Genomic DNA, 238,801 nt, shown 5'->3' on the forward strand with positions numbered 1-238,801 from the left:
TCCAAACACAACTTGCTTTCTGTGCTTCTGTACCCACAGTAAGAACACAACCAAACGAAGTAAAAACTGCAACAGCAAGCTGGAATAAACATGGGCCATGGACACCACACTGGAAAGTATCTGTCTGAGTAACAGAGTGGAGAGGTACAATCGGAAAGATGTATTTTGCTGCAGGTCTTGTGCTTGCATGCTTCCACAGACAGGTACAACTTCAAATGTGGGATTGCAGGAGTAAGTCCATCTAGCAGGAAGAAATTCAAAATCCCTCCAGCTTCTGAAAAAATGTGTGCCAATTAATTCTGAACTGGGATTTTTCTTTACATTTGATCTACTTAAGAATGCACCACAAGGAAAGCTTCCTATGAGGAAAGCTTAGAATTGCTCTCGGTGGGAAAAGGCACCATCGTAACTCTCCCACTTCCTTAAAGGGATCAGGGTAGAACTCTGCTTAATGCACATCCTCTAATGGAAATATAAGGCCCTACCTAATACAGCCTCCAGAGGTTCTGCTGCAAAAAAATAATCAGATGATCACTCTCCATCTCTGCTCTTGTTTTTTGCTTCCCTACCGCACTTCCCGAATAACCTGCACCTACAAGAAGAGTTCCTTCCCTCTTGTTACGCACAGGCTCTGGCATTAAAACTGCTTATATGGAATGAAATGGGTGAGATTAGATGAGACCTGTGAAAAGAACACCACAAAATCGACCTAAGATGAGTTGTGTGGTATAAACTGGATAGATTTTAGGCAGCGAACAGTGCTACTTGGAAGTCTTTGTGAAACCTGATTATGTTGTAGGAATATTTAAAGTTCACAGAAGAATAACTCTTTCCTTGGGAAAGGGAAGCAGAGGGCAGAGTATCCCAGGGGTAGAGCTCTTGAGCAGCATCCTTGCAAAGGCATGGAGCAGATGCTGAGCATGAGGGAAGGGAGGAGTCGGAGGGTTTAGCAACTTGGGTGGCTGTGCCAAAGACACAAGTGATGGGTGTTCGAGCACTGGATTTGCCAGACATGCAAAAGTCTTGCCTTCATGTATTTGCTTCCCTGTTTTTGTTCTTCATTTATGTCATTATTTGCCAGCAATACTGAGTCATGTCCTTTGTTTTAGTTCAGCTTTATTCCCTTGTCCTTATATGATATAGTTTTAGGTACAAAGTGTCCCAGTTTTCTTAATACTTCGTCATTTATTAATGCCACAGATTGCAGGATGAAGAGTTCTCAGCATCCTCATTTTTTTTTTCCTGTATTGACAGATATAATAGCTGATTTGTTATTAAATAGCTTTTAAAGAATCTCTTCCTCTCTGGTTATATTTTTTCCCTATTTCGGGTATTTCCCAATAGCTTATCTCCCTACCTTACTCCTCATTTTTGGGGGGGCATCTGCTTTCACATTTGAGATAATTTTTCTGATTAACTCTGAAACTTTGAGAGGGGGAGGCAGAAGTGAATCTGATCAATGTCAGGCATATTAGATCCATTTATTAATGTGCCCTCATGCCTCTCTAGAAGACTTGTGAGGGTGCCTGCAGGAGGTGGAGAAGGAGTTTGAGTTTTAACTCAGTTCAGAGTACTGCTAGTGGGGATTTCCTGGCAGCTTTGGCTTGGTGGTCCCCATTTGTATTGAATTACCAATGGTATTAATCACTGCAGCTGGTACTAATGAGGGCTACAGTAAAGTGAGGTCTGTTAAGCACGTATGCACTACAGTTACTTGATTGCAAATATGATTGTAAGCTCCCCTATTAGCATTTTTGGAAAGGTCTCAAGGGCAGACAAAACCTTCCTTTGTTAAATCTGTACCCTAGTATGTATAACAATCTGCTTGGTTTCCATTCTGCAGGGGGAAATCATGGTGGCTGGTGAGGACTAAATAATCAGGCTCTAAGTTATGAACATAGTTTGACATTCAAAATAGTCAAAGGAAATCAATGTGCCAAGCTAAGCTTGGATCATGTGTCCATGCTTGTGTCTTTCCATTGCACATCACATTAATCCTGAGACTGTAGTCTCCTAAATGACCAAACTGGCCACGGTCAGAGTTTCACCGTAGCTCTGTCTAGGTAATGCACTTGGCTTTTCTCCAGAATGATGGAGAGCTGGGTCCTGGCCTGTGGTGAAGACAGGGCATGGCAATGATATGCAAACATCCAGGAGGCATGAAGGAACAGGTGCTGTAGCATGATGAAGTCAAACCGGCAAATCTGAGAAAGTCTAAGGACAACTTCTCTGGCATTCTCCCTTGCAGAAGCTAGTGAATTTGGCCCGTTTCTCTGAACCTTAAACTCTTTGGTAATGTTAAACTCGAAAGGGACAGATGCAAGAGAAATCAAGCCCCACCTTCCATTCAGCTAAGTGAATACAAAATTTGGAGCATGGGCTGTCCTCCCTCTTGGAAGGCTTTTATACTGAAAAATACAGCACAGGTTTTTATATTGAGACTGCTCATTTTTTATTTTTTTTCTTTTTAGGTGTTTTGGAATGATTATTGTAATACTAGAAGGTTGTTTTTGTAAGTGTAAGGAGAAAAAAACATGTTATCTCTGAAGTGTTTGAGATGTCTTACAGGTTAATTCAGTCAATTCCAGTTTTTCATTGTGAAATCATCTTGAGAAGCTATTTCATGTTCTCAGCCTTATTTTTCAGGTTTAAATATGTACAGCTTTTCATGGTTAAAAGAAAAATATATGTTTTTTCTTATGTTTTTAAATTGCAGCTAAAGGAGCCCATAACTCGATTTGAGAACAGCTTTATTAAGCCAATTGCTTTTTGATTTTTTTTTGGTTTTTTTTTGTTTTGCTTTTTTTTTTAATACAACCTTCTGAACCCATTATAGCCCTGCTGTTTACTGGGAAACCATATTTCAAGTGCAAACATGAAAATTTCTCCAATCTGTATGGTCTCCTAGAGGTCTAGGAGGAGAGGGCAAGAGAATACCATGAGTGGAGCAGCAGTAAGCTGGGTTCTGTTTCTGTGAAAGAACAAGCAGGTTCTAGGAAAGGGATCAGCAAAGTCCTGTTTGTTGCCTTTTAAATTTTCTTCTTAATGCCTAAGATCAGTGCATGAAAAATTCACAATAGGCTCTTAAGTAAAAGAGAAAACGCTTATTCTTAGATAACTAAATATGAGGACCCTTTATTACAAGTTAAAACCCCCTCAGCATTATGCATTTAAAGTCTTGGGGGCAGTGTGGGGGGAAATCATACTATTACAGAAATAAACCCAAATAATCACAAAACCTTTTACCATCTTTAAGCTTCTATTTAGAAAAGCATACCTATATGTGTGTTTAAGTCCCATTAAGCACTGCTCTAAATTGAACTTGTACATAATTCCTATTATTTTATTGTGCTAATGTTAGTAAATCCCACAGCTGGCAATACTGAAGTGCTCACAGGTATTTAATAACATCCAGCAGCAACAATTGAAAGATCCCTTGCGTATGCCTGAAACAGTATAAGGACCTAGGCCAGGATGGAATAAGAGTTGTGAATTCCATATCTATAAGGAAAAACACCTAATGGGATCAGTGTAGCAATCTCTTCAAGCGCCTGAAAAAATCTGAGGTCATGCCACTAAGTGCTTGGGAGAAATATAAATGTGTTGTAAACCGTCTCCCATATATTTCCACTTTTTCTCCTCAACTTTCCTATTTATAATTAACACCTCTCTTTATCTTGTTCATTCTGAACATCTTTGTTCTTTTCAAGTTAAATTATTTAATACTATCTCTTCCTCTCATTTAAGCTCCCTTTATCTCGTGATCTCCTCTCCTTTATATTGAAATCTCTCCTGTCTAAATGCATAATCAGATGACATCTGCTACTATGGAATTTAAAAATCCCAGCACATTTCCTAAAATAATTTAACTGTGTAGTTATTAGGCAGCAAGGTATGTTGTGCAGATAAGAGGCTAGGTACACATAAGAAATAGGCTCGATATGGCACAAAGGGGAGCCAATATCTTGGCATCAGTTACAAACCACATAAGACTGATTGCTCATTACATGAAGCCCAGAAACACCTAGTCCACTTCTGCATCTTTGCAAACATGAAAACCAGTCATCGCTTGCATGAACAGTCATGTTGATATCAACAGATAACCTGTGAGCAATGAAGATTTGGTGTCATGTAGCTACACATGCCATAAAGCTTTTGTATTACGCAGACGGAAGCACAAAGGCCTTCAGAGGCAGGAAAGCACCTGGAAGCCCCGAAGTTTGTTTGCAGTTGAACAAAAATGAAAATCTGGTCATGTGAAATCAGAAGTTAAATTCTTGTTCCTTTACTGGCTAAGCCACAGCTAAATATATCCCAAAATGGTTCTGTAATGGATGTAATGGAGATATACGTACGCATGCACGAGACCATTCTGGGATGTGGTTGAGTCTCAGTGGTTAATTAGGATATGTATATTATCTGTGATGAGGAAGGTGAAATGTTGCAGGATATACTTTTGGATGACAGACACTGAATTGCCTCTCTCTAATACTGACCAAATGCCTCAATGTGGATGACAAGTTGCCTTATAGCAAGAGAGATGTAGTCTTGCAAACAGATTTGGGACATGTGAGAGTCCTGCCAATACACAATACACTTGCAGTGTTTTCTTCCTTCCTGCTCTGTGCAAAGTGATCTCTTATTTAAAAGCAGGAACAATTTCATTTATTTCACTTGAGACTTACATGTTTATCATAATAATTGAAGAACAGCTTTTAAACAAAATCAGCTAAAACATCTGGTGGTTCAAGTCTTTTGATGCACATCTTGGAATACCTGTGTGTGATCTGAAAGATTACAGAAGACGAGAGCTATATGAACCCATGTCTTTCATAACCCAGTTGGCAAAAGACACTTATTACAAACTTCAGATCTCTTGGAAACAAATTTGCAGGCAAAGCATCCACTCAAAGCAACAGAGCTTTATTAAAGCTTCTTTTTCTTTAGTGAGTATAAAGAAAACTTACTTCTGTCATTATCTGATGACCATTGGCAAACCACTAGGGGTTTTCTTATATTTCTTATACTTTTTTTCTTAAACTGTTCTAAATCTAATACATGGTGAGATTGTCTCTAGAGAAGGAGAGACAGGCTTGGGACAGCACACAAGGGATGACCCTTTAGAGAGGAAAATTAAAAGAGTCTTCCAGAGTCTCAGACTGGACCTGAGGCTTCCAACTTCAGCCAATTAGACCTGCTGTGAGCAAACATCTGACACTTGTTGGCAAAATGAACCTAGAATTAACCTGGGTGGTAGGCAAGTTCATAATCAGTAGCGACCTGCAAAAAGTGAGGGGCAGGATTAGCACCATGTAAAAACTATGATACAAAACCAGGGAGAGGCTGCTGTCTTTACTGCAGGATTGAATTTTATTGCCAGATCGAGCATCTTCTGTACCCCCCCTTTCTCTGCATCCATCTACAGCTTCTGCAGCAATTTACACTGTAGCAACTTCATTCACTATGAAATTTGGCTGCTTCTAACTTCTGACTGCTTAACTTTTGTCCTCAATAGATTATTCGCTATTTTACTTTTTGTTAGTAACAATACTTTCCTGAATTGTGCTGATGCTGTTTGTGCCTTTCAGACCTGCATCATGTAATGAATCAGCCGGGCTGGAACTCTGTTAGGAGCTCCAGGGCTGCATACACATCCATGGCAAAATGACCTGGGAAACACTGGACATCTGCCTGGTCTCCTGCTGTATTCAGCTCAGAGGGCCTATGCTCTTGTTAGTGTGCTTTCAGGGCCATGTAGGAAAAGATGTAAGCACTCTGATGTAATGAACTGTGCCATGTCCTAGAACTAAGGCCACTTCACCTGTGAATGAGTATCCACACAAAGGTTTAATATAGTTTAGATGATAAACATTAACTTTATGTCTTTAGCTGAATCACCCTGTCCTTCCTGTGCAGTAATTAAATCCTTCTATGCACTTTATAATCACAGCTTGCTTTATTACAGTCGTTATGCATTTATTTTCTCCCAAAACAGTCCACCTGTAGCAGCTGCGCAGGTAAACACAGTGAAGTTTTGCAAGCTGGCACTCGTGTCTGAGAAGCGACCAAGGACCAACATGCACTCTGATAAACTTTAGTGAAACAGTGAAATCCCTAATTTTGAATTGCATTTGTTGGATTCCCTTGTGGGTGGGGGAAGGCACATTCCCTCCTTATTAAAAAAAACTCAGCTGCGATGTACACAAACGAACCTCACAGGATGCACAACAGCATATGCCTCCTGCAGTAGCCGAGCTCACAGCTGAGCTTTGAGCTATAAACATTTATTTACTGGGTAGCAAAGAACAGAAAGCGTGTGGCAGGGCTGTTCTTGGAAGCCTGAATCTATCTATCAACAGAGGCTGCTAAGTATAAACTTCCCTACGTGTCTGGAAATCACACAGCAGATCTGCTGGGTGTTTGAAGCCTGCCGGCCCAAGGCGCAGCTGCGGCAGTGCTGCGTTTCATGTGTTTCAAGTGTTTTAAGCGTCTCATGCTTTATCATTTCCTTGTTAATGTGATTTAGAGCGAGGGGGTCGCGATCGGGCAGGGGCTGGGCTAATAAATCCAGCGGGGAAGCGGCGACAAACCGGGAATAAGAAAAGGAACGCGCGGTCGAGCACCACCAGAGCGAGGGTTTACGATACTTTGTTTTAATGGAAATGTATTTAACACTGAAACAAGCACAGGGCATCGTCTCCCGTATGGAAGCCGACTCGCTCAGCAGGCACTCGCGTACGGCGGCACGGGGCACACCGCACTAGCCGACCGATGTCGGCAAGTCGCGATAGGTGCTTTTCCTCCGGGCAAGGCAGATGTCTTCGGGTCTGCTCAGCCCGGCCGGGCAGGCGCCTTCCCACGGCAACACCGGGGTGAGCAGCGAGGCGATGAGGGAACAACCCGTGCGCGGTAACGGGACAAGAGGGTGCGCGCACCGGTGACACGTCTGTGATGGAGCGGCCGCCGCCCGTCCGGAGCAAACCGGTTCGCGGTACGTAACCGACAGCATTTCCACTGCCGGCAGCCCCGGCCTGCGGCCGCCCTCACAGCGACCCGCGGCCCCTGCACCAGGGCAGGGGGTGCCCGTACCCCCGGGAGCGTTGCCGTTCCCTCCGGACGGGCCACGCGCGCCCAACGGCCGCAAACGCCAGCTCGCGCCCCGCCCTCCAGCGCGTCAAACGCTGGGGCGTCACGCAGGCGTTGTAATGTACCAAAACAGCGCGCACCAATCCGCCCGCCCGCTGCCCCACCGCGCCCGCCGAGCACCCGAGCCCGCAGGGGCTGCGCTCCCCGCCGGGACCGGCTCTCAGTGCCGCGCTCTCGGCCCGCCCGGCAACGGCAGGAAGGGAGGCGGGCGGCGGCGTCGCCATCTCGTCACACGACCCCGCACCGCCTAGACCCGCGGTGGCCGCCGGCGCCCCCGGCTCGGTGCGGGGAGGCAGCGCGGGGCGAGGGCAGCCGAATCCGGCGGGCGAAGAGGGGGAGATGTCGGCGCTGCGGGCAGGCGGGCTGGCGGCAGCTGCGTGTTTATTAGGAGATGCGTGGTAGTGATGGCGGCGGTGGGTGAGACTTTTCCTGTCAGCGGATCCGGCTGGCCCTGCCGGCGGGCGGAGGGGCTGCACCCCGCCCCGGCGCTGCGCCGTGGTGCGCCGGGCCGTGCCTTGCCGGGCGGCGGGGTGCGGCGGGTCGCGCCATGGGGCTGCTGGAGCGCCTGCGGAAGGAGTGGTTCATCCTTGGGATTGTGCTGGTCATCGCGGTGGCGCGGCTGGAGCCCGCCGTCGGCGTCAAAGGGGGTGAGTCCGGCCGCTGCCCCGCTGGGGACGGTTTGTCCCGGCAGCTCGGCTTGGCGGGCGGTGCGGGGCGCGCCGGCGGGGCCACCGGAGCCGTCGCCCGAGAGCCCAGGCGCAGTCGGGGGCCCGGCGGTACTTTGTCAACTCTCGGCGGCCGGCGCTGCCCCCCCCCGGCGCGTTTCGGTCGTGCGGGCCGGGCCCGGCGCTGCCCGGCGCGGGCTCCGGTGGGGGAGGCAGGGCGCGGGGTGGGCCGCCCCGCTGCCGGGGGGGCAGGCAGGGGAGCGGTCCGCGGGCCTTTCTTGGGGTCCCTGGGCGGGGGTGCCGGCCGCTTTGCTACTGGGGACGCTGAGACTTGCTCGGGTGCCCCTTTGGCATCGGGGCATCCGCGCAGAAAGTTTGGAGCTCGGGTTGCGAGGGATGCGGGAGGGAGAGCTGCTGGGAGCGGGCCGGGACACAGCCAGGCCCTCCGGTGGTCCCCGCACCAGCAGCAGCTCGCCTCTCGGCCGGTCAGTCAGTCAGCGTTTCTCAGGTACCCAAGAAACAATCCCGAGTGTATTCCTGTATCTTTGCTAGGCACTGCACCAGTTGCTGGAATAATAAGGTGCTCTCTTTGGATTAGTAGTAATGAAAGCTGGGTAGCAACTTCCTTTGCATGTACTCCTGTTAAACTAAGTAATAACTTCAAGAACTCTGAGATGGGCTTGAAGTCGTTGCAGTTCACTGTATGAATGTCTGCTATCTGTGAGCTTCTCGAGAGGCATAGCTTATGGTATACTGCATTAAAATCTCAGGTGCTGTATTTCAGCCAGGTGATTTTTTTATTTTATAATAACACTCATGTATTTTAAAGATTTGTTGTTGTTGTTGGCGCCTCTTACTTCATCATGAAAGATGAGTGAAAACAATGAAAATGATTCAGTGCAAAATGGTGCCAAATGCTCACAGCAAACAAATGAGAAGTAAGATCTGCCCTTTCCTGAGCAGTGAAGACTTGTATGTGTCTTGGAACAAGAGCTGATGGAACATCCAGTGTTATTTAAAATTAAGGAGTGTATCTAAGCATAAATGCTGGCAGCATCTTCTGGTTAGTTTCTGTTGTAACTTCAGTTCCAGATGTTTACAATTTTCAAGAACTAATTGAATTTTGTACGTTGTTTTTTTTATTTCTAACTGATCTCTGAAGATTTAAGACAACGGATGTAGAACATTTGAACAGAATTCCTTTAGCAATTTCATATTATGGGAGGGGAGTAAGAATCTATTTGTGCTTTTATACACATAGGGTTTTTTTTTTTTTTTTTAATTATATTTTTTTCTTAACAGAGCTGAAGTTTGGGGATAGACGGTTTCTCACTGAGGAGCCAGCCTTTTCCCCCTTTTCCCCTTTAGGTTCTGGGAAAAAAGGAAAATGATTAAAAAATATATGGCTCTGAACATTTGCTGTGGCAACTAAGGCTCCGGTACTTCATGGAGTTCAGGGTAGGCAAATTTCTGCTGTGCAAGGATCCCTTCTAACATCTGTGTGCTGTATTGTATAGTTGAATAGGACCCACATGGAGCTTCTTGCAGGATCCATGCTGTGTCTTCAGCAGACCTTAAAGACAACTTTAAATTGATAGTATCAGGTGGTTTGTCTGTTTCTGTTTGATTGTCATGCTAGTTGTTTGCAGCAATGTGGGAGATCCTTTTAACTAGGATATGAGATAATTTTCCCTCAACTTCCTGCATGGAAGCGCTATGATAGAGCACTTCATTTAATTACCCTGCTGCAAAGAGATGTCAAGCTTTGACATGGTATTGTTCCTGGGACAACTTGTTTGAAAAATCTTGTCAGCATTGATTGAAACTCATGAGCACATGTTCCACAAAGTGGTATCTATCCCTCTTCTGAAGCAGTGTGATCTCAGTGCTCTGAGGAAAAAACAATAATATTTTTCTCTTTTTAAAGCCAGAAAAAAGAAGAGGTGGGGGGTGGGAAATATCAACATATGAAAAAACCTTAGTTTGTCATCTTCCAGCTGACAAAACCATGCACTGTAATTTGCAGGGCCTTTCTGAACGGTACGGGTGGTCTAGCATCCTTACCAGTGGAACACACATAGCAAAGATTTGTGCTGTTGCCACCTTCAGGGCATAAGCCAAGCCCTTTTTGTGTGTTTTCCTATTTGATGAATGAGCCTATTTAGTTCCTTTTTGAACAGAGCTTTCCTGACCAGTCTTTTGCACAAGAGGTGAAGGGAGATCTGTTCTGACCAGAGTTCCGTATGCTCCATGAACGTGTGTTTGCTCTAGTCTTAGAGGTTTCTCCTGCGTAAAGGAGCTCAGGCAGCCCAGCAAAAAACCCTAAAATAGAAAAACTGAGTCCTGGAAGAACCACTGTTTTAGCCAGACTAACTGACCCACTGCCTTTCTGCCCAGTGTGTGTATGCATGTGCATATATGCTCTAATCTTCTAAAAGATTAGAAAAAGTATATCATTCTATGTATTACATAGTTTTCTGTATAATTTTACATATATTTATGTCATTTTTCTGTTTAGCTTTGTCCCATCCCCCCTGGCTATTCAGTTAACATGCCATAATTTTGCAAGTAGCCATGTGCTTTGTTGCAACTTTAACTGTTGCATTTCTTGGCTTATTTTTACCTTATGCTTTGTATAGGTTGTTTGGTTTGTTGGGTTGGTTGGTTTTTTTCATATTTAACACACACCATTTTAGTGTCTCACCAACAGAGTCCCCTCTGAGGGTAGGATTTGGGTTTAAATGACTTCAGATGCAAATTTGATTAGACTCAGTGTCCGATCAAATCTCTCTGCGGATCATTTACCTTACTCCAGTGTGACCATCAATGTATCATTCATCCGAAAGAGCAGAAAGGGTCTCTTCTGGAGTGTTGAGTAAAGGCTTGTTTGTCTGCTGCTGCAGTTTTGCTCATGACAAGTTACTGTCACTTGCAGACTTAGGATATTACTTTAGTCCTAAGTAGACTGCTAACAATTTCTTTCTAATGACTGGTTGAATGCTTGTGAAAAAATGAGTTTATACAGTTTGTGCTGGATGGCCTCCGAAGGCAAAGTGTATTAGGAGAATTCATCATTTTTATAGGAGTGTAAAAAGGATTTTATTTTAATATCCCTGAAAAAAGTATATAAATATATACAAATGTAAACCTTTAATATAGTGGAACCCTTGGAGGTGCAGGCATCTGCCCTTGCTGATCTCACTGCAGCAGTGTGTCTGAAATGTGTTATTGTAGGAACAAACCATTTTGCCACAGCCCTGTTGTAGGGGAATAATGCAGAATTGTATTGCCCCAAGGAAATCATTGCAAGGTATGATTTGGTTTCCTCTGTTCAGGCAGCCAGACAGGTGTGTGTGTTGTGGGGAAGGATTGAGAGATAGATGTGTGAATGATATCAATGGTCCTGTGGAGGAAGCAGCTAATATTTTTGAGTGTATGGTTTGAGCTTGCTGATGCTATAGGGATACTCTGATGCCAGAATTGTGAAAAAGTCCCTATTTTCACATTTCCACAATTTGCTCATTAATTCCCAGTAGCCTGTAATCACAGAAGCCAAGTTTGTATGACATCATACCTCACTCTCCACTCACTGGCTTGCTTTTATTAAAAACTAGATAGCATGCTTTCTGTAACCTAATAGAAACCCCATTCTTTTTATTAGAGACTTTAATGATTAGATTTTCTCCAGGTATTTTTCTAAGTATTCTCATTTACTTTAATGTAATATATGTGTATCATTATCTCTTTGATGGTAGTTCACTTTGTTCTCTATGTCTGTATTTTTTAGGACCCTTGAAACCAGAAATTACCATAACTTACATTGCTGTTTCAGCTATATTCTTTAACAGCGGACTCTCCTTAAAAACTGAGGTACTGTAATTTCTCATTGCTTCATTCTTGTTTTGCTCTAAAAAGATTCGTGTTGCTTTTGATCAGGTTTGAATGTAATTGGAATATTTAATTACTGTGCTGTTGTTGATGATGCTGGGAAAATGTCTAACAAGAGAAGATAAATACTAGACATTTATGGACCCCTCTTTGATTTCAGAAAATTCTTCACAAAGCAATGAACGTGATGAGAAGGAAAGTGTGAATAAATTTCACCCATCCATAGAGAGGGAGGGTTGATTGACTTTGCAGAGCTTTGACTAAATGAAAGTGTTGAGCACAATTCTGAGACTGGGTCTACACCCTGGATGTGTCCCAAACCCAAATCATGGTGAGACCCAGGAGAACACCAGCACCTGCCTTCTGCCACTCCTTCTGCTCTTTGGCTTCCCACTGCCCAGGTGAGATACAGGCCAGAAAACTGGGGTAGAAACCAGGGTAGGGTAGAACTAGGTTAGAACTTTGTAGTGAACTAGGTAGAGAGGGGCTATGTGGAGTCTCCATGCCTCTGTAGGACACAAACAGAAGGTGTGAGCTCTTTGTGCCTCTCTCCTTCATCTCACCTGCTGGTGTGTTCTCTAAATAACACTGTTTAGGCTAGTCAATACAGGTTTGATAACAAGCAAAGATCTGGTGTCTTTAAGTTACCACATTGGGTAGGCACAAAACAGCAGCTAGTATCAACACAAAAGAGTTCCTCTGCAGATGCAAGGCCAACGCAGATACAAGGTCTTGGCAATCTTTCCCGATAGGACTTCGTTGTAGACAAGTGGACTTGAAGTGCCTGTGCTCAGCTGCATATTGCAAACCGTGAGACTTGTTTCAAATTTATCACACGTTTTTTAAAAGAGGAACAATTAGGGAGTAGGAAGAGATGAAAGAGAGAACTTCTTAGTGATGTGTAAATGAGGCATGGAGGAAAGAAATTATGGCTACATGCCAAGAAGAGATGGAGCAGTCAGAGTTCAAGTGAAACACTGCATGTCCCTGCTAGTCTAGTTTCTTCCTTCTTTTTATGCTGTTGGCTGTCCTAACGGGTGGTGTCATTCATATGTTGCATGATACTGATGCCTAAAGGAATCAGCATGATATTGTCCAGTTATCTTCTGGGCAAACTGGGAACAGCGGGAACTGTATGCACAGTATGCATTCAACAACAACAAAAAGTTTCTATACCTGTACCATAGTTATAGTGCTAAAGTTTCAAAAGGAGATGGTGGTTGAATTCACAGCAGCCCTTTCCTTCTGTGTGTGCTGGCAGTTTCGGCTTCTAGTTCTGCTGGGACACAGTGTAAGTGAAGTGAGTAACTTTAGTCAATTCTCTGGCAGCTATTTAGAGCCTTGTGGCCCTATGGGGAAGCAGGAAGAGCCATGTTATCTATTTGTCTGGGACAGTAATTAATCCTAATGGAAATAGGTTGCAGAGAGGCACTTTCTTCTGCAGAGAAGAGGACCTGAAGTAGTACTAATGGAGTGGGGTTTTCTGCTTTCGGCATTAGGAATCTTTGCATGCAGAATAAAAATGTCAAACTTCTTTCCCTTTCACTTATTTGTATCCTTGAAGCTTTATATTTGTAAAGAGTGAGAGTGAAATCTGTAGCATTATCAATGCTAGTGTCCATCTGACCTTTTCCAGTTAAGGTGATATGACTTATAAGTTCTTCGGCAATGTGTCATGTCTTATTTTGAATTTTCGTAACTTTTTTTCACCTGTGGTTCTAAAAGCAATATATTGGTGTAAATGAAGCTTTTACAGGAGCTGATATTTATTTCCAAGTAGCTGACCTCAGATTGTTTTGGAAGCATTAGTTAGGACTGATGCTGTACATCCAGCTTTATGTTCCATCAAGAAATTTAGCCTTTTCTGAATTTTTGCCATGGAGGAAGAAGATAAAGAGGAAGAAAAACATTTCAGTCATTGTACCTTGTGCTATTGCTTTCTAAAATGTCTGTCAAAAACTATGCTTAAATGTGCTAGGAGGCCAGGCCATGATTTTATTAATGTATTTTGAGGCATGTTTTAATTGTTTAAGGCACAACCTGAAGTTGGTATTATGTATAATTTTAATACATCTTTTTATTGGATTGCAAAGTAAATAGCTTCTGCTTTTGTCTTTGTTAGTTCTTGACCTGTGTGCTGGCTGTTTACCTTGGATAATATGTTAGATTGAAACTAGTGTTTGGTATGCTTTATGAAATTATAAAAAATTGTGTGTTAACAGAGGCCTTCTGATAAATACGACAAAACTAGAAATAGCTGATGCTCTTTTAAGGTTGCACTTGAGCTATGGCAGGAGGTAAAATCTAACGTTCAAAAAATTTGCTAACATGCATTCAGAAAGCATTTTACAAAATAATTGGCAGTGTTCGGGGAGAGCCTGTCCATGCATGGGCTTGTTAAATTTTCAAATCTAGAGGTGACTGAGATCCTCTTATACTTGTAGAAGGAGTCTGAGTCCAGAAATGACAAGAACATTTGATTTCACTTTAATATAATGCTCTTTTAGTTTTCAGTGACTGGATAGCTTGTTTTTTTAGAGCAAATAGCTCCTGTGGGGCCCCAGAAATTAAATCACATGCTAGAGTTATCCATTTCCATGAGGAATTTGGCAAGCCACTGGAAACACTGTTTGCTCTGTGTGGGTATTTTCCCAGAGGAGTCCAGCTATGACCGTCTAAGCATGGCTGGATGGCAGTGGGACTCATGCTGACCAGCAAGAAGCTAGGATAAGTTCTCTAAAGGGTTTGAAATACTGGAAAAGACAAGGTAACCTGTCCTACCTGGCATGCAGAAGCAGAGTCATAGCTTCCAGTAACTTTCCTGAGACTTCTGCTTTTTTGAGGTCTCCAGTGACAAGAATATTTTGGGACAAGCCCTTGTAGATAAGAGGGTGAAGGCTGTTTGCCTTGGTGTTTGTTTAATGATGATATTGTCTAAGGAATAACTATTCTAACAGGCAATCACTAGAGACATTCTAAAGACTGGTAATTTATATCTGCAAAGACCTGTTCCACTAATACAGCATTCCTTCTTGTAGTAGGTTGGCTGTGTTGTAATTGCCTTCCTTGCTCCCTGGAAGCTCTAACCAGTCTTTTCCGAGTTTTTGTCTTGGATTTTGCTTTTGAAAGTATCACAGAGTTTTCTTCATCTATTTTTAAGGCATTTTCCAATTGTAAAAAATATTAAATTAAAAGGGCACTTCTGTATGTGTGATGGTGCTTAGATTGGGGGCAACTTCATAGATTGGGCCACTAAGACATCTGGGGCTGGAAATGACTTGTCAGGGAAGAAGGAAGAATTAGCAGCATTGCTGAAAGAAGTCACTTGCTTTGTTTTTTCTCAATTCCATTATTTACTTTTAAAACATACACTTTTATGTATAGGTATTTCCAGGTGTCTTTTCTTCCCACACAGGATGTGTTTCTACTACTAGATGTTTAATTTTTGCTTTCTTTTTGAGACAAGATGAAATAGTACTACAGTGAAGCTATTCATAATGCCATAGGTATTGTGACAGGTTATGTGTGAAGAAGGCCTATTTTCTTCATGTAGAGTGATACTAGCCTGCTCAAGAACTTTCTTTCCTTAAAAAAATTGTTGCTTCATTCAGTTAACCAAGCACTGAATGTAATGATACTTTCTTGGTAAAACCTGATCAAGGTATAAGTTTCAAGTCTGTGTTTTGTGTAACTTGAAGAACAGGAATGAAAGAATGTATAATTTTTTTTTGTGAAAGGTTTTTTCCCCTAACCCAAATTTAGCAGATAGTTTTATGAAGAGTGATAAAGTAACAAGGACACGGTGCTGAATTGCTAGTACTTCCAGATGTATAATTACATCAGTGTGCATTTGCATGGTTGAAAATGCAGTATTTGATTGTGTTTCATTAAAGTTCTTCTCTCTTGAAGCTGAAAGAGGGTGGCACTTGAAGATTGGCTGCTGCATTACTATACATGGAAATACAGTTTTTTATAGTCCTTTTTTTTTACATGCCTTTGGGGTATCAGCTGGAGGATCCTAGCAAATTAGGTTTTGAATAAAAGTGCCATCAGTTCTTTTCCTATTGCATTGTTTACTTGCAAAGAGTGCAAGTTATTTTGAGAGAGAGGAAAAGGACTTTTTCTTCTCTTAGGAGCATTGAAATGAGCTAAATGTACAAAGCTTTTTCCCTTGTACTCAAAACTGTGTAGAAGATCCTTGGAGTGCCCAAAAAGACAAAAACAGAGACACAGAGATAACTGAACACTTTATTGCTAAGGATACTTGATCACCACACTGGAGGGTACTTACACTATTTAAAATTCAAATTTTCCTTGTTTTCTCAGTCTCCAGCAGTGTTTTGCATTTTATTTCTGTGAATTTTATGGCTTAGATGTTGTTAGCTTGTTACGCTCTTGTTATTCTTTCTTTGCTATTCATCATTCGCCTGTTTTTTTTCTATATATTTCCTATTTGTTGGTACAATAAATAATTAGAATCTGCTACAGATTCCTTTGCTTTTTATATTTGTTAGTCTTCCCTTAAAAGAAAACCCGCCACAAATGATGACTGTAATGTATAAATGAGAATCACAGTTTGTTGCTTTCTTTAGACTAGACAGGATTTTGAAATCATGTGGACACTACAAATTTCCCTTCCTCTTGATATCAGCAGTCAATAAAGTAAAGAGGCCGTCAGCATAGTTAACACAGGTTTTGAAGCAGTGGCGAAGTACTAAGGCTGCCTGCTGGAAAGCTACTATTATGAGAGCTACACTGTTGTTGAAGTGGTGGACAATTCTTTTAGAAAAATGCCCAGGAGCAGCCAGAGCTTTTATGTTGTCTGGATGTACTTCATTATTAAAGAAGGGATCAGATGATCCCTAAAGGTGCCTTTTTGACATGCGCTCTCTTTGTATTATAAAGATGATCCTAGTTTTAAAAGCACAAACATGATCCTACTTCAGCTGTTATGACTGCAACTTCCTCTCTTCTTTTTCTCTTGCAGGAGCTGACAAGTGCTTTGATGCATGTGAAACTACACCTTTTTGTCCAGATTTTTACACTTGTGTTCTTCCCAACAGCAATATGGCTCTTTCTTCAGCTATTATCAATCACACCTATAAATGAATGGCTTTTAAAAGGGTATGTTTAAGCATAATGGAGTGAAATATATTTGTATCTGTCTTCTTATAGGGCTGCTTATCCTGCAGTGGGTCCTTTAAGACTTGTATTGTGAACAGATTTTACTGGTTGATTTTGTGCTTCAGCACTTTGCTGTTGAAAACACGGTACATGCACAAAATTATCCTTTCAGGAACCTGGTCTCATTTTCAGAAAGTCTGGTCAGTTAGTTTCATCTGTGGGGAGCTTTCAAGAGATTAGCTTTCTCTTTCATGAAACACAGTTGAAGTGCTGTGCTGGGTCACATTTCCTCTATGGAGGAAGGAAAAGGAATGCTGAAGGAAAAAAAAGTAAGTTGATGAATAAATACTGTGTATGCCACATACTGGTGTTCCATTCTTAGTCTTTATTGAGCATCTCTTGCATGTGTCCAGATTGGGATTCAGTATCTGTGCCTAGCTACATTGGGGGGGGGGGGGGAGAAAGAGCGAGTGAAGTTTCTGTAGGAGGAGAACTTTGATGGGAGCAGAAGCTGTTACCGTGAAAATAATGTGGTTTTAATCTTTGGTGTACTCTGCCAATGCATGCTTCCAAAGCTGCTTTGGCGGTGCAGTAGTGATAGATGCTATGAAAAATAGCACCATGCAGTTATACTAGAATGTTTGAATGCAAAAATCAGTTATTTTAGAAAACTTCTTAAAGATTCTCCATTGTTTGTTACTGCTTGGTGAAACATTGCTTGGGGAGACTTCCCTGTCTTAAAAGTTCAGTGATAAAGCTGCTTATGTTTTACAAGGCCTAAACCTAAAAGAACATTTTGTTTTGCTTTCAAGAAGCTTCTCCAGGTGTTCCACCAAGTGTGAAGTGATCCAAATAACACTGGGAAGGTGAAATTGAGATCATAGAATCATTGAAAAGTGATCACTGTTTTGTAACAGTATTAGTATGTCAAGGAGGTAACAAGGTGGCTACACAATGTCCATTTGCATTTGGCTATATGTAGTAAAGGTTGTTCATTAAAGTAAAATTGTTGCGAAGTTTTTCCTGAGCTAGAACAAAGACATGATTTTCCACAGTGAGCCAAAATTCCCTCCTAATCTGTGAGATCTCAGTTTCTGAAGAGCAAAATGTAAGGTTTTGTTTGTTTTTCCTTGCAGTACTTCTCATCCCTTCTTTACTATGACTCTGACACCACTTTGGTTCTTACTATTTAAGGGATAATCTGTGACATGGATGAGTATATGTGAATGTGTATACATGCACACCTGTGAAACCGCATGTAAAACTACATGTGTATATATCTTTTTAAAAAAGAGACACTTGTATGTGTATCTTCTGAAATATGGAGCCTAAAACCAGCCTCGTTTTTCATGAAGGTGTGTCTGTATTTTACCAGTGAGCTAGTATACTTCTAAATGTTTCAATTTTGCAGGTGCTTGTTCCTTGAGTACTGTTTCTGTTTTGGCTGTGTTTTATCTTTCAGTGCAGTAACTCTGTTGTATTGAGATCTCATTTAAAGAATGGTCAGATTGAGGAGTTTAATAAAGGTGGGGCTTTTCTGTTGTGTGTGGGGGTTTTTGTTTTGGTTTTTTTTTCTGTTTTGTGGGGGGTTTTTAAGTACTTTTTTGATAAATACTGCTGTTCAGGACATGCCCAGGGCATTTTGTGGCTCTGAAGACATCCACTGCAAAGAGAGCCTGGTGGGAGCTGTACCTTCAGTGCTCTGCAGGTGCAGAAGATACTAAACTCTGTCCTCATTCTAGGATAACACATTTTAAAGCAGGACTCATATGTCTCTATATGGGTGTGTGAAAGGAGAGTGAAGAGCAGGTGCAAGGAACTGCAACTGTGCCTTGGCCACTCTAGAAGTTCATCCTAATGCCCCACAGCTGTAGCTCTTATTCCCTAGAAACACTGAAGTACCTTAATGAAAAACAGGGGAACAAGACCCGCTTTGGCAAAGTCACTTTCTCTGCACACATGTTTAGCACAGATTGCAGTGGGAGCTAGTTAATAGTCCTCAGGCCCGGAAAAAAAGGCATATGCTCACAAGGGCGTGCAGCCTAAGCATCTTCTAAGTTAATTTTTTGTTAGCTAACTAGGTTTTGCATTGACAAAAGGTGCATGAAGCAGGTTATTAATGTTTGCGCAGAGTCCTCTCTTCTGCCATTCTTAGCATGTGGCATTTACAGCACAGGTGGTAAGGCACAAGATGCAAAGATCTGGTACAAGATATGGGTTTGGTAGTTCCATATTTAAAATATGGGACTATGGACCCTACTACTCAGTTGTCTGTAATGTTTCAGCAGAACAGGTATTATTTATTGCTCTTCAGCAAGTGTTTGAACTCCTGATGTTAATGCTTATACCGTGCCTGAACCAGTGAAACGTTTCAGTTTGGTTATCTGTAGTAATCTGTTGGCCATTAGGGGAATTTGTTTCTATATTGGTAGAATTGTGTGTAGTTGACACAACGCAAGAAAAAAGTTCACAGGTGCATGTTTTGATACACCTGATTAAAAGTATTTCCATTTAGTACCAGGTTTTTTGTAGATTAATATTTTCATATGAAGAATACTAAAAACTGTAGTTTGATAGTGATTTTAATTTTTTTTTTATTCCAAATGTATTCTTTTAAAGTTGTGAGGGTTCAGAGATTGTACTACTAAATCTTTCCCTTATAGTGTGGAAAATCCCTGTCAGCTGAGATGAATGCCCTTGCACACATTTCATACCTCTCTGGATAACTTTGAACTTAATCTACCCCTTATCAGTTCAGGTGAGAAGTTCTAGGAGCTGCCTGCCAAGAGACCACATAGAATCACAGCCGATGTAGGTGATGGACATCAGACTCACCATGCATTTGTCTACTGTATATTTTCATATATGTTTGTAAACTTTTTCATACCGTTTCTTTTTCCTGTGTTTCTTTTCAACATAAACTTATCCTGCTCAGTGCTGACAACTCTCTGCTTCCATAGCTTATTCACTGTAAGCTAAAGGTACTATGTACTTCCAAGGTGGTGCTTGGCATGTTGTGATTGGATTTATATAATGCTTACATCAGTTGCCTCTTTCCTTTCCCACAGTGTCTGTAGCTGACAAACTGAATACCGTCATTGTCATTTACCTGTTTCTTCTGTTCAAGCTTTTTGTATATTTGCAGCCTATCAATTGCACTATAATATGCTCCCCATTGTTTGGATTTAATACTTCTGTTTGCTACAGCTTTTTGACACTGCGTTTCTTGGGGATGGACTAACACAGTTACAAGTGCAAATTAGTTCACCACTAGTAACTGATTTTTCTGAACTAGAATACTGTCTTAAACTCCAATACTTGAAAACATAGATTCCATGCGTTTGGGGGTTTTGTAGACTGTTTTATTCCATGCCTTACTGTTCCTTCTAAGTCAAAACACTTTTTCTTCACAAACCCTATATTACTCAGCCCTAAATTTAATTGTAATCTATTGTGGTATGTTCTTGTTTCTAAGTACACATTCGATACATCTAATTGTTGTAATAGCCAGTTTTTGCAGACTGTCTTTGAAAACAAAGGAAAGCTCACCGCTTTTTTTTTTCTTATTTTGCAACAGCATTTACTATATATATCGATAATTTTGCTGCATAAACAATGGGAAAAATTATAATGGTGTATAATAATAATATAATAATATAATAATAGTGTATTTTAGACTTCTAAAATGAAGGAGAAAGTTTTGATGTTTTGATTAGTCAAAGTCAGGTGATTTTACTAGGAAATGAAAACATGCATAGAAATTAAACATTTAAAGGTCTTTTAATGTTCAGGAAATTAAAAGCTTAATTGCAAATTATTTTTTTTTTGCCTTTTCAAGAAAATAGGAACCTACATCCTTACTTTTTTTTCCAAATAGTTGCAGGTATCTCAAAACACACTGAAAAGTTTACTACATCAGGACATGTGGTGCAGTTATCTTTGTGACAGATGTGTAGATATCTTTGGGAGTGGTAGATACAGTACTACAGATGGGGAAATGGAGTCACAGAGAAGTTAAGTGTGTTTTTAAATGGTGACATGACTCTTCACTGTGATGTTTGGTAAGAGGTGGCATAGAAATCCTGCCAGCTGGTGCAGAGCTGTAACTGTAACACAAACTGATTGGGTTGCACAGGTGATAAAATTATTTTTTTTCTACTGGGCTACTTCATATTTTAAGGTTTGAGGTTGCATAGTGTTTGCATTGTGTGAGGAATGTAACATTTGTTTTTGTTGTTTTCAGCTTGCAGACAGTAGGCTGCATGCCTCCTCCTGTGTCTTCTGCAGTAATTTTAACCAAAGCTGTTGGTGGAAATGAGGTGAGTTTTCATTTTGCTTTTGAATGTGTTGGTTTTTTTTTTTTTTTAACAAGTTCAAACAAGTATTTGCTTATGATGAGCTCGTGGCAAAACACTAACTGCAATGCGATATGATGCTATTGTGCTTTGTAAAAATTCTATAATTAAGGCTTGGGTATTGTGCTGGTGTCAAAAAAGGGAAATAGTGATATGCTGTCTGCTGGCATTGGTCAAACTGAAAGAAACTCAGTTTCCTGAGGTGATAAAAAGCACTCTGATAGAAATTGGTATTAGGAGTTTTCTGTTTATTGCTGCACTGTAATTCCTAATCCTGTAATGTTTGTATGCTGCGTACTGGTTACCTCATAAACCAACAGCTTTTTGGTGAAGATCTGCCTTTGCAGTGATTGTTTGGAAGGTGTTTAGTATTAAGAGGTCCTATAGTAGGAGTTCCTCAAGTTTGAAAATGGAGCAAGTGAGATAATGGAGACAAAAACATTTAATTTAAATATTTTATTGTTATTTGAGACCGCATGAAACAAAAATTCTGGGAATGTGGAGTTCTCTGACAGTGATGCAATGCAAAGTTCTCAACAGATAGGAAATGCCAGAACTGAAGTTGTTTGTGCAAACTCAGTTTGGTCATGCCATATTTCTGCTGTAAAATGGCATATGCTGATGTCACTTCAGATTCTTTATCCACAAAACACTTGCTAATTTCAGGAAGAGCAGGTAGATGGCATTTAGGAAATTAATCCAGGTGTGCTAATTAATGAGGCTGTTTCCTTTAAATCTGTTTTCTCAGAACTGATGAAGGTGGATGAAACCTGGTAGGTGAGGAAGGGAGAGAATAACACTAAAAGAGATTGGGTTTAAAGCTAGTTTGGATGCTGTTCTGGAGGGCTAGAGCCAAATCTGAATTCAGCCATAGAGCTCCTGTGTGAGGTTGGGTGAGACACTTCAACTACATTTTTTAAATATGGCCATTAGTTGTATACTTCTCATTTTATGAGTTCAGACTCTTGGGACCGATTAATGTCAGCTTTGAAAACACATGATAGCAGTGAAATAGATTGAAGTTGTACTTTGTACTGACAAAGTGCTGTTTAATTGCTCTATCCTCTGAAGAGAAACCCAAAGCATCTCAAGTCAAGCATCTCTAATTACGGGCAATCCTGATGCACATTGCTGTCTCCTGGTTTGCTACCTGAAAACAAGAGTCATAAAATTGTCTGATGGAGGTGCTGTGGAGTATTTAGTATAAGGAAATAATTCAGGTACATAATAGTGATCAACAGAAAAATGAGAAGTTTTCTAGTTACGATTCTAAATGTAGGTGCTGTATATTATGCAGAGATGTCACACAGTGAACAGTGAGGATAAAATGGAGTATTGAATGAGTGCGCATTCAGTGTTAGCATTGTCTGTCCTATCCTTAGAACAAGGAAAAGATCCTCTGGAAAAAATAAGGTGTGATTGGTTAGTTGAAGGCAATATCATACAGCATTTGTGTGCAGGAGAGAGAGAGATACTTCATTTTCTTGACCATTAGAGTTCACTTTTTTTTAATGGTAGTATTCTTCTGGGGTGGTGAGGGTGTGTATATGTTATATCAGCTGAAAAACAGAAACTTTCTACCAAGTGAGGCTTGTGTAAGTAATTGGATAAAACACTGACAAAGTAAGCTTGAACCTCTGATTCTTCTGTACCAAACTGATGTTGGACGAATGTAAAAATGCATATCTTGTTAGCGATTTTTAAAGATAGCTGCTGACAGTAGAGACAGAGCGAATCAAGAATTGAGAGTCTTCAGTCAGGCTCTAGGAAGATATGCAAGAGAAACACCCTTTAAACACGCTCAGTGTAGGCAAAGTGTGTGGCAAATTTATTGCCAAACTTGAGCAAGTTTCCAAAGTAAACATATTTTTGGAATTCAATGCTTCTCTGTCATTCAGACTATTGTTTATTTTTCTTCTGAAGTATAGCAAATCACATCCCTCATGCTAGGCAAGAAGACCCTCTCACATCTGTCCTTGCCCAATTTCACCTAAGCTGTTATTGATATATTTTTCTTACTGACATGAGCAGAACAATGCATTTTTCCCATTTTAATTTAAATCCATTCTGATCTCTGAAGAATTTAAACCTGGGAGTCAATTGGAAATACAAGTGATTGTACTGTGAGAGCATTTGTTTATAATAATGTCTCTTAAACTGCGTTTGCCTTGTCAAGCATATATTCCTTACCTGGAGAAATTGATTTGTCTGAGGGTGTATCTATGCTGCATAATGTACTATGAAGATAAATGAGCTTGCTCAGGAGCAATATAGTGAGGAAGCTCCACATGAACTAATTAGTCTGAGAAGTGTCCTGCTGCTCTAGAGTACAGGCATACCCTCCGTAAGTGCTCTGAAGACCTCTTTGGATTTCTTGAAGCACAGCACATGAGAGTTGTGGTAGTTGGCTGTGTTCTGACAGTATAGAGGGTTTTAGGTTTTCTTTATCTAAGCAGAAGTGACTGTTGAATGTCAGTTTGGACCTGGGTTATTCTCAAAGAAGTCTCAGGCACTATGGCATGGTAGAAGTAGTATTCACCTGAGCTGAGGAAACAAGGATTCTATTTTTAGCTCTGTCATTAACCTGTTGGGTAAAACAGTGGGATATTTTGTCTCTGGGGTTAGCAGTAACGGATCATGGCAACTTTGTGAAGTGTTTGAAGATTAGTGCTGAAAAACTTTATGTAAGAGCTATATTTTATTGTTCTGGGACAGGGTGATTAAGTATTTGGTCAAATACTTAGAGAGTCTACATTATTAGAAGCTGTTTGGATGGGAGATTTTGCTTCATATAAATTGGAAAATTTGTTTGTGAGGTAGCAAAAGGAAGACATCTTCGTTAATCTTACAAGGATCTGTATATGTTCACTGATACATGCCTGAAGCACAAAATAAAATGCTCTGCTTTTGTTGGCTAAGAAGGTGTGGTCATCAAAGATGATACAAAGAATTCTGATTAAACTGTGTTAGTCATTTTAAAGGTTAATGTTCTGGAGTTGTAAGCGTAAACCCAGGTGAGATAATCTTTATTATTTAACTGTCAGTGTTTCATAGCAACTATACAATCTACCAATGTTTGTTTTTCTGGTGGTTCAAATGTGTGGTATATCAAAAAAGTGTATCTAAGCTTTAAAGTCCTCTTGATTTGTGTGTAAGAGTACAGCAGCTGAACAGTTACTCAAAAGTCCAAATGTAAAATTGTCCAAAGCAAAAATCTGTCTTCCTTCTTCCTATAGATTGTTTGATCACCAACCCTGTGATCTGTATTGCTTTCAAATTTCTAGTCTTAGCATCTGTTAGGTGCACCTTCCAAATGCTACCACGTTAGCCATTGGTACTACTTTGCAGTATGCCTGGTAGATGAGCAGGTAGGGGCTGGTTTTGATGCTTGGGACATTCCAGAGGAAATAAATCTTTATCAAAATCCCTTCAGCAACAGCCTTCCATTAGAAGACAGTCGAGCCAAATAGCACCTTTGCTTGCTGTATCCGCGGCATTATGTTGGGGAGAAACATTATACTTGGAAGCTGTTCATGACAGCATTTCTGTACTGTCTCAGAATAACTTGTGTACCAGTAGTGATATAGGTACCATGTTTCAAAAATGTCTCATAAGCAGCACTGTAAAATATTTACTTGTGGTTTTTGGAAGAAGGTACAGTGAAGATTAAGATTTCTTTCCAAAGATTCAGACAAGCTAGGAGCTAGTGTCATTCTGCCCAGAGGGGTTTTGTCAAATGAGAGATATAAGCAGTGGGGAGAAAATCTCTCTGTGCTTTCTGAAAATCTTGGACAGGAAGATGATTTATGGATATTCTATCTTTTGGTGGAAGTAGCTGTTCTTGGTGAGATGAACAGAAATACAACTTGTTTAGTAGGGCTGCAAATTCACACCTATTGACTCTGTGGCCCATTAGGTTTCTTCAACTCCTCTCCCTGGTCTGTGTATGATGTGTGCTTTGTTTTCTCACCTTTCTTTCAACTCTTGCTTCTTCTCTCTGTTTCTCCCTCTTCATCCCAGTTTTCCATCATTGTTCTTGTGATCTCTTCCTATATGGTGTTACTTTCATTAACCCTGCAAACAACTTTCTAAAGTAGCCTATCCCTAGCTTTTGTCACAAATACATTTAGTTCATTAGCAAAGCCAGTTTCAAGCACTGAATGTAATTAGAAGCATGTGAGGCCCTATGTGAACAAAAAAAGATGTTCATATGTACACTGGCAAAAAATAAGGAGGAATCGCCATGAGAAATCAAAATCTAATTTGGCGATACTTTCTTGATTAATTAGTTGTTTCTGTCATCAGTAGCATTTACAAAATCTCTTCATTCGTGAAGATGACGGTCCACGTAGTTAAAAAACACTTGGAATGAAAACCAGGAGGCCTCACTTCTGTTCTTTGCTCTTGTTGAGCGTGAATGGTCAGGATTTTAATGACATCGCAGCATCTGACAGCACGGAAGGTTTTTGTGTCATTTTTTTTTCCTCAAAAAGTCTCATAGTTTTTGATTGAAATTATAAAACAAATTTCTTTAAAAGTCTGCTTCTAGCTATGCATTTCTGCAAGAGACAGACAAATAAATATGTCAGCATTTCAAGGTGTTCTAAAGACAAACCGATTAAAAGCTCAGAGATCTCAGACAGAAATGCTGTAGAGATGCCAGAGATTACTACAAAGTATTCAGACAGCAAATGTCATACTCTCCTTAAGAATCAAAGTAATGAAGAAGAGAGGTTGAAAATTAGATCTATAAGTCTATTATCAGTTTGGGAGCAAAAACAATTTGTGATGACTTTTATGGCAGCTTAATGACATATTTTTGAAAAGTGTAACATAACAGGCAAGAGCTGTGATGGAATTGTACAGATAAATCGTGGCAGACAGTTCATTTTATTGAAGAATACTTTGGCTATTTTGCTATCATGCACGACAAAACCATTGAGGGTGTTTTTTTGTTCAGTTAAGCTGTAGCTTAATCAATGTGCTGTTTTATTTTTTGCAACTTTCATGTGGATCTGCTATGCCTTTTGTATAACAAGGTGTTGCTTATGCAAGAAAAAATAATAGAAAATGGACTATAATGAAGAAAGCTATAGAAGAGTATTTACAAAATAAGATAGAAAGAGTTCTAGTATTGATTTTTAGATTTGCTTTCTGAAGCAGACGTAGAACATAAAACTGAATTTTTAAGGTCCACAGCTAACCTTTCTGGAAAAGAATCAAGGGAGATTAGTAACATTTTGCCAACAAATTATATGCAGTAGTTTTAACTAATATTTTAAAATAAAGAGCATATGAGTACTTACTGAGAAATGAACACTGGAAAATTCCTCTGTGAGCAATGGGGTTTTTTTAAGTAAAAACAAAAAAGTGAACCCTAACAGTACTGTAAAGTAACAGGAAAGATATTGATTTTTCTAAAAATATCTGAAGTTCTTTGAACTGTGTATACATGTACATTAACCTTTTTAAAAAAAAACAAAATAAAAGGAATAAAAAGAAGTACAAGCTCTAATGGTTTGTGATTCATACACTGATGCACCAGTTTACCAAGAGTGTTTACCTTTGGAAAGTAACACATGAACATTATGAAACAAAATCATTTAAGATCTTCAAGAAATCTATGTGTCATGATGTTTAGTTATCTTCTATAATATTATTCTTCTCTAAATATAAGTCAGAATTTACAGTAGTGTTGTCTAAAATGTGATTTCCAAATTGCACTCAAAATATTCATATTTCTAGGTTTTGTTTATGAAAGGATGGTTTCATTCTGCTGTTTTTTAAATTTGGTACTGTGAAAGGAAAATGCCTATAATGAAAATGTGGTGGGTTTTCTTCTTTTATTTTCTTTTTTTGTTTTGTTTTGTTTTGTTTCCCAAGTAATAGATTTCATCTGCCCACACAGATCAAATAGTTCTAAATGAAAATGTAACTAATTCTACCATTAGATATACACTGAAGTCTCTAGGAAATGTATGTGGGTGTCAGAGGACAAATTCAGGGAAGATATCCGTAGTTCACATGTACAAATATAAAGAATTAACTGTGTAAGTGCAAGCCTTGTATGGTCATAGGAGCTGTTGTGCTATTAAATTCACCCACTCTACTCTAGTATTACAGTCTAATTTTTTATGTATCCTAAGAGTTTACTTTTCTTTTATCATTACTGTGCTTTTGAGCAGATGGTTTTTATTGAACTATTTATTGACACTTAGGGTTTTTTCCTTCCCTGAGTGGTGAGTGCATTTTATGTCCATCAATGCATAGGAGTAGCCCAAATTATTACTTACAATATGAATTTCATAACTATAATGTGTCCCAGTCATCCAGCTCCATTAGATATCTCTAGAGTTCCTCATCATCTTCTCAAGTCTTCTATAACCCTTTTTTTCCCCCCCTCTATCACTCGTCTTTCATTTATCACTAGTAGTTCTAACACAGATCCACTACCAAAACAGTTCAGAATGCAAGGGATTTTCAAAGGCATTCAGCTCCGCTTTTCATTCAGCGGAAGCAAGTTCAGGCTGACAGTGAGGCTTCCAAAATCTCCATTTTCGAGCACTTTACCTCCAAACTCCTTACTCAGTTTGTACGATGTTTCAAATTCTCCCATCACCTTTGAAAAGCAACTGATTTACTAACCTAGGACATCAGTGATTGGGTTAGACTTGTGATTAAAGATTTGATTTTGTCCCTTGTTGCCAGTGCCTCTAACTTGGGGTCTTTTACATGGCTTATAAGGTGTCCAGTGGACAAAGACCCTCTTACATTCTTGGGAGTGTAAGACATTAGGGAAATGCAAAAGAATATGTTAAGTCTCTTTACTGCACAACTTTATGTACTCTAAGATGTATGAGACAGAATTTTCAGCCTTGTGCATATTCAGCCTTCCTAAATCTGGGATTCTTGTAGCAGATCTGCCATAATCTAGAAAGTTATAAAATTGCCTGTTTAAATTATGCTAAACTGCTTGGGCTGTGGCCAGAAACTACCTGGAATCATCATAGCCTTATGTTTTTACAGTTGTGTTTGCGCAACTGTCCTAGATCCGACTTTGTAACCAGAGTGTTTTCAGAGGCTTTACTGTTGCTGTTCTACAGTGCTTGGCTGGGGAGATCAGTTTTTTGTCTGCTATGGGACATTCAGTGACCCTGAAAGCTGTTTGTGGCATGAAGAAGGCAGGGCAGAAGAAGTCTTACTCTCACGCTTGAAATAAATGGCCTTTTAAAGCAAGGTGGTTTTGTATTTTTGTTGGTCTGCAGGTTTATTCAGTGTAAAGTTAGAGTGTGCAAGAGCAGGAAGTGCCGTTTGAAATGCATCGCCTATGCAAAGCAAGCATTTTTAACTGTTTGAACAATTCAGTAATACTTCTGTTAAAATATTGGCAGAGTTAGGGGGTCTACTGCCCCTCTAAAATTCAGCTTCTGTACTCTCTGCTGTTTGATCTTTATGGCTTTTTGAAAGAAAGATTGCAGCTATTTTACTAGTGAAGGAAGTGTTACCCACTCTCCCTACCTCAGTCTTTTCTTGGAGAGCAGTGAAGACTCAAAATACTATTTTGAAGGTAACAGCTTCAAAAAGCTACAAGCAGTTTGTTTGCAGTGGAGTGTTTTATGCAATCTTAGTTCCACCGAATGCCTGCGCAATGCCAGCATTCACTGTGTAAGGGTCATTTTCTAATGGCTTTCTTTTAGTAGAGCAGAGCAGTTTGCTGGCACTGAAACCTAGCGACATGCAGTGTTCTGGTTCTACTGTCCCTCACCTGGCTTCCAAAGCAAATGCTAATTTAGTATTAATTTTAATAGTAAGTGAAGTGTTTAATCATTGCATGTTAGGATTCGTGTTAAGTGACTGATACAGCAGAACAGAAACTATTCAGCTTTGTCTGTTGCTTGTAGGTGGTTTATTTTTTTTACCATGAACAATAAAGATGGTTCCGTCTGTTCATGTGTTCACCTGTTTCTGTGGACCTGGACCTTCTTGCACAAAGGGATACTACTGCAGATGGTTTAGCATGGCCGTTGGTGGCCCCAGAATTGTGACTGGGCATGAAAATGTATATTTATAAAACTAACAAAAGCTAATATGCAACAGTATTGATTGTAAAAAAACCCAAAACAAACCACCTCAAAAAACCCTGTATTCGGTATTTTTTTGCTATAAAGAACATTTGTAATGGTAATGTGCAAAGCATTCCTAAGATTTTGAACCCTGAAAAAATACGTTTTACATATGACTGCAGATAAATCAAAATTAAACGTGTCTATTGAGAAGACGTGTCTATTGAGAATGCCCTTTAGGAATATCTTTAGTGGATTTAGCCAAGGAATAGCATTACTGTTCTTGAAGTGCTCAAGTTCTAAACACTGACTTGTAAAGAGATCATGCTACATTGTTTCTCCTTTCTTAAATTTGCCTTTTGTGTGTTAAAGCTTCAGAGAATTTACATTTTGTTTCTATCCAAGCACATTTTTATCTGGCGTGAATATATTTGCTTAGTGGCTAATATTAATATACAGGAAAGAAAGCAATAAGGCTTGCAAGTTCAATATTTCTATAATATATTTTCTTTAGATCTCTTTTTGGGTGTGCAGTGTTAAGTCCTGATTTGTGGAAATCATAGCTGTAAAACATGAAGCAGGATTTTCTGTTAGAATAATGATTATCTTTAAATTTCATTCTTTTTCAAGGAAATTAAATTGATTTTATTATCCTTTTTTCATCATTATGATTATGAAAGAAGATTGTGAAGGCTTTGTCTGTGAAATTGTTTGTCAAATGATTATATTCAGTACATGCTAAGAAAAAGTGTCTTGCATTCAATGAGGAAAGCCTCATCTGAGTGAAGAGACAGAAGAAATTTCTAAATTCCTTTATTTATATAAAAATAAACAACCCCAAATTTATTTAAAATGTTTTTGTAGAACTCTTATAGGAAGATGGGGTATTTCAGAAGTGTTTCCAGTTTATGTTTTCCTGTTAAACTTTTTGTTCATTTGTTAGAGCATTTGGCAAAAAATGTGGGGAGCAGTAGAGCAGCAAATTTTCTCTGATTTCAAAGCATTATTTAGGCTTCAGTTTCTGGAAAATATTGGCCCTATCACAGAGTCTGAGAACAGCAAGCTGCTGGTAAACCGTTTCTGGATGTGTTGAAGAAAAGCCACATGCCTCCTGGGAACCCTTTTTCAGACATGCAGGCCCCACAGCAGGGTGCTTTCCTGCTCAGTGAGGATTTTTGCAGCTGTTCCCTTGTGCATATGGCTTTTTCTGTCTGCAGTCCACTACTACTGCTGCCACTTCTAAATTAACAAGGATAGAGGGGAAACAGTAGTACTCAGCTGTAGCAGAGGCTTAAACTCTTGTACTCACATGGGAAGTCTCTGTGAGAAGATGGTAGCGTTTAGGAAATTTTGAGGGCAAGAGACTGGCAAAGTAGCATTACTATGTTCACTCTACTATGGGTGCCCTGAAAGCACAACAGCCCCTGATTATTCATCTGTGGGATAGGGCCGAAGTTTTACCGTTAAATACAGTCTTTGCCAATCCATTCAGTACCTCATCACATACATCCTCACCGCAAATTGCGTTTCCAGACCGTTTGCTTCTGTGGCATTTTGGGTCCCCTTGCCACCCTCAGCCTGACCTCTCAAGGTCCGTGCTGCCTGCCTCTGAATCCTGCCCTGCCCCAGGCTGTCATACACATCCCCAGGGAGTTAGCACCAACAGCCTCGCCACTAAGTGAGACAGTGTGAAGCAGTGACAAAGTAGGGGACTGGTAGGAGCCACAGTTGTGCTTAGTGGTATGTTATCTTTCATTGATGTGCACTTAACATTGTGAGGCAGTAGCTATGTGCTTTTTGACTAGGGCTGCAAGCCAGTGCTTGAATTTAAGGCAAATGTTTCCGAAGCAGTTTTCCCCAAGATTCAGGGGAACAAAAAACTTCCCTTATATTGATGTGGATACAGTAGTTCAGACTTCATCTATTTATTTTTAATGATAAAGGTATGTTTAGTAAGAAATACATGAGCAAACAAAGAAGCTAGTGCACTGCTGATCAACAAAGAAGTCAGCAGCCATAGACTAGCAGGTAGTCTAATGCAGTAATTCTGGTAATGATGTGGCACACAAACTAAAGAGAATATTACTGTGTTTGAACTGGATTATGTTTGAGCTGGTAAGTCCAGAGCAACAGTGTATTTCCCCAAATTAGTTTGCCAATTTACATATATGTACTAGTTCCATGAAATCTTGAACCTCCCTGTTCTAGCAGTTATTGTGGATTATTGCAGCAAGATTCCCAAAATGCTGAATTTCTAGTGTGTGGATGACTTTGCTTAGCTAGACCTTTTTTGTTGTTATATTTTGTAATGATCTGTATTAATTTTGTTTGTTGATATTATTGCAAAATGTCTGCAATGTATATGGGGATGTATACTTTGATGCATACTGTGTGAGTGCTTCAGCTCCGACTGCATATCCAAAACCTTTTAAAAGGAAATCTCAATGAGCCCCATGGGGCAAAGTAAATTATTACATGTGGTGAACTCTTAAGTCATAGACCAAGGTCATGGCAGTGAGAGTGTATTTCAAAAAGGTTTTATCTGTGCTTGGAAAGCAAATGAAATCTCTCATCATTAACTTTAGAATTATAGTTATAAGAGGATTTTCACTAGAGGTGAAAGATCAAGTTCATGGCGGACATAATGGAGTCTGAAAAGTTATTTTTCAGACATAATAGTAGGGCATGAAACATTCACTGAGGTTTTCACATTATCGATGGGGAGTTTACAGCCTCTCATCTGGATACTGAAGTTCAGAATCATTGTAATTACTGCTATCTATTGTGGCTTTATTTCCACTTTTTTTTAGATTAAAATAAACTCTTTTTTTGGAAATACTGTGAAAACTTTTAGAAAAATTCCTAGCTTTTCAGCTGTGTCAGTCTCTGTCATAGCATACAGGCAATACCTTCCTTAGTTAATAACAATACTTCTATAGAAGTGTAACTTAGTAAACCTGAATGAGCTTCAGCGCCTAATGAACTAACCAAAGCACATCTTCATGCAGTGGTATGGTGTCTCTGTCCTTATTTGTTGGTATATGTAAACCAGAAAGAACAGATGTTGAAGGGAAACAGAGTGGAAAAGCAGAAGTAAAACTAAGGTTTTTAGTGACCCAGACTATGACCCTGTCAGTGGAAATGGATATTCATGTGTCTGTTTATTCAACAGACTTTTATATTTTTCTTAATCTTGCGTGTGTGCATGTATGCATTTCAGGGGTACCAATGAGCAATACAAATCTGCTTGATAGTGGAGTCTGAACTCTGTGCCTGCATCTTGGGAATGGTTTTGCTAATATCCTTGCCAATAACAGCACTTGCTTGTTCACAGAGTGAACAGTGCTCAATCTGTTTGCTTGTAGAAGTGTTGAAATTTGCTGGTGATATGCTGCATTTAAAAGTAGAGTATTAAACAACCATTGGCAAAAATGAATCTCTTCATATTTGTGCTTTCACTGTCATGAAGGTTATTACATTTATGGGAAAGTTTCAGCTGTTGTGGTTTTATTTGGAAGAGTCTGTTTAGTCCTGTTTTCATGCCATAGCACTTCTAGGTAAGATTTAAGGTTTTGGTGTTTTGTTTTCTTAAATGCTTCCATCTACTTTAAGAAGAGGTATTTGTAAAAAGGTGCATTTGTTGTCTGAGTTACAACTAACAAGTACAGACATATTTTTGGCAAGTGATATTTTAATTTCTTTGAAAATACAAGAAGTGAAAACTAATTCTACAGTAAGAAGATTTTATAACTGGAACTAGAGAAAGTCAGCTCTAATAGTGGCTATCAGGTTTTATTCTACTTAAAGTACTTTGTTGCAAAATGAATGTGTTTTTAGGGAAACTTTTCATGTATTCAATATATGTGATTTCTTAAAAGTCATATGATTTTTAACCTATTATAGGTTGCCTGTAATTCAATAAACGACAACATTAAAGTTGGACATAGAATTTCAGTTCTGAACTATGGGTGTATTTTATGCTTCTGTTTTAAAATGACATGTGATCATGCAATTTAGAAAATACATCCTGCAACATTTTTTTCTGTAATGTTAATGTCATGTGTGTTACCTCAAAAATACTTCCTGTACTTTCATTATCCAAATGGTCTAGAATATTCGTATTGAGACTTTCTATATAGCTTATGTTCTCTAAGGTGTATATTTTAATAATTTAGTCAATGGCCTTTGTGATAAGCAACCAGCAGTGCAACTTCTATTGTACAGTTGTGAGGGATTTCTATTTCTAAGCATAGTCACAAAGGTCTATGACCTATTGATACTAAGATGTTTTTGCTATTCATACCTTCCATGCTGATGACTTCTGCATGGCTTGATTTTCTGCTATATATGATCTGAGAAACTGAGAACAATAGAGATGTTATTTATAAGTATGGAATACCCAGAAAAATATGCAGTATTGTAAAGTGCTGTCCTCAAATCCCTTCTGAAAATGAGTCATTCTGCGGCATCTGCTTCATAACGGGTCTGCTGTCATGACCCCTTGAGTAACAAATGCCTATATTGCTACATTTGGTTTTTTGAACCTTCCTGATACACCCAGCAGATAAAACTCAAGAGTAGTCATCTTCTGCAAATAACAACAAAATACCTACCTTGTAACCTTCATTTCTTTGTTTTAGTTGATTCCTTTGTGTTTTCTTTTTTTTTTTTTTTTTTTAATTTGGAGTATTACATTGAAATGAGTTTGGTTTTATAGGTAACAGTTTTGTCTCTTTTTAGATGTACCTAAATTTAGAACAGTAGCCTCTACACTACTGATTTACTTTGGTTTATGTAAATATGAAATTCTAGAACATAATGATGCTTTATGTACCCACGTACTTTGTGAGTCTGACAGCTGAGCTCTTTAAGTTGTGAACAGGATCGAGACATGCATTTTTGTCTTTAGAATGTGTATAATGTCTTTCTTATTTTCTTAGCGGTGTAGTTATGCTAACCATCCTCCCAGTTCTTCCCCTTTGTGATATTTGTGCATAATTTAAGTCACTGTGCCCATTGTGTAAGCATCCTGTCATGTCTGTAAGTGATCACACTGATTTTAATTTCCCTCCTCTTTCAAATCATCAGCCAGTTCCAGCATGTTGTCATCTTCCTTACTAATACAAAACCATGTTGAAATCTGCAGTAGTGTTCTGCTTCCCAGGCTGCCTGGTCTTAGTAGCAATCAGTGCTTCTAAATGGCAAGACATTATTTTAGTCAGGTGAATCACTTGTTATACTAACTTATCATACAGTATCTTGTGAGGTAGATGGCTCATTTAGCAATACTTCCAGCAGGCTGTGTTCATGGTTTCTGTATCAGCAGTTGTGGGTTTTTTTGTTTATTTTGTGAGTTGTGAGAGGCAAGAGTGTCTTTTCTTGCTCTATAGTAATTTTTTGCAACCTAATGCAGATATGCCATACAACAGATTTTAAGGAGATTTCCTGTCTTTCAGGCTTCACCTTCCTTCTAGATTGTGTGATGCCAGGCAATGGAAAATTTCATTTTGTCAGGTTATTTCATTCTGTAGAGCATGTTGTAATAGGCTGAGACTATTCTGAGCTCTCTCTCTTCTTGGGTGTTTTTACAAAACTAGAAATAGTTGATTTTTGTTTTCCTGCTAATTAGCACATGCCAGCTGCTACCAGCAAAAGAACACCTGTGCTGCTAGTGAGGGTACCTGGGAACTTGGGCACGATTCTTCTTCTTTATCCTAGTATAAATCAGACATTTTTCTGTTGAAATCAGAGCAATGGACTGGGTAAGTGTAGGTAAGAGTCACAAATGAAAATTTGGTCTATACAATTTGTCGTAGATGGATTTCAGAAGCAGTAATTGGTCCTAGCTGGTATCCTTATGCAAAAGTGTGTAGTTGATATAAAACGCTAAGTAGATACATAAAATAGTACAGTGCTGCATTTTTGTCCACTGTATTCTCGTTTTAATTACTGTATTTTGAAAATACAGTCTTTGTTTCAAATAAATGAAACTGTGCCTGTAAACTTAAAATAGAAGAGTGAAGACAAGGATCAGTGTTGTTTGTGCCGTAAATTATTCTAAACATGGAGCATTATATGTGAATTAAGTCTATGTCATTATCTTGACGTTAGAGTAATCATACATATCTTTCTTTAGGAAGTGTGTTCATTGAGAAACATCACTAAGCTTTCCCTCTGCTATCTTCTTATGCAGCTATTAGAGGAGTATAAAGTAATTTTATCAGCCGATGAGCTATTTAATTACAAGATAAGAAACAGAGCTTTACTCCATGGAGGAAATGTGGTGTTTTTCCATGTGCATTCAGAAGTCTATTTCCTCCAGCCTTCCTTGGAGGTAAAGGCAGCTTCCAAACCTGGGAGAATTTAATCAAAGTAGCTTTTAGATGTTTTCTCCTAGGTTTGTTTATACATAAAGAAATAAAATATCTAAATCATGAAGAACTGCTTATTATATACATAGTCAGCAGTGAACTAGAGAGCTATACTGTTAAATGCCCTAGATTAGGAAAGAAGAAAGATGTAATAGTTGTATATACAGCCTTTCCATATATATGTTGAAATTGAGAGTCCTAGTTAGAGTTGAGTACTTGGGCAGGATTAATGGTTCTGCAGTGAGATCAAAGCTTGAACTGTATGTCATTTAAAGTATTGTTCATTAACTCTTTTGGGTATAGACTAGGTTCTTGGACGAGTTCCAGATATTGTTCAAGGTGGTGTTATTAATGTCTGAAATGGCTTTTCCTCTCCCTTCCAATGTAAAGACAGATAAATGGGAGCTACTCCATTCCATTTCCAAATTATGAGAAGGGTTAACATGGATTTTATTTGAAGACCTTTTTTCTCTGGAGTTTGTTTTCGTGTTTGATTTGCCTTTGTGTGGATATGTTGGCATTCCTGTCATGCTACAGTGCTTGCTTCTTCCAGCTGTTAAAGTTTTGGAGAATGGCTGTGGGGAGTTTTGTTTGCTATTAGAAAACCTCACTGAATAGCTGTAATTTCATAATAGATAGTGCAAGGCAGTGTTAGCCACCAGTGTTTGGATACCCATAGAAAATAAATCAATACTTAGAGTAAACAGAGGAGTATTTATGTTCTGATGCATTTGCTTATTTGCTGTTGGAGTCCTGTTGATGGCATATGGCTTTGAAAATAAGCCTGTAATATGTATGTCTAAGCTGTAACTGTCATATTTAAGAGAATCATACAAAAATGTGCTTTTAGACAAGGTGAGAAATGCTTGTTAGAACCTATATCTATATCTTGTGTATATTTCTATCTTTAGTATGTAGAATTAGTGTGGGGTTTGTTTGCTTTATTGACTAACTGCTGATTTCCTGTGTATTTTGTAAAGTACATCTTACATGTTCATATGTGGAGTATTTTTTTGTTGTTGGTTTAAAAGGAGTAGGGGGAAAGTTAAGTGTGTGGGATGCACCATTCAAATTCTATAGCAGGTGACAACAGAGAGTGTATAATTAAGCATGTATAGTGCATAAAATACCAAACTTAAAATTCTGCCTACTCTTTGCTTCATTTTCTGGTGTTACTTGTATTAATGCCATCTCCACTGAAACAATCAGATGCTATTTTTTAAACTCAGTTTGACCTGTTCTTCCTTTCAATGCTTTTCTTGTTACGCTGCGCTCTGTATTGTTCTGCAGTAGATGATGTATTAATAAATAAATGTGAGAGTGTGGAATGTTTTATGACTTTTTTGATTCTCTTGTGTGAAGCTGCATAGCTGCTTATGAGTGCAGTAGTCACAGAAGTCATTAATTAAACTGTAACAAGCTGTTATGATAGCAAAGCTTTTAAGAGAAATATTTGTTGAGCATGTGTTATATACAAAGAGCATACAAAACAGTTTGTGTTGTCCTGGTGCTGCTGGTATTTAAAAATTTAATTATTTGGACTAACCCACATTCATTCTAACAACATACCTGCTTGGTGAGAAAGCAAAGGAGAATTTGCTTGATTCATATTCAGGAAAAAATTGCATAGCATCTTTCTGAATCTCAGAAGTATGCTGAATTGTTCAAGAGGGTCTGTTTACTGTTGATATGATGTAACTAAAGCTAGTGAAGCACAGGTTCTTTTTGTCTTGATCCAGCTGTTACAGTGCATTAGGAAACTGCTAAAATACATTGGGGTAACTTTTTAGTATTGTTTCTCCTACCGAGAGGGGAATGTTGTGGCTGGAACAAAGCAGGATAGCTGTGGTGTGAGAAATAGGAAGAAAAAGAAAGTAGGATGATCTGTAACAGCATGATCCCTAGTAAAGTTTAGCACATGATTTTCAAACTGCTTCTGTCTGTAGTACTTCTTAACGGTTTTGGCAGGGATTTGTTTTCTTTTGGAGCTGGTGTGATATGGCAGCTTACTCAGAGGTTTCTCCAAAGCTCTGTTCTGAATACTTTGAAAATATCCTGAAAAGAGGCAAAGTTAAATCATACAGGTCTGCCCTTAGAAAAGGATTAGAATCTGAATGTATTTAGCATCCATTCTTTTTAAGTTGCTCTTGCCAATGGAAGGGAAGAAAAGGTGTGGTGGTTGATTTGAAACAAAAAAGACAACCACACAGAACTGATCTCTTCCTTACTGCTATTGTTATGTGCCACCCCTGGTTTTAAAAACAATGCTGCTTGGAAGTACATGGCTGGGAAAATACTCATAGTATGGGTGTGCTTACTGCCCTCAGAAAAATACGTGTGATTTTCATTTCTTCCAGGTCTAAGTGTCATGGTTCTTTCTGTTGCCCATTGCAGGCAGCAAGCATGCATTGGGAACACCTAGGATATAGGAGCACTGCTGCAGGAAGGATGCAGGAGCGTCCATATAGGAAAAGGGCCTTCTGCAACAGTTCTTGTCCAGCTGCCAGTGTCACATCTGATGTAATCTGTAGTGGTTTGGGGAGGATGGGAATCTGATGGACTGGAATTTGTGGCAAACCCCAGATAGCCTGTGATGATAGGAGAGTCTGGCCTTAGAATTAAACCCTCCTTTCTCTGTGTTCACAGCCCATCTTAGCCCTGTGGGCTCCATGCGTTGTGAATTGCCCTGTTTCTAAGCCCGGAGCACTTGGCTGAATCTGTTGCAGTCGTCAGAGGGTCATACTTCAGGGATAACACTGCTGGCAGCTAAACCCCATGAGTTAGTCAAAAATAGAGTGTTTGGATGTTGGAGTCGGGTTTTTTTTGTAGGCTTTTAAAAACATTGTTTGATCATGCAGTGTGTTGACCTTTCAATAAAATCTTCATTAAATCCACCCATTCCTTGCAGTTTTCTTAGTTCTGTTTGCCTTTGTCACACGCGCTTTCCTGGATTATCATTCATTAGCTTCTCCAAAGAGATTAACAGTTCCTTAAAACAGGATCATGTGCATTCAGAAGGCAGAGCTGGAGAGCAGAGAAGCCACAGGATCCCTATAGAAATTTGAAGACAATTTTGATGCTGTAGTCCACTCAAAAATCTGCTGATACTGTAATGTTTTTTCCCTTGCCAGGACCCTCCTTGCCTGGTGTCATTTCTTGATCTCTCCTGGGATGAGATTAGTCTAAAACAACAAAGTAGCCAGATGTCTGGTTCTGAGAGAGTCCCAGAGGCCCGGGTATGGTAGGCAACAGTAACCGCTTGGGGCAGAAGATCAAAGATACCTGAGAATTACTTATGGGCACATACTATGTGTCATTCCCATTATTAACAGTCTGAGAAAATTTGTATCCCTAATTAACCCTTTTGTTGGTTACATTTTCTTTCCAGTACAGTCCTGTCTGTAATAACTATTTGTTCTTTTTGGTACTGTTACATAAGTACATGTTAGTTAGAAAAAGGCAATACTCTCATAGTAGCAAATTTATGTAACCCATCCAGATCCTTTTTATCATGGTCATTTGTAAGTGTCAGAAGTTGGCACCATTTCTTTCTGTTTACTCTGCCATCCTTAGGGCTGGTGTTATTGCTACCCAGAGCTGTGTCAATAAGAATAGTTAACTTGTCAGGGCAGTGGTTTTTGTTCATTGCTTCCTAATCTAAAATGAATTAGAATCTAATCCCAGAGGCAGGATGTCTGCATATCACTGCTTTTCCCCATATTGATATTTCTAATGAAGTGCTAATTAATATTTTTTATTGATCAACACTTGTTTGTATTATACTCTGAAATAACAAACTAAGATTTTAACTGCTGTCTCTGAATTTTTGTAGTGCTTTTGGAATGAGTGGCTCCTGGAGAGAGAGAAAGGCCATCCTTCCTCTTTTTATCCTCCAGATGAAAGTACTAATGTTGTGAATGGAATGCCTATTTTACTAAATGATGCCATTATCTGCTGTTGTAGAACTGAAGACTCAGAACAATTTTTCCTAGCTTTTGAATGATAAAACTCTAGTTATCAGAGATTTCTGTTGTTTTTTATGACTGCTAAAATTTCACTTTCTTTAACGTGGTGTAACATTAATGTGTAGTAAATACTGCATGTGTATGTTTGAATGGGAGGGTGCAAGTTTCTGGTCACACTGAATGTGTCTGCAGTTTATTGCCTGTATTACGTGTGTTCAGCAGTTCTAAGAGACATTTTTGAGTGAGTACTGAGTGAAGAAAAGATCCCTGGAGTGATTTAACGGACTGAATTGATTTATCTGTTTCACTCTTGACAGTCTCTCTTAAAAACATTTTACTTTAGCAAGAAGCCCCCAAAACTGACCTGCCTGAAAGTGTACAGTGTTCTTACATTTTTACTTTTGACATAGGTGTGCCTGCTGCCTGCATCTTCTAAACACGGCCATGACTGCTGCTCTGTTGTCCCCATTCCTATTCAGTTGCATACCTCATCAGTCTACATCAGTCTATTTTGTTCTACACCCAAAACAGTGTTTAAAAAAAACAGGATCTAAACAAATGTGTGGGCAAATTTTTTGGTGATGCACGGTTATTTAGCCTTTCAAACCCTATGGCTGTCAGCAGGTATAGCTGATAATCTTATTAAGAACCACATTAAAATTTTCATACGATGGAGACAGGTATTGTGCTTCTTGGAAATGCAAGGGAAGGGGGAGCCGTGTAGGAATGGTTCACAGGCAGAGGAAGTAGCTGTCTCCATATGGATGGTGGCACTCTGGAGTTTGGATCATTTGATGTCATTCATGTGCCAGGCATAGGGGCCTTACTGTGACTGGTTGGAAGCCACATGCTCTGCAAAAGATTCTGGCTGGCTATCCTGACATAAAAGAAATCACCTCTTCGTAATGTTTGGATGCTGTTTTGCTCAGCCCTTGTGAGTTGTTTGGTTTTGGTTTGTTGGGGTTTTTTTTGCCATACTTTTCCTTCTCAGTTGTTCCCTTGGGAAGTGTTGCAGCAGTTTTGATTTTCTCTGCTGCTCTGTTGAAGGTCACAGTCAGAATTGGAATAGGTAAAATCCAAGTGTCCATGAAGTCATGTCTGCAGAGGCCCATATGACCTTCTTTTGAGCTAAATGATGCAGGCAGCAAGGTGCTTCCTGTGAAAGTGTTGAATCTGTAGCTGAGGTTTTGGGAGAGTGCTACTAGATGAATTTGCAACATACCTGAGACAGAAATGCCTTTCACTTCATTCTCTTCTGTTGTCTAGCTAGAGCTCTTGGAAACCACACCACAGCTACTGACCACAGGCGAGAACATGGCATAGTCAGCAAATACTAGATTAGTGTATAGAAGTACTACCATCTCCCTCTTTGTTTTCAGGCTGGTAAAACTCTTGCATAAATTTTGATCGCTAGTACCACCTCTCCAGTTTAAGTAAAGAAAGTGACTGCAGCTGAAGTGTTGCAGGAGATTGAAATGCAGTGCAAGACCAGAGAAAAGCACTGCAGAACTACTTGTCCCTGACAGACGACAGCTACTTTTTGTGTTGAGGGGTGAAGTTATGAGACACTAATGGTTTTTAAACCAGGAATTTGAATTTGGAAATGGTGAAATTATTGATATCTTCTGCAATTAGATTGTTCCTGAATTTCTTGTTCATCTAACATGTTTCATTTCTGTATCACAAAATGTTTTAGGGATCTATAAAACAATTCTTTATTTGGACTTATGGAAGAACAGGCTTTAGAGCAATTTAGGTGCTAAAGTAGACTCAGAAATAAGTGTAAATACCATATGCAAGTGTATTTGGTTTGCATAGCAAGATTTTGGTAAAGGGTATAGAGCTCCAGGGGTGGCTTCTGTGAGTAGCAGCTAGAAATTTTCACTATGTCAGATAGAGCCAGTGCCAGCTGGCTCCAAGATGGACCTGCTGCTGACCAAGTCCAAGCCCATTAGTGACAGTGGTAGCACCTCTGAGATAACATATTTAAGAAGGGAAAAAAGTTACTGTGCAGGAGCAATTGCAGCTGTAGAGAGGAGTGAGAATATGTGAGAGAAACAGCTCTGCAGACACCAAGGTCAGTGAAGAAGGGGAAGAAGGTGCTCCAGGCACCTGAGCAGAGATTCCCCTGCAGCCCATGGTGAAGATCTTGGTGAGGCAGGACACCCTCCTGTAGCCCATGAAAGGTCCATGGTGGAGCAGATATGCTCCTGGCAGGACCTGTGGCCTCATGGAGAGAGGAGCCCATGCTGGAGCAGTCTGTTCCTGAAGGACTGCAGCCCATGGAAGGGACCCACATTGGAGCAGTTAGTGAATAACCCACGTGAAGAAGGACCAGCGCTGGAGAAGTTCATGGAGGACTGCCTCCCATGGGAAGGGCCCCATGCTGAAGCAGGGGAAGAGTGTGAGGAGTCCTCCCCTGAGGAGGAAGGAGTGGCAGAGACAACGTGTGATGAACTGACCACAACCCCTATTCCCCATCCCCCTGTGCTGCTGGAAGGGAGGAGGTAGAGAATACGGGTCTGAAGTTAAGCTGAGGAAGAAGGAAGTGGTGAGGGGAAGGTGTTTTTATGGTTTTATTTCTCATTATCCTACCCTGATTTGATTGGTAATAAATTTTTTTTTTCTTCAAGTTGAGTCTTTGCCTGAGATCACTCAGCAGATGGTAACTGCTGAGTGATCTCTCCCTGTCCTTATCTTGACCCATGAGCTTTTAATTATATTTTGATCTCTCCTGTCCAGCTGAGGAGGGGGAATGATACAGTGGCTTTGGTGGGATCCTGGCATCCAGCTGAGGTAAATCCACCACAGCAAGCTGAATAAGTTTGAGTGCATTAAGATCTTATATTGCATATTAATGAATACTGCTTCATTCTGGGTACTTCCATTATAAAAGGCTTTGTGAATTTGAAATAGCTCTTGTAAGGAAAAAAACCACATAGGAACTAGAGAGACTGCCCCTTACAAATCTGTGGGAGGAGTGTTCTCTGGTTGGGGTTGGTGGGCATCTAGGGGTTACAGGGTCTTATTTGTTCTGCTGGCGCAGCTATGTATGGAAGAAAACAATTGTTTATTGCACTAATGTACTTCTCTCTGGTATTTAAGAATGAAACCACAGGAACTGTGCTAGCTATCAAAGAGCAAGGGTTGTAGTCAGTGCAAAAGAAAAAAAAATGGTGGTTGAATTGAAGGATAAATTATGAAGGAAATTAAAATACATTTTCAGCATAGAGCTAATAGTTTGTTACTTCAAGGCAATATGGGTTTTTTCTATAGTCATGTCATATGAAAAATATTTGAAACGATAAGTATATATTTTCCTCCATACTGCAACTTTTATGTTTAGTAATTTCAGGATCGTTCACTGTTTTAAACAGCTGATCACAATCCAAACACATTCCATATCATAGAATCATAGAATAGTTAGGGTTGGAAAGGATCTTAAGATCATGTAGTTCCAACCCCCCTGCCATGGACAGGGGCACCTCACCTTAGACCATGTCGTCCAAGGCTCTGTCCAACCAAGAAGCTAAAGCCACAGCTTCGCTTTTACTTATCTGAGCCATTGCAATGTTCTGACCTTGGGCTGTGTAAAATCAAATTTAAAAATCTCCTATTGACTTAATTGAGGCATGGATCTGATCTAAAGATGATGCCATGAAATAATTAGAAAAATCTGTGTTTCCATTCACAAGTTTATTTCTGTTCACGTGTTCCATTCACAACATTTGGATTCATAAGAAAAATGATGAATGTAAAATTGCAGTTTTCTATTGTCATCCTCTGGCAGCATATTTGTAAGCACAAAGCATTCACCACCAACAGCCAAAGCTACTTGATGACTTAATTATACTCAAATTCTTGGTTGAGAATTCTTGCTGTTGAATTTCTTGTTTTTCAGCATGTCTGGTACAACTTCTCCTTACTTCAATTTGTGGAGTTTTTGACCTGTAATTTGGAGAAGGAAGGAAATGAATTAGAACAAAACTTCTAGAAAACTACAAGTGTTCAAGGGATTTTTATTCTAATCTCTTGTAATAAAGTGTCAGCTCCTTTTCCAGGATTATGGATAAACAAATCATTTATATATTTAGAGGTGCTGAAGGAGAAAAGATGTAGTTAATGTTCCAAGTGCTATTCAGTTTTATGTCACCAATGTGATTGTAATTGGTTTGTGAGGCAAAGGAGGTGGTTGGAAGGATCACGAGATAGTTGTCAATGCTCTTCCTCTCTAAATTGCAGGTCCTGAAACTCTAAATCAAGTCATAGTAGATATATGAGCGTGTGGCGAAGACTCTTGACTATATTAAAATATTTTGCAAACCCCTAGGTTATTCTAATGTCTTATTGGTGACCCTGTGACCTAGAATAAATTCCATGCAAAGGGCTATTTTAACTGCGGCCCCCCTTCACAGTTCAGAGGGCCATGCTGCTAACAAGTTCTCATGACACTAGTGGCAAGAGAGAATGTCTATGCTGTGAAAATTAATTGCTTGTAAGCAAATTTGGTTTAAATGTGTCATGATTTTCATAATGTATAGTTTTTTTTACCACTGTGTAGTCAAGGAATCGTAATAGGCAGAACTTGCATAATGGTTGCTTCCTAAAATATTTAAATTGTATAGGTAGCATTATTTTACCTGGTCTTTCTCTGGCAAACTGTTGTGACATGGATTACTACGCATTACTCTTCTTTGTACTGATAATGTAACAACCAAGCATTTAAAATAAAATATGAAATTGCTTTTTAACATTTCCCTCTTTGAGAGGGCTAGATAAATGAAAATTAATGAGGTTAGGGAAATTTTGCTTCACAAGTGGTCAAGTAAATCTGGCTTTGCATAGTCTGCAAAACGTTGTTTTAATAAGACAGTATTGCATTTCTGTTGTGCCTTCCATTGTTAAGGGGAATTGGAGAATATGTATTTTTAAATGAAATTAAAAGCTGTATCAGAACCAAAGGCTTTTTTTCTTAGTAGCCTTTGAGGTTGTCTTGTATAATATGAAGAAAATAGTATCTTTTACTGGCAAGTGTGTTTATTGTTCTTCTCTCTTGTTTAGTACCTGAGCTTGTACTCTGTACGAGCAGCATATTTACTGTAAAGAAAAGAGTCTGTAAGAGAACTGCATTGAAATATGCTGCATAATAAATGTGAACTTTTTTTTAAAGGGCTCAGTATAGGGGACATGCAAATTAGTATTCCGAATTGTAATTTGCTACCCAAAGCATTTGAAATGCGGGAAAAATTCTTAGGTATTAAGGAACGTTAGTTGGGAAGAGTAGTAAAATTATAAGCCTTCTTTAAATCGGCTGGTTTCATGGGACCTTCATCTGAAATCAGCATTATATATGGCGATTCGTGGAAGTTTCTCATGTGTGTGTTTGTACAGCTGAAGCCTTGTCACCGGCACTACTCCTTAATCAGTTGCCATGTCCTGCTTGCTGGCAGGCCTTGTCCCAGAGCTTGCGAAACAGCTTTGCTGCTGAAAATCCTCTAGTGCTGTAAACTGCAGAAAGAATAGGCAAGCCAATGCTGAACTGGTTTCCTTGGATGGCACAGCACAGAAATAACGAAGGCACGTGTCTGCCTTTTTGGTTTTTCCTCCTCTTTCTTTGAGGGATAGGTAGGGCTGAAAATTGCATCTGGAGAGCAGCGCTTTGTATGTGGAATTTTGTTTCAAGGGCTGGTTCCTGCTGGCAGCAGCAGTAGGCCTTGTTAAAAATCCCGTTCTTCCCAGAAGTTAAAAGGCAAGGCGTGAGTCCGCTGGAAACGACGTGGCACGGTACATCCAAATCGTAAATAAGGACGTGCAGCAGGTGCGTTAAGCAGACATGGAAAAATGGATGCGTGCCTTTTGTGGGAAGGTAATTGGGCACCGGGGCTTGGCGGGAGCTGGCGCGGCGAGGCAGGGGCGACTGCCACAGGTTGATGGGCAGGTGATCTGGCGGCTTCCACCCGGGCGGCGCAGGAGGCCTACCTAATATGCTGTCTGCCCTAAGGGCCTGGGGGAACGCAGTTGGATTATTATGTTAATGCCTGAGCCTGCTGCCCTCTTCCTATCCCAGCTGGGCTCCCTGTTGTTAGGAACTGCTTTGCTCTGACAGTGGAGTAATATACTTCATGATTGAAAGGGCAAAGGGGCTCGCAAGAAAAAAGAGCAGGCCTGCACAGATATGTAAATGAAGGGGGGAAGGCTGTAGGAGGGTTTGCACGTAGGTGTGGGTAGAAAGTTTATTAGGAAATGAGTAATATAAATCTGCTAATTGAATTGTTATTTACAAGTCCCATTTCCTGATTTGTTTCTTTGTGCATTACCTCCCTAATGCTGATGTACAGTGAATTCGAAGTGCTTACCAAAGCAGGCACTTAGGTTGATTTATTTTAAACCAAGGTGCTATAATACACTGGTACCAGTGTACAGTGCTGACAATGGTGTATTTTTCAGGACTTTGATTACTGTTTCATGCTCTGCTACTAGATTGCTATGCTACAGCTTATAGTGGTGATGTGATTCTTATATATATTGTAGATAAGTGTATCACTCTGAATTTTGTTGATACTTCCACAAGAGTAGGCGATAGATACAGATTACAGAAATATATTTGTTATGGTGTTAGAGCAAATTGAACTTTGATTCAAAGAGATGGTGACGACCTTGTGATATTTTTCTGAGGTATTTCTTGCAATAGGATTGACTAAACAGTGACTTGGTATTAGAATGAATGTGTGTGAGAGATGAAAATCTGTTTCATAAACAGATTCCCTTCCCCCCCCCCCCCGAGGATGATGGTATGACCTGGAATACGGAGTCTTTCTCTACCTTTTATCAAGCTTCTGTCAGTGGCAAAACTTGAAATACCAGCTAGATGTGATTTCTAAGATCCTTGTTTGTCTATTTTTAACCCCAAAGTGCTGATCGCAGATAAAGAAAAGCTGTTAACCTAAATTAAAAGAAATAGCTGTTAACCTAAATTAAAGTGTTTAAAGTGAGAGCTGTTTTTATGAAGTGCAGCTATGCATTTAGTGTATCAAGTATAAAGTTGTTTGGTAAGTGAAGTGCTTTTCTTGTAAATATAGGTGGTACTTGGTGCTTGTGTAAGATGGGATTTCTGATTGCTTCTAGTGTATAAGGTGACTTTTTCTACTCTTCACATGTTTGCATATCCCAATCCTGTTCCCTAGTTTGTGCCTGTCTTGGCATGGGGACCTCCTACTTTCACCATTTTTGACCAGGCAGTTGTGAACATACTTCGTGAACAATCTTGTCCACTTATGTATCATAGGGCACCTTATGTTATCAAAGTAGTTTGAGGTGGAAAGGAATTCTGGATCTAGATTGCTTCTGCAGCTTTAGTTTGGTCTGTGTAGATACAGATGTTCTGGGCTTAAATGGCATGACAGAGTACAATTTTGCATCCATGTCCCTTGCCTCACTGGGTGCTCATGATGAACAACCACCATGGAATAGGTCGTAGAAGTATCTGTGTTCTGCTGGAGCCTTTGTGCTTAACCCAAAATTACCAATTTCTTTATGGAATTCTCTTTGGAGTTCTTTGTGGGCAAATCAGAACATATTGACCTTGTCTCTACAGCTTATTAGTGAGAAGATAGTTTTAACCACAAAATGCTGGAAAATAGGCACATTGTTATAAAAGAAGTGTTTTCCAGTTGAAGGAGTATTTTTCCAATAATTGCATTTTTATTTTTCTTTCATACTGTATGTGCCCCTAGTTCTTTAGTAACTGCTTTAGAAATATGCTTCTTGGGCTAAAAATTGTATTGAGTTGGGAACTTTTCCATTCTTTTTTTTCTTTCCCCTGTGTATGCAATTTAGGCTTTGTAGAAATGTTTCAATTTCAGGAAGATCGATGTGTAAATGTTTTGTTTCAGGTCAGGTTAATTTTGCATACAAATCACTTTGATGTCCTCCACATTTTTCAGTTTAATTTAGGTGCTCTGTGCTTTCATTTCTCTTGATAAACTGATCTCCCTGGCTGAATCTTCTCAGTGCATCATAAGAATTTAATAACAGTGCTGCATTGTGGACCAGCTGAAAAGCTTTGTGCAGTTACAAACACAGGCAGAGGCCATCTTCTATTAGGCACGAGAGCAACTCAGCTGAAAGCAGCAAAATACCAAAATGAAATGGTTAAAAAAGAAAATTTCAATCATTGTATGAGAAGTGAGGATTCTAGAGGTGGAGGGATCTTGGGTTTAAAGCAAATATTTGAGTATGGGAAGATCCCTTATGCTGTATTTTCCAGTTTTTCAGCCAACTCTGGATGTAAATGGAAACTGTAGAAGCTCAGTAAATGCTGCCACAAAGAGCATGTTTAACGCAGACAGCAAGTTTGTGACCTTTTGCGGTAAAACAGCTTGTGCATTTCTTAGACTTGCACCCAGCACAGTTCTTCGTGAGCCTCTGCTATCTGCAGAACATGAGTAGAATTCTGTATGTGAAAGCCATAGGTTTTAATGTTTTCTCTCTACCTTTTCTTCAGAGAAGTAGTGGTTATATAGTATTCTATCCTATTAGAGAATAAAGTAAATTACTTCAAGGAAGTAATAAAAATATGTTTAATGTAGTTGGGTCTCTATGTTTTATATATGTATTTATGTAATAAATATGTATATGCAAATGAAAATTCTGAAGTTTCAGAAATTTTGTAGTTTATGATGTACTCCTGCTGGTAGCCAAGTAGTTGAAAAATCATGTCCCTGACCTAGACTTGATTGGCATTTAAGTATTAATCCTTGCGCTTTAATGAAGACTACCACCCCCATCCACTTCCTCTTTGGATTAGGGTGTATAGCAGTCCTCTTGGAAGAAAATGGGGGCAACTAACTGATTAGAATTTAAAGATGTTTGGGGCATGCTTCAGAAGAAGGGTGGTGGTAAATAGCAATGTTGTAGTTAATTTGCTTTCAGATAAAAAAAGCTTGGATCTTAAGTTGTTGAACTCCTTGGGTAAATTTTGGGATACATAATATGTAAAGATGCACATTTATGCACTTTCTCACTTTGTGCATGTGTAACTTTTAGTTATATGAATTGTTAACTTAGGTGACAGAAGTATCTGAGCAGCCTTTAAAAGAATGCAGTTGCATGCATTAAGATTGTTCCTTTTCTTCTTCACTTCCTTCAGGCAGTGAAGGAAGTGAAGCACTATGGTGCTAGTCTCTTCCTTATAGCATGCTACTTTTCTTTCCCCTCTCTTTCTACCTCTGCCACAATATTGCAGCATGCAAAGCTTTGGCTGGTCTCATAAAAAGGGAATTTCCAGCACCATGCAATGCTGGCTTACAGTAAAGCCTAACCTTTGGGCTAGGTTTAAAAACAAAAAAATAGTAACTGTACTTTGAGATACGGACAGACATTTGTTGACGAGATTAAAATCTCCTTCTTTTTTACCTATGGCACATTCTGACATGAGCTCCAGAGGTTCATGGATCTCTGCAGTGGGCCACGCTACTTTTTATTTTACAAAGCTAGTACTTCAGCCAGCTTCCTCATGATGTGGCCTTCCTTGCAGTAGTGTTTTGTTTCCCATCTGGCATTGTACAACTAATAGTGAGGCTCTTCCCAGTGGTAGTAGTGACAGGGACTTTAATAACAATGTCATTATGAGCCGGTTTTGATGGCATAGCAGTTAAAGTGTTTGGTTCTGCTACTAACTGGTCAGAAAGCAATATGACAGTGGGATATTTATAGAAAAATACTGGTGCAGGCATTGCCTTACAGTTAATGCAAAGGGCACCTTTTAAAAAGTGGCCTTGTGCTTTCATTTCACTTCAGCAGGGAAGTAATACTCTTTGGAGTTGAGGGATGCATTGTTTAACTAGACCTCTAATCATGTTATGGATGATGTGTCTCCAGGAGAATCAGGGGACAAGACCTCTAAGTGTTTTTATCACAGCTTAAGATCTCAGAAAATGTGAACTTAAATAAAAGTATGTTTGGGAGGTTGTTATTGCTCTGTATCCTTTTGAGGATACCTTCTACAGTAATTTTTTTTTTAGAGAGAAACTCACTTAAGGTTATGAAGTGTTTGGGCATGAGAGAGGATCAAGTTGGCAGAGTTACTTGTATACTGCTGCTCAGCTGAGCCTCCTTTATTAAATCATTCTTCAGCAGTCCATTTGTTTTGGTGCGAGAGCTAGTGTCTTCACTGCTAAGGTAATAAGCCTCGTGTCACTACCAAATGCATGATGTAAGGTTTGTGGATAGTTTTCATACCAAAGTGTCAGTGTCTGGTTAGGTTTTTTCCTTTTTGCCCTCTAATTGTTTAGCGTGGTCTGTTTCATAGGTCAAATCTATGGCTGCTAAAGCTTATACTGTACAGTGTGTAGGTAGCAGGGAGAAGTTGCCTTGTTTACCTGTGTCTAGGAAATTAGGGAAATGGGCTTTACATCTGGGGAAAAATACATACAAAAAGTTTGGCTATATGCCTTCCCAGGAACCCAGAGCTTCCTGACATGGCAGAGCCTTATGAAGTTTGTGGAGGAAGAGGTCAGATGCTAGAGCATGGAGTTTGCAGATAGTTTTGACATTATGTACTCAGTATGAGAAAGTGTGTGTTGCTATGAGCCTGTCAGCTTTAGATCAATGCTTGCTTGAATGTTTACACTGGCACTGGGCAGTAATCTTAATGTTTGTGTTTATAATTTTTAAGTAGAGGAGAGAAAAAGAGAAACTGCCTGTGTTTGCTCATGTTGGTATTCAAAAGTCCACTGTTCAGGTTATCACTCCATTGGGATGTGTGACATAGGAACCAGCACTGGAAGGCACAGTGTCTTATGAGTGTGATTTTGTGTTTTGTACTGCAGCTCATGGGAGGACAGGAAGGTTGAGCTACAGCTTCAGGGTACCACTGGGCTTGGGGTATGGCTGGTCGATCACTGTCACACAAGGATGAAGTCAGAGTACGTGTGGCTGTATTTGCTGGCAGCCCTCATCATTGTTGAAAGGAAACAGACCATGGTTATTAGAAGGAGGAAATCTCTCTTGACCTTGGCATCCTGAAGGGATAGATGTGAGGTTGCAAAAGGTGTATGTTGCCTACATTTGTATTTCTGGATAGGGCCTAGATAGGCCTTTTCCCCTGTTACTGGCCTTATGAGCATTGCACCGGCTTTGCGTGCTACACAGGCACAAAAGCATCTGGTGTGGGTGGATCTGGGGCATTTTGGATAAAGCAAAGTAAGTATGAATGAAGCAACAGTGTTGTACAGCTGATTGTCTGGGCTAGTTGGGCACTGTACGCTGTTCTTAAGAACTATCTTATCTTTTCTATACCTGAGGAGACCAAGTCTTGGTTCTTTCAATGTGGACATGGACATTCCAAATCCTCAAAGAGATTAAGAAAAAAAGCCTCCTGGCTTCCTTCATGTGATCATTCTGGCACTGATGACGAAGGCTTTTGTTTTCATTCTGCTTTATTATACAAGTAATCTCAAGTAAAATGATCCTGTCACACAGGACAGTGTTGCTTTCCAACCTTTGCTCAAAATGGATTTCCTGTTACTAATCTATGTATTAGTATTGGTGGAAATTTGCAGACTGACACATAAATGTACCTGAGATCTGAATGCTTAATGTTTGCCATTTTTAAATTGTTAACAAATATTTACATTCTGGTTTTACTCTCTGGAAAAAAACCTTTAATATATATAGTCTCCTGGCTTCCAGTTGTCATCTCCCACTGCCTCTCAATGAGAAATGCCATGCTGACCCTCCAGAGCTCCCTTGAGTCATGCTGGTTGCTCGTGCTAGAGAGAAATTACCATTTCTGATGAAAGGAAAGAAAGGAGGATAGTTTTCTTTCGCTGTCTCAGTATTGCTGAAACTCTTGGTGAAACAGAGAAATCCTTCAACAGAGAGCACCACGTACACTAAATAAGTGTGTCTAAAAAGCCTGCTTTTTGATATCCTTTTGATGGATGATTTTGTGTTTGTAAATATTATTACCAACAGGCGGTGGTGGTTATGAGGAACTACAAAAAATGGGGGAGTGAAAGACTGATTTTTAACAGAAAGAACTTGGCTAGTAAGAGGTAGGAGGCAATAACTCTCTGCCAGCAGAGCCCCTAGCTTGTTTCCATGCACTGCTTTGTGGCCAAATGCTGAGCCTGGCTGAAGCAGCACAAACTTGTACTTGGGCTATGGCAACCTCTGCCAGCCTGGAACAAATCTGTAGTGTGCACAGCTTTGGATCCACGGTGCAGCGAGAGGTGTTCTCTGGATGACATTCCCCCCGCTGAAATGCAAACAAATAGCGTATTAGTTACTCTGTTTTCATTTTCTGGTGCCTTTTCAGCATCATTTTCATAAAACTGATGGTTATTGAACACAGTGAAAATAAAGAAATGTTTTCATACTATCAGCACAGCTCTAGAGGCAGGTTGGGGATTAGGTGATATCTATTTCACGGTCAACGAATTGTGTTGAACCACAGGGAACATAGGGAATAAAAACATAATCTCCCCTATATCTTGGAGTTTTATGTTGGTATTCTGGGGTTTCCTTGGTTGGTGGGTGTAGGGGTTTTTTTGTGTGGTATGGATTTTTTTGTGCTTTTGTTTTTTAAGAGTATAAGGTTATGTGTATATTCTACTCCATTAAGAAAATTAGAGTAATTCAGTATTTGTCTTTGAAGAGAGTTTTTGAACATCAGTTCATATTTTATAAGATTTCTTTGGATTGAAAATTTGGTTGTTATTAAAGTCTGCATTTGGTTTGTTTATTTTTTTAATTTGGGGTTTTTGTTTTGGGTTTTTTTTTTTTGGAGGGGATGGTTTTAGTTTGGTGTGGGTTGGTGTGTAAAGTTTTTTGTTTTAACGGAATACCACTGTTGAGGTGCCCTATCGCGTATACAACACATGGGGCCAAATTCCTGTGTAAGATGCATACTACAGCTTCTGTTGAATTCAATGTGGAGTGTGTATACATCTCCAAGAGCCAAACCTAGGCCCAATTTATTCCTCAGAGATGATGCTGGAGTGTTAAAAAGGCATGTGATTTGCCTCTGAGGGGGCAACTGTGCAGCTAGAGATTTTGTGGAGCAGTTAACACTACCTCTTTTATTTTTGCCACGCTGTAGCAGGATTTTATATGCATTTTAACAGTTATTTAAGAGTCCCTATATGCTTAGAAAAGAATCTGAATATATGTGCCTTTTTTAAAGCTGCATCATAACTAGGTTATTCCATCAATACAGTAGAATGACTAGGAGCTCCAGTTCGAACAATATGTAAAAATACAGCTTGTAAAAGATTTCCTTTATTAACTGTCATCATCTACAGAATATATGTTCAAATAAACGTTGTGTAATAACTAAATTTGAGATTAATAGGCCCCTTAAGAAACAGCGAAGTCATTCAGGATAGTCAGTGAAAAATAGCCTGTAAGACTGTAACATGCACATATTGTCCTGCTTACATGCTCTCTCTGGTGTCATTCCCATTTATCAATGTCGGCAGGCTCTGTTCTCATTAAAACACTCTTGCACAAAAGCAACTTAATTTTCTTAAGAGAAGAGGACACCTGATTCAATTTAGTGCTCAAAACCAGGAACTTGAATATATATATATATTTTTCCTGTCTGAACTCAGATGAATAGTTATGAACAGCAACACAGATTAAACCTTATTAGGTATATTTATATTCTGTTTGCAGTAACAGTGCTGTGGCAAATAGCTTTCTACAGAGCTGTAACATCTTATTAATGGAAACAGCAGTTAAGACATGAGCTGCAGTAACACTCACATGAGATTTTATTTTTAAATAGGAGATTGAAGGAGTTGTTTAAAGGGACTCTGCCAACTCATTCAAGCTACTTCTGACGTCCTGCCTTCTTCCTCCACCTTCTCGATCTACACTGATCTCTTTGGGTAGATAATTTTTTCTTTTCTGTGCTGTTTGGTCAAACCATTTCCATCACTTCAATATTTATTTTTTTTTTTACTATTTTTTATCCTTCTCCCTGTTAAATAGGAGATGTATCTATTACATTTTGCATTACTTACATGGACGCTATGACATGTTCTACTAGCACTTTGTGTTCTATACCCTCTACTGCATAATCCTGCAGTAGTACTGCTAGACTCCTTGTCTTTCTCCAGTTCTTTTCTACTCTTCCTCATTGTGTTATGTGTGTTAAATGGGATATTTAATCTTGTGCCTGGTACTTGAGCTGTATATCCTACTAGTGCATGTCTGAAAATGATAAGGTTTTAACCTGAGGTAATTATGGGTACACACAGAGCAGCTTTGTATGATGCTTAGGTTGCTTCCTTCTGAGATGTTTTCGAGACTGTTTAGTTTCATTACTCTGCATCTGTGGCCTTGGCCCTGCAACGTCCTTTCCATAGATTGGTGACGACTTGGGGCCAGACAGGTCCTAATGTACATAGCATGTGCTTTCTCGGCTATGGGGTGCCTGGGGGTAAGCATAGGGTTAAGTACATTTAGGAAGGTTACCTCCCTAATGGCTGCCAAATGACACTCAAGAATCAAACATTTTAGAGTTAAAAATATATATATAGGTGAAAAAGCCTTTTACTGTTTTATATAGTCCACATATAAAGCCATGAGGCCCTGTTGTTTTCCTGTGGCTCTGCAGTAAAGGAAACTGCAGCTCCAGTTGAGCTGTGCATAACAATTCCATAAAAATCCTGTCAATAATGATAAAATGTTGGGGTTTGACCCAGATGTTTCAAATATTGCCAGTGTATCTTTTTCTCTTCTTTAATGTAGTCCTGCTATGTTATCGTCAAAAGATATGTAGTCTAATAAATTCCAAGATAGGTTAGTTCAATACCAAAAAGCTTCCTGTTAGGTTCAGGTATGAGAAAAGGAAGGTTTCCGACAGATAGGTTTCCTTCAGAGGTGGGCTGCTTACTCATAACTTGAAAGTGCTCCAGGCTAGATGATAATTCCTGGAATTACAGATCAGCACGAGAGTTCCCTCAAGCCCAGTGCCATACGGAGTTGACTGAAATTGTACCTCCTGAATATTAAGTAAATTTGTTGTTTAGTGGAGCTAGTGTGTACTATTTTAAACTCAAGTGTACACATACAATGCTCATCTGTATTAGTCCTGTTAAGAGTACTGGCAGTGACTTTCAGTCTTGCCTCTGAGTTGATGTAAACTTGAGTAATTGGCCTGGTTGTTACTACTGCTGCTTTTGAATGCAGTCTGACCTCTCAATACATGGCTATGCATTGACCTTTTGAAAGGATCTTCTATTGATGTTATAGAGACCACTCCCCTCATATTAATGATAAGTGCAATGAACAGTTCGCAAACACATGCAAATCTGAACTTAGAGTATTATAAGGACATGTAAACGTTTTCATGTTTTATTGTTTCATTTAAGCTGACTGCAAACATTCTGATATCTGTTGAAGCACAAAAGGAGCAAACACTAAAAAAGTTATACACTAGTAGTGACTAATAAATGTTTCAAATAGAAAATGAAGAGCCTAGCTGTATCATGTGTCAGCACTAATGTTGGTTTGTATCATCCCTCTAAGGATGTCAGAGTGCTTTTTAAAGAATGAATTAATATTGACAATACCCTGTGAGGTATGTAGGCAATATTATCCCTCTTGATAGAAGGGAGTTGGAAGCACAAAGTGTTTAAATTCTACAGGGTCATGTACTAGGGTATGTTTAATTACAAATTAAAGCAGTTGATTCAGTTTACTACAGGTTTCTTTAAGCTGAACCAGAATCACATATAGAATCGACAGGTTTGTGGGTATCAGAAAAATTTACTTCTAGGTTTATTTTGCAGGAGAAATGTTTATAAAGAAAACTGCAAATAGAGTAATTGACATGTGTAAGTTCTTCCTCATTGAGGCAAATCATCTGAATGATTATAGCTTAATTTGCAGTCTTCCTGCTTTATTTGTTTTTATTTTTCTTGCCTCTAATGAGTGTTTAATCATCTGCCATGGAAGATTTCTGACACATTGGAGAAAGAGAATTAAAAATTGCAAACTAGTGTACTCCTGGACCATTGTGAATTATGACTTTTGCACATGACTAGCTGAATACCTGAAGCATAAAATTTGTCTGAGATTGTTGTCTTAGTACCTGTTAGATTCTTGAGAATAATAAAAACCCCATAGAAATCTTCTGAGTGGATCAGGAAGGAAAAAAGAAGTTTGTTGATGGCCAAAATATCACCATCTAGTATCACCACCACAGAATCATCTAGTATCTCTTCCTACCACCTTTCCAGGTGCATTCCTGGAAGCGAAATTGCAGTGTATTTTAGGTAAAGGTTTCATGTCTATAAATGATCCTCAAATCAGAATTGGTAGCCACTGATGTGGCTAGAACTAGATGCACAGTGTCCTTTTAAGGGTATCGGTTCTTGCCAGCTACTGCTTTCTTCTTTGTGCATTGTGGAAATGACCAGGAAAACAATTGAGGACTGTCTAGCACTGAAGTTATGTCTCTAGCATTGGTAGACATGGTCTGGCAGGCTCACCTGTGCTGCAAGCAAAGCCTGGCCTGAACCCAACTTTTGGTAAAGCCAGATATTTTTGAGACAGGGAGGTAAGTTTGGCATGTTAGGGAGGGAAGAGCTACATTTTATGCTCTCTATTCATTTTATGTGGGCTTCACCAGCTTTCCTGAAAAGGGTGAGTGGTAAGGTTCTTGGTAGCAGACAGAAATGTAACTGTCACTCTGCACACAAAATCTGCATGGGGTGGAGGAGACCATTAAGTTTCCTCCCAGCCTTCTGTTGCAGAAGTGGAGCCCAGATGCTTCTGTCTTTCAGATCTTCACAGTTGATTTACACTGTTTTATATAGCAAAGATTGTTTTGCAAGGAAGGCATCTTTAAGTATGCTTAAAAATGGAAGTCTACATCCTCCTTCATAGATTCAGAGACAGGGTATAACAAAAGGGATCAGATAGAAGTGGTGAAATACAATCTGTGTAAGAATGGCATGTGCCCAACAAATACCAAAGAGACTTGGTAAACCTGATGGGTTTTTTTAACATAATAATAACAGCAGCTTTAAGAGGGATTCATTAACAAAAGATACCTGCAAGGACATGTCCTGTGTTGAAACTGATCCCTTGCAGTAGGTTTGTGTGCATGGGTGTAATGTGTCTCTCTTTTGCCACCTGACAGTGTCAGCTGCACAGCTTCAAATACAAGTAGAAAATCCTGATTTCATTCACACTTGTTGAAGAATTGTTTTAAGTAGTACTCACTCTGGCTCTCAGCCGTGGTCTCTGGCAAGAGGAGCTGTTTGGACTTGTGCCTTTTTTTTTTAATGTTCAAAAAAGGAATACTGATGAGGAAGAGGTGTTAAAATATGTTATTGTACTTTACAACTGTCAACTATAATGTTTTATTTAGCTATATCTATTCAGATGCTCCCTCCGCAACATGGAGTGCCATATGCCATTGTCCCTGTTAGTAAGCAAGTCAGCAAAGGTTTCCCAGTCTGCATTTGTTTTTGTATTTGGGCCACTGAGGAGCTGCGGTCCAGTGCCATCTTTTATTGATAGGGCCAGCAGAGGAGGAATCTAATGAAATTATCAAAGCTTTGAATTAATTATGAACTTGAATAAGAAAGCTAAGCTCTCTAGAGCCAAGGATCTCATTACCCATTCATTTTCATTGCATCTTCCTATGGAGCAGAAGGCAGGTTCAGCTACAGCTCCTACCCTGATTTTGGACTTTATTCAAACTTGCTGAACTTGCTAACATCCCCTTGTTATTAATATGTGGCTGGAAGTGTCCAGGGTGATTAATTTGACGCTGCTCTAAATCTTCATGTAGATGGTAGATTTCCCTCCTCCCTTTCCTCTTACCTTTGCTGTGTGGCTTTTCATCATCAGACTGGCTGCCATACAAGAATTTCTGTTCTTTCTTGGTAAATGGGGAAAACTATTAGTCAAGACTCAGGTTTTAACTTCCTGGAATTTAAAGAGTTAATCTTAAGAAATAACACTGCTACTTTGTATTTCCTGGATATTTAGGTAAGCGCAAACACTTCTAAAGTAATTATCAAAATTGTTTATTTCCTTATTTTAAAAGATTTTATGGAGTAAACGTTTTGGCCTCAGAAGTGCGGGGTCATTGTGGGTGGGTTTCTTGTTTGTTTGGGAATTTTTTATTGTTGTTGTTGTTCCTATTTTAAATTTGTTGGTCAATCTACAGAAATGTCTGACTTTGTCAGTACTTTATTATGATGAACAATTAGATTGGCTTGCTTCCCTGATGATTATTCCATTAAAATAGTTGAAAGTCTGTGAAAATGCAGTGGTTTAGTTAAATCTGATTATATTTATTTTGATTAATAGGTAAATATGTAAAAACGTTCATACCAAATTAGAGCAAAAGCAGTGAGCCCAAGCTGCTGTGTAATATTCTTAGTTCTTCTGGATATTTCCTCTTAAGTCTACCTGCAAGGGTTTTCTTCTCCTCTTGCTTTTTGTCCATTTCAGCACATTATTTATGAACGCATAAACTAGAATCTATCAGTTTTCATAAGTTACAGGCCACCGGCAGTTTTTTAAGCAGTGGCTAACTGCCTAATGGTCTCTGTGTATGTGTGTATTTGGAAAATCTAATAGCTTATTGGGCAGAGGAGTAACATTTTGTTCTTGTACTATAGCTATTTTACCATTGTTGATATTTATCTTTTTCTCTCTTCAGGCAGCTGCTATATTTAATTCCGCTTTTGGAAGTTTTTTGGTAAGTAATGCAGTATTTATAGCAAGTGCTTTAATAGTCTTATATTTAACAATATCACTTGTGTTTGTATTCTTCACGTTAGTGTTGGTGGGATTGTGCCATTTAGCTGGCAAAAATTTGAATAATCTTTAAATTTATGTCACCATGCCATTGATACAGATACTACAATTTCTTTTCTTTTTGTTAAACTCTTGAGAAAAGTAGTGAATAAATTGTCTCTGCTCATGGTAAATTAATAATGTGTAAACACATCTTTATTTTCTCCTTAATGGGTTAACAGAATCTATTATTATGCAGATGTTTCAGACATGGGCATCAATATATTGATTTTTCTAATAAGGCCCATCAAATACTCATTATTTTCTATCAAGAGGCCATGGATTTTGAAAAGAAAACATGACCCAGCTGATCAGAGAGTAGATGCTAATTTACTCAGTGACTTGTCATTTGTTTAGCATATTTCACTGTCAGTGAAGCCACTCAATGTCTCTGAGGAACACACTAAAATAGCTAGATATGGGAAAGCAATCAATCCAGATGGAAATATAACCATTTCTGTAAAAAGCAAAACCAGTATTTGTGGGCCTAATGGTCTACAAAGATTCAGAAAGAACACTAAATAAATATATGTATGAAGAAAGAAAGAATAGATTTCTTTTATTGATACATTTAGAGAGACATTAATGCATATTAAATACAAATTATTTTATATGTAGGCAAGCTACTGTGACTGATTGTTTTGTTTATGCAGCTAATAATTGAATTTGTTTTTCTTTATTAAAATTTGTGCATGTTTAGAAGTGTGCATGTTTAGATGTGTGTGTTTGTGATTCCGATCTTGTGTCCCCAAGAGGAAGATTATTATGTATAAAATGAATGAATGACAAAAGAATTCAAATTATGAAATTAAAATTAAAACTGCAGGTACAAAATAACTCAGTTTAGGCATATTCATTTTATGAAAAGCTGGCATTTGGAGTTTAAGTATGTAAAACTGTACTGCCAAGAGAGAAACTTGCATGGCATTTTGAAGGTATTCATTGTGCTGCTGCTTTTTTGGGGGACTAGGTTAAGGTCAGGAGGATGGATGTGAGTTTTGTGGGTATAGATGTCCATTCACATTTTTAAAATATCAATTCCCAAATACTTGTTCCTTTTTGTCACCTATTGTGTCCTCTTCCAATAGGAAGAAGGTAGTTTCAGCCTCAAACCATGGAATCCCAGTGTTAGAGCAACTCTTAAGTCTGCGTACGTGCATGGTATTTTCTCTCGTTTCTTGGCACAAGCTCCTGTTTCTCTGCTGTCCCTAGCTTTCGGTTCAGGAGGTTTCCTTGAATACCCAAAGGCCTCAGTTCAGCTGTCATTAGGAGAATGTCTTTTGACTTCAAATAAGAATTTAGGCCCCAGAGCATCTGACCACAATGCCGGCTCCTGGTAAAGCAACATGAACATATTTTTAATCTCTAGAACCTGTTTCTTCTTTCTTCGAAGAAATCTCACTTCAAGAAGCTGAGCTAGTTTGTATGTTCATGAAATACTCCTGATTTTGGCTTTATCTTAGTTCCATTAACTGATCATTGGAAAGTTCTATTCACATGTAATTACCTCATTTTGGTTTTTATTCACTTCAGAATTTTTTTGAAATCTTGGAGTAGCATTGCAGTAAACATTCTTGTTAAAAAAAGATTCCAGGAAGGACGTTTCAAAAATATTAAAGGTTAGTTAGATTCAGACTACAGTACTAGCTGGGTTTTTTTCTAATTACTGATTGTTTAACAAAATAAAATTATGAAGAAAGCGGCTACTATTAAGTCACAAATATATTCACACACTTAGATGCTTATTGTGGTATCGTAGTTTGAAATCATTATTATGTAGGGAAAATGTGTGTAGGACAGAAAAAAAATCACAAATATGTTTACTGAAAGCTTTGCTCTTGCAAACTTTTCTAGTTATGAAGTTGATGACTGAAAATACAATGGGATGATGGTAGGCCAGGGACTGTAATAAGTAGCCAGAGTTGTTTACCAGTTTTCCAGTGCTGTAGGTCTACATGGTCTTTAATTGAATGGCTTCTGAATGTCACTAGCATGTGGTCACTTACATTGTAAGTTTTCTGTGGACAACTGGTGAAGCCTAAAAAAAAAATTAAATATATATATACTAATTTGAAGGCAAAACTGTTCTATAAAATATAAGAATAATTGGCCCTATTCTGAGAAAATAATGGAAGCTTGTGATGAAGTTTTTGGAAGTCCATCTGTTTATATTGGTGCTTAACTTACAGGCTTGGCTATGGGTAGAGACCCTATTTCTTGTATCTTTAATTTATGATGAATGTAAATCACATTTGCATTTTTCTTATTGGTGTCTGATGGTGTGCTGTCTGTGGATAGGCTTAGATGTAGTTATATACTTTTGTGACCATAACCATATACATGTCCTAGAGATAATTTGGAAGTATCTGACCATTGGCAAGGCTGCAATTTTTCTCATGTTCCTTGTCTTGCGATGTGTAGCACATGGGCAGGTTGCTGCACTTGTGTGTAGCCCTGACAAAGCCAGGAGGGCAGTATGTTGTTGTCTGTCTCAGAGTATGCCTGTGGGCCAGTACCTGTGTATGACAGTGTGAAGCAAGCTGATTTAAAAGGGCCGAAAGATGTGCTAGGCTTTTAACTCCTTTTTTTTCTTTTTCTTTTTTTTTTTAGGGGGTGTCCTCTTTATTTATTTTTTAGATTAGAAAATGGGCCTTGAGAAAAATTAAAATAAGCTGTGGAACAAAATGTCTGAAGGAAAAGAGCCTAATTTTAGTATGGTACTGAGATGAGCTTACTTAGATGAAACGAAACACATAGTGATAGGCAAAATGTAGAAATGCCAAATATGTCTCGATAAACAGAAACACACTTATATTAAGCATCTGGAGGTGTTTTCACTGGTAAGGATATTTTAAAAAAATACCAACTCAGCCACAAAGTAATTCCTTTTAAAGTCCACCAACGCCTATTTTCCTATAAATATGCAGGCAAAACAATGCACGGAATTATATCTACATATTTACACTTAGTTTAATAATGTCCTGGGTCTAATTAAAACACAGTGTTTTAAAGAACTAATTGTTACAGAAAAGTGTTTATATGTAGCTAGATTAGTAATAACTAACGATAGATGAATTCAATTTACATAAATTTCAGCCGAGAGAATATTTAGAATCATACCACTGAGGATTGCTTTGAGTTGGGTAGTTAATATCATTATCTCCTCCCCTCGTTTAAACAGTTTGGTTTACAATAATTGTGGAACATAAGAAGTGATTTCAGTTTTTCCTCTTAATGGGGCTTTAATAAAATCTGATAGCGTTTTACTAATACTGGCTGGTTGGTTATCAGCAAAGTTGCTACTGTAAAGCATGCAAATGCATACTAAGATCTGCTGAGAGATAGAAAGCACTGAGGTAGCTGCTTCCACTTGTGTGGGAGAGGGTAATTTTGCACCTCGAGGCTAAAGAAATTGTTTGGGATTTAAGTATAGGTCTGCTGAGATTCTTAACACTGTACGCATTACTGTGCTTCCTAAGTCTTTCTAGTCTGCTTCTAAAAGTTGTGCTGCCACAGAAAAACAATGCTTGTTAATGTCTAAAGTGCAGAGCAATAGGCAGGATACTGCAGAACATGTTTTGCTGATGATCATTTCATGGTGTTTGCCTGAGTGGCTCAGTTCCTTTGGCTTGAAGTTCACCAAGGTATAGCCCATCTTGAGGTGTTCTTGCACTGAAGTGGAGACACGTGCTCGATTGAGAGCTAAACTCAGTTTACAGTGACAATATAGTGCCATGTGCATGGAAGAAGGAGAGGGCCTAAAGTCTAGAAGAGGATGTCCTCACAAAATGCTCTGCACTGCTAGACTGGAAACAGTCTTGTCTAATCTTTTTCTTCCACGCATTAATCTCCTTTCTGCTCCAGAGAATGGGCTTGGAAACATAAGAGTATCCAGCTTGTGATGTGAGCCAGTTGTCTTATTCTTTGGTGCCTTGGGGTTATGAACAGTAAGTGGGAAAGGAACAGCCATTACGTTCACCTTAAGCAAAGAACTGTAACCAAGATGCGAAGGTCTGTGGTGCCATGAAATCAACAGGAGAAGAGAGAACTCAGAGGACTCTGCTCTGGTGACCATTATGCTCCTGAGAAAACAGAGCAAAGGGTGGCCAAAAAATGGAAGTGTTGGTTGAGACTTCTTCCCATGCTGTCTAGGAATAGGTTAGCTTTCTCTGTTGAAACCTATGGGATGAAATAAGTCATGTGTCCAGGCTACATAAGTCACTTGGAAGGAAGGAACCTATTCCAAGTGCATATTATTTCACTAATCTCCTTTGTCCAAATTAAGTATGTATGGTTTGTTGGTTTATCTGACCATGTTTCAAAGGCAATAGAGATGGTTCGTATTGTCCAAAACTCAAATAATTTTTGGAAGCGGCCACTTGGCTAATCAAATCCAGGGTAGTGTTTTTAATTACATTGTTTTCCAAATGAAAGTTAAAGCTAGCAGGGAATATAAAAGTTAGCTTCTCACATACACACAAAGCCTAGTTGGCTAATGAAAATGTATGGAATTCTTACCTACTCTGCTTTAGCAGCCATAATGATTTACACAGCCTGACAGCACTAGTGCAGCAAGTAAATGCATTAGTCATAGTGTCCATTTTTCTTGCAAATTTGTGACACAGATTTAATTATGGGAATGACCAGCAACTTACAAATCTAATTTTGGTAGGCTGAGCCAACTTTTTTATTTTAATAACAATGGATTTTTTAGCAATGATTTCATTACTATTTAAAGAAATCCACACATATGGAAATAACCAATTGGCTGAATTTATTTACTTTATTTTACCTTAATGGATGTTGAGTGGTTTAGGGGTTTTTTTCTTATTTATATTTTTTATTATTATCACTTTTTAGTATTAGTCATTTCTAGGGTAAATATTCTTATCTGGCTTAACTATTTCTAGCACAAACATTGTAAATATTTTTCTAAACCCAGGCAAATGTTTGTATACCCCTTTGTTCCCTCTTAATTGTGTCTTTGCAGTATGAAAAGAGGCAGAATAGTCATCTGGGATTCCCTTTTTACTGTGCTAGCTGTTTACAAGGAGGTCTTGCCAGGAAGTCTGTTCATAACAGGTGCTGAATTCCAGATTCAGTCTTGTTTAATTTCAGAGCAGAGCTGCTTTATGGTGTGCCACCTCACTCTTAGAAGAGGTCTCCTCTTCGTGTTTGAAGCAGTACAGTGCTGATGCTGGCCCGTGCTCCAAATTTGATTCAGGTAGTTGTCAAAGTCCTGAGCAAGTTCTGCCTGTTAATCAGCCACTTGGGAAGCCACCTCAGCCTTGAAGGATGGGTTTTTGCATGAGTGGAAGGGGATGGCAGGTCTCAGCAGCAGTGAGTCTTTAGACCAGATACTATGTACCTGGCAGGAAGAGTTTGGATTCTGTGGAATTTAAATAATCTTGGTGAACCACTTATGATGCTTTACTGTAACTTTCTTATATTTTGTGCCTGGTGCTTGGCTTTCTCGATGTTATTTAACATCCTCATTTCGATCTCTGCTAGCTTTATATAAAATCTCAATGTAAGTTTGGGCATCATCATCAGTTTCCAGATCTGTCAGCATTTGAAAATGTGTAGGCCTTCACTGTTATTGTGTATTCGTTCTTCCAGTGTACAGCATGCTCAGTTTAATACCTAAGTTTGAGTAAGCTTGTTCTATTTTGGTACAAGCAAGGCAGAGTAACAAAGCTCACTGTGGTGAAGACCCGTTACTGTGGGCTTAAGAAAAGAGCCCTTGATAACACGATTGTTTTGAGGGATGGCTAGGCATGTGCACCCATCCCAGTAACCATTCATTCATTCTGTCTTTGTGCCCCCCTGCCTCAGTCCCTCCAGCCATTTTTAACATAGAAGTGTAAAGGTGCAATAGTCAGAAAGTTAAAAAGAAGTGAATGAAATCTTGCTCCAAAGGGACTGAGAGAAATCAGGTGGGGGATAACTGAAAATCTGTGTGGTCTGTCTGATTTGAAAAGACCAATGAAGTCAGTAGCGATTGACACAGCCAGCCAGTGCAGGCTGTCTGAGAACCAGTTAACAAATAACAGCCTTGCTGTTGGTTATCTTTGAAATGTTAGGGAAAAGGAAGATAGGTAACAGTAACCAAGATGAAAGAAAATATGCTGTGAAGTTCTCAGAAAAGTGGGTCCTCTAGAAGGCCAATGATCAGTCCCCGTTTGGTTTTTTTTTTCAATGTCTAAGAGGGAAATGCCTTGAAATCTACATAAAAACAAAAAATGAAACTACTAGCTGTCAAATGTTTATAAATTATGTGGGCTGTAGCTAGCCTCAGTGCTTTCTTAGTTTTCCCCATAGCTTTTGTTACTGGCCATTTAATTCATCTCCATCAGACTTTCAGGACTCAAGCAGCCAGTTCTTCAAAAACAAAAAGTTTATTTAAAGGTACCAATGAGTAAGCCATTAAAGATATTACCTTGTGTTCTCTCTGCAGCCCCCAAATAATTAAATACTATATTTTAAAAGATAAATATAGTTGTATTCTTTCTTTCCACTTCTTTATACAACAGCTAACAGTAGGTTACACCTACTTTTTTGTCAGCAACCCTATCTAGTGCTCTTGCTTGGTGTGGTACTTGATGACTGCTTCCAAGACAGTACATTGAATCCCCTCCCCTTTACTTTTTTCATAATTTGTAAAATTCATCATTGCCCTCTTTACTGTGAAAATGTATAATTTTTGTCGAAAGAATATGCTTGTTTTGGGCTATTTTTTCTGGTTCTGCTTACTTTTTGTTAATGGTCAGGACTTGCAGAAAAAACCCAATTACATTAGGGCAGAACTTGTGTGTGAATCATAATGTTGAAAAAGGTCGGGTACTGGTTTGTTTTTTGGTTTTGTTTTCTGGTCTGCTGTGGTGCAACAGTTTCCTGTCCTTTTACTCCAATACAAAGAAAACAAAATGAACAGGAGGAGTTCTCACTAGTTCTGTTAGAAAGTAAGATCAAGATGTCCTATTTCTGGTTAAGTCACTGGCGCTTGTGTCATGGAATGATGTCATATCACTTGCTTGAAATTAGTTTTTAAAATGGTTGCATTGAAAAGCTGCTCTACTGATTTATGACAAATGCTTGGAGAAATATTTGCATGCTTTGTTTAAAAAGGTGAAAACTTACGCTACAAAACTTGGAACAATTTATTTGTAAAATGAGATTTAAAATTCTTGCAAAGAGTTACTTGTGTCTGCGCTTTCGTTTCTTGGTTCTTTACATTGGGTAGGTTGGAGGAGAAATTGAGAAGGGAGGCAGTATGAAAGACAATTTGTTTTTTATTTTGCTCTCTCTGTAGTATCTTTTAACACCAGAAGAAACAAAACTGCATTCCTCTAGGGCAGTGGTTGTACACAAACTTGTAGTAATTTGGCCTGATTTAAGGGTAAATGTTCCCTGCAGAAAGATTTGGAAATGCACAAAATATGTAATTTTCTCCCTCCCTTTTAAAAAATTCATCAAAAGGAAATGAAAATATTTTTAGAATCGACTGTTAATGTTCTCCCCCAAAGTTTTAGCTTCTGGTGGAAATGGTCCAATGATCTTTCCTCTGTGCTGCAGCTTTTAGTCACCTGCGTGAGAAGAGTGTGTGTTGAGCCAGGGGGAGTGGAGAGAAATCATCCCTTCGTTTGGAACAGAGGTGTTTAAACCCCTGTCTTCTGCTTCATTGGCGCTTTGAACTAGGGCTGCTGCAAGGAGGAGTTGGTTTCACCTGGCATCTGTATATGTTATAAAATACAATCTGGTATACTGAGGAGTCACCTACATGCCTGCACTAATCCAGAATGGAGCATGGAGCTCTTCCTCCTTTTGTCTGCCAAATGTGGATTCAGCAGCTAGCAAGAGTTGAATTCTAGAAAGCAGAATGCATGTTTCATGACATCCCTTTACAAACAGCAGTACCAGTGCTGTATTGTTCTATGCAAGCCTTCTAATTCAAAACACATTGATTTATTAAGCTTCTTGATTTTTGGCCCAGAACAGGTTAAAGCTCTGCCTGGATTTGGATGGGTTTTTTCTGTGGTTCTTCTCTATCAGACCTGGCAATGCCTGTTCAAAACTCAGCAGTCCGCGAATCGGCAGCCCTCAGTCTCTTGGGATAAAAACAAGAGGGACATCATTATTACTGTAAGTTGAGTGGCTGGAAACCATTCCTCTTGCTGTCAGGGTGACAAATACTGTCTTAATGGAAGTGCCAGAGGTTAGGTCAAAAGCTTTCGCAAAGTCTGTAACTCAGCTAGAAGGCATGGTTATCGTAAAACTGGAGCTTCCTTGAGAAATTCATGTTATTATTTGCTATTGGCCTTTTAAAATGCACTTTTGGGAGAACATCATGACCCTTCAGTATGGGACAGTAGCAGTTCATTGTTTTGTTTTTTGAATGGCTGTACTTGTGTTGTTGCCGAGAGGTTCCTTCATTATTATTTTGCCTTAGCTTCTTTGAAAGTATCAAAGCAACCCTCGTCTTTCATCCTTAGTTCACACATTTGGAAATACCAGTTATTGTGAAGGAAGGGAGGGAAATACTTTAATTGATGGTCTGTTATTATCTGGCTTCTTTTAACACTGTTCTGTCAGTTGAATAGATTTTTCATTTTGCTTTATGTAAAAACAAAAACAACAAAAAATCACCCCAAAACCCTAACCCAGCAAAATCTAAACCATCTTTGAGTTAATTCCTTTATCTTCCTTGAGGCTTACTCAGACAATTTATCATCTTTCTGGCATGACGCGTGTGCACTTCCCAGGATCTTCTTTCCTCCTCCTTCATTCCCATTCTTCACCCACTTATTGCTGGTTACTTTCCTGTACCAATAAGTTGTTTATTTGTTGCTTCTATTTTTAAAAAAGGTTGTATCACAAAATCCCTTTTCTAAAATATTTTCTGAAGGTACCTTGTTCAACTCCAGTGTAAGGGCTTGTTGCAAGAATGGTTAATGCTGCCTCTTCCCTGTTAGCTGGTAGAAGATCAGACTAGATGATCATCTGACTTTATCTATGAAAAACTTGGTATGTTTTACAGAGGGGGGTCACACCCTGGGAAGACTGTATGTGAGCTCCAACAGGGTGAAAAATTTGAAAATTTGCTAGTTTTTCTTCCCAGTAAAAAGAATTGTTTGTACTTGTATCTAAATGTGGTGACCACTCCATGTCAATTAGAGAATTTTGTATGTTAATATATGAAGATGGGATGTCACTTTGTAGTGTGGTGTGATACAGGTGCTAGTGTTGATACCCACCTGAGTAGAAAAGTCATTCTAAATTCTTCCTCCAGGTGCATTTGAGGCACGTGCCTCAAAGTAGCCTGAAACTGGCCAGGTGCTGTTAGCCTGAAAACGCGCACCTCTTTGTGCCTCGCTGCTTAATTGTGGTCTAGTTTCTTTCCCACATTTTTTGCTACTGTATGGAAAGTGACTGTTAACTATTTGAAGAAGAACTATATTACATAGGTTTAGATAACATGAATAATGTGAAAGCCAGGGTTTTTAAAAAAACTCAAACCTTTTAATAAAATGGAATGTCAAATATATGAGCATGTCTTTCAAGAAATGATCAAAAAACATGTGAAAAGTTCCATATCCTTTTTAAAGTCAAATAATTATCCACAATCATAATTTTTTGTTAGATGGACAGTACAAAGATGAAAGAAAATTTTATAGATAACATTCCACTTCACAGCCGACTGAAGCAGGTGTTAGAAATGCAGATTAAGTATACTGACTAAAGACTCTATAAATTTGAAGTGAAAATGCCACTGGTCTACTTGCAGTGCCCTGCACATGTGAAGTTTCAGATAGTTAAATTATTAATTGTATTGTGTGAGACAGTGCAGCAGTTAGGGAGAAGGTCCTTGTGCATTTATGATGGTTTTTTTTCCTGTAATCTTTTTAATGGTACATGATGAGCTGCTGACAGAATTTGCTTCATTGTGGAAGTTTTGCTGTGGAAAGCGAGTACATAATGCAGCTAGATAAATCCGCAGTGTAAGCTTATATGCCAATTATAGATGTTTTACAGGAACATGCCGTGCAAACACACCATTGTGGGTAAATATAGTTTCTATAAATGAAGGAGGCTGAATGTTAGTGTTGCTGTACAAATCTTCAGACAGTGCAAAATTTGTGCTTGGTCTTTCAGCACACTCCTGTCATAGTGGTATAAGGTGTTAATTTACAGGTTGGTCTTTCCTGGACTTCATAGGCTTTGCGTGGACATTATGCTTCATGATGTCCTGGTTTCAGCTGGGATAGAGTTAATTTTCTTCCTAGTAGCTGGTACACTGCTGTGTTTTGACTTTAGTGTGAGATTAATGTTGATAACGCTTCAATGTTTCTGTTGTTGCTGAACAGTGCTTACCCTAATTTGGGAGTTCTCAGTTTCCCATGCTCTGCCAGTGAGGAGGGGCACAACAAGCCGAGAGGGAGCAGAGACAGGACATCTGGCCCAAACTAGCCAAAGGAGCATTCCATACCACAGCACATCATGCTCAGTGTATAAACTTAAGGGAGTTGGCCAGGAGGTGCTGATCACTGCTCCGGGACAGGCTGAGCATCGGTCAGTGGGTGGTGAGCAACTGTGTTGTGCATCACTGCGTTTCTTGGGTTTTATTCCTCTCTCCCCCATTATTTGGTGGTGGTGCTTGTTGTTTTTGTTATTTTACTTTATTTCAATTATTAAACTGGTCTTATCTCAACCCAGGGTTTTACCTTTTTTCCTGATTCTCCTCCCCATCCTACTGGGGAGGGAGGGGGTGAGTGGCTTAGTTGTTGGCTGGGGTTAAACCATGACAGATATACAGGTGCCTTACTCATGTGGCTGATGTGAAGTATGTTAGGGTTTTGGTAGGAGGGCACTGGGAGATGAGTAAGGGTATTTTCTTTTCTTCCAGCAACTCAGTAACCTGCTAATAAACTGTACTAGCCCATGAATTTAATTTTGTCATGACTTATCAGGTGCCTGGAGCTAGTAATCAATCTGTAGGAGCTCTAATTCTCAGATGAATTAGAATTGGAAGTGGATTGGGAGATACAATCTCTTTAAAGAAAGTGAGGAGCAGTACTGAGGCCCTTGCTCAGCATGAGGGACAGTCAATTTTCTTCTTAGTCCCGACTGTTTTGAGAAGAAGGTGGCAGGATCTCTGCCTAACATCTGGCTAGCAGGGAAGACAAAAACCAGGATGTAGCGCTGTCCTCTATAACCTAGAATGACTGCAAGGGAAGTACAGCTTTTGCTGTGGATTTTTTTATTTCATGTTTCCCAGATCTGCTAGTTCTAGAAGTATCTTGTCATAAAAGAAATGGGTTTTTTTTAAATAGACAGTATTGTTTTATCCCTCAGCTTATGGGGCGTGGTATTTGCATTGGCAGCAGTTGTGCTCTGACTAGAGGAGCCAGTCCATAGTCTGTAAATATCCTGTATATGGTTGTGAAAGCTTGGTTGTTATGAGTGGAACAGGTATTCAAGTGGTTCTGCAATGCTTCCTAGGATATAGACAGCATGCAGCTGGCAAGTCAGTAATTTGAAATTTGAAAAGGCTATAAATGGTTGTGTTTTGTATGTATCTACTTTATTATAAGAACAACAAATAAACCCCAGATGTTTCTCTGTTTTCCGTGCACCTCTACCCATAGGCATCTAGACTTAACTCTATTTCTCTCTTATTTCTGATAACTGGTGCTTCGAGATACGCATTTTTGTTCCTTCAGTGACGGTTCTGGCATCTTTCCCTGTGCTACAGAATTGAGTTCCCTACAATGGGTGTAAAATCATATGAAATTGTATAAAGTCCCCAGAAAGACCACTTGGTGCATTTGTAATACAGATGATGCACTATAATGAAGTAGTGAATTGTGAATTTTACTCTAACCTTAACTCATGTATAGCATTTCAGTAAGATTTTTCTGGTCATTGTCTTTGAGAAACAGCTTCTATCCATCTTGCTTATTTTGCAGGGAAATTAAACCAGAGAAAAAGACTACATAGTTCATTTTACATAGATACTTCATTTTACAGACTGTGTTGTGTCCCCAAGAAAGAACTGTTACATGAATTTATGTGTAAAATGTGTTTATTACTTTCCATATTTTTAGCAGGGAGTTAAAACACAAGAGCATCACCATAACACAAACAGCTTGTAAAATAATAAAATCTAGATGAAGCCTAATATTTATGGAATGCTTCATTATTGCTTAGTTTAGCCACTCAGTTAATACAAGTAGAAATATGGCTTTTACGGCCCTTTTTTTCTGCTGTCCCTTCCTAATTACAGTGTGGGCTTCCCAGCACAGCTGTCCTGTCTGCCATTTTGTCTTCCAGTTCCCAAATCCGATCAATGTGTATACATATTCAAGTCAGAGAACTAAACCAGAATTTCATCATTACTATCTCAGTTTGCTTACCCTGAAGCAGAGTTAGCAGAGGGCTGATCCTCCCCCCATTCATAAAGGCCTGTCAAAATGGGATACTTCAAAGACATTTGGAAAAATATATTATCAGAGTCCTGCGACATCAAGCTGTGGCATAATTATTGCACCATAAACGCTTGCAAAGCATTATGCTGGCTTGTTTTTTATTTTTCAATTTGATTTAACTCTTGGAGTTAAAATTGTTATGCTAATTCAGAAACAGCATAGTCCAGTGGCAGCTGAACTTGTGTTGAGAACATCTCGATCCAGTGTTATCAAATAATACACAGAAAATTGTATGATCTGTAGTATATGGGAGGAGGTATATTTTGGTTTATTTGCTGTTGGTTTTATTTTAAAAGCTATTAAAAACCTTCTGCAGCCTCTTTCAGGTAATTATTGTGCTTTCTTTTTGGGGCAGAAAAGGCCCTAAAAGATAGAAAAAACACTGCAATCTTATCAATCTGTTTCATAAAGCTGTTCAAGCACCCTAGATTAGTGTGATATAGATGAAGACTTCTAGGCATTTGTTTTGCCACAGTGGTAGTCACTGTCTCTGGGCTGTCCAGATAAATTTTTGTTTATATACCTGGTGTATGGATTTCTTAAAGCCCGTCAAGGTAAGGAGTAGTTTCTTCCTCTTTGGAGAACTAGCAAGAGAGAGATCCAGCAGTCATCGGAGTTCAGTCAAACACTGACATGTCCAAGCAGATTAAAAAGAGGTTCATGATAGAGAAGGGTTTTGGGACGGGAGAGCCCTGGGGAGTGCGAGGTCTAAATTAAGATGATATATTGGAGAAGCATAATCGAGAGAGGATCAGCAGATCTCTGGGGAGTGCTTGGATTGTGCTGGCTTTGGTGCATACAAAACGACTGTGCAGAAGGAAGAACAGCAAGTTCTGGGTTAGGCTGGACTGGGGTTACCCTGAGGTATCCCCTGTTGGGAGTTCCTTTTCAGGTGGAGGGTGCACACACCACAACTGTCCTGCACATACTCCCTCTGCACGATCGCCACATCCTCTGCCTATCTGTTGTTCTCGCTCCGTGGTTTCTAATTGTCATCAGATATATAGGAGGCCTCATCCAAGTAATCGTTTGAGAGCCAACACTAACGTAACATGTTTAAGCTGAGATGGGAACATAGCTCTTCAGGGTGTTAACATCAAGTGAAAGCTGCTATAGCGATAAACTTCTGAATTAATTTTACAGACTGATTCTGTTACAAATACCTCAATAGAAAAAAATTGTTTTATGACGCTATATAATAAAGTTCTTGAACTGAACTCATAGGGAGTTCAGTTTTCATGGATAATCAGACAATAATCTTGTAGGGCCTTTGGACTCTATCCTGCGGGTTTTACAGGATATATCTTAAATCATGGTGAAAAGCTCATCAGCAGGACAAAGATGCTGAGGCATGCCTTGTGCCATTAAGATTCTTTCTGATCACCTGTACGATCATTGACTGAAATGTCGTTTCAATGGAGATTTAGCAAATTCAAGAATTTTTTGAGCCTCTTTCCTGGGTTTATGAGTACTGTGTTAGCTGCTCTAGTGCTTGAGCTTTGTAGTGGAACATCGGTCCTTCTGCCACTCACGAACTGTGATGCACATTGAGTTGTGCATGCCTGGCATAGTGAAGGTGCAATGTGGGTGTATTGATAGTATGCAGACAGAAATGGTTTTCAAAGTTTTTTCTGAAAATTATATTGTAAGAATTAGGACTTGGTTACGAAAGAAGTTTTTTCTTGCCTGATTTTTTTTTAACTCCATTTGAGCTTACTTCAGTTCTAGAGCAAAAGTGTGGCAAATCGTTATTTTAAATTAGAACACAAATACAGTTGTTACAGCGTAAATGTGTCTGTACCTGGAGTTACCTTAGATTAGCTGTTGCACAAATGTTTGAATTCAGTCTGTATTAAATACTGCAAGCATCTCAAAAGGGTGTGTTCTTTCTGTGCTTATCATTGGCATGTGCAAAAGGTATTTTTGCACTGTGATCTAGTAGTCATAAACAGAACTGACTGGTTTACATACAGAACTATGAGATTTGCACTTGAGTCAAGCATACAGCTTTATCTGCTTAGGCCATAATCTCATACAGTATCCATGCTTACAGTAGCACCTTGCATAGACAATACTACTATCAGGAGCTGGATTGCTGACTTCCCGTTTGATTTTATAATGTGCTGAACACTACTGTACATGCACGAGTAATAGAAATGGGAAAAGAAGGAACCTTTTCAGTATAATTCTTATGACAGTATCTTTTTAGAACCTGGGATTTTTTATTAGAAATACTCAGAGGTTTTATTGTGTAAATTACAGAAGAAACATTCCTGAAGTCCTTACGAAAGAGCCATTCTTTTCCGCTGCATCATGATAAATGTAGCAATTGTGTGTGTATACTAGAATAGATCATATTGAACATCCCCTGAGCTCCGTTTGCAGACAAGTCCTATCTCCACCATGACAAAATTCCCATAAGAGTTTAAATTATTAATGTCCTGGAATCTGCGGGGTTCAGCAGATATGCTCAGCATTATTGATGGCAAACTTCATCCCTTTATTCCTAAGACACATAATGAAATAGGGAGTCCCTCAAATAACTACATTTCGTGTTTAGGCTAATTTTGTAGAGGCCAGTGGGCTTTGCCTTAATGTGTGTAAATACAATTTTTCTCTTTTACAGCAGATTGTGTGGTAGATGGGAATGAGACTGATTTGGCATTAATTTATGAATCCTTCTAGCATTCTCTGTGTGCTGCACCCTGTGCGGGCAAGATGCTCTAATTACACATACTCTATATAATGAGAGCTTTTAATGACAATTACTGATAGTAGTTGCGGATGTTTAGGGACCATTTTTTCTAGCTTAAGATGATGTATTGGCTTTCACAAGAGAAGACTTTTATTTTCACTTTATGCAATATCTCTCCTTCCTCCCCCAGCCTTCACAACTGAAAGGCTGACTGGTGAAGCTGCTGACATGTAGCCACAGAGAATTTTTGTTCAGTTAATTTAAGTTCAGGAGATATCATTTGTCACTATTTTTTTATTTCTGAATTGAAATCTTCCCACTCACATGTTCTTTTTCATAGTAATTTAGTATTTGGAGTGATGTTATACAAGTTACGTTTGTTTTATACAACAAGATAAAACTCTACTTCACACTGAGTATGTCACTGCCATGTTAAGCAAAGACATTTACGAAAGCTTCATTTTCCCTTAGTGCACTGGTATAAATGATATTTTAATACGAGGCTGTCGATTTTAAGTAGGAGTAGGTTTAATCTTAGTTCCAGTTTTCAGTTAGATTAATTATAGTGGAAAACAGCAAGTCCCCTCACAGTCCCAGATTGCAGAGTTGCTTTGCATAGGGCCTGCTTTTTTTTTTCCTAAGTAAGGCTGTGAGCATACTTCTCATTGACTGTTGTCTTTAAATATAAATACAGATTTGGGCAGCTTCCAGTTTAGCGGTCACTTGAGAAAGTGAGCTATCAATAATTGAAAGATCAGTTTAACGCTTGTGAGGAAGAGACAGTTTAAAGATTATATCTTGCCCACCCCCATTCACTTTCATATACTAGTTTTTGTTTAGAGGTATCTTTCTCTGATTTGGTTCCTCCTGCTGGCAGTCTTGGTGTGGGAAGTAAAGCCTTCTTGTAATTCCAGAGAAGCAAAAGGTAACATAAGAACTGCCTGTTGTCCAGCACTTAGGGCTGTTCATTCCCACACATCCCTGCAGCTTTCCATGCTTTCTGTTGTCCTAGTGCAGCTAGGAGTGAGAGTGGGCTGGAAGACAGACCTGGTCTGAGCATTAAAATAATCCTTCTTTGTTGTGGCTTTCTTGTGCTTTGTTCTGTTTTAAATCCTGACCATGACAGTAGACTGGTTTGTCATACAGCTGTCTTAAGTGAGAAGATGCTGTTCCAGCATGTGGGAACAGAAGTAAAAGGTTGGATGAAAGAGGAAAGAGAGTGGCAGCTTCTGGAACTCATTTATAGCTGAAGACAACGCTTAGGTAATCAGACCATAAGAAATATTGTATACTACTTTATCTCTGTGGTCTACAAACTCTGGACCTTAAGACTGAGCTCAGTGTTTTACTAATAATATTTATATGTACTTCACATTTATTTTCTAATTCTGCTAATGCGGTAATGAAAGGCTTTCAAGAAGTCATTTCAGGTCTTTAGCAGAAGGAGCCAACTCTTCTACTGTGTGGCACAGTTTCCAGAAGGAGTTTGTGATATTAGAGGCTTAATTTGTCGCTCTGTTAGCGTGACGTATCATTGCCTTCTCAAAGTATTGAGTGTATGCAGATCCTTTAGACTAAAACATTGCAGAGTCTGATGTCTGTTATTTGAATTCATAACTTTGGACTAGCTTGAACAACCAAAATTGCACAGGTAGCTGATACAAACAGCCTGGTTAAACTTTAAAATAACAATCGTCTCCTAGGACCAGTAATAGAAAGCAAGAATCCTACTTCCCTGTTCTGGCATTGGTTACTGGCATATAACATGCACTATGTTTTGCTGTACAGGGTGCTTGATCTATGCCTATGACTAAAATGGAATAGGTCTGGGTTGCAGTCACCATGGGTAGATGTGCTGTGATTGGATCCAGTCTCTGAATCCCACAGGCTTAGGTACCCCTGGGTGTAGACTGTGGTTAGTTTTGCTTCCTAGCAGAGGACCCCTCCATTACATGTTAGGTTATGCTTATCTTGAATAGAAAAAACCTGGCCCCTGAGCCATGGAACCAGGATCTTAGTCCAGAGATCAATATGGGTGCTGAAGAAGATGCTAAAGAAGAATTTGAGTGGCACAGACAAGGTCAAGTGCTGGGAGACACAGCATCTTAAGAGTCGTCTGTGAAAAGTGAGAGCTCCCAGTTTCTGTTTCCCAGTAAAACTTGCAATTAGTAGAAATTGCAAGAACCTCACACAAAAATAGGGTTATTAGCATCTTGCTCTTGCTAAGCAGATCTGGGCTGCTGAGTTTCTGAACAGACTTGCATCTCTGCGAGAAGGCTTAGCCTTTGATTTCAAAAGTGGAAGTGCAGCCTGAGAGAACAACCTTACAAGGATTTTGGCCTAGGCTTAGCGAACCTGTTCTTTATGCTGGTTATTTTTAGTCTGTCTCACACATACCCTGCCCTTATCTAGTAATGAGTTGAGCCTTTAATTTTCTAATTACCCTTAGCAGGAACCACTTGTCAGGAAAACAAAGAATCATGGACTTCAGAAAATGAGTTTCTTATTCACAAGTCTTATGCAACAAGAGAGTTCCCCCTGGAAAATATTGTTGAACATTGCCTTTCCTTTGCTCTTCTGTCACTGCTTCTGGGAGTCTTGCATTTGTGCCAAGCAGTTTTTCCTGCCTTCTTGGCTCAGTGGGCATATTTTTTTGTCATTGTTCAACTTCTCTAGCTTACAAAATAACCAGACCTTTCAAAACTGGCTGGTTCCCAAGTCTCTCTCTTTGCTGCAAACTGGGTGGTAATTTCAGCTCCCAGCCCATGTCTTCATTTCTAGTATTCTCTTCCTAGGCCTTCCACCTCTATGTAATTCAAAGTCCACACCACAATTAGTGGAAAATACACTGTTGTATTGGAGAAGAGTCCTTCTGCACTGGTGTGTTTTGTTTGCTCTGTGGTCACACCATCCACTTAGTGTCAGGCATCTGTAGAGGTTTCTAGTGGTGCTGGCAGAAGGCACTGGTGGTCAGCATAATGGTGGTAGCACTGTGGATCATGAACTGAAGCTCTCCTCACAATCATCCCTAATGCACAGACAAAAAAGTGTATCACGAAGACTACAGAACCACTGTGAGAGTTATTGGGTATGACAGCAGAAAATTTGGAAGAAAATTTATTTTTGAAACTTACACACTTGATTTTTTATTTTTCTTTTTCCCCATGTTTAGTGGAAGTTATTCCTCTTAAGGAGGACTGAAAGGGTAAAACTGAGTGTGAAAAGCATGAAGGGGTTTAGTATGTGACCAGAGAGAAGCACTTCCAAATAAGTCAGAAGTAGAGTTAGTAGACTTACCTGCTGGAAAGGACATCTTGGATGTCTTATGTCTTTTCTAGGTAACTGTTAATCTTTTCACTGTAACTGTGATTAAAAGTTGTTTCTGTCTAGCAAAGATACAGTAGCCTTTTCAGGATGATGAGCAGGTTTGAGGTTATATCTTTTGCTTGTCAGTATAACTATAGGCTGTTAGGTCAGAGGCTGTTGGTTTTTATGATACCTGCTACAGTAAGATCTTTATGTGGGATCCTGCAGGAGACTTGAGTGGTGCAAGTTTCATTCCATACAGCCCTGAACAATGATGAAATGGCTGGGAGAGGGGTATTTTGTGGGATGCTTTGGATAGGTTTTCTGTAGTAAGTCAAACCAGAGTCACTTTACCATGGATTTGTGATCATTACAAATGCGTTGATTTTGGTAGGTCGTTTAGATGGGTGGAACTTAAAAAGTGAAAAATACATCAAATAGGTTAAAAAAATTAACTTGACCATTTAAAAGAAATTTTATCATATGGGAGCTAATCTCATTTGAAAAGAAAAAAAGGGGGGACAGGAAAGTGCGCTCAAAAGTGACTCAAAGTGCGCATGAGGCAGTTTGATGTGTTTCAGCGATGACATCCCAGCTGTTCACAGTTGATTGCTCATGCCTTGGCAGCATTGAAGAACACTAAGCTTCTTGCTTTGCTTGCTCTGCTGCTTTGATAAAGCAAGCAGTGTGCCTCAAACGCTGCAGTTGTGTGGGTTTATAGTACATTCCAAATAGGGGATATCTTTTCCTAAATGTGTTTACTGGTTCACTTCAATTTATCCTGGTTTTGAGAGTTCTTTTGGTAGATAGAGGCAGGGAGCTCAGAATGACGAATGTTCCTGTCCAGCAACTGTCAGGGGTTTTTTACAGCAACTTTTTTTTTCTTTTTTGCAGCACTCTCAAAAGGGAAGTGTGATCCAGTAAAATGGGATTTTCTTTTTCTTTTTTTTTTCTTAATCTGAGGTGCAATTCCTCACTGACTTCTCTGGTGAGAAAGACAGTTTAAGAGGTGACAACCCTACTTTCTGCTCCTCTCATGCTGCAAAAGAAAAGGTGCTAACATGTTGGTTTCTTGGGCCATGTTTTAGAGTAGTGCAGAGACATGAGCTGAGTTTAAAAACAAAATCCTAGGTTTTATTTTCCCCACTTTGTGTCTGTGATCCATTTTAGAAATGGTCTCATGTGTATTCCCGAAGAAGAGGATATGGTTAACTCTGGCCAAAGAAGAGAAGGCTAAGGCTAATGATTTATTAGTCTGTTTTGCTAGAGAAGACTGAAGTGAAGCTGTGCCTTGTGTAAACTTAAAAGGTAGAATTCTGCCCTCATGAAAATCAATGGAAAAAGCTCTTCTGCTGCCAAAGTGCAAGGTTTCTTCAGTAAATGTTTTGCTACAAAATGGAAGGATTAGAAAGAGAAGTTGCTTTTTAGGTGGCGGGGTTTTTTGTTTGTTTGTATGTTTTTCTGGGTAGTGTATTTTGAAGTTTATCTTGTCAAGTATTGAAGTGCTGCAAGCTATAGCCAGGAAAAAACCAACTAAACGTGCTTCATATTGCTCTCTTATCACTCCTAATGACCTTATATCAACCGTATCCCTCTCTACAGCTACCTGAAAGGAGGTTGTGGCAATGTGGATGTTGGTCTCTTCTCCCAAGTGACAGGCAGTAGGGCAAGAGGAAATGGCCTCAAGTTGTGCCAGGGGAGGTTTAGCGTTTCTTAATTAGGAAAAATTGGGAAGAAATTTTTCCTAATCAGGAAGGGTTGTCAAGCATTGGAACAAGCTGTCCAGGAAAGTGGTGGAATCACCATCCCTGGAGGTATTTGAAAGATGTGTAGATGTGGCACTTCAGAAAGTGGTTTAGTGGTGGACTTGGCAGTGCTAGGTGAATGGTTGGATTTGATGATCTTAAAGGTCTTTTCCAGCCTAAACAATTCTATGGTTCTGTGTGATATTTCATTCCAGTCTTGAAATCTGAGTATGGTTAGAAAAATGGAAATGCTATAAACTCATACGCTAATTCTGTTAATATATTGTGAACACTGTGGTTTTGGGGGCTTTTTAGTTGTTTAAGATCTTCCAGTTGCCATTTTTAATACCTGTGAGGTATGTCACACAGTTTGATAGTGAAGTTAAGACTTGATAATGCTTCTGAGGGGCATGAATATTACGGGAAAGAGTCTGGAAAAAGCCTGCTAGAGTATTCTAATCAGATGGAGCCTGAACTCTTCTGGCTTTTGTGCAAGAAATCAGAGGAGAAATGCCCTGTGTGAGTACCGGTGTTGTATCAGTGGAGTGTGGGCTACTCTGCTCCAGAGGGGACCTCTTACCTATCTTATCTGCTGCTTGATGAAGCTAAGTTGGGGGAATCTTCAGTCCTCATTTATTTATGGACACGTCATCTTATCCCCCAAAAGACGAATAAAGAAACAGTCTTTTCTATATAATTCATTGTTAATATGAACTGTGAAATGCATGTGTCACAGACGGAGTGTTCTTTGTTTCTCCTTCTAGTAAGCAGCCCTTTACCTTCCTAGTGTTCAAGCAATGACAGTCAGCACAAATATAGCACATATTTAACACGTCTTCTTAATCCATCAGTTTTTTGCCAGTCTGTTACATTTTATGTTAAATGCTTTGGGTGTGCACTTTGCAAAGTCTCATCTTGTGCTAGATCTCAATACCTTGAACTCACTGTATAAATATCTACTCAATCCATTCTGTTCTGAGGCACATGAACAGATGGGTGCACTTGTTCACTTCATGCCATTACTGTTAACTTCTGTGACTCTTTGGGGATTTCTGTTAAAAATCAAGGTAAAAAAAAAAGGAAAAAAAAAAAAAAAGGGCAACCAAACCAGACAACACCCCTCATATATCTATCTGTCTCTTGGCTTTCTTTGCTGTCCTCTGGCATTTTTTAATGTATGTCTCATAAGCCAGGTTATAGACTTTTGGAGGAAGAGACTGCCTGATAAATACAGTTTGCTGCACATTGCGTTGTCTAACCATTTAGCACTACTGTAAAACAAATAATGCAAATAACTGTTCTAGTGCTGAGAGTCCCCTGTTAATTTGTAGATAAGCACTTCTATCTTCCTTTTTATGCTTTTATTTCTCCTGTATGTGTGTATGAAGGCTGCATACAGATGAAATAAGAGACTGATTAGCTGGCAGTGTAGAGAAAAATCAGTGAAACCAGCTACTCTGGCTGGTTGACAACCATTTGCATACTAAACTGAACAAAAAGGAGAGGTGCTCTTTAATCTGTTTCAGACACAGCAGCCTAATGAATTGTCCATAGCTATGCAAGTTATTAAGCATAATTTGTGCTTGAGGTTTTTTTTAAAGAGTTTATTGTATTCCTTTTAAAGATAATCTGTTGGTGCTTTGGTACAAAAAGAAAGATTTATGTTTTTTCACCGTACCATTAAATTATCTGAGGTTGTGCCATATATATTTTTTTTTTTTAAACTTACTTGAATAATATTCCTTTCTGGCATTTCATTATATAGAAAATATTTGAGATGAGAGTGTGCGTGTCAAAATTGTGTACAAGTAAAGTATATAAGAAACCCCATTCATTCGTTTAATTAACATTCAGCTGCCTGTGTCCTCTCCATGTGAAATCAAGGCAACATTTAAGAAAATACTGTGCTTAAATATGCCATTTCAGAGGAAAGACAAAGAGAGTTTGCTAGGGCAAAGGGCAAGGTCATCAATTTGTATTCACTGAATGTGACATATATTGCATAAAGAGGATTTGATCAAACCTTTTTAATGTACTTTGTCGAAAAGGTTGAAAGGAATATTGCCATAATTGTCTACACTGTATTGGCATAAGAAGGACAGATGGCTACTAGAGAAGTCTTCATAGGTTTTCCCTTCAAATGATTGCAAGTATATGATAAGTGAAATCCTGGTTTTTGGATGGGATTGCATTGATGTTGGTATGACAAACACACGTGGATCCATCTGCAGAATTTCCCCCAATCCAGATGCACTAACATAGAACTAGTTGATACTTTAACTAATGTACTGGGGTTTTTTGTTGTTTGGGCATTTGTTGTTTGTTGGGTTTTGTTTTGGGTTTTTTTTTTGTGTATGTGTGTGTATGTCTGTGGTCTTTTTATTTGTTTGTTTTAAACAAGTTACTAGTGTCCTTAATATTGAGACAGCATGTCTGAGGATGGGGATAAACAAATAAAACATACAGGTGGCTGTGTTCTGTGTTGACCAGGGATGGCCATACAGTTTCAGCAAAGTAATGCATTTTTCATCGTGTGCAATTCAGAATACGATTTTTTGAAAATTAGGGCAGTTTGTGTTTTTGGCCTTGTATATACCCAGTAACGGGATAGTTAACTTTTCAGGTAGATTCAGCAATGGAACAAGATTTTATGTTTGTATTAATGGATTTTATTTTTCTAAGTTTTCCATCCTTCTTTATGTCAGTGAATACATTTGCATTTACTGTGTGTGTGTCCTGGTCATCTGAGACTCTGTAGTATTTTGTTCTGCCTGAAAACCTTTCCCCTTGAACACATTATTCCATTGGGTATCAGATTTTGTTCAACAATTTATTTTTATCTGTCCTCTTTGTCCAAAAGAATAAATATCATGTTGGAGGAAAATCTGATACATTTTGCTAGCAGGTCTGTAATACTGAAGTGCATAATTTGGCAAGAGCTTGGGGCTTTTCTCCTAGCTGTTGGACATTTTACATCACTCAGCCACCAGCAGTACATCTTGATTCATTAGAAAACAGTGAATAGGTAGGCTTTGTTTTCTCTGTAGCCTGGACAAGTTCACTCAGAAAGAGAGCAGTGTCCATTATGGTGTCTTAGCTGTCTGTGTAAGAAGCTGTTCTAAGGCAGCGGGTTGGCAGAAAGCAGAATTGCTAACAGAGATGACATATCTCAAATAATATTCAGACTGACCAAGCAGTCTTGGAGGTTATAGCTGCAGATATGTTCACCCAGGCTTGTACTGTGGAGTTATTTATTTCTAGATTCTGTGCCTGAGTTACTCAGAAGACAACTTCAATGGAAAGGGAGTTTTCATGCCACTTTGGCCTTTTAGCCTATATTGTGAACTCACTGTTCTTTCATAGCTCTATCTGCAGTTTATTAGGGAGCTTTTTCTTGGACCCATTATTCTTCAAAGACTTAATTAAATTGAACAGTGTAATTAATCTGTCGTCTTAATTTCTAAAATTGTCCTACTGTGTAAGTAATAAACCAACAGAGAGATGCTGTGGCTGCTCGGTTGTCCTGTGAGTCTGGGTAGAAACAAAGAATATACTCTTTTGATGAAAATAAGTTTATACATGGATGGCTGAGACTGTATTGCAGCAAATAAAATCTACTATACTGGGACTGACTGGCTCTTCTTTCTCTATCAGTGGCCAAGAGCAATGATTTAAGTAATACTGTATTTAAAGTTCAGGGAATTTGTATATGACACCGCCTCTAAAGTTCTCACACTCTCCATCTTCGTATTTCCTGAGCTAGTTATAAGTTCTGTGTATGTAGCAAGTTTCAGCAGGTTTATCTTCTGTGAGCTTCTCCCATTTTCTCTTCAACCCACCTACATGCATCTGGTTGTAAATATAAATGGTTTTAAGGAATGTCTGGATGAGTATTCTTCTATTAGGTTTAATGGCAGAAGGTTCTGCCATTTCTCCATATTTTGACTATTTGTATTAGCTACTACTTTGGGTATTTTGTTATAATAGTAGGGCATTGGTATATCAGAGGCTCACACAACAAATGGAAAACAGATAGCTCTTTGAATACAAATCTTCAAAAATAAAAAATACTACCTGCAGGAGCAAGGCACAGCTTTAATTCCTGGTTTGAGATGGACATCAGAAAAACTTGCATTTGTTTGCTGTCTGGTTAGGACTCATTTACCAAGGAGATCATTCTCTTCAGGACACTGTCCAAAGTTCTGCTTTTAGGATGAGGAACAGACTGGAACTGTTTGGGCAAAGGCTTATATAGGTAACTTGTCTTTCCTCTGCTTTTTCCCTTTGTTGCTTTGAATATATCCCTTCTGATAGTTTCAGCTGTATATCTTAATTTTTCAAACTGAACTTCTGTGCAAAACATCTTTCAGTGGTCAAAAGCATGTAATTTCAGTTATACCTCAAAAAAAAAAGAAAGGTCACAAGATGCCTGTGTGCATCTGCCTATTTGATAGGTTTATCTCGTGATGTTAAAAATATGTGGGGAGTTTCTGTTGTTTCCTAATGTAGCTATTGATAGAAGAGGGGAATACAAATGTAACAAAGAATAACTAAACAGGCTCTTTGAATCCGACTTCACAACAAACATCAAAGAAAAAAGCACTGCCACCTGTTAACGTGAAAGGTTAGCAAGAGTGCATCATTCTCTACTAAATTATTTTGCTCTTTTAACTCAAAGTTAACTAGTTCAGAAATTGTTTTAATAGGTGGATCCTCTTTTAATTGCATTACTTGTGGCATTCTTACTGTTGTTTGGCTGGGAAATGCCTCTCAGATACATACATGTTTAGTCTTTCTGGGGCACTATAAGCTAGTTGAGGTAATAGGTTTGGGGTTTTTTTTTTTTCATCTTTCAGTCACTAAATTAAAAAAAATTAAGCACAGTGCTTATTAAAAATCATTGTTGATCCTTTAAGTGTATGTTTACTGTTTTGAGCATGAGTGTGCTAACAGGACTCATAACTTGTGTGATCTGTAGATGGGACAAAGAGGATGAGTTCTATGAAATAACTCATGCCAATGTAAACTTTCTGCACATTCTTTAGTTCAAATACAACTGGTTTTATTGATGTATTTTCCTTGTTGTATCATTGGGTTGTCAGCTCAATTTTCATAATGTTATGTGTTACGTTACAGCTTGAAAGCCTGAAGGTGCGTAAGCAAACATGATACAGTACGACACTGAGGAAGGAAGGCTTTTCAGTTGTTTGCAGTGTTGGTTGGCTCTGAGTTATGTGTTATTAACTTGTATGCAATTCTGAGATATTTGCTGATAAGCAGTGCTATGCTTAGGAAATGTGTGCAGACCCCATTAGCACAGCATTTTGATCTAGAAGAATAGGTAACTAGCATGTGTGCAGTCTGGTTAAGAACTGGGATGAAGGGATGCCCAATCATCGCAATAGAGATGTGGCTACAAGGGCCTAAGGTTCAGCATAGAGGGAGTCTTAGTTTCTGAAGACTAGGCAGGACTAAAACTCCCACTTACTGCTGACTCACTCGGGTGCCTGAACACATAGGCTAGAGCTATTTCTGTATTCCATTTTCTGGTACCTGCAGCCAGGGGTCAGTGACAGCCAAGAATAAGTTTTTCAGCTTGTACAGATCAAACATAAACAAAAGTGAACTCTGCATATGGAACACTTGCATCTCTTCCCCTTTCATTCCTCTGAACAAGGCAAGGTTGTATCAGCTTGCCTATCCATACTTTAACCATCCGGGTGAACCAGAATGTGTTTGCAAAGGGCACTGGGATAAAGAGATGCTGCTTTCTCTCTTACTTCCTGCACTAATGTCCAGGTGGGTAAATCTCTAATGCAAACATGAGCTGCAGAAGTTGAGATAAGCTGGTAAATGAAATAAACTTGAACTTCCTTCTATGGCCGTGGTTGACAGCACAGAAGAGAAAGCAAAGTTTGGTTTGAAGCATACAAGAAAATACTGCTTGCAAATTTGAATGACTTAATACATGAAAGGGTATGGAAAGTAAGAACCTGAATTTATATTGTTATTCAAGATACATTAGTAGGATAATGAAAAGAAAAAGTTTAATTAGTGGTATTTTTACTGTGTCTGCAAAACCTACCATTGTTTTCTTCCTTAGCCCTGTACGATTTTAAGGCAGCAACACAGCAAGTTGAATCCTGATTTGACCTTACGTGCCTCACTGTTCAGCTCAGTGGTTTCCCTGTAGAAACAGAAACTGACACTGCCTCACTTGAATTTTCTTCAATCAATATGAGTGTGGCACAATACAAATTATACAGTAGAATAGTGTTAAAGAGAAGCTTATCTATTGATACAGATGGCTAGAGAAACAGGTTTTTATCTAAGAGCTTTCAAAGTATTCTTTACAAGTAAAATGGGTCAACAAGGAATGAATTGTGTGTTTTGTTACTTTTTTAGATGCAGATATTCTTTTCAGCTGGTTTTAGCAGTGTAGAATTCCTCTGTATAAAAGTTTTTACAGTAAATGACTGTTACTGTAAATCTAACATGTAGCTATATAAAAATATTTATGCATATATTTCTGTAACTTTTAGAACAAACCCTCAGAGGTTATGTATTGTGCAAGTGCAAGTCTACAGCAGCAAAACTGTTAATTTGCCTGACTAGAAATATTAACCATACTATATCAAATAACTGCCAGGAACAATTCCCCACCATTCCCTGTGACTTCATTTTAATTGATTTTTTTTAAACTTCCAGCTTCTGAGATTTCGTTTACTCTGACAGAATGTTTATTAAATGTGTAAAAAGAAAATTGTTTTGTAAATTGTTTCTGAGGGTGTTTTTATCTTCCATAAATTGGTGGCTCATTTAACATTTTCCATCTACCTTTGTTTTCTACCCCTGTGCTCTGCCTCATTTGTTTCCTTATTGGATTTGGTGATTAGATACTGATCAGCTGCTGGTCTGATCAGCTGTGCATATTGCTTTCTTTTAAACATTGTTCATATACACCCTGAGGACAGTTATGAACAGTGTGGGGGGGTGTTTAATGGTACCATTTGATCTGTTTTACAGATGATGGTGAGCTTGACAATGAACATTTGTAAAACGAATCATTGAAATAGACCTCTGTGGTAACAGCAGAAATAAATGACACACAATTGTCCAAAAGGGCTGTCGATTGGTTGCTTTACATTACAGAGCTGTATTTTGTGTTCGGGCCTCTGATGCTGAACTGAATATTGATAATGTGGATTTGTTAATGAGGATTTTTTTCTGTCTTTTTCTCTTTTTTTTTCCTCTAAGATACTATATATTTGATCATAGTTCTGTACAGTCTGTCATGTATTGCTGTGAAGATTCATGAAGGAACATGGAATTTACCTATAAATCTAAATCATTATTTTCTCTTTGGAAAGCAGAGATAACTTGTGCAAGTGCAATGTTAAGTGCTATCTCTGAGTTATTTGAACAAATCAGGATACTAAAGGAAATCCTCTCAGGATTTAGACTGTACTTCAATTGGAATTCTAGTCTGTTTGCTGGGATATAGCATAATATTTTATTTCTGCTTGAAACAATTATTTCTTGGTAGCCAAATCCTATGAAATGACTGGAAGTCTAACAGAACAAGAGACATCTGAAAAACTGGTATTGTGTACAGTCCCAATCATGGGACCCATGGTAAATTCATAACTTTTGGTAGACTTGTACAGTTAGTGACAGGGCTAACTTCAGCACTTCGCGATTCAAATTCAATCCTATTCTAAATCCATTGGAATAAGTGTATTTGCAGTGGTGTAAAGCAGGAACATCACAAAAGTGGAATAACAATTTTCATTTTTTTGCCCATAGCTGTATATGAGTGGTGCCTACTGACTCCAGTGAGAGCCCTGAACAGTAATTCCAGAGTTGGATTTGTCTTTTAGTCTTTTACTTCTGTTTCTGAATTACATTCAGAATGAGCAGAACAACTAAATAATTCTGTAAAGTGTTGGTTCTTCCAAGGACAATTTAAATCTCTTTGCTGGCTTATGGACAGTACTGCTGGTCTGATAACAGTAAGTTCTTTTGCTGTCAAGATTTCAAGCATACTTCTTGATACACGGACTTTTTGCAGATACTTCCAGCGCGTGAGATGATGAGTATTAGTTCAGTAATACAGTTGTCCTTTTAAGTATGCATTACTAACTTTCTGCATGCTCTGCAAAGTCACAGTAGGTAAAACTTTTCAAAGTACCTAACCTGATTTCAATGGGATTTTCACTCCTAAACACATTATTCTCTTATTTATTTATTTAAAATGATTCTAGACACTTCTGCCTGTCCTTAGTGAACTAAGTAGCTTCAAAAAATCCAGTCAGTGGGAGTTATGCATCCAAGCCACTTGATCCTTGATAATCTAAGGAGCTAGGTGTGGTCATGAGGTGTATCATTTCACTTCATTTTGAAGTGCTTGGATATGTGGTAGGTGTTCAGAGGTATTCATTCCCTGGCTCTTGCTTCTAACTGCTGATGAATATTTTTTTAATTGGTTCTGTAATGTAAAAACAGGTTCCAGAACATGATATCCATCCTTTGGTAAATGACCTGATGAGGCAAGTGCTCATCACTATGTGTAGAAAGTAAATGCAGAGGTGCTTTTCTCAGTCAAGATGGCAGCAGCTCTGGGCATTCAGAGTCGAGGAATATTGGGCACCTCTGTCATTTTACTAAAATGTTATTTGGTAGCTACAGACTTCATCACTCTTAGATTGTGAGATGTTATCAAATACATCTTCAGAAACTCAGTTCTACTCTGGTAGCACTGTAGGCACTTGAACAGTTATGGCTGTACCCTTTGTCTTTGCTAATTTTATTCTTTCTCGTTTTTTCTTTAGACTTTGTTCATGCTGTGATGCTTAGAAAATGCACAAGTGTTAGGCAATTAGGCCATATTTGCCTGAAGATCTGTGCATGCATCTACATTGTATAATGCTACCCAGGTCACAGCCAAACACAAAACCCTGTAGCCAACTCTGTACCTAGGTCTTGCAGAGTCAGTGCTTCTGCATGCCCTGAGTGTGTTACACTAACTAGGCTCACCTTGCCCCTTGTCTTCGCTGGCTGTTCCTTCTGACCCAGGTAAAACACAAACTAGGACTGAATCTTCATAACTTCAGCTTGATGATCTTAAAGGTCTTTTCCACTTAAATGCTTCTGTGATAATAGGAGTCTTCTGTATAGTGTGTGGAGAAACATCTAACTTCAGCACCCTGGTTAGATTTCTGATGGAGTTTAAAACAAAGCCCTCCTAACCATATGTCGAAGTTATGTCTTAATGTTAAAGGGTCAAATATCCTTCCCTGCTAACACTGTGTTTAACAGAGTAGGTTCTACCATAATATGAATTGTTAATAATTTATCTTGCACATCTATTATTAGATTTGTAGAAATAGGCTCAAATTAATTTGTATTTTTTCCATAGTTTGAGCAGCTTTTCAGATTTTTCTGCATTCTTAATTTCTCAGCACAGTTGTGTTTCATAGTTATTTCCTGAAAATTTTTTCCCTTGTTTTGTTTGACAGGAAAAAACATTAGCCATGGTAACTGCAATAAATATGTTTGTACAGGGGATGGTAAAACTTCTGTTGATTGGGGTTTACGTCATTAGCTGTCAGGCCTGCAGAAGATGAGTAGTTAACTGAGTAAGTAATGTGTAACATTATCATTGATGGAATATTTCTTACCATTAAGCCTTCAAACTCTTATTCAGCTGTCAACACATGGGCACTTTCTAGAGCCAAATTCTCTCATGCTGTGCACTGCCTGCAGCTCGCCTGAAGCTCAACTTTGACTAAAAGTGTTGATTTCGCTTCTTTTAGCCTTGTTCTCATTTAGCGTTAAAACCTGCTTAGAGTCTGCCTTTTATTCTGTAAAGTACACATGCATGTATCATTCCTCGCACACTTCTGGTGTGAAGTTAAGGGGCTCAAAAGATATGCTAGTAATCTTAATGAATAATTGATTAGAAAGGAGTCTGGCGGTGTTAATTGTGAGGTGCAGCTGAGTGAATGACAAAACAAAAGCTCTTCTAAATGTTTCCGAAAACCTTGTAAAGTCTTTAGCATTGAGCAACAGGGTCAGTGCACTGAAGTGGAATTTAAAGGAGATTCTTGAATGTAATGGATTTTGACTTCCCTTTGTCATGTGCCTCAGTGCATCATTGATTGAGCACTCATTTGTTAAATCAGCTGTATTTTTTGCCATTTGTCAGAGCATAGACACTTAACTGCAGCCTTTTTCCCTTTAAACATGGGTTTCTTGTCTTAATAAATCACAAGCGTAAATTAGTTTTTATCTGAGGTGATCAATTTTTCAAGCAGAAAGGTGTGTGAGGATGGTCACAAGGAAACATTGTGAGCTTTTATTTTCTTAACTATTAGAAGAAAAGGGAAAGATCAGGGATACATTTTAGCTGAAACATCGATAAGTCATGTCTTTAAATTCAGCTCCAAGCAAAATGCTCAGAAATGATTTTATTTGGGAAGCTCTAAATGGTTTGTGCATTGAAAGAGTAGTTCGAGGTAAGCAGTGTTCAGTCATTTCTTTAAGAAATGAGCAAAGGAAACCTGAGGGTTAAGGAACAAGCAGCTTACTGTACGTTTGCAGCGATGAGAGATGCTCTGTGATTAGTGGAAAGGCTAATTACCTGGAGTATGCAGGAGCACTGTAGGTGCCATGCATACCTGATTAGAGTTCTGACAGCAGGGCAGAAGAAAGAAGACCTTGAGAATGTGCCAAAAATATCCCTTTATGTAAGCAGATGCTATTACCCTTGGAAGAGAATATATTGTCACCCAGGATTGTTATTGCTGCTAGTAGTAAGTGTTCTACGAATGGCCCATCAACTTCTGAGAAATGTACATGTATGGTATTTAATATAGCAATTACTTGTCAAATCTGGAAATGTTCATCTTGATGCTCTGTGCTGGGCTGGATAAATGACCAAATCGGATTTATTTGCCAACTGCCATTGCAGCTCAGGGTCTGAGCAAGTAGGCAGTACTTGTGAGGGGCTGGACAGGCAAATGTTTGGAGTTGTTTTAGCATTGAAGTTAGAAGGTGGTTTTTGGTCTCATCAAGTAAGAGTTCTTCAAAAAACATATCTCTGACAAAAAAACGCAGAGAGCCTCAGTGTCCTGCTGGGTATAGGCTTAAATGTTAGGTACACTTGGAAGTCAGCTCTTTGGAGGATTATACTTTTAATCTTTTTGCAGAAGATTTTGAAGGAGGGAAAAAAAGAAAAAAAAGAGATGAACAGAAGAGAAAGAGTCTTGAAAAGACTGGGGAAGAGAAAAGCCAACCATGTTGAAAGAAGAATGTAAAGCTTTTCAATAGCGTAGAGTTTAGTTCTGTAACTGCCTAGATATCATTAGAGAGAAGAAGGACAGAGAAACAATCTTCAGCTCTGACACCACCTCTCTTTAGAAATAAACCTTCCTGCAAGGTGCAGAATACCTCTGTTTCTGGGAGGAGCTGTCAGTGCTCAGCACCTTCAGGCTTGGGTCCATAATGAACAGCAATGTAAATTTACCACAAAGTTTCTGGCAAGTATAATGACAGTGCATTTTCTTGTACTGAGGCGAATCATGATAATTGTGAGCGTGACTTGATAAATATGGGTTTTTTTGCTGGCAAGTAACTGCAGTGACGCCTGCTAACGTTGCAAAGGCTGTTCTTCCTCCCCCTCCCAGCACAGCCCCCTGCTCCTAGACCCACTCTACAGGTAGCTTGCAACTTAAGCAGCTGTGTTCACTTTTGATACTGTCAGGCGCTTGGGGACAGTTTCCTTTCTTCTCTCTCTGGCTCCCTAGGCTCTATCAAAAGTGTGAATCTGAAACCAAACAACATAAAGCTTCAGTCCACATCTTTGCTCAGCCTTTACATGTACATTTTCCTGTTTTGAGTTCTTTTAAACTGCAGCTATCAGAAAGAATAAAATAGTGCATCACCTAGTAGAGTACTGAAGTGATCATCCAAGCAATTTTCTTCTCCCTGAAGCCAGACAGCCAAAGCTTTTTATTACTGACTGACTGAACTTCCTGTGTCTGTCTGTCTAGGTTGCTAGGCCACCTTGTTGTCATGATTTGTGATGTTAGAGGCTTTTGATTATAGCCAAACCAGAAATGCTAATTTAAAGACAATATTTACATTAACAGCCTGTTTTACCTAAGGTATATAAAAAATAACCCACCAGTTTTATCCTTTTTTTTTTCCTTTTTTTCCCCTCTTTTTTTTCCTTTTTTTTTCACCTTCTTTTATTTTTTATTTTTTTGTGTGTGTTTCTGTGTGTAAAGCTGTAGTAAGCATCTGGCAAACTGATCCTGGAAGTTCCTGTATCTTTTCAGTGAAACAGTGGTTAAAAAAAGCTTTTAAAGTCTTTAGATGGCTTGCAGTACCAATATTGGGAACGACCATCCCAAGTTATTGTTACTTCTAGCCTACAGGATGGTATTTCTGCTCTGTGTATGAGCTAGGCTGATGTCCTTTGTGTCTGATCCAGAAATAAGAGGGGTGATGGCATTGTTGCCTGTAATAATAGGGCCTTGATTTGCCCACTGCAGTGTTATGCAAACCTGCATTATGTGCATTTGCATTGCTTGTAATTGCTTTTTAAGTAAGAGTTATGTGTAATTGTAAATAATCAAAGCAGTTATTTTTTTACTCTATCACCTGTGTGAGAGCATGCAGCAAAACTTCAGAGAAAAAATAAAAAAGGAACTTGAGTCTTTTTCACTTGGAAATCACACTTAGAATAAAAAAAGGCTGATAGTAAACTGATGGGTAAGGATCCTTTCTCTGATAAAACATAGTTTTCATAGCTAGGCAGCCAGGAGCTGTTGTATTTCTCATTTGTAAGGTATCATCTGCAGAATACAAGCAGAATCTGTATTTGTCACCAAGATGAGTCTATTTAACCCTTCCATACTATGTGTATTAAAAGTGGCCTATGATGGGTAACAACTATTACTTATTAACAGCTAACACTGAGATGGATGGTGGGTTCGGTTTTGTAATTTTCAAAATGGTTACAGCTGGTAGATTGCAATGATGTGTAATGCTAATTGTTATGTTATGTATCATTGATTTCTGTTAGATCAATCAGGCAAACAACACATCTGAGAACTACTTTGAAAATCAGGTCAGTTGTTAATCTCAGGATGGGTTAAATCTTGCTGCTCTCTCTGCAGTTCCCATGTTCAGAGTGGAGATAGCAGGTGACTTATTCTACAGCTTCTGTGGAGAAGTCCTGTCTGCCACCCGCCATGTGAAACAGTGCATGAAAAGTGTTAGACACACAAAATAGACACAAGCAAATCTCTTGTTGGTTAGAAAATCCGAGAAATTCTCAGTAAAAACTAAGGGCCTTAGGGGATATGTTTTGTCCCTTCAGCTAACAAGGTTCTGTGAATGTGTGTGGTGTCATTTAACTGAATAATTACCAGGGTTTTCACTTTTAAAAAGAATGTATTCTACCTGTAGAATGAGATTTATTCTGGACACAGAGGACTGGGGCCTTTGGAAATTTAAGTACACAATGGTCTAGTCCCATATTGTGAACTTCCAGCCTTGCAGTGGTTCTTTGGGAAGATCTGGGGCAAAGCCTTAGGAGGAGTCAGAAAGGAGGTACCTAGGGAGCTGGGATTCCCTGAGGACAGAGTAGACTGAAGGCTCTTGCCCTGAAAAGGGGAGGGTAGAAATCTTAGGTAACATCTTTTAGTTGTTCCCTTGTTTTACCTCCTGTAAAGTAGGAAACACCTTCCAAGTTAATACTATCTTGCCATTTGAGCTCATGGGAGCTCAAATAAAAAAAAGCCTTTCTTATAGGAGCTGTGAGGGAAATGCTTTCTCTTCATTTGGTTCCAGTCTCCCACGCCAGCTCCCTTCCCTGCCTAGGCAGCCTCTGCTAGACTAGGACTGTTTTGTTTTCAGAAACAATTTTCCCCCTCTGGAAATATTCTGTTATGTTACTGAATCAAAGATCCACATTTCAGGGCAGATGATTTAAATGCAAAACTAGTATTCATACCAGACAGGGGAAAAGCAGGCTCCTTCTGACAGCGAGCTGAAGCAGCATAACCCATACAGGAAATTGAAGTACAAAGCCAAGTTTTGTTTGCTGCCCCTCCTTATCTTTCTTTTCCCATTTATTTATTTATTTGTTTGTATTAAAGTAGTTAGTTCCTTAGGTTGTCTCTGCATGAGTTTCTACCTTTCTACAACTTAATCTGCTCTGGTACGCCCAGAGAGTGCCAACATTACCAGTCCTAGGTAAACTGTGACATGCCGTCTTTGTCAGAGGACACTCCTCAAAAAGCTTACTGCAACAGACATGGCTTCGGTTCTTGTTGCCATGCTCAACCTCATGGCAATACCCTGCCTCTCGTTGTGTTTGGGTGATGTGGGCAACGCTGGGCAGCCTGAGAACCTTCCTAGGTGGCACTTCTGTCTCCTTGCGAGAATATATGGTAGATGTGAGCCAGGCAATATGGACTTGTGGAGGTGAGTTTCAGGGAGGTGAATTTTCCTCGGACCTGCCAGCTCAAAATCAGTGCAGACAGAGTGCTTTTGATGTGACAGCACTGTAGATTCAGCCAGTTTCCTGCATGCTTCAAAGCGGATGTCAGCTGCTTCAGCAGGTGGAATGAGCGATTTAGGATGCTGTGCTGAGGGATAGGCTGCTATAAGCAATACCTTGGCCCAGTAGGTCATCTGTGACTTGAGCGATAGCATGCAATTGAACAAATGCACCGTTCTTTTGTCTTGAATATGAGATCTGCATCTGTATCTAGTGAATAACACATAAAAAATGAATATCTTTGAAGCAGATGATTTTAAAAAAAACCAAACAAAAAACCAACAAAACCCAAAATATTTCATGACTCATATGGCATTGATAACAAGGGCAGGGGGGTTGGCCCATTCTACTACATATGAACAAACCCCTGCATTTTCTTGTTGCAGGTGTGCATATTGAGCACATAAAAATGTGCTGTCTACTCAGTGGGGAATATCCCAAACAAAACAGAAGTTTCATGCTGTCAACCCTGTGTTTAGACAGTTAGGCTGGAAGAGGGGTGGCTGAGCACTTGCAAAACCACAAGAGCATGTCAGTAGGAGAAAAGAAGCAGTTTTTACTGATTGTATAGAATGAATAATAATCAGTGTAGTCATGCGGAAGTACATTTGGGGTTAGGATTGAGAAACAACTTTTCTGCTATAAAATAATTTGTTAACTCTTTAAACAGAATAAAGTTTATTTTGTAAGTAAATTATCTTAGTTTAATCAGTTAACTTAAATCACATTTCTGTGGGTTTTGGGGTTTTTTAACCTTAGCGTGCTATAGTGTGTACTTGTAATTTTTGAGGCAGTTATTATCTGCCACAGAAAGGTGGTTTATGGTCCTTTTTCCTTATTGACAGTCATTAATAACATATTCAAGCCATGAACGATCAGCGATTTATGCGCAGTTCAGTTCAGCTGAATACTATAATATCCCATTCTAATCATTAAAAACAGTTATCACAAGATAACATTAGGGTCAGAGCACAAAGTAGGCTGTTTAAATCGTATTATTGATTGCTGCTTTGTGAAGATTTTCCTCAGTTATGTTTAAACCATGCGCTTTTATTTGCTACTGACTTCTAGAAAAGATGGCCTGGCAACATAATTTCGATCGAGATGTCTTGGTTTTGATGCCCAGTTCAAAGTAGGTGCTTACAGGGTTTCATTTCACTTACAAATTGTCTAGTCCCAGGCTTTTTGAAGGCAAGGCTGCCTCTTCAGCATCTTCCGAAGTGGAGAATATTTGCTTATCTACTACACAAGTTACTATGGAAGTTAATGTTTTCATTAATGAATTTTACAACTGTAGGACTTATTCTGGAATTTATGCAGGTGTAGGAAGCAAGGAAGATGCGGGTTTACAACTGGCTTTTCAATCAGTTTAGTTTGTGTGTGTCCTGTAGACATTTTGTAGTCTGCCACCCACCCTCCCTGGGGGGTGGATTGGTGGTATACCAGCTGGTGTGTTCTGTTTGTAAAATGTGTGATAATCACTCCTGTAAGACTACCATCCTAATGTCTGTAGAAATGTATTCAGGAACACTGAGAAGACAGAATAGATACAAGAACCATCTATTTTTATTAAACATTGTCTAGCTCATTCATTAGGATCTACATATTTTTTAATAATGCCATTGCATTCATTGACTATGGGTATATGTATTTGGAAGCATTAAGTTTCTTCTTCAAGAACAATTTTGAGACTGAACTTACTGGATTCCTAGGGAAAAAAAACACCACAACAAAACAAAACCATTTTTTTCTTCCCTCTGTTTAAATCATGGCATTTGACTCCTCTTGAGTATGTATTCATTATCTTAAAATAGAAACAACCTCCCCTCCCTGTACTCGGAATCAACATTATTGTTGAATTCCCAGGCCTAGGAAAATACTGGTTGCATTACAAGCAAATAATTTTCCAGTCTATATGGTGGAAGAAGCTGTCAATTAGTATGAAAAGGGTTAATCGTATTACCCCTTTTTAAATACCCCTTTGTTTTGTCTGTCCTGTGTTTGCAAAAGAAGACACAATCAAATGGCAAACCTGCGTTTTTGTTCCTTTTCAAAAATCCCTGACAAGCCCATGACACAGGCTACTGCTGTAGCTGTACATTTCTATTCATTATTGATGACTTGGGGCCAGGCAGGCAGCACAGAACACAGGCAATATAGATTACCATATTGGGGGCTGGGTTTTGGGGGGTTTGTGTATCCACATGCGCACACACACGTGTATGTGCATTTTGGCAGGGTTTGGCCTTTGAAATCCTCACTTCTGAGAGGAAATCATATCTGGGAATAACAGTGGAAACAGATTGAATGAGGTTTGTGATATGTTTTAGTAAAACAATTCAGGGCACTTAGACTAAAGGTAAAAATGAACGTATGAGTAGCTCGCTCTCAAACTAATTATTGATAGCTTAACTTCCCAGCAGACTTGGAAATGATCCTGAAGGGTCCTGAGCATCTTTTACCCTGGGGGATTTGGAGGGCATTTCTCACCATACAGAGTGTAGTCAGCACCTTGGCTGATGAGACATTTGCCTGACACCACCAATGTAAGCTGTCTAATTTATCTATAACAATAGTTATAGAATAAGCATGTGGTTGATTTGATTGGGGGGAGAGGAGGGGAGGAGAAACGTGAGGTGGTATCTCATTTCATGGACACCACAGACCAAACCAACAGTTTGGGTAAGTGTGAGAATGATGCCAGCACTTTAGTGATACATTTTAAGTGGTATTTCTGAATAGTAGGTCACCAAGAGACCCTTACAATGCTAAGGAAGTGTTTTACTACTACTGATTCATAATTAATCCTTATGGGTTTTTATTGGCACAGCATTACTGCCCATTATGTAAAGTTTTTATTTTCTTCCATATGTCAAAGAGGAGTTGTACAGTGTTTCATAATTGCACTGTTTAAGGTTCTTGGCTTGAAGAAAAAGGAGGAAGATAGTAGTTTATTCAAACATAGTGTTGATGTTGAAAAAATGAAATGTGCTGTGGTTCATGTATTGATGGTGTTTTTATACAGAAACTGTTCCATTTAAATAGTTTTAAGTTACAAGGAATGCTATAGAAAGATATGTAGAATCAATTTTGATAACTGCAATATTTTTCTGTAGTATTTGCCCTAGCTTTGATATCAGATTTCTGTAATTTTTCCCACATGCTTCTGTTTTCTTCTACGCAACTGATTATCATGGCAGGAAAGTTAATTCACAGTTTAGTTAATTCAAAGCTTATTGTGTTAAAATATTTTTTTAAACCTTCAATGGAATAAAATACTGAGTGCTAGAGGGTGATTGGGTCCAGCTTACAAGGAAGGACAGAGGAGGCTTGTAGGGACGTTGTTCTGTCTTCAGACATCACTGTTTTAATTCTGTTTTACATGTAGAACCCTTTAAAGTAAGACTGATGTAGAGCATACGAACTGTTTTCTCTTGTTTTGGGAAGGAGAGGTGAGAAGCTATTCCACTGGAAGAGGGACACTTAGGTATTCCAAAAAGCAGTGTCATTTAAAGCTGAATGTTTGCTTAATGTATTCTTTCCATGCCTGCGGTTCTGGTTTCTCTTGTTGTGACTCAGTACTCTTAAATGTGTTTCAAAATACGGAGTCAACTATGTGGCTAATTTAACAGTACAACTTCTTACATTTTAGAAGGAGGTTCTTTCCCCTGGAAGGTCCCACAGCACCATCTAGTGTGCCATCCTTTCGTACTGCCAGATGGTTTTGTGATCGCAGAGGTGCTGAGGCCGGCACGATTTGCTTGTAAAGTCTTCTTAGTAATTAAAATTAGGATTTTCTGGTTGCTCGGCATAGATCCAAATACAGGAGAAATTTAGATCCTTTATAACTTTCTTCTGCAAGAAAACAGACTTAAAAATTGGGTTGAAAAATAACTTCAAAAATGTGTGTGTTACTGTGTTTCTGGTTTTTACATACAAAACAAAGGAGGAATTGTGGTGCATCCTTTACACTGCACTAACATACCTTGAACTAAACATATACCCCAAAGCTGTAAGTTTATTATATCCTTATTATACATTAAATGCTTTATTGGGAAAAGGCCATCCTTACACCTACAGACACCCTAATCCTACAAGTTGTGTGTCTTTCCTCCTCAGTCCCACTGAGGTCATGGTATATGGTGTGAGAACCTGCCTGCATCATAGAAATGACAGGATTGCGACAAAGTGATTTTTGCAAAGACAAGGAGATTGCTCTGAAAAGCACAAGGGTGCGAATGATTGAGAAGTTCCTTTCTCCCTTTTATGTTTCCTTTAGGGAGGGCCCACCTAATAGCTGTTTATAAATTCAGTTCTTATGCTGACATACAGAGTTATGGAGGTCTTGTTCTGTGCTGACACTGCATGAGAAATAAATTTAAATAGGAACAGACAATGGTTTAATGAGCTGGAATTAGGAAAAGTATTGTGCGCATGAGGAAGTTTTAAAAGATTCTCATTGAGGTGGGAGGTAAGGGAGAGGAAGAATGTTTTGAAGCAGGAATGATGGTCAGCAAAAGCAACTGAAGAGGAAATGGGAAACGGAGCTACAGGCGCAGCAGTGTCATTGAATGCACTGAGGACTTTAACAAGACAGCTGATTCGAATGTGTTGCACAAGAGAGACAACAAAAAGTTGCAGGAAGGTGTTACAAGTTTGCATGAGGAATACAGCTTGATCCCATTCCAGATACATGAGCAAGGGCCCATCAAAATTTCCCCCCCGTCCTGCACAGTGCTGTGGAGCTGCTGCAGTAGCAGGCGCTTGCAGTACTTGGGAAGTACAGCCGGAAGCAGTTTCCCCAGCAGCAGCCCCCCACCTATTGTAGGAGCTATCTCACACTGCCAGACAGCTCCCATGCTCCCATCTAACTGAATTTCATTTAGTTGTTCTTAAAATGTTGCTAATATAGGTTATAAAGTTTCAAGATGTTTAATGGAAGCCCTTATTTCCAACTCTGATTCAGACTTTTGCTGTATTTTGTGCATCATTCCAGATAGTATTCCAGTATCACTTGCAAGGCCCCAAGAAGTTTTTATAGTTCCTTTAAAACTTAAGGTGCTTTACTGCTGTGTTCCAAAATATGCTGTTGCTGTACAAGAACATTTCTAATGTGTTGAAGATGCCCTCTGCTGGGAAGCCAGGCAAACTAGGCTTATATAGAGAGAATACTGAAATACTTTTTTTGTACTTTTGGCTTAACTCTCAATCTGATACTGGAACCAGCCTGTGACAGGTTATCCAGGTATGTGAAAGCCATGTTTCAGCAGTAGGAGTCGTTCTTTATATGATGTCTAAAATTAAGGTTACTGCAAAGCAGTTTGGCATGGGATTGTGCTTTAAATCAAGAGGACATATAATATAATATCAGAGCTAATAATCGACATTTTACACAGGTGTTGTGATGTGGCATTGTGGAGCTGTGACCAGTCTGAGGCACGAGGGTAGGGGGAAGTCTTGTACTCCTTCATTTGAACAGACTTGAGAGTTGGTTTTGAGTGCTGTTATGGTCTTTACAAGCTCAATCATGTTCTTGAAAGCACTGAACAATAAGCTTTTTGACCTTTAGAAGAGCCCACTGTTTTTGTCTTATAATGGTACCAGATTTTTTGAGAACATGCATTTATCTGTATTTCTAGCAAAACTTCAGTACTAGCTCTCTCTTGCTCACAAACATATTGAATTCAGACCTAGAAGTACTTTTCTAGAGACAGGGTTCTCTTTTTTAAATGTAAAACATTATAAAGTTGTCTGCAAATTTGTCAAAAACAAAATAAAGAAAAATATTTTTTTAAAAAGAAACCCCACCATTCCGAGCACAAAAGCAAGGAAACAAAAGATAAGAAGAAATAGAAATAATAAATGCTTCAAGATAAAGTCTCACTCTCTCATGTTGCAATCAGAAAAACTGATTTGCAGAAAAAGGATTTGTTTGGTTGTTTAGGGGGTGGGGACAGGCGGGTTTTTTTTGATGCTCTTTCTTTACTATATCAGTAGTAGTGAAAATGTTGCCCAGTTAACTTTTCACTATTCAGTTTATAACACAAAAATGTTTACACTTGTGCTCCTTTTCTGTCGTGCTCTGCAGGAGCATTCAAGAACATCTGTAGCTTTAAGCACAAGTAGATAATTGATTTCAGAAAATACATGTTTGTTCAGAACCTTGATTACAAACCCCTTATTTTTCCTTTCTAGCCTTACTTCTCAAGATAAATCGGATGTGACTTTGGTTAAGGTTTTATTTTTCACTAGTAATTGCTGCAAGCGTGTCATACTGATGACCTGTAAGAATGAAGAAAAATTGCATGGGAAATTTGTGGGTAAAGGAAACGAAGGAAAGTTCACATGTATTTCATGCCTCATTACAATAATCCTTACTCATCTTCTACCATGTGTCCCTCTGGATCTGTGCCCACCTTCCTCTTACTATTTGCATAATTTCTTTCTTAATGATTTGCCATCATAGTTTCACATCCATTATGTTACTTCCTTTTGCTGTCTGATTTGGCAGCCAATTACGTGTATTGATTCTACATAGTCTTTTGGAGACTAGACACCTTTTAATATCTGCTGTGCAGCAATGCTGTACTGGGTGAAACCTATAGAAGGTCTCTTAACATCTTTATCTATACAAAACAAATAACAATTAAATGGATTTCCCAGTGCATTCTTGCTGTTAAAGTATATGTTTATGCACATGCTCACACTCACAAACCTGTATTTAAGCTTTCTTAATTAAGACATGTTTCATGATCTTTACTGTAAAAAGATATGTGTTTACAAATATCTGACTATTCAGATTCCTATGTTGTATCAGTGTCTCAGGTCAGGCTGAGATTTTTTTTCTTCCCCTTCCACTAAAATCATTGAAATATATTCAGTCAGTCTTTCACATCAGAGGTGTAAATGGATTTCTTGAAAGTTTTTCTGCTGCTAGCAAACGGCAGTCACTTTACAACTCTGCCTCCATTGTGGGCAGCAGTCGGAAAGGTTAACACTCCACCCGAACTTTGAAGATGCTAAAACTGTATAATGACCTTGCATTCTCAAGGGCAGATGCTCAGCTTCTGCTGGAAGTGCTAATATACAATCTGTTTATCTCCATACACTATGTATTTGACAGTACTTGCCTGGAAAGCAAGGCAGGGAAAAGTGTAGTCAAATTTAGTTACTCTTTCTTCTCTGACAGTGTTAGTGTCCAGTGGACTTAAAAATGATAGTCTTTATTTTAATTTTTAGCTTCCTTTGCGTTTTTCAACTTGTCAGTCTTAGAAAGCAATCACACTGCCAGTGTCAGAATATCCTCGCCTTTGTGGAGCCTCTGTGTGAAGCTCTAGTGAAGCTTTGCAAAGCCCTAGTGCCTGAGCTGGACCATGCAGACTAACTTTTCTTCCATCTTTTCGTTATTCTGAGTGAATCAGACTGTGGTTTTACCTTCAAAACCTAAAGAGTTGTCAGTATTTTCTATCAGTAGGCTTTGGACTCGATGTGCTCTCTGTATTATTCTTTAGTGGGTATGAACTGAGATGCATCACATAATGCTTATGAGCATATTGAGGAGCATGTTTCTAATGAAGAGGCAATGTCTTGAAGCCAGGTGGTGTGTGCAAGGAAAGGCAATACATTTTGTTAGACAGGTACACTATAGTCATGTAAACCCTTCTTCAGATCTGCAACAGAAACCTGAAGAGAAGGGGTTTACACATAAAAGCATGTCAGTGTTTTCGGGTAACATAAAAATGAGCTTTACATGCCCAAAGTTTGTTCTTTACTAACTCCATTAGTCAGTCTGATAAGGGATGTTCCCTCCCCTAACAAATCTTGCCTTGCTTGCACCTGTAAACCATCACAGTCACCACTGCACTACTGACTGAAAAAAACCCTTTGGTTTTAATGTAATCCCTGTGGTTTTTCAAACTGGTGCTCCTTATCAAAATAAAACATTAACATCAAATTACTCTGATTTGGCAACAGCATCTATTTTTTAATATGAACTTGTCTGTTCCGTCAGGTATTTGTTTAGCTTCCCAGGGAATTGTGTATGTGTTGCAAATGGAAGAATTCAACCTTGTAAATCCTTTCTGTGGTGAAACAACAGGAAATTTGCTTCTGATTATTAAGATCACTCAGTTTAACAGTAAAATTTTGTACAGAATTGCTAGAATTGACCTTTTGAATGCTAGGTTTTCAACAAGCTTAGCCAGGAATGTATTTAGGATGTATACCACGATTCTCTTCCTCTCTGCTTACAGAATTAGGAAGAAGTGTTACTGTCAGAGTGGTAATGTTTCCTTTTGTGATGTATGCTTTGATTTAGCAGTGGCTGTTGCCCATTGCATTAATATCACCAAGCTTCTAAAGCAAATTTACACCAAGTCACAGGCCCCATGCCAAAGAGGAAGAGCACCATCTTTGTTTATCAACAAGATAAAGGGGAAGGTTGCTTTGTTTTGGTTTTATCTTAGCATTTTTTTTATAATGTATAAAAGTGCTGTGAAATGTACTGAGGCATGAAGCGCGTAAGAAATGACTAACCGTGCTGAATCAGTGAGTTCCTTCAGATTTAGAGAAGAGCTCTCTAAACTCACCAGCTGTCAGTGTGCTCTCTTCTCTGTACACTCAACGTTCATTTGGAGCACAGGGTGTTTTGGCATATCACCTTCCTCTCCATCCATGCTCCTCTTTGCTTATTGCGAAGGTCTAAAGGTGGAACCCTGCTGCAGTGGTGTTCTGCCACCCCAAAATTACAAGGTGCTTGGAATACTCAGGCACTTGTGAAGTGTAGTTGCCAATGGGGAAAGGGGGAGAAGGGGAAAGTCTGGCTCACGTATTCTTAGTAGCAGTTCATAAAGGTTGGAGTTTGGTCATTCTGGTGAAGTGGCTGGGTTGCATCTACATGATACAGATCTTACTGTCAGTTCTTCCTCCTAAGCATCATAGATGCTACTGTACGCAAATATCAGTTCAGCTCTCGGTGCCTCCTCCCTTCCTCAACTTCTGTTTCTTCCTCTACAGCTGGTATACTTGAACACTTATATTTCTTCATAACTGTTATCTGCATTTTGGTCTAGGCCTCCCTGTAAACAGTGAGTGACTCCCTGAAGCAATTCTTACTGCTTCTACTTCTTGTCTTTCTAGTCTTTTATGATCTGTCTCAGCTGTGACATTTGCAAAAAGATAAATGATTATGGATAGCTAGGCTGTGGGGCAGTCAGATATGGCATATATTATTTATTTCAAAATATGTTTTTAAATCCTGCAGAGCCTTCAAGTTGCACAGCTTAACTGTTTCCTCCTCAGTTCCTCCTATCTGCTATCATTTTTGGCATTTACTTGTTGCATTTTGTTTTAAGAACACAATAGGAACTCTGTGCCTAGTGGACTGTCTGGATCTATGACTTTTTATGGACCCAGAAAGCAAATACAAAACTAGTCATATAAGGTTTTTCTGTATATGATCTTCCAAAAAATTGAAGTTGTGTTACTCAAAGTTAAATGAAAAGCAGAGACAACTGCTTTTTTGTTTGGGTTTTTTTTTTCGCTTGGAGCAAAAAACCAAACAGAAAATAAACATCCTTATAGATGAATGTGAGCAAGTTTTGGACTTTTGTCCTTTAAACAATAAAGTTTGTGAGCAGCTGAAAGACTGGTTTTTCTTGAGACGTATCTGGATGAAGAATAGTCTTGGGTTAGAGAAGTTCCGAGCAAGCTTTGCAAACTAGCGTGCATTAAATGATAGAATCATTTTATTGAGCAATAATAAAATATTGAAGTCAGATGGAAGGATGGTGGGGAATTGCTATTTGCAGCTCTGAAACTGATGCGTGTCATGTTAACTCCCAACCCAAACAACTCATTTTAAGATTTGCTCTCATGAAAGTTAAAATCCTCTCTTTTGTCCAATCATCAGCTTGAAACCTGTTCCTTGTCAGTAAAGACAACAAATCTTTTTGCTTGCGTCTGCCTGGGGGATGTGAAAAGCTGAGGTGGTCCTGTGTGATTAAATTAGATGAAAGACTTGCCTTCTACCAGTGAGATGCAAAGTCTAATCAAGTGAAATGAGTTTTGAGATCTCAGCTCATTTCCTTGGGGAATATCAGTTTACATTACGCAGTCATGACACCTAATTCATCACGGTTGATGCGGCTTTTGCTCAGAAGAGGACCTGGGACTGGTTAGCATGGGACTTGATCACAAGTACCCCTCTAAGGAGGAGCAGCTTAGTCAAGTTAAGATACAGCACAGTGAGGGGAGAGCCCTAATATGTTTTTTAAAATAAATGATCTATATTTCTGTGTATTGGATCTTTTAGAATAGAGGGACTTAGGTGCAAAATGGAGAAAGCTAGAGGTAAAAAAGGGTATCATTTATAAAATGATTGGCATACAGATGTTAAAGAGCATACACCATGAAGAGCAAAGCTGAACTTATTGTTACTTAATTTCTGTGATGTTGAATGATGTTTGTATATTTCCAGGCACTAAGGTACAAGGAAATAAAGACTATTCTGCTTCCCTGACTAACAGACTCTTTTTTTGTTTGTTTCTTCCAGGGCATTGTTATAACTCCACTTCTGCTTTTGCTTTTTGTAAGTATCTTGATCTTAAGATGTCTTTTTACTGGCTAATCTTGTACCTCTTAGAGAGTATTTTTAAGATACAAATTTGGGTGATTTAACAATGCTTAAATAACAAGGAAAACTTTTCTGGTCAGTATTTGCAATATGCTGTCTCCCAGAAAGGCCATCAAAGTGTGTTGCAATGAATGCAAACACTACCTGCACCTCATTCTAAGAGGACCAAACTCCATTGTTCTGGTAGAATTATAAAACCATGTGCTGTTAGGATGGGTGCAATACAGACACTTGCCAAGTAAGCTGATTACTCAGGAGATCTTTGGAAAGCTTTCACATGCACGAGCTGAATAAGATCATGCTGATCCAAAATGGCTGACAGGTCAATTGGGAAAGCGTTGTTCAGATAAACAGAGCCGTGCTTTTGGGCAACTAAGCCCATGGGTATTTTTGTGGTGAGGTTAGTGAGATAGCAGCAGCAGCAAGACACATTACTGAAGCCCTTTTGTACCACTAAATGTGGTGCTGCTTCATTCCTGTTAGCTCAAGATTTCTTTTTCAATCATTAGTGTTTAGTCAGGGCCTTGTTCCTTACAGTTCACGGTAGAAGAAAAGGGAGAAGACCAAGTTTTATCTTCATACTTTATAAAGGTATGGGTATTCGTCAGCGTACAACAAAGAGGCTTTAACAGATGGGTAGTGGTACTTTAAGTCCCCTGTCTGGAAGTCTTGGTGCTTGAGGATTTGTTGGCATAAATGGTAGGGAATAGTGCAGGTTACTGAGTGAGGAATGTGGCTTTGTGAAGAGCAGGGGAATAGGCTGAAGCTCTTCAAGGATTTCAGCAGACGTATACATTGTCTTTCATGTTTATCTTACTAATTGCGTCGTATGTAAGGCAGCACCCTGGAAAGGAGGGAATGCAAGAAGTTAGTCTGAAACAATTTGTAAGTGGCATGCAAGTGGCACGCTGTTTGTGGTAGGGATGCTTAAGCAGCATATGTACTGTATACAAATATAGCAGTGTATACTAAACTGGGATAAATAGTACTGTGAGAGTGGCTGTAACATTATCAACTACTGCTTCAGTAAAGCTGTGTGGGAAGATTCTTATTTTACTATAACAAATTGTTAATTCATCTGATGTAGCTGTGTTTACACAAGAACTGCTTTGACCATATTGTAAATATCAGTACACACTAGCAAAGCTTTCTTAATATACCTGGGATAATATACTTACTGAGGTTGAAAAAGATAACTACCCTAAGAAAAATGTGGGGTTTATTATTCTTGCACTGAATTTGTTGCTGTCCTCTTCCCTCCCTGTATGAAACCTGTTTTTTCCATAGGCATTCATCCAGAGACTTGTGCCTTTGTTTCTAAGTGGCTGAAACTTCAGCTTTTTAAACTTTTGCTCACTGACGACTTTCACCCTGCTGTACCTCACTTGAGTTTTGGTGCTTTACATAGCCCAAAGGGATATTTTCTGTAGAAATTGAAATGTTAAGGAATGATCTGTATACCTTTTTAAGCAAGGTAAACATATTTCCTTTGGTGACTTTATGGGCAGGTAACAAGATATTCTGTCCCCTGACTTGCAGTTTCACTGTTACTTCTCAAAAGGGATGGTAAAATTTTGTGTGCAAGAACAGAAAGGCAAAGTTGGTGCCTCTGTTCTTCCTAGCAGCCCTGGAGACACTTGTATGAGAAGTGTGTAAAATGCACATTGGTTGTTGTTCAGTTAGTAATTTAGTCATGCAACTTAGCCTTAATGCTTAGTTAATAAAGATTTGAAATTTTCAGGTTTCAAGATAAAAGTCTCATTTACCTCAACACTAGCCGAGCTGGACTTCTGAACACCATTCAGGGACCTTTGAAGCCAATGCCTTCAATGAATTTTAATTTCCAAGTTTGGTACTTACAAGCACTAGCACTTCCAGAGTCATACTACAGTAGTCTGAATGCTGTATTGTATTAGTGATCCTATTTGTTATCTCCCGGTACACAGAGCATGTAATACCCGTAGTGCTGCCAGAAATAAAATACGTTCCTGTCCATTAGCTTGTTTTTGTTATATAGCTTAACTTGCAGTAGCAGCTATGGTTTAAATTTTGCCCTATGTGCACCGGAGAATATAATGTTCTGAACTGTCTGTTCTGTTCATAATTGCCTAGTAATGTAAATATAAATTGTTTAAACAATATTGATAAAGGCATGTTGAAGCTTATTATAAATCATGCATTTAATGCAAATAATTTATCATCTTAAATGAATGGTGTTGAACATAAGATTGTCAGTTACATTTCTGAAAAGTGTTTTTCTACTATGAAACTCCAGGTGTAAAGCTTACTCAAAAGAAGCATTCTAAGAGGTTCTGATGGATGTAACGGAACCTTAAATACTGTGCACATAATTACTAGGCTCTGTCCTTGTGAGGATTCTCATTTAGACTTTAAAGAATAGCTGCCTTCACCACAGATTCCTCTGGTTAACATTTTACTTAATAAGAAGCTATTGAATCTGGCTTCCAAATGCATTAATCGGCAATATCATCCTCATGTTAACCCTTATTATTAACAGTTAATATGTTATATTCTCAGCAAAGATGTTATAAATGGGCAATGTCCCATGAACTATATGTAATTGATTAGAGTTCATATACGTGGTGAGCAGGAGTGTTGAAACAAAGTGCTGTAAGATACATCAGTTTCAAGTTAACTCGAGGTTATGCTGTTCACATTTTTGCACTGTTCTGCAGTGTTTCATTAGTGATGATTAGGAGGCTGTGTATCAAAGCATTTAGAGGAGGATGCTGTCCATCTTCCTCTTGTCAGTTCACGTACTTAGCTGAAGCCAGAGGTAACTGATCATGAATTTTTTTTAGAGCAGAGAAATAAGTTTTATTTTCTCAAAGGCATTTTGGGGAGGGGGACGGGGACAGGACCCCCCATCAACAAGAAATTGAAGTGTAGACTAAATTTTGCTTTTGGAAATAACTATCTTATTATCAATAAATGATAATTACAAATAGGTTAAGTAATGCCTGATGAAGTTAGTCACTTGGGTGTGACTGTCCATCTTTGCTTATATGACTTGTTCTCTATGTTCAGTTTAGTTATTTCTTTTAGTAATTGTATTAACATTTTATGATTTGTAGTAACAGTTTATGATTTGAATTCTTAAGCATGGTGCATTTGGGCACATTTGCATTACTAAAAGACAGTTAAACAAAAGGTGTCATCATACTGTGAAGATAATAGTTCTGTGATCTCTTTAATAACCTCGAGATGTCAGCACCTTTTTATGATGTCTCATTTGAAATACACAACTTCAGGAGCACTGCACTGTGAAACACTTGGAGCTGTATCATCTCACTTATATGTCCTTAGATTGTTATGAAAAATGGGAATATATATGAATGCAGGTTTATTTTCATTGATGCCTCAGCAAGGTCATGTCTCTTGGATTTGCCCTGAAAGCAGAATGAGCATAGATATGGTACTACCATGTAAGAGGATAACGCAGAGCGACCTTTCTTGTGTGAACAAGCCACACAATCTTATGATTTTGCTGATTGTGTTTAGTATCAAAAGACAAGAAGTCAGTCATCTGCACACCCTTTGGAACCAATTGTGATGCTGTGGTTTTTATGGCACAGTATCCCAGCCTTGCCACCTTCTTGGTATTACCCTTGCTGCTGAGGCTCAGTGCCTGACAGATGTGGTCTTTGCATCAGGAAGCATAGCTGGTTTGCTATCAAAGTAATGTAAGTCAAGTTCTCTGAATCCATGTAACTTTATTGAAAGCCATCAATGTTACAGATAAGTATTTTACATTTTTATGTACTTTACATCCTTCAGAAGCATGTCTGCAAAAGAGTTAACGTGGAATGTTAAAAACCCAATGCAAAATTCATGTGTATTTTTGAAAATACACTTGGCAAAATCCTTCATGGAACCATCAGGCATTGCTCCCATGTTTGCTGTGTTACCAAGGACGACTACCATGATGTTTGTGTCAAAATGGAATCTTCCCATGGCTTTATCAGTTTGCTTCTTTTCTTGATTTATTCAGTCATGTTTTGTTTTCTGGTACCCTGGTACCCTCTCAAATGTCTTAATTTTATAGTAAGTATTTTTATGGTGGCATTGTAGTGATGCCGTAAGTACTGGAAAGTAGCACTGCTGAAAGATCTCAGGAGTAGACAACTGAAGGAAATTCTGTGCAAGTATCACAGAGAAAAATGAAATAAAATTACTTGTGACTAAAGACATGAATGAAACTAGAAGCTGATTGAAATACTGCAGTTAAAAGCTTTCCCATATATTCACAATCATTACATTAAAACATCGTTTAAAAAGTTATTTCTCAAATTTTTGCTAGGTCTTCTCCAATTCCATGTATTTCATATAAATCCTGTTATTAAAAGGAGCTGTAATACTTTTTTATTTTTTTTTTCTTTTAAACAGGATTTCTACACACTATGCCTTGTTCTTCCTCACTAGCACTTGGTAAATGAGAGTTGATACCAGTCAAATGAATTGTTAAATATGCAAATATTTTAGTAGCTGGAAAGCCATGGAAGTTGATAAGGCAGTTGCAGCTAATGGATTTCACTAGTATGTGCCAAAAGGCTGATTACCGTGAGGGGAGGAAGCAGCATAGCACATTAGCTGTTAACAGATCAACTCATTCATGTGGAAGATTTGAAGTGCATCATTATTCCTACCTGGTTATTTACCTCACCATTTCTGTTTTCTTTAATCATTGGGAAGACAAAATTCTCTGATCTGATCCAAACCCTTTACAGTTGACTAGAACTTTTTAATGACTGCTATGAAATTTTTACTTAATCATTTTATTCCTTTTCGAATTCATCTTTTATTGTATCCAATACAATTGGGTACAAATTGTATTGGATGCAAATTGGATACAAATAGCAGTCAGAGAATAACAGGGGGTCTCCCTCTTCCTGGCTCAAACCACTAAATTTGTCTAGGTATAAGACTCTAAAATATTTAATGTTTCTGTGGAGGACTTTCTTTTCTACTTGGTTATGCTCCTGAAATTCTCATCGATGCAATGCTATAGGAGTCTTTTAAGTACACATTCCACTTCTACATGGCAGAAGCTAACCACGTGTCTTTATAGGATCATAGAACCAGATACTAGCAGGGTCCCATCCCAACTCACCCAGTCCTCCTCTTCTCCATGCTGTGCAATTCATCTCAAAACTGAACATGATCCAGATTATTTTTACAGCTAAAATACAGCTGCTATAAATCAACAGTTTGATTCTATGATGTCTTTACACCATTTCTTACAGTAATTCTGTTTGTTTGCCTGTGAAGAAAGGTTCATTTTTAGGCATGGAAATTATTATAGCAAGGAGGGGAGCCAAATATAATCAGGCATTTTAGCATAATGCTAATTTTGGTGCAATGCAGATCATCTAGGTGGTTTAAAAAAAAATAAATTGTTTCATTACAGCAAATGGAGCACAGAACTTAGCTTGATCCAACTAAAACCTTAGTAAAATCATGTTTATTCATTCAGACAGAATAGTTTCATTTATAAATGTGTAGGAAAGTTTGAGTAACATTTATATCAAGCTATTTGTTTCCTCTGTTCCTCAGTTCTCATTTCTCTGTCTCAAAGTGGATGTGACAAACATAGCCAAAGGAAGTCTGGAACCCAGGCAATGTCTGAGAGTCCATGGGACATTAAGTTTGTGATCCTGATGTGTTTGTATACTACGTATGTTGAGGCAGTCCTGGTCAAATTAGCATTCATTAGCTTTAGCCTTTGTGATTCCTCATGGTTAGCCACTGTATTTCCAGAGTTAAAGTCTTTTTATTCTGTATGATTGAGAAGTTCCTGCCTTCTTTTTTCTTCAGCGGTTATCTTATCTTCTGTGTCTTTCTCTGGGAATAGATTTAAAATAAGGCCATGCAAGAGTTTATACACGTTCTCTAACATACAGATTCTGATAAAAACCATTTCACTGAAGTTATTGTCATAATATACAGCAGGGAAACAATGTTCAGAAGTCTGTTTGAAGAAGTGATGCCAGTACCATAGGTGGGACAGGCAAGTCTAATGCCATAGTAGTGTACGAAGGGCAGGCAGAATCTAGCAAACACACTGCTCCAAACTTCTATGCCCAGGTGTGGTATAGCAGTGTTAGAACCATTTAAAGACTCAAGGGAAAAAAGCTAGCTCCGTATTAATGAATCATTTATTTATTTATTCATTTTGGACTGATATGTTGTTTTCTCTTTTGTTTAAAATGTAGTCAGGGTGAGGTAGTTACCTGAAATGTCTGCCTTTGGTGGTCCAGGTAATAGTGAGATGAGCCTGAACGAGTGGGGTGAAGTTGACAAGGTGAAGAACCATATGCTGATATCCTGGTAGAGAAGATTGTCTCTTTGAATAAAATAATTTTACTTTTCCTTAGTAAATTGGTTTAGCATCCCAGCACAGTAGCTGTAATTCAGTTTCTGATTACGTAAAACTAAATAAATACAAAGAAAAAACCCACCCCAAAACCCCCACACCCAAACCAAAACATATCCTCATATATACCAAATGCTTGAAGACTGTATTTAAGTAATATTTAAAAAAGCTGGCAAGACTATTGCTGTTTGAATGACTGCCTTTTTCAGCAGTGTACAATATTGCTGAACAGTTTTTCATTCCTGACTTAGAAACTGATTATGCATCCACTGAGTATAAAACTTTTAAGCAGTGAGAGAAGTCCAATCAAGGTTTTTATAAAAATGCACAAGAGCCACTGCCAAAGTGTCACAGTTTTGTGAAGCTATGCAGAGGGTCCTGACATGTGGACTGCTTGGTTAGATTCACTCCTCTGTGACCCAGACAGATTTTAAAGTTTAAAAATCTTCACTTTCATTTGAAAAAGCTTCATTGAATACACAGTAAGTAATGCTTTTAGCTCCTCAGCACATAGCAAAAAATAAGTCCAAATAGAGTTTGAAAAACTATGAACCTTTTAAAATTTCAGAAGCTCCTTACGAGAATTAAAACAACAAGGAGATCATGAGTGGTTTGATGGAGTTTTCTGCTCCACTTTCTGCAAGGAATCATGCAGAGAGCCCTGTGTCCCTTGGGAATAGAGTAGCTGCACTGCCTGACTTCAAGTACTCATGTGGGTGATCTGAGTCTTCTGCAAGCCATTACTTCTCCCTCTTGACTCCATGAGGAATTTAGGCTCCTTAATCTCAGTGCTCTCACTTGCACCCTTCTTGCAGACCAAAAGTTTCAGTGATGACATCATCTTCAGGTCCCCTCCAACTGTCTTCTGTGCCCACATTGTTAAAATTGGAGGTGATGGAGATGAGATGCTGTAATTTATTAAGTGTTTTTACCTTAATTGAAGTAAAACACGTGAATGTCTTCACTATTTTATTATTTTTTTATTATTTATTAAAATAACTACACCAATTTTTGTTGCTTGATATTTGTATAAGTGGTAAGGTTAGTTGAGCTAGCTGTTAAGTTAGGAAGATTCACTCCCTGTCTTTTTAGACTATCAGCATACAAATGCTTTACTTGGCGTATATGTATAGCAAGGTTTCAATCAAATGATTATTGATGGAACTGTCACCTTAGGTTATAAAATAATCAACCAGAGATTGTTTTAGTGTTGTTACTAATGGAATACCAAATGCTTTATTGGGACTTCACAATTAAAGATGCGTGCACCTACTTCCAACTTTGTGCACATACTTCCATGTTTGTATGTGTAAAATAAAATGTATACTAATGTGTGATATCGTCGTGAAATTCACAGATACTAAGAAAAAGTGCAATATTAATGGTATATTTTTTATTTTGTAGCTTGGATCATCCTCCTCTGTGCCTTTTACATCTATATTCTCGCAGCTGTTTATGACCGTTGTAGTCCCACTTATTATTGGACAGGTATGTCTTTTAAATATACTTTCTTATTTAAAAAAATAAGATAAAGAGAGCTATCTTAAAAACAGACTGGCAACCTGATAAGCTGCCACATAGGAACAGCCTCAGGATAGTGAAGTCTAATATCAGAGAAAAGATGCTGCAGTGCTCCCTGGAGCCACATTGATCTTTGTTGAGATTGAGCATCTGTCCCTCACTACTACAAACATACGCTACTGCATATCGAGAAGGGAGTTTGTGAACATAAAGTGGGAAAAATGGCAGCCCAGACTGTGAGAAATTCCAGCCCCATACAAATGAGCTTTGAGAATACTATGTAGTCCTTTTGTCACATGCCCTTTGCCTGGATGATGAAGGAAGTTCTCCCTGTATAGTATCTCCTACTGATTATAGGAATAAAATTTCTCAACATTAAAAAATATACAAGGGCTAAAGAGTCAGAAGTCAAGAAACCATAAAACTAAGGCTGCTTGTGACATTTTGCATATGCTTTACAATAAGGGTTTAATTGCACAATTGCAAACTATCCTTTCTGCATGACTCCTCTATCATTTGTTACATTGGATGGAGGGTATTCATGGAATGAGCAGCTGTTCAACATTTCATTTTCTACTCATTGTTCATATTGTAACACAAGACCTTGTTTTTCTTGGAATTGGAGAGAAATCTTTCACTGAATTTAAAGACACTAATTGCAATATAAGATTTTCTGTGACACTTTTCTCTGTAGTATCCTTCTGGGGTTTTCTTTTTTTTACAAATGCAAATTTTTTTTTCCTCCCACATCACAGTGGGACATTTCTATATTAAGACCAAAAATTTTCAGAAATGTCCACTATTCTTGGACACCAAAACACCAAAAGCGTAATTCTTACATACTTGTAAGTATTCGTTGTGCTCAGGCATTCAGAATGCACAAAGGGAGTATCAGTAGGATTTGCATTTCTTTCCCAAGGGGTACCATTGCTGATTCTAGCATGCAGTTTAAATCTAGGTTCAGCTGGAACTTTCTGATTTTTGTCAGCCTTAAGCAAACTTTGAAATGGAAAGTGTGGTTAAAATGTGGGCAAATGAGAGCAGAGTCTGTAAAGGAGCACCCTGGACAAGGTTAAGAATATCTGTCATTGCCTGTGCTATGTAGAAGAGTCGATCAGTCTTGTATCAAACTGTAATTGCACATTTCAAAGTCAACATGTACTGTAATTTACCAAAGTCCTGGTAAAGTTTGTTTCTTATATGCTCAAAAAACCCCATTAAAGTCTAATAACTAAAGTCTAAGATGGCCATGATAAGCATGACAATAGACACCAGCATCAGTACCTGCATAAGCTGGCTATAACCATACCATGTGGAAAATGGACATAATCCCTGTGTCTCTAAAGGCTGCTAAATTACTCACATGCTTAAATGCCTAAGAATGTCCTTATTAATTAAGGCCACAAAGGGTTGCTAATGAAACTACCTGTGTACCACCTTCTTATCTTGTCAAAATTAAATTAAATCTCCATCAAAAGTAGACAAGCAAAAGTACTTGAATCTTCTCATCCTGAAAGGTTCAAAAACTGGAAGTTATTAATTGGAAGCTTTAGTTGGGAATTTCTAGGAAACAAATAGCATAGCAGCAGATCTAGTAATAAAGTAACCTATAGTGATGGAGTACCAGCAATCCGTACTGCAGTGTACCCAGTCTGGAGATGATGGTAGGTTGCTAGACAAAATGATTGCAAAATTTGAAGAGAGTTTTCGTCTCTCTCTATATAGTGGCATGTTACTTTGGAAAGATGTTCCAAGAAATTGCTATGTGAGCTAACTGGTGGAGTTGGGGTTTTTTTTGGCTGCACCAAATGAGAAGGCTAAGTAACATGAATTGAGCAGTAAGCGTATGAAATAAGTGTTCTGAATGATTGTAAGTTCAAAATTAGAACTGCGATGAGACCTAACTGAGAACAGATGTGATAAAGACTGAAAGAAGAAAAATAATGATTCTTAAAGCTTGTATAACTTGATCACAAATTTATTGAAGAGTTTGTTTTTTATAAGAGTTTGGTTTTTATTTCAACAAGAAATGGAATTATTCTCCTTTAAAAGTATTTGAAGCACTTTCTGGAAATGAACAGTCAACAGAAATAGCTCACATTCCTCTAAGCATAAAGATTTTCTTTCTAAAATTATTGCACATGATTATATCTGTTCAGAGGATATGGAAGAGAGGAAATGTTAAGGATAGCTACAGATCAAAAATGCCAAGGGTAGTTTGCATTGATTGTCTTGATAAGGTAGAACTGTACAAAGGTAACAGTTCTGCCAGATAGGAATAGAAGCCTTTTTTGAAGGTGGATATCCAAAAATAATGTGCAGTAATCATGGAAAAGCAATAAGCGAGAAAAGGACTGACATCAAGAGATGCAGAGATAGGTCTGCTTGCCCTTTATCTGGAGGTGGCATGGATCTGTTCTGATTAGATGGGAAGTTTTGCATTTAGTTTGTAGACCACCGCTGACTCATTAGTGAACTGTTGCACACGCAGCACAGCAGTGTTATACTGCTTCGTGAATCGCAAGTTGCTCACTTTGGGATTCCAGATGCATTAAGAGTTAATGGCCCACAATTCATGAATAACAGTTCCAGCAATTACATCTAATTTATCTTTTCATGCCCACAAAGTTGATTCCTTACCATGCAGTCATACTGTTCAGCAGAAAAGTCAGTGGAGGAATGCCTGGGAAGGTTACCTGGTGGCAAAGAGCTTGACTGGGAAAAATACCTTTTTGATTGGAACCTGCCTGCTTGGAGGATTGCTTCTCTTCAGCCTTCCTAGCTCAGCTGTGATCAACAGAGGCTTTACACTCGATCCACATCAGTGCTAAACAGAGAAGGCTGCTTAAAGGAAGCATTCTCCAAGGGCTTTATTTTCCTTTAAAAAAATCTCGCCTCTGGGAAAACCTGTGTTGCCTAAATGCTCATTTCCTGAGCAGGCTGCAGAGCTAGCTGTTTGAGCAGCCCCTGGGATATAAGCAAAGCAGACGAGAAGGTGCTTTTAGATTTGTTTTGTTTGAGGTTTTTTTGTTTGCTTTATGGCAAAATGTATTGAGAGTTTTGGTTGCTTGGCTGACTTGTCAGAATTTTTAATGATGGCTGGGAGAAAGAAGTCACAATAGTGTAATTGATGCTTATTTTCTACTGTTTCCTGAACATTTTTTTCAGTGTGGCAAGAGTGTCGTTGACAGGAGTCAAAGATGCTTTTCTAGCTGCTGACAGTGAAATGTGTAAGGGGCTGCAGGTAGCAGGGTCTGCTCAGGTGGTGGCTGCCATTTGTTAGGTAAAGAAAGGACTGTTAGAGGAGGGTGAAGATATTATGTTATCAGAAAGGCACTGAATCTAACAGATAGTTACTGATAGGTGGCCTTCAATAAGGAGAATTTCTCTGTTCTTCAGAGATGTGCAAGTTGCCTAAAGCTAAAAACCAGTGTGACCTGCATCCTCTCTGTCTACAGATGTGTTTTGCTAATCGACAGTATGATGTTACTCAAATCAGTATTGCTAGTATAATATTGTATTTGTATTTATAGAGTAACAAGACCTCTCTGACAAGAGCTCTTGAAAAGAGACATAATCTATAGTATTTTGTAAAGATCTAATGTTGTATAAGCCTTGAAGATCTGTAGTGTGTAAGAGCTTGTTATTTGTGCACCACTCTTGTATACCTCTAAGGGGAATTTGAGAATAGTTGATATCTGATAAACATGGTGGCAGATGTTTCATACAAAAGGTTTTTGTATTTGCTCTGGCAGCTTGAAAGTCTGATTATTTTTTTCTTAGGTAACAAAGTTCTGATGAAGATTGCTGCTCCCAAGCTGTCGTGGCTTTGATAATTGTTTCCTTGTCTATAGATATTTGGAATATTTTTAGCCAGCAAAATGTAAGGTTTCAAGTAATGTCTAAGTAGTTTCTTCATGACCAGTTGTAAGATTTGGGTGAAGACTGTTGTTCCTTTGCTTATTTTTTTCTTTTTAAGTGACAGTGAAAACCACTGCAATATTTCTTTTCCCCTTTTTGCAGACTTGCTCCATTCCCTACACCTAAGTGCTTATGACAGACTTTTATTTTATGTTTTATATTAAAGAGCGATTTATGATTAAATGTTAATGAAATAGAATTTTCACTGTGCTTTCATTATATTCTACTAGTTTGAACATTTTTCAAAGCAACACACCAAAACCCACTGTTTTCTATGAATAAATAATAAAAAGCTTGTCTGTACATTATCATTCATGCATTCTCTAGTTGCCCCATTGGTAATTTGTCTGCCAGCATAAAGTGGGCACTTCACATTAAACAGACCTTAACTAAAGGTAAAATTAATGTTATGATTCTAAGTAGTTCTTCTTCTCAAATCTATAAAATGAAGCCAGTTGTACAGAAATCCTTGCTGAATCTAGTCACACAAAAAAAATCTCGATGTCCTACAAGTAAAGGATTTTAAGTGCCTTCTGCATCATTGACCAAAATGGTCCAGAGGAACCCTATCAGCATCTGGGAGGTGTGCTTATAAACACAACTCTAAAAGGGTGCTACATTGCAATACAAGTTGTCAGTGAAATTGAAACTAAAAAGCTTAGCAACGTATTTATTTTTAAAAAATACAAATTGAAAGGAAAAGGTAGGTGGCAGTTACCAGGGAGTAGAAGGTACTATTCCTCTAAGCCTAATGTTTGTTTGTAGTGGGTGGGGGAAACAATAGCTAAAGAATCTGATATAAAAAGGGAACAGTGTCAGATCCTTTTGTTCTTGTAACTTAAATCCACAGGGAAGTAGCCCTACTTTCTCTTCAAAGTCCAGGGAAGCTGCAGAGAGGAGGAGTGGTACCCTGGGAGATGAGCACTTCTAGAAGCTTGTTGCAAAAAACAGAGATGGCAGATAAACAGCCTTCAGACCAGTTTGTTCCCTTCTGATGCCTGCCAACTCAAACAGGGAACAGAACCTAGTCTCCACAGAAACACAAAACATGAAGAAAACATGTACCGCTGCTTAAGACTCCCTTCACATTTTTGCCATGTTGCACCTGTTTGTAAGTTTTAAAGCAACAGTTGTAAATTACCCCACAATATAAAAGTTAATTTTGAAAATGGCCTTGTGTGGGTTTTGTAAAGCTTGCTTTGAGGGCTTGTATGTGTCAGAAGCTACCTCTTGGGAGTAAACTGACTGGCATAATGGAGTAAGATAGCTTTTAGGGGAGTTTGGTAAGCTGAGGAAAAAAACCAAGATGCTTGTAAAGAAAGATATTCCACCCTCCCCCCCGATTGCAAAAATGGCTTTTTTTCCATCCTGTCTTCAGAAAAGAAATACTAGATTGCACACACCAACATTTGTTGATGTCCTAGAAGTTCTAGTGAGGTGAGTGAACTAGGACAGTTTGGGACTTTGTAACAGTATACAGGAACAAGTGAGAATGCGTGCCTCCACACAGGTAGGGTCCCTAAGAAAATATCAGGATGGGGTCTGGCTGAAGTGATATGAGCTCTGCTTTGGAAAAGGGTCTTGTGCATTTGAACTGTGATGCAGACCTTGGGTATACAGAGAGAGGCTATGCTGTAGAAATCCATGAAGGATGTTCTATCTTACTTATGTCATTTCTACAACCCACATAATCTCCCTTCCATTCCAGTATCTGATTCTTTCTACTGGTTTTCGCAGTTGCTGTCGTCTTAGTTTACTTTTTTTTCTATTTCCCCCCCCCTTTCATGTCTTCCAAGCGTCACCAAAATAGTTGCCAATATTCCATGCGGTTCTCTGTCTTGGTTTGCCATCACTGTATAATAAGAGATATTGAGAAGTTCTTGAACTGTTGCAAGTATCTAGCCTGACTCAAAGCTTTTCAAGAGAAAATTTTGCATTGCAGAGTTCATTGCAAAGGTCTCTTAGTTAAGAATGAATTAGGAATCTTACCTTAAAAGACAAATTAAATAAGGTAACTGTTGAATTTAGGTATAGTGATTATTCAGCCTAGTTTTAGCTTGTTTCCCTGTGTGTTTCAACATTCGTTTTTTCATTGAAATGGTAAAGCCCCAGGTGTTTTTCCCAGGTATTTAGAAGTACATACCAATACATGTTAAACAAGAGGAGCAGAAATGAAGTAAAAACATTGTAAATTCTGTTAAAAATCAAATCAGTCCAAAAAGGTTTATAGAATAAGGAAAAATTGACTTTGTGTAATGATGTAAATACCAAGAGATACTCTCGTGTGTATAATGGAAATGGAAAAAGTGATTTCATAACCATTCCCCTTCTCCCTCCTTTTTTTTTTTTTTTTAAATTTTATTTCATGGGGTTTAAAACAAAAACCACCAAAACCCACAAGTTGAGGATCTAGATAGTTTTTAAAAGATGTACTGTGTTACAGAAATTACTCCATTCCATATAAATGGGGGTGGAGGAGCTCCTTGTCTTATTTAGTTCAATTAATAATGAACATTAATGAATGACAATTGTTTATTGCATTTTTTATCTCGCATGTCCAGCACTTGAGCAGGCAGGTGGAAAGAGTCTGGTTGTATTTTACTGACAAATTTCTCTGGGTATGTAGTGTGACTGTTATGAAGGTACAATTAGATAAGTGAATTGTTTTTCTATAATATATCTTCTGCTATTTTCCTGTATGATTTTATAACAGATGAGCATTATTTACCTGCTTTCCCAGAATAGCAGATTATGTTTCTTTGTGCAGGGGATGTTAAGTGAATTAAGCGTATGAGCAGTAAGCCCATTTGTTTAGGGAGGCTGGTGTTTAGACAAGGAGGTTAGGGCAGGATACGGAGCAATCTGGATGAGAAATGCTGTGGATGTAACCATTCTGGTAGAAGAACTAAACTGAAATGGGGACACTACTGTTAATTCATGTGTAATTACATTCCTCTGTAGTTAAAAATTAAATCCTGGACAAGAGGAAAGTTTGAGCCTGGCACTGTGTTTTGAAGCAAATTTGAGCTGATGCCTTTCCAAAAAACTTTGGAGATTGCCAGGACATAGTCACCAGGATGTAGTTGCCTGATGGACACATTTATATCCTTTTGTCATCTAATTTTTCTGTGAGGTTATCACCATCTTTCATAGAATCATAGAAGGGTTAGGGTTGGAAAGGACCTTAAAAACATCTAGTTTCAACAAGTTGTTTATGAAATATCACCTACTACAAGGTCTTGCTTCTCTTCTTATCTTCTCTCCACTAAATTACAGTTTGGAGAAAGAATTCACCATGCACTGTTCTTTCATGTGCAACCTCTGGGTCTGCTGTCAGGAATTTCCTGCTCTTTGGGGCTATTTGAATCTGCATCAAAATCTCGATCTTCTCTCTAGCTGCAATTGCTGCTGCACAGTAATTTTTTTCCGTTCTCAACACTGTTATCCCAGAGGCGCTACCACCGTTGCTGACAGGCTTGGCCTTGGTCAGCTGCGGGCCCATCCTGCAGATGGCATTGGCTCTGTCAAAGAAGGGGGAAGTTTCTGGTATCTTCTCACAGAAGACACCCTCCAAAACCTTGCCATGCAAACCCAATACGTCCCCTTTTTGCTCTTTTCCATCAGTGTGCCATTCTGATGCATCTATTTTGGATGTCAGTCATTCTTATTTCTTCCCTAGGCTGTAAGTTCACTTTTCACAGAAGTATCAGTTCAGACATTTTCTCAACCACTTGTTTATCTGGTGCTTGTCCCTCCTTTGTCCCCCGTTATATTGATATGTACTTAAAAACACTGGACTTTGTTATTTTAACTGAGAGGTGGCACATCAGCATGGAGCTCGAGTCTGGCATCCTTCGGACAGGCCATAACATGCAGAAATGATTGTATTAGCTTTGGCTGTGTTTGCAGACAAATGAAGCTTAATATGTCTGCCCAGGCTGCATATTATCTATGAGATTCTTTATTTAATCATTTCACTCTGCATTGCTCATCGCTTTTCAACCTCTATTAGACTTCCTGTCAGAGAGTGCCAGCACCACGGAACAACAAGGTTTGCTGTCTGGCTGGCTACGTACTTCATTGTGTGTTGTCTTTATTATATTTGTGTGATTTATTGTTATTTCACTACAAATCTTTGCAATTTTTTTATTTTTTTTTTTAGTTCAGTGTTAACCCTGAGAAGTTATAGAGTTGGGATAAGAATTAAAAGGCTTTCAAAGCATCCTTGTCCTGAAAGAACTCTGCAGGGCATGAACAAGTAACAAATGGATTGTTTTTCAGTCAAAGTGAATCAGCCGACATGAGCTTTCCCGTGAAAAATCTTTTTGAGTTTTTACGGATACCTGTAGGGTATTTCTCGCTTCTCAAGTTATACAAGAATTTAGATTACCTTGAATCAGTGACCACAGGCTGACTCAACCTCTGAATTATAGATCTTCTTGAACCTTGTGAGAAGATCAAAATGTATTGGATTCTTTGTTAGAGAGGATGTATTTTGTCTGTGTCTTTACAATATACATTTAGCATGACACTGGGTTGATTAGATGATTTCCTGAAGCCAGAATTTAGTTCTCCAAGGCCTGTCTATGTAATTTTTATTTTTTTCTCAGTACAGTGTGCAGTAAGAAGCTGTGCTGGTATTTAGGGTTGTTGATTCACCATAATTCCAGACTAGAGGTGAATATTTAAGGAGGATATCAGCCGATAGAAGATTTTGAGGAAATACTGCTTTGCAGTTTCATTTGTAAATCTTTTTTTTTTTTCTCTTGTATGTCATAATAAATATATGTATAAAGTATTAATGTCGTGTATGTTATACCTTGTACAGACACAAGGTTATAGTTTTTGAAATAAATACCTCCACTACAAGTTGTACTGTGGTATAATTAACCACTGCTTTTCTTTTTCAACATCTTGTTACTTTCAGGATAAATCTTGTGGAAGGACCATAAATAAATAGGTGGTCTCAAGTAGCTTTTCTTTTTCCCAATGTGACCTTAATTTAGGGCATAATAGGGCTCGTTTTAAACTTCCTTAGAAAATACTCACTTTAGAGGTGAAAGACTTTGCTTTTTGCTTCTGATAATATCAGAGCCTCAAATCTGCTCAGATTAGACTAATCTGGCTTCCCATTTGATGTCTTTCACACTGCGTGCTACATGTCCTCACTCAGCTTCCTTGCCTCTCTTTCATCAGTGCAGTCTCTTATTCCTACCTGATGACTTATGCAGAGGTGGCTGAAGGAGCTCCACTGAATGCTCTTTCAAAAGTTTGGCCATATATTCTGAGTTGTGTTCTCTCTTTAACATCTGGCAAGTGTGAAATTTTGGAGTTGAGTGTTTTCACTGGGGTGTTGAGCATTCCCTTACATGGTTTCTAGTAAATCTATTCTTTTTCATCAGCGGGAAGCTTAGCAGTGCTGGGAGGTAAGTGCTGGTCTTCAGCCTGCTTAGCTTTGTATGAACCCCATGTGCCAGATTTTTGGTATGTGCCCTGCCATGTGGTTGAAGAAGTCTGTTTGCCGTGGTGACTGGGATAGCTGCTTCCAGGACTTTCCTATCGAGAGACTTGCAAACAAGCTGGGAAGGCAGAGAGGAAAACTTGACAGCTGTGAGGTTGATCCCACAGCTTTGGCAGTTAGTGTGTGAAAAGGTCCTGTGGTAGCACTAGTGATGATGCTTTAACATTAATCTTGAATACGTCTAAAATGTTCTGTATTATTAAACCAATAGTGGTGATGTTTATTAATGGTACCGCTATGGGAAGGTAACGAGACACCTTTAGAGCCCTCTGGTAGAGGTGTTTCAGGATCTTGTACTATTATTTCTGAAAGAGCATGGTAACAGAGAACATCAAGAGGTCTCAAGAGAAATTAGGCAAGATAATGTGATTGCTGAAAAATTAACACAAGTCGCAGCTGTATGATAAAAGCTTTAAAAAGTTTTTTCAAGCCATATAAAGTAAAGAGAAAAGCTAAAAGCAACTCCCCAGGCAGGACTGAAATAGATGCATTGTATCTACTGAGGCTTAGTCCTGTAGTATTTGGCATAATTTGAAAGTAGTGGTTACTTTAAAATTTATAGTTGTTTCTAAAAAATTCTTGAAAAACAACTTCAGGTCCTGTTTCCTGAAAGTGCAAAAGTTCCACTAAGTACAGTAAGTTTCCTTGTTTTCATGTGTTAATTCTGGTATTCTAAAAGCGTGCAAGTGGCATTTGTCTTTGGATTTACAAAAACTCTAGATATTCAGAGTCTGAATTATTTAAACTCCCACAACACATGCACTTTTGCTTTTCAAGCTTGAGTTATAATTTAATTAAAAACTTCTGGTGCATCGCTAGCTATTTAAATATTAAAATGTTCCATGGATCACTTTCGATTATCTACCGTCATGAAATTCCTGAAGATGTCAGATTTTTAAGATTCCCAAAGTTGCACTTGGAATTGTCTGTTGATGCAAAGGGGACTGTGATAATTACATACATCCATTAGTATCAGCAGAGGAGATAAACTTTGGGGAGGCTTAATGGGCATGTCTCAGTGACAGTTAGCAAAGAACATTTGGCATGATTAAGGATGGATTTGAATGTACTTGAAAATATACTCTCATTATGGACGCCCAGTGGAAGTTGCACTACAAATGTTAAATTCCCCAGAAGAAGAGTTGTGTGGCAGGGAAGCTTTGAAATCCACTGTGGCCGTCATCCAAATTACTCTCTTCTCTTTGTGTCTTTCCGCTGTCAGATTCACTTTGTGATGCCCAACTTGGCTCCCTGCATCTTTGAAAAGAGGCAACCTGTTGGTTTCTGTGTTTCAGATTGTCCGAAGATACATCAAGGACTGGCTTGAAAGGAAGAAGCCTCCATTTGGTGCTATCAGCAGCTGCGTGCTCCTGATGATCATCTACACAACATTCTGTGATACTTTCGCCAATCCAAATATTGACCTTGATAAATTTAGCTTGATTATAATAGTGTTCATAAGTAAGTTCAGCCTTAAAGCATATCTTTTATCTGTGTTTCAGGTGTATAATGAGCTATATATACTAGAAAGGGTGGCACTGCGGGGATGCTGGCATGCGGCTAGAGCTTGTACTTTTAATACCTCTAGTAAATCAGATCAACAGCCTTCTTAGGGGCTGGATACTTTTAGGGGATTGAGTAAGCATTTAGAGAGGGATAAACCCTGCTATTTATGTGTGCTTGGGATTGTTAAGTGGTACTTCCTTTCTCAAGGGTTATGGTACTACTTTCCAAGTGTTTACACCCGTTCTGTTTTGGCTTCTTTGTTATTAAACAGCCATAAATGCACAGATGTTGCATTCCAATCAGAAAGGAAATATTTGGGTTTGAGCTGTTGCTCAAAAGCACTGTTACAACTTTGAAATCATTCTTCCTTACCATATTATGGTTGGACCAGATGATCCTTGAGGTCCTTTCCAACCTAGTATTTTATATACATATATATATATATATATGATTATAAATGTAGAAATTAGCTGGGAGTTTGCATGTGTTGATATATTTCTGTGAACAAACACATTTCTTGCAGAGTTTGTTTTAGAAGCACTCTAGTCATCCAGCCTTAAATAACATGCACATGAGAATAGACTGCTGGTATCCTTGCCATCAGTTAAAAACACACTTGCAGATCACTACCTCCCAGAGAAAGGCAGGGGTATACAGGCACTGCCTCCTCTCACAGTAAGTAATTCCCATCTTGCTTCAGACTGTCCAGAGACAAGAGTTTCAATTTCCTTGGGGGAGAGGTAACTACAGTATACTACAGCATAAATCACATCTCATACACTCCAAAGCTGTCAGATTTCACAAAATCAATGTATCACCTACCTTGAAGTGTGTGTATGTGCGTGTTTATGTCTAATAAAAATAATGTACCTTCTATAACTCTGACCTCTGCTCAAGCAGGAAATTTGCCCCTGCCCTTTGTGGATCACTTCTTATTCTATCCTAATCGTGGCAGTGTTTTGGATTATGAAACACTATATGTGTTTAAAATACTACATGGAATTGTAAATGGTACTGTATAAATATTCTGAAAGCAAAGCAAAAGGAAGCCATGCTAAGGAGGTTTTTTCAAAATGAAGAAAATACTTGTTTGCGTAGGCCTCAGGGAGAAGGGCCACATCCTGAGTGCACTTAAATCAGTGCAGAGTTGTCAGCAAAAAAAGAGGGATATGGAAATTTTCAACTCTGACTTAACATGCAGAAGAACTCGGAATGAAATAATTTTATGTTACTGTACTGACTGCTACTTTGGAAAAAAATATTCTTTTTTAGTTAAAAAGGCATGTTCTGCCTTGAACAGTTGGTGTAGAGTGGTTGCTTCCATCGCCTTTCTAGTCTGTCCTTTTGTTTCTCTGCAAGACAACTCTGCACTTGTGTCATGAGTAATTATATGTACCACTTGCAGTGCAATACACTGAAAATCATTCTGTATATGTTTTCATTGCTAGTGTGCATAACTGGAGTTTCTTAGTAAGAATATTAACATAGGCATTGAAACTGCTTGGAACATATTAGACATTTAGTTTTTTTTCTCAAATGTTTGGAAAACAGAGAAAACAAGGAAGGTTGTGGACATGGATTTGCACATTTATTCTAGAAAAAGTTCTGTATCACCATTGAATGTGTGTTATACCAGGATGTGAAATTAGCACAAGGAGTTTGAGATGAAACTGCATTTATGATTCTGCTGATTAATGTTTTTATGTAATTTTTATGTTAATATTCTAGCCACGGCAAAATATGCACAAGGGATAATTGGTAGCAACACATGCTTATTGCTTTACAGAATTATACATATTAAGGGATTTTTTTTTCCTGTGCATATTAAATTAATGTACTTAGTTGCAGAAAAATTGTAATTCATGAACAATGGATTGATTCATGGAGGAAGAATTAAGTGCATGCTGAGGTGACATTTATACATCCTGGGAAATGTATCTAAAAGAACGGAAAATGTCACTGGTAATAGCTAATATCTCTGCCATGTTTCCCAGTTGTAAACTGGGGTCAAAATCAAATGTATTGTCTTAGCTTGCACTACCCTGTGGGACACATTAGCCTTATTGCATTCACAAGTTTTGCAAGGAAGAGGGAGAGGAAGCACCCCAGATGGGCTGTAAGCAAAAGCTCTTCTCCCATAACCCGCAAACACCCTGGAAAGGTCTGTGCAGGTCACAGGGTTTCTCCTCCAGCTCTGTGGGGAGTTCCTGTGCTCTAGCATGATGCTCTGTGTCTGCAGTCCCAGCAGCTACCCACAGCACAGTGGGGAAGCCACCAGCTTCTCTCCACATCTCTGCAGACCAGGCATGGGCTCTGTGCATCCTACAATGCCTGCGGGTCTCAGGAGAGCTGGCAGAAAGGAGAGCTCCTCTCAGGATGCTCAAAACCCATCCACTCTTAAAGCTGACTGAGCTTGAATGAAAGCTGCTTTGTCTGATGCACACTGGCCAGTTCAGGAATTAGCCTTTGTCTCAGAATGAAAATATCTATGATGATCTTCTCTTCATTGTGATCATTCATTGGGAGAGTAATATACCCATACCCAGTGTATGAGGATAGTTATTGTGGTCAGATCATGCTTACACACTGTACTTTCTCCTGTTAAATGGAAAGGGGCTAAATTTAAATACTTGGCCACCAGAGCATGTCTGAGAGATTTTATTGTGTCAACTCAATAAGCAAAACTAGTGCAAACAGATGTGCAGCATGCAGTAGCAAACTTTGCTGCTATTCATCGTGTCAAGAAGTATTTGAATCAGAAGAGTTACCTCAGGAAGAACTTTTGTAGCCCCGATATTAGCTAGCTTCCTTAGATGTAATGATATGTATTGTTCTTCCAGACAGTATTTAAAGGTTGTCTGTTATTGAATTTCTTTGGCCTTGGTTCAGTCTAGCTTATGACCTGTTGTATGGGGGCAAAAAGCATGTTTGCAGCAATTGCAGAGATTTAAGTGATCTTTACTTCTGCAATCTAAGTCTAATTTTAATGTGTTTCTCTTTCAGTATTTTCCATTCAGATGAGCTTCATGTTTTTGACTTTCATCTTCTCTACAAGGTAATTGAATGTGCTGAATTAGAACCTTTTGAGTATTTGTTTTGTGTGATATCTTTGGTTTGGGTGATACAGTTTATGCAAATGTGTAAGGGTAGGTTTCTGAATAGGGGTGACCTCATTTTGGTATTTCATATTGTCCTTACTGCATTTTCTCTGTTAGAGTTTCATAGGCTAAGAGAGCAGGACCTGAATTCTGTCCTTTCTTGTGTGTTAATTACAGAGTTGTTAAATCTCAATCAATCACTGCTATACCTCATCCACTGAAAAAAATGGATTTGCACAGATGTCACTGAAGGTATAATTTGCCCTGCAGACATGCTGATGACATATGAGAGAGAGAACTCAGTTTGACTTTATACATCTCAAGATACATTTGCTGGGCTGGCAATTCACTCTTCTCTGTATATGTCAAATTTGTTATGTTTATATGGTGATTCTTAAAAGACAGTTGTCCTGAACTAATGTTTGGTAGAGCTATTTTTATTTTTTTCATTTTAAATAGCAACCAGGAAGAACAGTTGTACATTCACTTCTCAAAAAATAGTACCAAGAGAATGGTGTTAGTCAGTGGCTAATAAATAGATCACTTGAGCTGGTCAGCTCATCCACCATTGTCCTCTCACTTAGGCTTACTGGAGTATTTTTGTTAGCAGCACTCTGCTGAATGGGAAGTGCTGCAATACAGCAGACTCCAGAGATATGCTTTATATAAATTATACAATATCCATAATGGAGAATCACAAAGAAGGGTGCTGTGTCTTAAAGCTACTTGTGCTTTTTTAGTGCCACAAGAAAATTTCTCTGTGACAAGATCATACTCTGACCTTAGAAGGCATTTTTAAATAACTTTTGAACTGCTAGACCTAACCTGGGGGGAAGATGACATGTCCTAACTGTGAAATCTAAAATGCCAGAAGTAGTAACCCAACTCAGTATGGCAAATATTTAGAATCTCATAAAATGGTCCCTAATTCGGACCAAAGGGTGAGCTATTGGCCTGTCACATATGTCTCTCTCTGTGTAATTTTTACACCCTTCCTGGCCTTACTCCCAGTGTGTAAACCCTTAGATGCAGTTTTTCTCTGAAGTAGAAGATAACTACTAGGAGTGCTCATAGTGTACGCTCGATATACAATGTCAATTAAGCATTTTGTTAACATTACATACTAGGTAAAGAAATTGTAGGTCATTCTCTTTTTTTATAGAGTCAAGCTGGCCACTACTCTGATACAGCACATTTAAGAAATAACCTTGGCTGCAATAAAGTTGTGTCCTACATACCATGTGTTCAGAATTCCTCTCCTTCACATGGCATATTCATTAGAGAGTTTGCCACAACTGAGAAACAATTCTGCTTAAAAAAAAAAACCAATCAAACACTACTGTTCATTTGTGTGTAGAATTATTTCTGTCACTAGGCCTGATCAAAGTGATGTGAACGTGCATATGGATCCTCAAAGTAATATATTTGATCGATGATGTTTTAAGAAGGTTTTTGCTATCAGAGGTTATTAAAACTCTTTCTTTTCTAGGAATAACTCTAGTTTCACACCAGCAGACACAGTGGCTATCATTTTCTGTTCCACACACAAATCCCTCACCTTGGGTAAGTCAGGAGATAAGCTTTTGAGCAAAACAACAGTAACATTCATACCTTGCTGTGTTGAAAAATAATGTTGTTGGTTGCTGGCTTTTCTGCTTAAATGAGTTTGGTTTTAGTGTGACAAGTAATGCTACCAGTATGATACTAAACATAAGATAATATTCTTGCACAGATAAAATAAATGCTTATTACAGGGCAGACAACATGGTCTTCTCAGCTGAGATTTTAGTGGTTATACAGTAAGACCACCTTGTTTATGGAAAGCTGGACTTTTCTTTCTGTTTGCTGTTTTGGGGTTTGGGTTTTTTTTTGGAGGGGGGGAGGGGTTGGGTTTTTTGGTTTTGTTTTTTTGTTTTTTCCCCTATTCTGTTGCCTAATCCAATATTGATAGGATTTCAGGTTTGTTACTGGAAAAATTTGAAGGTCTTACAGTAAAATCTTACATCTAAAGGCTGGGATGTACAAGTGAAAATGAAAACATGTAGTGTATTCAGAAACCACAACTAGACAATACTGTCTTTTGCTTAACATGAGCAAAATGTATGTATGTAAGTCTGCAGATATTCTGGATAGTTTTATTTATTAGAATTCATTTATCAAAACATTGAGGTACTTGTCACTTATGACTTCTTGGTGATAATAAGATGTTCTGATGGAAATTCACAAAATACTGCTAAATCAGTTATGCTTACAGGGACTTGCTACTGCCTTATCCATTATGTTCACTCAGTGAAATGACAAGAAAATTTTCTTATTGGTTTTCAAAATATGAAAACGTGTTTGATAAAGCGTATGTGACTGATACATGCCTTTTCAAGACTGTATCCATCAAAGAGAGTTATTTGTTAGTGTCAATAACAAAGGTAAGAACTCAGCCTGAAACAGAGGAAGAACAAGTCGGGACTTAGGTGAAGTGTTTTCCAAGTCAGTTTGATATAGCAAAACTCACCTCAGAGTTCTTTGCTTCAGCCAGGCCTGTACTACAGAACTGTTAGCAAGTGGCCTTGAAAGTCTGTGGGAAGTGAAAGGAGTTCCAGGAAGACAAGAAAAAGACAAACATAATGCCTATTTTTCACAATGGAGGCAAGGAGGGGACGAGGAATTATATCTTGTAGAAAACTACTGAAACAAATAATTAAATTGTTTTAACAGTGTAGGAAGAAACGAGGAAATAAATAACAGCCCCATACATTTGTCAAATGCGTATCATACCAAACTAACCTGATTTCCTTTCACACAAGGTCCTGTGGGTTGCAGAGAAGTAGCAAAAGTCGTATTGCTTGAAAGCATTGTGGCTTTTGACATTTGCATGATGTTTTGTGCTCCACAATTCAAAAACCATGTGGACCAACTGGAAAGAGATCAGAGGAGAGTGCCATGAATGACTGTAGATCTCAAAAATGTGACCCCAGAGAAAGGTTGAAACAGTGGTGATTGTCAAGAGAAGATAGCTGAAATACAGTAGTGATTTTCAAATGCATGAAGGGTTGATGCAAAGAAGGCAAAAAGTAACTCTTTCACAGTGGACTTTGAAAAGGGAAGGACCTAGTTACAATGATGATGATTTAAACTAATAATCAGGGAAACCCATCTAATGTAAAACAGTTTAGCTTTGGAATATGTGGCCTGTTGATGACTTGAATCTTCTGCCATTGTAGTTAAGCCTCAGACAGGAATTAGCTAGTTGATCCTGCCTTGGAGCAGAACATAGATAGAATGACATTAGGTCTTTTTCAGCCAGATGTTCTATGAAGCTGAAGCTTCAACTAATAAATGAGCCTGTATTTAGGAGGACAGTTACACTTGTCTTTATAGACAGAAACATTACACATAACTCATAACAAACTACTGTACATGCTATTTGTAGCTGTGTGTAAACTTAGCACACAACTGTGATACTACAGAAAAGAAGCTGGTTGTACTTGACAGCACAAATGTGTAAGTCTTCCCTGCCCAGTGAAAAACAGGTTTATATACACTCTGTTGAATACTTCTGCAGCTTGCTGTGACACTAAGATAAGCACAAAGCCTTTTTTTAATATTTAAGTCCTAGAGGGGCTTGCCATCACCCAGAAGAAAATGAGGACTTTTTGTTTCTTTTACTCACTCTACCAAACATTGTCATGCAGCCTTTCTTGACCTGCACCCTATACACACAGCTGAATTGGTTCACCCTTCTTCTGCCAGTATACTCTCTTTTAATATTTTATTTTCTCCTTTAGAAGAACCTAGTTTGAGGTCCTAGCTTGCCTGACTTTCTGGCTCACATTTTCCCAATTCCAAGTTACTGCTTTCATTAGCACAGCCCAGTGAGTCATGCTTTCTATTTTGCATATTTCTTTGCCCAAGCACACCAACAAAAACAGTTTGGCCACCTTGACTTCAAGGACTCCTACAGCTTCTGCCCAACCATACATACTTTTACCCTCATAATACAGATGTCTCATGGATAAGGGAATAAGCTGAAATGAAATGGGTATGGAATGATGGTGGAATGCAGTATTATGTGACTGTTTCTCAGCTACAGATTGTTCTGTTTGTCAGCTTCAGGACAGACTGCTTTACTTTATCCTTGAAGAGTTGGTGTCTCATAGAAAGCAAGTTTACCTCCTAGGAAGCTAGGCACAAGATGTAATTTGTACTTAGGCTTTGCACTTTTGCACTACTTTTCCTTACTTCTCAGGACCTGTGTTGCGATCACTGGGTTGCTGGGACCTGTGCTCCCCTTGCTGTATTCCATCTCTGGGGCTAAGCTTTGTCAAGGTTTCTTTGAGGCACCCAGGCTTGTCTTGCATGGGGCCAGCAGCAGCTTGTCCTGAATTGAGCACCATCCCTGATGGGCAAATGCTCTTTTTGGCAGTGCCTGGGAGCCCATCTTTGGTAAGCCTTAGGGCCCTGCTGCTCTTGTGTGCACCCCCTACAGTGTGTGCACTATATAGGTGTGCCTGCTGTGTATCAGTTCCAAGCTGGCTGCTTTGAACCTGCTGGTATTTTATTCTCTTCGGTATTAGTACCAGGTCCAGATAAAATAGAGCTGATAAACACACATTTCTATGGAAATAGGGAGCTGTAGTGCAGTGAGGCATGCCCCTGAGCTGATGATATAAACAGGAATGTTAATCAGAGCAGCTAGCACTTATTCCTTCACTGAAGGTGGAAGCAGAGTAGGTCTAATTTGTTTTTAAGGATCAGCCATTTCTGAATGACAGCTAAATCTATCCACACCACAGTCTTGTCCACTCTGATCTTAGAAGAAACAAGAATAGACATAGGCATTTTGGCCGTTACTCTTTTGTTGTTCTGTCATGTTTCTATTCATCCATATAAACATATATCCGTATTTGTCTACTATATAAACCATGCAATGAGAAATCTTGCATTCGCTTGTGGCAGAGAGAGCTTTTCCCTCTCCCTCTGTCATTACAATGCCTGAAAGCAAGGGTCTGGTTTCACATCTGTTGTGGAGCTCTGCTTTGTTTGTCTTCAAGATTCCAGTGGTAGTGTATAAATGACCCCCCAACACTTGTTCTTTCACTTTGAAACTGATTTCTCTCAGCTTGGCAGGTGAAACTCCAAATAGGTATGTCTGGCCCATTCCCTGGGGAGCTTAGAATGGCACCGACTAAAGTGGGAGAAGAGCTGACAGCTTTAAAGCTTCAGAAGTGGTAATAGGAGAGGCATGAGAAGACTTTTGTAAGTCACTTTCTCCCACACCATATTATGAAACCAACTAATTCCCATGCAGTGCATGCTCATGAGGCCAACTGCCACTTCCACTGTTGAATCCATGAATAAGTGCTTGCTCTGCACGGAGATGAGTGCTGTTCCCATATGCTGGGTTTTATTTTGTAGACAGAACAGTTGACGCACTTTTTGTCTCAAAGATCAGAGTGCAGGGTTTGTTTGTGTAAGAACAAATTACACAGGGTAGGTGCCTTTATGTTTCTTAGTTAGGAACACAAGCTGATATTTCTGCATAGAAGTGGGTGCTTTGGCAGGTTTTTTTAACACAATACATCACATATGCAGAAAAACTAATGTTTATTTGTATTTCACTCAATGAGTAAAACAGGATATAAACTTACAAGGAGTGAAGATAAATATAGTATTCACAATGCCCTCTGGCATATTCACCTACACTTTGTTCTCTTTCTCTCCTTCTCCCTACTCACATATATGCACAGTACATGTGAGCACACACATATGCAGACATTTGATGCATGGCTTTTATTAGTGCATTTGCCATTGATTGATTAGTACTTAGTATTAGTACTTCTTCTATTGATTGATTGCAGATGAAGTGACTATTTGACCTTTAATTATGAGCCTTGCTATTGAAAATGACATTGAGCTATGGCTTCACATAATCCATCTGGAAAGCCCGACATGATGCCATTCCCTGGAGTTCATTCAGTGAGAAGAGAAGAGGCCTCAAGGAAGTGCAAAGCTATCAGTGTGGCTCATCTAAAAAAATACTGCAGTTGTTGCTTGCAGTTACACAAAAGTTGCAGCCAAGTACAGAACATTATTTTGTTTTTTGTAGAGAGAATTGCTAGCTGGAAGTTACAACTCCAGAAGTAAAATGCAGGATTGTAAAAAAAATATTTCCACTTTAATTCTTTGTGTCTACTATGTAAAATTATTTTATCAGTTGAAAATGGAGTACTGCTGCCTAGTTTGGCTACCACAAGTGCAAATGTTAGTACTGTAGTATGATGAAAGATTGGTAAAAAAAAAAAAAAAAGGAAACAAAAATAACAGCATCTTATAATAAAACCAGGGTATTGTTTATGATGCAGAGTGCACTCTTCCTCATTTGGATTTATCAATGTAGCAGTTCTTTCACCATGGAATTCTTAAAGTAACGCAATCGAAGTTTCTAGGCTAAAAAAATACTTTCAGGAAAGAATAGAATTAATTTTGCAAATAAAAGGCAAAGTGCTAATTTTATTTTGCAATGTTTTAATTTAATTCAGATTTATTTTTTAAATACTCAGCTTCTTACTGCACAAGTCGGGAACTGGTAGTCTGTACTTGAACAATTCTTAAAAGCCTGCTGAAATGCACAAGCGCATTCACAGGCAGCTCAATTGTCTGTGAGCAGATCATCTAGGCTATGGATTAATCAGCCCATGCCTTCCCCCGAGTTCCCCAGCTGCACAATGTGACAGAGTGCTCACATATAGCTCCAATCTGCTCACAGCTATCTATAGTTTACTCATGTTCTCTACAGATATCCCCTTACAAGATTTTTCAGAGATAAATAATATATTTGCACAGCCTAAACCACTGCTGTTTAATATTAGCTGGGGTTTTGCTACATCTGTTTTTTCCTACACCGAAACGAAATGCTTTACTAATCCAGCGCAGGCTCTTCTTATTGTGAGGTGATAATCACCTTTCTCCTTTAGTCAGAAAAATGCCAAAATTTTCTAACTTATATTAAGATAAGGTAGATATTTTAATTTTTAAAAAGGAAGCATCTCTTAATAATTCTCTGTTATAGAAAGTAAGATGGTAAAATGAGGTGCATTGCCCTAGGTGAGTGTTCAGATGTATCTGGCTCATTGCTCTCTCTCAGTTTTTAATAGCAAGACTTTTGATACTGTCTCTTTCACTTTTGAAATTTTCCTATGAGTGTTGAATAGGAGACATTACACCTGGCATCATGTCATACTTCTTGGTGTTATTAGTCCTTGAATTTGCGTGTTTTCTTACCCGTTACAGACTTTTAACTCTCATTTCTTCCCTGTGTGTCTGATAGTGCAATGTGAAAATGATCTGGTTACTCCTCTGACTAGAATTGGTAGGGCAGAAGGGAAGCTGATGGGAGGAATATGCTTGAAAGTGCAAGTGTCTTGTGGAGGCTGTGTCTGGGTCAGTATGTACCCCTTGCTACTGTCAAAGAGTTAGAAACTGTCTCCCATTCCTGCTTCTGAAATCCATGGGGGCTTAGTGGCTGCTAGAACCTTCAGTGAGTTTTGATGCGGTATTTCTTTGGGCCAAAATGAAAAGTTTTTCTCATATTTTCAGTCTTTGCCCAGCATTTGCTTGGAAGGAGCAAATGGGCTTTTTCCTCAGCTCTGTGATTCCCCTTCTCTTAGTCCTCTCCCTGTCTCTGGAAGACAAGAACAGAGGGATTCGTGTTACATGAGACGATAGCAGGGAGAGCAGAATCACCTGAATCTACTGCACTTCTTTCACGTTAACATCTTTTTTTGTAGCCCAACTTGAGGACAGATGGATTGCCTTTTCTAGCTCAGCAGTCCTCTAGAAACAATGTTTGGTTCCTACTGAACAATATTATCAGTCAGGTTATTACCGTGTAAGTGGTATGTCTTCTTTCTCAGTAGACCCCAAAGACTGTGTGGGAAGTGCTGCTATTTCCAGCACAGCTGACATATCAGAATATTAGCAAAATGAAATATAGACTGAAGATTTCTGTCATTAGGAATAATATGAATGTTTGCACAGACATTTCTCTAATACTAAGGCCACCACTCACTTGAAGGGCCTGTCTCTGCAAGAAGTCAAACTGACAGTTTTGAATAGGCTATGGTTGCTGGGATGTATCTGCCAGAGCATCTCTCTTATTTTCCCTTGCTACTCACATACGTGGCTGGGCTGCGTGTTTATCTCTTTCAGACCAGAGCATCCCTACGGGATATACTTTCAGGAAGGAAATATGCTGCAGACCAATCTGAAAGTAGGAAATGGCATAGTCCAGTGAGTTATAGTGGCTTTCGGACACGGAGTTTTTATAACCACAAGATTCGCCATATAGCATGTCTAATCTACTGCAGTTTACTCAATTTTGACCTCTCTGTGATTCCAGAAGGGGAAATACTAGCGTAAATTAGGGAATCTCCTTTCCTTTCTGATCTGAAACATATGTTTCTTTCATTAGACTTAGAATGTGGCAAGAAATTCTGTACCAGCTCCCAGGACTTCCTTTTCATCTGTATAGGTTTTTTATTAATATTTAGAAAGTTTGCCTCCAGCACTACTAAAATGTGCATCAGAGGACAACAGTTGTTTACTGTGTTTGAACTGAAGAATCTCACCCAGGAGATCTCATTCACTTGAAGTTTACATCTCTCAATCTCAACTTGCAGAAAGAGATCGATGAATAACAATTGTCATTTCAGAGTTGCACCTCTCCAATTATTTATTTGGTTGTGTGTCTTCCCAGATGTACATGTAATTGGATCAGACACTAAAAACCAGATTGCAGGTTTTTAATGACAGCAAGCTCATACTTCTTTATAATAAAGAAAAACATAAACAAACACACATATCCATCTGTAAAATGATAATGACACAAGAGCTCTCCCTCCCTGCTGAAAACAGTTAAGGCTAATTTATCTACTTTAAGAAACTACATTATATCCAGCAGACAGCTGACAGGTTACCCTTGAGAAGATTCACGTTTGGACATAACTCAAGATTTATTTTTTTTTACCTCAAGCTGGCAGAGGCTACAAGTGTCACCCATACTAAAGCTGGCGAGTATTGAAGATGATGTTGAGTCTCTGTGAGAGAGTTGCATCTACATTTGCTGCTCTCAGTGCGCCTTCTGGCAGGCAGTCTGAGCTGCTGACTCCAAACACTTCTAAAACAGCGGGTGCAAAGATGTGAAAAATCAACAGCTGCAGCAAAAGTTAGAAATCCCCTACTGCAGGATAGCCTTAGGAATCTGGAAGAGAGATCCTCCTCTAAAAGCTGCCATGACCATTGGCAAACACGTAACCCTCATCCATAGAGTTCTAGAGTAGGAAATAGTATCCCTCAGGATTTCTAGGTAGCGAGCTGTTTTCTCAAAATGCCTTCCCAAATGACCGAAGCACTAAAGTCTGGCTTCATATATTCTCTCGGCCACTGAAATCAGATGAAGACAGTTAAAAGAAAAATTATGCTAGTGTTCCTAACATATTTTTTTTCTTCATTAAAATAAGTGTTTTCTTCTTTCACCATTTATAATGAATTTGTGTATCGTATTTTCCTTTGAAACAAGATTTCAGGAGGAAAAAAGGTTTACAAAAATCTATTAAAAGGTAGTATGAAAGAGTTTGGAGCATAATCCTTCCCTGCTTGTGTTTACAAATATAATAAGAATAACTATAAAACATGTTTATAATGACTTTTTATTAATACATGTAAATAAAATCCACATATAATGCAGAGAAATCTTAGCCTCAGCTACGTGTGGAAAGGGCAGTAATGTTCAAAGAAATAATCACATTAATCGAATCTCAGCTTTGTGGTTTTAGGACATTGGTCAATCTCTTTGTCCAGAATTCCTTTCATTAGTAGGTCTAACCTGTTAAGCCTTCAAAAAGTGTTGGCTACAAGACACAGAGAAGAGAATGAGTGTTTAAATTCTGTTCATTTAAACTTCATAGCTTAGATATTGCTAGTGAATTACAGGGAAGAATTTACCCTGTCCCTTGAGTATGTTACGTGTATGAAGAGTGAACTGACATCTGAGCAATAAAAAACATTGAAGTGCGAGGATCACCTTACAACTTTGCTATGCCCACGTCGTGGTGCCAAATTAAAGATAAGTTACACATAAAATATACTACTTATGGTGGTTCAATTAGTTCTTGAATTCCCTGTTACCTAATTGCTACTACCAGATTGTCAGACAGGTGGAGGTGTTTTGGAGTCTAAGGCACTAGTCTTCAGTTGTTGGTGTTAAATGTTTCATCGTTAGCAGCTGGTAAGATTGCCTATGTTGTTCATTAAACATCACTTCCAATCTAAATGCACTCGCTGAAAACTCAGAAATAGACAAACTGTACTTTTTACTTAAAACTTTGATAGTATCAAGATGTGCTGTGTCCTACTAACTGCACTTAAATTACTGATTTCTGTGATGAGTATAGTGAGCCAGTTACCCAAAGAATGAGTAAAAACATTCAGATCATATTAGGTTTTCCTCTTTTTTGTTTCCCCTTTTTTTTATTCTTGTTAGAGTTATGGCAAAAGAAATATCTTATTTCTCATTCATGTCTCTTCTTTCTTCTTTACTTAAATATTAGACCAGTCCAGTCCCTTACAACATAGTGTGGGGCTCAGCAAAATTCTTGCATCCTAGCATAATTATATAGCCAATATGTGACTATATGACTCTGATTAGGTACAAAGCCGCCCCAGTAATTCTAGTCCTCCAGAAGAGGACTAGACATTATGTAGGACTAGATATTAATGTAACGCAAGGGCTTGTTGAATATTTTGATAAATCGTTGTTCTTTCCCAAGGAGAGAGGTGAAGGTGAGAATTACTTTGAAGATTAGGATCCATGCAGAGCTCCAAACTGAACTAGGATAGTGCTCCATTTTGCAGTTTTCTCCTGCAGCTCTTCCAGACTCCCTTAATGTGTCACCAGTCCCTTGTAAAGCCTTCCTCTCAGATACTTGGTTTTTACCAGTTTGTGAGCCTGTTTGTTGCTTTCCATTACACTTATCACTGACCTGACATATGAAAACATAGTGAAAAAAATTGTCTTTTTTTCCTTGAAAATATTTTAAGCATAAGTCTTCATACAGCATGTATGTGGGCAAAAAGGCAAGGGGAATGTGGTCTCAACTGCTACAAACATTGCAGATCCTTCCCAACCAGAAACCAAGCATCATATCACCTGGAGACAGTTGTGGTTGTGCTGATGGATGGTCTCTTTATACCTACTGGCAAAAGTTAGATTTCCATGGTAACACTAGGCTTTGTCACCAAGGTGTGATGAACCAAAAATGCCACAGACCATTGTACTTTTGTAAACCATTGTCTAGCCACTGAAGGTGGAATCTTACCATGACACTGTTCCTTCTGGACAAGAGAGTAGAAAAGGTTGTCTATTACTTCTCTCAGCCTTCATTCCTTAGCAGAGTACAAAATGACTACAAGGTCAAGGTTATTTTGGCTAGGACTAAGGGCAAAAGAAATCTGAGTTACAGCTGGAGTGGGGCTGGAAAAGAACTACCAAATCTTTCTCTAAGGAATTTTCTGCCTGAGGAGGAGCTTGGCTCTTGTTTTAGTAGCTCAGCTTCAAGTATTCTGTTGTCCCCCCAACGAAAGGTGATTTCATATTACATCAGAAGGTGCTTTCTTCAGCTGAAATGGAAATACTCAGTAGCAAGCAAATATTTGTGTTGTAAGATATCATTCGGCTATTCTTATTCCTGAAAAAAATTGGTCCTGAAGGAAAAGCATTTAACTTGAGTTCAGTACATGCTTTGGAGAGGGCGTGGATACAGGAAAAAGAATCCTTAACCAGTTAATTTGTCAAAAGCATCTTCTCCTATTGTGATCTCAGTATCTCATAACAGTCTGAACAAGGGCAAGAAACATCTATCCCTGGCTAGTCTTCACTGAGGATAGGCATAGTATATATACTTTTATCTCCTCAAAACTAACCACAGCAATGTGATTTGCCTCGGAAGAAACAGGGAAACCCTTAAGAAAGTTTTCAAACAAGAGATTAGCAGCATCTTGTCATTCTGGTAGCTACCTGTATGAACAACCTTTTTCTAATCCTCTAAACTGGATTTTGCTCAGATCTTGCACCCTTTCCCACCATGCACTCACTCAGCTGCATGCAATACTGTTCTGAAACTTGGTGGTAAAATTTCAGGTGCTCATTTGGCACTGCCTTTGCAGGGATAAGCGCAGAAAAAAACCCGCTCTGGCAGCTTAGGAGCAGTTTAATGCAATATATGCTCCTCTTTACAGGTCTTCTTTCAACTGCAAAAAATAGAAATAGCTATTTGACCTACTAATGTTCCCCTCACATCAGCCCCTGAGAGGATCCTTCAGAAAGAGAGTAGTGCAGAGAGTGTCAGAGAAGCTACCATCATACACTTGATTCAACTTTGTATATTGCACTTGAAAATGATGGCAACTGAGAGTTCTGAAATGTATAGACAAGTAGAAGGGAGAACTGAAAATCCAGAGGCTAAGGCTTTTCACTGCTTCTTTGTGAGGGTGGTTTGGCATTCTGAATCCTTGGTGCCTGGTTGTTCCATAGCCCTAGTGATGACCTCTTTGTTTTGCCGCAAACCTCTTTTCCTGAGAAGAAATAAATGCTGCAGCATTTTGTGATTTGGAATGTGTTTCAGTAATGAAAGCAATAAAGTTTTAGGATAATTTGTTTGTTATGAAGACATTGAAGGGGAAAAACCTATACAGTGAAGTACGTAAGTAGAGCATCTAGCAATAATTCTGCTTTGGGTGTGGGAGATAATGGCCTATGTTTCAGTGGTAATAAAAGTGTTCTATTAAGTTCTCTGAACCCATCGCAATATGATAGAAAACAGCAAATGATGAAACAGTGCTTTAAGGGGAGCTTACACATTCAGCAAGCATAAAATAAACATATTAAAATAGAAAAAACCCACCCTGATTTCCAGTACTTATTGTTTTATCACTTCCGTCATGGGTATAGGATAAAAGAAAACTCTTACTTGCTTGTTAGAAGAAGAAAGCTCCTACTTGAAGTTCTTACTTGGCAGATGTCAGTTGAAAGCTCTGCTATGGAATGTGCTGCAATGTCAAACTCTGTTGGGTAATTTTAGACAAATGTGTCATGTGTGACATGGAAATATGGCATGCTGTACATTAGTGATTTCCCAAGTGTTTGGATCAGGTAGTAATGTGCTGAGAAAGTGCTCTTTATCTCTCCACACTGTGTACTTGTATAGCAGTGGGGAAAGGCTTTTGGTAGAAATTACTTTAGTCAGAAAAAGAATCCATTTACAATATGTGCCTTCTAACATCTTTCAGACAATGCCTTGTATTAAAGAGGCATTTTTTGATTAATGTTTTATAAACATTTTTCAGCATGACAGCTTAAAGTCCCTGTAAAATTGTAAATGCGTGCATAGTGCTCACTTCCATAAAGTCAAATGCCATCTCATAAAGTCTAGTTGGATCCTGTCAGTGACAGTGACACAGAATCAGTACCTTGGAGCATTAAAATTAATTTGCTTCATTTATATTACTGCAGTGATAGCTAGATGAAAAGAGTCCTATATTTAAATTCTCTTAAAAATACCTTCACATCTTTTAGGATTTTTTATTATTATTATTTTACAGTTAACTAAATGTAGTGAAGTGCAGCATAGTATTTTTATGTGCCTTTTAAGAAGGTGACTACGAAATCTGAAAGTAGCGGAGGGAAAAGGGGAGGATATGGGAGATTACTCTGGGTGCAAAACTGGAGGAAGGATAGCTTTGAGTTGTGCAGGCTACTACAGAAAGAGTGGCCTTTGACCAGGGCTGATAAAACACAGCCTTGGAGCCAAACTGGAATACTCTGGAGCAATGGGGAGCAAACAGGACTTTCTTATAGCAGATTGTAAGAGCAATCTTCTCACTCTTCCTTATTGTTGTTGAAGGTCACGATAAACGGCTTTTCGCTTGGTAGGTCTTCCTCAGGTTTGCAAAGTTCTTACATGAAATGGGCTGAGTGAGGACACGAACAGGGAGAAAAATTAAATGTACTCCATACCACACAGCCTAACTCACTTCTCTCAGTTGCATTGGGACTGTGATTTTAGTGCCTACTGCACTTAGTGGAACTGAGTGATTTTAGTGGAAGTACCCAAAATTTACACTGCTGCAAGTGAGCAGAATCAAAGGTCTTGGGAAGCAAAACCAAGCAAACGAGAAGGAGGGAAGTGGAGAAGGAAAAAGGAGGAAGAGAGAAAACACAAACAGAAAAAGAGCCCCTGAATACTGGAGCCAAAAAGCAAGGAGGAAGATGGGAACACTGGGGAGCACTGGTAGGAGAAATATAGCAAAACAAAGGAGAAGGAGGAAATTCAGGGTAAAAAGCTGAGAATACTAATGATCTTGTTTGTAAGAGGTATGTGTGGGATGAACTCAGTGCTCCCTTCCTTCTGCTACAGCTCTCTGTAGTCCTGGCCAGATGAGATGCTGTTTCCTCACCCAGCTGGGTACCGTATTTCCTCTTTCTTTGAAGAGGATGGGATACAACCCTGACTTGCACCTGTCACAGTGGCCAGCTCTGATCCAGGACTTGGATGCACATTCATGCAATAAGGCTATTTAAAAGACTTCAGCAACTCAACAGTTTGTTACACCCCTACTTGGAGCAAAGCTGTCCAAGTTGGCACCAAACCACAGAGGAGCATTTTGTCATTCAGTGATCATGATAGGTAGTGAGTGTGGGTCTTTGGCAGAGGACTTGAACCAAGCTGCTGAAAGCCTGAAACTTCATAAACCGCAGCAACATAAATGGGGTTTTGTGGCACGAGCCTTCAGACCATGACAGCAACTTAAAACTTAACAAAAAGATTGTCTGTAGACTGATAATGCCAGTGTTTCTCCTCCAGTATCAAGACGAAGACCCACAAAAGTGAGTCCAATTACCCTGAAATACAGATAAGCATGATTAATGGCACTGTAAAAACAAAACGAAAAATCCTTACAGGCATTATTTTTTATACGTGTGAATGCAGCCTGTCTCCGGGTGACAGATAAATACCCTAGTAATATGGGGGGTGGGGGTAGAGGGTGGAGAATGGGGTGTAGGAGCTGCTGTGTACTTTGAGGAAACTTAAGACTAAGGTAGTGGTCTGGGGTTTAATATATGTGATTTGTTGCTGTGCAAAAAAAATGAGGAAAACAAGAGACGACAATCAGAAATAAAAATAACCATAGCCATTTTGCTTAGCATTTTCATTCCTTGCTATCTATCTGAAAGATTTAAATTCGTCTCACTCTATTAGTTTTGTTATAGCCACACCTGTTCATGACATACTGTTTTACTCAGTGCTTCTCTTATGGCTGCTCTTAGTACATAATCTCATCTTGAAAATGCTTTACAGGCTAAGATTCAGTATACAGCATCAGCCCAGGCATTATAATGTTGCTTTTTTTTTCTTTGGCTAGAACTCAGTTTTCACTTTTTTTGGTTTTGGTTTATATGTATAAACAATATGTAGTTTGTTTGTGGTTTTGTTTTGGGTTTTTTTTTTTCTTTTTTTGTAAGAGAGGGGAAAAGTAACCATTAAAATGTTTATCCTAATTAGGAATTTGCATGAGTTTTGTGTATTTGGAAAACATTAGCAGCCATACTGAGGCTTGCAGTTACTGTGCATTGCTACAAAAAAGTTTAGACATCATTTTAAAAAAATAAATAAAACCCATGCTGGTTTGTTTAGCTTTGTGTTAATATTACTGACACAAGCATTTGTGACTGTACTCTCTGGATCTCTGTCATGAAATATTTTCTCAGACAGCTGCTTACTGGCAAAGTTGGAATTATAAAAATCAGAATTATAAAAAGGCAACAGGGCTTTTTATTTCCAATGAAATAACGCTTAACTGCAAAAATTATTATTATTTCTTCTTTTCACCAATTAGTTTTTCCTGGTAAATAACAGGAACTTTAATTGCACATTAGTAGCTTACAGGAACCTATTGTTGTGACATGTATTTAAACAAGCTGTGAATTAAGAATCTCTTTCCACCCAGTGATCTAATTACATTGTCACACTAATTACAGTATTTTGTATTTATATTTGACAACTTTAATTTTCTTTTCCTAGTTTACTGAAATAGCTTTCCTCTAGAGAATTTACCTTTTAGGCTCGATTTTCTTATCTTTCAGAAAATACACAGTAATTTAAATCATGTCTCAGTCATTTCGGATCCATTCTGTTCACGTCTCTGCCGTTAGTTTTCTGTGTGATCTTAGGCTAGTCATTTTAGTGTTCTCTGATTCTCTGTAGGAGTCCTGTTCAGCTTACTAGTGGTTTTGGATCTATGGATGAAATTGCACTACCAAAACCCCAGGTACTGTCTTACGAACATAAATATAGCATGTTCATAGGTTGGGACTCTAGTTTATTCTTCTGTGGTTAGAGAACAGAAAAGGATGCACAAGGGTCAATTTGTTGCCTGGAAACAGGCAATAAAACCTTTATTTGTTTACAAAAACAGTATGATGGCCATTTGAAGTAAATTACACTCCTTAATATAATGCAAATGCCCATTTAATTTCTATCCAAATACTGTCTATTTCCAAGCCTCAGAAATCAGTATTAATAACAAGCAACCCTTTTCTGTGATAGGTCCATGATGTTCTTTTGAAGGTAATTATAATATTCAAATTATGCACACGAGCCTTTATTTATTTGATTTACTCTTTTCTTGGAAATAGCCATGTAAGTAAAGGCTATTAGTATGGGGACAAGATCATTAGTAGTAAATCTCATAAAGCTAATCAAAATAATAGCAAGAATTGGTGCTGTGGAAACATCATGAAGATTTCAGCAAGCCTAGACATGTCAGAAATGGTGAGGCACTGGTGGAGCAGTAATATTCAACAAATAACCTGTTTCCTTACATAAGGAGAAGACAACTTTTATTAAGGCAGACCTAAAAAGGTGTTGGGAATGGGAACTTATCCAAGACATAGAGAAAAGTTTACCCAAACATGGCTACTTTGGCTAATCTGAAACATCTACTAATGGAGGAATAGAGGGCATGTGGCACAAAGCTCAGCTTTTTGTCATTGCTAAGAAAGGAGACACACAATGAGCTCTGTGAAAACTATAGCCTGCTTTGGTGCAAGGCTGATGCTGGCAGAAGATTCCTAGAATGACATTTAAGATGAGAGAGAAAATAAGGTGTGTTGTCAGGGGGCTCCTGTGGAATCACAGCTGCTCTTGTTGGTGAGCTATGCAAGTGTCTGGTCAAGGAACAGAGATGGTTGCAAGTTTTGCCCACATCTGTGAGTTGTAGAGCATGGTAGCAAGGTTCCAAGGTTTAAACGGGTAATTTTGAACAACAGCATGTTCAAAGTAAACATAATTGATTTATTTACTGCAAAACTTAATCAGATTTAATTTTACATATCACATGATCAAGTGGGAAAATTATTAATGGGGATGTCTAACACAATTAGCACTGTTTAGTGCAAATTCAAACTCTTAGGAAAAACCTCCTATCTCTAGCTCTTAATACTCACTTCTTCCAGCATCTAGCAACTTCTGTACTCCAGCTGCTCCCTAACTCTTCATAGGCATGACCACTTCATATTGCTCACTCTGTTCACTAAACCTTTTCTTTCTCATGCTGTATCTCTTCTTAAACACATAAGTAGAGCAGTTTTGTTCTCTAACACCTGAGCACTGACCTGCAGAGTACTTAACTCTCTACCCTGTGACTGCATGAATCAGCAGGGGAAGCTGTCATTTAGGTACTCACCAACCAGCAGGGAGAAAACTGGCCAGGAAAACACAATGCTCCTCCAGTGGTGAACAGACTGAAGAAAAGTTACAAGCAGGAGTCAGACAGGTTGGACGGAGGACAAAACAGAGCACAGTGAGAGGAAGTAGTAAATAAGCAGGACATAAGTATGCTCAGAAACTGAACAGTCATGGTATAGCAGAATGTATTTTATATCAAGTCTTCAGCAGGAGTTGGACAGCTATTAGCTTAATTAGTTCTTTTATGGCATTCCACTACTCCTTCCTTAACGCCACAGACCTTTCTCTGCCATGTATTTTTTTTTTGTTCACGTTCTGGCTGGTTTGTTTGTGTTGGGGTTTTTTACATAAAACTTCTGAGTCTTCGCTTTGTTTCTTTCAGATGGTTTTTTTGGTGAAATGTCAACGCAACATAAAATGTTATGCTTTTATCTGGAGCTCAAAATCTGAGGTGAAAGTCTCTCTCCTGTTTGTCTGCCTGCAGGGATTCCAATGCTGAAGATAGTATTTGCGGGTTATGAGCACCTGTCCTTAATTTCTGTCCCCTTACTCATCTATCATCCTGCTCAGATTCTTCTTGGAAGTCTGTTGGTACCAACAATAAAATCCTGGATGGTTTCTAGGCAAAAGGTAAGAATTGATGGGGTTTATTTGTAATGGAAAGTGTGCTATGAGGAAAAAAATACCTAAACACATCTTAAACTCCTCAGGTTCCTTCTTGGAGATCCCATGGTAGGGACTTTTCTGTTTCTTTACTTCCTTTGCAACACCAATAGTCACAGTGGTATAAAAAAAAAAAAGCTGAACTTTATCCTTCTTGGCTCCAAAAAGGTTCAGATCTCAAAGTTAGACTTCTATGGTCAGTTTAAATTATTAATTCAGTCAGATTATGCCCAATAAGAATGGCTCCATCTTTACCTAATAATCACAGTTTTGGAGCTCCCTTATGGAGAAGTGGCAAAGATCTGTCCACTGGCATGGGAGCTGGTTAGATCAGGTAAAATGAGGGCACTCTCTGAATTGAACTGAAGCAGGATTAAAACTAATTTGGTTTGTTTTGGTTTTTCACTTGGTTCACTCTTTACAATAGCAAGAAGTCCTCAGGAGTCTGGCATCACATTTCATGCCAAAATAATGGCAGGGGATAGCTTGTAGGATTACAGATTATAACTCAGAGGTATTTGCATTGATATCACTGATTGAAATGATGCATATTTCAGTACAAATTGAAGCTATTGACATCTGACAGCCATTCTGTGATCTATATGAAATAACTGCAATGGGTTTATTCAGGTTCTCAGAACAGTAGTAACCACCTCACAGAAAGCTAACCCGTGCAACTGACTGTAATGCTGTCCTTATTGTTCTGAGATAATAAGGATCAAGAAGCTGTGGCAACTGAAGCAGTCTTTCACAGCCATTTTATCTGAAGGTCGAGACCTACTGTGAGAAGCCCAGCACCACCAGTACCCTGCATTCTCCACTTGTCAGTGGAGAAATGTTTGGGTTTTTATATAACTTCCATGTTTCCAATTGTCAGCAAAGCCCATCAAGCTGCCATTTTACTAGCTTCACTCCACTGAAGTCACCTTGCTAACTTGAATGCTAAAATTCCCCAAATCAGTGATTTTTATGTGGCGCCACTTTTGGTTACCTGAATTGTAAAAAAAACCCCTCAATTTCAGGAACAGAGTCCAGAAATCAGATCCTGTTAATATATACTTTTCTTAGCATCCAGAAATGCAAATCTGAGAATCCTATGTCATTTCTCCATCAGTCTGAAAGTCATGATTTTTTTTTTTATCAGAAACTATTGGGAGACATCACAGGTTGTATAAAGAAAATTCTATGCCATTCCCTCAGAAAGACAGCCTTAAATAGACACTGCTGGTGACAGAACAATCCCTGCAATGCGACTTCTTTTCAGCATCTAACTGCTCTCTGCTGCCAGGATCAGGAGTGGGGCTGGAGCTCTTCCAGACCTCCCTGATCCTCAGGCGTGGTAATGGCCTTTAGGGGCTGCTGTCAGATTAACTGCTGCAAGTTAACACAGCCTTTAAGCAGGGCATCAGAAAAGTCAGCCAGTACTGGAGAGATTTACAGTTCACCAGCACTAGTTTCTTATTCATTAAGCATCAAATAAACCTCCTGTGCTAATCAGACTGTAATGCTACTGTAGAACCACTTTGGGGGATTGTTGTTCTGTTGCAGCAGTTTCTTTAGTTGGTCTTTTGTATTATTCACAAATGTTATTTTAATTACTCTTTGAAAAAAAATCAATGAGGTTGGGTCTGGTACAGTTGCAATAAGTATAATAGAAGTGAATGTTGTGACTGGATAATGGTCTCCCGCTTTGAAAATAAACATGTCATCATCACCCTTGATGTTCATTTTCTATAAACACCTTGGCTTCATTTTGGCATCTCTCTTGCAGGGGGAGACGGTTATCCAGTCACAGTACTCAACTGCAGTGACATTCTTACTTAATTATGATAGTACATGTGATCTGGTTGTATGAAATTGAATTTAAATATTTAGAGGTTCATCTACACTAAGGTATTTCTAGTTTGTAAATATGGCAGCAGAATCTGCCAAACTACAAAGTTAAAAAATTGTTTCCCCAAACAAAATGTGGAATGATGTCTCTCTCCAAAGTCTCTTGCTGAATAATATCTAAAAGACTAATCTCAAATGGCTAGATTTAACAATAGTTAAATGCTGGTGTTTCTGAAAGCTGGTGTTTCTGAGGGGAATAGAGCCTATTCATTTTTAAAGATCTGGATTTTTTTAAGGGTTTAGACTTGTGCTGGAGCAGTGCTTACAAGGTTTAAATGTACAATATTAAAGGTTAATAGCTACAATAATAAGACCCATCAGACATCTCTCAGACTAAAAATTGCTTGTTTAGCCAACCCTCTGGAAACAATAATCCTCTCACTGAACAGGCAAATGCCAGTCTGTTGGGGCACTTCACCCAAAAGGCTAAGGTAAACAGAGGTTCTATATTTCAGGAATTAGCAAATTTCACTAATTTCTCTCTCGCTCAAGCCAATTCATCCCACATAGAAAGAACTGAGCTTTTTTGATACAGAGCACACCAACAACAGGCATGCTTTACAGTGACCATACCGGGATGCAGGAACAGCTGAAAACCTAATGCCTTTTAAGCCTGTCACGTTTGCCTCCGAATTTAGACAAGCTGCTTCCTGCCAAACTAGAGGCATGATCGCCTATCGTTTGAGTTGAACTTCTGTCACACACTGAATAAAAAGTTCAGCTACCATAGTTGGCCAGCCCTGTGGGGAACACAGAGCTGGACCCTGGTAGCAATTAAACACAAAATAAATAAACCACAAACGTGTGGTTTCTCTCCTCCTTAGTAAGAGTAGACTAGAGCTACAAAGACATCAGGTGTCCCCCTTATCTTAACCTCTGGACTGATGGATTTTGGCTTATTCTTACCTTTTCTTAGAAAGGAAGGTATAAACATTAGAGGTGCGCGACACCCACCACTGCAGTATTGACTATACTCTGAGCAGGATTCAAGCCATATGGATGGAGGCCAGAGAACACAAAGATGTTGGCAGAAACTTTCTCTGCAATGTTTCCCAAAGTGTGTGAGAAGCTCTTGTGTCTGTGCCACAAGTGGTTTGAGTGGGCTCCAAACTGCTGCTTTCTAAAAGACATCTGAGACCCACCTCAGCTTTCTTCACTGTCACTGTAACCATATTCCTTGTGGTTCCTCTGTTAAGGCTATCTATGTATGAGGAGGTTGTGATGAGCTACCAGAGGTAACAACATCATCACAAAACCCAGAGTGGCCCGTCAGCTGCATGCCAACCCCTCACTCAGCCTCCCAGGAGTACACACAGCATTTGTTGTCCCTTATAAAGAAAAATCTTGTCTTGTGCTGTTGGTTGTGTTTGAAGGATATAAAAAAGTGACTGTTTTGTTTACTGTTCACAGGCACTGAAGTTAACCAGGCAGCCCAAAGCACCCGTGAAGGTATAATTACGGAGATGGCCTGTGTCACAGTGAATGTATATATGTACTATACTGTACACACAGACAATTGAGACAACTGGGTATTTGTGAATGTTGCTTCAGTGCATATTTTATTTTTTTATATATATATATATATTAAAAAGATACTTGTTAAGTGCCTTACAGATGCATTTTTGGCAAAAGCATTGTTTCCAGAAGCCACTTTGTTGGTTACTGCAAGAGGTTGTACAGTATTTTGGAATCCTTTAGGTTTTATTTTTCTAACTGAGTGAATGGTCATGACTAACAGCTGTTTCTTCCATTGCCCCTGCTTTGAGCCAGGGTGCACCAGCTGAAAGTCTCTGTTTTAAACTAGCCAAAATGACCAGAAGCTTATCCCACTGCTGGCTTACCCTGGGGAAGAGCTCTCTGAAGGCTTTTTTTTCAAGATTGACTTGAATTTCTGTGTGACTCTGTTACACTCCCTAGTCATATGACTGTGACATGCCTTTTTCTTCTGAGTTTGTGTATACTCAGCATGGGGCCATCCATTGGATAGAAGCTGAGAAGCATGAATTATTTGCATTTGTTGACACAGTTGTCTAGACATTCCTTCAAAGTTAATGGTTTCTCAAGAAAATTCTTTTAATTCCATTGTATGATATTGTGCCATTGTATATCTTAAATGCCTCATAAGCTTCTTCAAAGAAATGGTCTGGTGCTTGGGTTCTGAGTGAAGTATTTGTGTTTGCAGCTAGCAGATCTTTTATAATTTACCCCTGAAGAACACAAATTCTTCGTTTTCTTTTTTCTTTTCCTTCCCCTGGTGCCATGCATGGAGACCCGCAGTGACAGAATTTAGGATGCTAATATTGAAACAGAGCCTTTACTGTAGTAAGCCAAGCTATGTTTTCCATATTGCTGTACTGGTAATGAATAATAGCTTGTGAGGACAAGCAAGTTGACTTTTCCCCCTCCCAGTTGAAAGGATCCTTTTAGTAACAGAAATGCTATCTTAGCTAATTTGACAATCAGCCACCACTTTTTAAAAAATAAAATGTTACTCTTTTTTAAAAACTTATATATAGAAAAAGAATACAAAATACTATTTCTAACAGGAGTGTCGAAGAGAAAGGAACACAGGCATATATTTAAACATTTAGCCAGCACTGCATCTTATCCGGGAGATTAAGATTTCAGAAGCGTGCTCTAGCTCAGCCTCTGAGGTGTACCCATCTGCAGAAACTGGGCTGGCAATTTGCATTAAACTGTTAAAAGGAATTAAAGAAATAGGTCAAACTGGGATCAATATAAATGCAGAAGTTTCATGTGTCATGGTTAAGATTGCAGTTAATGGTGCAGCTGAGTGCAGTTTACCTAGCAGCAGATCTTTAGCAGATGTAAATTATCATAGCTCTAATAACGCTATAGCCATTTACACAAGCTAAAGATCATATGTATGACAATAGGCATGTGAAATTCATATCCTTTTGCCTTCATGAAAAAAACTGTGTTTGGTTTACTTAGTCTATTATTCCTAGTCCGTTATTCCTGTGAACAACGGGAAAGTAATCCAGTACCAATCATCAGTGCTTTACCAGTACTAACCATCAGTGCAAGAATGCTCTGATGCCGTGTGAGAAACTACTGAGAGCTGACAGCATCACCTTGCTCAAAATTGTCATCACCAATAAAACGACTGTGTAATGAAGGTACACCAGGTGACAACATGCTGAATTCTTTAATTCCTGAGCTTAAAAACCCTGCTTGCGGCAGACAGTCCAGACACAGGAGAGTTTCTTTTTGTTCTGTTTCCATAAACCTGAACTTCCCAAGTATATAAGGACTTAATCCCAATCCCACTGAAATTGATGACTGTTTCTGTTGGTTTTGAATGGCAAAGCAACAGGCCCAACAAGAGCACTCGCTTTCTTTAAATACACAGGAAGAGTTCAAGCATACAATGGTCATGTCAATGCTAACTAGTCAGAACACTGCAAGTACCCTAACTGAGCTACCTCTGCGTCCTGAATATCCAACTTTCAGTACATCCAACAACTTGCTTAGATTCCACTGAACACGTCCTTTTTTCTTTGTTAATTTTTTTCTACATTTAAGAATATTTTAAACTGGTTTACGATGGAGTTTTGTTAAAGCCTTTACAAAGTCCTTTTTGATTGCTTGGGGCAGCCTAAATATCGTTTACAAGTGTTGGAGGTGCTGGTCTAAAGGGAACATAAAGCAAAACTGAAGTATATATTTTGAATTCGTACTTAATGAAACTTAATGATGCATATCAATTCTGTTATGTTTAAAGACTGTTAAGATGTTTAACTGTGACCTGTTATTATGTCTATATGTCTTTAATAAACAGAATGGTTTCGAATTCAATTTTGTTAATCGAAAAACAAGAGAAAAATACTTATTCTCTAGGTCAGCTTTTTACCTCTGTTACCTATGGTTTGTTCTTTTGTGGGTAAGCTTTTGAACTGTTCACCTGTTCTTTTAAAAGATTATCCCTCAACTGTACGGAAATATTTTATGAACTAAACTTGGGGAAAGAAAGTCCTCAGAATACTGTAAATTATCACCAACTGAAACTTAATTCATTGAACTCCACTGCTTTTTCAGCAGAGGGTTAGAACTGTTGTGAATCTTTTCAACTTCTTGGCTTTAAAGTTAACTGAGAGGTATCTGGTATTGAACATAATCAGGCAAAAACTGATGGCAAGCGAGACCTTTGCCCGTGTTAAAACATAAGGATTTTCTTGATCTTCAACAGTTCTGATCTGCATCTCTATAATCCCACCTAATGATAGCAGAGGAATAAAACACCCAAACAATAAAAGAGCACACCATAGGTCACAGGGAATCTTAGCACTTTGTGTTGAGTTACTCAAACATTTTTTTTCCCTTTTTGTGCACTAAATTGAGCAGCTTTTGATGACCCCAGTAATTGGTCCAAGATAAATATTTCTTCATGTGTTTAAATCAAAACTGTGGTTCTGTTTTTTCTTACAGATCCTTTAGTTAGTGTGAATAGATTATATGACAGAAAAGGCAATCTCAGCAGAAGCTGCACAGTTGCGCTTGTTCACAGAGCAAACCAAGAGCAATCCAGCAGCTTGGTTTTACCGAAGCAGTTCCCTGCGTTATTCTGGAAGTCAGGGAAAGAGGAGCTGTTAGTTTTATTTCTGTGCGGTTTTCTGTGGCAATATCTTGACAGCAGGAGGTTAGAAGGCAAGATGAAATATTGTCTGTCTGCAAGCACATTTACTTATGTGCAAGTGCATACGTGCATAAGAGATGAGCAGTTGCATATGTAGAAATCACTAGAAAGGACCAAGTTCCTGGTATACATTTTTTTGCAAGACTGCATATGGAGAAAAAGCTACTTTTTTTTATGTTATTCTGACATTAAAAATGAAATTTCAGACACTGAATTGTGTTTTGTATTGAATCGTAATCTCACACAGAACCTTTAGAGCAAATGATTGCAGCATTGTACTTGTAAACTGTAGACTATTTTGCACTTAAATAGATGTTGATGCATTTGGGATTACAACGCAGTAAAGGGCTAAATCATAGTTTCTCTATTTTGTTATAACCCAAATGCATTTATATTACTATTATTATAAAGTGCCAGAAACACATACAGTCCCTTGCAAACATGTTAAATAGACAAGAGACTAAATTCTGCCCTTGGTTACACTTGCACATCTCCAGTTAAAGAGTTGTTAAGCTGCAGAGCGGTCTCCCTGTGGAAGCTGTTTGAAAAGCCCTGTCATTGTTCTAACAAAGCTTGGTGATAATGTAGCCATGATGAGAGTAAATGAAGAGTATTTTACTTTAGATTTGATGGCCTGCCCTTTCCAGCATCTAATAAACCGAATCTCTTTTGTCCTATTTCCACGGGTAGCCCCAGTCTCCCAGACCAAAGGAGCATCGTATCAGAACAGTGTCAGCAGAGGGAGGTTGTCTCCTCTTGCCTGTTTTCTTGCTTAAACCATGTTATCACTTGCTTTCATTAGACTGTGACTTCTTTGAGGAGGCATTTTTAAATAAATTCGTCAAAGTTTATGCATATAGTTCCTGTAATTTTGTCATTCAACACAGAACTCCCTGCAGGACGGTAAGTAATCTTCCGGAGTAGCACGGAAAAGGACTGTCCAATGGCTCTAGATGTGTAGGACTAGGGAAAGCAACGCCAGGAGATGCAAGTGCAAGGCACTGCTACAAACAGGTATGCTTCATGCTGGCATCTGGAGCTGTAACAGGGGTCATGAAAGCAGCCTCTAAATTGTTCTCTTGCCAGAAAGGTGGAGAGTGAGATCTTCAGTGAGAAGTAAAATTAAATTTGTTAGCGATTAAAAGGATGAGAGAGATGTGTTGGAAACAATTGGTGCCAATGAGGCCTCTCGGCTGCTCCCCTAAGCAACTTGCAGTCTCGGTGGAATATCAGCTTCTGAGTCTATCAAATTGCAGTAATCAAGTCTGGAGCTGACGGGAGCATGAGTCACCACTTAATTTTCTCATCAGTGGAGGCCAAGTTTTCAAAATATTTTTAGATGCATTTCCGCAGAGATTTCTGCCAGCGGTGACCTAGAGAGTGACAAGAAAATGAGCAATAGCTGCTGTTGAATCAGGCTTTGCTCCCTGCAGCCTACCCTACTGACTGCAGTTTTGGACAGGGAGGGCAGGTAGGTCGAAGGCCTTTGGCACTGTTACACAGAAAAGAGCCCCACGGAGTTGATCCCAACACCAGGATTTGTCAAGTAATAGCATAACGTGTTAATTCTTAGGCTATCTGCTAGGTTCAAATCAACTCTGTGTCGCTAGCCCAGACCAGAAGCAGACGTGAGATTAAAAATTGCTTGTGATCCCTGCTCAGAGAGACAGCAGATACTCAACAGCTGCACCACACAGAAGAGGACATGCATCTCCTAAGGATCCTGTGCTGGTGCGTATCGTCTGCTTTTTACCTGTGTTCAAAGTTGGCACCTGGCACGACCGTTTTTCACCCAGTTAAGAAGAATAATTAAAAAAGCCTCTTTGGATAACATCCTGTGTGGGTGAGCTCCATCTACTATAATTGCAACAAAATCAAAGGCTTTGTGATGTTAGCATGCTGATGTTAGTTTATCTCTGTAAATGAAAACTTCCTATTTATGGTCAGTTTTCTTATGAAATGGTACCAGAGTCTAAGGAAAATTATCTCTCTCAAAAGGTAAGAAAATGGGCTGCCTCAAAGGAAAGACAATTTCATTGATAAGATTAAAAAAAATATGGAGGTCATGTGAGAACTGGCCTTTTGCCAGAAGAATTGCAGGAAATAAAATTGGAAGTCCTGTGACAATAATTGGGTATGAAATTCTATTGACAAAAGCTTTTGCAGTTCTGTGCTCCCTCCGTTTCTTAGTGTTTGTGATTGCAGTCCTTCCCAATTAGTGTCCTTTGTCTGCTGCACGGCCCAAACCCAGGATGTTACAAAATTCTACCGTAGTTCCTGGTATTTTCCCCATGTAGTTTTGCCACTTCTAGTCAACAGTGTTTGATTAAATAAGTGATAAAATGTCTTTATTTCCCTATCTTCAACCTAAATTCCCCCCAGCCCCCCCCCAGCCCCTTTTTGTTTTAACTTCTCCCAGTTAGCTGTCCCTAACTGAACCTGTTGGTGTCATCCCCAAGACGATGCTCTCATCTGCTTGGACAGCATCTCTAACCCAATGCTCTCTTCTTAGACGCACCATCCCATAGCAGCATGACAAGATAACCATGAGCGAGAAACCAGGGCAGCTTTCCAAGATGCTGCTGCTTGGGGAAGCAGAAGTCAGCTTTTCCTGCTGACACTGAAGAACATTACCCATGCAAATTATGGTTCTCATGTTCTTCGCTAGGTCTCGCAGCTCCCCTGGATGAAAACACCCGCATGCACGTGGGCCTGCAGCTCACCGCTGTACCCATTATAGTCACTATTGGTCCTCTGGCAATCCTGTATATTTTGGCAAATTCTTCAGCAATTCTTGCTTGTTCTGTTTTATAATGTTGCTTTAGAGAGATTTTGGGAGAAGCTTAATATTATTCTTTATAAGAATGACAAAAAAAAAAAAATAGATCTTTTCAGTTGAGTATTTTAGATCACTGTTTGTCTGAAAAATTAACTGATTTCCAAACAGTGGCTCAGGAGTAAAAAAGATGCATGTACAGTATTTAGCTTGTGCATTCACTCTGCCCCTTCCCCAGAACATACATGCAGTCATTCTGGTACCTCACAGCAAGCTGCCTAAAGCCCTGTTTAGGAAACCACCACAAACACCTGTTTAGGTCCAATTCCCTGATAAGTAAAATATATCCCAGAGGCGTAACAGTGTACTAAAAGAGTATGACACAATTTCAGCCAGCTAATATGACGACTCTATCTGATGCAGCTTACAGAGTGTTAATGTGGGAAGCCCATATCTTTTCAGCTGGTCTGTCTGCAAGCATAGTGCACGGATCTCTCCCCAAGCCGGAGCCAGATCCCACAGCTGCATGAGCAGCAGCCTGGGAGCAGCACTTCCCCAGGGTGCCGGGGTTCTTGCCACCCTGTGCTCCCAACCTCCCCTCTTTCTGACCCCTCCAAATATAAAGACATTGCGGAGTTGCAATACATGAGTCAGGCAGGGGAACCTGACTCTGTGGAGCCTGACTTTTACCATGTTTCTGATCAGGTAGCATGTATTTGTGATGCGTAACGCTTTTGTGTAACCTCTCTGATTATAAAGGGCATAAAGAGCTATACTATCACATTTATCTCATTTTAAGTATCTGTCGGGACATTGGTTAAAAACCAAGAAAAGTCAAATTTTGCTGGTACCAGTTTTTTTGAAGAGTTTTAGGTAGTTTGTTTCTGGGTTGTTATGGTTTTGGGGTTTTTTTAAGTAAGGTGCATATTACATGTAGAAAACCATTCTCCGTGTGTAACAGGATGTGTATTAAACCATTATCTTCTATGTTCCATGATGTTTTACATATATCTAGGAATGTATTTTGCTTATCTAGCTCATTACTTTCAAAAGCAATCTCTTTCTGCTAATTCATCCCGGTTTAATTTTTTAGCTTTGGTATATACATAAATATGCTCCAGTGTATTGCAAGCAGCAGCTTTCTATGTTTAAAAAATAAATCTAGTGAGAAATTTCAATATTTTTCAATACTAGTGAAAACAAAATCTAGTCTGTTAAGATGGCATAGTGATATTCTTTGAATAGCTGCTGCTTGGAATGCATTTGAATGCACTTTTTCAGAAGCCCCAATTTAGGAGTTTATTGTCTTAGCAACAAAATGTTTGCTCTGAACAATCCCAGAAGCACAATACATTAGCAGAAGGAAAAGAGTATTTAGAGCAAATAATTCAGCTGTTATAAATTATGGCTGTAAAGAAAGAGAAGAGGGTTCCTTTTTAAAACTTGCTGCCCGATTCTGGTTCCACTGGTGCTGAGTAAGGTAAGTAATGTTCTTTTGATTAACAGTCAAGCCTTGAGTGGTTTTCATTTAAAGAAGACTTAATATTGAGCTTTTGTTCTCAAATTCATCTCTTTTTGTTCTGTTTTGAATGGACTTCCATCTGAAAGAAACTCTCCCTGACTTTTTAGCCTACATTAAATTCCCACTGACAAACAGATGAGAATTATTATTAATTCTCTCCAGAAAGAACTAATAGGCTTTGCCAAATAAATCATGCAGATCACCAAGTGTGCCATTCATCTCTTCTGCAGATGACTGCTTAAAAATCACGATAGTTGTCCTTTGATAACCTAAAGTCAAATCAGCCCTTTGACTTGAAGTGAAAAATCTGGACTGCTGGTTGCTTTTGGTCTTTTTGTTGTTGTTTGCAGTTCGGAAAATGACATGGAGCTGGTGCATGTGGATTTTTAGCTTCTGGGAATGGATTTGTTCCTTCGATGCACGTTGTCGTGCCTGTACCCTGTATTTAGGTGGGGATTTTGCAGCTCACCCGCAGCTGGAGCCCGGAGGTAACCGCTCTGTATTAACACACGGCTCGGCCATTTCCCTGCCCTGTGTTACCGGCTGCCCCGTGTCTTTTGGGGAGTCAGAGGCCGCCAGCGGAGTTGAGCTGCTGCACGTCGCCTCTGGCAGCGTGTGTGTGCCCAAGGCCCGGCCCGCCGGGCAAGCCAAACCCCGGGGTCCCCAGCGCCCTGCCGCCTGAGGCGGGGCCGGGTCGCACCTGCCCCGCTGCGCCCCGAGCAGCTTCCTGCCCGCCGCTGCCTCTCCGCTGAGAAGAAGGCGGCGAACCGGCGCCCCGGCCCCTGCCGCGGGGCTGGCCGGGCCCGACATCCCAAGCCGCGCGGTGCCGGCCCCGGGCCCGGCCGGGGGGCACTGAGGCGGGCGGCGGAACCGGGCACGGCCACCATCTTCGGGGCAAGGCTGCCCCCTGGCGGCGGCGCGGGGCCGGGCGGGCGGGGGGAGCCTGCTCCGGGCCGGGTTCCGCCTCGCTGTTAGAACTAAAAAGGAGGCGAGTGCGGGGAGGCGGCCGCCGCTTGACCTCGGCGTGGATCGGCCCCGGGAGGTGCTGCCCGGGCTGGGAGCGCAAGGCAGAGCCCGCGCTTTCCCTTTGGAACGGCTTCCTCCCCTCAGCCCTCCCGGCAAACCGGGGAGATCGCAGTTAACTCCTCCGACACGCAGCGCCTGCGGTGCGTCAGGCAGCGGGAATCGCTGGTGAAACTTCACTTGACTGGGTTAAAGGTTTTCCGACTTCGGGCCCTCTGTTTGCATAATGAAGATCAGCAAGTCATGTCTCCTTTCGCTCTGCACCAACAGCCTCGCGTCCTCGGTACCTGGCCGTGGCATCCTAATGTACATCAACACATGCTGATATACAGCGAGGCTGCTCTTTGACTCGCCTTTGAAACAGCGACACATTTTCTCGACGACAAATTATACTTTGACATGAGAAGGTGGCAATCTGTAATGGATATTGCAATCTGAAGATTGAAAGAGACTATCTGTGATCTTTGTCCTCAGCCAAGTAAGCTGGAGTCTCACTTCCCTCCTCCACATTATTTGATTGTGGTACATAACCTTGGGATGTACTAATAATCATTAGTCAGAGCTGATATATCCTTTATGGGCCTGCCCTGCTCAGGAAGGGAGACGTTCTCTGGAACAGCCGTAAATCAGCAAAACATGCACTTAAATATACAGTAAAATGTGGTTTGAGACACGGGCCTTCATACATCATGTAACAAAATGCTTTATTGAGAGAGTCACACATGCGCTAATGAGGAAAGAGAGCTGCTGCAACCAGGCCTGCAAAGGGGAAACATTTTGGCGGCAGGAGGGAAGCAGGAAAGATCCCTGAGCAGCTCGTGGTCCAAGGGCAGTCAGGACACCCCAGATCCTTCCCTGCCATCCCACGGGTGACGGGGTGCCTTGGAGGAGCTGGCAGGATTGAACAGAGGGGAAAGAAAGGTCAGGAGCCCTGCTGAGCTGTCTGGACACAAGGACTCTCAGAGTGAGCCTTGAAACCGTGGCAGGGGCAGCAAAGGGGATCCGGCTTGCCAGGAGGATGAGGTGAGAGCCCGTTCTGCTGCCCATTAGCTGGGCAGGTCAGGTCACTACTTTGTTGGGTTTTGCTGGTAAGCAGCTGTCTTTCTGCAGCTGAATGTTGCAGGAATCGTTAGAGCATCTCCTCATTCTTTTACAAGCATTTCTCATTATTTAAACATAAGCAGAAAAATACCACATGCATCTGCAGCTCCACCAAGGAGCTGGCTGAAGCAGAGGCAAACCATCAGGGGTGAGGACGAAATCTCACTGCTCAGTGAGGCAGCCCAGGCATCATCTCCCCGTGCCCAGTTTGCCGGGGGATGTGCTGAGTATTCTACTCTCCGGGTTCCTGGCCTTGCTGCTTTGCCCTCCCTTGGTTCGTGTGGTCTTAAGCAGTTGCAGGAACTGTGTTGAAAGGGCTGGCCAAGCCACCCAGCCAAGTATCCACAGCACCTGGGGCCTCATCCAGCACTGCTCTGGGAAGAGTGCTGCCTCTGCCGAGAGCCTGGGCTTGCACATCCCTGCTGACTGTGATAGCCAGGCCTTCAGGGCCCTGCGGCCTCTCGTGTGAGTCTTGTCACCCATTATGGAGGGGACCAAACCAGTCCACGTTTGGCTTTTTGCTCACTAGTGACAATTCAACCAATGCAGGAAACCTCCGTGCTGACTTAACCAAGCTTTGGGCCAACTGCATTGCCTAATGCAATCTCTCCTCGTTACATTTAGTGCCACTAATGTATTGCAGCGCTGCCATCCTCTGCTAACTGCAGTTGGGGCAGGCAGCTTTAATAGAGCAGATGCAGCATTGCAGAAGACAACTTCTCTGGAGCAGGGGGGGAAGAGACTTATGGAAGGACTCAATGATGGGCAAAATCAAACTGATTTCAGGTATCGTGGAAAAGCGGTAAGAATCAGTGATGGTGTTATATGCTCAACAAGCAGGACTGATGGTTTAGGGGCAGTGGCTCATTTTTTTGTGGAGCAGAGAGAAAGCAGGAATCACAGTGGAACGAGATGGGAAAATGAGTATGCAAGGAAGGGTGTGATGAATGGGCATGTCTGTAGGCAAGTTAGTTATTTCTAATTGGTTTTTTTGGTCGGTTGGCTTTTAGTTACCACAGCTCAAGCATCATAACGGTATCAGAGGATTTAAGCCATAGGAGTTTTCACTGCCAAAACTGTGTTTGATGCCTGTTTGGCTGGTGGGGAGACAGACTCAGGATACACATGCACTAACGCTGAATGTAGGCTGCTCTCCGCACCTTTGGTTGGTAATTGTGACCCAAAACCCTGTCACTTTGCTGAAGGATGGCAGCCCAAGGTAGGCCACAGCCGGCTGTAGGCTGACCTGTGCTGGAGGAACTGATATCCCCCCATTCCAACAGGATGTCTGTGACCAACACAGTGATGTACCTGGGGAGGGAAACGAGGCAAGTCTACCACTTGCACCTCCAGTGAATATTAGAATGGTTTGTGCCTTTCTTTTCCTAATTCTGACATTTTTTTTCCCTCCTAAATCTGTTCCAAACATGAGCGCAGATGAATTTCCATACAAGGCACGTCACTGAGGAATGGGGGTGTTTGAATGGTTTGCCTTTTAATAAATTAATCAGTGCTCATGTTTTTAACAGCCTTAAGAAAAGATAAAACCTCCATCCCTCTTGTCATAGCAACTACAATAAACGAAACGTCATTCAGAAGTCAAGAAAAAACCCACAAGCACTTTAGGTCTCAGCCAAGTCTGCAAAGTAGCAAAACTCATTACTAATTCAAAGGAGCTGTGTCCCTCAGAGCTCACCACTACTGGTTTTACTGCTAATAATATTGGAGCTGCATAAATTTAACAGAAGGAAGAGTTTGGCAGAAGGCAGAGTGGTGTTGACATGTGGCTACCTTAGTTAAACCTCTCCAGGTTGCTCTGATCAGCCTGGCAGGAAGTGGTGCTGGGTCATGGGGAAGGGGCTGGGTAGAGGATGGTCATGGTTTTATAGCTATAGCAGTCTGGTAACGTTAAGCCTAGGGAGATTGTGGAAGAGGCCATAGGTATTTGTAATTTATTCATAAACAGCTATGCCATCACAGGAAACTTTTTCAAATAATATGTGATAGTTCTTTAAATATTTAAGAGTTTGTTGACCTATTTTCTCAGTTAATTAGGATTTTTTTGGCTGCATTAACAATGACTTGAATGCAGTCTGCTTTAGTCGCTATGCAGCTTGGCTACACTGGGTTACAGGAACATGATTTCTTTCTAAGGCACATTGCACAGGAGAGGCATGCCATTGGAAGTGTCTAGAATTGTATTTAAAAACCTGTGGACTTCCTAGTAGGTAGTGCTTAAGCTCAACTTATTGAACATAAAACCATTCACCTAGCACCCTTTTGAGTCCTAAAACTAATGTCTTTCCAATTACAGCACTACCCTTGGTTACTCTGCAGTGGAAGGGCCATGGTGCAGCCACCCTTCTCTTCAAAGTGCGATGGTTAAGACCATCAAGCTCATCTCTGCAAGCTGCATTTGTGAGTACACTTCTTTTCTTATTTATTTTGCCCAAGAAGTTAACTTGATAGAAATTTGGCCATGCGTGTAGTGCAAAACATCATGTCACTAACCACAGTACAGGTATTTAATCACAGTACAGGTATAGTATGGTCAGAAACTAGCTCTTTCTGAATGGTAATGGACAGTGCTCTTAGCAAAAGATACACTACGTTCATCCTAGTGAGCGGGTTTCAATAGAAGAACTCATCTGTGTCCCTCCTGTCTCCTCTGGCGTCAGTGGCAAGGTAAGGGAGGATGTGAAAGCAGAGCTTTATCCAGCATGAAGATAGACAGACAGTTGTACATGGCCACAGGGCCCTCCTGATAGAGAGGGAAATTGTCATGAGGAAGGATGCGTGAGCCATCAGGGTCCCATCATTACCTGCTTAGCTCAGGGGGGATTGCTTTGGGCTGCAAAATAAGCTGCAGCACCAAAGTTTAAGTCATTACACAGCTTGGGGACCCTCTGAGCTCCCCCCTGGCCCCGAAAAGGACTCCAGAAGGAGTGATTCCTGCACTCTGCAGGGCTCTCAAATGTACGTCTCAAGAGGATCATTATCAGGACTATTTCTGGCTCTTTCAAAGCTGTGGTAAAATAAACCTTTACCCTTGCTGTTGTTACCTCTCCTTAAAAGGTGTCAAGGATCTTAATGTTTTCCAAGAGGTGTTTTAGTGGCATCCTGCAGAAAAACATGTGGTCGGAGAGAAGTTTGCACAAACTCAGAGTACAAGGATGCTGTTAACTTTCCACACAGCCTTTGCTGGGGTTCTCCAAAGTGACCTGGCAAGGGTGCTTCTCAGTGCGTGTTTCTGCACAGTGTTACCGAGCTGACTCAAAGAAAAAGACTAAGTAAATGCCAGCTGTCAGGCTTCAACAAGCTTCCTCATCAGGTGCAAATGGACAGGAAAGGTTCTCTTCCATTTGCACCTGATGAGGAGGCATGTTTCTCCCCCAAAAGCTGGTGTCTGCCACCCTGTGTTTTGCTTCTGTAGATCAATTCAGTGTTCTTTGAATCAATGTTCTCCACTAATGAGTTCTCCACTATAGCTTTTTATTTTCAAATTGAAACTTACAATCTACTGGCAAATATTTTGTCATCTGAGAGATACCAAGTGCACAGGATCAAACTTGTAAGCTCCTCAGTGAGAATGGTTGGGTTTATATCAGGGGTTTCTAGTTCCTAGAAAGAAATATAACACTAGAAACTTTTGCTGAGATTAAACAGGAGACAATACTACAGTGTGGAGGAAGAATTTCTATTTTTGGCTACACCCTTAAGGCAACAGAGGAAGTGTATGTCATGGCTGCAGTGACAGCTAATGAGCAGATATACAATATTAATTGCAGTAAGTGTAACACACTGAACAATCTATCAACTTCTATTTTCTTAGCAGCTGTAGCTTAGATACTTTCGGCTAACACCTCTGTCTGAGCTGGCTGCTTCAAGTTTGTCTACCTCTACGGCAGCACATAAAGGAACTACACCACTGCTTCCTATAACCTGTGCTGTGCAGCATGGGCTATTTTCACCTACACCGGCCGCTGAAGCTCTGCTTTTGGCGTTGCAGATGTTCAGATGATTGTCTTCTTCCCGCTGCTTGAGGGGCTGACCCAGTTGTACTCGGCTTGCACCAGCACGAAGCTGTTCTCCCGGATCTTTCGGAAGTGCATCACCTCCCCGTTTTCCCTGACAGTGATGACATTGGGGTCTGGCTCACTGAAGGAGACCTCCGTCCGCTTGTGGCAGTGCTGGGCACAGACACAGCGCAGGGCAGCTGCCAGCGCCAGGCCCAGGGCGGCAGTGCAGACCAGGAGGATGCCGAGCTGGGCTGCTAGGAGCCGGGTCCCTCTGCCAGGGTCTTCCCCCTTCCCCGGAACAGCAGACTCGGGAGCTGGTCTGGTCACCCATGGCAGGGTATTCCCAACCACTTGCTCCTCCTCCTCCTCCTCGTTGCCCCTGGCGCCTGCCTCCTCTGGCTGCAGTGCCAGCTTTCTCTCTGCCATTTGCCTTGAAGCCGATGACAAATTGCTGGCAGCATCAGTATCGTCAAACCAGGCTGTTGTCACAGCAGCATCACCCAGGTGAGTGTGTATGTGTGGGGCAGAAGGAGATGCTGTCACACGTGGGGAGGCTTCCAAGATGGCCCCACTCTTGGTATTGGTCTTTGAAAGCAAAAACATGATGAGATGTGCAGTGAGAGAAGAGAAAGGGGATGATCAGGTTCTCACTATCTACATCATGGTACAGTTCAGCTCTCTATTTCTCACACCCAGGTATCCCCTTGCCTTGGAATAACCCTGCTCAATCCCCTGGTTGCTCAGTAGGTGTTAGAAAATGAGGCAGATTCAACTCTGCTCTATCCATATCAGAACAGCCACAAAAGGGACAAGGCACTGGGAGTTGGTCCCAGGAAGCCAAGGCAGAGTGGGTTGAAGAGGTAGAGGTGAAGGGCATAGGTGGAGAGAAATGTCATGGCTTTGCCTCAGTAAAGGTCTGCAACTACTGTGGTGGTGGTGGTATTTTTCTCAGGCATCGTTATCACCCAAAAAAATCACTTAATAAACAATCCTACTTTGAGTGATGACCCATGAGGGTCATGCCAAAAGGACAGGCGAGATCTTCCTGGCCAAGCTTCATATTTAGGGTCACATCAGGACCACAGGGATTCAGTATGACCCTACTGAGGCTGTGGATCGAACCATGGAGCAGAGGGACCCAGGAGACTTGGGATGGCCTTTGACATCAAGTTTCACACAAACTGTGAACTCTCCCCAAAGCCCATCTTGCTTTCTCAGTCTACACAGCCAGTTCGAAACCTGCTGCCTCTCAGTGTCATTTAACCACCTATTTTAGTGGGAATAATCATTCTTGCACGCTCCCGTTCCTAGGGGCTCTGTCTCGTGCCACGCACCTTATTTTATCCATCACAAAATAACAGCTGCTTCACACCAGTTGTGCAGCCCAGGCTTTGCAGATATCATCCAGGCCTAACTGTGAAACAATCGTACAATTTAGGAGGCCCCCAGTGAATTTTTCCATTCCCACTGTGCACTTGAGCCCCCATCCAAAACCTGCAAAATGTGCTGGAGTTTTTTCTTTGGCTCCACTGAGATTTGGATCTGGCCCTCAGTAGCTGGCACCTCTCCAGCCTGTCCAGCCCAGCAGGCTTTTTCACACATCCATTAATTACACCAGAGAAACTCTCACCCTCTACCATCACTAGTGATTTCTAAAGCTTGCTGGGAAGACAGTGTGACAGGAGCACAAAGCTGAGGTAGGAGCCCTGGCAAGCTGTGAAGCAAAGTAGGGGAGGGTCAGAGCATCCTTTGTGGAGGAGATGTTTTCTGAAGGTGCTAGTAAAATACAGTGGCAAATAAAAGGCATACAGTGGCTGAACTGCAAACTAGTAGCTGGCTGGCAAAGTTAGAATTGCATGTGTATAGATCACTTGCCCTCAAAATGCAAATGCCATAGTGTAAAGATGTACTGCAGGATTTGGGACTTTGGGATAGAAAATTGAATTGCCTCACAAGTCCTTCTTGCCTCATTCTCTAGTGCATGGCCCCTTCCTCTTTTATTTTCTGTGAGATGACTTCTCTTCCTCCTGTTGGCACAGGCTGCCCAGGGCAGTGGTGGAATCAGCATTCCTGGAAGTCTTAAAAAACCGTGTGTATGAGGCCTTCGGTGACATGGGTTAGTGGTGGTCTTGGCAGTCCTGGGGTGATCATTGGGCTTGGTGACCTTAAAGGTCTTTTCCAATCTACTTGATTCTGTGATCTCAATCTAATTTTAGTCAATTATGAGACCTACATGGGCTGCTTGGTACAGTGATGCAGTAGAGAATTCTTAGCCTCCTCTTCTCTTAGACCTTTCTGTCTTTGGAGAAGACATCCTGCCCAACCCTGCTGCTTACCTGCCTGTCTTCTTTACACATCAAACACAAGCGTGGCGTGGCAGCGCTGGCAGTGCTTCCTGCCCTAAGGAATGGACAGAGGAAAGGCAGGGTTAGTAGATAAGACATGTCGCTGTGGCTCACATGGGAACCCCTGCACCGCTGGAGAAGCATGCTGCTCCCTACAGCAGCCTTGGGATACACGCAGTCAACACAGACCGTATGGAGCTGTGTTTTTGGTAATGCCTGATCCTTTATTCCTATCTGCATTGTTTTCTCCCACAGTATGAAACGTTGCATGAAAGCTTATGTAGCCTAAACCCCCTAAGACTCCTGAGCAGACATCCTCCAGCCCAGATTTCATAATTGCTTTGAATCCTTTCTTCCTTTTCCCTGCATATGGAGAAATAGGTCTTCTGAGTTCACCATTTCATTGAATATTTGTATGTGCTTTTAGAAAAGTACTGTAGCAGTCAGTAGTTTTTATCATGATTTTCAGGCACCTGGCCAGTTCTCTGCTGGGCTGAGCAGCACACAGTTGATTTTTAAGAGTTTTGGGTTTTCTCCCTGTCACTGTCTGTCATGTGCGATCTCCAAAGGATTACTCCTCAAAATTTCATCAAGCAAACACCCTCTTTCCTCCACCTAAGCCACAGACACCTTCCTACGTGGACCCTCACTCATCCACATGGAAGCTAGTACTGTTTTCCTTCTCCAGAAGGGCTGGAGAAACACCTCTTCCCACCACCTAGCTTACCCATTGGAAGTGCTGTAGCTGGAGGCATTGTCCTGGGAGAGGAGATCTTGTCTGGCAGCCGCAGTGCCAGGGTCTCGGGTGGGGAGAGACGGCTCCAACCGCTGGCTGCTGGACCCACTGCTCCCACCGGACACAGCCCGCGAGGGCCGGGCCAGCTGCTTCGGCTCAGCAATGGGCTGGGCATCTGACCCAGAACCAAATCCTGGCTCCGGTACCGGCGCTGCTGCAGTGCTGGTGGTGTTGGCAGGAGGCAGGGTGGTGTGCAGCGGGAAGCCGGTGGCAGCCGCGGGAGAGGTGGGAGCTTGTCCAGCATGGAGACAAAGCAAGAATCAGGGTGAGAGGAGCAGAAGTCTATTGTCTGTGGTTTGTTTATTTCAAATCCCACTTGGTTCTAGCATTTGCCAGGAAGGATTGTAGTAGTGACTTTTTTTTTGTTTTCATGTCACTTAATTTTAAGTGGGAACCCAGATGGAAAGTAAAGCAGCAAAGCCTGCTGCCTAAATTATGGCCAACTAAAATAATTAAAACTCAGTCTTGGGGCCATGCCAGAAATGCTGAGAAACGCATCTGATTTGGGTATAAGTAAATTCTTGAAGCGTTTTACTGACCAAAGGCTGCATAAACACAACTAAATACATACCTGAAGGAAAATAGTCACATTTAGAGACAAAAGTATTCCTTTATTTAGACAGCATTGTGAATTGCGCTTGATTGTCTTCAGGAGCTCAGATGATATGTAAAGTATGTTGTATTTTAGGGTTTGCATTGGAATCATAAGATCTGGAAATCCTGTTTATCTTTCTGGTACCCTCCTTGAAACCGGCTCCACCACCTCAGATGCTGACCCATACCTTCAAGGAGTTTGGCACAGCCATCGCTGATCTCCCTGATGGCCACAGGAGCTAAACAGGTCCCTCCAGCTTGTTTGGATCACTTGTGTTCAATGCTTGCCTGGAATAAGCTGTAAAACTACTCTGTGGGAAGAGGTTGGTAAGAAACATGTACCTTTGCTTGCCGTACCTGTGGGGTGTGTGTCAGCTGGTCCCTGCGACGGAGTTGCAGGAGATGCAGGAGTTACAGAGTCTGGCTTCTTGCCACTGCCAGCAGGCATTTTGTTTTGCCCTCGCTGAGCCACAACAGCAGATTCAATCTTTGCCCAGTAAACAAAGTACGACTGGACTACAGAGATGCTGTTAAAACATAATTAGGCAAGAATTTACTGACTCTACAGCATGAATAAAACATCTGACTGTTTAGCTAATCACAAAGACTGGTTTAATCTGAAGACAGAAGTGATGCACAAGTATTTTAAAGGCTTAGCCTGTCACGTTTTATTTTACAAATAAAATATACCAGGTCCCGTAAAAAAGATATGAGGTGAGGAACCACCACTCATAATTAAGAGCAGCCAAAAAACTGTGTAGGAACTTAAATTTTTTGTAAAAAAAGCTTTTATCTTTGCTGTGTTGATAGAAGCACATTTGGAAAACTTGGACTAGCTCTGCTTATAATCTTCCGTAGGCAGGGAAACAACAGTGGTATTTACTAATTAAAACAAGTCAATGTAACTTGTACAAACAGCAGAATAGGTAGGGAAAAAAAAGGTCTCTCTTCCCAGCCCTCTGATATTTGAGTCTGCCCAACCCTCTGCTTTTTGTCAGGTGCCAAAACTGCACTGGCCAACCTTTAACTATTCACCCAGAGAGCCTTATTTGAGGTGGAGATCTGGGGAGAGTTTCAGCTCAGATTGCTCAGCTGCTTCTGAGAATTAGCTAAGAGGAAACTGACACAGGTTTTCCTGTGCCATATGATTCTTACAAGGCATTTTTGAGCCTAACAAGGAGTTCTTCCAGATGCTGTGATAGAGAGAAAAGGGAGAGGCTATCAGAAACCGGTGAAAGCCAGGGGGTGAAGAAGGAAGGATCAGAGTGGGTGGCTAGGAATAGGTGTTGCTGGATTTGGTTTGGGTTTATCGGGTTGCTTGAGTTTTATGTGTTTTTAATAGTATTTCCCAATCTAAAACAACAGCCAAAAATTAGAGATGCCAAGCAGCAGTATTTCTGTTTCAATGAATGTGTTGAATCACAATGAGATGCACAAGCCCCAGCAGTCACCAGGACGTTTATGTTTTGGGGAACAGCCAAGCATCTGGCCAAGCAGCTTCTAAGTGATTTTGTAAAGTCAAAACATAACAAGTTAATCTCTTCCGAAATGAGAGAGATGAAATGTGCTTCCTCTAAGACAGCCAGTTAGAAAATGTCTGCTTTCATTCCAAATCAGAACCAAAATGTTGGACAGTTTGGGACAGCGACGTCAAATTTTGACCCAGTGCTCATTCTCTCCTCCTACTGTCAATAACTCTGTTTACATGTAAAATTTTTTTTAAATTCACTCATTTTTATTTATTTTTTAAACAGAAGTGATACACAAGATTATCCTGTAGGCAGGGAAGTCCTATGGGCTGTATTATTTAGAAGGACAGGCGACCTGATCACAAAGGTGGCAAAGTTCTCTCTTTGTGCCTTAATATTCCTATTTCCTAAGTGCTTAGGCTATCATCTTCCAGTGTGTTTATTCTGGGAAAATAGTGACCATGAAAATAAAAAGCAGCACTGCCCAGCAGATATAAATGGTAATTTATGTACTAGCTAGGATACTGTTGCAGCATTTGATAAGTATTTAGCTATATGGGGTTCAAAATACACAAACCACTGTGCTGGACAATGGGAAAATAAAGCCAAGCCTTTAACTGAGAATACACAAATTCTGCTTAAGAACCAGCATGTACTTACAAAAACTTGATGTCTCCAATGGGTTGGTCTGGTGCTTTCCATACAAAGGACAGGTTTCTCTTCAGTGACTTGTCTGAGTGGGTGACGGTGTCACCATCTTCAAAACAAGTCAGCAGCTTGGAACCAGGAGGGATGAAGATGAATGTGCCAGCAATTTCATCATTAGACACTTTGCGAGCTTGAAGCAAAAAGCCCATAAAATCCCTAGTGCTCCTCACTGTCACTGCAAGACAAAACACAGGACACGAATGGATTTGTCTCATAGTTATGGGGTGAATTGTTTGCGATGGAGTTTCCAGTGGTAGCACTGAAACCAAAAGAAAGCCATGTACAACAACAACAAAAGCATCTTACTGTCATTGTCCTGATGGTCTGTCCTGGACATGCTGGATTCAGGAGGCCAGACTTTACCTTTGACTTTGCAGTATGTAACTGCATGCAAAATTTGCTTGAGTCTTTCCACCTCTCCCTGGATTATAAGCTGCTAACCATACTGCATTAGGCTGCATGCACAGGCTTGTGTGCTGCCCTTGGAGGGGTTCTATTTTGCACAGGCATGAGCAGGCAAGTGGCCAGGCTGGGGAGTGGTGCCTCTAATCTCTGTCTGCATCTGCCTCAGGAGCGGTGATGCTGGGGACAGGGCACACTGTCCAACCATACCTAAGAGTGAGGCAAGTCACCCAGACCCCCTTGTGCAGTGCAGAGCAGGGAAGGTGACCTTACCCTCTGGAGATGCCTCTCGCACTGTTGCATGTGATGAGATGTGGTATGGTTGAGACACAGTTGAGATAAATGAATCCCAACCAAAGCATCCAAATCTACTGACTGCCTCCAGCAAGCAGTCGATTTTCAACGTTGTGAAAACCTGGAGTAGGCCATCACCTGAGATACCTTAGGCCAAGTGCTGCAAACAGAATCCCTCTGCAAATACATCTGTTTCCTCCCGTTGGCAGGGGGGTTGGAACTAGATGATCTTTACGGTCCCTTCCATCCCAAAACATTCTATGGTTCTATGATGAGAGAGGTAGCATAGCTCACTGAGAGCAGTTAACCCTCTTCCCAGCCTTCACAAAGATCAATGCCATCACTTGACATTAGCTATCATGTATTTTTCAGGTGCAGGAATGAGCAGCTGTTCCTTACCTGGAACCTTGTCGCCTGGGAAGTAGAAGGACATGTTGGTGTGGACAGTAACGTAGTTGTTTGGGCTGTGCAGCTGTGCTCTCAGGTGCCTGGGCATCATGTCGGTGCAGGCAGAAAGGCTTGCACCGTGTGAGAAGGCGGCCACATAGGAGACCAAACACAAGGTTGTGCATGCCCAGCCAACAACAGCAATGTGGGCTCTCCTGCTCTCCTCCATCCTATGGTGGAAAACAACCAGCAAGTTCACTTCAAAGCAGTGGCTTCAGCAGCCTGTACGCCCATCTGGTGCCTTTGAATTAGGTGAGCTCCAGAGCTGCCCTTTGCACAGCCTTTAAACAAAGAGAATAAGTGATCTCTGTGGCACATGGAGCCACTTTGGTTATCCACAGCATTTCACATTTTGAAGTAAATTGTTGAGGCTGGGAGGGGAGAGGCCCCACAAGAGGATGCACTGCTTGCAAAGTTGCCCATGGAAGGAGCTGCCAGGGAAGGTTTGCTCTAACATGTCTCATAGCATTTAGGAGGAGGAAGAGGCTCCATATGACTGTGCTCAGCACCCTCCACCATTCCCAGCCCAAATGTACAACCTGATCAATGGGGCAAGCATTTACCCTTAGACCTGCAGAGCTGCTGCAGGCCCCATTGCTTGTGGAGCTGGTGCCCAGCACAGAGCTGTGTCGCTGCAGGGACAGCACGTGGCTGCCCTCACTTCGGCCTGCAGAAGCATGAGGCATCTTTTAGCAGCCCACATATTGCAGCTCGGAGGTGCTGGGCTGCTTGTGACCATTGGACCCATCCTCTGCCACCAGCAGCATTTCAGCTTGCATTTGTGGGTCAGGTCTCGCTGTTGCTGACGAAATGGCAGCAATGCTGTCTTTGAAGGCAGCATTGGAAGCCTGAGATAAACGGGCAGCCATTTTGGCTAATGCCAAGTTTTCTCCTTATTCTCCAGTTTTTAATTCAAGCAAGCATTTTTTTCTCAGCATAGTCCAAGTTTAGTATTTGGCATGCCACGTCTTTAGTACCGCTCAGCTTTGCTGGCTGGCACAAAACATGGTTCCAGATTAGTTAGGGTATTGTGTTATTCTGATTTTTCAGAATGCACTTTTGAAAGTGAAGCTGAAGGATGAGTACGCCATATTTATTGTGATGGATATCATAAGCAGGTAGTCCTGCTTTTAATGTAGCACTTTCTAACATCTTCTTTTCAACATGCAGCTTTTCCTGGCTTAGATTTCATTACACTTACTCAGTAAGCAGATTTAAATAAACCAGAGGAAAACAGAGGCTGAGGAGGTCTAGTTTACACCTCCATCTCTAGCGCTTCTGAAACTCGCCAGCTGACTCTAACAAACTACCACTGCACACAAAACAGTTCCTGCCCAGCCTGAAGCAGGGAGCAGACGGATGCAGTTTAACCTTCCACAGCCGAGCATCATGCCACTCAAACCAGTTATGTGCCAGAGGATGCTTGTGGGAGTCATGGGAGCCTATGCTAAATACCCCGGACCCTGCACAGTGGCAGGATGCCTCCTCCTCATGGCACACCTACACCTCCCTTGCTGGAGGTGATTTTTTGCTGGAGCTCATGAAAATCCCCTTGAGCAGCTGCTCTTTCCCTTGGGTGTTTCCAAGGCTGTGCTCCCGCTTCCCATCCTTCCCTGGCCCCCGCAGCACCCTCCCCGCTCAGGCACAGGGAGCAGGGCCGTACCCCAGGGCCACCCGGGCTGGTGCCGCTGGTGCCGCTGGCTCTTACCTCGGGACACGTCTGCTGCCGGGCTCGCTGCCGCCGCTGCTGCCTTGGCCTGCCAGAGACCCATCCTTTCAGGGACCTTCTTCGCTTTCCCCTCTAATGGGAAGCGCAGCAGCTGTTACTGCTAATACCCACCACCTACGGCAGCTCTCCACCAGTGCCCGAATCCTGCCTTAGTCATATTAGTTTTCCTTCTCACATCCCACCCCCTGGTTTGTTTGGGTTTTATTCACATCTCCAAGTTTCTCTAATGAAAACAAAGGCAACTAGCGGGGGGGCAGCAGCAATCCATGGGGGTTGCGTGGGACTCCCTTGCAGAGATGCAGGACGATCAGACTCCCGCTTGCCCTGTTTCCCTTCCCACATAACCCCCCTTCCATGCTGAATGAAGCTTTGCGAAGCAAAGCAAAGTCAGCTCCCTCTAGTCCGTGACCCCCGAGCAGTGTGCCCTGTCTCTCATGCTTACATGGGAGTTATTTTGGCAGTAAAAGAAGAATTTTGCTAGAAAGGCCAGGAAGGTGCATCCTACAGCCCTGCCAGGAGGAGCCATCAGCACCCCACAAACCCACCAGAGCTGGCACGGGAGTCTAACCATCTGATATGTGTGACTGTCTTCTGGCACACGAGCTGCCTTTAAGTCCAGGCTGACACCCCTGCAGCTTGCCTGAGATACACTGCAGCCATGTCAGTGCCCAGCCACAGAGTTGATGCTATCCCCGGGCTTCCCAGCTCCTCTTGGATCCACCTCATCTCTGCAGACTGCTCTGGTCATCAGGACTCTCCCTCGACCCTGGCCACTGTCACCGTGCTTGCCCCTCTCCCTGCCAACAGCTCCTTGCTCACAATGGATGGAAATTAGGATCCAACTTCTTGTCATCATTAGAGACACCATCAGGAGATCGTGAACAAACTGCTGGCAGCTTGTGGCCTCAGCAGGGCTAGAGGAACAGGGTAACAGCCCCATCGGCTGGCTGGCTTTTCTTCAGCTACCAGACCCTTAAAAGGTAGGGTCAGATGTCCCTGGGCCGCTGGGAGGGGGGCTGGCCCTGTGGTGCAGGAAAGCTATTAATGATGGAGGGTCAAAGAGTGCTTATGCCCTTTTGTCCTCCTCCTCCTCGGATAACTCTGTGTCTGACACCTGAATGAGTTCACGCTGGTCCTTAGGCCACTCTCCCTGCAGGACACCACAAAGCTCTGTCCTGTCCCGTGACTGAAGGGGATACACCAACACATAGGTGACACCACTGTGTTTTCTCTATGCGGCTCCAGGGGTGCCTATATTTGATCTTGCTTGGGGTCTGACTGGAGTGGGAGTCTGTGCAGAGTGGGCATCACACTGACCTCTGCCTGGGTGCCTCCCAAAACCGGGAGTCAGGCTTCCAGAGACCCCACTCATTAGCACTGTTCCCATCAGCCAGCCCTGCTCTACAGCCTGTCCTTCAGCAGTGAAACAAGATGCTGGGCTGGCACTGAGGTACTGCCGCTGACATCCCAACTCTCACCTGTTTAACTGGTTTGAAAGTACGGGAACTGGTGGTCCTGAGCTCTCAGTAGCCTGCTCTCTGCATTTCAAAGAGGCCTTACAGTCACTGAATTTCAGGATATAATGCAAGTCTTACAGTTTTCTTTCCTTTTGTCAATGGAAGCAGAGAGTAGTAGGGGAAGGGAGGAAGAGTTTGCATTATTGCTTTTGTTCCAGTTTGTAATTGCCCACATTTCGTCCACAAAAGAGAGTAACCTTTATGCTATATTAGTGACTAATCCTTTCCTGAAACCAACCGGTCTCTTCTGGTTCTTCCTTACTAACTTGCTCCTAAGCTAAACTATTACTTGCTTATAATTCCAGTGTAATATACAGCAGCCCCAGGCCCCTGACAATCTTCAGGGGAAACACCAAACACGTCGCAGCCATTCTGGTGCAGCGGCCTAAAAACAATATTCCACCTAAATGTAGATCTCTGCATCACAGCATGGTGTAGCAGCATTGCATGGTCGTCTTCAGCTGCTGCCACAATGCCAGCCCCGGTGAGGACCATTTCTCCACCAGCTGCCACCTGAAAAAGGGGGAAAAGCAGCAGAGTGCAGATCCTGAAACAGCACTGTTGGGTGCTCCCTGGAGCTCTGTGCAAAGCTACTGGGTGAAGAGAGAAGAGCTTCAAACAAATGAGGCGCAGGCCCAACCCATCTGTAGCAGCACAGGATGTTGTGGCACACCGAACTGGCTCTGTTTGCCCCCAGAGCTGGTGGTGGTCTCTGGGCAGGGCAGGAGGTGCTGCTGGGGGGCTGCTGTGTGCAGGTTTGGCAGCACCAGTCGGCAGAACTGCACGGTGCTGCCTGGAGGCAGCAGTAACTGCTGAGCTGAACTGAAATACAGCCTCACGCAGAGTTCATCCTCACTGCCTGCTCTCTAGCAGAAGAACTCAGTGGCTTCAAAGCTGCACTCAAACCAAATGTCACAATCATCTCCTCCTTAGAGATGGAAAAAGCCTGTCACAGTCATTACCGCGACACAAGCACCTACCAGCAGCCTCGAACTGCATGTTCAAATGCCAAGTGACAGGCAGATGCTTCCAGTAAGAAATACAGCCCTCTCCATAGCCTCTGGTTGCATCACCCACCAGGACAGCATTGCCTCAGCCTCCTCTGGCCAGAGCTTTGACCTGCTGGAGTCACTTGAGCTCAGCGAGGCTCTGCGTATCGCTCTGACGATGGGGCCCAGACAGACACGAGAAGGCCACGTGGCACTGCTGTCACTAGGAGAGGTTTGCCTCTTTCCTGTCATAAATTTCTGTGTTAGTAGGAAGCTGGCAAGGAGAAGGGGACTTAAGACAACTTACACTGTGCCTATTGTTTTCTCAGCAGCATTTGTGTCATGGATTTCTAGAATAAAAAACCCCACAGCTGGGATTATAAAATAGCACTAGGGAAAACTGCATGCTGTGTTATAACTTGATAATTAAGATAGACTATAAGCCATGTAAGTTGAAATTTCATCAATAAAGTGCACAGAAGAGTTATAAACCCAGTTACATCCCAGCAGAATGTAGCTTTATGCAGAAGCTTTCTCCTTCCTGCAGATTGCCTCTACATCTCCACATCACTGGGACACAACAGGGACAGCAGACATGGAGCAGGTGCAGTGCAGATCAGTTTGCAATATGGGCATGGATGTAAGCAATCCAGATCTGACACTCAAGAGCAAGCTGGTTGCTTCACTGACAGGTTGAGAACTGCTTTGCTACTGCAAGATAATAAGGGTTATAATGAGTTAGAAGTCCTTCCTGGTCAGCTAGTGGCCACCTGAGTCCTGTGAAGAAAGTTTGGGGGCAGTTAGTGTGGGCAGGTTGATCTAGTGTTTCAAAGTGGCAACAATTAGTGGAGTCCAGATCACAAGGAACTGATCATTAAACCAACAAAGCTGGCAGCACCATCTAATTTAAGAAGATTTCATGTCATCTTTAGAACAAAGAGCAGTCTGTGAGAAGAGCGGCTAAAAGCCCACAGCAGGAGAGCGGTAAAAACCCATGGTAGTCCCACACGGAGAATGGAGAACAGTGCCTACAAACTGACATCTCAGGGGTGACCTAGGGATGTCTGTGTCTCTGTGTTTGGGGACACCAGGGAAAAGATGTTTCTCTGACATCTAGTTAGGCAGAAAGTTGGCAGAAGTACTGTCAGGTCCTTCCACTTCTACCCAGTTGACTAGTCTTGCTATTCCTGTATCACACTTACTGAAATGGGACGGTGGATTCAATTACTGCTGGGAATGAACTAACACATACACAATCATGCAACATAAAACGTGAGCCTCCTCTTACAAATTCAGCCTTTAAAAAAAACCCAAAACAACCCTTTATTTTATTTGGTAACTACTGCAACCTGGGCAGCTGTTCTGGGGGTGGAGGAGGGGAAGGGAGAGAGAGAGATGGTGCAGGGCTCTTGCTGTATCTCAATAAGAAAGGCCCAGCAATAAATAGCTTAATGGTTGGCTTAATAAGACAGAATAAGATGAGGAATACAAACAGCAAGTAAATTGTACATCGCTTCAGGTGCTGGGCACCCCACACTCACGCAGCGTTAGATGGAGCCCAGATGGATTTTCCCACAGTGTGCAGAGGAGATGCAACCCCGTCCATGGAGAGCATCTCTCCCTTGTCATCATTTGGGCTATTTGATACTTTCCTTACAAGAAAACAACCCTCTTTCTAAAGGATGTTCTCATGAGAACTTGTTGCTGCTGTCAGATAAGGGCAAGGCCAGGCAGGTGGTGCAATCGTGGTACTGAGTGGGAGCTGCCCGAGAGCTCCGCTGTTACATTGAGCTGGTGGAGGTGTCCCTCAGCCAAGGGGTCTGTGTGGCCCAGCGGAGAGCTGAAAGCCACACCGGGCGTGCAGCCCAGCTCAGCCCAGCCCGAAGCTGTGTTTGGATCAGGCTCTTAAATGTTCAAGACTCCCTTAGGCAGGATCAATACAGCAGCTCAGGAAAAGCCTCCTCCTGTCCGACTTCTCAGCCGTGGAGACCAGTTTGGCACAGGAACCTTTGGAACTGCTGGCTCCAGTCTGTTTGCTTTCAAAATGGACATGGAGCTGGAGCTGGCCACGGGCATGAGTTGGCATATTAAAGACCAGGCATTGCTTTGGTGCCATCAGTCAAATGTTTGAAGGCTGCCATTTTGCAAATACTTTCATGCTTTCTTGACTACTGTGAACAACGCAGCTGAAACCTACAGCTGTGGGGCACAGCTGGTTTTTGGAGTAAGAGCTTTAGAACTTAATGGGCCAGTTGTACCCAGGAGGGCTCTGGGTAGCTGTTTTGTCATTGTATCATGAAAAAGATATAGAAAGAACTCAAATAAATAGCGTTGAGTGGTTTGCATTAGATTCCCTTTGAACTAGGAACCAGGTAGCAACAAACTGTAAAGTTGAGTGGTCATCAGTGTATACCTTTAAAGAAAAACTTTCCTAGCATGCTCTGCTCCCTTATATAATGGCACTCCAGGACACTGCAGGCTTTAGTAGCAACCTGGCTCCTGGCTGTCCCACCACACAGTGAGTACTTACCTCCTTCTTCCAGACTTGCTTTCTCTAGTTTCTGTAGGCTAGGCTGTGCTGCTCCTCCCAGCCAGGCTTTTGTTTAAGGAGATGTGGCTTAGTTTGACTTCTCAAGTGCGATAAACTTACACTGGATGTGGGGATGTAGCAAATCCAGAGTTACTGCTCCTCCTAGAGTCTGTCTGTGAGTGAATGTGTGGAAGAGGGTGAGGATGGGGTAGCAGTTGAACAGCCTTGGTTTCATGAAGTGATCTCATTGCATAAAAGTACTATGTATGTGAATGCAGCTTTAGTATTTGGAATTCAATTAATTTTTGTTTGTTACGTTTTGGATTACTTAGTTCTGAGTGCATTCTTCTAAGACAAGTGATGGACAAGAACTTGCAAGTTGTTCAAGGAGTGTTGCATTGTCAGTCCTGATCTAGATGAGCCTGATCCACAAGTAAAACTGGTTTTTACACAGGTATAGGGGCAGGGGCATTAGGATATGGTAAATGAGGTAACATGAAAGATGTGAGCATTAGTATCTAATACAGTTTTTTGTGTGTGAAGATGTGTCATTTGTAAGAGTGTATTTGGATCTTCCAATGGGATAAAGATCTTACGAATCAGGTTGAGTCATTTTTAAGCATCAAGAGTTTGTGAAATACACCATTGTACTTTGATGTCTACATATATACACACTGGGATGCCTCAGCTTAAACTTTAAATAGTGCTCCATGTGCTATTCTGAAAACCGTCTGGCCAGTGTCTGACTTGCTTGCAACTAGTATGTTCTCCTACAGAATATACTTAGTTAAAACAAAATCTAAAAGATGAGTAAAATAAATCCAAGATGAATGTTTTATCCAACTCAAAACGGACTGCGTAATTGAAGTAAAGCTTAAATGTTCACTTGATTTAAACATAGGAGCTGAAAACTGAATTAAGGGGGGGGAATCTTGTCAGTCATTGTGGGAATTAAATGTTTAGTTTCTTTAGTTACCTTTTAAATTTGAATAATGATATACAACAGCTCATATTTAATGCAAATTTTCCTATACACCTTAGATAGTAGTGTGAATAGTGACTTCATGATTTAGAATACATTAAAAAACCCACGCAGCCTGTAAACTACGTGCCATTTTCTAAGTTCAGTGCGTGATTAGACCATCTGAAGTAGCAGATTACAACGAAAAATGCTGTGTGACTGAAGTCGTAGAAACAGAACTGCAGTTAAAGTTAGTGTTGCAAACTCTTGAGAGTAAACAGAAGTCTGGGCAAAATGTGTTGCTATGGGTGGGTAGGGGGAGGAGGAGGTGACAGAAGTGGAGGAGAAAAAACTAACCCCATTTTAAAATACAAAATCAGTCTCCAGGAATGAAAGCACACAGTAACCTGCCAGCTGCATACAGGTGACAGACGAATGAGAAACTGCATGCTCTTTAGAGAAGAGCATGTTGGTGATTTGTATTTACATCCCGGATGCTTTTCAACTCTTGTCAGAAAATGATAAATTACTGAAGCATATTATAAAGTAGCATCTCTATTTGTGTGTTCTGTAGTAGCTTCTGAAGTGTTTAATATGGAAAGGTTAACTACTGATTGCAAAACTATTTTGAATTATTCCTTCTTTTTTTAAATTTGAAACCCACATTCCTCTCCCTTGGATAACTGATGTGTTACTGGTCCCTGCTTGACTTGGTGCTTGGGAAGAATGGGCCACTGTGTTCATCCATGAACAATTTAGGAGTATTTTTGTTCCTGGAGGTACTGTAAACTGCCCAAAGAATAAAACAGGGTGTCAGGAAACTCATTGTAAAAATATTGGCTAAATAACCTTACTAAGAGGTACTTGACTTATAACTTTGTCCTGAGGAACAAGAAAACATCCTTAGTATCTGGACATTATGTGTAGTAACACTCAAATACCTGAACGTTCAGGGTTGTTTTTTTCCCGTGTCTGACTGCGTGTGAAAGAAGAAAAGATAATATAAATCGGAATAAGTATCCATGTGAAACTCGCTGGGCTTTGATTATCTGGCAGTATTGTTGCAAAATATGAACAAACAAGTTCTGCACAGAAGCTCCTCCTCCCTAATGCATACCCTTTACTATTAACTTAATGCACTTGTTCTCATTTCTGGCTAGCACATAAAGAAAGAGAATATATAGATGGTACTAGGCTGAGGGGGAAATGGATGGGAAAAAATGAACTGTCTGAAGAGAATACGTTTGGCATGTTTACAAAAGCTTTTAGATTCCCATTCTGTTTTCATGAGTAGCTTTAGATATTAGTTAAAATTGCTTTTTATTGAAGAAGTCCATTGTGTTCAGTAGAGATGCAGGAAAAAAGGTAACTGCAAGCCGAGTGAGGCAGGGTGTGTGTCAGGAGGTGTGGCAGCTACTCACTGTGTTGGCATACCAACTGAGAGCGTTTCAGCTGTGACTGACTTCCTCAGCCGGCACAGAGCTTTCTTTTCACCCTTGAGGCTTTTCTTCCATTCGATTCAATTCTTTCCCCACCACTAACAGTTGAAGTGTCACAGGTACATCCCTTGACTCAATCTGCAATTCAAGATTTCTTGGATAGCTGAACTCTTTACCCAATGACTGTTGCTAGATTGGCATATAAAGGTGACCCTGTGTTTTCCAAAACTGACAGGTCACTGCCACCAGAACGTTATCATTTCCCTTCCCAACATCAGTTAAGCCATTGTTTTGCCATCAATACAAGGCCGTGATTTGCGATAACTCCATGCCTGCGTATCTTCCAGTCAGTATTTCTGTAACAGCACAAATAAACGAGCTTCTGCTTTGAACTAGTCTTGTGGCACTATTACGTGCTTCTCTCTTTATTTTTTTTCTGGGCAGCGTAACCGAGCAATGCTTTGAAACAAAAATATCCAGGAAGTTTACACTGGTTTACATTTATTTAAAAAAAATATTTAAACACTTGTGTATTTCATCTGTGGATTATTAAGTACAAATCAAAGAGGGCTCATCATTTCGAAGAGGTTCACAAGTACAAAACTGCCTCCTTCTGGCATCTTCACATCCTCCTCTTCTGTGTGCTTATGTACAATACTGTGAAAGGGAGAAAGCGGCACACGTGAGGGGCCTGGTAAATAATGTACAGAGGCTGTTTATTTAAAATACCTTATCTCCATGGCTTGTAAAATGACAGTGTAATAAATCTCATTCAGCATGAACAAAGTCAGGAAACTCTTGTATTACTTTGCTTCAGTATTTATCATATTCATAGCCAAGCTACACGCCAGCAAATGCAGGCTGAACTGAGGAAGAATAAAGCCAGCTACCCTGCAGCACTGCTGAGGAGAGCATGAGAGAGTTTCTAAGCAGCAGAATGACAGGTGTCAGGCACTAATGCTATGACTTTTCCACAAAAGCTGGAAATCCCAAGCACTTAAAGCAAAGCTAACAACTACCTATGAAGCAGGAAATAAGCTCCAAGGAAGGCTAGAAAAGAGCGTGCTTCAACTTCAAGTTCAGAGGCAAAAAGGGCCACAGGAATACAGAAAAGCACAGACACTGAAAAAAGAAACTGTGTAAAGTATGTTAAGCTTTCCAAGAAAGCATAATATTCTTATAGGCAGCTTGCTTACTCCTCAGCCACTCCTCAAAATCGGAATGTGAAAACACAATCTTCTAATGAGCAATAACATAAGGAGGGGGAGTTACCATTATTTCCTCGGATAAATGCGTCCCCATACTTGTTCTTTAATTGTCCATTTACATATTCTTCAGTCTGTTCCAGAGCTATATTCATATACCCATCCAGGCAAGCCAGGACACCTGAAGACAGTGACAATTTAAAAGTGAATCAACTTAAACTTATTTTAAAATAAACAAAAAATGCATTGTGTTTGAATAGTACTGAAAAAAACCCTGTATCTTCCTAACACCCTGAAAGCCCAAGCTTGGCCAGATGAATCAGTAGATCAGAGTACTCTTCAAAGAATTAAGCAGAGAGTGAGGAGCACCAGGCACTGTAGTAGCAACTTTATCAGCTGATGTAAGACTTGGGATTAAAAAGAAATCATTAAGACACAGCTTTCAAAAGATTGACAATTTCCACTTTGAAAGTTTCAGTTGTCCCTTCTCACTTGTGTTTTAAGTCACACCTGAAAAGAACCTGTGACATAAAGTGTAACTGGATAAGCTAAGGACAAGGCTATGTAAACTGAGTTTTCATCAAAACTTGTGAAGGATATAGCTGAAAACCAACCCTTTTAATACAGGACACCATACACATCTTCCTATTTATCTTCATGCCTAAAGATCTAGAAGAACATTGGCTACAAGTCTCTGTTTCAATGTAAACAAAATTTGATGTCATCTTCAACTGACAAAGGGTTTTCTAATGACACTGAAATATTCCCACAAAAAAATTTAAGCAGTTTAATCAATGCAACTCAAGGAGAAATCTCTGCCATTTGCAATATTAGGTATTCTTTTTATCAGGAAAATATGCATTTGAGTAGCCCTGATTTCAGACAAGTATTTATGTTCTCACTTCCCATAGCCCCTGTTGAAGGCTGTACCTTGTTCACACAGTACTTACTACATGCTGGCAGTATAATGGCATTTTTTCACTTAAAATCACTCCTTGGTGCCTACTCCCACCCTTAAGATCAGAACCATGTCCATCTACAAATTTAACTTGCCTGATCGATGAACAGATTATTCAGTCAAGGAACTGGATATGGGGATTAACAGATGCAAAGAATTGCTCAGAGAATGCAATCTGATTTGTTAATTGTGCACACATCATGACTTTTTAAAAGCTGCATTAGTTATCTCAATCTTGCCTGTGTCTTGCACACACAGACAATATACTAAAAACGTTTTTCCTCTGTTTGAAGAACCCCTAATTTTTCTATCTGGAATTAAAACTTGAAATGTAGTGTATTGGCTGCAGTCAGGGAGGGGGGAAAAATCCAGTCTGAGAATCCTCCTCTAGGACACATTCTCATTTTTTCAGAAGTGTTGTAATAGCTTCCATTAAATAATTAGGAATTAAAGTTCTTCTGCCAACTTGTAATGGTTTAAGGATTATTTTCCTTTACGTTTCCTCTGTTTCACACATAGGACAAACTGACTGCTCACACAGCGCTACTAAATGCACCAAAAAACTCAACCCAAATAGAAGTCAGAACTCTTCCTCTCCAGTAATCCTCAGGGCTCCATGTAACAATACAAGAGCAAAAATTGTTTGTCCAAAATTAAAATTGGACTGTTGATTTTTCTTAAGCTACCATTCAGTAGTCCACAAAAGCATTATTTTCAAACCTTTTTGTTCCTAGAGTGCATTCATAGTGGTTTCATTCTCTTCTTCCCTTTCTTTGTGTTTACTCTCAGGCCACTAACGCATTAAATATTGTCACTGCCCACCCTGGCTAGTATTTTATCTGTTTTATCTATACGTAGAGATGTTTTAATGTACATATCCATCTCTCCACACAGAAATCATATATATTCATTTGTCACTGATTACTTTCCCAGGGCTGCTTCTCTTAAGATGTGCGCAGCCCCTGGCAGTGCATCAAGACATTTTACAGTTACCCATCAACACTTGTATTAGGCCACGTTTGCACATATGGCTTGGAGGGTGGAGGTACAGACATAAAATAGCAACCCAGAGAGAGAATCTAGACAGATCGGCAACAAAAGCCTGAGATGGTGGGGTTTTTTTGACGTTTGGCTTTTATAAATGTTGGTCAAATTTCTGCACGAAATAAAATGAGTGCTTATTTTCAAATGAGAGCATTATACAGGTTTTTAAGTGCAGGATCACAGTAAGTGGGAAGGCAGGAGAGCAGAGGGAAATAGGAAAGGGAAGGGAAAAAAATCCAGTAACAAATAAGGATGCTCAAAGGAACTGTGGTTCAATTCCTGCTAGGTCTGACTGTAGGCATGTGAAACTAAGTTTGCTGGGGCGAAAGCTGAGTAGTTTACCTGCAGTAGTAACAAAGAGATCTTACCAAGCAGAGGGTACCAATGTTCTCAAAGAAAACAGAAAGCGCATCCAAACCCCAAATCTGTTTTGGCCCTGCCTGGTGTGTACCTTTAGGTAAATGACTTCAACTTTATTGAGCCGTCACTACATTTTCCTGCAAGAAAGAATTTACAGAGGCCGAAGACTGATGAGCAGCAGTGAAGTTCTTAACCCACCCAAAGTGCTCAGACAATATGGATCTCAAAGAAATGGCAGACTGCAAATTCTGTCAGCTGAGACCCTAGAGAGGCACAGGAAGGGATAAGAAGGCAGTGCTTGCTCTGTCAGTGAATAGTAACAATTTAAAACTGTCTTAGTACAAAGATTCCTTGTCACAGTACAAAGAAGCCTCCTTTCACAAGTGCTAAGATGAGCCAATTGAATTCAATCTATCTGAAGCAGTGATCTGCAGCAGAACCATAATATTTCTCATTCCAGCACAAAATGTCTAAATTGTGCACAACAGGAGATACATGATAGTTTTTTAATTAAGCTTGGATACTACTAAAAAAAGTGGACAGGCTGCTAGTCTTAATGGGAGTAGGACCAGGACATTTCACTGAACAGAGAAGTTTAATTTACTGGTTAAAAAAGCCTGTAATCCTACATACAGTACATGAAGGTACACCGATAGGCTGAAGAGCTCTGGAATAAAAATGCTGGGCTATGCTAAAATGAACTGGGTGCATAGCAGCAAAAGCCACACTAAGCTTTCTCCTGTATCTCTGTGAGTCTTGATCCAACACATGTCTAGGCAGCTGTTTAACCAAGAATGTAAACAACTGCTTCATCCCTTGTGTATGAGCAGGCTTATGACTGATAGCAGAGTTTATGGTTTGAAGCTTTTTTGAACCAAGGTCTAGACTAGGAATTGGAGAATAGGAAGGTGAAGAAGAAGAGTTCCAAGAAGGGTTGCTATCAGAGCACTGAAAAGGGGACTGCCTGGCCTTTTCAGGAATTGTAATTTCTGCCAATCTTTACAAATATCTGTTTAGAAACTCAAAATAATCCTGAGTCTCCAGTCTAACCATCTGTGACTAAGGGCACTAATGATTCAGATAAGTAATTTTAATCTCTAAATCCACCATTAACCTCCTTTTCATCAGTTTCTCCAGAGCTGATTTTCTATATTTGCCATGTCACCATTCTGAGCTCTATATTGACACACTCCAAGATTCTGGATCATAGTACTTAGCTTTTCAAATGCAGTGCATCTGTTCCAGCCTACCCAAAAAATTACTGTACTCAGTGAGAGAAACAGATGGAGAACTTACCTCGATAATCAACTCCAGAATTTAATTTTACAACAACTGGCCTGCCAATGATCTGTTTTAGGAAGTCACTGGGGGTTTGCTTCCGTAGACTCATCTTTAGCTTCTCTGGTAAGCTGGAAAGTGAGAGAAAACATTTGGATAAGCAACAGGCTTACATATGGTCTTTAAGCAGTACAGGCAGGCAGTCCCTGACTCTTTATACTTTCAGTAGGAGAAAACATCTAAGGAGACAAAAGCAAAGCTGTAAAGGTGGAGGTAGAGAGACAGAACTCCTAGAGTCACAGCACTAAACTTCCCCTTTGGCAGTTCTAAAAGTTCTGAAATTACTAATAAAAATCCTTATTTGTCACGCTGTGCATCTTGTAAACTTCCAACAGAGCCAAAGGTCTCACCATTTTCTGGAACACTAAAATGGTTTTACTAAAATTAGAGCTAAGCCATAATATATATTCATATCTTTAGGGGGTGGAGGGAAGAGCCAGCATGTGCTCTATACACAGAAGCCTGTGCTGGAACAGCAATAGGATTTTTGATCTCAGCTCACTCATAGGAGCAAACAATAAATTTGAAGGGATGCCTTCAACTGAATCGGTTAAGTTGGACTAAGCTTAGAATTAAGGCTTGCGATTAAGTTGTACAGAGACCTGAAAGATGCTGTCCTTCAACAATCTGCAGTGCACTGCACACCCGGCGTTTGGAATGAGACCCTCCCTCCCTCTGTATTGCTTAACTTCTCTTTGGACGCCACTGTGTCTAAGTAACAGCTGTCCTGCACTTTAAATCAGCGGCACCCAGGGCAGAGCCAGCCTGTTGCTCGCTTTCTGTGCGAAAGGAGCTACTCCGGCCGCGCAAGGACCGTCGCTCGTTTCCCACCGACACACGCTGCCCTGCGATGCGGGCACGGCGGGCTCGGTAGCGCAGCCCTGCACAGCGGAAGCCCTCCCGGGGAACAAGCGCGGTCCGGCCCGCCCGAGGCGCACACGCTGTGGCGTTACGCACCGCTGCGAGCGCTGCCCGTTCGAACCCGGCTCAGAACGGCGCGGAGCGTGTTCCGCCGAACGCCCCGGACGGAGACCCCGGGCACGAGGCGAAGCTCCACTGCCGCCTGCCTTACAGCAACGGCCGGAACGGACACCCGCAACGGCGCCGCACGCTGCTGCGGATGCACACACGGACCCGGCCCCGCGGCCCAGCCCGCCCCGCACTCACCCGCCGCCGCCTCCTCCCGCGCCCCGGCCCGGCGCTCGCTGCCCGCCGCGCCCCTGCCCAGTCACCGCCCGCCCCGCTACGGCGCGGCGGCAGGGACAAACCGCGCCGGGCCCGAGAACGCGCGGGGCGGGGCCTACGGGCGGGCGGGCAGGCAGCCGTCGGCGGTCGCCCTTGGGCTGGCCTAGGCTGGCTGCGGGGCGTGCTCCCGCTGGGTGGTGGCGAGTGCAGGGCCCGCAGCTCCCCGGTCGCGTTTCCCACCCGAGTCCGTGATTTTGGGTGCGCGCCCTGGCGCGGGGCGCCCTGTGTGGTTCAGCTGCTGTCTGATGTGACTCCCCAAAACCCGTCGGGCTGCGCTGCGAGGGGCTCACCTGAGCGACCCGCCAGCTCCCCCTTAGCTGAACTCCGCGTTGTTCACGGAGATGCGCTTTTTATGGCTTACACACAAAATAGTGCCTCATCGGTTTCTTACGGAGACGTTTTACAGTCCATATATAGTTATATTGTGCTATGATGAGGTCCTGTTCATTCCAAATCTTGTCTCAGATGGGATTTGTTGGAGAAACAAGTGAGCATCTCGCAGCGGCCGGTGTTGGTGTCCTTACCAGAGCTGGACAGGAAGGTGTCACTCAGTTCGTTCCACAGATGAACGAGGGAACATAGAAGCTAAGGTGTTCTTTTCAAATACCACCTGGAAAGAACATGGAACAAGAAGAAGTCGAACTTTTGCCTTCTCACCCATCTTTTCGTCTTTCTCCCAGCCAACCCCTAATGCCTGGAAAATATTCTCTTTTTTTTCTTTTAAGCGATTTAGTATTGCGACTGGAGTTAATCAGTCGTGAAAGCTTCTGGACTGTGGATTTCTTTATTCTTCCATTATTGATTTAGTATCTTGCTGCAATTTTTAAGTCTTGTGATATGAAGAAAATGTACCATGGCTTTTCAGAACATGGATTTGTATTCTTCCTTCCAGGGCTATTTATCTTCTCTTTTTGAACACATGTCCAGTAACATCTTTTCCCCCAAAAGCTCAGGCTAAAAGGCTCTAAGAGGCAAGGTCTGCAAACCTGACCTAGTTCACCTGACTGTGCAGGCACGGCCAGGGAAGTTGGGCCATGTTGTGCCCATGTTTCCAGGAAACCATCACGTTAATCAGGAGCATCCAACTGTGCTTGATTGTGTCAGTACTTGAAGCAGAAAAGGAACATAAAATAGTTACTCCAGGGAGCAGGCTTGCAAAGTTTTATATCGCTGCCACTGTCACTGGCTTCAGCGCATGATGTTTTGATACGGGAGTATTCTGGGTTTCATTGTTGCTGATTTCCATGATAAAGATTGGGCTAATAGATTCCTCATACCTGGGCTGGTAGATTTTTATGACAATTTTCCAACTCCAGCTAGGGACATTTTGTGATCGGGGAGCCTTTCTCTTTGTTTTATTTCTTATGAGTTTGTCTTTAGAGCTTGCTTTGTTTTGCTAGCCATCAGAACCTGATGAGCTATTTTTCCTCCTGCTCACTAGGCTGCTTTCTACTTAGCGTAGGCATATACTTAGGTACACTTTCTGTGTGGGGATACTTTGGTTGTTTGATGTCAGTCAACAAAATCCTTCTACTTGCCTGCTTCTTACGCTGTTAACCTCACAAACACATCCGTTTTGAATCACAGGCATTGTGATTGGCAAGTATTGTATCCTTAGGTCCCCTCTTTCATGGTTTGAGACCAAATCATGAACCCAAATCATAGGTAATTTGCCCTTGGTTTGCCATAGGTCTCAAAGCAGTCTCATATGCTGTTCCCAGTGGTAAATTAACCTTCATTCAGGAAGGCATCTGCTGCCGAGCATTTTGGCGTAGCGTGATTTGCACCTGGGAAGACAATTCCCTTCTTGTACATTCAGGAAGATTAGGTCACCACATCTGTTATTAGGCAACCTAAAGAATGTGTTATTTCCAGAGTGACAAAAGTGCAATGACCTCAGGAAGGTGGTCTTCAAAGGATTTAAGTAATCCACATTCAGTGAACTCCTTAAAGATTACAAAGCTTCAAGAGTGAAAATAAGGCTTCATTAGCTAATGATTCTGTTTGTTTGTCATCTAGATGGAAAAAGGATTTTGATCTAAAATACCACATACCTTGTTATCAGCAGGTTCTTTTAAATACTGCATTGCTTCATCCTTTCATAGAGTCTATGGCAGAGCTTTTTCAGCTATATAACTCATCGAAATCAGCAAGATGCTGCCCTTGCGTTTTAATCACAATGAACTTGAAAGGTGAACATTGTAAGTGGTAGAAATTATTTATAATTTGGTAATAAAAGTTTATGTCTAACACTCCAAATTTCATACATCTGCTATGTGCTGGCCTTGAGTCATAGAACAATTGCAATTGCCTTTACATTCGGCCTTAGATGAAAGGTCGTAACTTACAATGATAGAGTTCGTAGTCATTCCCAGCTCACAAAATTTCCATATTAACATCTTCACCTCAAACATAAATGGTGACAAAGTTAAAAAGTAAAGAGTTGTGTTGGCCTTTGTCAACCGAACTTAATGATGGGAGTCAGTGGATCGTGTACAATTGCTAACTCTCAACCATAAAGCATCACAGATTGCTTGTTCAGAGGACCTAATTAAAACCTTACAGTTAACTTTAAAAATGAAATGGGGTTTGACAGTCTCTCTTTATCTCTCTTTAATGCAGTAAAACTCACTTCAAAGTTAGGAAGGCTTTTCTCTCCCAGCTACTTGAAATAAAAGCATTTCCGTAGAGCGAGGTGGCTGTGTAACACAGAATGTGTTAAAAGGAGTGCCCAGTTTTTCTGCTTCTTGTGAAGTGCACACCATTTAGGTAAGTTAAATACAGAAGAACAACAATCCAGATGACAAAAGAATGTCTGTGGCAGATTTTGAATTCAGCCTAAATAATCCCCGGTTACAACCAGCAGATGGAAAAAAAAGGTGTATTAAACAGTCCTCACCTGAAAGCTGTGTCAGAGAGGACAAACCCATTCCAGCCACAATCACAGCATACCCCATGATTTTAACAGTCAACTCTGGTGCCTTCTTAGATTAGAGAGAAAAGGAAGAAAAAAAGCATTGAAAATTATGCAGTCAAATAAGAGGCCAAGAACGAGTTTCAAATCTAGGGAAACTTACCTTGTTCAGAGCCTCTGAGTATGTGGGGGCAGAAGGAGATGTCAGCCTCTGTGAAAGAGTGTCACGGTGGAGAAGCTCTGCAATTCAAGATTAGCACTGTTATTGCAGGGTTTCCTGAGGGCCCTGAAGTAAACATGATATTACACTTCTGGAGTTTGAGAGGTGGAAGGTGAGAGTCAGCTCCCACTGAAGCTGGTGGAAGTTGTGCGATTTACTTCTCTGTACTCAGGATACATCTATGAGTTATCCGAAATACACCTGAAATCTCAAAACAAATCCATCTCAATGAGCTGGTACCAAAGATGTAACTGTTAGATTGATAGTTGTCACAGCTTGGTTTTACAAACTTCTCAGCAATGGATCCTGGCTGCTGAACAAACAGCCCACTGCCCTCATCCCAAACTCATCCAGTGGATTCAGAATAAGACTCTCAGGCTGCAGATCCTTTCCATCCACTTTGGATCAAGAAAGCACCACGCATGCTTTCTCCACAGTTATCCCTTGGGATTCCTAAGAGAGACTCTCAAGACAAGAAAGCTTATGCAGCGCAAGTGGCTTGTCTGCTTTTTCAGTCCTGAAACAACTCCTGTGCCTGAGGAGTGGGGATTATCTTCCCCCTCATTGCTGTGGACCCCAGGCTGCTGTCTGATAGGAAATTAGTGGGTACCTCAGCAAACTTCCTGGTAAACGAGGAGCTGTCAGCAGGTCTTCAGGGAGCTGGGGAGGCTACTGTGAGAGCTCAGCTCCTAAACTTTCAGGCCTGTAGAAAAGAAAGGGAAGATCTACAGAAGCCTACAGAGTTCACTTAACTCCCTCCAAGTTCCTGGGAGTGCTCTCCTTGGCTTCCCCAAGGGACAAGCTTCTTCATGAGCCTTAAGAGGTTTGACATCCCCCTTTGCATGCATTTGGATGGGAGAGATCGAGACTTTCAGGATTTGAATGATAGTCTATCTGTGCCCACAAGTGAAAAAGCAAAGATTTTTTTCCACTTAAATGAAGTCTTAGTTAGCCAACATTATTTCCCATGCTATGCTAAGATCATCAGAACTGCTGATTCCCAGCCATGTTCTCAATTAAAAAGTTAATGCATTTTTAAATTGGACCTTAATCAAAAAATATTGGGTTTGTGCTACAGATTTTAGATAGAAAAGCTTAATAAAATTCTGTCTTCGAGTTCTTGCATTGTGCTCACCACCTTGGGATGTTCATGGATTAAATGATGTGATTACCTTTTGTCACATGTTTGTCTCTCCTACTTTCTGTCCAGTTAAAATACAATTTGACAAACCATGTGAAAATTGTGCTTTCTATTAAGTAATGGCTGGAAGCTCCACTTGACTCTCTTCTGCAACACTTGGCTAGAGTCTACCTAAAGTATGATGGAACTGGACACAGCCTTTTGTGTTTAGACTTTCTAAAATATTTGCATCAAAGAAACACACATTCTCTATTTTTTCCAGTGTGGAATATCAATTCCAGATGACATCTCAATGTAAACTTTTCCATAGCCAGTTCAATGATGCTAATTCAGTACTTCAGGTTGAAAACTCTGGTGTCAAGTTTAAGCGCAGGCATGGGCTGAAGTAGTTACTTTAAACTGACCTGCTGGTGTGAAGCATCTGCAAAGTTAGTTCCCAGCTCCCAAGAAATCCTTCCGATGCAGAGCCGGTGATATGAAGCAAATATGAGGCAGCTCTAATCTGTAGTATGGTAAAAACAATCCATACCATGTTCTGAAATGCAGTGAAGAAGGAAGATTAAAAAGTGTTCAGCCACCTTTCTGTCCCTCTCTGACCCTTTCCAATTAAGGCTCCAGATGATGCTCAGGGGAAGAAGTGTCACCTGACTCATAGGACAATGAAGTCTCTTTTGGGAACTGACTGGATCTGCCATCACCTGACTTGTGCCCTCTCAACCCAATTTTCCCATTTATCTGACCCTCCACAGATATTTCATTTATGGGGAAAATTTGTGATTGCCTCTCCTCAGAAAGATCCCAAGAGCCTTCCCATGGATTTCAGCAAGAAGCGGATTAGGGATCAAGCCTAAAATAAATTGAGCGGGTTTTTTTCTATCCACACATTTCAGTCTTTGAGAAATTGTAAGACATAAGCCTGAACTCAGCAGTGCTTCTTCACTGTGTGGAGCAGCTAGCACAATCTAAGTAATAGTTGTAATAGTAGCAAATTGAGCTTTATTGGCACAGACCACAACATTATATAAAAAAGAAGTGTAGATAACTGTGAAATTCAAAGCATTTGCTGACATCTACTAAGAAAAAATACGAGGAAATGAAGACATGAAAAAAAGAGATCAAGGTTTCAAACTCTGGGCTTGCAAACCTTTGGGCTTTTTTGCTGTTGTATATTTGTACAGTATGCAGATAGTTCAGTTTGCCTATGTGAGGAGCACCTTCCTGGATATTAGCCAGACTGGAAGGCACATGTGGAGACTGTGCAGTCAATGTTAACTCTGCTGATACACACTGCTCTTGAGAGGATACTGGAAATGTGCAACAATGATGGTGTTCATAGTAACTCAGAATACCTGGGTTCACATATGCCTCTGCCAGAGGCTTCCGGGGTGACCTTGGGTGAATCACATCCTCAGTGGCTCAGTTCCCACATTCAATTAACAGAAATTTGATTAGATGGAAGAAGTTGGTTTTATTAGTATAAAGTATTTTTAAGTGGAGGGAAAATAGGGAAGATATATGTATGAAATCTCAAATATTGCTGGTTTTAGTAATTTTAAATATAAATATTTAACCTACTGTTAATCCAGGAAGTGAAGCAATTAAGTATTTAAAATAATGGAGATTGTGATATAATCACTGTTCTTTCTGTGCCTTTACTAACTGGAGAGCTTAATTTCTTTAAAAATAAAATGTGATTTAATGTCAATGTTAGGTCACTCCACGAGCATTTGTGAGCTGCTATTTTCCAATGGCCCTAATTCTTGGCCATTGACTACAGAAGAATTATCTCTGAGCTTAAGGGAACAAACTGCAATGTGATTATTTTGTAACATAACAACAAAAATAGGTAAAATCAAAAGGGAAGACTAGAAGCTGTGTATATGCAAGATAAACAGTTTTGTTAGGAATAGAACAAAATCATAAAGTTTCATATTAAGTGAAAAGTTAATTTTAACAGTATATCATGCAGCTCTCTTTTTAACTTTATTATAATTCCAATGGATACCCTAGCCAAAATAAGAATGCTATCTATAGATATAGATCTTTCAGTACAGTATCACTGCCTGTGGTCCAGCCACCAGGGCCTGTGACTGGTATCAAAGTTTCAAAGGTAGTATAACCTCAAACGTGATGTTCAGGTCTGATTTCCTGGTGGTCACACATGCAAGAAAATATTCCTATAGACTTTAGTTCTGACTGCTTTTACAAGAAAATACATATTGCTGGAAAAAATATCTAAACAATATTGAAGGTTATGTGCTAACTGTTCCAGATCTGCGCTAAGGGGTATGGATGAATATTATCTTCTAGGAGAGGGGAATGATGCAGGGCAACTGGCTCACTGTTCCGTGGTCCGTTCTTCAGCTTTCAGGCAAAACTGCCATCTGTGCTATCAGTGCAGCTCCACGAGTCCTAGGAATTGTAGGAGCTTTAGGGCAAAAACAACACCCATGTTTTCTTATTCATCTAATCCTACCTAAAAGATTTAGAGGGCAGTAGCGTAAAGTGCCTGCAGCAATCCAGACCACCTGTCATCAAAAATTGCACCCTTGCTATAGCCGGTGGGCTTGCATGGGTGCTAAAAACAGTGGAGGATGCTAAGAAAACTCAGTATAGACAAGACTTGTGACTGTGAAACTGAAAAGGTTCAAAAGGCTCTTCTGAGAAGAAAGAAGATACAAAAGCCTTATCAGTAGTCCTTGCAGGCTTCTGTGGCCAGGAGAGTGTTGGCAACATTGCTGTAAAATGGGTTATAAATCCTTATGACTCGGATCATTAAAGAACTACAGCTCTCATTACTTCACTCTGCTCTGCTCTACATAAACAGAGGACTTCATTCCACAAAAAAAACAGGAAGAAAATCCCCTCCATATTTCGGAGAAGCTGGAAGGGGAAGCAGCAAGCTGTGCTCATACCATGAATTGGTTTTCTTTGTTTTCTTGTTTCATTTCACGTCCAGCTCCACTGAGTGACACATGCTCTGGTTTCCTCCACGACATATGTGGAATCCTCTGGTCTTGCCTCATCAGACCATATCCCAACCATGTCATCTCCACAGCTACTACATTTTTCCTATGCATTCGCCTTCCTTGTCCAAATACTTTTGGTTTGGTATGATTTTTTTTTTTCTTTTTTTTATGACACTGAAAGTACCAATTGATTTCACGTAATGCACACAGCACAGCCTAAATATATATATGTCTATCTCTGGATGGAGGGTTCAGACATTAAAATCAATGCCTTGGAGGTGAAAGGCTTCATTGTCCATAAATAACTCTTGAGCTACTCATTTCGGCTCCTCATTCAGAATATCAACAACGGAGTATGTCATTTGGAAGGTGAAATTTGAAATACACATGCTATGCTGAAGTTTCCTCAATTCAAGGAAATTCTAATGGAAAAGGGGAATAGAGGTGGATTAGTATTTTTGCACAAAATGGATAGGGAGATTTATTAATTTTTTAATAATAAATACCTGTGGTAATTTTAGCCCATTAATGAATAAATAGTCACATGCTATGTGAACAATTCAGGGGTACACCAGTAAATGATGCAAATTTCCATTTTGAAATAAGCAAGTCAAGTGTCAGACATGCCAGTCTAGACACGTAGGATCTGTTCTCGCTTCTGTTGCTGAGCTGCTCTCAGTGTTAAGACAGGTCATCTCACCTCCCTGTGTCTCAGTTTCCCTCGTGTAAAAAAAGGAGAATTATATATCTAAAGTGCTTTCAGATCAATGAATGAAAACTTTATGTAATAGCAAGATATTATCAATATCCTAATGATGCCATGAGAGAAAAAGATCAATAATTATTTATATGTTTCTCTGCTGTTTAGGAGGTATTTTTCTACTGTCTATATTTTCTAAAGTCATATGCGTAACAGCTGAGTGTTGTTACTTTCTTGCAGAACATACAAGTCTTTTTGTATCTATATGATATAAGGATGAAAACCAGGTTAAATTCTAGTATGTTATTTCCCTCAAGGCTGGAGGGCCAAAGTCAAAGGGAAAACCTAATGATTTACTGCATGAGCAAGTGCAAAATCTATGCATTAATAAATTCTACAGGACTGTATGCTCATGCTTTACTCATACTATTTAAGCTCGATTATTATTAATTTTTTTTTTTTAGGAATTGAAATAAAAGGGCTTGCTGTCAAAAATTGCCCCACATTAAATAATCCATATTTAAGAAATTTTGTGTTTATTTTTAAAGTAACCTCATTACCATTAGACTACTTTTTCCTTTTGACAGCAAAGCAGATTGCTTATCTTCCATATTTTCATAATGAAAGCTCCCAAGCACAGGATACTGTGGCAGATTTACAGCCTGTGAGCAGCAGAACTGACAGGCATTTTAATATGAAAGGAGATATGATGTCTTTAATGTACAATGATGTCACTTCTAACAAGGTAGAAGCCTGCTTTCTGCACTGCAATCACCATAAGAAGTGAAACCTGTCTGCTTCAGGAGTGACCTTTTAACCCAAGAAAAGGTCACAAATAATAGAAAAAAGACGGGACTCTGCATACTCAGGTGGAAGGGCACACTGACGTTGGAGGAGCAAGGCTGTTGTGGATGTGCATTATCTCCAGGAAGTTGAAGCTAGAAATAGTCTAGCTAGAGCTAACCTTGAGAACAGAATAAGAAAGGATAATGAAAATCCTCAAGGGAGTGTTAAACTGAAAGCTAGATTGCCTGTTGACCACCTTTTTTCCTTTTATCCAGCATTGATTGGACCTAATAACTTGAAAGTGATATTGACAGCAATATAGTCTACCATTAGCTGAACACATGATTAGTTCACTGAGAGAAAGGACAGCAACCCAGTACCAAACCCTGGGTCTTTCATTCTACATTAGACCAATGTATTTACTATTTTGTCTAGGAAATATTTGCCAGTGATTTTAAAGGCTGATTTACAATGTGCATTTCTTAAGTCCTTTCCCTTCCTAAATGTGCTTCCAACTCCTGACTAAAAGATTTTATCATGTAATTCTGAAGCTGCACCATTCTTAAACCTGGTATACAAGAGCATAAGATGAAAGTGCCATAAAATGGCAAAAAATCTTAAGGTCCAGTAAGTATCTTGTGTTACCTTTAGGCTGGTGACTTTGGTTAAAGACAGGAAATCAAAGTATGTGGGCTTATATCTGTCTGTCTGTTTATCTATCTATCTATCTCTCAAGAGATTCACTTCCTCTAAACTGAAATTCAATAAAATCAACTTTGAATATCATGTCTTTCGGTATTTTGGCAATTTCATCTTAAAGGAAAAAACATCTTAAAGGAACTAAGGGGCAAAAAGAACAACATAAGAAGTAATTCCGTTGTTTTCTATATCTTTGCAGAAGTCTTTATTTAAAAAAAAAAGAAAATAAAAATGCTTTTCAGCAGGATCTGAACCATCATGTTTTCCTAGCTGAGGTACCAGGGCACTGAAACAGTAATATTCATGTAAGGTGAAACAAGGCGGAAATCCCAGTGTTGGCCAATCCATATAGTGTTATCCCCCAAAAGAAGTGTTGATATCAATACAGCTGCATGTCTGTGTGTCCTGCAAAGTCAGAAATGAGGGTTGACCTCATGAAGATGTCTGTAATATTCCACAGCTAGTCCTGCATTGTTTTGAATTTAATTTTTATAAACGAGTATGTTGTTAGAGGTGACATGTTTGGTTTTAATTTACTCTGAAACAACTGTCTCTCTTCATCCCTCTTCAAAATGGAGGGAAGAGAAACTGAAAATTCAAGTTTACATATAGAAATAATCAACTCACATTTCAGTAGCAAATGTCAGAAATGCTGGCAGTATCAGTGAATCCTTCTCCCCATTTTGAGCCTGTTCTTCTGACAGCAAGGGAGCATTTCAAAGATAAGCCCTGTATATGCTTGGAGATACGATAATATATTCTAGTTATATTTTCCAAAAGGTAAAAATACTGGGAAGTTAAGTATGAGGTGATACTGCTGTAGATCCATAGATCCCTGAAAAAAAGTAAAAATCAGATGCCATTAATGTAAGCTAATGGTTTGAAAAGTCCCACAGTAGTTTTTAAAGATCCTGTGTCTGAAGACGAAAGCAGCTTGACAGATGCAAGTTGTGAACTGCTTCACTTTCCATGCTACCTTATATCTGTCAATATATTGGAAATGGAGCTCTGCCGAGGGCAGTCTCAAAAGGCAGACTGTCACATTTCTCAAAAGATGAAACATCCCTAAGGGTACAAAGAATTCAGGGACACAAGCTGATAGACAGGAGCAGCCCTGCAACTCTAACATTTTATGGCTAAGTTCAAAGAGTGAGTCCTTTAACGGATAATTGAATTGATGAAAGGCTTACAGTTGCCCCGATTAAGCTTATTCTTTCTCCATGAGTAAGACTCATGATAGTTTAAGCAAAAATTGAGGAAGAAATTCAGGAGACATTCATAAGTACTTTGAAAATTGGTCTTGAATGAAAAGCTTGCTACTTGTTAAGTCACATGTGCCATTTGTCCACACAAAGAATCCTGTTGCCCAAGAAGTGTTATTTGCAACAAGCCCTTTTCTTCCTAACTAAGGATTTGTAAATATTTTTAGAACATGTCTCACTGCTTCATGACTCATTCCCCTTATGATCTTTGGTATTTTTCCCATTCGTGATTTTGTAGCATCCCTGTGGCATATGGTCACCTGGGAAAGTATTATTAGGAAAGAAATTCAGGTATTCTAGCTACTTTTAATGACTGTTTGAAGGTTGAAATGTGGAAGAAGAGCCACATCAAAGCAACATTTTTCAACCTATTGCATTACATCAACCAATTTCATTGTTTATTCGTGCTTTCCATGCTCTATGCCTCTAGTTTATCTTTGCTTGTAACTGAACTGTAAACTATCTGGGGAATGTGCTTTGCTTCTGTGCGTGCTTATACAATGCCAAGTGTAAGAGCGTGATGGCCCGTGACTTGGATCATTAGGTGCTATGTTAATACGATTTTAAAATAAATACATATTGGACTAAGAACTTATAAATTCCTGCTTTAAAAAGCCTTGGGTTTAAACCTATACCTGATAAGTAATTTGTTTTGTTGTCATTAGCATCTTTTTTACTCAGAAAGTAGTAATATTCTTCACATCTGCAGCAGTTATATGATTCCTTTCAGAAAATGAGGATTATACCCTCAGATGGGTAACAAATCTCTGTTCATTTCATAAAATTTAGATAGTGTGGGGGAAGAACACTTCCTGTAAAGCAAATTTTATTTGCCCATGAATGTAAGTACTGGTTCATTGGTATGTGGTGCATGAAGTTCAACTCCTCCCTGTGCTCTGGCCATGATTCAGGCAAACATTTAGTGTCAGTGAGCACAAATTGTATTGAAAGTTGTTGGTGAGGATGTGTACACCTCATTCAGGCAGTTTGATATGAATGAACTCATTTGGACTCTATACACCTCCGAAATAAAGCCTGAGCTGAGTTTTTGATGGTTTAGTCTTGTACAAGTAACTTAATATGGCTTACAAGTTGTTTAAAACCTTGCTTGCATGCTTACACTCTCCCTAAATATATATAGTTGAGTATTCTGACAGATTTTTTTTTTTTGAGAAGAATAGATTTCATTCACAGTTTATTTATATGTATGGTTGGTGCAATTACATATTTACACTAGTTGCACTGTATAAGGTTCATGAAATAATATACCATGTGCTTTAAATATTAATTTTTCTTCTTTAAATAAGGCTCAGTTATAACTGCAATTTTTTTCTTCCACTCAGACTGGTTTTGGATTCTTTCCACACATACCGTATCATTCACCATTCTGTTTAAATAACCAGATTGGTGAGAATGTTTGACTTTTTAAGCACTTTCTCTTTATGGAGAATTAAAGGTCACAACTGGAAAACTGGCCATCTGAACTCAGCCATTTCTATGTATTTTGTTAATTTTTTCCTGGTTAATGGTCCTTTCAAATTTGGATTGCACGGTTAGTTCAGGCTCGCATCAAATGCTCCTCGGAAATAGCAGCTCACAGTGGGAAAAGATAACCTATTTCCTTCAAGCACTGAAGCTCTATCTGTGAACTATGGGCATCACATGAAGATTGATTAAAGTTCTGCAGACACCTAATGCAGAAAAAAAAGACATTTTCTCTCCTTGCCCATTTCCAGGGATAGCTGTCTCCAATGCTAGCTGCTTGTCTCTGAGGTCTAAAACTGGCCGAATCTGTTTATCAATTAGGGTGCCAGTGTTTAGAACAACATTCAGAGTATAATGGTAATGAGGACCACAGTCGTGGCTCCAGGGGAACGTATTAGTATTAACCTCAATGCTAGGTCATGCACTATCCCTTTTAATGAGGGATGTTAGGGCTTCCCAGACAGGTGCATTTTGAGCTGAAGAATAGCATAACCTTTTCTACCTTATCATGTCAGGTGGCAAATTTAAACCACAGTGGACTGAAACAGGCTTGCTCAGCACTATAGATAATTTAATTCCTCAGCTATCTTTCCTTTTTATCTCCTGTTGACATGCTACAGACTATAAAACAATAATAGAAACCACATTCAGATAAACATAAACCTTACGGAGGTGTACCAGAGGTGTGCAGTAGGCTTTGTGCCCTTCTCCTTGTTCACCTCTGTGAACTGCAGAACTGGGGTGCTGCCAGTGAAGAGGTAATGGATGAACCTGGATACTGAGTGCACTGTGCTTTGGCGTCCCCCTCTCTGTGTCTGACAGACTACCTTCAAAAGCCTCAGCAACCTCACCCTATCCAAAGTGCAAGCCCAAAGGCATTTGGGAGGGGCGGGGGCTATTGGTTGTGAAGAGGGATATATGATTTTGCTAGTCCTCTTCTGCGTGGTGAAAAGCAAGACTGCTTTTGCCAGTCTTGCTCCCTTGGAGTTTCTATTTTTAAATATTATATGCGTTAGAAAATTACCTCTTTCAGCTTATAATGAAAAGTTTCCTGGGAACCACAACCTTGTTATCTGTTCCACAATGGGCTCACTCATAAAATAAGCTTGAAATATACCCTATTTCTCTTGAGATTTTGGAGCATAAAAGCAGTTGAGTCCATTAGCCATCAGTCAGGGACAGAATAGCTCACAGATCTGAAAGTGCTGAATCCAGGTATCATTATTTATGGTTGGGAGGCAGCATGATTTGGTGAAATATGCTGCTTTCCCCGAGAGTTACCTAAGAACTACCACTTTGATGCTGCTTTGTAATCTTGGATAAGCCACCTAAACATTTGGTGACTTGGCTTCCCATTTTATAAAAAGCACATAATGGGACTTACCCTAACAAAATATATTGTCATTGTAAAGCACTTGGAGGCAGTGACAGGGCCTCTTTGCCACACTAACAATAGCAGTGATCTTTAAGGCAGGACAGCTGAGAGAAGTACTGCCTGCTCTGCCAGGAGCGTGGAGACAAGCAAGTCTGCTGAGCAGCAGCCACAGCTACAAAAGCTTGGTGGTGCCAGAGAGCCCTTGTAGCCACTGGGCTATCCAGGCTACCAACTTCTGCTGCCTCTGCAGTACCGAAAGGCCAACCAGATGTTGTGACCTGACACTAAGGAAAGGAAATCTCACTTGTAAGAACTAAGATCATTACTGCATATATAAAGCAAGGTACTTGTTGCAACATTGATTTATGCAGTCTTTTAATTACATTAAAATAGGTGTAGCCAGTATCATGTTTGCAGTAGAGTAAGCTTTCATGAGGCCAGACTAATGAATGAGCCCCTCTGCACCCTCTGAAATCATTTGAGTCCCTCCCTTGTGTATACATTGAAATTACAGCAGCAGCCATAGCACAAGTGCGCCAGTACCTAGAGAACAGTCCAGTGCAGACCCATCAGTCAATGTCCTATTGATCGTACTAACAAAAGTGGAGGAGTAGGTGTCAGTGCTAAAATGTTGCCCTGATTTTATATTTGCACATTCTTCTAGAGCTAATGTAATTTCAATTATATCCTCTGTAATTAAATATTATTAATAAGGATCTGTTTTATTCAATTAAAGATGATCTGGAAGCATCAGTCATCTTTTTGCATTCAGTACAATGCGAAATTTCATTACACTGCAACACTTCTAGAATGCAGCGGCAGCAGTAGCTATGTTTCAGGTGCCCTTCTTAATCGTTCAGATCTGAGAAAAGAAGGTGGCTTTGAACTGCTTGAGGGACAGTGTGATTGGCATCAGGTATAAACACAGCTCATGTTAAATCTCTGGCACTGTGGTCAGTGAGAAACTTGTGCTGATCAATGCCACCCAAACATAGCCGTCAACAATAAACCAAATCCATGACAGAAAAGGATCGTTGTCTCATACCACAAAGTGCCTCTTGTTAGAAGCAATGCTGTGCTCCTGAGGGGACAACTCAAGGGCTCACAAATAAGATGGCATCCATTTTTAGGGTGATAGAATGCAATTGTTTGTCAAAACTTGTGTATTTGGTTATTTTACAATAGCAGTGTCAAGTGTTATGCTTTTTATGATTGTTGTGTAACACTAGAAAATGTACATAGCTGACAGCTAAATCTATGTTTTGCTAATTATGCCCTTTACTGTGATCCAAGAAATGTTTATCTTGCCCCATATCAATACTTGATTTGTATATTTATCTATGTATTCATGATAAAACTACTCTCTTGATATGCAGAATTACATATAACCACTTTTTCCTTCCTCTCCATCTATACAATACATTATGGAGTGCAATGTCCGCAGGGATCTATGAAAAGGGTTCAGGAATGCCAGATACCTACTCTTACCTCTGCTGCTGTAATTCTTATGGGCCTGATCCAAACCCACATGAAGTTTTTGGAAAGGCTTCCAGTTATTTCAGTGATCTTTGCGTGAAGTCCCAAGAAACATTTGCCAGTTTTTCAGGAGAGAATTGTCAAACTGCAGGACCCACTTTGGTCATTTAGGTACTGATTGTTAAAAAGGTGGTCTCCAAACTTTTTGCATTGTGTGCCCCTATCAGCAAAAAAGTTTTGAGCATGTACTCCCAGTATATGTATAATAATTTATTTATGAATTATATACATCTGTTAATACATTATGTACATTATAAAACATACACAAAATAGAAATAAGAAAAGGATAAGCCAAAGATGAAATAGATGAAATAACTTTTTTTGAAATATTTATTAATGATCCACAAAAACAATTTCTTCCTGCGTCCCCACGCATGGTCTTGTGGGCATTCCACTCTGGAGACCACAGTCTTAGAGGGTCCATTCATTGGCAGTGCAACTTTACATCATATACCACCCAGAAGTAGTTTAAATACAACTACCTGTACATGCATCACAGTTTGGTAACCACTCATTTATGCCATTGACGAGTTTGAACACTTTACAAGCTCGTCAATGGCATAAATTGAGTTGGAACAGGAATTAATTTATTTGTATAGACAAATGCAGTAATAGTGGAAATGAAAGATTTTGTAAGTTTTTCTGTCAGATAAGTATAGTGTTAGGAACATATCGAAATTCTTCATTAATTTACATCCAGTACTTTTTCCTAAGATTTTTTTAGTAGTGATTTTTTTTCTTGTTAGTCAAAGTGGTTTGAAATGGTCCTGGCTTCTCCAGAAGCTTTCATAAATAACTCTAAACAATACCCGTGTCTTTGTTGTTTAATACTGGGTTAGGATGAGAATGCTAGTTCCAACTATGCAGTTTGAATTTTTGTCATCTATAGTTTCTGTTGACGCCACAGCAGAAAGGGGGGGAATCCCCAAGTTTCTGACAATTCACAGTAAATTTCAAAATACCATTGCTATTTAGAGAATGTTCAGATTAAGACAAGAATCTTTGTCATGGAATTTCAGAGGCATTTGAAGTGCACCCTGAAGTACAAAAAAAATAAATGGAAATACTTTTGTAAGGAATTACTGCTTCTGAAATAGGAATGCTTTGCAAAAGCTTACTGATATTTGTTTGATTATTTACATGGCTGTCTTGGATTGTCTGAACTGGGGAATTTTCCGCTATTGCCAGTCTACATGTAGCAATACCAGAGCCTCAGCTGTAGATGAGCCATTTATGTCCTTACCAAAGGTAAGAACCTTTTTCAGAGGAGATTTGGATGACACGATAATATGAATGACAGCATCTGCTGGTACATAAGAAGTGCTGTAGCCTGAGCTAAGCTGGCAGGCAAGCTGCAAGTACCTCTCTTCAGGCATTGATTGCTTTCTGTTGTGACAGTAGCCACTACGAGAAACCTTGTCACATGGGAAGACAGGGTTAATGTACTCTGAAAGTATATGTATTTCATGTGAATCGAAACACTTGTACAGAAGCTGTATCAAAATCTAAGGACTCCTGGCCAACCGATTAAGGGAGAATGGGAGAGTCAGTGGAGGGTGACCAGGCCTGCGGCTGTCCTCGCTGCCCACCTCCAGCTTTCTGTCTTCTCCTGACCAACTTCTCCGGTGGATCAGAGCTTGCATTTTACCCAAAATACCACCAAGAGAGATGTGAGATGATGAGATGTGAGATGGATGTTCTTGGCTATCCAGGTTTCCCCTCTGGCTGCATTTTCTAATGAAGAAAATAACTTTATGTTTGTGTATCTGTCTGACCAAACAGGAAGGGTGTTTGCCATACCACCAAGTTACATGCAAATAGACTGATGCACCTCTATGAACCCGTCTAGTCTTTCCATACAAAATAATTGTTTCTGAGCTGCCCGTGGTCACTTAGGAGCAGGATCTTAGGTTTATAGTGCATCGTTAATGAAAGCATCAGCTCATTGCTGAGCAGCAAATGAAAAAAAATAGGAGGCAAGTTACACATGAGGGACTGTTAGAAAAGGAAGTGTCATGGGTGAAGCTGATGTAACGCAAGTGGGGAATTCAAAACAACTTCTGAACGCAAGCTTGATACCACACTATGGTCCTTGTTACCTCACCAGTACCCCGCAGGTGCACAGCCCGTGACTTCCCGAGGCAGCAGGCAGCCAGCCTGGGGCCCGTCCGCACTGGCTGCTCATGCCATGCCTGTTGTCTTCCCACCCAAGGCTGACGCTGGCTTCCCGGCTGCCAGCTCCCACCTCGGCCCCCCGGGCACCCACCAGCTGCCGTGGGGCAGCATCCTGCCACCACCTCCTTAACCTGGCACAGCCCCCATGGCCCCTGCCACTTCCCATTGGGGGGGGCAGCTGCCTCCTGCAGCTGTGATTGGCCTCAGCCTCCAGCAGGGCCACCCTGATTGGCTGCTGGGAGGGAGGCTTGCTCTGCGGCAGCCGTGGCCGCTGAGGTGGGTTCTTAACTGCGGCACGAAGCGGGGCTCCGGCCGCCAGCACGGGGGTTGCCCGGCCACCACCAGCAGGTCACTGCCTCAGTCAGCAGGGTGCCAGCACCCTGAGAGTCCCGTGGTGCCTCCTCCTGCCAGAGAAGATCCCCAAGAACCAGCAGAGACAGTCAGTGGTAAACACCAGCCATCAAGGCATATTGGTGTGGAAGAGGGATGGCAGAGAGCGGATGTATTAGCTGTCTGTAAAGCCATGACTGGTGTCAGGAGAGTGAGTAAGGGTTGATTGTTCGCTGTTTCGATACACGAGGCAGGCAGCATGTGGCAGGTCAGAGCAAAGAAGTAGCAGCAATTCTTCATGCAATATCCAGGCAAGCTGTTGGCGCTGCTTGGCACAAGTGAGTGGGTAACGAAAGCTCAGAAGAGTGAGGACATGGTTGTCAAACAGGCAGAAACCACCCGTGGCTGATGGGAAGGCTGAATCATAAATTGTCAGAGGCCAGAGCAGTCTCTGGCAGCATGCATGCCATTAACAAGGACCAGTTAGCTCTGTTATTACTCTGCTTTCCAGGCATCTGCCTTTAGCCACTGCTGGGGACAGAGCACTGGGTGAGGTAGCCTTTGGTCTGGCCTACTAGAGCTGCCTCGTGTACCTGCCGTTTACTTCTGACATGCTGCTGCTTCTGGAATGGAGTTGTACAGACACCTGGAGCTCAGCCTGGTGGTGTACCTGGGTGAACAGAAGCTTTGGCCATTGATACTAGAGAATACAGCTAAAGAAATGTGTTCAGTAGTATTGCTGGCTAACAGCTTATAGCACATTTTATGATATTTCATGTTGCCAAAGTCCCCACTTCTTGGAGTTACAGGAGAATGCAGAAATATGCATTTCCTTGCAGAGGTTCAGGTTACACAAGCTCTTGGGTTTGTAAGCTGTCTGAGAGGTCAAATCAAGTCAAATGCTTGTGTGGCTTATCTTGTATTAAATATTGCAGTAGTCATCTTATCTATCTGAGAAAGGTGAAGGGTTCCGTGACCCTGAGACTTGAATGTGTGGTGCCAGGGAGCCAGGGAATTTTTCAAATTTGCTGTATTATGCTTATCCTCTTAGAGTCAGACTTCTTTTAAAAGGTGGTGTTAAAGATTGCTACACAGTTAAAAAGGTACAGTTAACGAAAAAATCACTCTGATTGCATTAATTTGTAAGCGTTGCTTATGCTCTGATCCTGCAAAGCACCGAGCACCTCAAGTAAAGGGGATTTTAACTTCTGTTGGCTTCAGTGGGATTTCTTGTACTATATGCTCAGTCAGAATTCAGGAGAGAGCGAGCTTGTACAGGGTTCAGAAATGTCTTTGGAGTTCACTCATGGCAACACTCACAATCTTATCGCAAGGTCATGATTTTTAAGGGCTTCTACAACTCTCAGCTCCCATAGCTGTGGTAATACGAGGGTATTTGCTATCATTATACAAACAAATAAATGCCTAACCTCTGTGACTGAAAAGAATGTAAAAACATTGAATTCATTTATCTCAACACCAGCAGACAAGCCAGCTGACTGAAATATCACAGGGCTCTGAAGCACAATAATTCTTTAAACAAGCTTGTGGTATCTTTAATGTGTTTAGGATTAGCGATCTTGGGATTTTCAGGCTTATTTCCTGTCCTGCCATTATGCTTCTTAATTTTAAGTTTTGGACAACAAGATTCCTACATCTGTTTGCACATGGGAGTAAGCTAATCCTCTAAAAATTTCTGAGACCAAGACTGCTTGTCTTCGTATAGTTTTTAGTGGGTAGGCTGCTGGGTCACTACAGACCCTTGTAGAGGTGAAAGGGCTTTCGTCAACTGAACAAGCCCTGCTATGTATTACAGGATCTTGATGTTTTCTCTATGTCTTCTGATACATTCAAAATCATTTCACAAACATCCCACAAATAGTGGGATCTGGTTAACACAAGAAGCAGCACCTTCTCTGTGAGCCCTGAGCTACAGTCTTATCCAGGTTCTTCATATGCTTAAATGATCAGCAGTATTTTTGTTCAAAGCTCTTGGCTCTTTGGTTCTTTTTGGACAGAAGCACTCTAATTCCTTACAATTCTTCTGAGCAGCTTTTCTACATAATGTTAATACACACAAAAAAACCCTCAACGCTTTTCTGATTGCCTGCCTGGATTATGTAATCTCATATCTGAACAATGTAATTTATTACCAATATCTGAAGTGGATTGCTGCAGCTTCCCCAGTTTATTAATAGCTGTATCCATTATTTTCTAAAGAAGAATCTCCTGGGCCTTTCTTGTGATATAAGCATTACTGCTAACTGGGTAGCTGGCTGGGAAGGATGATAGTGTCCCCTGCTATTATAAATCTAGTGAGCTCACCTTTCAATGTCTGTCTTTATTCTGCCCTTTGGGCATTGTTCCAGTCACTTTTTGGCCTTTTTATTTAAAAGAAAAATCCTGTCCATATGGCCAAAGGAGGTAGTATACTCGCCCTCAGATTCAGTTAATGTGTGCTTGTCCTATATATTTTGGAACCAGACTGCCATTGTACAGGAGGAAAAAAAAAAAGAGAGGTATCTTCAGCAAAAAACTAAATTAGTAGCCCATGTGCATCAAACAAGAATAAAAGCTCATGCTAGAGGATACAGTAGATCTAAATATGCATGCCCCGATTCACGTAGGCGGCCAAACTCTTTCAAACAGAAACATAATTTGACCTATGAAGTAATTAATGCCATGATTATGGGGAGGGAAGACACGACAGTTCAGGCTGCAGACAGACTGCTTTCCATTAATAGAAAGCTCTATTATCCCCTCCCCTAACAAACATACTTATCTCAGTTTTTTTAATTATGTTGGCTACAACATTTCTGTGTCTGCACTGAAAGCAGAGCAGATTGTTTCTGCCAAATTTCAGTAAAGTTAGTGTGAGTTTTTCTACTTATCTGATTCTATTTTTTTCCTCCATTATTTGAAAAGGGTAGCTCACTGCTTCTTCAGTCTGACCATATAAATCCCTTTAACCAGATTTTTGAGGAAGATAGATTGGCTTCAATTAAAACGTATTTATTGCTTTTATAGTAGTAGTAGGTAGTTCTGAGACCAATCTCCCACACCCCAATATCAATGGATTTTTTTTCTGCCAGATTTAGCAGGAAGAGGAATACCAGCACATGATATTTAGCTGAAATCTAGAAAGATCATGATAGGGTTTTTTCATACAACCTGTCATTAAACTGTGGTACTCACTGCTGAAGTATTTTGTGAATCTCACTTTTTGCCTTTTTTTAAAATATTGAATCAGAAGGCAACTTCATGAGAGGAAAACCTATCAGGGACTTTCAAATGTGCAGATACTAACTCTACTTAAAAAAAAGTAATAAATAAATCCCTGAATCATAGATCACTAGAAACTATAGGAGTATACTGAACATGTGTCACTCTGTTTGCCCCTTCATATTCCCTTCCTTAGGCATTTGCTATTGGCTTCTGCTAGACGAAAGGTGCCTGGTAGCATGGACCTTTGATTTGATCAATATGGCCTGTCCTAGTTACGTCAACAAAAATTCACTTTGACTTAAAGGAAAAAAACATTCTTTTAGAACTGTAGCCACAGCTTTTTAATCAATCACACTAGAAAGTCAGTCTTTCTTTTTAGTTTGATACGCAGAACAGCTTGTTATTCTTCATATTCAATGATCCCTTCTGACAATTGTAAAGAAAAGAAACATGGTCATATTTTCAGCTTCTGGGGTTAAATATATCAACAAGTAAAATATGATCTGAAAGTATTGCACTATTTGAGGGGATAGATTATCAGAGTAAGGGCCTGAAGATTGCTGGTTTACTTTTTTTCCTAAGCACTTCCTATTTCTTCGTATTCCTGAATATTACACCACCTACTGATTGAAATGTAAGACATGCATAAAGGGCAAGGATAGTGATTTTTTAAGAAACGGCGGCTATTTTTATAAGTAGGTGTGTCTTCATTTATACAAAACCAGTGAAAAAAGGTAGGTTTTGTTCCTCTGATTTTGAGCTTGGAAAAAAAAAAAAAAAGAAAGTTTTAAAAATATCTTTGAAAACTGAAAGAGACCTCTAGGATGTAATTGATGGCCGTTCTCTTCCAAAATGCTCCTGAGGTACAGAGCCAGGCCCAGGACTCATGCCTTGGTTTTCCACTGAAATTCTCCATCCTCCACAGGCCTTACAAGGACTGTGTTCATGCCATTTCCAAAAGGTCAGACCCATTCCGTTATCCCTGTTTTCCAGTGAGGTAAGTGAGCATCTTGCCAAGGGTCACTAGAGAAGCCTGCTGCAGTGCCAGGAACAGAAAACTAGTATCATAAGTTACGCCTACATCCTTGATAGAACCTCATTTGTAAACGGTCCCTATCTCTCCACTTAGGACAGCTATAAAATCAAGCTAATAATGTTTATACTTAGTTTTGGAAGGAGCTTTGAGAGTTAGAAATAAATGCTTGCTCTGCAAATGCAAAGATTTATTTTTCACACGGAGTAATTGCAAGTGAGTAAAAATGGGAAGATGGTCAAAAACATTTAGAGGACTTAAGATCACAAATTACCATCAGTGACACTTGTTTTCCTAATATTTTAGATGCTTTTGCATATCCTCTAGGGAGGCTAATCTACATCTAAGAAAAAGTTGGGCATTATGTTAACTAACTTTTTGATGCCTGGCCCCTGATGTGCAGTTCAAAACTTTACATTAGGTGCAGCATTTCTGGCTGTATGAATATTGAATACCTTTTGCCAACAGGAGAGCAATGGAGTTGCACTGAGCTTGGAGGCAACGGCCCTCTGCTAAGTGGAAATTAATTTTTCAAAGGAGCAAGGTCTCTACTCTTACACAGATTTCGCTGGGATTTAAAGATACTTTTCATTTCAGGCAGCTCCTTCTTCGTTTAGGGGAGACTTAGTCCCAAGTTCCTCAGATACAAAAGAACTGACATCCTTGCAAAACCCCATTTTATAGTAAACCCTGTATAATAAATTCTGGCTCTGGCCTTAAATTAAAAAAGGAGAATTTATTGCTAGAGTTTATGACTACTTTCCTTGATGATGTCCAAAGTGTAAACTGGACATCTTCAAGCCCTGATAGGGCAGATATGAATAAGAAGGTTGGCTGTCAGCCAGCAAAGCTGACCACAGCAAGACAGAAGTATGATGCATTACAGCTTGGCCAGCCAATGCTGTCCTCACTGCAGGCCATTCTACAAAAGACACGTAAGGACAAAGTCACAATTCAGAAGAAGCCGAGGCACTGAAATTCAGCAGCCCAGGACCACCCCTGCTTTAAATACCAGCCTCTGAGAACAAACAAGCTCAGCTAGACACAAAATCAATCTGTAGTTATAATCCATGATGTTCCCAAAGGTTTTTAAGCCCAATATAATAGTGGGGTCCAAGAGCTGTTTCTGAGAATGTAATGCTTTAACACGGGGGCCCAGTCTCAGTACCCTGGAAGCAAAGCACTGGCTTACGGAATAGTTAATCCATCTTCTCTCTCTGTCTCTGCTGCCTATAGTTCCTGCTCATTTGAACTGTCATATCCTTTCTCCATTATGTAATAGCCTAGAGGTCACACATGTTCCTCTGCTTTGAATAATACATCTCTATGAAGCCTTAGTATCTCTGTTTGAAAATTTATTTCTTTCATTTTAATATTTTATCAATTTTGTCCTAAATGGATGACCTTAACTGGTTGCAGTTCATTTCATTTCTTCTCTGCTTAAATATTTTAAAGGTTTCAAAGTACAAACATCATTCATGCAGTGTGTAACAAAAATGGTCAGCTTGAGCTTTGGATTATTTAATTGTAATTGTCAAGCTATTATTAAAATTGATTCTTTTTTCCTTTTTGCCATTTCTTCCCCCAACTCTATCTCCCCATTTCTAGCTTCATTTGTCACATCCTTTATGCTGGTATTTAGATACACTTCCCAGTGCTTATAGAAGAGCTATACAATGCTTTAGTACCAGTACTTGTAAACAACAGACAGTCAAGAGCCAAAATCACTATGCAGTGGGGATAGGCATCACATTCAGAAAATACCTCAGTACAATAATTGATCCGATACTGAACACACTATTTGGAGTTAGCTAAAGTAGAGCCTTTTGTCCTTTATTTAAAGAAAAAAGAACCAAATTTGTATTTTATGATCTGGTACCATCTTGGTACTGTGACCATGATGGACTTCATTAAGCTGGAAAAAGGTTGTATTTGAATGGTAAATCATCACAACATACACATGTGCAACGGAAAATAAACGGAGTTAACAAGTACCTGGCAGTCTTAGCTATGAAGTGGGTTGTGCTGTTAGAGGTGTCATTTTGGGCAGAAAAGATTCTTTGGAAGAGTAGTTGTGCTTCCCCTTCTCAAGCCTTTTTAGGTAATTAAATTCTATCTATCTTCATAAATTTCAGTATCATCAGTTGGCTGTGGCATTTGTGCTTCCTATCCTGAGCAGCTTAGTGTCACTACAGGCAGCTTCACACTGACAGTTGCAGAGTTCCTGGTGTTACTGACCCTTATGATGTATAAACCACTCTGGGTTATTTAAAAATGAAAGGCAGTAAAAGCTAGTAAGCACAATTTAAATTCATGATTGCCACTCTGCACTTACACTGTGAAAAAGCAAAGCTAAGACGTGCACTTCACACTGTGGCATTTTTATTAAAAATAGGAATAATAACACTCTGAAGGAATTTGACTCATCTCCTTCTCCTTCAGTGCTTTTAAAAGAACTGTAGCTGTTCTGTGCTTGCAAAATATAAAAATGAGTATACAATCCATTTTTTACATTGAAAAGATGGGTCTGTATTTGTGCTGATTTTTACCTTTCTCGTTTTTTTCTATCTTTCTTTTGCTCAGCACTAGTCTTGTACAACTCTGCTATATCAGCAGTGTTAGTAAGATGTGGATTCACGTTTCATTTCTGACATCTGTGTCTCATGTTACAGTGTCATAACCTGCATTCTGGTTTGGCTATTCACATCAGAAAGACACATTAAATCACTCTCTTTTCCACCAAGTCCCTAACCCCCTTATTGAGGAAAGCACGAAAGAAATGGCACCACTTCTTTTGCACTGGCTGTAGGATTTTGTTTCACCTTGTGTCATGTCACAACAGATGTCATTCAGGTCCTTAAAAGCAGGTATTTCTGTGCCTGGAGACAGATGGGAACCGGCGAAGTTTAGATTGGGTATAACGAAGAAGTTCTTTACTGTGAGGGTGGTGAGGCACTGGCACAGGTTGCCCAGAGAAGTTGTGAAAGCTCCATCCCTGGCGGTATTCAAGGCCAGGTTGGACAGAGCCTTGGGTGACATGGTTTAGTGCAAGGTGTCCCTGACCATGGCGGGGGGGGGTGGAACTACATGATCTTAAGGTCCTTTCCAACCCTAACTATTCTATGATTATATGATCTTGTTTTCAAGTGTGAGTCTTGGGCTGTGCACAGAGGTGAAAATGAGTTGAAATGAGTGAATGTATACACAGGATGCCTCTTCTTTGCTCCTGGGATGGAGATCTGTATTCTTGGACATCCGCCATTTAGTCGTGTAAGGTGTTTTTATGGTAATCCTGTTTTCCCCAAAACCATAGAATAGGTGTGCTAAAACCAGAGTAAATGCATTCAACAGCTCTTTAAATGACACTTGAAACACTTCTTACCTTTTTTTGCCCTGTATAAATAGCTCTTCTCGTTTCTGAAAAAGTTACTGAAGGTAACCAGAATTGCTTCTGTAACTACAGGGGTTTTCTTATTCAGGTGCTGTGGCAGGTTAGGCTATCATGCCTCAACAGGGAGTATGTTAATAGAATCCTTCAGAAAGTTTTTGCAAACACATCCTCCACATCCCTAATTATATAATTTAAAAGTACAAGCATTGAAAATCCTTCTAAATACACATTTAAATCCTAAAGGATCTCCTTAGACTGCAGTATTACACTAGGTAGAAAGCTCAGAAATTAATTATTACTAGGGCCTGATACATTACAGCAATTATGAACATGTTCTCTGTATTAACTAAGTATCGGTAATGTTGCTGTGAGTAGTGCACCTTGTTCTTAAATTTAAACAGCTTTAATGTACTTGTAAACTGTACTTCTGGCTAGAAGAAAAGCCAGACAAAACGCAAGGGGAAAAGAGTAGGGTGTGCAAGGAGAAGACCAGGAACCAAGGAAGAGAGACAAAAAGTACCAAGGCAGTTCAGTGTGAATCTAGTATCTGCTGTTTGGTAGTAGCCACAGATACCCAAAAGACCATAAAGGAACCATGGCATTTTTCCAGTAGATTTCCCTGGGAAATACATCACTTTGGCCAAAGTGAACACGTGCTGCTACTCTTTACCTCAACAGGGTAAACATGCTCATGAACAGCAGTATTTTTATGTGACTATAGCTGCTCTTTTAACTCTCTGGATAAAGACCTGAATTTGGGGAACTAAAGGTTACGAATTCAAATCCCGGTTTCGAGTTACAGATGTGTGTACACCTTTGGCTGGAAACAATGCAGTCTGTGTGTATACAACCATGGATCATTGCAGCAGCACAAGTCAATTAGCCTTTGTGACACTCCATCGTCCTGTGAAATAATTTTATGAATACTTCAGGGGATGTTGTCAGAAGGACAGCACTGAGAACTACAGGACACAAAGGGTAAGGCTGGAAAAATAACCACCTTTGCCACAGGTTTCCAAACACTTCTGTGTTTACAGACACCTGAACTTCTCTACCTTTCATTGGTCTCTCTTGGGAAATACAAAGGATAACAATTAACCTTTACTTATTACAAATCACAAAAAGCAATAGGAGAGTCTCTAAGGTGGCATGCCATTTGAGTTTTCCACTGGTGTCTGCAATGACAGACATGTCATGGATGTCAAGATGGGTAGAGCTGAGCCTGCTAATTACAATGTATTTTTATAGGCCCGTTTTGCTTTTAAAGGCAACATAGATGGTAGTCTTCAGCTTTGATCTGCAATGTGGGAATCAGAAATGTAAGATAAAACTCCAGCAATTCTTCAGTAGTTCCATTTCACTGGAAGCTATTCTGTGAAATAACAAAAGACAGAAAAGGTGATTGTTCTCTTTCACCACCAAACTCTTTTTTTTTTTACATTTTCTATTTCTATCAACTCCCAGAAAATATAAATTAATCTCTCAAGAAATACTGAAATTTTTTAACCTTTGGTTTCTGGTTGGTGGTTTTTTTATTTGTTTAATTTACCAGATTCAAATTAAATAGGCCTTTTCTCTAAATTTTGTTTGGTTTGGGGATTTTTGCCTTTTGGAAGGGAAAAGGTGTGCATGAGGAAAACTTTTTATTTCCTCTTTAATATGACTTGAAAGTTGAAAAAATAACAGGTTATTAGTTTCTAGTGTTAAAATTTGTGGGTTGAGTTTCTCTCGAATGAAAGCATGAGAGATTTTTTTTAAACCTCTGTGTTTTGTTTGTTTGGGGTTTTTTAGCTTTTTTCCCCACTGGAAAAGTATGAAAAGGTTACTTTTCTGAATAAAACCAAGTGCAAGTAAAAGAAAGTATCACTTTTTCCTTCAGTTATCCCTCCTGCCCAATTTTGAAATATAAAAGAAAGTTTTCATTTTGCTGAAAGTTTTCAGGAAATTATAGTGGGTTTCTTCCACTCCATCAGCTGTGCTTTCTTTTCCTTTTCAATGTTTTCCACTGAAGACTCTATATGTGACATTGCACAGTGTTAGGAGGCGAAATTAATGTAGAGAGTAAGTGTTAGACATGTAGGAGGCTTCATGGGGGGCAACAGATGAGAGTAGAAATATAAGAAAAGAAAATCATTGAGGGGAAGAGCTAAAGATATAATTGTTTTGTTACTGTTTGACGTATCTTGGAAAGAAATTGAGACAAAAAACGTAGGATTAAAATTAATTGAAAATTTATGCTAAATCCAAAAAAGAGCTTTGGCCTGGCTATTGCTTACTGCCTTAACTGCATATTCCTTGACCAGCTTCATTTCTTGACATTGCTGAAGCAGACTGTGATGTCTAATCATGGCTCACATTTCCAACACCTTCATTAATTTTCACAGGGAAGTATTACTACTACCTCTTCAGCATTTAAATTTTTACTTAAGCAAAGGCAACAATAGGTCTTGTATGCTGCACATACGCCACAGTCTAACCATGAATTAAAAACAAGTCATTGTCATTAAAAGCCTAGTATTGTACAAGTTTTGATAATGGATTATACACAGGGATGAGCAAGGTAATTATTCTACTTGACAGTCCTGTGCAAGCCTCATTTGCAAGGTTTAGTTCAGTTGTGGGCATCAGGTTTGAAAATTACCTCAGTATGTTGGAAAGAGTTCAGCTGACAGGATCAAGAATACCAGAAAGTTGAAAAATGCGGCCTATGAAGAGAAGCTAAGAAATTTGGGCATGGTCTGGCTAGAAAAAACAAAGCTGAAGGGAGACAGTATAATAATTCTAAAAATAACTAAAAAGGGATGTTATAGGGAAAAGGGGGCTCAGTCTTACCAGTGAAGAATAGGACAAGTCTAGTCTAAACTGTAGATTTAGATGAAATGTAGCTGGTATGTTACAGCTAGCTCTGTCTGAGGGTGGTGCCAGAGAAAACCAGGTAGAAGGTTGGATGCTGTGGCAAGATCGTTGTGGTGGCAGACAGTCACCTTCTGACTTTCAACTCAAGTCAGTGAAGGAACACACTAGGAGGTCAGTTTGGGGGGCAGGAGCAGAACAACACTCATGCCATGGGGTTTTTGGGCTAGTACCCCAAAGTTGTCCCTAGACAGCAAAATCTGACTACCTAGTTTTCCTTCTGAATCCACAAAAGAGTGAGGCAGTTTTCACCAGGGCTGGCAGGTACAGTTTGACTCTGGCCTCATTTTATTTCTCTAGAACTAGAAGACATTGTAAAGGGAGTGGAAATGGCTGCCTTAGGTATGCGTGAGGTGAGATTTGGTATCTCTCTAGTAAGAAGAGTTTAGGAGTAATGCAAGCAACTGTTCCTTGCAGAAAAATGAAAGTAACCTACTAATAATCCTGTGTCACAGTATTGATTCTGTTCTTATATTTTCAGTGCTTTGAAGCTGCTATAGTCTGTTGGTTCATTAAGTTACATTTACAGGTTGTCTCTAAACACTGGCTTTTACATAGTCTGCATTTTAACACTCTTTAAGTGCATATCGATATGTTCTGTCCTCTGTGCAAACCACAGTCAAAGAAATTCCATTTCTGCAATGGCTAATGAGGTACCAGAATGTAAAATAAACAGAAGAAATTACGCAGTGTCAGGAAGCTAGACCAAAGAAGTGTCACCTTCAGAGAAGCAGCAACTGAGAAATGACCTTTCACTTTATTACAGTGTGCCAAATTTGGCTCGATTTAGAAAAGAACCTACAATTACTGGTTATCTAAAAGTGTATACTCTTATTCATGAGGAAGCTGAATAAAGTTGGGGCTAAATCAGAAGCATATGTTATGAAAGATGTGACAAGTACCATGACTGAAATTACAGCTGAATTATGCAATTAGATTTTATTAACTATATATATTATTAAGGATTTTTCATTACAGAGGTAAGGATGTCAGGGTTCTGGTGATCGTATTGACCTCTTGTGCCACTGGAAAAGATGTAGAGAGTCTTCCAAAAGAGCAATATAGTTCCTATTTAATCTTTAAATAAGAAAAAGGTCAAGGAACCATTGCTGCTGTTTTTTTCTCTCAAGTCTTCACCAAGGAGGCATCCCATTTTAATGTGCATTGCGTTAAATTTATGCATTCTAGTAAAATATAAATAACTGAAACATTACATACTTTAGAATGAACTTTACACTGTACTTACAGCAGAACTTACAAAGTGTAGTATATGCATATATATGGATCCTTAAAATTATGTAACTAACCTCTGGAGGTTTCTCACTGTAATTCACTTGGTTTCTGTTACAAAATAAAAAAGAGAAAAGAAAATCCTCCAGGAGGTAACTTAAGATCTCTGTAAAGATGTCATATACACATGGATATTCACTTCTCATGCCAAAGGAAGAAAAGAAAAAGGTGGCAATTTATAATGTAGTTTTATTTTAAAATTAAATTGATAATTAAAGATAAGTAAATGAAGGTAAGCATGCAGAAAGCAGCTCAAGACTGGTAGGGAAAAACAAAGAAGATTGCAAGCACTAGTGTAATTACAGGATTTTCCTCTCTCCTTGAAGTCCACTAGTTACGCTGCAACTTTGGCAAGAAACCTAATTGTTCCTTAAAATTTTTCCTTCCCTTCCAAACTGGAGTGACCGTTTTAGAGTAGGTGCAGATTCAAATGGCAGATTGCTCAACAGCAACCATACGAGAGCTGGTCTTGTATCACCAGCTTGGTCTCGCTCATTTCCGTGGGTAGAGCAGTACAACCTGACCCTTCTTCAGCCTTCACTTCTGCAACAAGCAGAAAGCTATATTAAAAGCGTGTTCAATTAGATCCTGGAATTAAGGATTTAGGAAGTGCCAGTACCAATGCTGCAATGCAACCTTATCTCAGTCCCTTGGGCATGTATGCCTTCTGATAATCTTCAATTATATGACACTTATTTTTTACAGTGTGACACAGCAAAGGAACACCACTATTTCCGTGGACACCAGCAGAAGCTCAAGTTCAGCTCTGGGCAGTGGTCAGCAGCATACCAAAGTGCACACAGGTACTCTTGCCTATCTTTAACAATCTTCATCTCCTGCTTATCTCACCCTCTGTAAGCTGTCCCTGTCCCAGTCTTGTCACTTTTCCATTCATGGCCTCCTTTCTTGTTCTTTTTGCTTAGCCTTAACTCCAGAGGCTTCTTATCTTTATTTCAGTCTCTTTGTCAAACCAGACCTAGTTTGTCTTCTGGATCTCCTTTCAGAGTCTGCCCTGACATCCACTCACTTGCTTTTCACACACAGGCATGTTTCTCCTGATCCATTCCCCATCTTTCTTTGGATGTAATTTTTAGTTCTGTGTTGTAATTAGACAGACTTCTCTTCCCTGCTGCATGGATTCCTGCAAGTTCACTGATGTGACTAGGAAGCTGTTTTCATTCCTGGTATCCAGCAAGCTGACAGTGGCTATTATAAAGAATGTCTTTTTGAGCTGCCATAGGTGTTGGGGCTGCACTGTCATCATTAGGAGTTGCCTGGTCAGCTCTCTAAGTTAGAGCATGTGGTGAAGTTGGAATTTTCTGAGGCTTCAGATGTTTAAATTCTAACAGTTCTCCCTTGCAAATAATGATTTTCAATTCAACAGCCTGGGGATACAGAATATTTCAAAACAAAATTCTCATTTTGTAATGCATCTTTTGCAAGTCTCATTCTCAGAGCTGAATGAGGTAGTCATCTGACATGGAAAATTTCAGCTAAATCACTTAACATTTGATCAAGTTACGAGAAGCTGAATATAAAACAATAGAGCAGAAAGCAATGAAAAGGTGGCATTCTGGATATGGTCTTGAATGTACACAACACTTCATTCAAGAAATAATAGTGGGATAGCTGCAGCCATAATATAATCAGACTTAAAATGATAGTGGGAGAGAGCAAGCTAAATAAATTCAGTACATAGATTTTCAGTTTAAGGACAGGGAACTACATAAAAATAAGGCACATTCTCCCAAAAAAAAAAAGCCCTTATAAGGAGCAGTCTGAAAAGCAAGAAACCTAAAAGCACCTTAATGGCTGTTAAAAAGTTATTGTGTTAGAAGCCTAGATAAAAATTGTGCCACAATTCAAAACAAAGCCAAAACAGTCCAAAAATTGCCTGTGTGGCTGAACGTGAAAATGATGTTGTCCATCAAAAGAAAAAGGAAGGCTTTTAAGAACTGGAAAGCTTGCTCAAATGAAAACAGGAAAGCCCATAAAAATGGCAGGTCAATTTCAAACAAGAAATTAAGAAAGCTAGAAAGAATTTGAAGGGAGCCTTGCAAATAGTGCTGAAGCAAACAGTAGAGAATTCTGTAAATACACCAAAAGCAGGAAGCCAACTGAGGATTAGTGGGACCACACAGTGGCCAAGGCGTAGAAGGGGCTGCAGCAGGACGTAGCAGGATGAAGGAAGGAAGCACAATGAATATTCTGAGTGGTTTTTCACAGCAGAAGCTGTCTGATTCCCAATTCTGATGTATTCTTTGTAGCATATGTCAGAAAGATAGATCAATTGGAAGTAAATACACAGATATATTGGTCCAAATAGACAAGTCAGATGTCAGTAAGTCACCAGGATAACACCCACCCAGGATTCCTGAAGGAACTCAAATATGAAATTGCAGAACTGCTGGCTGTGATGTGTAATATAGTAAGAAAAAGCCATTGTGCTGGAGGCGGATGCATGGCCATCTACAGAATTGAAACCTTCCATCTATCTAAAGGGCTCTGGGTGGGATCTTGAGCTACAGATCAGTGAGCCTCGCATAATGGTAGAGTACCATCTCTAATAATAATAATAAGATCAGTGAGCAGATGGATAAACTTGGCTGTTGAAAAGGAGTTAGTTTGGTTTCTGTAATGGGAAATCCTACATCACTAAGCTGAAGTTCTTTGATGGTGAAAATAAAAATACGGATAAAGGGGGTCCATTGGACAAGATATATTTGGATTTTCAAAATGCCTTTGAGGAGGTTCCAAAGAATAGAATTAGAATTAGAATTAGAATTAGAATTAGAATTAGAATTAGAATTAGAATTAGAATTAGAATTAGAATTAAAATTAGAATTGAATAGTTCCAGTTGGAAAGTGACCTGAATCATCTAGTCCAGCTGCCTAAGTTTATTAAAGAAAATAAATTGCAATAAGATTGGAGTAGAGGCCCTTGTATGGACTGAAAATTGGACAAAGGATAAGAAGGAAAGAGTAAGAATTACTGGGCATTTCTCAGGATGGAGAAGAGTCGGCAGTAAGGTCCCCCATGAATTGTCTTGGGACCAGTTTCATTCAGTACCTTCATCAAAGAGCTGTAGAAGGGAATGAATAGTGAAATCTTCAGGTTTGTGTGTCATAGTAACTGATTTTGTGTCACAGATTTTAGTGTAGGTATGAAAAATAATCCCTACCTCCATGTTGAACTCAGAACTGAGGTGCTGAATTCCTGAATTCAGGAAAGAAATCTTGGAGTCATTGTTGTCACTTTGAAATCATGAGGTCAAGGTGCTGTGTCAGAAAAACAACCCAAACAAACCCCAAACCCTAACCAAACCAAAAAACCCCAAGGGAAGTATTGAGTACAAAAGAGAGATGACATTTTGTCGCCATACAAAGCTGTGATGCACCCACATAGTCAGTACTGTATGCAGTTTTGCTTTCCACATCCCAAGAAGGAGGCAGTGGAATGAAAGATACAGAGGTCAGTTAAAATGCTTGTGATGATGGAGCAACAGCCTTGTGAGGAATGACTAAAAAAGCTCATATTCTTCAATTTGGAGAGAAGGGTGAGGGGAGATATGATAAAGGCTCACAAAATCACCGATGTGGATTAGCTGAATCTTCTTAGTATCAGAAAGCTCAGAAAGGAATTAGACAACTTCATGGGCAGGATGTGCATAAAAGAATACTAGAATGACTATGTGGAATGGTAACCTTTAAAATCTCTGCAACAGTGGATGCCGGAGCACAACAAGGGGTATGCATTGCCAATAGTTGCTAAATTCACATGCTCTCCCCAAATAGCTTTTCCTTCTGTTGTTATCCCCATTGACTTCTCCATTATTGGCCAGGCATTAGCCAAAGCCCCACAAAACTTCCCAAGGGGAAAGATCTACAGGAAAAGAAAATAAAGGAGACAAACAAAACAAAACAAAAAACCACAAAACTGAGTATGCAAAAGCAACTCATGGTGCAACAGCTAAAAAAAGGGAAGAAGGGTGAGGGTCAGAGTATCAATAATATATTGGTAGGAAGTGGAGGGAAACATGGAAAAGCTCCCAGGTGTGCCTACTACTCCTTGTAGAGCTCCAGGGATGAAAAACTTGAAACAGTCGTCCAAACACTCCCTCCTGCCCACTCTTTTTCCTGCTGTCGGAGACACAATACCAGGCTGGATGGATCACTGGTCTTACCCAATAGAGTGTTTCTTATGTTTGAGTGGTCTTTTTTTGGAGGCATTCTTGGCCATCCAGGAATTCAAGGAAAGAGTTGTGACAGTTTCTACAGAGACTTACTTCATAATTTGTTTCTGTGTTAAAAAACTTTAAAGCACTCAGTTTCCAACTGAAAGAAGAGTATAGGTTATTGGATAGAAGACAAGTAATTTGTGAAAGAAACTGCTAAGGAGAATATTTAGGATGGAAATACAAATGTAAAGCTTAATCTTACATAAACCAGTGCTTTTAATCCTTTTTGATTTCCAGTGTAGGTGTATAGCAAATTTAACCTACTTAGAATAAGTTTGCCTCTTTGAATTTCCTGTTGCAGATCCCTAAGTTCTGCAGACCACAGGCTGATAACCACTACAGAAAAGATATCATCTTGGAAGTTACTTATTTCTAGATTCTTTCTGCAAAGTAGGAGCAAATCTGCATGGAGACTGACCAGATTATAATACCATTGATGACACTTTAGTGTTACTTCTTTTGTAAAGCTGAGTAATTGTACAATGCATAGCTGACGACGGGGCTTAAGGTTTTAGACAGATGCTCATCTGTTTAGAAAAGCAGAGGGAAGACTCTAAATATTACGTATGATCTCCCCCTATGGTGCATCTGTTCAGCTCAGACTTGCAAGGAACTGAGTTGTCATCATTTGTGAAAGTGGGTCACAAACCGAAACAAAATCCCAGACGGTGAGGCTTACAAGTCAGGAAGTGACTTCTTATTTTGTGTTTCTCCAGAGCCTAAAAATCATAACTATGATTATCCTTCCTTCTGATTCCTAGGTGCTACTGAACTGAAATAATGAATGCATCTGTTTCCCTTTCTCTGATACCAGTCAAATTGTGAAACAGATCTTCAGCTATGACAAATCAACATAGGTTCATTAAAGACAATTTCATTTGCAGGGAGTGAGAATTTGGTGCTGTATTTTGTATGTGATAAATAAATAAACTTGACTAAAAAAAGGAAAAAAATAAAGATAAAACCAACCCTGTATCATTTTCTATCTAACAATTATGCAAATATTTCTGATGAAGTAATAGAAGATTACTGGAGAGCATTTGGTGAAGAGAAGAATTAGATAATTTAACTCTAAAACTAAATTATGAAGACATGCCATACATTAATTATTTTATATCACCCACTTTCCCTGACTAGAGCATGTTGGCCCGATTGCGACAGTACTAACATGTAGTCCCATCTCATATCAGTCCTATTTAGAGAGAAAGAAGGAGAGATCCAGTTAGGCTATTTTTAAATCTTAATACCACTGCCTTATCACTTTATAATTTCAAAATTAAAACTTTTTCAGAGAAACAACATGTCACTGCTAGAATAAAGCTTTCCAAAACTTCATGATCCTGATTCTCATCTGCCTCACCCCTTCTGTAGTCATTTTGACCCTACAAAACTTTATGACATCAACCTGGTAAAACATGATACCTTTGTATAAGTGTTAGTATCTCCACCAAGATAAAATGGTAAAATCAAGTCCATTGGGCTGGTTTGCTTCTATTCTACACTGAAAAGCACACGCACATGTGTGTGTGTGAGCATGTGCATGTGTACCTATAACTGACACAGTAAAACCTTTGAATACTGAAGCCAACATTGGAAATTGGGGGGGGGGAATTCTGCCCTTTTTTCTTCTATTCTTGCCACTCCAGCTCTTCTCTTAGCTCTTCTGTTTCCTTTCTTTCCACCACTTTTATTTTCATTCCCTATGTTTATTTTTCTCTTCCTTTTTCTTACTCCGTAGCTATCCTGCTCTTACCCCTTAATATTCCAGTTCTTCAGAGTTATTTCAAAAGTGCCCAATATACTCATTATTACATCTCAAATCAATTTCATTTAGGACCCAGCTGTGATCACCATTGAATCTGAACACTCCCTTGCCTTATGGTGGCTAAAGAATACAGCACGTCTGCATGACTGAAGGTATTGTAATCTGGACCTTTGTGTTTGAACAATTATTTTGAAGATTTTTCAGATTAATTCATTTATCATTTGAATTGTAATTTGTGTGAGAATTTTTATGGACTGAAAATGGGTAAAACACAAAGGATGACTGCTTCAGAGGACTAATTGTTCATAGCCCTCACCTTTCTTTCGTACATCAGCGTGCATCTTTTGTAATTACATACGTGAAACTCCTTTGAAATAACATGAGCCAGGGAGCATATCCCTGAACTGCCTGCCCAGATACACACCCCGGTAAGTGAGAGAACCTGGGACTGCTGGAATTCAGACAGTTTTTTTGTGTGTGCTACTGACTAGACTGCTATTATCAGCTTCCTGAGCACTTTTTCAAAGTACGTATTCTTTTATTCGACTCACCCCAAAAAGCACCTTGGTTTTATATAAGCTTGAATGCAATTCATTGGCCGTAGGAAGTCCTGAAGCAGGTTGATACACAGAGGTTGGAACAGAACTGGTCAGTCTGTGCCTCTGGAGCTGCATGTGGCTCTCTAACTGTTTCAATACAACTCCTCTGCGGGCTGGCGCAGGGGCTGTGGCATAATCTCTGCTCTCAGAAGCAGTGAGTCAGCAAGAGCCTCCAAAGACAATGTTAGTGGATTTCCCCAGCCTCTGCCTGTTTGTATAGCTGATCCTCATTCCTCAGGCAAACTCTGCAAGGCCATGTCATTACCAGTGTCTGTGAACTATTCCCATAACCTCATTGTTCCAGCACAGGATAGGCATCTTGAAGCTTTCAACACAGTGAGGTTTTTTATCAGGCATTTGGAGGGCTGAGGAGATGAGACATTATGGGAAGGCTGTGTCTGTTTTTAAATTGTATCTTTTCCTCAACCCCAATAAATTTTCTCCAAGCCATATGATCCTCAAATTACCAATACAAATGGGAATACAATTAATAGCGGTGCCATACTTTTATAGGGAGCATCACATTTTTGTGCCAGGAAGGCATACCTTTTATTCTATTAAACTGAGGAAAAGTCTTCTCCTGGGCCTCGTCTTCTCTGTATGGTGCCATCTTTTCAGGAATACATCATCATCAGAGTGCTTTGTCCCAGTGATGTATTACACTAATACATCTGTTGCTTTAATGATATATTAGTGCAATACCTTATCAGAGTGATGCATACCAGTAATCTATTACTCAAAAGGTGGTGCCATTCAGGAATGAAAGAATTCATGAACATATTCAGTATAATTATACAGATAAAAGCCAACATACATTACACTGGAAGCTGCTTTCATGGAACCAAGAACACCAGTATTACGCTAGCCTGCTTGGTGCCATTTTCTAGTGCTATTGCACTAGATTTGTAATGCTGAGGTTGTTACATCTCTTTTAAACCTTTTAAATATACTAAGAGCAACTACCATTAACCTTGGGTCACTGTGAAGCAGACTGTATCCAGTTACATTATTTTTACTGTATAGTGCTACAGTACTTACTTACCCGTAACCATATGAAACCAAGTAACATTAACCTCCAAATAGTCTGAAGAACATATCATATCTCATTATAATAATCTGGGCTTCATTCTTTGCTTGACTTTAATTACTGTCCATTCTCAAACATTTTCGATTACATGACAGTTGAACTTCAGCCTGTCATTAACTGTAGGCTTCTTTAATCTCAACCTTCATTTTCGTTACCATTACATTTTTTTTTCATTACTTTAGCCACTGAAAAACAGATAAAGTCAGTCTGATTTACACTGTTTTGTGCAATATATTAATTAAACAATTCAAAACACCATACAAAGATTGTGGCAAAAAAACCACGTTCTACTTTCTGGTTTTTAAACTTTCAGTGGAAAGAAGGGTAAAAAATGTAAACTATTTTTTAATGGGTTAAAAACTCAAAGTTTTTTCTCCTCTGCTTTAACTTCCTCACTAATTGGGTCCAAGCTAAAGAGAAAGAGAATTAGAACCCCATTTTGGCTTGTGGTAATTTAACTGAGGTATAAAGTATTGATTAGCTTATTTACAGTTCCTCTAAATATGCTTTACACCAAAGTGTGAAGAATGTTGCTTAGCAGAACACTAAGGCCTCCAACTTGTTTCAGTTATCAGAGCAGGGAAAGGTGTATAGGTATCTCTACAATTTTTGCCAAATAATCTACACAAAACAATTAGTAACACAAATGAGAGAGAAAAGGACAGGCAAAGTATTTATAGTATGTAAATACTGGAAGTGTTTTCCTCTTTAATTTCTCTTCTGTTATTTTCAGCTCCATTACTAATGACAGGTATCATTTTAATTTGCAGAGAGGGTTCCTAAAGCAACTTTCAGGAATGTATTTAGGTGGTAAGCTGAGTTCACAGAATCTGTAAATGGGGGATACAGTATGATGGATGCAGAACATCCTACTCTTCACATTCCTACTCCTCCAAGGTCACTCAGCTGATGTGTGACCTTCCAGTTTGGAAACTGCTGACCTAGATCTTTTTCATCCACCGCCCCATGGGGGTGGATGCGGGAGCAGAAGTTGTCTTTTGCTGTAAGAGTCCGATGCAAGATGTAAACTGCTTTCATCGGTAGAGCAAGACTGAGTACAACAGCTTGTGTGTTATGGATCTGCTAAAGCAGAAGGTGGCGTAACAGGTTACAGCAGAGGGTGAGGTGTGTGGCTGTGCAAATGAGGCAGCAAGATACAGATCAGAGCAGAACTTCTGGGGCAGCAATTGGCAGTGGCACTAGTGGGTCCTTTCTGTCAGAAGGCTTATCACAGCCAAACTAAGCCTTGGCTCGTAAAGTGTCAGGGCCTCAGAGAAGGTTGCTATAGTTGTGTCCCAGTCGTCATCCTGTGAAACACTTTAGTTGGTTTGGGTTTGTTTTTTTCTTTTAAAATATAATCTCACTTATAATCTGGGAACTCATGGGTGAGGCTATGCTACCTGACCTCTGTCAGAGGTGGAAGCAGCCTGCTAGTACAGCAATGCAGGAAGTATGGCTGCAGTGAGAAGAGAGTCCTTCAGCAAGAAACAGTGACAGATTTATTCTGATCAAAAAAACCCCTACAAGTTACCTAACTGCAATTTGGTGGGGGTGGAAGGGAAAAGGAGTCCTCTTTATCTGGCCTGAGAAACACTAAACCTCAGTAGTACCGTCTACTACCAACTACTACCAGGGCCAGGCTAGAAACAATATTTTACCTGAAAGTATAATTGCTCAAGTCACTGTACTAGGATATTTGCAACCTCTCCTCCTTATCTGAGGAAACTGGTTGTTTACTGAGTATTTACTAGTCCTGAAAAACCTACTGGATCTGGCAGATGACATTTCCGTAGTGTTGCCCTCCTGGCTGTGGTGGGTCTGGTGCATTCCTTGCAGAAGTCTGATCTGTGACAGAAGCCTTCCAAAGTGTTATTATCAAACACAGTAACTGTTAATTCTGACAAACTGCAGGTGGGCAAATAGACCTTTGTGTAACTTGCCTTGTGTGCTGGGCAATTGGAAGGGACAGATTTGGTATAGGAAGAGACACTAGCAGGTGGGCTTCTGATACTGTTGCTCCTCTTGTGTACATACTTACAGAACTTATGCAATAACATATACCTTAACAGCTCATGATATGTAACATACTTAAGGTCACAGCAGTCTAGTAAGGTAGGGAGAGTGTCAGCATTTTCTTAAGAGATGGGCATCTGCATGGAGAAAGAGAATACAGTGAAATGCTTAACAGTGTACAACAGCCTAGGGGACTGCAGGCAAAGTGTGTGGTCTTACCCAGCATGGCTTTAATGGTCAATTCAGTCATAGGCAACCCTTGTTTTCTGCTTTAGAGGTGCAGTTTGTGGGGTCTTTGGGAAGCCATCTGAATGATGAGTGACTGGGTTTTTGTTTTTCTGAGTTAATTTTAGCAACATCTGTTGTCCAATCTTGTTCACCGTGTGCTACACAAATGCTTTTGCTAGTGTGGTGAAGAAAAGGAGGAATGATAGACAAGGTGGGTGGCTATTGCTTACATTCGCTCAAACTGTACTGCCATTGAATGTCAAACCATGCCATGTGACTAGGCTGTGTCAGATTATGTGTGATGGCTTAGGGTGCAGCTCTCCTGTTAGTTAAATGGCTTTCCTTTTAGTTAAATGAATGATGGAGTGATAAATGATTTCTAAGAGTTGGACTCTGTCTTTAAGCTAGGTTTAGGTACCTACAAATTTGATGTTTTGGACTGAACTAGTCTTTCAGTTCCCTATGCAGCCCATGGAGAGAGCAAGGCTTCTCCAGAAAAATTCATCCTACCTTCCATAGGGTGGGAACAGTTGCCAAATGATACTGCTTAACTCTCTCTTTTGACAACAAGTAACCTAGAAATCTAGGTTATGTTAAATGAATGTCTCTCTATCATAGTGAAGACCAGCAGACTTTGCATTTACTATCTACCACCTAAAAATCCCCAAGGCTGGAATCTTCCACTAATTTCAAAGAGCTTTGAAATAAAACCTGACACTACTGCATGTCTGAAACTTGGTCAACAATGAAGTCGCTAAATTAGCTGTAACTGGTTTGGGAGAGGAAAGCTGTGAGGTGACACACAACCTCTGACAGCTTACCTGTTTTCCTCTGGTACAGGCTGCTATCTACATAGCACAGTCCCTGGCAAAAGCTTAATATATCACCCTATGTTCTGTGTTTCTTAAAATAAAGCCCCTAAAACAATAAAGTTGCAAATCTGAACTGGAAAATGGTAGGGTAGAAAGCGAAATCAACAGAAGCAGGAGGAGGTAGTGCCAGGGATGCCAGAAATGGATCAGTAACCACTTAATTTGGATCAGGAGCAGCTAGCTGAGTTTGCCTGACCATGTCTTAACACCTGGACTGCAAAATGCAGAGGCTAAGGCAAAGGTATATGATTAATTCTGCTGACTCTGTTATGGGAAAATTGACTTCTGGCAAAGAGATGGAAAGAGCAGTTGGGAACAGTAAAGTGGCTCAAGCCTTGGAACAATTTGCTGGAATTATTAGCCTCTACAAGCAAAACCCCAGCTATGAGCAGATCAGTGAGGATTTTGTCATTGATTGAATTGGGACCAGGATTTCACTGTAATTGCTAATTATGGCAAATGTGCAACAGTTGTGCTGCTGCTTAGAGCTGAACAGTTTACTTCTGGGGTTTTTTTTGTCAATGATAGAAGCTGGTTCCTTCCCTCTCCCAGCTTTCCAGCATGGGAAGCAGGGCTCATAAATCCTGTGCTACTTGCTTTTAAAATGTGTGACTTAACAAGTAGGATTTGGCTGATGAGGATGGATGCATGGAAGGACCATCCAAGCAAATCAATGGTGAGTTCTTTTCTCTTCAGGCCCTTAGGTTGTGCTTGCTGACTTCAGTGCATTAAATGACCGCATAAAATATTTGTGGATACGTACTCAGGTGCAATAAAAAAAACTGATTAAAAAGAAAATTGCTTCTTGTAGCAGAAAAGGGTTTTTCTGTAAAATGCCAGTACTGTGTCAGTGGTAATACAAGCATTCTTATCTCATGTTGATGCGATAGCCATTCCTGTTTATAGATGCTTCTTGAGGAGATTTGGATTTTTGGGTGGGTTGTTTTTTTTTTCCAGAATAGCTCTCTTCTGTTTCCAGTCTAAGTGGCCTCCAGAGAGCTGTGGTAGTCAGTAAAAGATATATGGGCCTAGAAAACAGGTTCACAGAACCGGTGGCATCATCAGGATGACTGAAGGAAGTCTGAGGAGAAACTGGTTTTTATTTGGAAAAGAATACTGTTTGGGAAAAGCGTGCAGATGATTGTTGATTTATCAGTTTTCTCTAGCAGTGTTGACTTAGCTGACCAGATGAATACCCCAAACCAAGTTATATATGTACCAGCTAGTGGGGCCATCCTCTAAAGCAGAACAATAAGGTACTTGGTAGGATTTCAACATCAGGATTTGACCCACCTTTTTCTCCAACACCCACTCCTACAAAAAAGAAAAAAAAAGAAAAAAAATGCTGAGGTGTTCCACAAAAGAAAAAGGAAAATAATACTTTGATCACTGCACAGGTAAGTCTTGGTTACTGGGTAAGCAGCCTGATTGCCAACTGAGTCTGTGTTGGGATGACAACTGGCATGCATTGTCTTCTGGCCTGCCTGGTTTCCTTTGGAAGGAAACTCAGATGCATGGAGAGCCAGATAGACTGGTGACCAGGAGAACTTCCCTGCAGTGAAGATGCAATCTGAGACAGACTCACAAGAAGGTAGCTGAAGACTAACAGCACAAGCCTGTTATTTTAGCTCTTTAGCATTTGTCCTATATCTTTACAGGGTATTTCCATCAAACACCTAGGGAAGGTCCTCCTCTTCTGCAGAAATAAACTGAACTATTGAGAGTGGCGGTGGGGAAGATACAGTGAGTTGCCCACACTTCTGTCTGCTCAGGGCGTGTTCAGGGGCTAGTGTTCAACAGTTGTTCCAAAAAAAAAAACCCAACCAACCAAACCTGCTCAGCTTCCTTCCCTCCCAACCTAACCTTCTCTACATGTAAGATTGCAATTAGGGAAAAAAGCCTCTGCTGCTATTCAGCTCTGGAAGCACCCAAAGTTAGCTTTCATTGTTAGAAGCTTTCCAGCTTTGAACTGAGACTGAACCATAGTTTGACCAGTGAGTGTCGTTTAGCCTGATGTGAAACAAGGAACATATCCACCAGCCTCCATTGATAGAGGCAGTGGTAAGCTATAGGCCTGCTCAGAAAAGGCATTGATTGCTGCTATTTTCTTCCAGAACAAAGGAGAAGGGGAGAAGCTAAAAGAAAAGTTGATGGCACACAGCCTTTCATACTGTAGACCACTGGTTAGTGAACTCCAGGGTACAGGTGAACCAAGTTCAGTTTCTTTCTTGAAGGAACTCTTTCCAGCTCATAACATACACTTCATAAAGTGTGCCAATATTACCTGGTATTTGGCTATGTCGGCTAGGGAAACTTGTTCTACCATTTTATACTAGCCCTAGGCAGCTGCTCAGTGTGTGTTTTGGTCACAGATCTGGTTCTCAGGTGCCTACAGTCATGAGCTACATAGGGACCTCAGCAGCCTAACGCAATTCTGGATTCAGCACTAGAGGCAAGACTACAAAAAGACCCATTTTTTTAATCCAGTTTTTCCGTATTTGTGCACTCTGTGATGCTTTTTCTCACATTCAAACGTGACTGCATCAGCAGTGCTATTGCTATGACCAACTTCATAAAATCAGATGAACAAGTAGAAGGTGCAGACCTGAGGAAGTCACCCCGTTTGCAGCACTAAAAGTAGCAATTTTCTAGATGCTCAGTAAATGGTCACCCAAAAGATAATAAAAATGGTAAAACTAAGAAAGGTTAGCGGTGACAACTGAAAATTGGGCTGTTGAATCCAGCATGAGTTGGCATATTCAGAGTGATTCCTTTATTTACAGTATGGATCCTTCCAGTTCAGAACTTTGAAAACCCCCTGGTTTAGGGCTGTACTGACTATCCCAGGCTACTGGGTTACAATGGCATAATGAGGTAGCTCACTGCATGCTTTTCTCATCTCTGGCATATTTCAAGTGAAATAAAGGTATTTTAGTCTAACACATTGTACTTGCCATTATATCAGTCTAAGAGGGTGTGCAAGAGCAGTTAGAGAAGCTCAGCAACTTATTAAACCACAGTAACCTACTCTGTGGGATTATCTGTATCCTAATTTTTGTGTCTAATTATTTCTCTGATGCCCCTATGGAGCGTGTGCATTTTGGCTCTCCATGCTTTCCTGATGGGTGGTAACATTCCTGAATATCTTGTGAAGAAAGGTTCGTGATAGAAACTGCAGTTCCAAAAAACTTTTTTTTGGCGGTTGGATGGTTAACAGCATTAGCATTTACACATTTGACTGGTTTGAGACTAGCGGGTGAAATGCATAACCCCTCTAGAGTCTCATTCTCATCTTCTGTGTTAATTCACAACTTCTGTGTTAATAACAAGCAGTTCCACAGCTAAACCCACATGAAAATGGCCCAAGTGAAAGCTGCTGCTAAAGTCCATTGGCAGATCTTACGTGATATTGGACTAGGGAAGCTTGTGAGGTGGGGAGGTGTTAAGAGACAGACAACGGCCCTGGTTCACCAACAATCTAGTCGAGTTTGTAGGGAGACTTTAAAAGTGCAGGTGGACATGCTGTTCTACTATGTCATTTGCTTTAAAACATTGCTACTCATGTTCTAGTTTTAATTAGGGGAAAGGAAAAAGTTGGCTGCTAAACAGAACATCTTTGAGCACATGGTGAGGCACAAATTGAGCCACACAAATAAAACTACCGACCAGCTTGGGTTATTTTTGAGATGGCATTGATCAATTCTCCCAAGCTGGTTGGGTTTGTTGTCGTCCTGTCCCCATCCCGTCCCCCAATTATTGCATTAATTTACTCAAGAGCTGGCATTACTCAGTTTCTGCAAATTTTGCTTTACTCATCTAATTCTTAGTGATTCAGCATATTTAAGGAGCAGAAATAGTAATGTAATTGACTGTTGCATGTGTTTCCAGGGGAGTTGTTGGTTTGTTGTTTTTTGGTTGGTTTTTTAATAGTACTTTTTTTTTTAACACAAAGGAAACTAAACATTTCCTTTGAATGGAGCTCGGTTCCACCAAATCCATGTCAAGAATCATTCTGTCAGAACCGGAGATAAGAACAGAAGCGAAGAAATATAAAGTTAGAGCTGGAATCGCCCCCGCAGCCTCTTAATATCTCCATATAACGGGGCACACCCGTAACTCAGTCCCACGAACGCTGCCCACTGTGGTGTCAGCCGGGTGATTTACTGCACCCTGCGCCCTGGACGTTCAGGTGCGGCTCCGGTTGGGCTCTCCCGCCCGGGTAGGGCACACGGCGGCCGTGGCTGCCTGCGCCCCGCTGCCCTCCCGCGGCGCCTGCGCTCGGGAAGCGCCGGGCACGGTGCCGGCCGCGGGGCGCCGGGGTCGGGTCACGGGAGCGGAGGCCGCCAGCGCCCCGGTGCGGCCCGGCGGCCCCGCCGAGCACGCCAGGGAGGCCCGCAACGGCAGGGCAGGAAAGCGGGGCCGGGGGAGAGCAGAGGGGCGCTTGTCGCCGCTTCGCTCTTAAAGGCAAAGGCGGGCGGGCGGCCTGCGGCCGTGCTGAGCGGGCTCCCCTCCGACCCCGGGAAGGAGACCCGCAAAGCCAAGGAGCGCTTTGGAAGAGTGGGTGATGCTGTAGGTGCACTGTCTCTTCTCACCTGGTGCCGGTTTCCTTCGGTTCAAATGCACCAAAAGGTGTGGTGGGTTTTAAAAGCTGTGTCTTGGGCTGCTTGAATGATGAGTTTGTCCCTGCTTAGTAAGATGTAAAAACCACTTAAATTCGTGCAGGATTTTTATTTCTGCATCCGCAAATAAGTCACTGTCTTAATTATTTTTAACCTTATCACTAGGAAACAAGTATTGGCCTATAACCTAATCTTTCTGCATTCATGACTTTGTCATCCTCTGCATATTGGCACAGCCTTTTCCCTCAGCAGACTTTCTCCCTTTTATGAGAGGTATTTCAAATCCAGGAGCTAGGATTTTGCCTGTCTTAAAGGACAGGTGAGCAAGGCTTGAGGAGTTGTCCAGCTTGTGGTGGTGGGCCAAGAAAGAAGCACCTCCACTCCAAGTGTCTGCTAGCACAGCTGCCTCAGTCTGGGATCTGAGGAGGTGCAGCTCAAGGACAGGGCTTTAAAGGCCCTTTAAGGTTTATGTAGTACTTTTTTCCCCTTCTAACTATGGCAAAATCACATTGCTGCTTTGATATAAGATGGCCTTACTGGGCCAGTAAAAACCCAAGGCTTGGTGTACAAGGAGCAGCTAAAAAGAATAAGACAGTAATATCAGAAGCCTCACTGAGGACTGTGTCACTGAGAAAATGGGAAGCTTTAACAGGGCCTGGAAAAGAGCAATTTGCCAGAGAAGGTCAGTTTGAAAAGTATAGGCAGCCCATTTTGAAAGGCTCTGGACAGAGATACTCCAGGAAGTTGCTGAAGACATGGTAATTTGTAGATGGGAGAGTTTGGTAAGGATGGTTGATTTTTAGCAGCAAATTAAGCTAGAAGCTTTGAATTAGATAAGATCAGAGGAAGAATATAAAGTTTGGATGTTCATGTAGGTTAGAAGAATGTTCTGGGTCAGGATGAAGGCAGGGATGTGCCTCATCTGTAAAGATATAACAGGTAAAAGAGGGGAGGATGACGCCACAGTTCAGAGGTAACTTTGGGAAGAAAGAGGGCTCCTACGTTTCAAAGGTTTGTAAGTTAGATATTTTCTCTTATTACATGATGGGGTGACAATTTCAGTCAGCTGAAATGTATGAGCTGTCAAGCCAGCGAGTGTAAAGTCTTTGCTTGCAACCTAAAACATCTTCATCTTTTTAACATCTTCTGGGGGTTTTGGGGTGGTTTGTGGGTGATGGTTTAATTTTGTTCTTGTTTTGTATTTTAGAACCTGGAGTATCTAGCTCTAGGAAACTTGTTGGACTTTATTCTTTTTAGTAGTATATAGGCACTGAGAGCATAAAGCAGAACCTTTGGTAAGAGACCATGTGTTGTGAACATTTCCAACAATGTCAGCAATGGAGGATGGCAGTTTTCATATCTTTTATAGCGTGATGAGCTCTCAACATTTTTAATAAGTTGATTAAAAGCTACGGAAGGGAGGGAAGTAGGTGGGGGTCAGACTTGACCCATCTTCCTTGATTAGCGTACCCAAGTGGGCAGCAGAAGTAATTATGTCTGATGTGGTATCACAGCTGTGGGGACTGGTGGGTTGTATGAATCATATTAACCTGATAAGCCCTGAACAGGAGAGTTCCTGTCATATTTTCTGCATTACTCTCCTCCACTGAGCAGACTTCCTTTTTTTTACACTAGAAGATCAGAAAGATTTTCCACACTCTTTCTTCCTAATCTCAGCTCCACTGCAGTACCTTCTCCAGTGCTGTTTTCTCTTGGAAAGCTGCATTTGAGTACCTTCTTGGCCCTCTTCCCAATTGTTTTGCTACTCAGACGATGATTTAAAAAGCCACTAATTTTGCATTTTTTTCCCCCCATGTAAGTGAAAGCATCCCAGTACCTCCCTCCTGAGTTGATTTGCTACAGCTCTTGTAAGGTTTGTGTTTTGTTTCTGATGGCCACTGTTCCTGACACTTTGTGGTAGAGGCTACCTAACTTAATGGTTATTGAGACCATAGAGGCTACCTAACTTAATGGTTATTGAGACCAAGAAAGCTTGTTTTTTCATCAGTTGCCATTCAGTACATTGAAATGAATAAAACCTCCCAAATATAATAAAGATTCTCAAGAAAACCCAACAAACACATTTTAAATCAGTTAGGCCTTGCACAAGTCAACTGCCTTGCTGGACCTCTTCTCTAATAGCCATTTACTTTGTTTTTTCCTTTTTATCCTGTTTGATGACCTTCACAAGTCTAAGTGGGAAATCCATACCTTCTCTGGCCAGGCAGGGACTACTTCTGTTCAGGCTCCTATCAGCTTCCATTGACTTGGCTCATGCAAAACCCTCCATGTGTAGGAAATATGCTTTGCTTTTCTCTTCTGCCCTTTCTTCTTTAATACAAAATTGTGGGTGTTTTTTGTGGGACACATACAAAGGGATAAACAAATGCTGCCTAGTATATTATTCCATTTTCAGACCCTCAATTCTTCATTCATACAGTTGCTTTTCGAGGAGGGAAGCATACAGAGGGGCAAAACCCTTGGCCCACAGCTCTTTTATTATGCTTGTTAGTTGCTCCAATTGGGGGAAAGGGGTGTGCGAGAGCCTGTTGCATGGGGCCGTTACTCCCTCTGCTACTTTGGTGTGGCAAGAGGGAGTCAAGGCAAGGCAAGAGCATGCTACTTTGGTGTGGAGAGCCACCATGACCTCTCTGCAGTGTTGAGCGCCTTAGGTCTTGAGAAACGCTGCTGGAATCAACGGGTGTTCTTCAGCGTACAGCAGTACCTGTATCTGTCCCAAAATCTAAATGAGAGTAAGAGTAACAAGAAGTCAGATTGTATGGCTTCCTCATGAATTTTACGTCCATGAAGTAGGAACCTTTAGGGCAAGCAGCCAACATATGAGGGGATGTATGAGTAAGCTGTATGCTTACTAGTAAAAGAAGAGAATTGTACAAAGGAAGCATGGGTGCAGGTTGGCTGAAAAAGTAATTAAATCCTGCAGCCACATCACCTACACATCAGGTGTGTGTTGGTGATAATGGTTTGCTGGGAACAGCAGCCTTAATATTTTACATCTGGATTTGTTAGTGAACTACCATGCGCTGCTGTTGGAGGCAGAGTGCATGCTCCCAACCGAAAGGTGGATGTAATGATGCTTTGCAAATGCCTAAGAAAAAACCAAGTCTAGGAAAAAAGGACAACAACTTCCAATGCATGCATTTTAGAGGCGTTAAAAATACACTCTTCTACCTGCTTTGCAGGTATCTTTCATCTTTATTTCTTTTGCAAAATCTCCAGGGTAGGCAACATATTGAAGGAAGAAGCGAGGGAGTAAAACACCAACCATGGTTTTTTAATAGTTAGTGACTGTTTTCTGTTAGGAAGTAGCTCATAAACCAGTAAGAATTTTAAAAATAAGTATTTGGACATTAAAGAATTCTGGGTCTCCTAAGGGTGTTTGCCTGAAGAGTCCTAGTAGCAAAAAAGCAGAGTGTGAAGTTTGTATTCTCTGAACTACTCCCATAAAACCAGACATGAATACCATGTTTAGAAAACAGTAAATGCTCATGTTACAATAGTTTCACAGGACCATTTAGGTTGGGAGGGTCCTCCTGAGATCATCTCGTCCAACCTCGCTGCTCAAACTGGGTCAACTAGAGTGGGTTGTTCAGGCAACCTCTCTGGGCAACCTGTGCCAATGTTTGACCATCCTAACAGTGAAAAATTGTTTTCTTGTGTTCAGATGAAATTTTCTGGTTTGTTTTGTTTCAGGGTTTTTTTGGCTGGTTGGTAGGCTTTTGTTTTGTTTTGATTTGGTTTTTGTTTGGTTGGTTTAGTTTGTGTGCATTGCCTTGTCCTTTCGACGGGCACTGCTGAGAAGAGTCTGGCTCCTTTAACTTCATTCCCACCCATCAGACATTTGTACAAATGGATAAGATTCCACTGAGCCTTATCTTTTCTAGACTAGACAGTTTCAGCCTCTCCTCATATGATAGATGCTTCATTCCCTTAATCATCTTTGTGGCCCTGTGCTGAACTCTCTCCAGTAAGTCCAGATCTTTCTGGTACCCGGGAGCCCTGAATGAGATGCAGCACTCCAGATGCAGCCTGACCAGTGCTGAGTAGAGATGCAGGATCACCTCCCTAGACCTGCTGGCAACAGTCTTCCTAATGTTGGCCTTCTTCACTGTGAGGGTGCATTGCTGGCTTGTGGTCAGCTTGTTACCTACCAGGATCCCAAGGGCCCTCTTGGCACAGCTGCTTTCCAGCTGGTAGGCACCCAGGATGTGCTGGTGCCGGGGTTGTTCCTCCCTGGATGCAGGACTTGACATTTTCCCTTTTGAACGATGAGGTTGCTCTCCAACCACTTCTGCAGCCTGTCAAGGTAGTACTTCAGGAAGGTGGCACAACCATCTGGTGTGTCAGCCACTCCCTCCAGTTTTACACTATCTGCAAACTTGTTGAGGGTGCACTCAGATTTCTTGTGGAGCGTGCATTCCCCAGCTTTTTTGTGTGGAAATGTAAGCTACTTCCCTCCAGGCATTACCTCTTCTCCTTTTTTCCTACTCCTGAAGTTCTGTGTTGCTCTGTGTGATTTTGCACTATTATTAGTCTACATCTTGTGGACAAATAATTTGCATCTTACTGTAAACTACAAACTTGAAAACACTGGGTGGCCTCAGTGTTGCTGAAAAGTAGGGACTAGAAACAACATTTTCATCAGTGCCAGCAGCGGTTGAGGAAACTAGGCTTTATTCCTAGCATATCAAAAGACAAATAACCTTTTCCTCTGTGCTGTTTGGTACAATGGGGCAGTGCCAGTGCAAGAAGATACTCCCTACAGGAGGGGACTGACCACATGACTTCATGCTCAGCAGGCAATGGTGACAGCAGGCTGACTTGCAGCCCAAACCCTTCTGCCTGCCAGTAGGTGAGGGCTGATTGCAGAGGACATGCAGCATGGTGAAGCAGAGCGGAATGCCGTCTGAAATTCATCATGCCAGGCAGGTGAAGTCTGCTAGAAGCTTTATCTCCACATATTCCTCTTCTCCCTTACCTTAATGTGTTTCTTTTCCCTGGAAATACAAGATCTTGGCACCACCATGTTTCCTTGTCTCCAATTGCCCTTCTATCTAGCCCTTCTTTAATCTGTTAAGGTATTGCAAAGAAGGCATAGTTGGCATCAGTACTACTGACATCCACTTCTGTGCCTGCCTTCCTCGCTATATTTCCGGTAAGGTGCTGTGTCAGGGGAGATGAGTTTGGCAAATGCACAGTCCTAGATGGTAGATGAGCTCGTGGAATCTTGTTGGTTTTCATGGTGCAGAGCAGTCTCAGTATTACTCTAGTGTTTTAACAGAAAACTAGCTAGTTAATTGAGAAACCAGAATTGATTTCCCTGAGGAATTTGCCACCTTGCTGGTGCAGCAGAGACTCTGCCTCTCAACGTACATGTAACAAGGTGTTTAAGAACTTAGACACACTTTCATTTAGCGAACAGCTGTGGCTTAAAGTGCTATTGCTTTGCTACTTAAGTAAGCTGCAAGACTTCACACTGAAGCAGACGAGGAGGCCAAATGCATTCTCTTTTGCTAGTTTGGGGGTGGGAGCAGTTAGCTTCTCCAGGAGGACAGTAATGTCTTAAACATGGCAGGTATTTGCTAATGAGCATGTGCCTAAACCTTCAATTAGCCAAGGACCAACAAAATCTTAAATGGAGGCAAAATGACAGAGCGAGTGCTCTGGTTTAACCATTCTTAGGATGGGGTAAAGATACTGATTTCAATGCGTTGAAATGAAGAATGGAAAATGGTGCGAAGAAAGATCAGGATTAGAGCAGATATTTATCCCTTTTTATTTCCACATTTGTAACTATAATAGCCCTGAGCTAAGTGTTCCAGTCCCCAGTTGACTAAACAAATTCCTCTCATCAGTTCAGAAGTTGCTTAGTATTTTATGTTGTAAAATATTAATGTATTTTTTCTATACTTAATCTCTGCTGGGTTAGATGTTGCTGGCTCAGATTTGGGCAAGAAATTCTGCATTTCAAGTATCTTAGACTTAAGTCTAAGAGTCATAGACTCACATGAGTTTTTGGGGCAAAATGTGCTTATACAAAAGGGATGTGAAGAGGTGTTAAAGTGAGTTACTGAATTGCAAAGCCAGCTGCACTTATGGCAAGATAAAAATCACGAGACATCCTCAGTAAATCTGAATAAACATCCCATAAAATTTGAGTAGCAACAAAATGATGTGGACACTAATCCCTCCTGAGACCTATAGACAATGTATTTCTGGCCTGCAAAATCTAAGATTATGTGTCAGCATGGGTTTAAGACTAGCAGCTCTAAGTATTGATTATTTTTTTTAATTGAAATTAGGAGCTCTATCACCTTTCTAAGGTAGTGTGCTATACTAACAGCTGAAAAATACAAACACCATAGTTCAAGTATTAACATGTTAAATTTGCATTTCAACTAGAAGCATCTTGTGTTGAAATTGTAAAACGATGATGGCTAGTTTGTTTGCCAGGATTTAGACAAGCTTCTGGGAACACAGTTGCACTTTAGCTGAGAGAAGCAGGTTATATTGTACTTCTTGATGCCTCTCCACTCTGAGGCTGCAAGGTTGTAGTGGAATTCACAAGAATCTTGGTATGGAACATTCCCAATTCACTATGCTCTCTGTTTACAAGCCTGGCATAGGTAGCTGAAGAGTTGCGAGAGCACTGCCAGAGCTCTCAAGGGTTGCAAGAGTTCTTGTCTAGGTTGCTGTGACAGTTCACTGGCTATGGCCCTTTGATTTGCCTTTCATTTTAGGAAGAAAGAGGTTAAAAACTGGGGAAGGAGAACTTGGTTGCCTTTTACAAAAACTGGAGCCTCTCTGTCCTTTAGAATCCACTGGTTATGCAGCTCCACCTCCCACTTTGTTTGTAATCCGTCCCCAGGTAACAATCATCAGATAGTAATGACTTCTGATCATTGTTTATTGGCCTTTATGAAACTGGTTGGTGGCCTCACCAGTCACTAACTTGTCATTATTTATTATTACGAACCCATCACTTAATGTTACTTGTTTACAGAGCATTTGCAAATATGGGTGATGGTATCCATGAGCTGTTATCCTATGGATTTGTTCATCCCCTTGTGTTTGTTTGTCTCTTAAATGCTTTAGAGCAAAGAGAAGTTTGTAATTACATCTTGTTTGCGGGATTGATTCATAGTTACCACTGAGCATAGAAATATTGACCTCAATTAAAATAGAAAAGAGGAGGAGTTCAGGCCATTGAGGGTGTCCCTCCAAGAGGTGTGCAGAGAGGCCAATTTTGATGAAAACAGCGTGCTTCATATTAGATATTGAAGATGGGTTATAGGAAAATATTTTCTATGTTCAATAGGAAGTTAATCTAAAGGTAGGAGTACTGCTAAAGAGAGCCCATGGAGCCTGGACAGGTCTGCTCTGCATGCTCAGGGATGCACAGCTGACCTGACCATCATTTTGGTAGGCTATACCCTAAGCAAAGGGGTGGACTAATATCATGGTGTGGTTTGGGGCCCAAAAATTGGTTAAGATGGTCCTGTTTTTCCACTCTGTACATGTAAAAAAGAAAAAAAAATAAATCTGAGCCTGGGAAGAGAACTCTTTCAAGTTTCAAAGAATAAAGCAAGGATGTCAGCTAATTTTTAAGTTTCTGTTTAGCACCTGATTCAAGTATTTGTTACATTACATAAAGATAGTTCAGATGCTAGACACCCTGCAAAAGTTTTAAGACTGTTCCATCATTTATTTACATCAAGTAAAATCTTATTTACTTGATTTGTTTCATTTTTCTCATGTGTAAGGGAAGAAAATATTTACTTTGTTCAAAAGTGGTTTGTCAGGCTGAACTTAATTCATATGTGTAACTAGGTTTGGTGTTTGGAAGGCGCCATACAATCATTACTTATTAATAGCAGGACCTGTAGAAGCAATGCATTATTTATATTATGTTATCTGTGGAAGACTTGCAACTATTTTCTTGTGTTTGGACTAGAAATGTTCAAAAGTATGGTCAGCTGACTTCATTCTTTTTCATACTATACCACCAAACGTGCAATGGAAGTTTATTTTTTAAATGGTGCCACACAGTTAGTCATCTTCCTTAAACCAGTGTGTAAAAGAATGTAAAGTTAAGACTTCGGATGATGGCTTTGATTTCAGTGCGATGGCTGGATATGATCTATTGATTAAGACAATATGTGGAGTACGCAATTAACCAGGATAGATATGAAGAACCACGTTGTTCCCATATAAAGTATCTCCAGGCTCTTCAAAGCTAGAGTGTATAAAGTTTCTCCCTGGTAATTCATTCAACCATTGGGATTTCTTTCACTGCAGAACAGGCTTAAAGCTTGGCCCACTAAACTCTTAGGCAAACTGTTGGGATGTCTATTGAAGCGAAGGTCACCCTCAGAGAGATTTAGTGCTGCTCTATACTTGCCAGTCCCCATGGCCCTTTCAAAGAGCTGTGTTCCCGTCGAATCTTTGCAGCCACCTCAACTCCCCTAAAGGGGGTTTCAAATGATGAAGGGGGAACCCCCCCCAGCATATTGTCTTGTCAGCATAATGCTGACAATGTCAACATTAATTTATGCCAGAAATGCACGAGGAATAGAGGGTAGAAAGAGTGATGATGCAGAGTGCAGTGTTTCCTACATCCCATTCTCCTAGAGCACCTGAAGAATGGCTGCCATAGCAGCAGTGGATCATAGCACAGAGCCAGTGCTCTCCCTGTCTGAAATGGCTACTTTGAGGCCTCCTGCACAGATGAGATCATTCAGATGGACAGAAAGTCACTGCCCATGAAGCTGGCTTAGTTCAACACAACTGCCATTAGGGTATATTTAAAAAATAATTAAGAAGGGTTCACGTACTGCATGAAGAGAGTTCTGCTGCTAGTCCCAGGCATGTCAAAATTGAGGTTTGTGAGCAATAGTAAAGAATGCCTCTGATATTTTTTGGTTATCATTACTAATGCTATATACATCTCCAACCCAGCATAATCTGGAGAACTGAATGAGAAGACAGGACCTAAACATTCTGAGGGAATTCTAACTCTGGTACTCTTGGTAATGAGTAAGTGTAAGGTAGCTGTTTGGACTCCTCTTCATCCCCAAAAACTTCCAGCTGTCAGTTATACACTATGGGTTTTACTTCTGGCTTAAAAATAAGTAAATCTCTCCATGAAAATGAAGTATTTTAGCTGCATTGTGAGATGATAAACCAGCTGAAGTCAAGGAGTCGTCTGGTTTGGCTTGGTAGAAGTGTACTCTGTACATGTGGTTTTGAAACTCAGAATTGCACATGCAGGAGAGTGAGCCTGAGATCCACATATATATTATAACCTTTTAATTTTTTTTTTTCCTCTGTAGAAAAGATAATTCTGGCTGCAAAGTGGGTATAATATTATTTGAAACCATTCTAACTTGAGGTGATTAAGAGTGTGAGTTGATTATTTAAAAGATTTAGGTTGCAAAGCTGCTGCTTTGTGTTTTCCTAGACAGCTGTTTATTTTTAAAAAGTATTTTGAAGTTAGGATGAAAAAATGATGTGATAAAATGGTGAGTCAGGCTGCCAAAAGCAAACCAAAAAATCATCTAACAGGTATACATGCTGGAATAATGCATTTTTTTATTGTTGCAACATCTGACTCATGATTTTTCACTATGTGTTCTGTTAGGCTCAAAGTTTCCTCACACAAAGAGAGAGCTCTATGAAACAACCGTGCTTCAAACCATTTTACTTCAATTGTAGTAACAGGTTTTAGAGTTTAAATCATTAACAACCTCTGTGTGAACTTTTATCCAAATGACTGCAAGTCACAAAGAGAGCACTTCTCTTTCATGAAGTACCTTTTGTGCTTTAGTGAGACCCAATCCCTCTTCTGTTTTTTTCCCCTGACCTTCATGTATGTCTTTGAAGAAAGATGTGCGATTTGTGAAGTAATCAAAGTATGTATCAGTTAATGAAAACTGCTATCCTGGCTTCATAATGCTTGCTGGAATTGCTTCAGGATAAAGCTTCATATACCTGCATTACAGCAGGAGGAAAAAAAAAGTACATTTCAGAAGTCCAGATTGCTGTGTGCCCTGTAGAAGTATCATGTAGCAGTTAAATCAACCATTAGGGGTGACCTAATCTTGCTTTCCTCCTCTCCCCACACTCACACACTTCTCAAGGAGTTGTGATTTCCATGCTGCTCACATTCTTTCCACTTTTTAAAACGTGCACTAGAAATTGGCAGCACCTGGTTCTGGAACAGGGTACCCACATGCTCACTTGCCCACCTTCCTTTCTTGCTTGTTTTGTACGCTTAATTTGGCACGGAGGG

General features: G+C 40.1%; 3 protein-coding genes across 11 annotated transcripts; 1 reads left to right on the forward strand and 2 right to left on the reverse strand.

Moving 5' to 3' along the window:
* The first annotated feature begins 7,590 nt into the window (after positions 1–7,590).
* Positions 7,591–151,664, forward strand: SLC10A7 (solute carrier family 10 member 7). 7 transcript variants are annotated; one of them, XM_030491795.1, is made up of 14 exons: positions 7,723–7,793; positions 9,180–9,269; positions 11,599–11,681; positions 16,687–16,823; positions 21,067–21,142; positions 58,269–58,307; positions 103,761–103,796; positions 111,640–111,723; positions 122,494–122,659; positions 125,708–125,759; positions 127,292–127,365; positions 144,085–144,230; positions 147,567–147,605; positions 150,018–151,664. In XM_030491795.1, exons 4-14 carry the CDS (start codon positions 16,705–16,707, stop codon positions 150,132–150,134), a joined length of 948 nt encoding a protein of 315 aa, XP_030347655.1. In that variant the 5' UTR covers positions 7,723–7,793; positions 9,180–9,269; positions 11,599–11,681; positions 16,687–16,704; the 3' UTR covers positions 150,135–151,664. The 7 variants fall into 7 exon arrangements, with proteins under 7 accessions (XP_030347650.1, XP_030347651.1, XP_030347653.1 ...); XM_030491794.1 differs by lacking the exon at positions 9,180–9,269 and adding an exon at positions 9,329–9,415 and having other exon boundaries at positions 7,726–7,793; XM_030491790.1 differs by lacking the exon at positions 9,180–9,269 and having other exon boundaries at positions 7,591–7,793.
* Positions 151,665–161,113: 9,449 nt separating this feature from the next.
* REELD1 (reeler domain containing 1) lies at positions 161,114–168,478 on the reverse strand. Its single transcript, XM_032920041.1, has 6 exons — positions 168,262–168,478; positions 167,119–167,341; positions 165,347–165,516; positions 164,327–164,627; positions 163,591–163,654; positions 161,114–161,839 (listed from the first exon to the last, which is right to left on the reverse strand). Exons 1-6 carry the CDS (start codon positions 168,476–168,478, stop codon positions 161,249–161,251), a joined length of 1,566 nt encoding a protein of 521 aa, XP_032775932.1. The 3' UTR covers positions 161,114–161,248.
* Positions 168,479–177,867: 9,389 nt separating this feature from the next.
* Positions 177,868–183,734, reverse strand: LSM6 (LSM6 homolog, U6 small nuclear RNA and mRNA degradation associated). 3 transcript variants are annotated; one of them, XM_030492880.1, is made up of 4 exons: positions 183,547–183,734; positions 182,338–182,450; positions 178,747–178,860; positions 177,868–178,131 (listed from the first exon to the last, which is right to left on the reverse strand). In XM_030492880.1, the coding sequence occupies exons 2-4, from the start codon at positions 182,429–182,431 to the stop codon at positions 178,097–178,099; spliced, it is 243 nt and encodes an 80-aa protein (XP_030348740.1). In that variant the 5' UTR covers positions 182,432–182,450; positions 183,547–183,734; the 3' UTR covers positions 177,868–178,096. The 3 variants fall into 3 exon arrangements, with proteins under 3 accessions (XP_030348740.1, XP_030348742.1, XP_030348743.1); XM_030492882.2 differs by having other exon boundaries at positions 183,337–183,575; XM_030492883.1 differs by having other exon boundaries at positions 182,338–182,451; positions 183,551–183,568.
* Positions 183,735–238,801: the final 55,067 nt, after the last annotated feature.

The sequence above is a fragment of the Strigops habroptila genome, chromosome 7 (assembly GCF_004027225.2).
Source record: "Strigops habroptila isolate Jane chromosome 7, bStrHab1.2.pri, whole genome shotgun sequence".
NCBI lineage: Eukaryota > Metazoa > Chordata > Aves > Psittaciformes > Psittacidae > Strigops > Strigops habroptila.

What these genes read in the sequence shown, in the direction of transcription:
- SLC10A7 (XM_030491790.1), top strand. Translation starts at nt 7,694, where the DNA reads ATGGGGCTGCTGGAGCGCCTGCGGAAGGAGTGGTTCATCCTTGGGATT. An exon ending in CCGCTTTTGGAAGTTTTTTG is followed by an intron (nt 58,308 to 103,760) that starts GTAAGTAATGCA and finishes TGTTTCTTCCAG; the next exon opens with GGCATTGTTATAACTCCACT. An exon ending in GGATGGTTTCTAGGCAAAAG is followed by an intron (nt 144,231 to 147,566) that starts GTAAGAATTGAT and finishes TACTGTTCACAG; the next exon opens with GCACTGAAGTTAACCAGGCA.
- REELD1 (XM_032920041.1), bottom strand. Translation starts at nt 168,478, where the DNA reads ATGGAGGAGAGCAGGAGAGCCCACATTGCTGTTGTTGGCTGGGCATGC. An exon ending in CCCAGGCGACAAGGTTCCAG is followed by an intron (nt 167,342 to 168,261) that starts GTAAGGAACAGC and finishes TTTGTCTTGCAG; the next exon opens with TGACAGTGAGGAGCACTAGG. An exon ending in ATTGGAGACATCAAGTTTTT is followed by an intron (nt 165,517 to 167,118) that starts GTAAGTACATGC and finishes ATGTTTTAACAG; the next exon opens with CATCTCTGTAGTCCAGTCGT.
- LSM6 (XM_030492880.1), bottom strand. Translation starts at nt 182,431, where the DNA reads ATGAGTCTACGGAAGCAAACCCCCAGTGACTTCCTAAAACAGATCATT. An exon ending in TTCTGGAGTTGATTATCGAG is followed by an intron (nt 178,861 to 182,337) that starts GTAAGTTCTCCA and finishes CACTGTCTTCAG; the next exon opens with GTGTCCTGGCTTGCCTGGAT. An exon ending in ATTTATCCGAGGAAATAATG is followed by an intron (nt 178,132 to 178,746) that starts GTAACTCCCCCT and finishes TCCCTTTCACAG; the next exon opens with TATTGTACATAAGCACACAG.